This window comes from Mesocricetus auratus, unplaced genomic scaffold (genome assembly GCF_017639785.1).
Source record: "Mesocricetus auratus isolate SY011 unplaced genomic scaffold, BCM_Maur_2.0 Super-Scaffold_100038, whole genome shotgun sequence".
Lineage (NCBI taxonomy): Eukaryota > Metazoa > Chordata > Mammalia > Rodentia > Cricetidae > Mesocricetus > Mesocricetus auratus.
The window spans coordinates 6,988,155-7,263,304 of NW_024429216.1; the positions used below are offsets into that span (position 1 = coordinate 6,988,155).

The window sequence follows — 275,150 nt, forward strand, 5'->3', positions numbered from 1 at the left end:
GGTGTGTACCACCACCTCCTAGCTTCTGACTGCTGGGATTAAAGGTGTGTCCCTGGTTTCTGTGACTTGTGGCTGACTTTCCTTTTCTGAATCCTCAATCAAGCTTTAATAAATCATAAATAACATATCACTACAATTCCCCCTTTTGTCTAATACAAAAGAAGGCTATAACTACCATAAGAAAAACTATACACAATAAGTTTATACAATATATACAGGCAACAAGTTCATCAACAATGTCTAGTCCATTTGCATTTGACAGTTCAGAGAAAATACGTCATTATCTATCCTGCCTTGGTGAGTCCAAAGTCTTGTACCTAATTTACTTTCTATTCTAATTCGCATCATCAAATTATCTTTAATGTCTCTCAACCTTTTACACTTTACATGTCTTTAGTGAGTTTCTTTTCTGAGTCTGGTAAATCATGAAAACTCTAACCCTAACTATCTAGTCTTCAACTCCCTCAGAGACGCTAGAAGGAAATAATACTAACTGAGTAAATAGGAAATGGGGTCAAGCAACTTCGAAAAAATGTGAGATATGACAAAAACAGCTGGCTGCCTGGGCAGTCACCCAAATCTGTTTCATGCATGTAAGAATGATCAAATGATCACATCCAAAGTAAATCATGCAAAGAAAGTTGTTTAACGGTTGCAATGTATTTTAACACTTGGAGATAGGACAGCAAACCCACAGAGAATACACAAACAAACGTGTGTGACAGAATCAATAAGTGGTCTTCAGGGACATTTCGGCTTTCTTTACTAAATACCTTAGGGAATGGGGCTCCAAGGGGGAGGTCCAAGAATGTCAGATACACAGAATTCCAAAGCTTGTGTGTGTGTGTGTGTGTGTGTGCGTGCGCGTGCGCTCCCGAATGTCCACGTGCCTGTGTTTCACGCCATCAGAGAATATGGAGGGCCCACAGCAGATGTATCCTAACCTCAGAAGTCAGCTGTGGCCCTGGTGGCAGAGCTGGTGCCTTCCAGCCCAGTCCTGGAGCAGCTCTGACACCTCATTGTAAGGATTCTGGCATCGTACTGACCTGCCCCTGTCACCTGGCAGAATGCACTCAGGCAGCCCTCTGGTCAGCCCAGGGTTCCATGAGTGCAGTTTGCAGCAGGTGCAAAGGACCCCTTTAGAAGACAGACTCCGCCCACTTCTGCTCTCTTTCCAGCTCCTCCCCATCCCTCTCTGCTCTTTTCCAGCTCTCTTCCTGCTGTTCCCCTGGGGCAGACAGGACTTTCCCTGTCTCCTCTCTTCAGTCCTCTGTCTCTTTATCTCTTTTGTCTTTCCTTCCCCCTCCCTCCCCTTTCTAACTTCTCACTCAAGCTCTGTCTGTCTGGTGTGTTTGTCGTCCTCTGCACCCCCGCCTCGGTCACCCTAGCCTGCCATGGAATCCGCCAAGGTGCCCCACGCAAGGACCCCCTAAAACTTTATCCTAGCACTCATTGTAGGGAAAGTCATCGTCTTCTGGGAACTGTGCTCTCTTCTTTGGCGACAGTAGCCGTGCAGGGAGGGGAGGGCGTGGCCAGACACAGGGACCTGAGAGCACCCTAATAAGCGGAATCAGGAGGTTGAAGGTGATAGTGTCTTGGTGGCAGACCGGTCATGCAGTCATGGATGGAGATGAAGGTCAGGACGGCGGCTTTCCCCAGAAATCCCTTGCAGGTGCTCAACAGCCTATAGCCTTGGCCCGGCAGCTCCTGACTGGTGTGTCCGTACCCTCCCCGCTTTCAGCCCACTCTCTCAGCTGCTCTCCCAGCTTTCTGATTTTTATGCCATCTCTTCCACAGTCTTGGGGGACTTCCTCAGGCGGGACCCGAAGCAACCGAGGGTACCAAAGCCTGGGCCTCCGTTCCAAACATCCCAGTCCAAACCCAGCAGGTCTCCAGCAGGACGGAGTTGTCAGGCAGGGTGGAGGGCAGGGCACTCAGGGCACCTGGCCTGGTGCACAGTGACACCAGTGGCCCGGAAGAGCTCCAGACTACCGGCAGGGAGGGCCGGAATTGTGGGGACACACGCTAGTCAAAACAGAGGACTGCCTGCCACCCACCCCACCATTCCCAGGGTCCCTGTGGGAACCGAGGGAGCAGGAGCGTGGTTGCCGTCACAGTCCAGCGTGGCTTCCTCCTCCAGGACAAACAAGCGCCAGGTGACACAGACTCCTCTTTGATTTTGGAGGGTTCTGCAGCCCCTGGCCTGGAACAGAGCGGTTGCTTCGGGTCCCCTGGCCAAGCACAGCACCCCACGTGCAACCAAGGTCATCCGGAGACAGGCACATGGACCGAGTAGGTGCTGGGGCGACCCAGACAGGGGGAGTCTCCTGTCTGGGAGTTTTAAGCCTCCAGGACACCCACCCCCGGACAAAGACCCAGGTTTGGGTCAGAAGGGCATCAGGGTTTGAGTGCTACTAAAAAACGACCTCACAGTGCTTAGATGATGTCAGTGCCCCGGGGTCCAGCTACTGATAGTGGAGAAAGCCACAGCAACCAGTGTCACCCTGATGGGTCCATCACCACAGCCTCCTCCCTCCCCCCACTGCAGGGTTTGGCCCCATCTCTGCTCCTGCAGAAGTCCAGGGCATCAGACAGACCACAGCCGCCAGGGCCCCTGAAAGCAAGCCCCCTCCCGCTGGGGACGCTGAAGGCTCACGGCTCCAGTAATGGTAATCATCACATCTGGGACAGAGTCTGCATGTCTTCAGGTGGCCCAGGGTCCCTCATCATCTGCTGTGCACCTGTCAGGTGCTGTGGTCTGGCCCGCTTTCCACGGTTGGTCCCTGGTCCCTGGATGGTGCGTGCTAGCTTTGCCAGGCCTCAGGGAGAAACGGTTTGCAATCGGGCTTCCCCAGCGTGGGTAGCCTTTCGCCAGCATCACTCCTGGCTGGTGAAGGTGATATGGGATGCCAGGGATTCCTGGAGCCGAGGGAGCCATGGACCAGAGCCAGGAATGGGTGGGCCCAGCAGTTGACTCTGCGCGTGTATCCGCTGGCGAGGCCCCTGTCCTGCATGCCGGGGAGAGACGGATTGTGCCGGTAGTTCTGTAACTGGTCATGCCATGTTCAGTTGATATCCCTAGGAAGCCTCCTCTTTTCTGAAGGGGAATGGAGGAGGAGTGGATTTGGGGGAAAGGGGAGGTGGGGGGAAGAGACTGGAAGGGAAGGAGGAAGGGGCAACTGTAGTTGGGATGGAAGAGAGAAGAACAAATAAAAAAAGAAAAAACTAAACTTGATTTATTGTTTTGGTTTATGTCCATATGTATGTGTTTGCAGCCTGTGTCAGCCATGTTGCATGTGTTTGGAGGACAGGGGACAACTGTATGGAGTCAGTTCTCAGTTTTGTGTGAGTTCTGGCCATTGAATTCAGGTCACCAGGCTTGAGCTGTCTTCCGATTGCCACTCGTGCTTGGTGGTACCCAGACTCTCTCTCTCTCTCTCTCTCTCTCTCTCTCTCTCTCTCTCTCTCTCTCTCTCTCTCTCTCTCACACACACACACACACACACACACACACACACACACACACACACACACACACCACACCACAAGCAAACAAATGTAGCAAAAATTAATTCAAAATATATAACGGAACTAAACACAAAAGGCAAAACTAAAACATTGTGAGACGATGGTACAAGACTAGGAGGTGGTGGCGCATGCCTTTAATCCCAGCACTCTGCAGAGGCAGGGGGATCTCTGTGAGTTCGAGGCCAGCCTGGTCTACAGAGAGAGCTCCAGGACATCAAAAGATACATAGTGAGACCCTGTCTCAACACAACCAAGGAAATCAAACCACCCTGGGAGCGGGGACTAGTGAGGTGACTCAGTGTTTGTTTGTTTTTCAAGACAGGGTTTCTCTGTGTAGCCCTGGCTGTCCTGGAACTTGCTCTGTAGACCAGGCTGGCCTCATAGACCTCTGCCTGCCTCTGCATCCCAAGTGCTGGGATTAAAGGTGTGCACCACCGGTTCGGGGCGTGGCTTAGTTGTTAGTGACTGCCTGGCAAGCAGGAAACCATAGGATCAGTTCCCAGCACTCTATAAACTAGGTGTGGTGGCACTGGGAAGGTAGAGGTAGGACTGTCAGGAGTTCAAGGTTATCCTTGGCTGCATAGCAAAGTCAGCCTGGAGTACATGAAATGCCATCTCAAAAAAAAATCAATAAATGTAAAAATGGTTCACTCTGAGAAAGACATTGCTTTGTTTTGAAACAGGCTATCCCACCCTGAACATGCCGGATCTCGTCTGAAACAGGGTCTCTCTACAAATCCCTGGCTATCCTGGAATATGCTATGTAGACCAGGCTAGCCAAACCGTCATGGGAGCAGGGATTAGCTATTTGACTCAGTTTTGTTTGTTTTTATTTTTGTTTGTTTCTTTGTTTCATTTTTCTAACACAGGGTTTCACGTTGGCTGTCCTGGAACTCGCTCTGTAGACCAGGCTGGCCTCGAACTCACAGAGATCCGCCTGCTCTGCCTCCCGAGTGCTGGGATTAAAGACTCAGTTTTGTTGTTGTTTTTGCCACCATGCCCAGTAAGAAAGGTGGCTAAGAGAGTGAAAGCCATGAATCCCTGCCTGCCTCTCCACTGAGAAGCAAAGTTTCAGGAAAACACTGGGGTCAGAGCCCGTACTCACCGAGAGTTACTAACAAATCTGTTAGAGTGACCGGAGGGACAGGGATGTGTATGAGACACATTCTTCTGACCTCTCCCATTTCCCACATGCTCAGGGCCACCAGAGGCTGGCTTTTGGCTTTCACTGGGTGCCACCGAGTCATAGGTTCAGGGACAGACCCAATGATCTGTCCACTCCTCTTTCAAGCTGAGCAATGACAGGACCCTGTTCCCAGCCTCACAGAATTACCAGTGTCCTTCCTGGCTCCATGCTGACCCCAGGGCCTTGACTTCATTTTCTGCTACTTGCCAACCCTTTCAGAAATGCTATCCGTTCAAACTCATCTCCAATTATCCTAGATTGATCAGGCCATCTGTTTCCTGCTGGGTCCTAACCCATACACTATAATTAAAGCCGTAGGAGAATGCAAAGACGTAAAAGGCCACCAAACCGTAGACGGTAAGGATCCAGTTTGGAAGACATTGCCCACGGCCAGGGGAAAAGGGAAAGAAATAGTTACAAACTGTCAGAAATAGATTCACCTCCCTGAGGTGGTATCCAAGACTGGCTGCAGCTGTCCAGGCTGTAGGCGTTTCTGTGGATGGCATACTTATAAGCCAATGTTGGTAATCAGAGCACACGCCCACAAGTAAATATACTGGGGCTCCCTGTGTGCTGGAAAAGCTCCCGCAGGTGCGATGAGTTGAGATATGAGGGAGATGATGAGACGGGAAAGTGCCCCACCACTGTTTCAGGTTTTTCTGTGCTTATCAAGCTTTCTCCGATGAACACAGGCTGCTAATTTTATCAGGAAAAGCAGTAGTAGTTTTAATGAAGTAAAACAGAGACGTTGAAATAGAGACAGAAACATCTAGCAGGGTGTTTACTTGCAAGAGAGAAGGAGGGTGGAGGGATACACAGGGAGAGATGGACAGGGACAGGGGAGGAGACAAAGGAAGTCTGCATATACAGGATGCAATCCAGTTAGAAATAAAGGCTTGGGGGCTGTAGCAGCATTAGGAAAAAAATTATCTTTTCCAGAGCTGGAGATGGAATTCAGGGCCTTTCACCTGCCTCATCCTCAGCCCCTCAAGATGGTTAAAGCAAGTGCCCTACCACTGAGCCACGCCCCCAGCCCCTCACTGGGGAATTCTAGGCAGGGACTCTACCACTGAACCACACCTCCAGCCCCTCACTGGGGAATTCTAGGCAGGGGCTCTACCACTGAGCTACGCCCCCAGCCCCTCACTGGGGGATTCTAGGCAGGGGCTCTACCACTGAGCCACGACCCCAGCCCCTCACTGGGGGATTCTAGGCAGGGGCTCTACCACTGAGCCACACCCAAGCCCCTGGCACATAGAGAAACCTGTGTATATAGGAGAAATCTGTTTATGTTTTAGGGGCTCAGTTTTCACCTATAGAATTGGTTATGGTGGGACCTCACTTTTGGAAGTTTTCAGACGATGAACACACACGATCTGCATGCATCCAATAGGTAGAGAATGGTGGGCAGTGACTTCTGTAGAGGGCCTGACTGCAGTTCTGGCAGAGGAGAGGACACAGGCCGAGGCAAAGACAGACAGACTCGAGGGGAAGCGGGGCTTGTTATCTGAGGGCTGGGCAGCTGCCATCCTGGCATAGGATTGCTGGCTAGAAAGTTCTCCCAAGCTGACTGAGATCACAGAGGCCAAGCCAGAGATGATAATCTGTAAATGCTATTCCAGCTAGGGAAGCCTAGTTGTGACCTGTTTCTCATCTAGGCCCATAAACGCCACCACAGACCATGCAGACACCAGCAACCGACGTGGACAGCACTCTAGACACCAGCCAGGGGACCCTGGAGGACAGGCCCTGCTGCAACAGCAGGCACTGAATGCATCACGCAGGCGAGGAGGGGAGACGCTGCGTGGAAGGAGGCTGCTGGGGTCCAGGGAGTCTCCGCCCCTCTGCATGTCCATCACTAGACCATCAATGGATCCTGAGTCTTAGCCAACCGAGAGTGTCTCTAAGGGAAGGGGCTGACCTGCTGGGGCCCTGGCCTTAGTCTCTGATGCCATAGCCTCTTGTGAGAGCAGAAATGGGAAATACAGTGGTAGGGGTGGGTTGGGTGTCCTGTGGATGGTGAATAGCGGAGGATCCCCTCAGGGTGACACTAGGTGTTAACACCTCTTCCACTCTCAGTAGTGGGACCCCAGGGCTCTGGTGGCCACTGTGACCAGCCCCAATATGTATTAGAATATTAAATAGTTCAATAAAAGAATTCAGTCAGAGCCGCGCGCGGTGGTGGCGCACGCCTTTAATCCCAGCACTCGGGAGGCAGAGGTAGGCGGATCTCTGTCAGTTCGGGGAGACCAAGCCTGGTCTACAGAGAGAGTTCCAGCACAGGCTCCAAAACAATACAGAGAAACCCTGTCTCAAACAAACAAAACAACAAACAAAAACTTCATGAGAAATGGCTTTGCTAGTCCTTCCAGGCCTGGCTCCGTTTTGTCACCTTGGACAAGGTTCTTGTCACACACACCTTCATTAAGGTCCTGGTCACACCTGTCCCAGAGCAGCTCTTCCTAGCCATGGAGGCAGAGGCAGAAGGATCAGAAACTCAAGGTCATCCTCAGCTACAACCCCAGGCCAGCCTGGGATACATAGAGAAAACTTGTTCCTCCCCTTCCCCAAAATAAGGATGAGGAGAGGGCAGATGAAGAAAAAAGAAAACAAAAACAAAAACCCTCTGGACTCCACCAGAAAACATCATATCTGATGAACACTTTCAGCAACATCGTAGGACACGAGCACATCCTACAGGCACCAGTAGCGGTTATGGAGCTGAGACCCAACATCAGTTGATGGAACATTACCTAGCATGCATGGAGCCCTGGGTTAAACTTCCAGAATGGCGTAAACTGGGCGTGGCGCAGCACACCTTGTAATCCCAGCCTTCTGACAGAGGCAGGAGGATCGGGCGTTTGAGGTTATCTACACATCGATTTGAAGTCTAGCCTGGCTGCACAAGACCTTGTCTCAAACAAAACAAGACAATCAGTAAGGTTGGTTTTTTTTAATGCCAATAATGAATTTGCCGAGAACAATTAGGACAAATTTTCCATTCACATCGGTTCAATGAAATAAATAGTGGGGGCAGATAAGAGGAGGGGAGTGATTGGAATGCATCCTATCCATGTGTGAAATTGTCAATGAACAAAATCTACTAACAAAAAATAAGTAAGCAATGGTACATGTAGAAACAATCGTAATCAGGGAAGCCTCTCTACACTGAAAGCTCCAAGACTCTTAAACAAGAAACTGAGGATGATGCCAGATGATAAAAAGAATCTCTTCCAGGTTCATGAACTCACAGAATCAATACTGGGAAAATGACCATATTACCATAAGTAATCCACGTATACACTGCAAGTCCCATCAGAATTTCAATGATAATGCTGGATGTGGTGGCACACACTTTTCATCCCAGCACTCGGGAGGCAGAGGCAGGCGGATCTCTGTGAGTTTGAGGTCAGCCTGGTTTACAGAGTGAGTTCCAGGACAGTCAGGGCTCCACAGAAAAACCCTGTGTTGAAAAACAAAACAAAAAACAAAAACAAAGACAAAACAATGACCTTCTTCACAGACCTAGAAAAAACAATCCTAAGATTCAAATGGAAACAAAAGACCACAAAGAGTCTAAGCACTCCTGATCAGAAAGAACACTTCAAATTATATAAAAAGCTGTAGGGATAGTGACAGCATGACACTATCACCAAACCCAGACATGTGGACCAGTGACATAGAACAGAAGACACTGAAAAGAACCTTGTGGTGGTCTGGATACAAATGACCTCCAAAGACTCACCAGGGTGTGGCACTATTAGGATCTTGTTGGAGGAGGTGTGTCACTGGGAGTGGGCTTAGGGGTTTCAAATGCCCAAGCCAGGCACAGTCTCTCTCCTCTCTCTCTCTCTCTCTCTCTCTCTCTCTCTCTCTCTCTCTCTCTCTCTGTCTCTGTCTCTCTCTCCCTCTCTCTTTCTCTCTCTCTCTCTCTCTCTCTCTCTCTCTCTCTCTCTCTCTCTCTCTCTCTCTCTCTCTCTGCTGCCTGCTGATCCAGATGTAGAACTCTCAACTTCTTCTCCAGCCTTGTACGTGGAATTTTCTGTCCCTCCAGCCAGCTCCCAAATAACCACACGCAGACATCTTATTAATGATAAAAAGTTCATCAGATAACTAAGGCTTGTTACTAACAAGCTCTTGTTTTGTTTTGTGAGACAGAGTTTCTCTGTGTAGCTTCGGAGCTTGTCCTGTAACTAGCCAGCTCTTGTAGACCAGGCTGGTCTTGAACTCACAGAGATCTGCCTGCCTCTGCCTCCCGAGTGCTGGGATTAAAGGCGTGCACCACCAATGCCCGGCCCAACTCACAGTTTTTTAAATCTATGTACTACCACACGGCTCATGGCTTGACACCTCATCTTTCTACACTTCCTGCTTCCTCCATGTGTGGCTGTCAACTCTGCCCTTCTTCACCCCAGAGCTCTCCCCCTGTCCACAAGTCCCACCTAACTTCTTCCTACCTAGCTATTGGCCTTTTAACTCTTTATTAAACCAATGAGAGCAACACATCTTCAAAGTATACAAAAAAATTGTTCCACAACACAGCACCGTGTCTTCCCTCATGTTACCTCACTCCCCACCGTGATGAGAATGGATTAAGCCTCTGAAACTGTAAGCCAGTCCTAACTGCTTTCCTTTTCAAGACTTGCTGTGGCCATGGTGTCTTTTCACAGCAATAGGACATTGTGTTGTAATTTAAAGAACAGTTCGAGAGAGAAAGAGGCCATGCAACAGAGCCCATGTGGAGGTTTTTTTGTTTTGTGTTGTTTTAATTAAGGGAAAGGGAATGGGAAAATGAGGGAGGGGAGGGGGGACACCAGCCTCTAGGGACAGGAGCAGTAGAAAAGAGAGGCAGAGAAGCAGAGTAAGAGAGAGAGAGAGAGAGAGAGAACAGAGAGAGAGAGAAAGAGAGAAGGATAGGCGGTGGGCAGGCTCTTTTAAAAGGGAACATAGGGAATGTGCACAGGAGGTGCTCTTAGTGGCTGCAGCTGAGGGTGTGTCCTGTCAGAACCCCAAGGGCAGGGCAGTACAGATGCCTGAATACTAACACATGGACTAAGACAAACCAAATAGCTAAGGGCACACACCTAACAAAGTCATAGAAAGCATGCATTGGGAGTTGGAGAGATGGTTCAGTGGGAAAGAGCACTGGCTGCTCTTCCGGAATATCCGGGTTCAATTCCCAGCATCCACATGGTGGCTCATGACCATCTGTTAATTCTTTTTTTTTTTTTTTTTTTTTTTTTTTTGGTTTTTCCAGACAGGGTTTCTCTGTGGCTTTGGAGGCTGTCCTGGAACTTGCTTGGTAGTCCAGGCTGGTCTCGAACTCACAGAGATCTGCCTGCCTCTGCCTCCCGAGTGCTGGGATTAAAGGCGTGCGCCACCAACGCCCGGCGACCATCTGTTAATTCTAATCCCAAGGATCCTGATGTCCCACCATGCACGAACATGGTGCCCATACATGCATGCATGTATGCAAAACATTCATATACAGGGAGTTGAGGAAACAGTGCATAGGAAAAAGAAAATGTTCCATAAACGACGCTGGCAAAACTGGAAACACTCCCGAGAGAAGGAAGCTGGGTGCTTGTCTTTCACCCTGCACAAAAATATATTCAAAGCGGATTAAAGACCTTAACTTTAAACCTGATATCCGGCTGGGCAGGAGAGGCACATGACTTTAATTCCAGCACTGGGGAGGCAGAGACAGGGAGATCTCTGTTAGTTCAAGACCAGTCTGGTCTACAGAGTGACTTCCTGGAAATTCTCGCCTTTAATCCCAATACTCAGGAGGCAGAGGCAGGCAGATCTCTCAGTTCAGGGCCAGCCTGGTCTACACAGAGACTTCCAAGTCAGCCAGGTCTACCTAGTGAGGTCGTCTCAAACAACCAAACAATAAGCAAAAAAACACCTGCCAGTCACTAAATGAGCTGACCAAAGAAGAAACACAGACAAATAAAAGTTTTAAGGGTTTTATGTCCTTAGTTAACAGAGAAATACAAATTGTAGCTACTCTGAGATCCCATCTCACCTGGGTCAGAAGGGGTACATCAAGGAAACAAATGACGAATGTGGGGGAAGGGGAGCCCTGTATCTCCTGACTGTGGGTGTGATCCAGTGTCACCACAGTAGGAACCAGTATAGACGTTTCTTAAAAAACAAAACAGAAAGAGAACAACCACAGGACACATCTCTGCCACACCTGGACAAAACCCGGGAGGCTCTAAGCCCCACCCCAGAGATATTTGCACACATGGTCTTAGCTGCTCTAGTCACAATAACAAAGAAAAGAGACTATCCCAGCCGTCCGCCAGCAAACAACTAATGAAAAATATGGGAACCATGTACAACAGGATTTCACTCAGCCACATAGAAAAAAATGAAACTCCCAGATGTTCAGGGAAATGGATGGACAGGGTATTGTCATGGTGACCCAGACTCAGAAAGAGACACCCCACAATCCATTCCCACGAGAGCCTAGCACACATTCTGAGACTAGGAAGCAGAACTAGAGGGGGAAAATGAAATTTTGTGGGAGTAAGGGGGAGGGAGGAGGGGGAGAGAGGACATCTCATGACCCTGGAAAACTAGAGGGAGAAGGATACCGGGCTAGGGTAGGGATCCAAACCCTGGATGAAAATGCAATTCCAGAGTCTAACACGTTGATGCACTAGGATAAGCGGTGAGATTGGCCACCTGCACACTTCCAACCCACAGGAAGTGGGGTCTTGGGTATTCTGACTCAGAGACTACTGGGCCTGCAAGCAGACCCGCATCCCCTCTCCTGGACAGCTCTTGGGGATCCTTCCTGCTCTCTGGTAACACTGAACAGAAGCAGGTCGTTCAATACCTGTAACTTCTCTGCACCTCAGGCAGGGATCTGCCACAGGACTCAGCCAGGACCAGAGCCTGTGCCCTGAAGCTGCCCTGCTCCCAGCTTCCTGTGGGAAGAAGGCTCATGACTCACCTTGCCCCAGGTAATCTTGGTCCTCGTCATTTTCTCTTTCGCTGCTGTAGAGTCTCACCTGCTCTAGCCCCGCCCTGCTCTGGGCTTCCCCAGTCTGGGCTCCCTTGGTGGCTGGTGTCAATCTCCAGCCTTGTTTTCACTTTTCCTACATCAGCTGGGGCTGCCCACGAGGCCAGGTTAAAAGCATGGAGTTGGGACCGCAGTGCACACTCTGCAGCTGCAGCATCCCAGCCGGGACACAGCCACAGACTGAGAGCCACACGGGAAGACCCAGGCCAGAGACAGGGAGCAAGACCCAGGAAGCCAGGGACAGCCTCCAGGGCACGACCGAATGCCCAGCTCCTCACAGACCCCAGAGAGCAGCATGAAGCCAGGTGAGTCCCCAGACTGGTGCGTGGGGTCGTGTCTGCACAGGCCCCATCCTCCAGCCCTCACTCTGTGCTTCTGTCCTCCTGAAACAGCTGGGGGCCGCCTGCTCCTCCTGCTGCTGCTGCTGCTGCTGCTGGCCGCGGTGCTGACGGGAGCCCGCGCTCATCCTGTGCCCAGGGCCACCAGGCTCCCACCAGATGCAAAGGATTGTCACATAGCCCGGTTCAAGTCTCTGCCCCCGCAAGAGCTGCAGGCCTTCAAGAAGGCCAAGGATGCCATAGTGAGTCTCCCTCTGCCCTCCTGTGTGGGCTAGCCTCCACCTCTCCCTTTCTGGGTGTAACCCCTTATGTTAGCCTGTATGAAAGTGCTCTCCACTCTTGCCCAGTGGGCTGACTTAAACTCTTGCTATAGTGGGCTAACCTCAGTCTTTCCTGCAGTGGGCTGACTGCCACCCCTGCTGCAGTGGACTAACTTCCACCATCCTCTCAGTGAGCTAACCTCAGACTCTCCCACACTAGGATGACCTCCACCCTCCCCAACCTGGTCTATCTCTTGCTCTTAGTGCAGGGGCTACCTAGTATCTGCTACCATGGGGGAGCCTCTGTCTTTCTAGCAGTGACCTTCCCTTTTCCACCCCAGCCCCTCTGCAGTGGTCTAGCCTTCACCCTCCTGTATGGGCTAACCTGTGTCTTTGCCCTCCAGGAAGAGTGGCTGCTCAAGAAGGACGTCAGGTGCAGCTCCCGCCTCTTCCCCCGGGCCTGGGACCTGAAGCAGCTGCAGGTGAGCAGGGTCTACACACAGCCTGCTCTGGGGGGGCCGGGGGCGCCCACCGCAGAGCTGCTGGGGCCTGCACCCTCCCTTTCTCGTCCTCACAAGCCGTCCGTGACAGGTGCTCAACCTGACCACACTGGCTGCGGCCCCTCATGTCACCTGCCCCGACCTCTCCCTGTCCCCTTGCCCTGTCCTCTGTCCTGTCCCCTTGCCCTGTCCTCTGTCCTGTCCCCTTGCCCTGTCCCCTGTCCCCTGTCCTGTCCCCTTGCCCTGTCCTCTGTCCTGTCCCCTTGCCCTGTCCCCTGTCCCCTGTCCTGTCCCCTTGCCCTGTCTCCCTCGACTCCCCCACCCCAGGTCCCTCACATGTTGTCTCTGTCTCCTTGCTCAGGTCCAGGAGCGCCCCGAGGCCTTGCAGGCTGAGCTGACCCTCACAGTGAAGGTCCTGGGGAACGTGACTGACCCGGGCCTGGGCCCCATCCTGGACCAGCCTCTTCTCACCCTGAGCCACATCCATTCACAGCTGCAGGCCTGTGTGAGTCCTGGGTCCCTGCTCCTCCACACTGTACCCCAGACACTGGGGACCCCGCATGTGGCAGCGGCAGGCTCACAGTCCCCTCCTCTGTCCACAGACTCAGCCTCAGCCTGCAGCAGAGCCCAGGCCCCCCAGCCGCCGCCTCTCCCGCTGGCTGCACAGGCTCCAGGAGGCCCAGGAGAAGGTGAGTCTGGGGAGGGCACTGGGGTCCGCAGAGCCTGGGAGTCCTGAGCCCCGGCAGCCCCTGAGCCAGCTCTGTCCTCCCAGGAGACCCCCGGCTGCCTAGAAGTCTCTGTCACTTCCAACCTCTTCCGCCTGCTCATCCGGGACCTGAAGTGTGTGGCCAGTGGAGACCAGTGTGACTGACCTTGGACTCTCCCGCCAGCTGCAGGAGTTCTGCAGTGTGTGGACTCACCAAGCCCCTGCCTTAATTTATAGCCACTCAGGGCTTTTAAAAATATTTATTTGTGTGTGGAGTCTTCAGACTCAGACCCCACAGAATGTCTATTTTTCTACTTTTGTAAACTTTCTACAAATACAGAGTGAGAAAAGACCTTTGTGGTGTGTTGTGTGTGTTTTGGTGTCGAGTCTTTCTTTCGCTGTCATGGCAAAGGACCACAGCTTCAGCTCTACAGAGCTGGGCTATCCTGGGCTACTGCTTTCTGCCTCTGGGTGAGGAGTCAATGTGTCTGTCGGGCTCTTCCTGGGTTGTTCTGAGAAAGTCTCCTCTCTGTGGTTCCTGGTGTTGGCAGCAGGCTTCTCTGTGCTCTCCTTTGGTTTGCCTTGGGAGACAGGGCTTCTGGTAGCCCAGGCTAGCCTCAGTTTGCTATGTTCCTGTCTCTCCCATTCCCCCTCTGGAATGCTGGGATTGCACGAGGTCACCACCGTGTCAGGCCCTAACAATAGCCACTCTTCATCTTCTCTTCTGGAACCTTCTCCGAGACAACGTGTGCTGCTCAGAGGGGTGACTCAGCATTCCATTCCCAAAGACAATGGTTCACGATGACACACAGCCTCCTGTAGCTCAGGCTGCCCTCAAACTTACTGTGTGGCTGGGTGACAGGGGTGTGCCACCAAGTCCAGATTTATGCAGTGCTGGGATTGTACCCACAGCTTCATGCACATATGCACACGTATGCAGGTACACATGCCTGTGTGTGTGTGCTCACACTGGCGCATATGCACATGTATGCAGGTACACATGTGTGTGTGTGTGTGTGTGTGTCCATGTGGAGGATGTAAGTGGCCATCAGGTGTCTCCCTCCACCACTCTCCACTTTGATTCTTGAGGTGGGGTCTCTCACTGAAGCAGAGCTCACTGTTTCAGACAGACAGCTTGCCCTGGGGAACCCCTGTCTCCACCTTTGAGTGCTAGGGTCACAGGAGGGTCACATGAGAGTCACAGGAGGGTCACAGGAGGGTCACAGGAGGGCATCACCTCCACACAGCATCTACAGGTGTTCTGGGGATCCAAAGCTCAGTCCTCACACTGTAGTGACAGATACTGTATCCACTGAGCGTCTCCCTGATGCTTGCAATTTTGATTCTAAGATGTCTCTTTCTGGTGAAGGCCTTTCCAGGCTGACCAGATGGCTCTGTGGCTTAAGGCAATTGCCACCAAGCCTGATCACCTGACTTAAGTTTAATTCCAAACCGGACATGGTGAGAGGAGAGAACTGGCTCCTCAAAGTGATCTTCTGACCTTCACACACAACATACACACAGACACACACACACAGACACACACACAGACACACACACACAGACACACACACAGACACACACACACACACACAGAGACACACACAGACACATACAAACTACTGCTACTGTCACCTCACGTAAAAAAGAAATGGGTGTGATGGCACGTACCTTTAATCCCAGGCCTTGGGAGGCAGAGGCAGATGGAAGTCTTTCAGTTTGAAGCCAGTCTACACAGCTAGTTCTGAAGGGTGGAAGTGAGGTGTCCAACCTGAGGACTTCAGTTCCAGGGATTCGGATGGTAGAAGGAGAGAACCAACTCCCTTGATCCCCCGGGGCAGCTGTGCAAAGCCGTTCTCACACACAGATGGTGCCACAGCCTCTCACAAACTCCCCCTTCTCAGTGCCATTGCGGGCACACAGGACAAAGGAACCCTGTCTTCATCGGGTGCAGAGATCAAAACATTTTCCCTGTGATGCGCTAATTCCCAGCTTCCTCCTCTGCATGTTGAGAAACGTCACTGAGGCAGCTCTAATAACTGCAGTAACTGGGAAGCAGAAAGAGACAGGAGGCAGCAAGGTATGTGAGTAGCTGCAAGGGTTCCTGGGGACGGGAACAGTGGCTGCCCTGCGGACCACATTGTGACAGGTGTGAGGGAACATGGCCTTCAGTTGTCCCCCTGCCCCGGCGATGTGAATGCGTTACTCTGAGTAGCATAAGCACACAGGGCTGTGACCCAGGGTGTGGGTGCTGGTCTAGGTGCACTCCAGTTCTAAGGGTGACAGGAGAGTATCATATAGTATTTGTCCTCTGTGACTTACTTGCCACCTATAATATCTGTAAAGTTCATCCACAGTGTAGAAACATCAGACTATCCTTCCTTTTCAAGGTCCTGTAACATCTCATTGTACATGGAGCCCTTAGGACTCCATGCTAATGCAGTGATCCCTTAATAGAAGTTTTATTTTTCGAGACAGGGTTTCTCTGTATTGCTTTGGAGGCTGTCCTGGAACCAGCTCTTGTAGATCAAGCTGGCCTCGAACTCACAGAGATTCACCTACCCCTACCTCCCGAATGCTGGGATTAAGGGCGTGCACCACCAACGCCCGGCTGAAATATTTTTTTTGAGTGGTTGAGCCATTAAGCCCATAGCAATGTGTTGCCGTAACCGATGTATGCTAGAGATGCTACATATCAGTGGGAGGTCACTGACCCATCGCCAGTCAGTAGGGACGCTGATGGACCTAAGGGACGATGGACAGATGGTGGGGAAGGTTGAGGGACAGCAACAAAGAGAAGCAGCCCAGGGGCAGCTGCTGCCAGAGCCACTGGGGTCTCGGAAGTGACATGGGCTGGTCCTTCCAGTTCTGAGGACACAGGGTCTGAAGTGTACCCCTGCCAGCCCCCAGCTCAGCGAGGAGCAGACTGCTCTCTCCTCTCTCTGGTCCTCTGTTTTGTTTCACTTGGACCCAGCTGGGTGGAAACAGCTTGATTCCCAGACACGGAGCGGAATGGAAGAGAAAAAGAGAGGCGCTTGGGAGGCAGAGGCAGGAAAATCATAAGTGTAAGGTCAGCCTCAGGCATGAAGTTAGTGCCAGGCTAGCTGTTAACTGTCATCTTGCTTCAGTCTCCACCCCAAACGACACCCAAGCATTTACACACATGTGCTACCATGCCCAGGTAGTTGATTCTTGCATAAAGCAATCTAAGGTGTCGGGTGGCTTAGAGAGGTGTCAGGAAAGTTGAAAAAGTAGCTTCTATATTGACCATCCAGGCACAATGACTCCAGGAGCCCAGCTATAGACATGAGCCTCCAGGGAATCCCTTTCTTCCTAAATCGGGACGCTGGCTGCTTAATTAGGAACTAGTTTTCACCAGCATGAACTGAAAGCCCCATCATCCAGGAAGTGCCACAGGGATAGACTGACAGTCACCAAAGAACTTCCAGGAGGAGAAAGGAAAAATGGCTCATTTGCCAGCTGATGAGTGGCTTCCTCCAGGCCCACCTTTCATACCTTGTACAATGTGTGCACCTGATTGGAGGAATCTAAATGTAAGGCAGAACCTAGCTGGATGGCAGTCTGAGAATATGCTAGTTTTTTTTTTTTTTTTTTTTTTTTGGTTTTTACGAGACAGGGTTTCTCTGTATTGTTTTGGAGGCTATCGGTCCAGCCCAGCCTCAAACTCACAGAGATCCGCCTGCCTCTGCCTCCAGAGTGCTGGGATTAAAGGCATGCGCCACCACCGCCCGGCGCTAGTTCTTCAGCCTCTGTAGGCAGGAAGTGTAGCTAACGAAGCTCAGGAACACACAGAATGAAGGGATTATGCTGGGGGTGGGGGGTGTGTACAGTGGTCACACCAGCATTCAGAATGGTGAGTTCAAGTCCAGCCTGGGCTACATAATGAGTTATAGGCCAGCCTGGTATACATAGCGAGAACCATTCAGCCCTAAAATACAGAAGGAAGTTAATAAATGTAAATAATTTAGAAGATTCCTTGGCAAGGCACCGGTACTGAAGAAACGTCATTCAGCAGTGAACAGTTCCACTCCCTGTCCGTGGTCCTGAAACATCATCGCTCTCCGGAGCCTAAGGAGGCTATGGGAAGGAGGCTGGACCAGTTCTCCCCAGGAATTCTGAACCAAGAGAGGCAATGGTGGTAGAAAAAAAAGAGCCTAGGGTTATGGGGAATCTATAGAGAAAGGTCTCAGAGAAATGAAGAGGGCTAGGTGTCTGTTGAACCACATGTTTAGCATTCCGTGGCTCAGGAAGAGCACAGGTTCCAGGCCAGCCTGGGTTATAGAGCAAGACCTTGTCTGGAAAACATGAAGGGGTCTGGAGAGATAAATCAATCTGTAAAGTGCTTGCCTTGCAAACTTGAGAACCCAAGTTTGACCCCCAGAACCTGTGTGAAAAGCTAGGCACAGCGCCATTGAGGAGGCAGAGACAGGAGATGATTACTCTCGCAACATCCAGTCTAGCCTAATGGGTGAGCCTCGGGTTCAGCGAGGGCCCCATCTCAAAATTATAATAATAATAAAGAGAATAAGGGACCAAGATGCCACAGAGAGTACAGCATTTGCTGTGCAAGTCTGACAGCCTGAGCTCGGTCCCTGGAACCCACATAGAGGTGGAAGGAGAGAACCAACTCCACGACTCAATCCCCACATGCACACCACGCCCAGACACCACATATGCATCTGATAATAGCAATGAAAACAACTTGTTAAAAAATAATGTGCCTGGGCTGTGGTGGCACACACTTTTAATCCCAGCACCAAGGAGGCAGAGGCAGGCGGATCTCTGAGTTAGGAACAAAAAGTTCTAGGACAGCCAAGGTTATTCAGAGAAACCCTGTCTTGAATAATAATAATAATAATAATAATAATGAGAATGGCATCCTGAGGAATAACATCCAAGGTCGTTCTCTGGCCTTGCCACATAGACACACACACACACACACACATACACACAAGCACACACACAACAGCACCAGAGACACAAACACACAAGCACCTCCTCCCACACACACACATACACACACCACACACTTGCAAACACATCAGAGACAAAAATACACACTCGAGCTAGAGAGATGGATCAGCAGTTAAGAGCACTGACTGCTCTTCCAGAGGTCCTGAGTTCAATTCCCAGAAAGCACATGGTGGCTCACAACCATCTATAGTGATATCTGGTGCCCTCTCCTGGTGTGCAGACACACATGCAGGCAGAACATTGTATACATAATAAATAAATCTTTAAAAAATACACACACATATATACACACACAAACACACAACACAAACACCACACACTCACATACAAACACTACACACACACACTCAAAAAACTTACTCTGAGAGTACCAACTTTTTTTGTTTGTTTTTTTGTTTTGTTTTTTAAACATTTAATGATGGAAACAAAAATATACCTAAAGCGAAGCTTCTGGAAAAACCATTTGTTCTTCCCTGTCTTATATCGTTCCTCAAACTTGACCTTGGCTTCCCACCTCACCTTGCGTTTCAGGGCTGGGTCTCTAAAGACATCCTTATTGACAACAGTTTTGTCCAAGGGGATGTCCACAGAGTACCTTGTGGGCATGAGGTGATTGTAGTTATAAACTTTCACAAAAGACTTGATCTTTGATCGCTTGGCGATTTTCTTCTTGCCCATGGCAGCAGTCACTTTTCGGGGATAGTGGTCAATTCCAGCTGTAAGGGCGGTCTGAGGTGCCGTCATCAATGTTCTTCACGATGACGGCTTTGCGTCCGGAGTAGCATCCAGTCAGGATCAGCACCACTTTCCCGGGTTTCATGAACTTGCCCATTTCGACAGCAAGCAGCCGGTTCCCAGCAGAAAGGCGAGAGTACTAACTTTGACTTGAGTGTCAGTATTAACATTTCAAATTTACCAGTCTTGACATAAAAGTTTTGGGGTGACAGTATCACCCCACAGAAATGTGAACTCTTGTTTGCCTTAGTATTTGAGATAGAATCATCCAATGTATCCCAGGCTGGCCCCAGACTCATTCTCCTCCTGTCCCTGCCTCCCCAGTGTGGGAATTATAGGCATGAATCACAACACCTGCCTCAAGGACAGAAACTTAGGTGTGTGTGTGTGTGTGTTTCTGTCTGCAAGTGTGCACATACATGCACACATGCATGAATACATGTGCAGGCGAATGCAATTATGTATGCATGTATGGAGGCCAGATGTTGACACCAGGAATCTCTATCGAGTCCACAAGGTTTCTCAGTGTCACCTAAGCTCACCTATCCACCTATCTCCACCCCCTCATCAGTGTCTGACTTTTATGTGGGTGCCGAGATCAGAACTCAGATCCTTGCGCAGGCACAGCAAGCACTCCACCCACTGAGCTGTCTCCCCACCCAAGGACAGAAGCTTTTATAAGGAAGACACAGAAGCTGGCTCCAACTTCCCCTAATCACCCACAAGAAGACAGAAAGACATGGTGTTCCCTCCGGTGGGACACACCAAGGACACAGCACCGCTTCTGAATTATTCTGGGGAAATTCATATTTACCCTGAACTTAAATCAACAAGAAAGAACCAGATGAATCCAAGGAAAACAGTCTCTAGAGCACTACCTTGGACTCTCCACAAATGTCAATGTCACAAAAAATAAGATGAAACAGAGCGGCTATGGACCATTCTAGATGAGAGAGAAGGGAATGTGACATTGAACTCCAGCTGCAACGAGCTGGTTCCGGCCACACACTATAGGAGAGCTGGATGTGTGGTGATGGGAGTGACTAAGAGCAGAGTACAATGACGTACATGTATGAGAACGTCTGTAAAACCCAGTGTGGAGCCCCACACCTCCAATTCCAGAACTCAGAGGAGGAGGCAAGAGGACCAGGGGTTCAATAGCGTCCTCTGCTAAGTAGTCAGCCATAGTTATGTGGCATCCTTCTCAAAAAGATAAACAAAATGACAAAACAATACAGAAAAAACAAAACAAACAAACAAAACAAAATGGAGGGCCGGAGAGAGGGCTCAGTGGTTAGGAGTACTTGCTGCTCTCACAGAGGGCCCAGGTTCAGTTCCCAGCACCGACACAATGGCTCACAACCATCTGTAGATGCAATCCCAGAGCATCCAATGCTCCCTTTCAACCCCCAAGGACACTAGGTAGGGACATGTTGTACAGATATGTCAGCAGACAACATTTCACATATACAAAATAAATTGTAATTAAAGTTTAAACCAAAATTGTGTGTGTGTATTGCAATATAATATATTTGGCACATAGATACATTGTATTATAACTAAATTGACCCAATTCAGATATGCATGACTTCTTACTTTTAAAGAGATTTTAGCCGGGCGTTGGTGGCGCACGCCTTTAATCCCAGCACTCGGGAGGCAGGGGCAGGAGGATCTCTGTGAGTTCCAGGCCAGCCTGGTCTACAGAGCGAGTTCCAGGACAGCCTCCAAAACAATACAGAGAAACCCTGTCTCGAAAAACAAAAAACAAACAAACACAAAAAAGAGATTTTATTTTTCAATTTTGTCTGTGTGTGTGTTTGTACACATGTTTGGGGCACTGCCCATAGAGGCTGGAGGCCTTGGATTCCCTGGGGCTAGAAATAGAAATAATTATAAACACAGGTACAGGAACTAAGCTCATTTCCTCTGTAAGAACAGTGAGCAACTCTTTACCTCCGTTTCCAATATCACACCATCTCTTGAGACAAGGTCTCAGGTAGCCCAGGCTGGCCTCAAACTCATTGCCTAGCCAAGAAGGACGTTGCATTCCTGGTCCCCCTGCCACCCACCACTTCTGAAGTGCTCAAATGACAGGCTTGAGCCGCCAAACCTCTGCTACTTCCTGCTGCAGATAGAGCCAGGGCTTTGTCACGCTGGGCAAGCGTCCTACCCCATGAGCTACATTCCCAGCCCTCATCAAATGTTCTGTTGCCATAAGAACATTTGGAACCTGTTGTCTTGGCCATTTTCTTTTTTAATTTAGAATATTGTGGTCGTATGTGATATTTTGTAGGGAGGGTACATGTGCCACGGCACCAGCAGAGATCAGAGACATTTGATCAGTTCTGACCTTCAAATGAAGGCTCTGAGGACTGGACTCAAGTTGTCGGACATATGAAGCATGCGCTTTTACCTGCAGAGCCTTCTCCTAGGCACATTGATACTCACTGCAGCCCTGTGTTGCAGAATAGAACACCTGAATCCTTAGCCGGGTGTTGGTGGTGCACACCTTTAATCCCAGAACTCAGAAGACAGAGGCAGGCAGATCTCTGTGAGTTCGAGACCAGCCTGGTCTATCTTGCAAGTTCCAGCATAGGCTCCAAAGCCAGAGAGAAACCCTGTCTTTAAAAAAACAAACAAAAAACCCCACCTGAATCCACCTGTTACTCCTCTGACATTTTATATCCCCTGAACAGTACTCTGCAGTCGTCCCCCCCCCACCCCCCATCCCCCACCCCCTACCCCCCCGAGCTAACCACCACCATGCTCTCTGTGATTTGAATACAATGTATTTTTTAAAGAACAAAACTCTTATTAGGCTAAGTGGGGAAATCTGCAGAATGAGTATGTTAGATAATAGAATTAGCAATGGTTTAACTATTCTGAGTATGGGTATTAATGTACCAGAATGTTCTTGATGGAGAAACATCAAGTGTTCAGGTCTGAAACACTTTGGTTCTGTAACTTATTCTTAAGTGGGTTGAAAGAGGTACTCTGACTATGAATCCTACAAAAGGTGACATTGTCTACTGATGGGGCTCCCTGGCAAGAGTGATAATTTGCTAAATAACTAATTGGGAAAGTGTCGACCTCATTTTTCTATTAAGACATCTACCACACTTTGAACAGTGGCAGGAGTGTTTTCTATTGGTCTGCGTCAGCCAGGACCGCCATAATCCAGTGGCTACCGAAAGCTGTTGTACGCCAGGCATTGTTACAGACGCTCGGCAAACAGAACACACACAAACCCTTGTACTCACAGGATTCTAGTGCAAAATGCTGACACTTCTGTTCTCCATAATCTTTGTCCTCACCACCAGAGTGCATATGGGTTGCAAAGAATGCTAGTTGCCAAGGCTGTATCTACCTCTACACACTCTTTAGTAGTAGAGGTTTCCTTTAATTACAGTGTGCATTCTATGATACTTTTCCTGGAGGCACATGACACACAGCTGTTTACCCCAAGTAGAGAACTAATGAGAGATCAAATAAAGGATACCATGGAAGACAAATTTGGTGAACCAGTGTGTTTATTGGGATGTTTCAGGCAAGACGAGGTTGCCGCATAGCCGTGTGCCTGGCTAGAGGGTATTTTCCAGACTCTCTTGCAGCTAGGGCAGCTGTCTTAATTAGGATTTCTATTGTTGTAAGAAGACAACTTGGAAAGGAAGACAAGGCAGGAACTGCTGGCAGGAACTTGAAGGCAGGATCTAAGCAAAGGCCGTGGACGAATGCTGCTTACTGGCTTGCTCCTCATGACTTGCTCAGACTGACTTCTTATGCACCCCAACCATTTGCCCATGGATGGCGTCACTCCCAATGGACTGGGCCCTTCCACATCAGTCACTAATTAAGAAAACGTCCCACAGACTTGCCTACAGCCTGATCTTATGGAGGCATTTTCTTAATTGAGGTTTCTCTTTCCAGATAACTCTAGCTTGTGTAGGACAATAGTCGAGAGAGTCCCCAACCCCAGATTCTCAAGGCATTTGGGTGGATCTTCAGTCAGGAATACCTTGGACCTGCGGAGGCTCTGGGAACGCGCCTAATACATTTGCTAAGCTGGACATGGGTGGAATCATATTTTGGTCTGTTGTCAGCGCTCTTCTTGTAGTGGGTAGACATTTGTTCATGTCTCCTCAGGAAAAGTTCACCCAGCAGTGGGACTCCAGCAGAATTTCCTAAAGGGAGTAAGCATCTGGCAGGTGTCATTTATGCCCTTTACTCCTTCCTCGTAACTCATCATTTAGATATCGATGTGATGGCTGGAATCCCAGTGGTCACAGTGAGCCCAGAGGTGAAGTCACAACTGAGCTCTATAATGCTGACATGGTTGTATCGAAAGGGTAGAATGAGCTTGGGGGCCAGGTAACACTGGAGAGGGCAACTCCTACCTCTAGACTTGGTGGGGTTTTGTTTGTTTTGTTTTGTTTTGTTTTGTTTTGAGACAGAGTTCTTTGGAGGCTGTTCTGGAACTCGCTCTTGTAGACCAGGCTGGCCTCAAACTCACAGAGATCTGCCTACCTCTGCCTCCCAAGTGCTGGGATTAAAGGCGTGCGCCACCAACGTCTGGCTTGTTTTTTCTTTTTCTTTTCCTTTTTTTTTCTCTAGACTTTTATGTGTGAGAAAAACAAATCTGCTCCTTACTGTTGCAGAATATTTATTTACACTGTGTGAAGATGTGACTCTGTGATTGGTTTGACAAAGAGCTGAATGGCCAATAGCTAGGCAGGAGAGAATAGGCGGGACTTCTGAGGAGAGGGAATGCTGGGAAGAAGAAAGGCAGAGATGCCGGCAGGCTCAGAGCAAGTTGGACACGCCATACTGAGGAAAGGTAAAAGCCACACGATAGAATGTAGATTAATAGAAGCAGATTAATTTAAGTCATAAGAGTTATTGGGGCAAGCCTAAACTAAAGGCCAAGATTTCATAATTAATAAGAAGTCTCAGGCTGGAGAGATTGCTCAGCAGTTAAGAGCACTGGCTGCTCTTCCAAAGGACCCAGGTTCAATTCCCAGCACTCACATGGCAGCTTCAGTTCCAGGGGATCTGACACCCTTACACCAATGCACATAAAAATAAAGTACACCCATATATATACCCATACATACAGGGGTACATACCATTCTCACAGGGGAGTTGTGGAATATGAGTTGAAGATGTGCTACATTTGTTTATGATGTAGAACATTTGTTTAATGAAGCAAAGATGTGTTGCATTCTTTTTTGTTTGTTTTCAAGACAGGGTTTCTCTGTAGCTTTGGAGTCTGTCCTGGAACTCGCTCTGTAGACCAGGCTGTCCTTGAATTCACGGAGATTCGCCTGCCTCTGCCTCCTGAGTGTTGGAATTAAAGGTATGTGCCATCAACGCCAGGCTGTGTTGCATTCTTTTATGTTGCATTTATTTAACACTGTGAAACTGTGTCACTTTGCCTGTCTAAAACACATGATTGTTCTAATAAAGAGCTGAATGGCCCATAGCTAGGCAGGCAAAGGGTGGGTGGGGCTGGCAGACAGAGAGAATGAATAGGAGGAGAAATCTGGGAAGAAGACATTGGGGAGTGAGAGAAGAAGGGGCCAGACACACAACAAGAAGGAAAGAAAAGATATACAGGAACAGAGAAAGATAAAAGCCCAGAGGCAAAAGGTAGACAGGATAAGTAAAGTCAGAGAAAAGCTGGCTAGAAATAAGCCAAGCTAAAAAAAAAAAAAAAAGAAATAAGCCAAGCTAAGGCCATTTGTAAGAAGGAGTAAGTCTCCATGTATTTATTTGGGAACTGAGTGGCAGGCCCTTCAAAGACCAAAGAGTAAAAGCAACAGATTACACAGGGGTATAAATCCAAACACACAGGGGTGTGTGTGTGTGTGTGTGTGTATATATATATATATACATATATATATGAAAAATCTTTGTTTCTAATTTAAATTTAAAAAATAAAATATAAACAAAAGAAAAAAAAGAAAAGAAAAATCTTTTCTCTTACTTGGGTGCTTTGCCGATGGAGACCAGAAGAGGGCATCAGATGGACCTGGACCTAAAGTTAAGGATGCCTGTGAGCCTCCATGTGGGGGACCCCTGGAAGAGCAGCCAGTGCTGTCTATCACCAAGCCATCTCTCTAGCCCACTATCATCATCATCTTCTTCCTCTTCCTCCTCCCCTCCTCCTTCTTTTCGTTGTTTTTGTTTTTGAGACAGGGTTTCTCTGTATTGCTTTGGAGGCTGTCCTGGCACTCGCTCTGTAGACCAGGCTGGCCTCAATCTCAGAAATCTGCCTGCCTCTGCCTCCCGAGTGCTGGGATTAAAGGCGTGTGCCACCAACGCCTGGCTTATTATTTTTCTTTTAAGTGCTTACATGAAGAGCATTCAATGGAGCACACCTTTAATCCCAGCATTTGGGAGACAGAGGCAGGCAGATATCTGTGAGACCAACCTGAACTACACAAGGAGCTCCATGCAAGCCAGGGATGCATACTGAGACCCCATTTAGAGGAAGAGGAGGAGAGGAGCAGGAGGAGGAGGAGAGGGAGAAGAAGAAGAAGAAGAAGAAGAAGAAGAAGAAGAAGAAGAAGAAGAAGGAGGAGGAGGAGGAGGAGGAGGAGGAGGAGGAGGAGGAGGAGGAGGAGGAGGAGGAGAAGGAGAAGGAGAAGGAGAAGGAGAAGAAGAAGAAGAAGAAGAAGAAGAAGAAGAAGAAGAAGAAGAAGAAGAAGAAGAAGAAGAAGAAGAAGAAGAAGAAGAAGAAGAAGAAAGTGAGGAATGAGGGTTGGTGACATCTATTTGCAATCCAAGCCCTGTGTGGGCTAAGACAGAAATAGACAGGTCCCTGGGTTCTCTAACCACACAGCCTACCTCTGCTGGGATTAAAGGCATGCGCCGCTCACCTGGCTAACTCTAAGAATCTTCACCCTTAATAAATCACATTGGTTACACCCACGAAGCTTTAGGGCTACTTGCTATGTCAGTAAATACTGCTGTAGATTGCAGAAGGCCCCCAGAGGGGATACCCAGGATGGAGACTGTGTTGGTGTGATTTGTGCTTTGTAACAGAACGCCTGAGTAACTTATAAATAACAAAAATGGATCCTGGGGGTGTGGTTCAGTTGGCAGACTGGTCACATAGCACATGTGAGGCCCTGGGTTTGATCCTCGACAATACATAGGACTCCCTTTGGGGGTTCACACCTGCAATACATAGGACTCCCTTTGGGGGTTCACACCTGCAATACATAGGACTCCCTTTGGGGGTTCACACCTGCAATACATAGGACTCCCTTTGGGAGTGCACACCTGCATTCCCTAGCCCTCGGGAGGTGAGTGCAAGAGGACCAGCATGCTGTTCAAGGCTTTTCTCAGCTATGCACAAGTTCAAGGCTAGCCTGGGATGGAGGGCAGAGAATAGACTTCATTTCACACGGTAATGCTGGAAAGCTGAGACAGCTAAGGTCCAGATGTTGACAACTGGGGACCTGGGAGATGGCTCAGTTGGTAACAGGCTTGATGGACTAGCACAAGAGCCTGTTTTAGGGGGCTGGAGAAATGACTCAGCAGTTAAAAGCACTGGCTGCTCTTCCAGAGGACCCAGGTTCAATTCCCAGCACCCACATGGCAGCTCACAACTGTCTGTAACTCCAGTTCTAAGGGATCTGACACCTTCATACCAGTGCACATAAAATAAAGTTAAAGGATAATAAACAGGAACTTGTGTTCAGTCCCCCAGAACTCCCATGAAATGCCGGGTGCAGTGGCATGTGCCTGTAACCCCGGCACTGGGGCGTGGGAGAGAGGAGGACCCGGAGACTCGTCTGTCAGCGGTTTTGCCAAGTTCTTGAGCTTCGGGCACGGCGAGAGAGAGAGACCCTGACTCAAGAGTGAGGTGCAGAGCAACAGGGTGAGAAGCCTCCGCCCTACCCCCACCCCAGCCGGCCCATGCACTCTATCGCTCACACACACGCTTGCAAATACTTACGCGCACGATTCATTAGCGTCTGGTGAGTTTTGCTTTGTTTTTCCAAGGTGGAAGGCAGAGGGACAAGAATGGACGCTAACAAAGGCCATGCGACGCTGTTCTCTTCCCTCTCTCTCTCCTCTATGTCCTGGGACTTGCTCTGTACACCATGGATATTTACAACACCATTCATAACAGTAGCAAAATGACGGTTACAAAGTAGCAACAAACATAATTATACGGTTGGGGGGTCACCACAGCAGGAGGAACTGTATTAAACGGTCACAGCGTTAGGAAGGCTGAGAATCACTGGTCTACAGAATCAAGTGAACGCCTTCCCTTTCCCCTGTTGGCAATAACGTTTGGCTTTACCACTGGCTCGTAGTTAACGGATCAAAGAGCTATCAGGCTGAAATCTCTGAAACTGTGAGCTAAAAGAGACCCTGCCTCTTAGGTTTGTTTCTGTCAAGCATTTGATCACAGAGACGACGAAAGTGACAAACAGCCATGGAGAATGGGCACCATCCCAGGAACCTGCAAATGTGGGATTCAATTTTAGGGTTAGCTTTTGCCACTTAAGGATTTCCTTCCTTCCTTCCTTTTCTTCCTTTTTTTTTTCTTCCCTGTGCATTATTTACTCAGGATCTAGCACCTATTATAAAATCCTAGAAAATGCAAACTGATCTATAAAGACAGGAAGTAGATTGTTGCTTCCAGAGGAAGAGACACAGGCAGATAAAGATGTCAAGACTCATTGATGATCCATGGTAAATGTGTGCCGTCCTCTGATGTAAATCTCACGTTGGCTGCCGGATCCAGTTATCCCATTAAACACGCAGCTGGCTGTTGCTGTGAGAGGCTTTATAGAGGCCATTAAACTCACAATTCGGTGACTTAAAGAAAGATTAGCCTCTGTCCTCTGGATGGACTTCTTCCAATCAATTGAGAGGCCTGGAAGCAAAGCCAAGGTTTGCTTGAAGTGGTAAAAATTCTATCTGTGGCTTCTAGCATGGTTTCTTTTTGGTTTTCTGAGACAGGGTTTCTCTATATAACAGTCCCGGCTGTCTTGGCACTCACTCTGTAGACCAGGCTGGCTTCCAACTCACAGAGACCCACCTGCCTCTGACCCCTGAGTGCTGAAATTAAAGGTATGCACCACCACCGCCCAACTCTAGAATGGTTTCTTGTATAAACCAAAAGTCTGCGATATCCTCCTTCCTCTCCCTCTCCTGGGGATGGACCCCAGAACCTTACACAGGCTAAACAAGTACTAACCAGTAGGCTTCATATGAGCCCTCTTTTTACTTTTCACTTACTTAATTTATTATTTACTTTGGACTCGAATGCTTGTGCATACGGGCCCAGACACCTGCACACTCAAAAATACATACAAACCAACAACAAGGAAATCGGGAAGGAACAATATCAGTTTCTATTACAATCAAACTCTTTTGTTTTTCTTTTAGGATTTATTTATCATATATACATGCCTGCACATATGTCTAAAGGTCAGAAGAAGGCACCAGATCTCATTACAGGTGGTTGTGAGCCACCATGTGGTTGCTGGGAATTGAACTCAGGACCCCTAGAAGAGCAGCCAGTGCTCTTAACCTCTGAGCCATCTCTCCAGCCCCTCTTTTTTGAGTTTCTCTGTGTGTGTAGCCCTGGCTGTCTGGGATTCCCTATTTAGATCAGGCTGGCCTCTAACTCACAGAGATCCTCCTGCCGCTGCCTCCTGGGTGCTGAGATTAAAGGTTTACATCACTACTACCTGGCAAATCAAAACTTAAATATGAGTAAAAACACGTATGCTAAGCAATCCTTATGTGTTGAGCATGACTTTAGACCTGGAAACTGAGCGCGGACCCAGATGTGGGGCTCTTGTCTGGCAGGGGCGAACAGATGAGAAGGGCAGTGAGGGTGTGTCAGGTGGGGTCTGTGCTAAACAACTCAGGTCCCCTGGAATGGGTTTACTCTCCCAAGAACATGTTGTTAAGAAGCAAGGCTTCCCTGTACACTCGAGGTTCCACACGAGGCTGCTTCTCTTTCCATTTCTTTGCCGTGTTGTAACACCACCACCGGGGCCCTTAGCAGAGGTCCAATAGATAGTATTGTCCAAACCTTGGCCTTTTAGCCTCTAGGACTACAGGCAAAATAAACCTTTTTTTAAAAAAGGTTTTTGAGACAGGGTTTCTCTGTATTGTTTTGGAGGCTGTCCTGGAACTCGATCTGTAGACCAGGCTGGCCTCGAACTCCCAGAGGATCAGGGACGTGACCAAGACAGCTGCCCCTTCTCCAACTCTTTGTGTTCCCCTTCCCCCACCCAAAGGAACCACAGAGAGCAGAGCAGAGCAGTGGAGAGGCCAGAATCCTTCCTGCCTGGCCAGTCATCCCCTTTACTGCCAGTGGCCAGTGTCCCTCTAGCACCCTCTACTGGCCAGGCTGGCTAAATTTCTAGTCTACAAAGGACAATACAGTGGGGTTGGGAGGGATGGGGAGTGGTGCAGGTGTGTGTGTCCTTTGTATACAGGAATGGATTCAACCAACCGCTGTTTTAAACTCCCAAAGGGCACCATGCAGTGCTGGCACACACATTTAATCCCAGCACCCCGGGAGGCAGAGGCAGGCTGATTCCTGAGTTTGAGGCCAGCCTGGTCTACAGAGTGAGTTCTAGGACAGCCAGGACTGTTACACAGAGTAACCCTGTCTGGTGTGGGGGAAGGGGAGGGTGGAGTAAATAAAAGAACAGAGAAATGAAAATACCAAGTAGCAGGGGTGCTGAGCTACGCATAATAGCGCGAGTCTGTGATCCCAGCCCTCAGAGGGAAGAGGAAGGAGGGTTCTGTATTACACGTGAGCCCCATTCTCAAAAAGAGGTGGAGGGAGGCCAGGAACTCAGCAACACGCTTGCTGCATAGGTGTGAGGACCTGAGTTGGACCCGCATCATCCCTCATGAAAAGCCAGGGAGGAGGAGACAGACACTCCCTGGGGCTTGCTGGCCAGTCAGCCAGAGAGAGGCCTTATCTCAAAAAAAGGAAAAGAAAAGAAAGGCAGAAACCAAGGTTGGTCTCTGAGTGTCAAAGCACACACACACACACACACACACACACACACACACACACACACACACCCCAAAAGTAAATAAGAACAAACCCAGGGCCAACAAGATGGCTGGCTCACCAGGCAAAAGCAACTAACACAAGCCTGACAATCTCTCAAGTTCCATCCCTAGAACCCACATCAAGGTGGAAAGAGAGAACCAACTTCACATGCATGATCTCTACATGTACACCAAGGCCCACACACACTCACATGCATAAAATTATGAGTGAACACACACACAGAAATTATTTACTTTTATATGTGCATGGATGGTTGTGGTAGGAGATAAGGATGTACAGTACCCTTGGAGGCCAAAAGAGGGCATCAAACTGGTTACAGGTGGTTGTGATGGATGTGTCTATACTTACTTTTTTTAAGTTACTTTTGCGTAACTGTGACAAAATACTAACGGAGGGCTGGGGGTTTGGCCTATAGAATGCATGGCCTGTGGGCATAAAGGCCGGTTTCATCCCCAGTGCACTATAACCCAGGTATATTGGCCCACGCCTGTGACCCCAGTGCTCTGTAGGTAGGGACAGAGGGATCAGAGTGCAAGGTGATTTGGGGGTATATATTGAGTTGAAAGCCAGACTGTGATACATGACACCTGTCCCAACAAACAAACAGACAAAACTAGCAGAAACAGCTCTAGGGAAGAAAGATTTATTTTGGCTCACAGGTTGATAGGGCTCCCCCCAACCCCCACCCCCGGTGATGGATAAGGCCGAGTGGGCCACCTGTCAGTGGGCGTCTGCAGGGACAGCTGCTCACACAACACCTGGAAGCAGGGAGCTACTGAAACCAAGGTCAGATTATAACCCTCAAAGGCCAGCCCCTACTGTCCTGCTTCTGCCAGTGAGGACCCACATAATAAAGACTCCATAGCCCCCCAAATAGCAGCAGAACAAACACATCAAATAGGAGCTTGAGGGGAAATATCCAATTCAAGCCATAACACAGGCACGGACTTCTTTTTCCTTTTATGTCTTTTTTCTTCCTTGCTTCCTTTCACCCAAGCTGATTTCAAAACATGATCCACCTGCCTCAACCTCTTCAGTGCTGGGATTATGTGTATAACTCTGAGGTTGGAACCAACAACCTTGCCTATGCTGATACTGTCACTGAGCCACGCCCCTAGCCCCACACTGGGGGATTCTAGGCAAGGGCTCTACCACGGAGCCACGCCCCCAGCCCCTCATGGGGAGGAGGAGATTCTAGGCAGGGGCTCTACCACTGAGTCATGTCCCTGCTCCTCAATTTTTTTTTTTTTTTGGTTTTTCGAGACAGGGTTTCTCTGTATTGTTTTGGAGGCTGTCCTGGAACTCACTCTGTAGACCAGGCTGGCCTCGAACTCACAGAGATCCGCCTGCCTCTGCCTCCCGAGTGCTGGGATTAAAGGTGTGCGCCACCAACGCCCGGCTCCCTGCTCAAAACAATATCATGTAAAAATTATTCACATAGCATTAACAACTGTACTGAGGATTACACAGGAATCCAAAGTTATTTCAGCGTGCAAAAGAAAGCCAGGCATGGTGGTACACACCTGTAATCCACTCTGAAAGTGGAGGCAGAAGAATCTAAAGTTCAAGGCCACCCTCATCTACACGGTGAGTTTTAGGCTAGTGTAGGCTGTATGAGCCCCTGTCTCAGAATGGCAGTGTGCGTGTGTGTGTGTGTGTGTGTGTGTGTGTGTGTGTGTGTGTTGTATTGTGTGTCTGAGTGGTGTGGGTGTGTGTGTCTGGGTGGAGTGTGTGGTGTACTGTGTATCCAGGTTGTATGTGGGTGCTGTGTGTGTGTGTGTCTGGGTTGTGTGTGTGTGTGTGTGTCTGGGTTTTGTGTGTGTGTGTGTGTGTGTCTGGGTGGGGTGTGTGGTGTATTGTGTATCCGGGTTGTATGTGGGTGCTGTGTGTGTGTGTCCGAGTTATGTGTGTGTGTGTGTCTGGGTTGTGTGTGTGTGTGTGTGTGTCTGGGTGGGGTGTGTGTTGTACTGTGTGTCCAGGTTTTGTGTGTGTGTGTGTGTGTGTGTGTGTGTGTGTGTGTGTGGTGTACTGTGTGTCTGGGTGGTGTGGGTCTTTGTATCTGTATGTATGTAGGAGCTGGGAGGATGACTTGGTGTTTACAGGGAAATTTCAATACAGACAGCACTGTATAAAGTTATCATGGAGAGTCTATACAATCACAGATATAAAATGTTTAAAGGCACTGAAGATGCAACAAAGCCAGCAGAGTGCTACCCTGCGTGCAGGAAGTCCTGGGATTGAGCAGGGCGAGGTGACCCATGCCTGCAAGTCCTGCAAGTCCGGCACTCCGGAAGTGGAGGCAGGAGGAACCAGAATTTAAGGTTCAAGTTCAGCCTGCACTACCTGGGGTTTTACACAAAGCGGGAAGGGGGCGCTGCCGGTGGCACAGGCTTTTAATCCCAACCCTTACACAAAAGCAGGAGGATCTCTAGAAAGGCCAGGCCAGCTTGTTCTACACAGAGAGTTCCGGGCCTGGCAGGACTACTAGCGAGACCCTGTCTCAAAAAAAAAAAAAAAAAAAAAAAGAACCTAAGTGGTAAAAAAGAAAAGAAAAAGAAAAAAAAAGCTTCTGATACATTTCATGAAACATAGTCACTGTCATCATTATTTATTACGGGTGCCTGGCACAAGTCATCCAAACCCATCATCTTTCTTCTGGCACCCCCCCAAAACTCCTACATGTCCCCTAAGATTCCAAGAAAGGCCTCCTCCGTGCCCCAATTTCTCTAAAAACATCTCCCTCCTTGCTATGTGCCCTCGCCATCGCTAGAAATTCGGGGTGACTCAGGGCAGCTTCCTCTCCTCCCACCATGCTCTGGGTGGGTTCTGAGGATTTTCCAGTCAGGGTTCCAAGCTTGGATCCAGTCTCCTCCTGGGTTTCTCTTTCAGATCCGGTCTTCTGTCCGTCATCCTCCGGCCCCGCCCACCAGGCATCTCCCCTCCCCCTCCCTAACTCACCCCGCCCTGCGATTGCGTCAGCAGAATGCTCTCCCGGCCACTCCCTGGGGAACTCTGTAGTCAGGGACGGGGGACTCCCGGGCGACGGTCCCAGAGGCGTGACTGGTGCTGTGGCTATGCCCCATCTTCAGGTCCAAACTGTCCTGAGGGCTGGAGGCTTGCCTGCAGCACGGACTGGAGGACCCGGCCTCAGAACCACTGACGCAGGAGCTCAGAGGACCTGCGTGTGGAACGAGATCCCAGGTGACCCACAGGGTGAGAATCACTGCGGTGGAGGGAGGAAATGGTTAAGATTCGTGCTCCTCCTGGCGAGAAAGGACGAACCTGTGCCATCTGCAAGAAAAGTGAACGGGACTGGAAAGCCTCGTGTCACGCGAAATAAGCCAGACTCAGAAAGGCAAATATCACGAATTTTCTCTCCTGTGCAGAATCTACATTTAGCAGTATGTAGGAAAGCCATAAAAAACACGAGGGGAGTTATTTGGAACAGGAAAGAGAACAGTGGGGGGCGTGAGGGGGCATAAGAGACATAACTACCTGTAACTCCAGCCGCAAGGGAGCAACGCCCTCTTCTGGTTGCCCTGAGGACCTGCACACATGTGCAGACACATCCACACCCATAAACACATACACGTAATTAAAATTAAAACGAGGGACTGGAGAGAGTGCTCGGCAGTTAAGAACACTTGTCGCTTTTCCAGAGAACCTGGGTTCAGTGCTCAGCACCCACATGACAGCTCACAGCCGCTGGTAACCCTAGTTCCGGAGGTCCAGATCTCTCAAGACACCGAGTGCACGTGTTACACAGACACGCATGCAGGTAAAACACCCACACACATAAAATAAAAATAAAATCCTTTTTACAAATCAAAAAATAACATTTTTAGAAAACAATAGAATAGCCGGGCAGTGGTGGTGCACGCCTTTAATCCCAGCACTCGGGAGGCAGAGGCAGGTGGATCTCTGTAAGTTCAAGACCAGCCTGGTCTACAAGAGTGAGTTCCAGGACAGCCTCCAAAGCCACAGAGAAACTCTGTCTTGAAAAACAAAAAACAAGCCGGGCGTTGGTGGCGCACGCCTTTAATCCCAGCACTCGGGAGGCAGAGGTAGGCGGATCTCTGTGAGTTCGAGGCCAGCCTGGTCTACAGAGTGAGTTCCAGGACAGCCTCCAAAACAATACAGAGAAACCCTGTCTCAAAAAACAAACAAACAAACAAGAAAAACAAAAAACAAACAAACAGTAAAATATAAAGCAAAAATGGCACATGTAATGATGTCATAATGAGACCCATTATTCTGTATTCTAACTAAAAAAAAAAGTTACCTAAGGGGAAAAGTTACCAAAAGGGTGGCCCATGGACCAACGACAAGAGCATCCTCTGGTGAGAGGGTCGGAGTGTCTCATTGGGCACAGTGCCATGAATCTGCAGCCCCAAACACTCAGGAGGGAGGGCAGGAAGATTGCTTGAGCCCAGGAGTTTGATGACAGCTTGGGCAACACAGCAGGAACACAGCAGGAGCTTTTCTCAAAATAATAATAGTAATAGTAATAATTAAAAAAATAGAAAGAAAAAAAAAGCTGGCAAGATTGTTCAGGATCCCACCACCACCAAGCCCGACAACCTGAGTTCAAATCTGAGAACCACATGGTGGAAGGAGAGAACTGACCTCTGCACTACACACACGCACACGCACGCAATGCACGCACATGCACGCACATGCACGCACATGCACACACACATGCTTACTCACGTGCGCACACTCACACTCACACACGCAACACGTGTGCACACACATACACGCACGCACACACGCAGGTGCACACACATTCTCACGCACATGCGTGCACACATGCACGCGCACACATACACACATGCACATGCACACACGCTCACGCAAGTGCACGCACACAATACACACAGGCACATACACACACTCACGCACGCGTGCACACACATACACACACGCACGCGCACACATGCACACAAGGAGAGGGAGAGGGACGCGCAGAGCAGTATTGTCATCTGGCTGTCTGTAGCATCCTATGTCCTCCAGCCCGCAGATGTGAGAGCATCTTCCTTCCTTCGAAGCCTCGGCAGTGTTTATTCCTAGCTGTCATTATTAGTCATCCCCACGGCTCTCCTAGTGGAAGCTCAACGTGGCTTTTCATTTGCAGTTTTACTAATGGTTTCCATACTGGCTTCTATGTGTTTAACCCTCCTCCACTGATTATTTGTTTATCTGCTCTTGTCTTCTGCCCATTTCCCATTGGGTTGCTTGCTGTTGTTTCGATACAGAGTTTTGCTGTGTAGCCCAGGCTAACCTCAAACTCAGAATTCTCCTCTTTCTTCAGCCCTCCTGGTACTGGTGTTACAGGCATGTGCTCAGCTTATAGAACATGCTATTCAGTTTTTGGTTGTTTTTTTGTTTAGTTTTTGTGTGTGTACGTGTTGAATGGCATGCACAAGTGTATGTACACATACTTCCAGAAGCCAGAGGTTGACATAGAGTGGATCCCTATGTATCCCTGCAGGCGAAAGGGGGCATTGGATCTCATTACAGATGGCTGTGAGCCACCATGTGGGTGCTGGGAATTGAACTCAGGAACCCTGGAAGAGCAGTCAGTGCTCTTAACCTCTGAGCCACCTCTCCAGCCCTTGTGCCGGGTCTTCAGGCGGGTGTGGGGGTCCTAACTCATGCTTGTTCCCACACTTGCACAGCAAAGCACTTCGTCCACTAAGCCGTCTCCCCAGCCCCCTGGGTCAGTTTTGAGACATGGGGGCTGGGGTGCAACCAGGTATGGGGGACCATACTTGTATTCCCTCATCACTTGAGAGGCTAAGGCAGAAGAATCATGAGTTCGAGGCTCAAGGATAGTCCAGGCTACATAAGAAGAAACTGTTTCAAAAGACAAAAAACTCTTTGTGCAGACTCAGTACTGATGCAATGCAATTTGTCTTTTTCCAGCCCATAATTGGATCCAGTGGTGGCACAGGCCCATAATCCCAGCACTCAGAAGGTTGAAGTAAGAGGATTACCCATAAATTCAAGGCTAGCCTGAGGTACCTGGTGGGTTCTAGGTCAGCCTGGGCTACAGAATAAAACCAAATCAAACAAACAACAAAAAAGAAAGAAGACAAAGCCCAGAAGCCTTGGTGCACTCCACCTTTAACCCCAGCACTCGAGAGGCAGAGGCAGGCTGTTCTCTGTGAGTTCAAGGCCAGCCTGGTCTACAGAGTGAGTTCCAGGCCAGGCAGGGCTACACAACGAGACCCTGTCTCAATTAAGCAAAGCAAAACAAATCCACAACACTCCTCAGTGGGTAGACTCTGTCGGTGGGGGCTTGTCCACATGGAGAGCTGACTGTGCTGTCCTGGAGAGGACAGAGACAAAACAGCTCCATCATTTGGGGACGTTCTGGTGGACAGCACCAAGTAGAGCATGTAGACACACACGCGTGACCTGTGTTCCCATGACATCAGAGTTCTAGTCCTGAATACGCATCTCTGAGCTCCAGTTCTTCATTGGTCTGTCATTGCTCCCTCTTTCTGGGGTGAGTAGAAGCAGACTCCTCACGACGTCAAGCGCCAGACACGGGCTGGAGTACTGGGAGAGACTTAGGGTCCTTGCCCACCCCAAGAGCGAGCACCCCTAAATTTTACATCTTATGCTATTCACTTCCCTCACCCCAGTCCCAGCCCGTAGATGATGCAGAAATCATCTCCAACTTGACAGGAGCTGTTTGTTTAAATTACCTTTATGTATGTTAGATTATTTATTTATTTATGCCGTTCATTTTTGGTGGACGTGAATTAGAGTACAAATTGCAGGAGTCGGTTCTCTCCATCCACCATGTGGGTTCTGGGTTTTGAACTTGAATTGCCAGGCTTGGCTGCAAGCGCTTGCACCCACTGAGCCAGCTTGACAACTTGAAAGCTGTAATACTTAGTTTCCAAAACGGCTCCTTTCCCCGGGGTAGGGATTGCTCCTGAAGAAAGCACTCATGGCACTTCCACTTCCGGTCTGGTCTGCATCGGCGCAGTAGAGGGACCTAGGGGAGCAGAGAGATCCAGGCCCACGCGGGTGGGAAGTTGTCGGTGTGTAGGGACTGCCCACCCTTTCCACGAGTGAGTCCAAAAGAGCGCCCATGGGATGTGGTGGGAGGGTGCCAGCTGGCGTGCTGCTGCAGAAAGCTCTGAAAAGTCTCCCACACAGAGGACAGGTGTGGGCCTTACGGGATGGCGGAGCTGGAGGCAACCTAAATGCCCATCTCTGGGCGAGTGGCTAAGTACCGGCTCTGTGGGCGCGCAGTCACAGTTACACACAGCTGTGTGTGTCCGCAGCTGTGTGGGGAGATGTCAGGGACGGAGCGTTAAGTTTTAATTCTCTTTCAAAGTTGGTAGATTTATAGCACAATCTCACTTGTGCAAATTGGAAACGCAGAGACACACAAAGTCACAAATTAAACCGGTGCCTCCTGGCAGTTGTATATCAGGTCCGCTGAAGTGGGTGTCTGGGAGGCGGTGGGTGGGGGTGGGGATGGGGATGGGAGAGTCTTTTATGGGCCAATTGCAGTTCTGTGTTGTGATCTGAAAAGTATGATTAACCACCTTGGGCACTGAGGACTAAGAAGAAATGAAGAAATAAAAGCTGTAGACACATCAGAGCAATTGCTTACTGGTTATGTGACTCTGATGACTCTCGGGGTGACCAACAGCAGAGCCCCAGACCCTTCCCCAGCCTGTCCTAGGAAGTGCCCTTGTCCCCAGCAAGTGATGACCTTTCATGTTATCCAACACCTTGCCTGTTGAGGGGTGTGTGTGTGTGTGTGTGTGTGTGTGTGTGTGTGTGAGAGAGAGAGAGAGAGAGAGAGAGAGAGAGAGAGAGAGAGAGAGAGAGAGCTGTTAGTTACCAGGTGTCTTCCTCAGTAGCTCTTCACCTTATTTTATTTTGGGGGTCTCTCACTGACTGAGAGCTTACCAGTTGGCTAGTCTGGCTAGCCAGCAAGGCCCAGGGAGGCTTCTGTCTGCCTCCCCAGCAAAGCAATCACAGATATGTAATGTTGTACTGGCTTTTCATGGGTCCCGGAGATCAAACTCAGGTCCCGATGCTTGTGAGACGAGCAGTTTTACCAACTGAGCCTTCTCCGCAGCCCATCCCTGTCCCTTTGGTCTTGAAGATGGTCTTGCCATGCAGTCTGGTCCGGTCTTGAACACTCAGTCCGAAGCACCTGCCACCGCAGCCAATCCCAGCTCTGCCCGGGCTCTTCTCCCATCTCTCAGCAGCATGCATAGTAGGGTACACACCCCAGCCTGTTACTAATCAGTGGGGGGACCCCAAGGAAGTCATCAGAAAAGTGGGGCAACCGTTATATGGTCGGGGTTCTTCCGAGAGGCAGAGTGCACAGTCATGTACCCCACAACAGCATGCAGCCAGTCATGGACCACCGAGCCCAGTGGGAAAATGTAGACAGGTTTTGTTGCTGTTGATTTATTTATCTTTATTTTATGTGTCTGAGTGTTTGTCTGCATGTGTGTATTTGTGCCATGTTTGTGCCTGGTTGCCCTCAGAGACCAAAGAGGACATCAGAGACCCTGGAACTGAAATTACAGACATTTGTGAGCTGCCACTCACACTACCAGACCAGGAAGGAATGTGGATTCCTGACATCCAAGAGCCATCAACTCCAGATCTTCCTCCTGTCAAAGCCCTAACTCTACAGGAGTTTCCTTTTCCTCACAGGCCTGCCTTCTTCCCCAAACACCCTCAAATACCCAGAAATGAAGCCTTTCCGGCTACCTGGCTACTCCTGAGCGTGACGACACCCAAAAATAATCCTCACAATGATAACAGCAATTACTCATTCATAGGAATCTTAAGGAGACACCCTCCTCAGGCAGGAAGCCTGTTCCACACATGCCCACCCTCCAAAGAAGTCTAAATTGGAGAGCCCTGGCCTTTGGTGTCCTGAAAGAGATGGTATTGCAGATGTCCCACACTGGATTCTGTTTCTCTTTCCTTCCTGGAACAGCATCACACACCTGGCCACACCCACACCCGCTCACCTGCGTGGCTCAGGAATTGGCTCCGCTGACTGAATTTGCCTCTGCGGGGTACATTTTATCTTCATCTCTTCATCTCTTATGGACGTATTATCAAGGACAGTATGTGTAAGCCCGGCTTAAAAAGCAGAGAGCCATGCAGCTCGGGAGACACTTGGGACTTGACCATGGCAACACTATTCGCTACTGGGTCTGGTGATCATGATGCTGGGCTTGGCCACAGCTTGTCCTGTCCCTCCTTCCAAGCCCCCTCCAGGCTTAGAAGAGGCTGTCACATCAGCATTTTCCAGTCCATATCACAACCCGAGCTAGACGTCTTCAAGAATGCCCCAGAAGCTTTGGTGTGTTACTGCTACCATAATGGGCTACCCTACATCTTTCCTACTGGGATGAAGATGGTAGCCTACTCCTGTGGGCTAACTCTAACCTTCTACTATAGGCTAGGCTTGAGCCTTCCAGCTATGACAAGTTTATCCTTTCTTTAAAAAAAAAGATTTATTTATTTACTGTGCATACACTGTTCTGCTTGCATGTATATGTATGCCTGCCAGAAGAGAGCACAAGATCTCGTTATAGATGGCTGTGAGCCATCATGTGGTTGCTGGGGATTGAACTCAGGACCTCTGGAAGAGCAGCCAGGGCTCTTAACCTCTGAGCCAACTCTCCAGCCCGAGTCTATCCTTTTTTTTTTTTTTTTTTTTTTTTTTTTTGGTTTTTCGAGATAGGGTTTCTCTGTGGCTTTGGAGGCTGTCCTGGACCTCGCTTGGTAGTCCAGGCTGGTCTCGAATTTACAGAGATCCGCCTGCCTCTGCCTCCCCAGTGCTGGGATTAAAGGCTTGCGCCACCAACGCCCAGACCGAGTCTATCCTTTCTGATAGGGTTTCAATTCAAATCCTCCAGCTAGGCCGAGTTTTACTCTTGCAGCTGTAAGCTAGGTCTCATCTCTCCCGTGTGGGCTAGCCTGTGTCTTTCTCTTCAGGAAGAATCACTGCCTCAGAAGAAGGTTCAGTGCGGCACCAGGCTCTCTCCCGGTGGGTGGAAACTGGCCCAGCTGCCGGTGAGTTGGAAGCCGGGTGAGGATTACCCCCTTGCGCTGTCACTTCCCTCCTGAAGTGGCTCCTTGCCTGTCCCCAAACCCTGTGTCCTTTAAGTGCCCCCCCATACTTAACTAGCTCCTTCAGCTTGGTCTCTTTTTGAGGGGAGAGTGACATGCAGGGTCTCACTATGTAGCCCAGGCTGGCTTCAGTCCTGAGGGCCTGGAGACCCTCGGCCTCAGCCTCCCGACAATGCTGGGGTCATGGCACCACACCTGCTCGTGTTTCTCTTCCTTTCTCGCCCAGCCTGTCCGCCGCCCACGCCCCTGCCCTGCTCCCTGTGCCTCCCCGTCTACACTAAGCACAGTGCTCTCTCCTCCCTTACCCCGCTTCCCGGCGCACAGCCTCTCCCCTCTGTCCCTCATCTCTTAAAGTGATCCTCTTCCAGCCTGTGCTCCTCCCCGTCCTCCCCTCTTTCCATGAAGCCTCCTCCATCCCCCCTACCTCCCGATCCTGCCCCCCACCTCCCGTTGCTTGGCGCCATCTTGTTTGCCTCCTCACCTGTCTCCTCCCTTCCTTTTTTCCTCACCTGCATCCTCCCCATCCACACCCTCCTCAAGCGCCCCTGGTCTCTGGGTCCCTCTGGGTCCGAGTGTCTTGAACCACCATCCCCCGGCGTTGCATTCCCTACACAACCCAACTTACCTGTGCTTTTGGGATTTGGGGCAGGAATGTGTGTGATATAGGGACTCAATTCAGGTCTCACACAGGCTAGGTAAGAGCTGTACCACTGAGCCACACCCCCAGCCCCTCACTGGGGAATTCTAGGCAGGGGCTCCACCACTGAGCCACACCCCAGCCCCTCACTGGGGGATTCTAGGTAGGGGCTCTACCACAGAGCCACACCCCCAACCCTCACTGGGGGATTCTAGGCAGGGGCTCTACCACTGAGCCACACCCCAGCCCCTCACTGCGGGATTCTAGGCAGAGGCTCTTCCACTGAGCCACAACCCTAGCCCCTCACTGGGGGATTCTAGGCAGGGGCTCTACCACTGAGCCACAACCCTAGCCCCTCACTGTGGGATTCTAGGCAGGGGCTCTACCACTGAGCCACACCCCCAGCCATTACCTCAGCCCTCTTGCCTTTTTCTCTCTCTTACCTGTTATTTCCTGCCTCTTCTCAGGTCCAGGAGCGCCCCGAGGCCTTGCAGGCTGAGCTGAACCTCACACTGAAGGTCCTGGAGAACGTGACTGACCCGGGCCTGGGCCCCATCCTGGACCAGCCTCTTCTCACCCTGAACCACATCCACTCACAGCTGCAGGCCTGTGTGAGTCCTGGGTCCCTGCTCCTCCACACTGTACCCCAGACACTAGGGACCCCGCATGTGGCAGCGGCAGGCTCACAGTCCCCTCCTCTGTCCACAGACTCAGCCTCAGCCTGCAGCAGAGCCCAGGCCCCCCAGCCGCCGCCTCTCCCGCTGGCTGCACAGGCTCCAGGAGGCCCAGGAGAAGGTGAGTCTGGGGAGGGCACTGGGGTCCGCAGAGCCTGGGAGTCCTGAGCCCCGGCAGCCCCTGAGCCAGCTCTGTCCTCCCAGGAGACCCCCGGCTGCCTGGAAGTCTCTGTCACTTCCAACCTCTTCCGCCTGCTCATCCGGGACCTGAAGTGTGTGGCCAGTGGAAACCAGTGTGACTCAGTTTCGTGGCCTGGCACAGCGTATCCAAGACTCTGAGCTCTATCCTAGGTCCCACCCTTGCCTTAACTTATTTCCACTAACCCTTTATTTATGAAGCTGCAGCCCAGGTTGGGTTTATTTTCTTGTTTTCATACAATATGTATGCAAATAAACAGTGAGTAATTGGACTCTTCTGTAGTGGGCAATACTTGAGTATGTCTGTGTATTTATCTTCTGTGATGGTATCCAAGGGACCACCCCTCTGAATCGACAGCCAACCAAGGATGTATCATTGTGTGGCTGTCCACATTCACCGTGTTCACAAACATGCTTGTAAGTCTCTCCCTAGTCTATATGGGTTATGTGTCTCTCTTAAATGTCTCTGGGACAGATGGGGGTCTCTCACTCAGAATGCTGTCTCCTGTAATAAGGATCAGGAAATCCAACGTGGGGCTGCAGAAGTTGTACAAGGGTGAGAACTTTAGCTCCAATCCCAGCATCCTTGTAAAAAAAAAAAAGATACAGTGAGCTTTGGAAGTGGACCCAGGACAAGGATCCCCAGGGCTAGCTGTCTACCCAGTCTAGGAATTGGTAAGCTTCAGATTTACTTATAGACCTTGGCTCAAAAAATAAGGTGGAAGCCAAGTGTTGGTGGCGCATGCCTTTAATCCCAGCACTGGGGAGGCAGAAGCCGGCGGATCTCTGTGAGTTTGAGGCCAGCTTGGTCTACAGAGCTCCACAGACAAACCTTGACTCAAGGGAAAAAAAGGTGGAAAGTAATTGAAACCAAACCTAATATGCACTTCAGACCTCGACGAATGCATGTATATATAAATGTAAGTACATACACATTAAAATGTGCCGAACTCCCTCTGTTGACCAGGCTGGTCTCGAACTCACAGAGATCCATCTGCCTCTGCCTCCCGAGTGCTGGAATTAAAGGTGTGAGCCACCAACGCCCAGCAAGACAGTGCTCTTAACCACTGAGAAATCTCTCTCGCCCCCAAATATAATTAAATGAATAAAAAAGAACATAGGGATTATTCTGAGTATGATAGCGACACATGCCTATAATCTCAGCCCTGAGAACGTGAGAATCAGCCGTTCAAAGTCATCCTAGGCTACATAGCCTGGGCTATTTGATATCCTAGCTCGAAAAAAATAACATAAACCCATAAACCGATAAACAAAAAAGATTCATGGGTGAGGCTGGAGAGAAACCTCTATCCCACCTGGAGGACAAAGAATCTCAGCTGTCATCCTTCAATACTTGTCCATCTGGTTTGGTTTTACTTTTATTTTTTAGTTACTGTCCTGTGGTTTGTCAATCCTGTTATGCTCGATGTACAATGAGTCCCAGAGATCCACCTATTTTTGCCTCCCTGGCACTGGACTGACTTCCCCCCACTCCAGAATAGGTTTGGGAGAATCGAACTCAGGTCCTCATACTTGTGAGCTTAGCATGTTACCACCTGAGTCAGCCATCTCCCCAGCCCCAAGAGTATATTGCTTCTATCATCAAAATATGGAAATGCATAAGTTGGAAGTCAGCCAGTACTACATAGTGAAAAGAGAGAGAGAGAGAGAGAGAGAGAGAGAGAATATGCTTTGGTGCTAGTTGATAAAATCACAATTTCCTGTGGAACTGTGGGGGGGTATGTGTTGTGATGTGTTGTGGGGAGTTTAGGGGCTGGGGCGCAGCTGCACAGATAACTTAGCTGTTAAGAATTCTTGCTGTTCTTGCATAGGACCCAAGTTCAATTCCAGGACCCACAACAGGCAGCTCACAACTGCCTGAAACTGAATTTCCAAGGGATCCAACATCTCTGGCTCTGTGGGCACTACACTCATGTGTACACACCCCCACAGCTTAAAGATAAAAAGCTAGAGTTGGGTGGTGGCGGCGCATGCCTTTAATCCCAGCACTCGGGAGGCAGAGGCAGGAGGATCTATGTGAGTTCGAGGCCAACCTGGTCTATACAGTAAGTTCCAGGAAAGCCAGGGTTGTGTTGAAAGACCCTGTTTCAAAAGCAAAAACAAGAAAAAGAAATAAAAATTGATATAAAGATGGATGGATGGATGATGGGTTGGTGGATGGATGATAGGTAAGTAGGTAGGTAGATGGAGATAGAGAGGTAGATATAGATATATAGATAGAGAGATGATGGATGGATGATAGATTGATAGATGGATAGATAGATAGGTAGGTAGATAGATAGATAGATGATAGATAGATAGATAGACAGATAGATGGTTCAGCGGGTAAAGGCATTTGCCACTAAGCTTGAGGGCCTAAATTCAACCCCAGGAACCCACAAGGTGGAAAGGAAGAGCTAATGATGCAAATTGTCCTTTGTCTTGCACTGCAGCACATGCACACACAATGAATGAATGAATGAATGAATGAATGTAGTTTAAGAAAGAAAACACAAGTACAGTGGCTCATGCCTACAATCCCAGCAGTTTGGAGGTAGAGGCAGAAGGATCATGAATGTAAGGCCATCCTTGGCTACATAGTATCTTGTCTAAAAACTAGGCATGGTTTAATCCCAGCACTTTCGAGGCAGAGGCAGCTGGATTTCTGTGAGTTCAAGTCTAATCTGGTCTACGTAGGAAATTCTAGGTGAGCCAGGGTTACATAGTAAGATATTGGGGAATGGGAGAATGACAAGAAAAAGCTAATATGTTTTAAATGTTTCAAACATTCTGCTGTGGAGCTGGAGAGATAGCTTAATATTCAGGAGGATCCAGGTTCAATTCCCAGTACAAACATGGCAGCTCACTATCATCTGTAACTCCCGTTCCTTTTCTGACTTCCTCTGGCACTAATCACAGACACGGCACACAGATAGGCATTCAGGCAAGACACCCATACACATAAAGTAAAAAACAAATATCAATACACTCCATTATGTCATCTGGCTATATTTGGAGTCTGGGGCTTTGTCATAGACCTGTTTCCATGTGTTTTCTTCTGTCTTCCTCGGGACAATAGTTTTAAATCCTATGCTTAGTGCCGTATGGTCACAAAATGGCAGCAGACACTGCAAGTCTCACATCTTCAAACCAATAAATTAAGCAGGAAGGAAGAGAACAAATGAAAAAGTATTTTCTGTTTTATATTGGGGAAGAAACGAACATCAGTCCAGGCTGGCCTCAAACTTGCTATGTAGCAAACCGTGACAAACCTCTGATCCTCCTGCCTCAGCTTCCTGAGTGCTGGGATTACAGACATACTCCACCAGGACCATTTCTTTCCTTGCAGTCATTTGTTTGCATATTTATTTATCTGTGTTTCGAGACTGGGTTTTTCTGTGTAACAGCCCTGGCTGTGCTAGAATGCTCTTTGTAGACCAGCCTGGGCTCCAACTCCCAGAAATCCTCCTGCCTCTGCCTGCAGAGTGCTGGGATTAAAGGCATGCGCCACCACCGCCCATCTTGTGGCCTTTCTAACTATATCATCAGACGGCCTGGAATGTGAGACCCTGGCGCCTCTGCCCCCCAAGTTCTGGGTGGCAGCATGTGCCACCATGCCTAGGAGTTGGTCTATTTTATTCATTGCTACACTGGACCAGGCATACGGTACATGCTCAGTAAAGCTTATCCATGCGTGAGTTTCAGGGCAACCAGAGTTGCGCATTGTGCCCCTGCTTCTTCCAGGGGTAATGACCTTTCATGGGTGTGACTGTAGTGCCCTGGGTTCACACATTAGGGGGATGTGTGAGCATGAGCACAGGGCCCAGCTGGTGGGAGCATTTCACACCTAGGTATCACTGTGACTGACATGTATATTGGGCCAGCGGGTGAGGGATCCACCTGGTCTGGAATTCTCCAGAGCTGCTGTCCTTGCTGCCTCCCACCCTCTCTGCCCAGACCAGCTTCCTCCCTCTGGCTCTGTTTCTATTTCTGTCTTGCTCTCTCCTCCTCCCTAGGCCTCAGGGGGCCCGCGGCTGGCTTGAAGCCTTCTTTTTTCCCCAGGATTAGGAAGGAGCTTTCATGGCCAAGCCCAGAACCCCACCACCCTTTGCCTCCCCGGGAAAGTCCTCAGTCCTTAGAGGGCCCCTCCTCCACCACCCTCCACTGCTCCCAGCATCCCCGCCCTACACACCATCCATCAAACTCACACACGTAAGCAGAGCCCTACTCCCTTAACAGCTGGCTTTGGAGACCCACCCTCAGCTAGGGTCATTGGAGTCATTCCCCAGCCTCCAGACAAAGTTCCAGAGGCAAGCTGCCCATTCCACTCTTCTTCTTGAGAAGCAAGCCAGAGTAGAGCTTTCTGACAAGAGACTACCCTTCCCTCTGGGGTCTGACCTCTGTCTGTAAAACAGGACCATGGGTATCTGTGTATCCTACACAGTGCGGGCAGCCAGGAGGGGCCAGGGGATGGGTCAGAAGTTAGCCCACTATTTTTTACTATTACTGACATTTGCAGGTTTGAGACGGTGTCTGGCTATGCTGCCCAGGCTGGCCTTAAACCTTGGTCTCAAGCAATCATCCTGCTCTAGCCTCCTGGGTAGCTGGGAATTCAGTTGTGTCATCTTGCCCAAATCCACCTGCCTTTTTATTTTTTACTTATTTTGTTGACAAAAACAAAACCAAAACAACCACAAAAAAAAAAAAAACCAGGATCTCCGCCGGGAGTTGGTGGTGCACGCCTTTAATTCCAGCACTTGAGAAGCAGAGGCAGGGGGGATCTCTGTGAGTTTGAAGCCAGCCTGGTCTACAGAGTGAGTTCCAGGACAGCCTCCAAAGGTACAGAGAAAACCCATCTCAAAAAAACCAAAAACCAAAAGAACAAAAACCCAAAAAAACAAAACAAAAACAAAAAAACAGGATCTCATGTATCTCATGCCAGTCTCAAACTCTGCATGTAGTCTTGAACATTTTACTCTTAAAAAATTATTTATGGGGGCTGGAGAGATGGCTCAGAGGTTAAGAGCACTGACTGCTCTTCCAGGTGTCCTGAGTTCAATTCCCAGCAACCACATGGTGGCTCACAACCATCTACAGTTCAGTCTGGTGTCCTCTTCTGGCAGAACACTGTATATGTAATAAATAAAACCTTTAAAAATGATTTATGTGTACATGCTTGTGTATCACACACATGCCCGCAGAAGCCAGAAGAGGACATGGGATCCCCTAGAACGGGGGCGCTGCCACGTGGGTATTGGGAGTCAAACTGGGTCCTCCACGAGAGCAGCCAGTGCTCTTAACCACTGAGCCACCTCTCAAGCCCAGTCTTGAATTTTAAAAACATCTTTTATTGCATTTATTTATTTTGTTGGGGTGCACATGTGCTATATGGCACATGAGTCCCAGGGATCAAGTTCAGATTGACAGGCTTGGTGGCAACTGTCCTTACTCACTGGGCCAACTTGCCAGCCCAGGCTTGGGGTTCTGATTCTCCGGGTTCTACCACCTGGGGTTACAGGCATTCTCCGACATGCCCAATCTCTACACATACCCATAAAGCTGACATTCTGGAGGCTAGGGGAGAATAGTTGAAAGTTCAAGGCCAGCCTGGGCTACGTATATCAAGATCCTGTCTCAAAAAAAATAAAAATAAAAAGGTGCTGTTTGTGTGTTTGTAGTGTTGTGTGCATATAATCTCTGCACCCAGGAGAAACTGGAGGACAGCCACATGTTTGAAGCCAGTTTGAGATTGGGCAGGGTAGCTCAAACCCACAATCCCAGCATTTGATAGAGGCGGGAAATTCACAGAAAGTTGGGAGGCTAGCCCAGCCTATATCGGGAGTTTTCAGGGAAACCCAGTGCTACATAGCGAGATCCTGTCAAAAATAACTATACACACACATTAATATATGCACACCCTCGTGTATCCACGGATATATAGGTGTGAGATGTCTCAGTGGGTAAAAGTGTTTGTCACAGAAACATGGGAGCCTGAGTTAAGACCCCCAACACCCACATAAATAACATCTGTAACTCCTGTCCTGGAGGCACAAATGCGTATTGGAGAACCTAGAGTTCACTGGCCAGCCAGTCTAGCCAAACTGATGAGCTCCTGTGAGACTGCCTCAAAAAATAAGGTGTGGAATGATGGGGGACGATGGATAGCCAACATGTACTTCTGACCCCCCACACACATATGGATGAATGCACCAGCACATACATGTACACACCACACACACCAAATAAGTAAGTATTATGTGGAATTACCTTTTCATTGTTTTGAGATAGTCTTACGATGTAGTCCTAGCTTGGTCTGGAACTATGTAGACCAGGCTGGCCTCCCAAGTTCCGGGATTAAAGGTGAGGGCCACCATGCCCAACTGAAATTACCACTAAATAAACTAATTCCCATTTGCAGCCCTTCTGGTTATGACAGGACATGTCATCTACCCCACCTGGCTTCAGTGTCCTCACCTGTAGAGTGAGCTCGCAGTACCCGAATCCCAGGGTTACTCTGAGGATTGGATGAGCTAAGGGTTACCCACACCTGTCAGTCATCTGTATGCTACTTCCCACTTCCGAGTCTGCCCGCCAGATTCTCGATCCTCACTGTCATGCTCTCTTCAGTCTGATTCGGAGTCCTCCTCCCCCCAAGACACGCGCGCGCGCGCGCGCACACACACACACACACACACACACACGCACGCACGCACACACACACACTGGTCAGCAGAGACACCTCAGACACAGAAAAAAGTTTAATTCTGCTGCGGCGGAGGGTCCCGGCTCCGATAGAGGGATTTGGTTTTTGGATTTTGTCTGTGTGAGGGATTCTTGGTGGGGACAAGGAAGGCCGAGGGAAGAGTCTGGTCCTTCAGTGGGACCTGCCCGGGAGATGGTGAGGAGAGGAAGTCGGGAGGGACAAAGACACAGGACAAAAAAAAAGGGGGGGGTGGATCAGAGGGAGAAAAGACGACCACGGGACAGAGAAGAGGGAGACAAGTAAGGAAAGACTTAAGACAGACGACAGCGGGCAGGAAAGACGCGGACACAGAGAGGAGAAAGGGGGAGCCCCCCCTCCAAACCAGACTGGGTGGGACCGGGGAGGGGGCTGGGGTTGAGGGGACTGGAGGCTTTGGAGGCCGCCGCGGGGCAGAAAGAGATCTAGTCCAGCCAGATACAAGGAATGGGCCCCTCGGCCCTGCCCCAGGGTCCCGGGTGGGGGAGGGGGCTCGTGTCTCAGTGCTGCAGTGTGGGGGGGCCCCGCCCCTCCCCGCGCGTCGCTGTGTAAGGCACCGGCTCCGGCAAGGTCCGCGAGCGCGCGGGGGGCGGGGCGGAGGGTGGGGTCGGAGAGGCCGGCGGCCCGCCCCCGAGCCCGGACGCCAGTGGGCGCGGCCCGGACTGCGGCTGGCCCCGCCCCTCGCGCATCCCTTCTCTCCAGCCTTCCCTGCATCCGGCCGGGCCGGGCTACTCCGAGCGGCCCCGCGGGCGTCCCGGTGCCCGCGCGCGCCCGCCGCTCACACGGTACTCTCCAGCATCCACTCGGTGCTGGTGAAGGCCAGGCGTGCCCTGGCGGAGCCCAGCCCCAGGTCTCCATCCTCCCCGGCCGCGCCCCCTCCGGCCCCGTCCAGGTGCGGCGTGGACCGGTGGCGCTTTGTCCGCCGGGCGCGGCGCGGGTAACTGTGACTCTGGAACAGCGCTCCGTAGTCCCCGTCAAAGGAATAACGTTGTTGTGGCCTCGGCCGGGCCGAGGCTCCCCCGGGAACCAGGGCTAGCGTCGGGGGCGCTGAAGTTGGAGGCCCTAAGGCCCCCGAACGGCTCCTTCGAGGACCTGTCACCGCCCTGGGTTCCTCCCCGGAAGTTTCCTCGGAGGGCAGCAAGCACAGCGAGGTGGCGGAGCCACCCAGAGAGCGTCCAAGCACCACCTCTAGCTCAGTGGAGGTCGCCTCGGCCTCGGCCGCCTTCGCCTCGATGGCTGCAGGGACAGCCACCTCCCTCAGCGCCTCGTAGCGGTCTGGAGCTGGTGGGGCGGAGGCCTGCTGCGCGCCTGAGCCCGCACCGTTGGTCTGGGAGCACACGTGGCTGACCCGAGGGGGCGACCTGGACGCGCCCTTGAGGCGGCGGCTGTCCCCATCGCCGTACACCTTGTAGCGGATCATGAGCAGGACGATGAAGACGAGGACCGAGGCTACGATGACGCCCCCGATGGCGATGATCATGGTGCCGCCCAAGAAGTGGGCCCTCAGCGGGCGGCAGGGTGCGGGGTCCCCCGCCGTGGTGAACTGCACACAGCCCACCACGCGGGTGGCCGGCAGCGCGGTGGCCCCGTCGTCGTAGACCGCCAGCACACACAAGTCATAGGCGCGGCCCGCCGCCAGATCGTTCACCAGGAAAGTCTGGCTGGTAGAAGGGATCATCCTGCGGAAAGGGGCGGGACCAGGACGGAGTTAGCCCCACGCTTAGCCACACCCCTTCACTTTATGCCACCCATGGGAAACCATGCCACTCGTGCCTACAGCCGCCATTCAAGGCACTCCTCCGTTAATACATTGCCGGCCACTCCGGATCGCGGCTCAAGACCACGCCCCCTCAGCTACACGCCCCGCCTTCAGACCTACTTACCTTGAGGTCAGCTACCGGGACTATATAACTCTACTCAACCTTGGACAATTATCATCTGCACATTATGTACCATTTAAGGAGCTCAACGTTATGGCCACTCCCCCCTAATCTACATGTCCTTCCTGATTTCAGGTGGATACTGAAGTCAACAATTGTTTTATCCCTGAAAGGGCAATGGCTAACTTCTAGCCTGTGGTTTTCATCCGCCTCCTGGGATTTCAGGCTTACAGACATGCACCACCATGTCCCACTGGTTTGTTTGGTTTTGTTTTTGTGGCGTGGCGGGAGGATTAAACTCTACCAGTTGAGCTACGTTCCCAGCCACTGATACGAATTCTTGCCTTTGGGAGAGGAGGTACCTTTGGGTAAAATCCCCGGCTCCTGGCTCGGTTTCCCAAGCACCTCAGCTACATATTCCTACTCATTCGTCTTCTAATTGCACTCTGGCTTACAAGCCATTTCCGCTAGGCTCCTTGAGACAGCTCCTCTAGAGGCAACAAGCTGTAATATGTATGTATGCCGATCATTGCGCCACCAGAATTCCAAACATCAACTCACTGACCCATACCCCCCAAATCTACAACGGCTAAAATGTAGACAAGCACAGGTTTCATTTTTCTCAAAGGGTGCAGCAAAATCCTTCAGTTAAAAACCCGGGAGCCGCAACTCTGGGGTAGGATCTCTTCTCTGCCCTGTGACCACACACACGTTTCTTAAGTTCTCCGTGCATCATTTCCCTCTTACAGGGACAGTAAGAACCCCCACATCCTAGAGATAACATGAGGAATGAATGAGTTGACATATCTAATGCCTCAACTATCTAAAGTTAAGGATCTCACTGTGAGCTAATACCACACCCAGTGTTCCTGGCAGCTCCTGTGGGCTCCCATTTCAACATCTCTTTTTAAATTACATTTAGTGTACAGCAACACCATGCCTAACAGGCCTGACTTCATCTAACTTACATTTACTGCTGTGTGGTGTGTGTGTATGTGTGTGGTGTGTGTGTGTGTGTGGTGTGTGTGTGATGTGTGTGTGTGGTGTGTGTGTGTGTGTGTGTGTGTGTGTGTGTGTGTGTGTGTGTGTAAGGAGGAGGTCATAGGACAGCTTGTGGGAGTCTGTTCTCTCCCTCCATCACGAGTGTCCCCGGGATTGAACTCAGGTCATCACGCGTGGTAGAAAGTGCCCTGACCCACTAAGCCATTTCACTGGCTGCATCCTCTATGTTCCTCTACGATCAACCTTAGGGACAGTCACTCCCAGAATTTGTTCTCTTTTGGTGAGCATATCTTAGAACAGTCTGTTTTGGCTACTTCCACCCTCAGGGAACTCAGGAATGTGGAGTGCTCCCTGACTGGCACTGCCCAGCACCCAACCTCACAAACTCTTCTCTCCTGCCAAGGACCTTAGTGGCTCACCGGGGATGAGCCCCTCCTCTTCCTCTGCTTAAGACCATGCAGAACAAGTCCCACCCCTTCCAAAAAGGCATGCCTCATCCCCACCCATACTTACCTGTCAGAGCTCCACAGGCCTGCCAGCCCTGGTCCTGAGACCACCACCCCCACCAAGGTCCCTGTCACCGGGCACCACCCTCCACCCCAAGACTTCAAGCTTAAGTCTCACAGTCTCAGAAAATGATCTTTACTTTCTCATTAGGCTCCTTGTTTTTCAAAGGTCACTCACCTCCAGCTGCCGTGACCCCTTTCTTAAATTAGCTTTCTCTTTTCCTCTGCTAGAGGCTTGGATTTCCTTGTTTCTTCTCCCCAAATAACCAGTTGCTAGGGGCTCCCCCTTTTCAAGGACAGTCAGTGGCTCCTTAAGAAAGAGTGAGCCCAGGAATCTCTCATTGGCTGCCCGGCCAGAGCGAGCAGCCTAGCCGGCTTCTCGTTGGCTGTCACCTCAGCCCATGGCTGCAGAGAGGAAGTTAACCCCTGCAGTGCTGTCCCTGTTGTACAAGCCTCTGCAATGGAGGATACAGGATAGAACTGGGGTCCTCTGGGGAGAAGAGTCCTGGGAACTTGCCCAGCTGGGGGCCATCAAGATGTGTTTACATGCTGGGTCTGGAACTTTCCCCCACCCTGTCACATGGTGGCTGTGGATCAGAGTGGAGAAGTGAATAGAGATGGGAAAGAAAAATCACACAATCTGACTGACAGACAGAAAAGCATCAACCATCTCCCTCCATTCCTGCCTGGCAAACACTAGGTATTCAATAAGTGTGCATTCAAGCATATGAAAAATAGCTCTGCTCCTCTCTGCGTCTGGGAGCAAATGATGTCTCCCACAGGGCCTGAGGTTCTGTGCCTGAAAAGAAAGAGAATCGAGAGTGTGATAGAGCCCCTGCCTAGAACTCCCCAGTGAGGGGCTGGGGATGTGGCTCAGTGGTAGAGCTCCTGCCTAGAATCCCCTAGGGAGGGGTTTAGGGTGTGGTTCAATGGTAGAGCCCCTGCCTAGAATCCCCCAGTGAGGGGCTGGGGTGTGGCTCAGTGGTAGAGCCCCTGCCTAGAATCCCCCAGTGAGGGGCTGGGGGCATTACAGAGTGATTGCCTAGCATGTGTGAGGCCCTGTGTTCCATCAACAGTACCACAAAGAAATGAATGAATGAATAAAAATAAAATAAAGGCTGGCAAGATGGCTCTGTGAGTAAGGGAGCTTGCCACCAAACCTAACGACCAGAGTTCGGTCCCCAAGATTCACACGAGAGCTGATCTACACAAGATGTCTTCTGATCACTATATGCATGCCATGGCACAAATGACCCCCCCACACACACAAATAAATGTAACTTAAAAAAAGTTAAGTGGCGCACATGCAAAAAAGTAACTTTAAATTATTTAATGAAATAAATGGTAGTGAGGGTAACTGAAATGCGATAGAGTTGGAAACGGCTGCTGCAGCTTTGGACGTAGTTTATGAAGGCTTCTGCTTGCTGCCTTGGTTTGCTGACTGCTTGTGAGAATGGGTCAGTCTAATCCCTCCAGGGAGGGCATCTGACACAGAGTGTGTGACAGCCAGAAGCAAAAGGAAGAATTGTGCACTTGGTATAGTTCCTGATATCTCAGACTGGGAAGGCATAGTGGAAGGCTAACCTAGGCTACCAGGACAAGAGCCTGTCTCAAAACCAGAGAAAAGCAGAGCTCAGAGGAAAGAGAGACCCCTGGCAAGCGGGATGGCGGCCAGGAGACTGGCTTCTTTGTGAGGGGCTGAGCACACTCAGTTGTTGGGGTGACCACAGATGGGGAGATGGTTCCAAATAACCCAAAGGAAGTGAAGCCCAGGGCTAGACACTCATTGTAGGCCACTCCACAATGCACAACGCCCAGGAAGCCAACGGCCATTTATCAAGTGCCCACTGTGCGTCATCTCTGCTGTGTGCCAGGGTCTGTGGCCGAAAGCCATAGACAAACTACCAGGATGGCGAGACCACAGGGCTCAGGCGTTGACTCGCAGTGGTCCCTACCCACTGAACTCCTCAGGTCCCAGGGGTCATACTGGAAGCAGCCTAGCTACCTTATTTTTATTGCTTTGTTTGCTGAGACAAAAATCTCACTGTATAGCTCAGACAGACCTCAAAGACACCACATAAGTGGGACTGACCTTGGACCACAGGCAAGTGCCACATCTGCCCCACAGCTGTCCTTTGTACCCAGGAGACACATATATTGAATACCTACTGTTTCCCAGATAAGGATGGAAGTGAGGTAGGTAACTATTTCTTTATACATTTCAGGACCAGGCAGTGGTGGCGCACGCCTGTAATCCCAGCACTGGGGAGGCAGACGCAGGCGGATCTCTGGGTTCGAGGACACCTGGTCTACATAGCGAGTTCCATTACCGCCAGGGCTACACAGAGAAACCCTGTCTCAAATAATAATAAATAAGCGAATTTCGTGCATTTCCATCCTATCCGTCTCTTCTTTTCTCCTCTATAACCTGAGCCACGCCCAAGTCAGGGCCCTGTGCAGTCTAGTGCCTAATGAGGGGCGGAGGGAGAGGAAAGTAGGAACGGACCCGAGCGGAAGGAAAAGGCTTGAACGAGGCAAGGCAAAGCAGCTGACAGCTACACGCAGGCCTGTTCGCCCTACGACAGTGGCGGAAATAACTTACAGGCACTGATTAGTATTTTTTGTCAACTCGACATACACTAGGGTCATCTGGGAACCTCAACTGAGAAAATGCTCCCATCAGACTGGCCTGACTAATGATTGACATGGGCCGGTGGTCCTAGTTATATGAGAAAGCAGACAAACAAGCCATGCGGAGGAAGCCAGGAAGCAACACTACTCCATGGCCTCTGCTTCAGTCTCTTCCTCCTGGTTCCTGCCTTGAACTCCTGCTCTGACTCCCTTCATTGATGAACTGTGACCTTAGAGTTATAAGAACCCTTTCTTCCCCAAATTGCTTTTGGTCAGAGTGGGGTTTTTTGTTGTTGTTGGTTGGTTGGTTGGTTGTTTGGTTTGGTTTTGGTGGTCATAGTGTTTTTTGTTTTGTTTTGTTGTTCTTGCTTTGGGACAAAGTTTCTCTGTGTAACTCTGGCTGGGTCTGAAACTACTCCATAGATCAGACTGGCCTCAAACTCAGGGATCCGCCTGCCTCTGCCTCCTAAGTGCCGGGATTGAAGGCGTGAGCCGGCACGGCACGGCTCGGTCACAGTGTTTATCACAGTGATAGGAAGCAAACTAGAACATCACATTTCTATTTTTCTCATGCATTTTGCTTTCTGTTTCTATAATCTATCAATTCATAAATAGAAATGTAACTATAAACACATGTGTTTTATGTGCCACAATGTTTAACTGATGGGATTCAGGAACAGAGGCCTCTGGAGAGCAAGTGATGCTAACCATGAACCCTGTGGGATATTTGTTGTTTGAGACTGGGAATGGAACTCAGTGCCTCCCCCAGCTTAGCAAATATCCTATCACTGAGCCCCTCACTGGGGGATTCTAGGCAGGGGCTCTACCACTGAGCCACGCCCCAGCCCCTCACTGGGGGATTCTAGGCAGGTGCTCTACCACTGAGTCACACCCCCAGCCCCTCACTGGGGGATTCTAGGCAGGGGCTCTACCACTGAGCCACACCCCCAGCCCCTCGCTGGGGGATTCTAGGCAGGGGCTCTACCACTGAGCTATGGCCCCAGCCCCTCACTGGGGGATTCTAGGCAGGGTCTCTATCCTACCATAACTGAGCTCCATGTCAAGCCCTCTTTTTTCTACTTTTTAAATTTTGAGACAGAGTGTCTCCAAGCAATCCAGGCCAGCCTTGTCTTTACAATCCTCCTCCATCAGCTTCCCAAAGGTTAGGATCTCAAGCCTGAAGCACCAGGCCCTACTCAGTTTTATAACTCCATTGCCCAGCACTTCACCCGGCTCATGTTGTGTTGCACAAACTTTTAAGCTCAAGAAAAACAACGACAGCAGAGCAGAAAAAAAAGGAGGAATCTACAGGCCCATCCAAAGCCCCATCTAAGCAAGGTCAAGGGGATAGAGAGCAGACGGGACCGAGAGCAGGATGCTAGGGTTGGAGAGGAGTTCCTGGGGCTGCAGTACTGCACTCACCTGTAGACTAGCGAGTCATCCGCAGAGCTGTTGTATTGCACTTGGTACATGCGGATACCAGGCACTGGCCTCTGGGCCGGCCAGCGAATGAGCACGGAGCTGGACGTGAGTTCAGCAGCTACAAGCCGGCGTTCAGTGGCTGAGTCGTTGGCACCAGGTCTGCCTGGCGTGGCGATGTCCGAAGAACCAGGCTCAGTGAGAGGCGGCGGAGCAGCGGGCGGGGGCGCCATCAGAGGCAGAGGTACCACACAGACCTCCACTGGCGCAGTGGCCTCCCCGGCAGCATTGGAGGCTATGCAAGTGAAGGTACCGCTATCCCTCAAGGTGGTAATGGTCACATCCAGCGTTCCGTCCCCACGGACCCGGGTCCGGCTGGAGTTCCCCAGCAGCCGCCCATCAGGAGCCACCCAATGCACCACGGGCTCAGGGTCACCCACCGCCCGGCAGCGCAGACTGACAGCCTGGCCCTCCACTACCAGGGCCTTGCCCCCTGCCTGCCGCGTGATGAGCGGGGGCTCACAAAGAAATTCCTCCTCCGGGATGGACCAGAAGTAGCGGTCAGTGAGATGCTCGGGCGTGGCGCACGTCTCCAAGTCATCCTCCCTGGTCAGACGCCGCAGCCAGAGTAGTTCACAGTTGCAGTGCAGCGGATTGCCACCAAAGCTGACGGTCAGTGGGGTGGGCGGCTTGGGCCCGCCACCCTGGGACCTCAGGAAGAGGCCGTCGGGGGGCAGTTTATGCAGACGGTTAGAGGTCATGTCTAAGCGCACGAGCTTGTGCAGCTGCACGAAGGTGCCCTCTGCAATATGATCAATGAGGTTATGGTCCAGCGTGAGGGTGTTCAGGTTCACCATCTGACCCACCGCCTCCCACGGTAGTGCCTCCAGGTTGTTGTAGGACAGATCCAGGTCCTCCACGGTGGACAGGAAGGCATCAAAAGCTGCCGACTCCACTTTCCGGATCTGATTGTTGCCCAGGATCAAGTGGCGGAGGTTACCCAAGCCGCGTAGCTGGTCCCCACGCACCTCTGCCAGGCGGTTGCTATCAAGGTGCAGCGCCCGGAGGGCACGGAGGTCAGCAAAGGCACCGGCTGCCACCTGGCCAATAGTGTTGCGAGACAGGGTGAGGTGGACTAGGCTGGTCATGTTGGCGAAGTCTCGACGACGCACAGCGGCAATGAAGTTGTCGGTGAGCCGCAGCTCGACCACGCGCCTGTCGATGGCGGGCGGCACGAAGAGCAGGCCGGTCTTGGCACACAGCATGGTCAATGTAGGTGCCACGTTCTGGCAGATGCAGCGACCAGGGCAGGGTTGGCTGCGAGATGCCCCTGCCCAGAGCAGCAGCAGAAAAGGGAGAGCAGCAGGTGGTGGCGAGAGTAGCCCAGAAGAGAAGGGGCCCGGAGCCATGATGCAGGGGGGAGGCAGGAGAAGCAGGGGGTGAGACCTGGAAGGGAGGAAGACAGTCAACCAGGCGACCTGGCTTGGTCCCTACCCCTGCAACCCACAGATGTGCTGCTGAAAGTCAAAACGGATCCTTTAACTCCCGGTCAATGAGCTCTGGACAACAGACTTCAGAACACCTGGCACCCATGGTCATCTTCTCTCTCTCTCTTTCTCTTACTTTTCTTTTTTGAGACAGGGTCTCACTAAGTAGCCTGGGCTGAATTGAACTCACTCTGTAAGCCAGGTTGGCCTCACATTCATACAGATCAGCCTGTCTCTGCCCCGGGAGAGCTAGGATTAAAGGCCTGGGACACCACCTGGTCTTACTTTTTTTGAGACAAAGTATCACTGTATCCTTGGTTGGCTTTGAATTCATGATCCTCCTGTGTCTGCCTTTTAAGTGCTAGGATTACAGATCTGGGCCAAAACACCCGGATCTGATTACAAAATTTCCCTAGTAATTGGCAAGCCACCACTGCATTTACTCTGAAGTCTTCTACCCTCCCACCTGTCATGCTTCTAGGAGCTCCCCAATTGCCATGGCCTCCCAGCCCACTAGATGTTCTGGAATCACTGTTGGCTGAAATTTAGGACCAAGGATGTCAAACACACACTTTCAGTTCAAATACCATCTGTGGCACTTACTAGCTGTATGACCTTGGGCACGTGTCTGAACCTCTCTGAATCTCGGTTTCTTCATCTGTAAAATGGAGAGAAGAAACATGCTTTTGGTGAAGATTATGTACACTCATGAGCACAGCTGTTAGAACAGCATCTGCCACGTACAATGTTCTGGGTTTAACACATACTAAAAGTTATTAGCTGGAATACTACTGGGTACCTAATACATTCCAAGTACAGAACTGCGTGTTACGGTAAGAGTGAGTGCTTTCATTTTAAATATTATTAATATTGTGTTTGAGTGGCAGGGTCAGAGGACAACTTTGTGGGACTGGTCCTTTCATTCTTCCTTCATGTGACTTCCGGGAATCGAACTTAGGTTGCTCGGTTTGTGGAGCAAGCTCCTCCACCTAATGAGCCATCTTGCTGGCCTACAGGTGCTTTAAAATCAAACACATTGGAGGACAAATTCCAGTTCTCTCTTTCACTAACTCTAGACCATAGTAACAATTCCCACACCTGAGTCAGAATTTCTTTATTTTTCTCCCTTTTTAAATTTTTTGTTGTAGGATCTCCGAGGTGGCGATGCACGCCTTTAATCCCAGCACTCAGGAGCCTGAAGCAGGTGGATCTCTGTAAATTCAAGGCCATTCTGGTCTACAGACTGAGTTCCTGGACAGTCAGGGCTGTTACACAGAGAAACCCTGTGTCGAAAACCAAAAAGAGAAAAAATGTTGTTGTTGTTACTTTTCACTTGTTTATTTGCGGTATAGTGGTGTCACTATGTAGTCCAGGATGGTTTTGAACTCACAAATATCCCCAATACTAAGTTTTGTTGTTGTTACTGAGACAAGGTCTCACTATGTAAACCAGGCTGGCCTCGAATTCAGAGATCCACCAGCCTCTGCCTCCCAAGTCCTGGAATGAAGGGCGTGTCCACCGCATCTATCTTGTCTTTATGACCAGACAGTATATCGTGCATGCTGTTCTAGAACTTGCTATGCATTTGAGGCTGGCCTTGACGCCTTGATCCCCCTGCTTCAGCCTTCCAAGTACTGGAATCACAGGGGCATACTACCCCGCCTGGACAGGCCAAAATGCCTTGATTTTGTATGTTAGGACAACAGCATCTTCACTGAGTTTATGCACGGGAAACACTGGGTAGGGGGCCTAGCACACAGTAAGCACTCGCTCGATGAGTACTGAGATCGTCCACCTAAACTGGTGGACAAAACAAAATGGAAAAGATGGGAAGAGACGAGAAAAAAAAAGCATCAGAGTTAACCTCAGTCTGGGGAGTCCTCCTGCGAGTATGGCTTCTTTCTAGATTTCGCCGAGCTCCTGAGCAGGGGTGGCCAGTACCAACAGTAGGTACACAGGAGGCCCGCATACACCTACAGGCGCATGCGTGCATACACACTATGCCTCTGCTCCAGGCAAAACCTTCCGGCGGGGATTCCCCCTCCAGCAGCTGCAACCCACGACATGTCAGCTCCCATCACAACACAGGGTGGGCGGTGGGGGGGGGGGGGGCAAAAAGGAAAGGATGGGAAGGGGGGGCGTCCTTGAAACTATTTTCATCCCAGCCTGCCCTATGCCCTAGGCCCTGCTGACCAGCCCCTAAGGTGGTGAGTGGTGGTGGCCATATGTGACATTGATCTTTGTGCCCAGGGGAAGAAGACTGGGACCAAGAAAGCTGGAGGAAGTCTGAGAGAGCCTGAAGGAAGCAAGTGGGGAGGAATGGATAGAGGCACAGGGCAAAAAGAGGAAGTAGCTTCCCAAGGCAGTGAAGTAAGCTTCAGGTATGGCTCAGCAGAACATGTGCCTGGAATCCCCCAATGAGGGCCTGGGGGCGTGGCTTGGTGGTAGATCACCAGCCAAAAATCCAGCAATAAGTTTGGGGGCGTGGCTCAGTGGGAGAGCACTGGCCTAGAATCCCCCAGTAAGGGGCTGGGGGCGTGGCTCAGTGTTGGCATGTTTGCCCAACATGCTTGAGGTCCTGGGTTCCCTCCCCAGCACTGCAAAAAGGGGACAGCCGGGTATGGTGACAGTCACCTGTAATCCCAGCACTCAAGAGGTTCAAAGATGTAGGCTAGCCTGGGTTACATGTGGAGACCTTGCCTCAAGAAACCAAGGGGACGAAAAGAAGGGTAACAGTGGAACAAAGAACACAAATCTGAGTGAAGACGAAAACACGGCAAAGAGGCTGAGCCAGAGAGATGAGCAGAAGGAGAGGGAGGGGAGAGATAGCAGAGGGAGGGAGGAACGGGTGGAAGGAGACAGAAACAGGCTGAAGAGAGAGACCGAGGCATGGCCAGGGCAGCCCAACCTCTGCACACCCCTTCTCATTCCACCTTCCTTTCCCTCTAGGCTGCTGCTCTGCGCTGGCTGGAACCCAGGTCTGGAAGGCAGGCCTCCACCATCAGGAGCTCTGTAGGGCACCTGATTGCTCTGGGTCTCTAGGGCCCGGAGCCCTGTTCTATGAAACAAGCAGGGATTTCTCCTGGCTCAGCTGCAGCAGACTCATAGTTAGGACAGCTGTAATGAAAACAGCCACTGGTTGCCCAAAGACATGTAGCACCTCTCAGGCTAGAATCCCATCCCTCTGTCAGGGTTCACACCCCAAGTCCCGGTTGTATGTCACTGCGAAGAAACAATTGTGCCTCCCTGTTCCCATCTGTGACAATGAAGATACCTAGATACCTCACAGGGCTTTGGAGGGGGCTCAGTAAGAACATTTTGTAGCCGGGCATTGGTGGTGCACGCCTTTAATCCTAGCACTCAGGAGGCAGAGGCAGGAGGATCTCTGTGAGTTCCAGGCCAGGCTGGTCTACAGAGCGAGTTCCAGGACAGCTAGAGCTACACAGAGAAACCCTGTCTGGAAACACCTAAAAACAAAACAAACCAAAACGGATATTTTGTAACATGCTTAGCTTAGCCTCCTACTGTACAAATGCTCCGTAAGTGTTAGAGGGTCCTAATATTGTGTATGTGTGTGTATGAGTGACGTGCTGGGGATGGAAGCCAGGGCCTTGTGCTAGGCCACACCCCCTAGTCCCTCACTAATGGATTCTAGGCAAGTGTTCTGCAAGTGAGCTATCCCCTCTCCTCTTCTCTCCTCCTCCCCCTCCTTTTTCTTTTTCTGAAACTGGGTCTCACTGTGTAGCCCAGGCTGGCCTAAAACTCACAATTCTCCTGCTTCAGCCTACTGAGTACTGGGATGACAGTCTGTTTCCCCATACTGACAGGGGTTAGTCCATGCCTAGAAACACCTATGGACCCTTACTGATAAAATGGGACAGACCCCCTTCTCGTGACCACCTTATCTATCTTGAGAGATGTCACATGCTGACATATGGGGCCCTTCTGAGTCTCCCGACCATCATGAGATGAACCCTTTCCCAACTACAATGCTCACAGGCTCGTCTCTACTCTTTCGTGGGAGTGGGCACTCCCCGGACACTGTGGTATTCTGCACCTGGGTCCACTTAAGCAGAGCTCTGGGCCTAGGCTGGTTGGCAATGGGTGCTATCACCCCACATTCCTTGCCCAGTCCAAGGCACTATACTTACCTCTCTTCAAGGAGTCAGGGCCTGGGCCTGTACCTGCCAAACAACAAAACCACAGTTAGCATCTTCCAGCTTTCTAGTTATCCAAGCCTACCTTGGAGACCATCTGAGCCAAGGGGAACCCTATAGTGATCACTTTCTCAGGCCCTGTTACAAGATCTTCAGACTCTCAGAGGGACCCTAAGTCATGCCCAAACTTTAGGAGACTGGGCCTCAGGATTGTTCACCCTCCAAACCCCAGGAGGCCAGGATGTGAGCTTTGGCCTCTGCTGTCTCGGGAGCTCTGGACCCTTACCCCCTCCCCACCTGCGTCAGTTTCCTGGAGAACAGAATCTATCACCCCTCTTAGCAGCCCTAGAGTTCTAAATCCCCAGGCTTCTCTTTTTGAGACCCAGGAGTCTCTGGACCAGATATCTTATTCTTTAGCACTCAAATGGGCTCCCCAACTTCAAAGATATGAGTGGCACCCAGAGCCCAGAAGCATCAGGGGGTTCCTATCATGCCATCACATCTCAATCCACATTACCACTGGTGAGCCCAAGCCAATACATGTAAGTCCCATGCCAAGCTCTACAGGGGCACACCACCCCAGTCTGGGAGCTCCCTACCCTCTAGGGCTCTGAGGCCAGGATACAGTCACATTTGTATCCCAGGACCACAGACTACGCCTTGGCATGCTAAAAACAGGTCACACTCGCTAGACCCACAAGTACAGTCAATCTTGTGCACAAGGCACAGGTGCATGTATCTTGCAGATACATGTCTAAACATATGTCTAAACATACAGAACCTGGTCCCCAGAGACTAAAGTAGAAAAATGACTCCCAAGAGAGACACACACCCTCAAGGTTGACATGCCTGCACACACACACACACACACACACACACACACACAGAGAGAGAGAGAGAGAGAGAGAGGCTCTCCCTTGCACATTCACAGATGTACAGCTACAAAGAGACCCATATGCCCCTAATGCCCCTTAACAGACAACCAGGCATCTGCGTCTATATAGCCCTTGCACACTTGTCGACACACTCGTCACGCATACAAGACTCACCTGCACAATGAACGATACACAGGTGCACACTCTTACACACCTACACGCATCCATGGAACTTCACATATCCCCACCGTGCAGTCATAAAGCTGACAGAACACCAACAGGCACATGCAGCTACAGCAGGCACACACTTCACGCATGTACACAGAACCCCTAGCACGCGCGTGCGCGCGCACACACACACACAAACCTGAGGGCCGCGAACAAGCCACAGGCACTTTGTGGGCACTCTGAGAGGCTCACGCTTCCCAGATCCACTCATGCCACAGTCCCACGAGGAAGCAGCACACTTGTGAATGCACACGAAATACCAAGGCACAGAGCACAGCAGACCAACCAGCTCCACACTCACTGCCACGGACACCAATCCTCACGGCCCTGGGCTCCTGCCCCACCTACTCCCAGGCCAGATACAGTCTAACACCCCTTCCGGTCCCTTTGACACCCTGCCCCAAAAAGAAACAGGTACAAGCCAGGGCCAAAGGTCATAGTTCAGCAGGTGGGACTTCATAGGAATGGGAAGGGATTGAGACCCAAAGCCGGGTTTCCAAAAGATTCTGCCACCAGTAACCCCTAGAGTTTCCCCAGCCTTGCCATCAAGATATAAGCAACTGAGGCCCTATCTGCAGACACCCGGCAGGTGGAGGATTAGGGTGGGGTGGGGTAGGAAGGGCCAGGTCTTCACCCCCACCCTCCACTCTCAAGTCCTCATCCCCCCACCCCAGGTCCCATCTGTCCATCCCTCGGCCTCTCATCCCTCCATCTGTCCACCTCCCGGCCTCCCATCCCCCTCCCCAACCAGCCACGGAGAAGAGGAGGAAGACATGGCCGTCTCCCCCCAAGGATCACTGAGGACCCCCCCAGTTGACACGGACTGAGGGAGCAGCCAAGCCCCCCCCCTCCCACATCCATACAGAGGCCTGGCCCCACTATGCGCTGAGCCTCAGCCCCCACCCCAGCAGGGTACCTGACACAGACACACACACACACACACACACACACACACACACGCCCTCGGAGACATCCAACCCGCATACCACACACACACACACAAACACGGACACAAACACGGACACCCGTGAGAACACACCCGGCTCCACAGTCCCTCGGATGGACATCCAACCCGCTGGACACAGACCCCCAACGCAGCCAGCCGCACGCGCTCTCGGGCCCACTGGGAGCCCCGCACACCTGGGCGCGCAGCCCCCGCACACACCTGCACACAGCCCCTCGGACGGGCGCGCCACAGCCCCCCAGATCCGGCGCCCCGGAGTGTGTGGGACACACGCGCGCACACACGCACACATGCACACATGCACACGCACGGCCGACCGCGGCCCCGCACACGCCCGGATGGCCACACCGGCGGGGCGCCGGGCACACACAGGGCCGCGGGCGGGCGCACGCCGGGCCCCGCCGCAGCGCCGCGGACACACGGGCACGCTCGTCCCCGCGCCCCCGCCCGCCGCTTCCAAAGAGCCCCGGGGACCGCCGCGGGCCACGCTCACCCAGCCCGGGGGAGGGGGCCCGGGGCCCGGCCCCGCCGCCGCCGCCGCCGCCTCGCGCCGCGCCATGGTGGGGGGAGGGCCGGGGGAAGGGGCGCGGTGCCGCGGGGCCGCCTCCCGCCCGCCTCCCGCCTCCCGCCCGCCCTCCCGCGCGCCGCCGCGCTCCGCCCTCCGCGTCGCCGCCGCAAGGGGGGAGGGGGCGCCGGCCCTAGGTGGGGCGGCCACACGCACGCCCAGGTCGCCGCAGACCCCCTCTCCACTGCGGAGCGTCGGGGTCCAGCCTGGGTCCCGGCTCCACCCCTGTCCCTCCAGACCACGCCCCAGCGGCTACTTGGACCCCCCCATACACACACACACACACACACACACACACACACACACACACACACACACACACCAGCTCTCTCCATCACATCTTCAGAGTGCAGGTCTTACCTCCTTTGAAACCCCAAACCATGTTGGTGAGCCACCTGGGAGAGAGACTGTTCTATTCTGTTTCGTGACCTCACATGGGGTGGGGGGAGGGCACACCCCGTCAGGAAACCTAGACCATATACCTCTAATTCCAGAGGGACCAGATCATCATATCCCAGCATCCCAGGGGATCCAGACCCCATCCCACGCCCATGCCCAACACTCAAATGGCCCCCAAGCCACACCCTGGAATTCATGGAGGACTCAGACTGTATATCAAAGTTCAGAAAGAACCCTCCATAGCTTGATCCATTGGGGAACCCTGGGAAACCAAACCATGTTTCATAGCCATCCAGGGCAAAAAACTGGATCCAGCCCCAACAATGTCCTTCCTCCATCAAGGACCTTCATTTCCCTCCCCACCAGGAGGAATTGTAGATCATGGCTAATGTCTAAGGGACCCCAAACATCTCTTCTGCCCATAGAAGACCCTTACATGCTTTTCATGTCCCCATCCATACCTGAGGTCATCGTCCAGCGCCCTTGGGGACCTTGGAACTCTCTCTCTGTTCCTTTCAGGGCACCCCTTGGTCAACTTCCCCCATTGGTCGTAGGTTCTTTGCCAACCCCACCCCAGCAATCAACCCTGCTGCCTTCAGTCCCTGCGCCTCTGTGACTCCCATGGATCCCAGAATACCTTACTTCTTCCTTGTCTGTACCCTTAGGGTCCAGCTTCCACCTCAGAGCTCACCTCTCCATCCCTTTCTCAGAGCCCACTGGGTACCTCAGGCCATGTTGCGTCACCAAAGCCTTCCTTCAACATCTTATTGCAGTCCATGTGTCTCAAATCTTTCCATTAGGCACCCCCTAAATCCTTTCCCAAGCCCCATAAATCCTTGCTAGGCACACCCCAAAAACCAAGTCACCACTGCGGATCTCCTCTTTGGTGAAAGATAGACCAACTCAAAACCAAGAGGAGCCCCAGGGAATGCTCCTAATCTCCCTTCTCCAGAATCCACCTGTCCACACCCTCCATGCCCACCCCATCTTCCAGCTAGAGCAAGGGGTTGAGGGACATCACTCAGTCTGAGAAGCCCTTGCTGTGCAGCTCAGGGGCGGTGGCTAGTTCCTGTAACCCAAGCTCTGTGGAGGCTTAGACAGGCAGATCCCTGGGACTTTTTGGCCACCCAGCATAGTCTAACCTGTCAGCCCTCGGTTTCAGTGAGCAAATCTGTCTCATAAACAAGGAAACCTGTGCTAGAGAGACGGCTCAGCGATTAAGAGCACTGGCTTCTTTTCCAAAGGACCCAGGTTCAGTTCCCAGCACCTACATAGCCGCTCACAACTCTAACTCCAGTTCCAGGAGATCCAGCGCCCTCTTCTGACCTCCACAGGCACCAGATATGCAAGTGGTGCACAGACATTACACCCATGCACACAAGGTGTGTGTGTGTGTGTGTGTGTGTGTGTGTGTGTGTGTACGTGGTGTTTGGTCTCTCGAGACAGGGTTTCTCTGTAGCTTTGGGGGGTTGTCCTGGAACTCACTCAGTAGACCAGCTTGGCCTCGAACTCACAGAGGAGATCCTCCTGTCTGCCTCCCGAGTGCTGGGATTAAAGGCATGCGCCACCACTGCCCAGCTCATAAGATATATTTTTGTCTGTGCTGGGATTAAAAAAATTGTGCACCGCTGGGTGGTGGTGGTGCACGCCTTTAATCCCAGCACTCGGGAGGCAGAGGCAGGCGGATCTCTGTGAGTTCGAGGCCGGGCTGGACTGACAGCCTCAAAAACAATACAGAGAAACCCTGTCTCATAAAAAACCAAAAAAAAAAAAATTGTGCACCACCACTGCCAGGCATATGATTTTTTAAAATTAAAAAAAGGTTACTCACTCCTGAGAACGAACACCTGCAGTTGACCTCTGACCTACACACACACATGCATGTACCACACATAAAGGAGCAAGAGAAAAACGGCAGCAAGTGTGAAAATGGGTGTAGCAGTGCTTCAGGTAGCAATGGTTCTGGGTCCTTCGGGTAAGGAAGAGCTCCCATGACTATCCCCATTTTACAGATGAGAATCATTGAGGCAGAGAGAGGCAGAGAGAGGTTTAGTCCCTTGTCCAGGGTCACAGAGGTAAGCAGTGGCAGCACAGCATAAAAACGGAGGGGAAAGAGAGGTGAAGTCAGGCCTGGGCTGGAGGTGAGGGGAAGAGAAGGAGACACATTACGGACAAGAGCCTACAAAGCTGTACAACCCTGAAAGTACACAGCGTGGTTGTCTAACAGGAGCCCTAACCCCTGCAGCAGATCTTCCGATACACACTGATGACCACGCCCACAATTCTTCACCTAGACTCTGCCTGCAAATCCGGTCCTACTAGCTGCCTCTTAGGCCCCGCCCCAAAGCACAAATCCCAGCTCTATATGATGGGCTGGTCCTGAATTTATTGTGTAAGCCAAGATAGCCTTGAACTCAGAGAGATCCGCCCGCCTCTGCCTCTCAGTGCTTGGACTAGAGGCATGTGCCTCTAGAGTGGACTCCAAAGTAAATAATATTCATCCTAGGCTCCGCCCATAAATACAAGCCCCACCTCTTCTGCCTAAGCCACACCCTCCATCTATGCCTTCCTACCCAAAGAATCCTAACTTTCAGCCTAAACATGGCGTCTTCATTCTGTGCTAAAATCCCTCCTGAGCTTTGTCAAATATAAGCCCTGCCCATGTCTAAGACTAGAAAGAGGTTGTCCTGGGAAAACCTAGAGTGCAGATTCAAGAGAGCTTGGGCTGACAAGATAGATAAGCACCCATTGGCACCTCTAGCCAAGACTGAAGATCCGAGTTCGATCCCTGGGACCCACAGGTGGAAAGAAAGAACCACCTCCTGAAAGTTATCCACTAGCTGCCCCGCATGTGAGCAGACACACACACACACACACACACACACACACACACACACCACATACAGCTTAATAAAATGCATCAAGAAACTGCCCCCATTATACTGACTCATCATTGGATAATCTGATCTGGACCCTCTAATTGGTCCTTGCTTTCCAAATTTGCTCTTGGTTGGGCGAGTCCCATACATGGTCCTTTCTGATTGGATTATTTACCGCTACAACCTAAAAGCAAGTTCACTGCTGAAGGCTAGGGAAGGGAGGAGGGAGACGGGAAGGAAGGCGATGACTGTTGACACTCTTGCCTACAACAGCACACTGTGACCTTTGCACATGGGGTAGATGTGGCTCCGGCTTCTGTGCCTTAGTTTGTCTATCTTTAAATTGAGGCTAATGCACACCTTTAATCCCAGCACTCGGGAGGCAGAGGCAGGCGGATCTCTGTGAGTTCGAGGCCAGCCTGGTCTACAGAGCGAGCCTCCAAAACAATACAGACAAATTCTGTCTCGAAAGAAAAATCGAAAAAAAAAAAATGAGGCTAACCATGGCCACCTCTTCTTGGTTCCTTGCAGGAATTAAACCAATGCCTGGATGGTGCCTACCAATCTTATGCATTTGAGGCTGTGCCTGTGTGACCTTGGGCAAGTCTCACTGCCTCTCTCATCTCAGCGAGCCAGGGTTTCCTTGACCTCTTTATTAGACACCCGCTTTGATCCCAGCACTCGGGAGGCAGAGGCAGGTGGATCTCTGTGAGTTCAAGGCCAGCCTGGTCTACAGAGCGAGTTCCAGGACAGTCAGGGCTACATAGAGAAACCCTGTCTCGTAAATAAATAAACAAACAAACAAATAATGTGGGTGGAGTGGGGCTCTAGCGGGGAAGAGACAAAAGCCCCCAGAACATGGAGGGCTAAAGGCATTTCTCCCCGTCCCGGTTAGAGCTATTCTGTCCAGGACTTCTCTGTAAAGGGCTGGGCTTGCCTGGAGACAAGGGGACAGCGACGTAAGGGGCAGGACGGGGTGAAGAGTTTGAGGGCTGGGATGCAGAGGCAGGGTATGAATTTCCTTTTAGGCCCGCCCCTAGGCGCACCAGGGTTGGGGGAGGGACAGCCCAGACCCAAGGTCACTGTGTCATTGTTACCATGGCAACGGCCACCTCTCGACAGGGAACCTGGAAAGAGGTGGAGGGAGGGAGTTCCAGGGGCCCCGGGTGTGACGATTGAGCAAACATGGGAGTCCGTGGGAGAAAGAAGCCAGGGAGTGTGGTCCACCTCTCCCGTGACCGCCACTCAGAGCCCTGCATCCCCTGGGCGCTCAATAAATGTCCTCCAAAGACAGACAGAGTCTGAGAGAACTCAGCGCCTGGGGGGCTGGGAGAAAAGGCGAGTGGGGAGTCTCCCCTTCCCTGACTCTTCAAGCCTCTGGGGTTCACCGAGAGTCCTGACCCCTCCTCCTCCTCCCAGGGCCCTGGACCTGCAGGCTTGTCCAGCATGCACCTCCTGGTGCCAGAAGCAGATACGTTTTGATCTTGAGATTTTTTTTTCTTTCTTGTCTTTAAATTCTTCCTACCTGAGGGCCTGGCCGAGAAAGGCAGCATTTAGTGCCCGAAGATGCCTTCTGAGCCCCAGAGCAGAAGGGAAGGGAAGGGGTGCCGCACTCTCTGCCCCGCTTAGGAGTGACCCCTTCACAGATTCGAACATCCCCCAAAAGGCCTTAAGGGGACCCAGGCCACCCGCTTCCCATTCATCCCAGGCAACCCCAAGGCCCCCCTCAGTCTCTGAGAAACAGGTGTCTTTTCCTCCCGGGTCAGCTTGGTTCCACTAGAAACGTCCGCCCCCTGCAGGCCACCGGCTGGAACTGCAGGGATTGTCGGCCAGCACCGACTAAGCGGTGCAGATAACGCGTCAGAACTGAGTTAAGGATTGCTCAATTCCTGACTTTTCCATCTTTATTTAGCTCTTGGATGGTCATTAGCCTAGGAGCCTGAGTCTTCAGATGTAAGGATTTCAAATCTCTGGCTCAAAGGTCAACGAAAGAAGGCTAACTTTTCTTGAAGCCAGGCCTCAGTGAGGTCGTCTGTGGTGCGGATTTCAAACACCTGGGTAGAGACAGAGGTCTCAGCCTTACGATCCAGTGAGGCTTCGCGACCCCTCGGCTCAGGAGTCCAGATCCCAGCCCTCCTCCTCCAAACCGGAAGTCCAGGATCAGTCCTGCTCCTTCAGACCCAGGAGTCCAGGCCTCCAAGTGCTGCGATTCTCAGAGGCTGGAGTCCAGGCCCAGCCCTCCTCTCTCAGACTCAGGGGTCTGGAACCGAGCGCCTGCCCCCCGGCCCCAGGTTTTCAGGCCCTGGCTCGCCCTCAGACCCCAGGGTTGCCCGGCCCCTCTGAACCTTCGTAAGCTCCGCCGTCTGCACCAGCCTGTTCTTACTCCCCGCGTACATCATCTGTTGCTCAGGCTTGCAGCCTGTGTGGAAAAAGGAGAACGGTGTGGTTGGGTGCAGACACCGGTAGTCATGTAGGTGCAGCTTAAGGAGGCTTGCAGGACTCTGAAGGCTGTACTCAGGGTTTCTAGATTTGTTTAGGAGCTTCAGGTTATAGTGAGGGTGTCTGGGGGGAGATTCGGGACCCTGTGGGGATTTCCTCTTGATAGAAACCTAAGTGCCAACCTCCATTTCAGAGCTCCCACATACAATGCACCCCCCCACAGTCACATGAATACACACACAGTCACATGAACACACACACACAGTCACATGAATACACTTTTTTTTCTTAGACAGGGTCTCACTGTGTAGGCCAGACTGGCCTTGATTTCACAAAGATCTGTTTGCCCCTGCCTCCTGAGTGCTGGGCCTAAGGGCTTGAGTCGCCATGCCTGTCCTGTTTGTTGTTTAGATAAGGTCTCATTCTATAGCCTAGGCTGGCCTGGAAGTCACAGCCCTTCAAGCCTCAGCAGCCTCCCAAGTGCTGAGACCCCAGGCAGAACACAACCATGCCTGGCCATAAGGCACTTCTTCGGGGGAAGGGGTTGTTTTAACTTTGTTTGAAACAGGATCACTATGTAGCCCTGGCTGTCCTGGAATTTGCTATGCAGATCAGGCTGGTCTCAAATTCACAGGGGTCTGCCTCCCGTGTGCTGGTATTAAAGGCGTGCACCAACATACCCAGCTGCTGTTATACCCTTGTATCCGTTTTTTTCTTTTGTTTTGGTGGTGCTGGGGATGGAACTCAGGGCTTGTAGCAAGCCAGGCCACCAACTCCCAAGTCACACTGACGGGTGCAGGTACCCACTGGCAGACACAGACACAGACACACACTGCTTCTCAGAAGGCAAGGCCCTCTCCTCAGGCCACTCAGAGCTGCGTCTCACCCACTGGGCTGGAGAAGATGAAGCACAAAGGATAAGACACCCTGCCGTCGGCATGCACGTACTTGTAGCTGTAGACCACGAACCTGAGGTAGAGAGCGGAACTCACAGTTAGGGCCCGAGAAGCAGCCCGGTTGCTGTTCTTTGAGTTCACGGCCTTGAATCCGGAACTGGTCGCGGCCGCGCCCCCCTGTCATCCCAGCACTTGGGATGGATACAGGAGGGACCCAAGCTCAGCTACCCAGCGAGGCTGAGGCCAGCCTGGACTACATCAGCGCCTGTCTCCAATACTTTTAAAACAATGTAGTCTAAGCTGGAGCTTCCTCAGCCATGGGGATGGTCACTTGGAGGTGGCCCGCCCGGAACATGCTTATGATGGGTTCTCACTTCCTATCCCAGCAGGGGCACCTGAGTGCACACCGGTCATGAGCTGGCTGGTGCCTGACACAGGAAGTAAAACTGGATGTGAACCAAGGGGCTCAGCGCCGTGCTCCAGTGGGTCAGATTTCACACAAAAGACAAACTCCAAGATAAAACTCAAAAGGCCGCCAGCACTGAGCCTCCCAGGGGCAAGGCTCCATTCGGGGCCCCTGGGCATTTGCAGTTATCAAAGGTCCCTGAGCCTGGGAATGAGGTCCAAAAAAAGAATTGAGTCAAGATGAAAGATGAGGACAGTTTGAGTCAGGCACAGTGGCGCAGGTCTGTGACACCAGCACTCGGAAGGCTGAAACAGTGTGGGAGTGGCGCAGGTCTGTGAGACCAGCCCTCGGAAGGCTGAAACAGTGTGGGAATCAGAGACGGCAGGGAGGTTGAGGCAAGATCGGGAAGTCAGACTGTGCTTGGCTATATATTGAGTTCAAGGCCAACCGGGGATGCATGAGACCATGTTTCAAAGGAACAGCAACAGGGGCTGGAGAGACGGCTCTGTGGTTGAGTATGGTTTCTTTTTGTTCTTGCACAGAACATGAGTTCTCATGACCCATGACAGACGCCTCACATACATACATGCACATACATACATAATAAATTCAAATTTTTTTCTTTTGGTTTTTTGAGATGGCGTTTCTCTGTGTAACAGTCCTGGCTATCCTGGAACTCGCTCTGTAGGCCAGGATGGCTTCAAACTCACTGAGATCTGCCTGCCTCTGCCTTCTGAGTGCTGGGATTAAGGTGTGCACCACCACTATCCAGCAAAATAAATGCTGGAGATATGTCTTAGCACTTAACATTTTTTTGCTCTTACAGAGGACTGGATTCAGTTCCCAGCACCCACATGGTGGCTCACAACGCTAGTTTCGGGAGATCTATGTCTTCTGATGTCTACGGGCACCAGGCACGCATGTGGTACACAGACATAACTGCAGGCAAAACAATCATGTACATGCAACAAAATAGATAAACATGCCAGTGTAAAATTCCACATCAATACAAATCTCTGGACTATGCTTCTTGGCTTCAAGAGATCCTGAGCCCATAGACAGAAGTGGAACCCCATGTCCCCCAGTTTGTAAGCCTTTTATTACCCCCTACCCACAGTCCTCCACACCACCCCTCCCCCACGATACCTGGGCTGTCTCTCTGGCAACTCCAACCTGAGTTCCTCTGGGGAAATGTTCTGAGAGAGAGAGGGAGGGAGGGAACAAATGACTATCATTCAGTTCATTAAACGAGCGCTTGAAATCTGCAGAATCATTGTTCTAAGAAGCGAAGCATGTGTGTGGATTCATTGAGTTTTCTCAGAACCCTATGGGGAGGTCTTATTATGCCCACTTGACAGCTACAGAAACTGAGCCCAGCCATGTCAAGGGACTTGCCCCACATTGCACAAGACAGTAAATGCCAGAGTTCTGATTTGAGTCAGTGTTCCCATGGTAACCACTCTACTTCCTTTCATGGGGCCTAAGGAAGCCCAACTAGTCCTGGGCAATACCCTTCCCTGCCAAGCATCCTGGACCTTAGCAAGAAGGAAGGCTGATGCGGACAGTGAGACCCCAAAATGGGAGGCTTATCCTGTTATACAGGGTTGCTGGTGGCTTTGGGCTACCTTATCTAGAATGAAAGCCCTAGTTGCTGGCTAGTTTTATGTCAACTTGACACGAGCTACCATCATCTGAGGGGAGAAAACCACAATTGAGACATTGCCTCAGTTAGATTGGCTGTAGACTAGTGTAGCACACTTCCTTTAGATACAGAAAGACTCGGCCCACTGTGGGTGGGGCCACTCCTGGGCTGGTGGTCCTGGGTTCTATAAGAGCCGTCTGAGCAGGCCACGAGGAACAAAACTAAGCAGCTCGCCTCCATGACCTCTGCGTCAGCTCCTGCCTCCAGTTCCAGCCAGGTCTGAGTTCCGGCCCCGACTTCCCTTAGTGGACCCTGATTCAAGACGTGTAAGCCACACAATTGGCTTCTCCCCAACCTGTCTCTGGTCACGGTGTTCCATCACAACACCAGTAACCCTAACTCAAACACCTGGCTTTTTTTTTTTTTTCAAAGCAAGAATAAGGCTTGAACTCACTGTGTAGATCAGGCTGGCTTCAAAACCACAGAGAGACAGAAGCGATCCGCCCGTCTCTGCCTCTCGAGTTCTGGGATTAAAGGCCAGTGCCACGGTGCCCAACCTTCACGTGGCTTTTTGATGCAGGGTCTCTTACCGCCCAGGCTAACACTGTAGCCAAGGATGACCTTGACTCCTGGTCCTCCTAGCTCCACCACCAGAGTGCCAGCATTACACGCCTGTAATGTCACTGTACCTTGTTTGTGAGGTACCCAGGGAAAAGCAGTCTACCAACACTGTCCCCAGACCTCCCCCCTCCATCCTGGGGCCCCCACCCCAGTCCCTCACCTGGAACTCCTCCTCCAGCACCACCATCTGACGGCCCTTGTCCACTTTCACTGGAGAGGGAGAGCACACGGGGTACAGGTCCCTCCCGCGCCAGCCCTCCCTCCCTCCCCGCTCCCCCCCCCCCCCCCCAGGGCAGAGGCCACTGACTTATGATGGCTGCGTTGTCGGTCTCTTTACGGAAACGGAATTTCCTCAGCTTTTCCTTTAGTTCCGGGTCCACTTCACACACCACCAGGGAATCCGACTGCCAACGGGACAGGGAGGGGCTGAGCGGGCTTGGCCTCTAGCCTGGCTCCTCTCCTGACTCAGTTTCCCCACCAGCCAGTGAAGAAGCTGAAGCTAGCCCATGTGAGAGGACTTGGGCAAACAGGGAGGGGCTGAGCTGGTTTGGCCTCTAGCCTGGCTCCTCTCCTGCCTCAGTTTCCCCACCAACCGGTGAAGAAGCCGAGGCTGGCCCGTGTGGGAAGACTCAGTGGGTACCAGTCACTAGGACTCAACAGCTCAGCTTCTGGGGTATACACAGGGCAGGGTCCACCTTCCTGGTGGGTCTTCGTGGTTTATTCCAGAAGACCCAAGGATCTGTTTGTGTGGAGCCAAAATAAAACCAGCACCTCTTGCCCTAGCTAGACCCTTGGCCACAGCTGGGTCCCTTCCTTCCTGCCTGTGACCCTCACACTGCAGCCGACCTTCACCCAGGCCCCCTCCCTGCCCCTGCCCACCCCAGACCACAGCCCCTTGCCCTCTCTCGACACCCAGGCCCTCTGACCATGGCTTTGCTGTCTTCGGGGCTCCTCTCAGTTCCGCTGTCTTCTAGGGGTGGGGACCCGGGCTGAGAGGGGCAGGCTGTGGCAGGGGGAAGCTTTCTTCTAACACCACATCCTGTTTATGCCTGGTCTGGGACAACTGTCACAAAGGGCTCCTCCCCTTCCTTCCTTCCCTGCATCTGCCAGAACCTGGGAGGCTGTGATCTCTAAGATGGAGGTTCGAATACCGCCTCACTGGGCTGCCCTAGCTAAGTAAAGTCACAGTCTCTCATCTGGAGTCACTGGGAAGATATCATAGTTTCAGTTATCCCAGGTTGGTAGAGGTGCCTAATGGTTAGTAAGCCCATCCTTGTGGAATACACCTTTAATTCCTGCACTCAGCAGGCAGGAAGCAGGCAGATCTTTGTGAGATCAAGGCCAGCCTGGTCAACATAGTGAGATCCAGGACAACCAGGGTTACTGTTGGAACACAGTCCAGGAATGGAGCTGTGTGAGGAGAATTCTGAGGGCTTGTGAGAAAGTTCTAAGAAAATAAGACATGAGTCTTGCGACCAGGTTCCTCAAAACACAGTTTTGTTTTTTGTTTTTTGAAACAGGGTTTCTCTGTGTAGTCCTGGCTGTCCTGGAACTCATTCTGTAGACCAGGCTGGCCTTGAACACAGAGATCCTCCTGCCTCTGCCTCTGAAGTGTTGGGATTAAAGGCGGTCAACACCATGACCGGCTAAATCTGCCTTTTTTTTTTTTTTTTTTTTTTTTGAGACAGGGTTTCTCTGTATTGTTTGGAAGCTGTCCTGGAACTCGCTTGGTAGACCAGGCTTGGTCTCGAACTCACAGAGATCCACGTGCCTCTGCCTCCCAAGTGCTGGGATTAAAGGCGTGCGCCCCCACCGACCGGCTAAATCTGCCTCTTCTATGAACTTCGCTCTCTCAAGGTGTCATAGCCTCTAGAGCAGTGACAGGCTACACAGAGAGACCCTGTCTCAGAAATAAATAATGGTGGCATATAATATTCCAACACTAAGGATTGCTACAACTTTGAAGCCAGCCTGGTTGACAATAGTGAACTCCAGGATAGCCAGAGTTACACAGAGATACTGCACACCAAAAGACCAAGAGGGCTCAGGGGGTAAGGGCGCCTGCTACTAAGCCTGAGGAACTGCACTCAGTCCCTGGGATTCACATGGGGAAGGAGAGAACCGGTTCCCAAAATTATCCTCTGAGCTCCCCAAGTGGGATATGGCGTTTTCATGTGTATAGAAACTTAAACAAAGAAAATATAATCTAATAAAATTTAAAAAACAAGGAAAGAGTAGATACTAGCAGGGAATAGTGATGCATGCTTGTAATTCCAGCACTTGGGAGGCAGAAGCAGGAGGATGGAGAATTGCAGCGCATACTGAGCTACATAGTTCAGCTGTTTGTCAAAAACAAAACAGTCAGTCCTCTAATTACAGCATTTGGACGATAAATACAGGAGATCAAGAGTTAAGGCCAGCCGGGCAGTGCTCGACTTTAATCCCGGTACTCAGGAGGCAGAGGCAGGAGGATCTCTGTGAGTTCGAGACCAGCTTGGTCTGCAAGAGCTAGTTCCAGGACAGCCTCTGAAGCCACAGAGAAACCCTGTCTCAAAAAACAAAAGAACAAACAAACAAAAAGTTAAGGCCATCCTGGGTTACATATCTAGTTTAAGGTCAATATGGACTACAGTGAACCCAGCCTGGACTTACATGAGATCCTGTCTCAAAAAGAGGGAGGGAGGGAGAGAATAAGAGAGGGAGAGAGAGAGAAAGAGAGAGAGAGAGACAGAGAGAGAGAGAGAGAGAAAGAGAGAGAGAGAGAATAAAAAATTTAAAAACAGGGGGCTCCAGAGATGGCTCACTGGCTAAGACCAGTTAAAAACACTGGCAGCTGGGCGTTGGTGGCACACACCTTTAATCCCAGCACTCGGGAGGCAGAGGCAGGCGGATCTCTGTGAGTTCAAGGCCAGCCTGGTCTACAGAGCATATTCTAGGACAGACAGGGCTCCACAGATAAATTCTGTCTCAACAAAACAAAACAAACCAAACCAAACCAACAAAAGAGCACTGACTGCTCATGGAGAGGACCAGGGTTTGATTCCCAGGACTACACAGTAGTTCGTGATCATTCCGTAACTCCAGCTCAGGGGACTCAACACCGTTTTTGGACCTCTGTGGGCACCAGGTATACATGTGGTACACATATAAACTTGCAGGCAAGACACTCATACACACAAAATAAATCTTAAGAAAAAAAACTCCAGAAAATCTGATAAAACAAATAAAGGAGTATGAGGGATTGAGCATAGCTCAGTGAAAACACGTTAGCACACACATGGCCTGGCTTTTTGTTCTCATGCTCACACACACACATATACCACACACCATACACATACACCACACACACTATATACATATACACACCCACACACCATACACATACCATACACACACACACCATACACACCATACACAGTGTATTCATATTGTTCCCTTTCCCTTCTTGAAATAAATTTTAAAAAATCAATTAATAAACCCAAATGTCCTATAAAGAAGCAGTAAAAACAAAGTAACTTATGAGAAAACCATATGCATCTTAGTGGAGAAATACAGGCACGCAGAAAAAGAAATATTCCTCAGCCCTTGCCCCACTTGGATCTCTTTGCTAGCTCTCCTTCCTAAGAACGACAGACCCCTTCACTGGTCCCCACCCCATCACAAGCTCTCCTTCCTAAGAACGACAGACCCCTTCACTGGTCCCCACCCCATCACGAGCTCTCCTTCCTAAGAACGACAGACCCCTTCACTGGTCCCCACCCCATCACGAGCTCTCCTTCCTAAGAACGACAGACCCCTTCACTGGTCCCCACCCCGCCTGCCAGACCACCTGTACAGCTATTCTCCAACCCTTCCTACAATCTATCCCTGTCCCCTGATGGCTCTTCCCCAAACCTTCATGAAATGTTAGTTCTTCCGTTTTAAAAACGAATATCCTTGTCTCCAGCCATGTGTGGTGGAATGTGTAATCCCAGCACTCGGGAGGCTGAAGCCGGAAGTATCGGCCAGCTAGGGGTATATAACAAGATACTCTCCAAAGACCAAAAATAAAGGTGGAGAGATGGATCAACAGCTAGGAGCGTTGGCTGCTCTCCCACGGAACCCACGTTCCTTTCCCAGAGCACACATGATGTCTAAGAATTGTCTATAACTCCAGCTCCAGGGGACCCAATGCCCTCTTCTGGCCTCCATGGGCACCAGGCATGTATGTGGCACTCAGAAGCATCCAGGCAAAACACCCATGCATATACAATAAAAACGCATCTATGGTAAAAGTAACGTGGCTGGTGCTGTAGCTCAGTTGATAGAATGAATGCTGTCTAGTATACGTGCCCTGGGCTCAGTCCCCAGCACCATATAAACTGTATGAAGAAGCACGTTTAGCACTCAAGAGGAGCAGGCAGGAGAATCTACAGTGCAAGGTCATTCTTAGCTACCTGGAGAGTTAAGAGGCCAATCTGGGCTACGACCTGTCTCAAAAATAAACAGCTGAGTTTGGTGGTGCGTGCCTTTAATCCAGGTACCTGGGAGCCAAAAGCAGATGGATCTCTATGAATTTGAGGCTGGCCTGGTTTATATAGCCGAGTTCCAGGACAGCCAGGGCTACACAGTGAGACCCTGTCTCAAAACAAACAGGGCCATGGAGTTTGCTCAGCAGATTAAGGTGTTTGGTGCCAACCCTGACCACCTAAGTTTGAACCCACATGGTAAGACAAAGCTGATTCCTATTGTTCTCTGACCGCCACTTGTATGCCATGGCAACCCAACCCCATCTGCTGCTTATTTCCTTCCAAACTTCCCCAAAACAATTGTCTATACTGGTTGTTTTCCAATTTTTTTTCCTTAAACTCCATGCCACAATGCTTGTTTATTATCGAGATAGGGTTTCTCTATAGATCAGGCTGGCCTCATACTCAAGAGATCTGCCTGTCTGTCTCTCAAGTGCTGGGATTTAAGGTATGTGTTACCACAACCCAGCTGCCAGCTTTTATTTTTTTATTTTTATTTTTTTACGAGACAGGGTTTCTCTGTATTGCTTTGTAGGCTATCGGTCCAGCCTGGCCTCGAACTCACAGAGACCCACCTGCCTCTGCCTCCCGAGTGCTGGGATTAAAGGCGTGTGCCACCACCGCCTGGCAGCTGCCAGCTTTTAAAAAGTGACTTAATATATGGGTTTCTCTATGTAGCCCTGACTGTCCTGGAACTCCCTGTAGACCAGGCTGGCCTCAAACTTAGAGATCCACCTGCCTCTGCCTCCCGAGTGCCGGGACTAAAAGCATGCACCACCACACCTCGCTCTTAAAGTATTTTAAGAAGTTTTATGTGTGTGAGTGTTTTGTTTGCGTAAGTCTGTGCACCCCTTGCGTGTCTGGGACCTGCAAAAGTCAGAAGATGACAACAGGTCCCCTGGAACTGAAATTACAATTGCTAGTCTCCATGCGGGTGCTGGGAATTGAGGCTCTGGTAAAGCAGTCAGTGCTCTTAAACTCCCAAGCCATCTCTCTAGCCCCAGAAAAATCACTTAAAACAAAGCAAAGTTCCAGGTCTTAAGGGGAGGGGGCTTAGCCCACACTTTCAAGGAGAATAGCAACTAGTCTGGTGTAAGAAAGGTCTGGGTCAGTCAGGACTAGAATAGATCCTAATTCAAAAAATCCAAACCACAAATAGATGGGGCTTGTGATGGCTTGAAATGGCCTTTCCTTGCCCTCTTCAGGTTTCTGTCTCTGCCTCTCTTTGAGACAGGGTCTCATTACATAGACCAGGCTGGCTTCGAATTTACAGAGAAGCCCCTGCCTCTCTGCCTTTGCTGGGATTAAAGACTTCCGCCCAGTTCCCTCCAGTCTTTCGCCACTTCACAGTCTCCGTTTAGTGTTCATTTCTTTTCTCAAACCAGGTGTCCTCATTTCCCAGAGTTCCGTCTGATCCTTGTCTCCATTCACCCCTCATACCCTCCCTGGGATCGGTCACCCCACTCCCACAGCTTCAATTACCATCTCTAACGATTCTTAAATCCTGGTCTCCAGCCTCAGTTTGCAAACCCCGAGGTGGGGCAATGTTCTTGGCTTCGCTGTTGGGCGTCCCACACTAGGTTCCTTCTCTGAGACCTAATCTCCCAGAGGGCTTTGTCCTGGACTTTTCTCTTCCGCCCTGTGGCCAGCCAGTGGCAAAAGGCTAGTTCAGAGGGCCACCTAGGCGTCCCTCCCATCTCCTCCCCTCCCCAGGATCCCTCCCAGACGCAACCCCGCCCCAACTCCCCAGGTAGCTCCCTGGAGTCCTCCGCGTCCCGTTCTTTCCTATCTATCTCTCCTTCTTGAGTCAGTCAGAGGCGTCGCTTCCAGACTCCCAACTCCCCAAGACCTCCCAGGTCTTGAATCCCTTCCTCGTCCCCCGAGTCACTTCAGCACAAGTGCGAACTCCCTCCAGCGGCCAAACATCTGCTGGCAGCTCATTTCCTACTAGTCCTTGTCGTAAACTAGACTCTCCACCCTGACTGTATCTCCCGTGAGTTCTCGGAACGAGCCTCGGTGCTGTCATCCTTTCCAATCAGTTCTCCCCGACGCAGGACAGTTTGTGGATGAACCGAGATTGCGATGGAAGCGACGGGAGCGATCAGCATTTATTGACGGCCTCTTTTGTGCGCGGGGGTGGGGGGGGGCCGGGTCTTATCTCTTCCCACCCTTCAAGGGTCGACTTCGCTCATCTGTGTCGCTTTAGGCGCGGCCGATGGGCGCCAGGCGCCGGAATACAGCACTGTCACCCCCAAATGGCCAAGGTACTACAGGGTACAGACCTTGGGCCGGGCGTGACCGAGGGGCGAGGAGGAGGGGGCCCTTGAACGCCAGAATGAGGAATTGTGACTCGGTTCGCGGCCACTGAGTTACACAGGCGCGAGACTGCCCCCTGCGGGCCCGGAGGTCCAATCGCGGGCTCCGCCGGCCTGTTGCCCGGGGCAACGCGGCGCGCGCCCCTCCCCTTCCCGACCCTCTGCCCTCCGCCCGGGGCCTGGCTGTCTGCCCGTCCCAGTTCGACCAATCGTAGTGAGGAGGGGGCGGGCCCCTGGGGCCTCGTTCCAGCCCCGTCTCTCCCTTCCCGGCCAGGACCCCGCCTTTCTCGCCGCACCCCTCCCACCCTCCGGGCTGCCCTCGCCGACGGTTGGCTGGCTTGGCCGTCCGTCAATCGGGTGTGAGCTAATGCGGGCGCGCAGTGGCCCCCCGGGGCGGGGCCAGGGGCGGTGACGCACGGCGCGGTGACGCAGCGCGACGGCGGCGGCGGCGGCGGCGGCGGCGGTGGTGGTCGGTGCGGGAGGAGGGAGGGGAGCTCTCGGGCCGGAGAGGGGGCGACGGCGGCGGCGGCGGCGGCGGCAGCAGCGGCGCGGGTGGCGGCGGCTGCCTGAGGAGGCGCGGGTGGCGGCGGCGGCGGCCGAGGCGGTGAGTCTCGGGCAGGGCCGGGCCGGCGGGCGCGGGGCGGCGGCGGCGGTCGAGGCGCGCGGCGCTCCCCTCAGGGCGACCCAGGCCGCGCGGCCGGCCCCGCCCCCTCAGGGACCCCGCGCCGCTGGCTGCGGCGGGCGGCGGGCTGGGGCCTCGGGAGGCTGGGGGACCCCGGAGGACCCCGCGCTCAGCCCCGCTCTCCCCGCCCGGGCCCCTTCCTCACGCCCCGGGGATAGGCGCGGGGCCGGGCGCGGGGCCCGCTGTCTCGACCCGGCGCGCGTCTGCCTGGTCCTCCCTCACGGCTCCAGCGGCCTCCCCGGAGACCACCCTCAGCTTTCAACCGCCTCCTCCGGGGACCTTCCCCGCGGGTCCCCGCCCTTTCGTCCCTGCTTCTCCCCCCCACCTTCCTCCTGGATCGCAACACATTCCTTGGTGGCTACTCCCTGCCTGTCTCCACAGCATATTTGTCCCCGGCGTGTCTCTCGGGAGCCTCCCTGAAGCCCCCAAACCGGCCCCAGACACCCCCTTGGCATTTAGGACTCCCCCTCTGCATCACACATTTCATCCATCTCCCTCAGACTTCCTCTTCACGTATCCCAAGAATTTACCCTCCCACCCTTCCCCATTCTAGACGTTTTAGCGATTTCCACTCTTACGCCCCAAATCCTTCAGGGTGCCCCTGGTGAACCCGCCTTCCTCGAAAAGCTTGCATATCCCAGAACAGTCTTCTTCAGATGCTACTGAAATGCTCATAGATCCCAGAACTCACCTGAAGGACCCCCTCCTCACATTGCTTCTGTCCATATGAGCCCCACCCCCCCTTCTCCTACCACTTGGACCCTTGTGTAGGTTTCCAAAATCTGGCCCAGGGACTTCGTGTTCCACAAATCTTCCCCACCTTGGAATGCTCTAACTAGATCACCTCTCTGTACCCCCTAACCGTTTTCTCCTGAGCCCCCATGCCTACTCATCTTGAAAGCCTCCAGAGAGCTCCTCTCATATTCCGAAAACCTCTTCCAAATCCCCTCTTATGTGTCCCAAATCCTTTCCCAGTAACACACACCACATGTTTTAAAAATTGTGTAAGGGCTCCAAAAAGTTCCCTTACAGCCTCTGTATTCTCTAGAATTCTTCTTGGATAACTGGAAAATCGGAGACTGCCCCCTTGTAGCCTTAGATAACTCTCTGAAGCTCCTCCTTACAACACTGAAACACCCTTCTGAGATACAGCTTTCAGGGTCCCCTAGCATCAGAAACCCTAGGGAAGTCAGGGTCTCTGAGAAGTTTTTAAAGGGCCATTTCAGGCTCCCTGGGGTTTCTCAGACTGTCCTACTGAAAGACTTTTCTAGCTATTTCTTCCTCAGAGCCCCCGCCCTCCATAACCATCTTTAGAAAGCCTTCCACACCTACCTAATCTTTGAGTAACTGAACACTCAGGATACTTTGAGAAAAGCCTGCTCTGATGCTACCAGGTCTTTGCTAGGAGCCCCCTCACCCCCTGTATGCTCTTTTTGACTTCACTTGAGGTTTCTCATCAAGCCCTACCCAGTGTGCAGTGTTGTGTGTTTAAAGATCCCCCTGTCAGGGCCTCTCTCAGGAGACACTCCTTCCCTCAAGACACTCCTTAGAGCATTTTCTCCCAGGCCCTGTTCAGTAATCTCTAGCACTTTCTGGGAACGCTCCCTCAAATTTCCCCTCTGACATTCCCAGTCTTATTTCAGGACTCTGTCAGGTTTATCCCAGCTAGGATAAACCTGTCCTCACTCTCTCTTTTCCTCCCATTCTCATCCCTCTGGGTTCTCATCTGCTTCCACCACTGTTTCTTCAGACACCATAGCATCCTTCAGACTCCCCTTTCCCAAACTTCCTCTATTTCTTGAATTCCCAATGCTTTGAGTTTTCTCACATTGACAGACTGACCAACCTACCTGCCTTCTCTTCTTCCTTCCTTTTTAGACATGGCCCTCATAGGTCTCTTCTTTCAGACTTGGAAAGATCTTTAACACACACTTAGAGTTCTTTTTTTGTTTTGTTTTGATACCAGGTTTTTCTGTGTAGCTCTGGCTGTCCTGGGACTCGCTCTGTAGACCAGGTTGGCTTCAATCTCACAGAGATCCACCTGCCTCTGCCTCCCGAGTGCTGGGATTAAAGGTGTGTGCCACCCACGCCTGGCCACTTAGAAACTTTTTGAGAAGTCTCATCCTCATTTTTGAAGCCCCTTTACTGAAGAATTCCCTTCCCTTCTGTCAGTTGCTCTCAAAGTATGATTAGACCTGTGACAGCATTGGTTGCAAAATGCCAATTCTTGGGTCTTACTCAGATACTGAATCAGAAAACTTCAGAGCAGAGCACAGCAATCTGAGTTTTTAATAATCCTGTTGATTCTGATGTATGCTCAAATTTCAGAAGCACTGCTTCTAGAGGCTTTCTTTCTATAAAAAGTCCTCCTGAAAGAGCCCTAAAGATGCGCCTCTAAACCCTGCTGTGCATCACCATTTTCCGGGAACTCTGCTGTGTGAAGTACCATCCTCCAGAAAGACTTCGTACCCACTTCGAAGGATCTTGGCTCCTCCACAGTGTTATCCCACCCTCTGAATAATTACTTAAGATTCTGCCTTTGAAAGGTTCCCTTTCAGCTCTTTCTCAGACCTTCTCCTTCTCCCTGCCCCTCTGACCCACCCTAGAGCCTCTGCTGTTTTTGCTTTAAATTGCTACTTCCTTGAACACACGTGTCCCCCTCATCTCATCTCTTTCTCCACGTGGCAACTTCAGGTCTTCTGTCTGTGTCTGAACTGCCAGGGTCTCTCCATGCGCTTCACAGGGCACCAGGCACTTTCCTGCTGTAGTTTTGTATGCACTGCCCACTCCCTCAGCGGACAGGAAGCTAGACGGACAGGCTGTATCTGAATGTGCCAGGTGAACATTACTGGAGAATGGGTAGCTCCAAGTTTCTCCGAGCCCATTCTCCACTTGTGTCTGTACCCCTTCCCTGCTCTCTTCCCTTTCCTTACTCTGGTCAGTCCCGTTGCCTCTCCTCCTGCCCACTATTTCTGTTCAAGGAACTTCTCTTGGCACTGATTCTGAGCTCTCCTATGTTCTGTTCTGGTGACCTACCTCACCCCATCTTGATTAGCTGCTCAGTCTCTCTTAGTTTCGGGTCTCTATAGTACTCTCAACTTTTCCCAAGAGAATCCATTCCTCTGTAGGACCAAGAAGAGGAAATAGAGAGTCTAAGATAAACACTGTCTTTAGGGAGCTCACTATTTAGTAGAGGACTTGGGCAGGTGCACCATAAAGAACATGGGTACAAAATGTGTTCTGTGGAGAGACTATTCGGAAAGACTTCATGGAAAGGATAAGGTAGTGTTCCATGGGAATTAGGATCACAGTTAGGAGCTCCTTGGCAGGGGACATAGTTTAAACACTGTATGCTTTTGTTTTTACGGTGCTGGGAATTGAACTCAGGACCTGGGGCACGAAAGATAAGTGTTTAATGACTGAGCTACATCTGAAGCCTCAAGAAAGCATCATCTCTCACCCATAGTTTCTTCTGTATGTGCTCAGAGTTAAAGGAAGCAGCACTCTTTGATTTGCATAGTATTTTATGGTTGCACTAGAGTGACCCGTGGATGTAACAAGGATTGCTGTTTACTAAATACTTACTGTTTGCTAGGCACTGTGTTACGTGCTTTTTCTGTGTAGTTTCATATCTTGGGATCCTGAGGAAGATAAACTACGATTATCTTCCTTCATATGATGAAGTGAGGGACAGGTGGGACTAATAGAAGGTCTGTGGGCCCTGCCCGTACCAAAATGATAGTGCCTTGGGTCAGAGAGTTGGATTTTCTGTTTAGATAGGGGTTGGGTGTGACCCTTATGTTTCCACAACTGAAAAAATTGAAAGCCATAATGATATCTTCATGGACTAAGTTAATGGATGTAAAGTACTTAAAACAATGCCTTGTACACACTGAGTGCTGTGAGCAGAAAGTAATGTTAGCCAAGGCCCTAAAAGGTAGTAGAATCTTAACACAAAGTAGTTTAAAAGGGAGATTTTGAGCTCCAGCAGAGTTGGGAGGGGAGTGGGGTGAGGGTTAATTGGCTCTTGTTACTGAAAAATCCAGACTGCTTATAGCTGTATCATGAGGTTCAGATAATAATCCCAACCGTCACATTTCTCCACTGAGTTAGGAGCATCTTCTTTAACAGGTTTCTGCTTGTGGTGACAGATACTGCCCTCAGCAACCCCAGCTTTAAACTCTACCTCTTTAGCACCCACAGTGTAAAAAAAAAAAAAACTCTTAAAAGAGTTTCAGTTTAAGACAGTTTCTCTCCCTAGTAGGTATGAGACAGTTGATGGTAGAAGATACTTGAATGTGTTTGGGGTTCTGTACTCTACAACTGTGTCTCACTGTACTAAATAGGGTTCCATCCCATGAGGTTTTTTGTTTTTTGAAGATTTATTTATTATGTATATAGTGTTCTGCCTGCATGAATGCCTGCAAGCCAGAAGAGGGCATCATAGATGGTTGTAAGCTATCATGTGGGTGCTGGGAATTGAACTCAGGACCTCTGGAAGAATAGCCAGTGTTCTTAACCTCTGAGCCATCTCTCCAGCCCCCATCCCATGAGCTTTATGAGGACTGATGGTTCCTCCTTTTCTCTGTTCCCACCCTCAGTAATTCCCTGCTCTGTGATTATTTGGGTTCAAAGAAATCTAATGGCCAGTATGATCCTACAGACTTTATTTCAGGATCTCACTAGGAGAGGCAGGAAGCAGATGAGTGGCTTGATTTGCTGGCTTTAGAACAGAGAATGTAATAGTCCCTGGATTCAGTTCCTTCAACTTGGCTTTGGATTTCTAGGGCCCAGAACTTTGGAGAGGTTTTGTTTGTTTTAGTGCAAATTTGTCAAATAGATTGTGGTTGAAGGCAGCTCATAAAACAACATAGTATATGAACTATGCAAGAGTTTTTTGATTTTGGGTTTTTGAGACAGGGTTTCTCTGTGTAGCCCTGGCTGTCCTGGAACTCACTCTGTAGATCAGGCTGGCTTCAAACTCATGGAGATCCTCCTGCTCCAAGTGCTGGGACTAAAGGTGTGTACCACCACCATCCAGAAAACTACAAATATGCAAGTTGTTAAATGCCCCTGACAGCGAGTGATTGATAAGTAATCCATGGAGGGAGATATTTTGGATATTGAAGATACAGCTGAAGATGAAACAGTCAAAGGCCTGAAACTCACAAAGTTCAAATTCTGATGGGGAGAGAAAATACTGGACTAAAAGAAATGTGAACCCCAGTGAGGTGGCTCATTAGGTAAAGGCACTGACACCACAAGTTGTCTTCTGACTTCCACATGGGTGCCATGGCACATGTGTGTTCTCACACACACACACACACACACACACACACACACACACACACACAATAACATTTTAAAAAGAAGTACCAGTGTGATATGTACTATGAAGAAAATGAACTAGTGTAAAGGTGGTCACTGTAGACAGAGTAGTCAGAAATGGCCTGATTGAAGAGGTGACAGTTGAGCCTGATAATCAGGAAAGATGAGTGACGCCGGTTGTGGGAAGACCAGGAAGTGAGACATTCTAACCCTAGCATTCCTGTATGCAGAGGAAGGACTGCTGCGTGGTGGAGAGACGCACCGCAGCTGTTTGTTGAGAGCCTGCTCTTTGTCAGATGCTATGGTGTAGCCTGGGATCATCCTTCCCTGTGCCTCTTAGAGTCTAGGCAGTGTGGGAATTGAAGGAGCCCTTGAAGAAATGCCACCTGTGAAGATACCAGACTCCTTCCGTGGAAAGTGAGGAAAGTGGGACGGGCCTGACCTGAGGTCTGAAGAAGAGGATTGGAAACATTGATCTTCTGTGCTCGTGAACACTTCTGGTCACCAAATGATGATGCACTCGTGTGGGAGTCAGAGGACAGCTTGTGGGAGTTGGGTCTCTCCTTCCACCATGTGGGTTTCAAGGACCAAACTCAGGTTGTCAGGCTTGGCAGCAAGCATCTTTACCTGCTTAGCCATTTTGCTGGCACAGATAAGGATGTATGTAGTTGCCACTAAGAAAAAAGGGGGCTGGAGAGGTGGCTCAGCAGTTAAAGATCTCTGGCTGTTCTTCCAGAGGACCTGGGTTCAGTTCACAACCACCTATAATTCTTGTTCTGGCCTTTTCATCTTTTGCACACATACAAGCAAAAACAAAACACCCACACCCACAAAATGAAAATGCTGGCGGAGGCATACACCATTAATCCCAGCAGAGGCGGGCAGATCTCTGTGAGTTCAAGGCCAACTTAGTCTACCAAGCAAGTTCCAGGACAGCCAGGGCGGGGGAGGGAGAGAGGAGATTTTTGTATGTATGTATGAATGTATGTGTGTATATGTGTACACATGTGTGTGTGTGTGTGCGCGCACGTGCGTGCGGAGAGGAGAGAACTAGGCAGTTTTTCTGTTGCTACCATGCCTGCTGTGCCTTTGTATGCTTAATGAACTTGTTTTTTCGTTTTGAATTTTGGCTAAAGGTGGGTATAATGGTTCATGCCCAAAATCCCAGCATTCCAGGGCTTGGGAGGCAGAGGCAGGAAGTTCATCATCATGGGTTCAGGGGCAGTATTGGCCTATATGAGTCTCAGGCCATCCAGGGCCAAATAGCAAGCCCAGATCCATTCCACCTGCCCCACCCCCTGAAAAAAATATGATTGTGAGGCACATGCCTGTCATCTCAGCTCAGAAGACAGGAAGACGGCCAGTAAAGAACTGAGATGGCAGAAGAGACATCTGAGATGTCCACAGAGGTGACGATGTACAGGAGGACGCGGGGGTAGGGACGCTCTGTGGTGAAGAGTCAGGAGATTCCGGGATAGGAAAAGGAATAGCAGCTTCCTTTCTACTCAGGGTTTCCTAACCCTGTATGCACTTAGCCTCCAGAGGCCCTGCTTGACTTCTCTTCTCTTTGTTTCCCCAGGACAATTCATGAACAGAAAAGGCTCTTTTTTCCTGAGACAGTGGTATACTTTTGTGTGTGTACATATTTTCCAAGTTTCTGAAAACAACAGTTCTTATAAAAAATACTTTGGATTCTTTGGTCTTTTGACACACTTGGTTTGGTAACTAGCCTATTTGCTATAAAATGTGTGTTCCTCAAAGGCCTAAATCGAGAACTATAGAAGAGCTAGGAATGGATGAGGAAACTGATGGACCCCAGAGGTCTGGGGTTAAAATATCCCATAAGCCCAACTTCTGGGTGCCAATGGAGATTTTTTTAAAGATGTATTTATTTATTATGAATACAACATCCTGCCTCCATGTACGTCTACACATCAGAAGAGGGCACCAGATCTCATTATGGATGGTTGTGAGCCATCATGTGGGTGCTGGGAATTGAACTCAGGACCTCTTGGAAGAGCAGTCAGTGCTCTTAACCTCTGAGCCATCTCTCCAGCCCGCCAATGGAGATTTACGGAAAGCTTCAGCATATGAATAGTGCCTTCTCCTCTAAGTAATTTTTCCCATCTGTAAATGGAGGCTGACTATTCATGTCTCATAAATGTATGTGCCATTGCTGGGCGGTGGTGGCACATGCCTTTAGTCCCAGCACTCGGGAGGCAGAGGCAGGGAGATCTCTGTGAATTCAAGATCACCCTGGTCTACAAGAGCTAGTTCCAGGACAGCCTCCAAAGCCACAGTGAAACCCTGTCTCAAAAAAAATAATGTATGTGCCATTTATGTGCTATGTATGTTTGTGTTGATAAGGATTATATTGCAGAGTGTTCACATGCTAGGCAAGCACAGTACCCCCCCCCCTTCCCCCAATCCTTACACACACACACACACACACTTTTCTTTTCTGAGATGGTTTCTCTGTGGCTTTGAAGGCTGTCCTGGAACTCGCTCTTACAGACCAGGCTGGCCTTGAACTCACAGAGATCCACCTGCCTCTGCCTCCTGAGTGCTGGGATTAAAGGCATGCGCTGCCAATGCCCTGCTCATATGTTCTTAAATTAAATCCTAAGCACCTGAGAGGCTGAAAGAGGGGGATCTCAAATTCAAGGCCAACCTGGGCTCTATAGAGAGAACCTGTCTCAAACAAACAACAAAAACAGGCGTCTGGGGATGCAGGTGAAGTCACCTGTGGAAGAACTGTTAGCGTAGAACCTGTGAGGGACGGTGTAATGCAGGAGAGGAAGTCATTGGGCTAGCTGCCTTCTGTACATCGTTTCATCTCAGTCTTCTCGCAGCTTCCTGGAGGAGGAAGCTGAGTTACTTGCCAGAAGTCATAGTAGCAAGTATCAGTGGGAAAGCTAGGATTTGAGCCAGCTCACCTGACTACTCAGTTCTAAATGAAGAGAGCTGACTGGGCACTTGTCCTGTCTGTGGACCCCTTCTCACTTTTGGAGTCCAGGGAAGAATCCTGGGGGAAGTTTTCCCTAAAACCTCTCAGCTGTTTGTTTGGGTCCATTTTTCATTTCTGGGGTTTGTAGATACTTCTCAAGAAAGTTACACATTCTAAATCTGGCCAAATGCCAGCAGTGTTGAGGACGTCTGGAGGCTTGCTATATACTAAGCCTTCTTTCCTGGCTTTCCTCAAAAGTGGGGAGAGTCAGGTTTGGCCGTGTGAAGACAGCGAGACCAGAGGAGTAGTGAATGCAGTTTTGTATTTAAGTACCCAAGACTATTTTAAGTAATAAAAAATCCAGTTTAAACAGGCCTAAGGAATATATTTATTGGCCTCTGGAACTAAAACGTCCAGTCCAGTAAGGAGGCTTCCGGCTCTGTGGACTTAGGTCTTCACCCTACAACTCTTGAGGATGTTCCATGTATGTCGGCTTCATTCAGAAGCAGGTTAGCCCCACGGTAGCAGAAGTAATAATTGATAACCTAGAGCTATTTTCCTCAGTAGTTACATTGAAAGTTCCAAGAGAGCTTATCCACTTCTGCAGCCAAGAAAGAATTTGTTCAAGGTTAACGCATTGTTAGAACCAGAAGATGGTATGGCCGTTTGATAGATGAACCCATCATAGTAAGATGGATAGTACTGGGGAGGGAAAAGGAGAGGGACCTGGAACTGACTTGTGAAGCAACCTTGTTTCTTATCTAAATTTAAAAAAAAGAATAAAAAAAATCATTATTGATTAAAAAAAAAGAAAAATATGAATAGCATACCAAATTATAAAGTTGATTTCCACTTTTATAACAAAAAAAAAAGATGGATAGTACTACCATGAGGTGCCATGGGAAAGTTGATGCTGATGCCTTCCTTATCCAGGTGCTGGCTCACTGCAAACAGGCACCTGGGTGGGATGGGGGGGGCAAGGCCCTCTGTCCTTAGTGAAAAGGGGGCATCCATTTAGTGTCTCTCTCTCTCTTGAGACAGGGTTTCTCTGTAGCTTTGGAGCCTATCCTGGAGCTTACTTTGTAGACCAGGCTGGCCTCAAACTCACAGAGATCCACCTGTCTCTGCCTCCTGAATGCTGGGACTAAAGGCATGTGCCACCACTGCCCAGCTCTATTTAGTTTCTTCAGTTATCATCTATATGCAACACTCAGCATCTTTCTGTTCTCAAGATAGATCACTTTTTTCCCCCTTTTTTGAGGTGTGTGTGTGTGTATGCATGGGCACAACATAGCAAGAATTAAGAGATCTGAGAACAACTTTGGATATTGGTTCTTGCCCTCTGCCTTGTTTGGACAGGGTTGCCTCTTGTTCACCATTGGATGTATTGGGCATTTGAGCTTCTGGGACCCTCCACACTCCACTTCTTACCCTGCTGTGGGGATTAGTATCATACAGGGTTACCGCTTCTGACTTTACCTGGATTCCAGCAGTCTGAGCTCAGATCCTCAAGCTTATATGACAAGTGCCTTACCCCCTGAGCTATCTCCCTAGCCCAAGATCAGTACTTTTAGGTTGTGCTTGTTTGTTTGTTATTGGATTTTTTTTTTTAGATAGAATCTTGCTGTGTAGCCCAAGTTGGCTATGAACTCATGGCAGTCCTTTTTTCATTGTTTTCCTTTTTTTTAAGGGTTTTTAAGGGTAAGAGTGTTTGCCTGCTTGTATGTATGTGCACTACAAGTATTTGTGGAGACTGAAAGAGGCCAGTGAAGTCCCTGGAACTGGAGTTACAAAAGGTTGTGAGCTGCTGTGTGGATTCTGGGCATCAAACTCTTTGATCTTTGGGTTTAGCTAAGGGATGATTTTTTTTCACAGTTTTTTGTTTTGATTTTTCAAGACAGGGTTTCTCTGTGGCTTTGGAGGCTGTCCTGGAACTAGCTCTTGTAGACCAGGCTGGGCTGGAACTCACAGAGATCCGCCTCTGCCTCCCGAGTGCTGGGATTAAAGGCGTGCGCCACCACCGACCGGCTTCACAGGTTGTTCTTATGAGTGGATATGTGGAAGCCTTAGTGCCCATTGTAGACCATCAGAGCCCGGCTCCATCACAGTGTCCTCCCCACCAGATGTCCCTTGAGCATCTAGGTGGCTTGAAGATACAAACTACAGAGCTTTGGGGCTGGGGGAGGGGCGTTAGTCAGCTTCTAGTCTATTTCCAGCTTGTTTCAAGGACCACGGTCACAGTGTTTTGCGGTTTTGTTGTGCTGTGTAGTAGGTCACAGTTGCTGTTTTAACATGAATTAGTTTCCAACGTTTAAAAATAGGGAATTTTAAAGTCAGATTTCCTGCTGTTGTATTAGAAACAAAAAACTGAAGACCTAATAATATGAATCTATTCCCACATGGCAACAGTTGATTAGAGTGGAATAGTGTATTCCGCTTTTAAACAGCCTGTGTACTTTGTAGCTCATTGTAATCCCCAGTGGCCAGCTCTGTTCAAAGCCTATCCTTGTGAGCATCACATTTGAGACCTCATTCTGTCCCAAAGCTTTGCTGGCAGAAGCTAGATTGATGTTTAGTCAGCAGCTATTGGGGATATATAGCCTTGTTGCTTCGGAAAATAACAATCCAGTAAAAAAAAAAGGTGATAGAAATGTGCACAGTTTTTGTCTGAGAATTTGGTCATCTTTTTGCTGTAAATGCTCTTGCATATTAAACCTCCTAGATGTTCCGCCAAAACAGTAGCATGGTCTAGTATGGAATGAGCTGTCACCCAGTGGAAGAATCTCCACTCTTCCAACAGCCAGGCAATTATTACCTTCTCACATGGTGGCCCGCTCCATCCTTGGTCAGATACATTATATAGAAAGTTGTTCTTTTTTCTTTTCTTTTTTTTTCTCGAGACAGGGTTTCTCTGTGGCTTTGGAGGCTGTCCTGGAACTAGCTCTTGTAGACCAGGCTGGTCTCAAACTCACAGAGATCCGCCCGCCTCTGCCTCTCGAGTCCTGGGGTTAAAGGCATGAGCCACCTCCACCCGGCTTAGAAAGTTGTTTTTATGTTAAAGCAGCTGGTACCTCCTTGGGACCTGAAGCCACGCAGTGTTGGAGCAGGGAGGGCAAATACGCTTCCAGGCACCAAACTTCCATTCACCCACCCTGCATCCAGGGCAGCATAGTGCTCTCTTGCTGTAAGTAGAAAGAAATCTCAGAGTGAGTGAGAGAGAGAGAGAGAGAGAGAGAGAGAGAGAGAGTGTGTGTGTGTGTGTATGTTGGAAGGTATTCTCTGTATAGTCCTGGCTGGTCTTGAACTTAGAAATCTGCCTTCTGAACACTAAAATTAAAGACTGAAAATTCTTTCTTTTAATGTCAAAAAACAGTGTGCACTTGTATCTAGTGAAATGGTATAAAATTTACCGTATTAGTAATTCCCCTGTCTCCCCAAAGTAACCCTTCTCAACCACCTAGAGTTCATCCTTCTACATGTGAAACACTAGTGGTGCATTATATTTAGCTTTCTTTACAGGTTCTCACTTTGTATCTCGGATTGACTTGGAACTCATAGCAATTCCCCTGCCTTAACTTCCTGGAGGCTAGGATTGCAGACAGCTACCTCTCATGTATCTCATGCTGTCTCTTCACTAGGTACACTCTTACCTCCCCTTGCATAGCATCTGACTCAGTTTATTAGTTATACCTACTGATAGATATTCCCATTGAACTAGGTATGGTGGTACATGCCTGTGATCTTGGCACTCAAGAGAGGCTAAGACAAAAAAGATTGTGGTTTCATACCAGCCTGGTCCACATAAACAAGACCTTACAGATGGCTCAGTGGTTAAGAGTGTATACTGTACTTTCAGAGGACCTGAGGTGAGTTCCCAGCACCCACATCAGGTGGCTTACAACCTCCAGCTTCAGGGAAACTGAAGCCTTTGGCCACTTCAGTACCTACATATGCACAAGTGCTTGCATGCAAGCAACTACACACACACACACACACACACACACACACAGTTTAAAGAAATCAGGCAGTAGATAACAAGGCAGACCTTTCTTTATATTTGCTTTTAAAAATTGTGTCTTGGCCCCAACTCACCCCAGTGTTTTGGGTTTTGTCTTGTTTTATTCTGAGACAGAGCCTCATATACATATAGCCCTTGATATACTAGAACTCAAAATATAGACAGGCTGGCTTCAAATTCAAGAGATCCATCTGTTTCTGCTTCCTTGGTGCTGAAATTGAAGGCATGTGTTACAGCTGTCTGGGTTTGTTTTTAAAGTACACCTGGCCAGGCATTGGTGGCTCACACCTTTAATCCCAGCACTCAGGAGGCAGAGGCAGGGGGATCTCTGTGAGTTCGAGGCCACCCTGGTCTACAGAGTGAGTCCAGGACAGGCTCCAAAGCAATACAGAGAAACCCTGTCTCGAAAACCCCCCCTAAAAATATATAATAAAAAAAAAGTACGCCCTGGCATTTGCCACCAAGCCTCAGTTTCCTGGGACCCACATGATCAGAAGGGAGAACCAACTCCCACAAATTGTCCTCTGACCTTCACATGTGCTCTGTGGCATGTGCATGCATATAAAGGCATTTACACACAAAGTAAATAAAATGTAGGTTTTTTTTTTTAATGAATAAAGTACTGTTTTAGACTCAGGCTGACTGAATAGCTTGCATTGTGATGAGAAATAAAATCAACAAACTGTATTTCATAGTGTCATTTTTTGTTTGGTTTGGTTTTTTGAGTGTTTCTCTATATTGTTTTGGAGGCTGTCCTGGAACTCTCTGTTGACCAGGCTGGCCTCAAACTCACAGAGATCCGCCTGCCTCTGCCTCTGAGTGCTGGGATTAAAGGCATGTGCCACCAATAAATACCCAGCTCATAGTGTCGTATTTTAAAGAAACCACTAATACAATTGAGTGGCCATGTAAGAGAAACTGTCTCTGAGGAAGTGATAATTGTGCTGAGACCCAAGCAACTTAAGAACTAGCCTGTGAGGGAAGAGACTAGTGAGCAAGAAGGAACTTGATGTGTCATGAGACTGGAGAGACAATACAAGTCAGGCAGGGTACTTTTGGCCAAGGTAAATTTGGATTTATTTAGATTAGCTACTTTACTTTAAAATGACTGGTGGGAGACCTGTGTGACTTGGAGCAAAGTTCACTTTCATTCTTTCCCTGCTGTTTCCATCTTAAAGAACTGACAGCTGTACAGTTTGTTCTCTTTGGAGATCCAACAAGGTTCTTCAAGGCATCCCGGTCATATGCAGGTATCCCCAGCAGGTCAGGATAATGGGAACCATGCCCTAAAGCCTGGGCCCTGCAGGTTCTATACACCATAGGTCTGTGTATAGAGTTCTTGGTTCTTGGGCAGCCCTGGGGGAATGGATCTGAGGGCACTGGTTGCAAGAGACAGATGGGGAAATGTTGGGTGGATACTTTAAGCTCCAGACATTTGAGAAAGGCCTCAGAGGAGTGTCTGGAAACAAGCCAGCTGAAAAACTAGACCTGCTGTTTGCCCATTTCAAACAACTTCTGTGTACTCCTTGCTTAAGAGGAATTTGGACATTTTCTTGTTTGAGTGTCTTTACTTTGTTGTTGTTATTGTAGACAGTTTCTCTGTCTACTCCTGGAACTCGTTCTGAGACCAGACTGGCCAGCTAACAGATACCTGCCTGCCTCTGCCTCCCTGGGATTAAAGGCATGTGCCAGCACTGCCCAACACATGTCTTTGCTTTTTATTCTGCCCGGTCTCTTCAAGTTGGCACTCTGTTGGCTCTTGGGTAACAATCTGGTGTTCTGAAAATCAAGGGGACTTCCACTTCGGAGTTTTGGGCTGAAGCTGACTGAAGAGGAAGGCTGGGGGTAGGGGTGCTTTACCTCATAGTAGAAAGGTAGAGTCTTAGAGCTCAGCCAAGCCTATTACAGAGTGAAGAGCTGTGTTGAGGGCATGGAATTCCTTCATGGTGGTAATCTTTGGACAGGTCTGTCCGTGTTCATGCGCTAGGGGCTCACATTTACCAGCTAGTTTGTGACTAGTTATCTGCTGTCAGCATGTACTATCTGCATACCTGGGATCTCGTGGGGTTACCATCCCACCTCCCACCCTTGAGCCAGAATTGTGGGCTTTAGTTTGAAGGAATTAGGGTCTTTTCTGTTGGTGAACAGTCACCGTCCAGCCCTAAGAGGAGGCAGCCTGAGACTAACAAGGTCAGATGTGCTCCAGGTCACATGTCTGCTTTGTCATGTCACCTTGAGCCAAGCCTTCATTCAGATCTTTTCCCAAGTGCACATCGTCTCTTCCTTCCTGTTTCTGAACACCCCTCTGACTTAATCTTTGATTTGGGTCAACCTTTTTTGGCTCTGTGCTGTCCAGTTGTAAGGCAGTTTTTTCCCTTAGTGTCTGAGGGTCTGGTCTTAGGGTGTTCCTGGGTCTGCAGTTGGAGAGGAGCTGGTTCAGTGTTTGCTGCTGGCTTCATCTTTCTCCCAGAAACTCAGAACAAACTCCATGAAACATGAACAGGGCCCTCAGCCCATATTTACCATGACAGTTTCAGCCCCTGCACTCCCTCTGATCCCTTTGCTTTCTTTTCCAGGAGCCTGGAGAGGTGTGGCTGGACCAAGACCTCCCCTGATGTAAGCAGGCTCCCTCCTCCCCCCACCACCCGTTGCCACCACGCCAGGGGACATCCTCAAGCCCTGGCCCTTAGGGGAGAGAGAACAGGAGTCCAGAGCCGAGACCATGTGACGGCGCTGGCCCTTGCCACCGCCGTCCCCCAACCCTGGCCCCAGGCCTGGCACCATGATGTTCCGAGACCAAGTAGGCATCCTCGCTAGCTGGTTCAAGGGCTGGAATGAGTGTGAGCAAACAGTGGCTCTGCTGTCGCTTCTGAAGCGGGTCACCCGTACCCAAGCCCGCTTTCTGCAGCTCTGCCTGGAGCACTCGCTGGCGGACTGCAATGATATCCACCTGCTGGAGTCAGAGGCCAACAGTGCTGGTGAGTCTCTGCCCCTAGACATGGGAGACCAGTGGGGAGAGCAAGAACAGGTGCCAGGTGCCACAGAGACCAACCAACAGCAGTACTGAGAAATGGATGCTCTGTGCTTGTCTGGTCTCCTGGGGCTGCGTTGTTGTCAGCTGTCCTCAGGTGTGAAATGGGGATTCCCAGGAGGGCAATACAAACTGGAAACTGCCCATGTAGAGGAAGGATGGTGTTCGGTAGCTTGTATGAGCTGCCAGAAGGAACAGGCAAGTCATGAAGTGACCCGGTAGAAGGTGAGTGATGGTTTGTTTTCCTAGCTCTAGCACACCAGAGCTAGGGAGGATCTCAGAACTCATAGAAGAGGCTTTCCGTGTTAGCCTTCACCTCCAAAAGTAGATTGATTGCAGGCTGTGACAGCTTAAAGCGAGTTTTGGATATAGATGTAGTCCTGCATGTCAGTTCCCTAAGTACCAGTAGATGTACTCTGTCCACTGAAGCTGGCACCTGGACGGCTAGGCCAGAACAGTCAGTCAGTCCAGAGAATCATCTCAAGGGCTACTGTTAAAACATAAGGGCCTTCTGGGTCTTGACGTATACATAGCTCGACATAGCAGGGTGCAGAGCTGCGGATCTCAGTGACACAGGTGGGCATGGAGGTCAGAGAAGGAGTAGAGTTGTGGATAACCAAAAAGTAGCTGCGAAGGGAACCAAGGAACCACTTGGAGAGTCATTCTTTTCTTTGTGGGGGGTTCGAGACAGGGTTTCTCTCCTGGCTCTCGCTCTGTAGACCGGCTGGGATTAAAGGCATGTGCCACCAGTGCCTGGCTCTGCAGAGTTTTCTTGTTCTTTCTACCTCAACTTCATAACAGCAGTTCCCATGGAGCCCTTGCAAACCAAGTGCCCCTTAACCTGTGTCAAGCCCTTCGGTAACTCTTGAGTCACATTGCCCAGACTGAAATCATAGTGGTTAGTTGCCATAATTGTGCCTCAATTTCCTCATCTTTAAAGATGATAATTCCACCTATGTTTAGGGTACTTATGAGGAGTCAGTGAGTTCATGCAGGTGGAGTTCTTCCCACAGTGCCTGGTAAGCAGTAAATACTCAGTAACTATCAATTGTTTCTATTGTCAGTCACACTTAATACTCTTCAGAACTACCCTATGAAATTAGTACTGTTATCACCCTATTTAACAGTGAGGACTCCAGCATGGGTTGCTAAGATTGGGATTTGGAGACCCACAGAGCTGCCTGGCCTCTGTTAACTCCCCAGGCCCAGTCACATAGAAACATGCTTATTTCTTACTGAGTTGGATGCATGAGCTGCAGAAGCATCATGAACAACAAAAGATGGTTACATAGATTAGGAGTCACGTGGCCTGATGCTCAGGCAGGCAGACAAAGAGCAGTCAGAGCCCAGCTTAGCTGCACAAGGCTCAGAACTCAGCCGTCTCCCATCCTTGCCAGCCTCCCCTCCGGGAAAAAGGGCTCCCTGCTCTGGCGCCAAGGATGGAGGTGTGTGTAGTGGCTCTGCTCACCCTGGAGAGGTGGGGTGGTGTTCCCAGCTTCATCACACCCCACTCCCCTACCCTGAGCGCCAGCCTTACCAGGTCAGCTGTGTGCTTTGTGGCTGTTGACTTACTAGAGCACTTTCAGTATTTTTGTTGTTTTCAGAACTTCCAAGTACAACCAGTTGATACGGAAGGTTAAAAGTGGGGTCTCTTTTCCCTGGCCTCATGTTTTATGAGATGATCTGTGCAATATGAATACGCGTTCTTCTAGCTTTGCCATGTTATAGGTTTGTGGGGGGTGTTGTTTGTTTTGAAACAAGGTCCCATTTTGCAGCCCTTCCTGGCCTAGAACTCTATATAGACCAGACTGGCCTCAAACTCAGAGATTTACCTGCCTCCTCTTCTGTTCAGGGGTGCTGGGTACTGGGAACACTTGACCCTTTTTTTATTAACTAATTAATTAATTTTTTGGTTTTTTGAGTCGGGGTTTCTCTGTGGTTTTGGAGGCTGTCCTGGAACTTACTCTGTAGACCAGGCTGGCCTCAAACTCACAGAGATCCGCCTGCCTCTGCCTCCCGCATGCTGGGATTAAAGGTATGTGCCATCACTGCCTGACTTTTTTTTTTTAAATAGTTATTGTTTTGGTTTTTGAGATAAGGTTTCTCTATATAACAGCCCTGACTGTCCTGTAACTCTCTGTGTAGAACAGGCTGGCCTCAAACTCTAATATCTGCCTGCCTCTGCTTCTCGAGTGCTGAGATTAAAGACATGTACCACCACTACCACCACCACATCTGTGGGAGCCTTGAATGCTTCTTCCTAGTGAATGTGAGGGCCTATAAAGAGATGGAGCCAGGCGTTGGTGGCGCACGCCTTTAATCAAGGTCTGCCCTGTTGGCTACGAGTAGATGTGCCAGAGTGGACTTAGCCATTCTGAGCATTCTACTTTCTTTGTGGAGGAGGATCCATCATATGCTAGAGTAATAGCTCTCAGTATCTAATGCATAGTAGGATGTAGTTGAGTGCAGAGAGATTGCTCAGCAAATGTGAAGCTGTGGTTCTATCCTCAGCACTAACAAAAACAAATCAAAACAATTGGTGCCCTCCTCATGGTTTCTGCTCCTTTTCTGCCTTCCCCAGAAAGATTCACACTTACCCAACCAGCTAGATCTTGAGTTCAGCTGGCCCACCTAGTCCTCAATTAAGAGGCACCTGTTCCAGTGAAACTTCCAGTGGAAGTTTCTCTGACTCTAAGATTGCCTCAGATCAGGGGGCATGAGCAGTAAGGCAGAGACCCTGCTGCTTCCTCCCGTTCTCCAGTGCCACCTCTGGGTTTGGGTCTCTGCTGTCCCTCTTCATAGATAATTCGGGGATAGAGAAAGGTTGACCTTAGTATGTTACAGTCCCCTAGGGACTTTCCAGAAATAATGGACCTGGTATTCTCTTAGCTGTAACACTCCAGGGTTGGCTCTAATAGTCACCCAGTAGAGAAGCAACAGGCTGGTTGCTGGCGCTGCTCCTGATTCTGGGTGTGTCCAGGAAGGTGGTGAGTGAGCAGTCATGTGAATGACTACCAGAAGTAGGGAAATGGGTTTACTGCCGTGGCAGGGAACTCCAGCCCAAGCCTGCCTCACCACTTAAGCATCTGGGAGGGCATGGGGATGTCCCTAAGGCCAGCTAGCCACATGGGTTTAAGGAAGCAGAATCCAAGGTGACAGGCAAGACCAGAAAAGAAAAGGACTCCAGGCCCCTGAGCAGGAAAGAAGAATGTCTTAGTTTGCCTTCTGTTGCTGCGATAAAACATTGACCAGAAGCAACTTGGGGAGGGAAGGGTTTATTCACCTTGTAGCTTGCAGCCCATCCTGAAGGGCTGTCAAGGAAGGAGCTAAAGCAGATGCCACTGAGGAACACTGGCTTCTTCCCTATGCTTTGCTGAAGCAGATACCACTGAGGAACACTGGCTTCTTCCCTATGCTTTGCTGAAGCAGATGCCACTGAGGAACACTGGCTTTTTCCCTATGCTTTGCTGAAGCAGATACCACTGAGGAACACTGGCTTCTTCCCTATGCTTTGCTTGACCTGCCTCCTTACACCACTCAGGGTGACCTGCCCATAGTGGTCTGGGCCCACCCACAGAAAAATGAATCAAGAAAATGTCTCACAGCCTTGCCTATAGGCCAATCTTCCGGAAGCATTTTTCAGTTGAGATTCCTCTTTCCAGAAAACTTCTAGTTTGTATCAGATTGTCAAAAAACAAGCAAACAAAAAACCCAACAGCTAACCAGGACAGAGAGGCCTGGGGTTCCCACTTATCCTCATCCCTATTCTCCCAGTTCTCCTCTGCCATTTGGAGCTCTAACAGCAATCATGGCCCTCTTATCCTCTGAGTGTACCTTCCACATAAGGGTGTTCCCGTGGATTCCCATGGTAGGAGGAGACTGAGCCTAGGCAACTAAGATCTCATGTCTCTCATCCTGAGGCTTCCTAGGCTACATTTCTTGCACTTCTTCCCATGTCCAGTCCTCTGAAGTCAGTCCCCATATCTAGCAGATTTAAGTTTCTCCCTCTCTGGCTCCCTGAATTTGGGTGGGGAAACTGAGGTCAGAAGGGTCCATGACAAGTGAATCATCAGAGCTCATCCTCTGATGCCCCCACCCTTTCCTTTCAGGCTCCACTAACATAGTTCATCAGACAAAAATGTGAACCCCTGGTCCTCCCTGATGTCTGTGAGCTGGGATGAGACAGAAGGGTATGTCTGGAGCCAAACCCCAGCCCCTCTGACTAGTGCCAGAGGCTGAAATGACTGTTGCAATAGCTAAGCACATAAAAATGGGTTTGCTCTTCTGATAGTCTCAAAGATATATTTGTCTGCTATGATTTGCCAGGACCCAGGGTCATGGCCTACTTAGCTTGGGTTGCCTGGTTGGTCCTGCCCTGTGGCTGCTGTGCTAAGGAGTACACTCCTGCAGTCTCCTTTACCTTCTCCATGTCCTCAGAGTCCAAATTTGCAGCCCGGAGAGGAGCGGCTGCTGGCATCCCAGCATTGCTTGGTCTCTCAACCCCTGTTCACCCAGCTCCAGAATTTCATCACTACAAATTATGCCTCTAACTCTAAAACCAGACATGTGTCTGTTTTGGGTAAATAATTTTGTAAAATTCCCCTCCCCTGTGGGGAATCTTAAGGGGGAGTCCCAAGGGTTCTCTGCTAAGTGAACCAGTGGCTCAGCACCCCTGAGACAGCCTGGGGGAAGATTCTACCTAGGAACAGTGAAGGTGAGGGTCTATGTGCAGATCACTTGTTCATTGACTCTATAACCCTGTGACCCCAGTATTACATAGACAAATGACCATGGTGCAGAGAATGTAAAGGACTTGACTGGCCATGGTTACAATGTACTAAGTCATGGAAACAGAAACAGATTTTTTGTTTGGTTTGGATTTTTTTGTTTTTGTTTGTTTTTTGAGAGAGGGTTATGTAGCCTTGGCTGTCCTGGAACTTGCTTTGTAGACCAGGCTAGCCTCAAACTTAAGAAATCTGATTGCCTCTGCCTCACAAGTGCTGAGATTAAAGGTGTTCAACATCACTGCCTGGCTTAGATTTTTTACCCAGGTGGGTTTTTCCTTTTGAACTTTCAGAGTAGGCTCTGCTAGGACTTAAGGCAGGATGAATGAATTTGTGAGATCCCAGAGAGGGCACGTACACACAGATACCACTACCTACCAACAGACCATCTGGGTTCAATTGTGCAGCTATTCATTGGACCTCTACTATACCTTAAGTCTGGGCCACAGTTTTCTGATCTGGGCAGGAAACTAGAAGTTCATCCCCACCCATCATCTGCAGCCCCAGCTGGGCTCACCCCAAGGGGCCTGAGGCTGTGCACATTCCTTGGACTCATTCCAGTGCTCATTGATGCTTCCCAGTCCTGGGAGGCCCGCCCTACCCACCACCACCACTCAGACACATGAACACACACTTCCCTAGGGTCAGCCCTCAGTGGTCCAAAGCTCCTCTCTTCTTCCTGGGCAGGAGAACAAGGTCCTTCTTTGAGCCCAACCCTTGAGGCTATTCTGTCACGTCCCCTGGCAGTACCAGAGGAGACGCTGCATCTCGTAGCCCTGGGGTCCTGGCAGTACTGTGGGGGTGGGGGAAAGTTTAGACAAGGCTTCTCTCTGTCCTAATGTGTCTGGCTACACTGTAAGGCCTAAACAACAGCAGTTGAAAAGTCAGGGTAGGATGAGGGGCTGGCATGGAGAGAAACCCCATCACCGAGCCACATCCTGCACATTTGTTATAGGCAGACTGTTGATTCTTCACACACACCATTCTCTGAATCTGCGCAGCCCAGATCTCAGCAACCCTCTGCTCCTTTACAGAGGAGGAAGCGTGTTGCTCTGACATCTGGAATGCAAAGCCTTTGACTTTGTCCTTAATGTCACTGTATTTCTTCATGCCTTATTTCTTATCAAGAACTAAAAGTTCAGGAACTATAGGTTCAAAAAAGAGGGATATCCAAGAGTTATGTGACCCAGTGCCAGATGGAGGTGAGAGGGTAGGGAAGACACAGCTTCCTGACTTGAGGAAGGACTTGCTCCACTGCAGAGGGACCTTTAATATTACAGTTGTGGAGGAAGAGCTTTGTGAGCATAGGGAGCTGGTCTGTTGAAGACAGGCGAGGGAGGCAGTTTCCTGGCCCTGAGTGGCAAGAGTGAAGACTGAAGGCGTTGGCATTGGAAGATAGAAAGTTACTGTGAAGACTGGAGGAATGACTCAGTGTTACCACTGGCTGCTCTTCAGGAGGCCCAGCTCTATTCCCAGCACCCACCTCTCATACCTGGGGGTCTACATCCTCTTCTGGCTTCCACAGGCATTGCATGCATATGGTGCAGAAACATGCAGACAAAACTGCACGTGACATAAAATGAAAAAAAGTAAGTTTCTTCCGGTTGTCGGGGCAGGACATGCAGCATGGCTCTCAGCCTTGTTCCCTGCCAGCTTCCCAAACCTTGCTGTGTATATAAATGGTAAAATGGTTAAGGCAAGGATGGATGGCAGTCATGCTCTTAGCATGACCTCGCTACGTGTCGGCCATCACTGACCTTAGGAGTGCTTGCTCTGATGCTACTTCTGCTACTCTTGGGCTGGTGCTGTGGTCATAAAGTGAGTTGATGGTTTTGAGTGGATGAACTAATTCCCCAGCTCTTAACAGGAGCTCTCTCTCCAAGAAAGCGTGGAGCAGGGATGTGCTTGCCAGGTCCCAGGAGTTAGGAGCTTCGTGATTTGTTCCAAGAGCTACAAGTTTCAGTAGAACTAGAAACCGGTGAATCCCAGGCTACAGAAGTAGGACTGAAGAAAGGTACAGAGGAGCGCTCTGCTGGCTTCTGTGTGTCCATCCTGCACTGTGGCGAGAGGCTTGAGTCTGGGGCCTCATGCGTGCTTTCTGCCTCCCTCCCCCACTCTAAGGCTGGCCTTGAACTCTTGAACTTACCCTATAGCTCTGGAGGGCCTTGAATTTGAACAGGGATTATAGACCTACACCATCAGGCCTGGCTGTATCTAGGTTTCTGAGGCCAAATCCCATTCTGTTTCCTAGGCTAGATGATTGGCTGATACCTATAGAATTTTTATATACTGTTGAAACAGAAGAAACCATAGTAAACTATACTAACCACAGTACTAGTAACATAGTAAAACCAGAGTTTCCTGGGATCTAATCTTAAACTGTGGTGTATGTCACTTAGTTCCATGCAGCCAAGCTGAGGAGGAAAGATTCTGAGTTCTCTTTACAGATGCAGTAGAGCTGAGGCTGAGCACAGTGGGGCCCTCAGGAAGCTGAGGCCAGGGAATTCAGATAGAGTTCAGGGCCAGTCCGAGCTCCCTGGTGAGACCCTGTCTCAGAGAAGAGAGATGTGGAATTTGGAACTAACTTTTAGCATACGCTAACATTGGAACAATACAGAGAAAATTAACATGAGTTCTGTGCAGTGACTATGCTCAAACTTATGAAGTATTTCATACTGTTTTTGTATGTCATATTAAAATACCCAAGTTGGACTGGCAGATGACTGAATTGATAAAGGCACTTGCAGGTGAGCCTGACACCTTAGTTGGGTTCCTGCATGGTATGTGGTGAGAATCGAGTCCTGTAAGATGTCTTCTGACCTTCATGAGTGTACTATGGTGCATGGACGGACACACACTCCCTCCCTCCCTAACCAATCTGGGCCTTGTAATTCAGGCTTATAATAGCAGCTAATTGGAATACTGAGGCAAGAGGACCACTACTTCGTTGCCGCTTTGGGTTACAGAATGAGTTCAAGGCTAGCCTGGGTCATTTAGTGAAGTCCTATTTTAAAATGCAAAGTAAAAAAGAAAGATGAGGGTGTAGCTCAGTGGTTGGCTGCTTTCTAGCACTCTTACAGCCTCAGGCTGAGTCCAAAGGTTTAGGGGAGGAGAGGAAGACAGAACTAAGACATAGGATTTGGCTAGGAAAAGGTTGCAGCTGAACCCTTGAGTCTCCTATGGGAGCTTGGATGAGCACAGTTGAGAGAGCTCCGAGGGAGATGGGATGGGCCGCCCCGCCCAGTCTGTGTCTGGTGAGACGTGGACAGTGACCTGGAAACGAAGGTGGTGTTAGGATGTGGGTCTTGGAGTTGAATCCGGGTGCAGGTTACCATCGTAAACTTCTGAACGGAAACTGATGTGATGTGAGTGTGATTTAGGAAGATAAGCCCACCTGGATGGATAGAACAGTTTGGAGGTTCTCACTTGGTGGCAGAGAGACCAGCTGAAAAAACTGCAGCAACTGTGTATTGTGCCTTTGATTCAAGGCCACATCCCATTCTTTTTAATGTTTACTTGGGTATTATTTGCCCGTTTGGGGGATAGTGGCATGTACACCATGGCAGGATGGAGGTCAGAAGACACTGGTGGGGAGCTGGTTCCTTTACGGCGTGGTTTCCAGGAATCAAATTCATCAGGCTCAGACTTGGGAACAGGGGCCTTTCTTTACCCACTGAGCCATCTCACCAGCCCCCACTCTACTCAGACCAGCGTGGTGAATCCGGTTCTCTAATCTTCTCTCAAGCTTTACAGGTAGTAGCATTTTGGGAGGAGGTTCAAGGACAGCCTGGGCTACATAGCAAGAGCCTGCCTCCAAAAGCAAACAACAAAATCATTGTTCAGTGAGATTCAAGGTGACTTGCCTAAAATCTAACCAGTGAAGAATCTAGACCATCTTCTACCAGAGAACAGGCTTTTGCAGGGGCGGGTGACTGGAAGAGGTCTCTTGAGACAGTTTCTCGGTGTAGACCAAGCTGGCTTCAGACTCAGAAATCCACCTGCCTCTGCAGCCCAAGTGCTGGGATTAAAGCTAGGCACCACTACTATCTGGCTGAGAACAAGCTTTTAACTTGCATTCCAGCACCTTCTCAGTTTCGGCAAAAGGCTGTTTAATAGGGGAAGGGAAGTGTGGCAGAGGCAGTAGGCAAGTCGCTCGCTACAGCAAAGGAACGAGTCCTCATGTAGTGGGAGGGGCATCTACATGACTGACTGGGTTGGAGGGAACTGCAGGGTTTTGAGGACGGGAGTGATAGAATGAGGAAAAAGTGGCTTTAGGAGCAGGGAGCATGTACCTGGGCTCAGTTCTGTGAGGGACACAGTCAGGGGTAATAAATGGGAGGAGGAGAGGAGACTGGAGCTGAGGGAGAGACCGTGAGCTTCTAGGTTTTTGGTAGTGTCTGCTCATGTTCCTAATGGTCATTCTTATTCCCGCTGTAGCCATCGTCAGCCAGTGGCAACAGGAGTCCAAAGAGAAGGTGGTGTCCCTCTTGCTGTCCCACCTGCCCCTGCTCCAGCCAGGCAACACAGAGGCCAAGTCCGAGTACATGAGGCTGCTGCAGAAGGTGCTGGCCTACTCCATCGAGAGCAATGCCTTCATTGAGGAGAGCCGCCAACTCCTTTCCTATGCCCTCATCCATCCAGCCACCACACTGGAGGACCGCAATGCGCTCGCCCTCTGGCTGAGCCACCTGGAAGAGCGGCTGGCTAGTGGTTTCCGCACCCGGCCAGAGCCCTCCTACCATTCACGCCAGGGCTCAGATGAGTGGGGGGGCCCTTCAGAGCTGACCCCTGGAGAGGCAGGACCAGGCTGGCAGGACAAGCCACCCCGGGAAAATGGACATGTACCCTTCCACCCATCCAGCTCAGTGCCGCCAGCCATCAACAGTATTGGGAGCAATGCAAACACAGGTGAGGACTCCTCCCTAGGTGGCCGTACCTACTTGGAAAAAGTCATAATGGGCTCTCTTCTCTTGCTCTGTGACCTTTGCAAGCCCCATCACCCTTCGGGACCTCAGCTTTATGAAGGAAGCAGTGCATAGTGGTGAGCTGACCTTCTCAAAGCTGACTCTCACCTACAGATGTCTTAGGAACTCACATTTGATTTGGTTTTAAATAAATTTAGTATACAAAGTTTTTAATCAGTTAAAAGTCTAGAAATCTGGGGCATCAAGACTATATTCCTCATGACAGTTTAAAAGAGAGCTGAGTTGTTATGCTTGTACATGAGCTCCTCTGATCTTCTCAATATTTCTTTTTTGTTTGTGTTTGTTTTGTTGGTTTGTTTGTTTAATGGGTGGGTGAGTGTTTTGCTAGCTTGTCTGTGTACCATGTGCATACAGTGTTCAAAGAGCCCAGAAGAAGGTTCCCTGGAACAAGAGTTGTAGATGACTATGAGCTACCATGTGGGTTCTGGGACCTGAACTTGGTCCTCTGCAAGAGCAACAAGTGCTCTTAACCACTGAACCATCTCTCTAGCTCTCAGCATTTCTGATATCTGACTGGCTTCTGAAGATCCCAGGCAGAGATACTATACCATCACCTGAGGTCTCTTTAGCTCTCTCAGGATTTCGGTCTCTGGTCTTACTTCCACTTGAGAAGTGTGTCTGTAATTTGACACTGCAGAGCTTGAGCGCACGCCTTTAATCTCAGCACTCAGGAGGCAGAGGCAGGCAGATTTTTGAGGCCAGCCTGGTCTACAATAGTGAGTTCCAGGACAGTCTCCAAAACAATACAGAGAAACCCTGTCTCTAAAAAACAAAACAAAAAAAAAAGATTCTTAGTGATCATATTGGTGCATGCTAGACAAACTTATACCTGCTGAGGACTTTATATGGACAAAGATAAAATCCTGTTCAAGAGCACTGATTTCAGGAAGAGTAGAGTTAGAATTTGAAGAGTAGAGTTAGAATTTTAAGGCCACTCTTTGGGCTTTGAAGAATAAAATGAAACTTTTGGACATCAGTCAGTTGTAGGAAGCAGGAAACCATTAAAATAGTTTTGAGTGGGAAGCAGAGATTGGCCTGAGAGGGCAGGCAGGGTGAGTTTGGTGTACTGCCAAGGACAGACCAGGATTTCTTGGAGAGTGCGAGGCCATGGATCTGCAGTCGGCATTCCTGTTTTTATAATCCTCAGGCAGTGGCCAGCCTCCACCCCAACGCAGGCCAAGCAGGACTCCTCAGGAACTGCGTGGTCACTCCAGCCGGGGTCATTTCCTGCCCTCTCAGCCTCACCAGCCCGCTTGTTGACTGAGAAGGAAGGAGGTAGCCAGGGCCACCAAGACAGGCACAAAGGCCTGTATTGAAGGTTTTCCAGCTCTGGGGCCCAGAGTGCCATCTTCTTCCAAGAGGCCCCGAAATGGGGCAGAAGCCAGAGTCCACCGTGTCCAGAAACTTGGAAGGGGCCCTGAGTAGAGGACTCCAGCAGGATCCTGGGCAGTAGCAGAGTCTGACACTATCTGTGTGCAGTGAGGCAGTCAATGTCTTCTCCCTTGGGTAACTTTCTGGCTTTCTGGCTAAGAGCATCAAATATTGTCACAGATTCTAGCAGAAGGTGCTGTAGGGTCTGTCCAGGGTGTCTTCTTTCTGGGTGGGTATCACTGGGGCACTTACAGAAATCCCATCCTGTACTCTTCTCTCCCTAGTCCCCTGTGGGAACTGAGGCAAAAGAGTTCAGCTTCCCAGGCCTTGTCCTCACCTAACCAGGCTTTTTGACTTTGTCTGTTTCTCTCTAGGCTGCCACAGGAACTTCTGGATTCCCTGTGCTGAGCTCACAGGCCCTCTTAGTATTCATTTGTTCTTTATGAAATTCATTTGGAAGGCTCCTGTGTGTTGTCCCCTGCCCCTGCCCCTGCGGTGCAGAAATGAATGGGCCAGGTTGCTCTCCTTCATAAGTCCACAGACAGTACAAGAAACTGGCTCGCCCAGGGCACAAGTGCTTGGCTTGCAGTGGCCAAATGGAGGAGCTTGAATGAGACAGGCAAAAGAGAGGATGGTGAACAGTGCTAGGACGGGGAAAAGACAGTGACAAGGTCTGGGTGTTCAGAGGACACTGCGCTGTCCAGAGAATCGGCGTGGAGCCCTTGGCTCACCTCAGGAATGGAGTGGACACTGACAGTTAGGGGAAGAGGGTACTAACTTCATTCTGAGTTACCTGGCCTCTAAGCTGGTCAGTTTGCATTCAGTCCAGGGGGAAAAATGGAGACACAGGGCCCAGTCACAGAGATGTTAGAGAAGCAGTTCATTAGCGAGGTGTGAAGCTACCCACCTCTAATCCCATACATGAGAGACTAAGGCAGGAGGATCCTGAGTTGAGGTCACTATAGAGTGGATTCTGTCAGCATGAAGAAGGCCACCAGGATGTAAACAGGGGGAATTTGCACATTTGAAAGTGTAGTGTGTACTTGAGTGTGGTGGTACATGCCTGTAGCTCCAGCCTGTAGGAAGATCACTGAGTATAAGGCCAGCCTGGCTACAAAGTTGAGAACCAATCTCTGAAAAGCCCCCACCCCTGTAACATCAGCATGGCTGCTGAAAAGCAAGGGGGCGAGAATGAAGGGAGCGATCCAGTTAGGCATGGCAAGTCCAGCCATAGCTCCTGGTGTCTGGTGAGAGTGGGAAGCAGGAGTGAGACGTTGGGTGTTGTTTAGGGCAGGAGGTTGAACAGCGTCTGTAGGCAGATGCCCTTGGGCCCTGTGACTCCTTCCCTTCCCCTGGAAGATTAAGGATCGAGCGGGCCATGGTCTTTTTTATGCTTAGTCACCTAACCTGACCTCTTTGCTCTTGCTTTTCCTTTTCTGGCCAGGTCTCCCCTGCCAAATCCACCCTAGCCCACTGAAGCGCTCCATGTCACTCATCCCTACAAGTCCCCAGGCCCCTGGTGAGTGGCCGAGTACAGAGGAGCTTGGGGCCCGGGCTGCTTTCACCACGCCCGACCACGCACCCCTCTCGCCACAGAGCAGTGTGGCCTCCTCTGGCAGTGAGCAGACGGAGGAGCAGGGCTCCAGCCGGAACACTTTCCAGGAGGATGGCAGCGGGATGAAAGGTGCATCCGGAGGACGGTGCCAGAACCTTCCTTCTTCAGGACTTGGGCTGGGCTGGAAGGACAGAGAATTGCCTGTAGCTGCCACCTCAGGGAGGGGACAGGTCTGAAAGCCGTAGATAGTCCCTCCCCTCAGCCAGCCATAGCTCAAGATAAATAACAGATGAGATTAAATTATGAAGGCCATCCTGGCAGCTCAGTGGGACAGAAGTCCTACTGGGGAAGACTGTCTAAAAGGGTCTCCCTAGGCATGTAGAGGCAGCTTTTGGACCCAGCCCCCCAACCTCCCGAAGTTTCTAAGGGTTCTCGTGGCTTATGCCTGACCTCTTCCTCACCCCCACCCCCTTCACCAGTATTGTCCTCCTGATCTACGCTCCCTCTTACACAGACGTGCCCTCGTGGCTCAAGAGCCTCCGCTTGCACAAGTATGCTGCTTTGTTCTCACAGATGAGCTACGAAGAGATGATGACTCTAACGGAGCAGCACCTAGAGTCGCAGGTAAATCTGAGGGACCACTGGGTTGGTGTTGTGCCAGCACCATTGGGTGCTTGCCGTTCCTGCTGTCAGGCGTCCTCTGTCCCTGGTCTCTGTTGGGACACCCTGTGTACCTCACCTTTATCCAGCTTCCTGTCTCCTTCTGTCCTCATCACAGAATGTCACCAAAGGTGCCCGGCACAAAATAGCACTGAGCATCCAGAAGCTTCGTGAGAGACAGAGCGTCCTCAAGTCCCTAGAGAAGGTGAGGACCTGGTATCCTCATCTCCAAGGCCCCGTGTACAGGCAGGTGGAAGGCTTTGGATCAGCCTTGTTGGCAGCTGCCTGGGCCTCCTCATTCCTGCAGTCTGACCTCTGGTGGCCCCAGCGATGAGCAGCTGGGTTCCAGAGACCTTCAGCAAGTTGTCTGCAAAGGGCTCACTTGGTGCTACCTGAGAGACTCCCTCCTGCTCTTCCCCCCCCTCCCCTCCCTGTCCTGATTTGTGATTCCAGAATGTCTCCATCTTTTAACATTAGACCTGATGAGTTTTTATTTTGGGGGGTGAGTTGCAGATATACAAGAGATCGTTACATTTGACTTTTTCCTTCATCTTCCTCTCCTTTCCCTGCTACCTCCTTTTGGGTTTTCCTCCTCCTTGCTGTCTTAGTCTGATCCTGGCTAATGGGCCAGAACTCCCCTTTTCTGACCTCTGTGCTGGAACCTATGAGCCTTATTTTTATGCCACCATCTGTACCTGACCTGGCTGCATCCTCCCTTGCAGGATGTGCTGGAAGGTGGCAATCTGCGGAACGCTCTGCAGGAGCTGCAGCAGATCATCATCACCCCTATCAAGGCCTACAGTGTCCCTCAGGCCACCCCTACTGCCAAGGATGGGGGTCGGGGGGAGCCGCTACTGCCGGGTGCTGAGCCTCCCCTCACCCACCCTGGAACAGACAAGGGCACTGAGGCCAAGGACCCTCCAGCTGCAGAGAACTACCCTCCTCCACCAGCTCCAGCTCCAGCTCCCTCTGATAGCAGTGAGCCAGCCCCAGCTCCCGTCGCCGACGGAGACATCCCCAGCCAGTTTACACGGGTGATGGGCAAAGGTGAGAGCAGCCAGCGCCTAGCCCAGAATCCTCAAGCAGAATGCTAAGTGAACCCAGTCACCATGAATCAAGTTCAAGTTAGAAAAGGGGAGCTATGCTTCTTATTAAAGACCCTAGGGGGGAATGAACCTGCAGAGCAGCTGAAACTGGGTGGGACTAGACCTCCTCCTGCACGCCTCTCTGGGCTGATGGAACTAGCCCTTGCCTTCAAAGCCCAGGAGTTGGGACTCATTCAGGCCAAGTTTCGTGTCCTGTACCCACCAGCTGGTACTGGGAAGGCTACAGTGTGACAAAGGTTATGTTGGGACTAAGTTTTGCTCTTTCCCATGTTCCTCAGTATGCACCCAGTTGCTGGTGTCCCGACCAGACGAGGAGAACATCACCAGTTACCTCCAGCTTATCGAAAAGTGCCTGACTCACGAGGTAAGACCTTCACTAGGGCTCCCAAGACGGCAAGAGACTGTTCTACTCCTTTTAGAGCCCACAGTGCATCAGGGCCCAGGTTCCAGCCCATCCTCTCCAGTGTTGCCTTGAAGGCTTCTCTGCTTTAGGATATACCCTGTGGCAAGTGGCCACCTCACACCTGTTCTCAGTGTTAGTACTCATCCAAGTTTTCACAAGTCACCTCAAGAAACACTCCTGCAGCCGGGCGTTGGTGGCGCACGCCTTTAATCCCAGCACTCGGGAGGCAGAGGCAGGCAGATCTCTGAGTTCGAGACCAGGCTGGACTACCAAGCGAGTTCCAGGACAGCCTCCAAAGCCACAGAGAAACCCTGTCTCGAAAAAACCAAAAAAAAAAAAAAAGAAACACTCCTGCTGGCCTAGGGTTCCTTGTCCCTTGTTCTGCATGCTCACAGGGAGAGATGACTGCACTACGTACCTGCCTCCCCTGTAAGCTAGCCTGTAAGCATGATCGTCTGTCCAGCAGCCTCCTTCTTCCCCATTCTAGGCTTTCACAGAGACACAGAAGAAGCGGCTGCTGTCCTGGAAGCAGCAAGTGCTGAAACTCCTCCGAACATTTCCGCGCAAAGCTGCACTGGACATGCAGAACTACCGGCAGCAGAAGGGGTAGGTGGGCCCCTCCCCAGGCCCATGGAGTTGGCATGTGGGTGCCTAAAAGGGATATTATGTTTTGGAATGGGCCCCTTGCTATACTTTCTCCAATCACCCAGTACAGAGTTTCTAGAAAATCAAGATGGTGTACAATGTAAAGCAGAGAAAAGGCCAGGTGTGGTAGAGCAAGCCTTTAATCCCAGGACTTGGGAGGCAGAGGCAGTTGTATCTCTTGAGTTCAGGGGTGCTAGGACTGCATAGAACCAAAGAGAGAGAGGAAGGGAGAGGAAGGATGGGTGTGGTGGTGTAGGACTTTAATCCCAGCACTCGGAAGGTAGAGGCAAGTAGATTTCTATGACTGGTCATGGAAAGAGACTGATTTGTGGAAAGGTGCTGACATTTGATTACCCTTCAGAAAAAATTCTTAAGAGGTGTGGCCCTGAAGAGGGAGAGCAAGTCTTCAGTTCAGAGAGGCTTCATTAGGGGAGATGCGTCATCATGGCCATAGGTCCCACAATGGGGCTTTGAAGGGAGGAAGAGGGAGCTTTCCTTTTGAATCTGGAGACCGGTTTTCTCCAGTTTTGAAACTGTAACCGGTTTTCAAGGGGATGGCAGCTTTATGCCTCATGATGTAGCTCACATGTTACGAGCATCGAAGTAAGCATGGGCAGAACCGTGAGCTTGCTTTGCAGCTGCTGAGGGAAGGCCTGCACAGTCACACAGCGCACACGTCTTTTTCGGCGTGTGTGTGTGTGTGTGTGTGTGTGTGTGTGTGTGTGTGTGTGTGTGTGTGTGTGTGTGTGTGAGTACATGCTGTGGTGCATATATGAGGATTTAGGATTCTGTTCTCTTACACTGTCTGGGTTCCAGGGGTCAAAGTCAGGTCCTTCAGTCTTTTTTTTTTTTTTTTTTTTTTTTTTTTTTGGTTTTATGAGTCAGGATTTCTCTGTTTTGGAGGCTGTCGGTCCAGCCTGGCCTCGAACTCACAGAGATCTGCCTGCCTCTACCTCCCGAGTGCTGGGATTAAAGGCATGCGCCACCAACGCCCGGCTGGTCCTTCAGTTTTGGTGGCAAGCACCTTTACCTGCTGAGCCATGTTGTGTACTTTGTCATGAGCTCTCTGTCCCAGAGAGAAAGAGCTACAGGGAGTGTGCCCTGACTTGTGGGAGAGCCAGCAGTACAGGTGTGCAAGGGCTGCAGCGCTGTGTACAGAAAACTTGTCTGCCGTGCTGAGCAGCACCACAGAAAAGAAAGAGCAGGAGGGTGCTGAGGTGGCCAAAACCCAGCGCACCTGTGGGGTAGACCGTGCTCCGCACCTTTGTCTCCTTACCTATACACAGAAGGCTCTGAGGTTCCCTATTACACCAGACAGCACAGTTCTCCCTTGAGAAGTGGCCTTTGGAGAACTGCTTTGAGGGTATACAGCAAGGAAACCTCTCTGTGTTCCCCAAATCCTTCTTGGATCAAGAGGATATAGGAATGTAGGGTACAAGGATGTAGCCAAGGAGTCCTTGCTCAGAGCAGATTGGTGTTTTGTCTTACTCACTTTAGTTGAGGGAAGGATAAAAGATGTGAACCCTTCTGCCTAAGGTGTAACCCTGCCCTCTGTTTTTTGACAGCTGGGCATTTGGCTCCAACTCGCTCCCCATAGCTGGCTCTGTGGGGATGGGTGTGGCCCGACGGACCCAGCGGCAGTTCCCAATGCCTCCTCGGGCCCTCCCACCTGGCAGGATGGGCCTCCTGAGCCCTTCAGGCATTGGGGTTGTCTCTCCTCGACATGCCCTTACCAGCCCCAGTCTTGGGGGTCAGGGCCGACAGGTGAGCCGGCTGGTGGGGTTGGGGTGGCAGTACCTGGGATGTGTGTCTTGGGCCTGGGTCTCTCCCGCTCACCCTGACTTTCTCCCCATGTTGTGTGCAGAACCTGTGGTTTGCCAACCCTGGAGGCAGTAACAGCATGCCCAGCCAGAGCCGCAGCTCCGTGCAGCGCACTCACTCGCTTCCAGTCCACTCGTCCCCCCAGGCTATTCTCATGTTCCCTCCAGGTGAGGTGCCCTGCCACTCCCCAGTGACCTCCTCCCTGGCTCTCATCCACTCTTCCATCTGGATTTGTACTCGGTCTCTAGGCTGTGCACCATCTCCCATCTCCCCGTGTCTTTAGGGGGTGTTTCCTTCTGTGTCCATTAAGTCTGTTGGGCTCTCTCCCTTTCATTACTACCTTATTTCCCCTCTGCTTGCATGCCTTCTCTTCCCTGTGCCATGCTCTCAGTGCTGGTATTGATCTGTCACTGTCTTTATAGGTTCAGTTAATACTCAGAAGGGGTTGAGTCTGAAAGGTCAGTGAAGGCTTTATGGAGGAGGTTGTATCCTATTTGTCCACCTGTGTTCCGTCAGAGGCTAGTGACTGCTGGAACCAATGACTCTACCTCTTAATGAGGTTCTGTGGTGAAAGTGGACTTTTTCTCTTCTGCTCACACCAGCCTGGATGTCAGAGGTCAGGAGGGTTGAGTGGCAGGTGGCAGATCACAGGTATGCTAGCTCTGTGTCCCTTCTTGACTGGACAAGGGAGGGTGGCTCCTGGCTGATCTACTCCTGCATGCTTGGCCTAGGCATGGCATGTGACGAGGAGAAGCTGGCTTCAGTGGGCTGCTCTGGACAGGTCTTAGATTTGCAGGTAATCTAGGTTCTTGCACTCAGAAACTTTGTAGCTAGTAGAGTTTCTGAATTAATGAAATACTGTAGGCCTCCATCTGTGGTGCCAGAGTCTGTGTTCATCCAGGGCAGGGCTTGGCACACTAGGAGCATATATTGTGTGAATGATGTTGAATGAATGGGTGTGCCACTTGTGCAAAAGGTAGGAATTGTTCCAACCGGTGTGTCAGCTTGTCAGGCAGCCTTCCTGCCCTCCTTGATGGAGCCCTCCCTGATACTCATGGGAAGGGTACTCAAGTTTGTTCTCACCTTACCAGCTACCACTCAACTACAAAGAATGTGCAAGTTTAAAGCTCGTTTTTTTTTAGAGAGATGGGGTCTCCCAAGGACTAACCTCAGGGTTTAGATGGTTGGGGGTGAAAGGTGAGACTTGAGGTACGAGTCAGACCCTAGGAGTACAGCGCAAACCTCAGGTGTCCTGAGATAAGACAGAGTGCTTAGCAATGTGGACTTGAGCTCTCCTGCAGGTGCTAATAGGAGCTTAGGCTCCATGACTGCTGTCTTCTTCAGGGTACCTGTTGAGCCTGCCTGGCTTACATCCTGTCTGGAGGAACCAGTCCAAGTGGGCACAGGCAGGGCTTTAGCTTAGCTTTTACACCAAGCTTAGAGTGTGGGCCATCAATCAGCAAAAAGCTGCCCAGTGTCTGGGGCATGTGCCCAGACTGCCCAAGGCAACTTGGGATCCATGTCTATAATAGTCAAAGCCCGTGTGTGGCCTCCAGGACGCTCCCTCAGCTTCATATCACTTCCTCTGTGTGAAAAGTCTGACCTTTCCTGCATTGCCAAACCCCTACCTTGGCTGTCTCTGCCTTCTTTGTGATACTCCTAGGCCTGGGTTTGTCCAGGCCCATGCCAGCATTCTCTGTGTCCCATTCCTTCCCTCCTTCCATGCTGGTTGGTCCCTCACCACCATCATTCTCTTCTCTCCCACACAGACTGCCCGGTACCTGGGCCTGACCTGGAGATCAATCCCACCCTGGAGTCTCTGTGTCTGAGCATGACAGAACACGCCTTGGGTGGTGAGCATTTCCTCTTCCCCTGACCTAGCTCCCACCTACCCAGCATCTCCAGCTCTGAACCCAGCAACTTGGACATCCTGAGGGTCCCAAGGGGAGGCCAGACTCCAGGGAGGGCCTGCCTGGGATGACAGGCTGTATGAGTGCCTTTCCTCAGGCCTCCCACCAGCTCCTGATCTTCCTCCCTTCCTCCCTTTCTTACCACAGATGGGACAGACAAAACCTCCACCATCTGACGGGACCCACAGCCCAGCGCACCCATAGGCTCCCTGGGCGGCGGGCGGGGGCCATCCCCCAACAGGCTTCTTCTCGGCAGCGAGAGGGTGGGCTGGCGCAGCTATACATTCGATATTTTTCTACTCATCCTCTTAACTTTTGTTTAACATTGGCACACGCCTGGCTCACTCCCAGGCCCGTTGAGGGATCTTGGCTGAGGCCGGGGGTCAGAGAGGGCAGCCAGGGGCAAAGGGCAAGGACTGGCCAGATTGCCTACCCCTTCCCTCCCAAATCCCCCACCGTCCCCATCCCACCCCTGCCTCCTCTAGACTGCTGACACTTGTCCTTCCCCGAGAGAGCAGACTCCTTAGAGACAAACTGACCACCACCTTGTACAGCCTGCCCTTCAGACACATGAGTGGGGAGCAGTGTGGACAGCCTGCTCAGCAGTGTCACTGGAGAAGAGCCCCTCGGCCTGCTCCCACCCTTCATCATTCCTACCATTCCCCAGGACAGTCACCCCCTCCTCCCCCTTCTTGCCCTGTTTATCAGAGGTTCTCTACAATTAATTTCTTAGGCCTATTTAAGATACATATTTATATAGTTCTTAACGGTTTTTCTCTGATCATTCCCTCTCATTTTTAGAATCCCCAGGCCTCTCTCTGAGCCAGGACAGTGGCGGGGGGAGCCTGAACTTTATGAGAGGAGAGGGCAGAGCCCCCTCCTCCAGACTCCCTCGCCCTTCCCCACCCCAGCCCTGGCTCCCAGATACAGAGGTTGAAGGTGGGTAGCCCCGGGCCCGGAGTGAGGTCAGGAAGTCTGTTGCCTTAATGTCCCCTCCCCCCACCAATATAACCCTTCTCTGCTCCCCAGGTCTGTTGGCAAAAGACTTGTGGGTAGGAACCAGGGAAGGGGATTGTTGGGTTTTTGTTTTTCTTGTCTACCCCTTCTGTCAACCTTCCCCATCCCCCATTATGTCATGACCTCATGTAAGTGAACACTATATCATAACCCAGAGGTGCGGCCCAGCCTGAGTCACACAAACCCTCTGCCCCGTTACTGATGAGGGCTGGTGCTGGGGCCCAGGTAGAGAGAGGGAATTTGGGGGTTCAGGCTGTGGGGAAGCCAGGGTTCCCTATTCCAAACTCCTGTTCCCCTCTCAACCTACACCCTCATTGGGACATTCTCAAGCTTTTCACACGAAAAGGAAAAATGTTATTTTTAGATACATTTTATGAATAACTTTTGTTATGAATATGGCTGGTAACCATTGTGTATGTTATTAAAGATACAAAATGTTGGGAAAAAACAAAAAACCAAAAAAAAGAAAAAAAGAAAAAAAAGAAAACCACAGCCTTCCCTGCACTATCAGCCCATCCCCCAGACCTTGCCCCTGCCTCCTGGTCTGTGGCCCTCCCCAGCTCTGAGCCCAGGGAGGGAGAAGCAGCCAGGGGTGGAGTGGCAATGGGGACCTGCCTGTGGTCCTCACCACCTCTCCCAGTGCCGGGCTGGGCGGGTGTCAGGTGTATTTATGTACCTCTTGCACACTCATCAACCTATGCAAGTCCCCACCCCGGCCCTCCAGGTTTCTGTGCCTTTGCTCATCCCCTCTAACCCCAGGCTTCTCTGGCCCCTCCCACTAACTGGGAAGTGGGGTGACAGGCCACCTGTTTAAAACAAGCAGGTTTCCCTCTCACGGGACCCTCACCTCACGAGCTGGTCTAGTCTTGTCTTGTTCACTCCCCATCAGGGTGACTGACCCTGCTTGGCACTGGAAGGTGGTGAGGGATACCCTCCCCCAGAGGGAGGTGACAGCTTGTCCCCCCACCTGACAGCAGAGTGCAGGACGCAGGCGGCCCCACTCTGACAGGCAGGACCCTGACCCTCCTACTCCTCACCCTCCATGGTTTCACCCTACCCTACCCACTTCTGTCCCCAGCCCCACTGGCAGAATCAGCTTTGAGTAACTGTACATTTTCTCGCTGTTGGAGAAGACTTATTTGTTGGAGTTTCAATTGTTAATGGTCTGGGCTTATTTTGGAAAAAAAAAAAACAACAAAACCAGAAAGATTGTGATCTTTGTTGCAACGCGTTTCTTGGGAAGCCCATGGGGCCTTGGTTTTGTGCTTCAAGTGGAGGCCATGGAGCACCTGGGGTAGGGATGGGCTGAGAGGAGCAGAAGCTACGGGAGGAGAGTCAAGAGAAGGTGGCTTTATTAACAGCAAAGGTTTGAGGGTGGGGATCAACAAAAGGCTCACAAAACAGACAGCTAGAAAAGTGCTTCCCTGCCCTAACCGTGTCTGTGCTGGCCCCAGAAGGCCTGGAGGCTCAGTCACTGTCACTCTCGGCCTCACTGGAATCGGAAGCTGCGGCCTCACTGCCATCCTCCTGAGCCGAGTGCTCGCTGCCACTGGGGAAAGGGCTGGCGCTCCGGCTCCGGCTCTGGCTGCGGCTCCGCTGGCCACCCCCGTCACTGCCACTGTCAGAGTCATTGTCACTGCCCCTATGGGCCTGCCCTCTGTCCTCATCATCAGAGTCGGCATCATCTTCCGAATCAGCGTCGCTACCGAAAATCTCTTCCTTGTCGCGGGCAGCGCGAGCTTCGTCCTCACTGCTCTCGTCCTCACCGCTGCCACTCTTGTCACTTGCCTCGTCCCTGTCACCCTCCTCGCGGTCACTCTCGCTGCCAGAGCGTTCGTCCTCACTGCCTTCCTTTTCACTACTGCTGCCCTTCTCCTGCTCCTCATCTGCGAGGGAGCAAAGACGGGTGAGCTCCCCATTCCTGCCTTCCCAGAGCTCCCAGGATGGGACAGTCCTTTACCTGAGCCCCCAGCTTCTTTCTCTTCAGCCTCCATCTCCTCCTCCTCCTCCTCCTCCGGTTCGTGGTTTTCCAACTGGGCCTTTCGTGCCTCCTAGAACCGGTGAATTGGGAAGAAGATGGAGGGTGTGTTCTGTCAGACCTCTGACCCTGTCCTCACCCACCACTAGCCTCCTGGGGGTGTCCTAGGCCAGTAGAGCTTGTTACCTGGGCTTCTAGTTCCTTCTCATTCATGTCACGGTGTTTGACCACAAGCAGGGCATTGGTACCTGACTGAACCCCAGCCTTGGCCCGACGCTTACTGAGACGGACCCTGCAGTGGACAATTGGAGAAGGGGAAGATTCAGTTCAAAGCTGTCTCACTTGACATCTGGTTCCCTATCAATATTTGGCCTAGAACATACAAGAGTACGAGTATACATACAGTGTACATGAGAATTAGGGAGAGTTAATGGCTGCAGGTATTGTATGTACCATGTATGCAGTGCCCTCAGAAGCCAGAAGAGGGCATCAGAGTCTCCTGGCAACTAGTGTTAACAGGCGGTTGTTAGCTGCTATGTAAGAACTGCTAAGCAATTTCCCAAGGCCCCTTACCCAACTCTTAAAAACAAGGAAGTGGAAAATTTAAATAGGAAGGACGTAGCAACAGTAGACGGAAGCTGAACTGTAACAGTCACTTAGTGCTGTCACCCTGCCTGTTCTCACACCTTCAGCCCAACTACATGATCAGAACCTGTCATCTCTGTGCTCAACAGAGACTCAAACCACAGGCAACATGACAAGTTAGTGCTCCGCCCTCAGAGAAGAGTTTTGAAAGCTGTGTCAAGCATTTCACTTGAAACCTGCTGAAGCTGGGGGAGGTGACTCAGTTGGTGAGGTGCCGTGGTGGAGGGAGCATTCACCCTGACTTCCATATGCATGCACACAAAATAAAAGAGCAACAGGAAGACACCTGGTAGCAATCCTCTGGCCTCCACTCAACACAAATCACATACACAAAAGTTAGTGAAACTGTTGAGATGAGGGATGTATCTTAAAAGCAGGGCACTTGCCTAGCATGTGTGAGAAAAATGATCATATTTATATCCTGTGTTATGTAAACATTTTCTTTCTGGTTTTTGGTATTAGAACCAGAGTCAGGTCAAGCCCACATTCATAAGCTGACTTCTGCTGCTTATGAATGCAGCAAATGTGTGGCCTCAAAAACACAGGGTCAGAAAAATACTAGTGGTGCACACCTTTAGTCCCAACACTAAGGAGGCAGAGGCAGGTGGATCTCTGAGTTTGAGGCCCGCCTGGTCTACAGAGTGACTTCCAGGACAGTCGAGGCTACACAGAGAACCCCTGTCTTGAAAAACTAAAAAATTAAATACAAGGCCAAATTAGTAAAACCGTGCTGAGTACCTGGTCTCCAGCTCATTGTAGTAAACCCCATCGCCCTCTCGGAAGATGAAGAAATAGTTCTCCTCATAGCCCTTACTGGCTTTGTTTTTCACATTCCAATTGTATTCACGAGCAATCTTGTAGTCATACCTGAGGTGGAGGTACACGGTTAGCCCATTTGCTCCTGAAGAGTAAAGGGGACGTACTTCTCAACTCCCAAAACTTAACCTTACACATCATCTGGTGCGTAGTCCATCTCTTCCTCCTGGTCCCGTTTCCGTTTCTTTAGTGTTTCTTCCACAGGCAGGAAATAAGCCACGAACTGGTTCCCTTCCTCATCCATCATGCCCCTGGTTGTGGGGAGAAGAGAGTAAAGGTTAAAAGCAAAGAAGTAACAAAAGGGGGGGGGGAGCCTGGGAGGCAGAGGCAGGCCTGATCTGAGCGAGTTCCAGGACAGCCAGAACTGATACAGAGAAACCCAGTCTCGAAAGAGAGAGAGAGAACAAAACAACTGGGTGTGGTGATGCATGCCTGGAAAGTCAGCCTTCCAGAGGCTGAGGCAAGAGGAATGCCAGGAGCTGGGGGTCAGCCTGGGCAACAGGGTCATACCCTAGCTCAAGTACACCCAAATGAGGGAGAGACAAGAACCAGACCCACTGACCTGATCATGGCCTGAGACATCATCTCTAATGCAGCTGCCCCACTCGTGTCCTTAGGGGCTGGGTCTGAGTCAAAAATGACCTGAGCACACGGGTTAATCCACATCTAGGAATGGAAGACACTGAAGTTAGTCTGGATTACATAGGCACGGGAGTTTGCCCCTGCCTCCCACCCAAGCCTGACCTTGAAATCCGGGAAGACAGGCATGACCTCCACTGGTGTCACGCGGGGCTTGCTGTAATGCTGGGAGATCTGGCAGAACAAAAAGGGTGAGAAAGAAGAAGACCCCAGCCACACTTTGGCTTTTCTCCCATTCCCACAATTACCGATTTCTGGGCGTCTTCAAAAGTCTTCTCAATAGCTGTGATCTGGCTGTCTCTGTCTTTGTATATCTCCTCCTCTGTGAACTGCTGTTTCACAGAGACCCCAATCCTAGGAGCCAAGAGAAAGTCATTAGGGGCCTCTGGGCTTGTCGGAAGTTTGGCCCCCTTCCCTCCACCTGTGTGTGACTTACTTGACCTCTGGCTTCTCGTTGGAGATGCCGTATCTGTTGAACTCCGTGGAGATATACTCTGTCTTCCGCATCCATGGCACCACCTTCGCGTGCTGCTGGGATCTGCAGTAGGAGACCAGGCACCTCAAGGTCCCGTGCTTGGCAGAGCCCACCCAGTTACCCAGCACCACCTCACCTCTTAGAGCTGGTGGGAGCCTGAATTTCCTCTTCCAAAAGCTTCTCATCAGCTGGATCCAGGAGAACTAAGGATTGAGGGCGGGACTGTGAGGGATGCCCAGGCCTGGTCTTTGCTGGCCTCCAGCAGACCCTCCCTGTCTCCCCACACACCATTGGGATCGATGCGGTAGGTGTCGGGGTTGATAAGATCAATGGTGACCCCCAGGTCTGGCTCAGTCAAAAGGTCATGTTTGTGCTGTTTCTCCAAGGAAGTTGCTTTGTACTGAACAAACCTGGGTAGGAAGACATGCCTGTTATAATTTCCTGATCCTCCCTCACTCCCCACATCCTCCCTTCCTAGAAGCTAAGTCTCCATGGAGAAGAACTGAGTAAGCAATGTTCAAGCACTGGCTTCTCAGAAGGGTACCACAAGCTGCCTTCTCTGTTAGTATTTCTCGAGCTCGTGTGTGCGGGCACAGGAATGGAGATGCAGTGAAATGAGCGGTCCTTACCTTCAGGGAACTACTTTTCAGCAGTTGCTCCATCCTTGAGCTCAGTCTTACCTGTTCTGGTCAAAGGGGTAGGTGATGAACTTAGGGTCAAATGGGATGTCAGGAAGGCTATTGCAGTACTTGACTCGGCAGACTACTCCAGACCTAGGGAGTGGTGGCTCAGAATCAGGCCGCACAGGCCTCAGAAAGGACTTGGCAGTGAGGAGGGAGTGTTTATCCTGTATCAGACCCAAGTTTGCTTCCTAGAACACACATCAGACTACTGACAGCCACCTGTAACTGCAGATCTGGGGGTCCGACACCTGTGGCCTGTGTCGACAGAGATATCACAAACACACACATACACCTAATGAGGAAATAACAGGAACAGCTGGAGTCGGTGGCACAGTCCTTTACCTCCTGCACTTGGGAGGTAGATCACTGGGAGCTTAGCTAGTGATGCTTGACATAGTGAATTCCAGGCCAGCAGAACTATCTCACAAAAATGCTAGGCAGTGGTGGCACTTGCCTTTAACTCCAGCACTCGGGAGGCAGAGGCAGGTGGATCTGAGTTTGGGACCAGCCTGGTCTACAGTGTGAATTCCAGGACAGCCAGGACAGTCACAAAACTCTGCCTTGTAAAATAATAGGAATAATATTTATTTATTTATTTTTGGTTTTTCGAGACAGGGTTTCTCTGTATTGTCTTGGAGGCTGTCCTGGAACTCGCTCGGTAGACCAGGCTGGCCTCGAACTCACAGAGATCCACCTGCCTCTGCCTCCCGAGTGCTGGGATTAAAAGCGTGCGCCACCAACACCCGGTGAGACTGTTGTTTTAAAAATTATTACTCCTAGCCGGGTGTTGGTGGCGCACGCCTTTAATCCCAGCACTTGGGAGGCAGAGGCAGGTGGATCTCTGTGAGTTCGAGGCCAGCCTGGTCTACAGAGTGAGTTCCAGGACAGCCTCCAAAGTCACAGAGAAACCCTGCCTCGAAAAAACAAAAAAAACAACCCCAGCAGTCTCAGGCTGGCAAGATGCATCGGTAAGCAAAGGCATCTGTTGTCACGCCTAGAACCTGAGTTTAACCTCTCAGACCTATACCTGTAGTGTGGAAGGAAAGAAGTTACTAAAAGTCTTGACTGCCACACAGTTAAGGGCTGCGCACACTATTTTTTTTTTTTTTTAACTAGGCCTCTGCTGCTGGGCATTGCCACAGGCCTGAGATCCCAGCAGCCAGGAGGCTGAGGCACCAAGATAACGAGTTCGAGGTCATTCTGGGTCACTTGATGAGACGCTCAAAAGCACGCACACACACACACGCAGGCCCCTACCGCCCTGCCAATGCTGCCAGCGTCTGTGTCCCACCCCTCTCGGAAAACGTAGCGGGGCTCACCTCTCAGGCAGGGTCCGGTGGGAATTGGGCCTGGGAGGGGTTGAGAAAGAGACCGGTGTCAGGAGTTTGACAGGTGTGCGGAAAGAGGCTTCCCCGCATTTCTGAAGGAGTGGCGCTTTAGTGAATGCAGCCAGACCCCCGGCCCCCCGAGCACGAGCCCCGCACGCTCCCCGAAGGGGACTGAGCGCCAGGTCCCTTCCTGAGGATCCCCGACGTGGCTGGGGCCCGGGGAGTGACCCGGAGGCCTGGAGGGGCCACCCCTCCGTCGGGGTTAAGCGCTGCACCAACCAGCGACACCGCGGGCCGACCCGAGCGAAGCGGCGACGCTGCGAGCGGCACCCACGCCTCGGCCAGGGCTGGCGGCGCACAACACAGCCTACCTGTGGCCATCTTCCCGCTGGGCCTGGGTCTGGATGGTGGGCGCCATCGCGACCAGGCGACGGCGGCGCGGATCGCGTCCTCGCTGGCCGCGGGCCGACGCCGAGGGGCGTGCCGACTTCGAGAGACGCCGGAGCTGAGGACAGGCCCCGGTGGGCGCCGGGGCTCCCGGGGAGAGGCTGGGCGGGGTGGCGGGAAGAGCTCGGACGAGACTCCAGCAAAAGCGCGGGCAGCGCGGACGCAGGCTCGCAGCGGCCGCTCCAACAGCCACCGAGGCGCCGACGACCCGGACAGGTAGCCTCGGGCCGCAAGGCCTTCGGGGAAAGAGAGTGCGCTCAGCCTCTCACGGCGATTGGCAGGCTGAGGAGGATAGGCGTGGCCACGGGAGAACAGCTCTTCCGATTGGTGGACAATTTTCCCAGTCACCGCCTTCGGCTTTAAGACGGCGGAGGCGAACCCACATCCCCTCCTCTCATTGGCTAAGCTGCCTGGGGGCGGGGCTACCCAGCAACCAAGGCCCCGCGCACCGAAGAGGCAGAAGAGAGACAGGAGCGGACGCGCTCGTGACGCACATCCGGCGTCCCACCTGAGGAAAATGGCTGCGCCCCAGCCGCAGGCTTCGGCGGTTTCCTCGGCCGCGGCGGGCGTGTCGGGTCCGGGGTCTGCCGGTGGCCCGGGTCCCCAGCCGCAGCCGCAGCCGGCGCAGCTGGTGGGAGCGGCGCAGAGTGGCCTCCTGCAGCAGCAGCAGCAGGACTTCGACCCTGTGCAGCGCTACAAGATGCTCATCCCGCAGCTGAAGGAGAGCCTCCAGGTGACGGGCGGACGGCTCGCGGCGGGGAGCGAGCGGGTTTGCCGGGCTGGCTTCGAGGACGTGCGCCGAGGTGCTGGGGGAGAGACGGCAGGCAGGGAGAGAGGCGAAACGTGGGGTGTGCGTGTGTCCGTGCGTGCGTGTCTGACCAAAGCGAGGCTCTGTTCGGCGGTGATGGCCTTTGATGCCAGCCCTCGGGAGGCAGAGGCAGGCGGATCTCTGTGAGTTCGAGGCCAGCCTGGTCTACAGAGCGAGTGCCAGGACAGGCTCCAAAGCCACAGAGAAACCCTGTCTGGAAACACCAAGGGAGGTGTGGAGTGGGAGTAGTGAGTGAGTTTATGGGGAGAAACGGCTCTGGTCGGTAACCCCGTGCAGAAGACCGGCCTTCGCGTCGTTTCTGGCTGTGCTGTCTGGGGCAAGGGTATGCCTAGGAAATTACTGGGCAGAATTCCAAATGAGATCAAGCCTCTAAGAAAATACCGGTGGAGCCGGGCGGTGGTGACGCACGCCTTTAATCCCAGCACCCGGGAGGCAGAGGCAGGTGGATCTCTGTGAGTTCGAGGCCAGCCTGGTCTACAGAGCGAGTTCCAGGACAGCCTCCAAAACAATACAGAGAAACCCCGTCTTGGAAAACGAAAGAAAAGAAAAGAAAATACCGGTAGAGATTTCTGTGGGTTTGGAGGGGCTAGCTGAAAAGCAGGCCTGTGGATCTCAAGAGTGTAGAACCTCCTTGTAGGACTTGATCTCCTGCGTCTTACTGTTCTCTCGTTATTCTTTTAAAACTAGACTTTGATGAAGGTTGCAGCCCAGAACCTGATTCAGAACACTAACATTGACAACGGACAGTGAGTAAAGCCCCTCTCTCCCTCACCTTAGAAACCTCTCTCCCCCTGCCCTGCCCCCTCCTTTCAAACCCTGCCTGGAACCCCTGGGCCTGGGCTTCATTAGTCATATACTGATGCTGGTGTCCCCAGGATTAGAAATCACTCCCCAAACAGCCTTTTTTTTCTCCTTGGCTGTAGAAAGAGCAGTGATGGACCCATACAGCGATTTGACAAGTGTCTGGAGGAGTTTTATGCTCTCTGTGATCAGCTGGAACTCTGCTTGGTAAGGAATTCTTTAGATACTCTGTGACCAAACTCTGCTCGATTCCCCCACAAGAAAATCTTTTGGTTGGTTGGTTGATTTTTGAAGACAGGGTTTCTCTGTGTATCAGCCCTGGCTATCTAACCTGGGACTGGATCTGTAGACCAGGCTGGCCTCAAACTCACAGAGATCAGCCTGCCTCTGCCTCCCAGGTGCTGGGACTAAAGGCGTGCGCCACCACCCAGCTAAGAGCATTGTTTTTAAGCTGTTTTGAGATGGTACCACTCAGTAGTACAGGCTCTCCTAACACTAGTCCGTAGATCAGGCAGGCCTTGAACTTGCAGTGACTCTTCTCAGGAGGCTGCTGTCAAACACGGAATCCCGCCTGGCAGTCCAGCGGGAAGGGCAGCAAGGACCTGACCTGACAGGGGGACTGGGGACCTATGATGTGAGCATGAGCTTCAGGCTATAACTTTGGCTGATTGGTTTAGGGCAAAACCCTGGAGACTTGAATGGGCAGGCAGTGAAGCAGGCCAGGCTCAGGGGGAAATGGGGAGCAGCACTGAGGCAGAAGTGGGGGTGGAAAGTGTTTGCTGTGCAAGCAGTAAGGACCTAAGTGCGATTCCTACCAGCCACACAGAAAACTGGCCATGGCCGTACATGCCTGTAATCCAATGCTGGGGAGGTGGGGACAATCTTAATCTTGGAGGCTCAGTGGCTAGCCAGCCCAGCCTAATTAGCGAGCTCCAGGGCCCAGTAGAAGATCCCATGGGGGGGGGTTGATCCTGAGGAACAACGTAGGAGGTTGACCTTTGACCATGCAGTCTCAACCACACACAAATTCCCCTAAGGGACCAAGCCTTCTAGTATAGACCTATTTCCACAGCTGCTTACAGGGGCTGAAGCAGGAGGGTCAAAATTCAAGACCTGTCTGGGTGAGTAGGTGAGATCTTGCTCCTCCAGATAAACCCGGGTTCTATTCCAAGCACCCACATGGCAGCTCACATGGTCTGTAACTCCAGTTCCCGGGGATCCGACATCTTCATTACCCGTGCACATAAAATAAAGTTTTGTTTGTTTGTTTGTTGTTGTTCTAAGTAAAACAGAAGAGTTGGGCATGGTGACTCATGTCTGTAATCTTAAGAATTGAGAGACTGGCTAGGCGTTGTTGGCCCATGCCTTTAATCCTAGCACTCAGGAGGCAGAGCTCTGTGAGTTCAAGACCAGCCTGGTCTACAAAGTGAGTTCCAAGACAGGCTCCAAAGCTTACACAGAGAAACCCTCTTGAAAAGAAAAAAAAAAAACAAACAATGGAGAGGCTGATACAGGAGGACTACCATGAGTTCCAGGCTAGCCTGGTCTACAGCAAAGCCTGATTCAAAAAAAGAAAAGTAAGACTGGTGATATAGCTGTGTGTTAGCATTTGCCTAACACAAGTAAAGCTGTAGATTGATTCCCTAGTACCACACTGACCAGTCATTCTTAGGAATGTCAGTAGACTTGACAAGTGTGTGGGTTGGGCCTCAGTAGACTCTGGGTGTAACCCAAGCGCACTGGAAAGTGATGGAGGGTTTTAAGTAAGGAATAGCTGTGATCCATTTTCTTTTTAGGAAATGAAGGGCATGTTAAAAACTTGCTGAACCAGGCGGTGGTGGCGCACGCCTTTAATCCTAGCACCCGGGAGGCAGAGGCAGGCGGATCTCTGAGTTCAAGACCAGCCTGGTCTACAGAGAGAGTGCCAGGACAGCCAGGGCTACACAGAGAAGCTTTATCTTCAAACACACACACACACACACAAAAATAAAAACAAACAAACAAACAAAACAGCTGAGACTGGAGTGGAGCCCGAGGAGGCGGTCACGGTGGAGCCCGAGGGAGGAGCGGGGCAGATAGAAGCTTGGAGGCTTTGCCAGGCCGGCAGACTAATCACTGTTGAAGGGCTTTCCAGGGGGAGGGCCAGGGCTGTGGTTGGAATTAAGAAGGGTGTTAGATGATATCTGGAGCTCTTTACCCCTTAAAGAGGGTACAAGAACTAAAGCCAGGTTCATAGTACAGCTTGGTGGTAGGAGTTCATTAGCCACATGGCGGGTGGGTACCATGAGCCAGGTACACCCCTGCAAAATCCAACCCTCCCACCCAGCCAGCAGCTGTGTGTTTGTGTGTGTGTGTGTGTGTGTGTGTGTGTGTGTGTGTGTGTGTGTGTGTGTGTGTGTGTGTGTGTGAGAGAGGGGAGGGTTGTCCCTATGCCTGGTTCTTACCAGGGTTTCTGCTGGCCTCAGCAAGCACTGTCTAGTTTGGGAAGGACACTGCATCTGGCACATATAACAGTTAGAGGGAGTTTTGTTGTGAGATGTTACATTAGCTAGATTAGGAGGGCTGCTGTCAAGGGAGTCAGCTCTATCAAGGACGCGCGAGGAGGAGCAGTTTGGGGAGAGGCTGGAAGCAGAGGTGTAGCAGAGGACCTGAGCAGGGGCGGGTGGCAGCCTTGGAAGGGAACCAGGATAGAGTACCACCCCTAGGAGACGGGAGAGGACAGCCACCAGGCAGGGGCCATCAGGGAGTCAGTACTTAAAACAGTGGCACCTTTACCTGTTCACATGCCTGTTACCCATTCTCAGCAGATGAGAGGTGGCCATTCAGCCTACTAAGGAACTGAGCACGGTGTTGCACTGATGATTTTTTGAAAGTCTTACATTTTATTGTGGGCAAGGCATGCTTGTTTTCTTCCCTTCTGCTATGTGAGTCCTGGGGAAGTAGAGCAGAGTCCTTCTGACTTGGCAGCAAGTGGCTTTCCTACAGAGCCATCTGTCTCACCAGCCGGGTTGTGAATACTCTAATCCTAGCTCTCAGGAGGATAAAGTAGGGTAGCAAGTCTGTGACTTAGTGACTGAGGCGCAGTGAGAAGGAGACACATGTCCTGGATGGTCCAGCAAGAGGCTGGCAGGACCGGACACTGACCGCTGAGCCCCGAGCCCACCATCGGCCTGGCCCAGGTTGAGTGGTCGGTGTGGTTGCAGCTCCCCACAAATGATGCTGTTGCTGTTCTCTTACCTTCCCACAGCGCCTGGCCCACGAATGCCTTTCACAGAGCTGTGACAGCGCCAAGCACTCTCCGACGCTGGTACCCACGGCCACCAAGCCAGATGCGGTACAGCCAGACAGCTTGCCCTATCCTCAGTACCTGGCTGTCATCAAAGCCCAGATCACCTGTGCCAAGGACATTCACACTGCCCTGCTGGACTGTGCCAACAAGGTCACGGGCAAGACCACTGCAGCCTCCACTGGCCCTGGGGGCAGCCTCTGAGGTCTTGGTAGGGGCTGGGACAGAGAGAATGAAGTGTGGCCTAAGGCAAAACAGGTGGCCCCTGTTTCTGATTTGTCATGCCAGAGCAATGTTGCTATAACCAGCAGGGGGCAGCAGAGATCTGCAGGCAGCACAGCTCTGCACTCCCCTCTGCTCCCTGTGCTAGGATGGACCTCCCAGCTGGGCCTCTGACGACCTCTGTTCCAAGGACTCTTCCTCCTCCCTTACCTCCGTGTCCCACCTGGCCTTGGGTTTGGCCCTGATGGTCCTTTAGACCTTCCTCAGTCCTTCCCAGTATATGCATTCTTTTTTTTAACCCACCTTCCCCCACTCCTGCCTCTCTACCATAAGGGGAACTAAAATGATGGTTACCTGGGGCTCCAGGAAAAGGAGAAGTGCAGAAATGTAAAGTCTGACCTCAGCACACACAACCTGGGAGCAGCTTGGGTCCCAACTGGTCCCTGCGTCAGCAGAGCTCTAGCGGACAGCATTGTGCAATGTGTGGCGAGGCCTGCTCAGAGGGACTCCTAGGTCTGTATTTTTAGCCCCAAAGCAGAAGTGAAAAGGCCCCAGCAGGAATGAATCATGGGTTCTGGGGAAGAACCCAGCTCCTCCGGGAAACAGGTCCTGGAGAGGGGGCTTCAGGGAAGGAGGGAGAACCCCACAGGCACCCCACTTCCCAAGGACTTTGGGGAGCTACCAACCCAGGCCCAGCAGTCTGTGAAAGGCTGGAGTGACAGAATGCTTGGGGAACTGCCCCCACCGAATACCTTCTGTGCCCCGAGTCCCATGTCACCAACCAGTCACCTCATGAACTGGACCCTGTGCCTGCAAAAACCCAGAGACCCCACCCTGGGAACTCTGTAAAGCCATCAAGTGAGCAGACCCTGCCGAGGCATTCCTCTTCTGCCTGCCTTCAGTGCCAGGAAACCTGAGCTCTACCCGTTTGTCATCCCCCTCCCTCCAATTCCCCTGGCCACTGGGATAAAAGTCACTGATCTTGAGCCTGATTTCTTTTTATTTGGGGTTGTAGAGACGGTCTCACTCCATAGCCTAGACCAGCCTCACAATATAGTCCAGGCTGGCATCCAACTCAGCTGCCCACTGCCTCGACCTGCAAGCGTTGTGACTAGATCCTCTGTGTGTGTGGACATGGAAGGGGCACCCATGTGTGGAGACGGCCTTTGGGGGGGGCAGTTCTCTCCTCTCTTAGCTCAAGGCAGGGAGGGTCCCTCGTCATCCTGTTTCTCCTGTACCACACTCCAGGCTAGCTGGCCTAGGCACTCCCAGGTGATTGTCTTGTCTTCCCCTCCCTCTTCCTCATACAGTTACAGATTCGATCCTGACCACCATGTTCTCATTGTGTAGCCCAAGCTCGCCTTGAACTTGGGAGCCTGCTTCAGGCCCACAACTCCCAGGATGACAGGGCTGTGCCCCTTGCTTTAACTACACTTCCAAAATGCCTCAGACACCTGGCTACATAGTAAACCCTCATCTCAGCCAAAAGAGATAAGCCAGCCTCAGCAACACCTAGACGTCCATATGACTGATAACTGAAACCACTTCCCAGAGTCACACGTCAGACTCATCAGACAGCCAGCACACGTCCTCGACCATTCTTTGTTTCTAGAAATGGCTCAGGGATGTAGTGATCTTGCATACGACTGAAAACACTAACCCTGTCCGAGACAGCACATCAGTTCCCGACCAGGGCTCACACCATGTATTGGCTAGGATGTGACAGGCTGTGCTACAAGAAGACAGGTACAGGTGGCCCTCCAGACAACATGAGCAAGAGTTTCTACACTCCTAGAGATGGCCCTACAGACATGATATGGCTGCTGTAGGGCCCTGTGCAACGTGAGCACGGGTTTCTACACTCCTAGAGATTAACAAGATGCAACACAGTACATAAGACTGTGATTCCAGCGTGCAGGTGAACCAGTACAAGACAGGGCTGCATAGTGAGATCCTGTCGCCAGAGAGAAAAGAGGTGAGTGTCTGAACCATTGAGGTAGCTCAGTGGGTAACCACACTTGCTAGCAAGCAAGGCGACCTAAGTCCAACCCCTGGGACTTGTGTGTTGGAAGGAGGGAACTGACACAAGTTTCTTCTGACCTTCACATACTTGTTTAAAAAAGAAGGGGTTAGTGGCCTCATTCGTACCAGCATTTGAGAGCCTGAGGCGGGAGGATGGGTTGAGACCAGCCTGGGCAGAATCACAAGCCCATCTGTTAAACCTTCCTAGGCAGGTAAGAGCAGACTTAAAGACAGGAAATTGGGATCTAGGAATACCTCCTGCAAAAGAGTGGGGAACTGCAGAGCCCTGGGCAACCTCGGGCAATGGTGGCGCTCTTGAGAGTGAAGAGGTTTGGGCTAGGTTCAGAGAGCACGGGGCTGGACCTGGGTGGCACACACTCGCCTTTAATCCCAGCACTCGGGAGGCAGAGGCAGGCGGATCTCTGAGTTAGAGGCCAGCCTGGTCTACAGAGCGAGTTCAGGACAACCTCCAAAGCCACAGAGAAACCCTGTCTCGAAACAACAAAAAAACAAAAACCAGATAGCACAGGGGAGGAAGCCTGGACGGGTCATGAGGGCCTTTTCCCAGCCCTATGGGCACAGGGAAGTTGTACAGGTCTGTGCAAAAGCCCACACCAGGGAGGGGTGTGTATAAGATGAAAAACCACAGAGCCAGCCACAGTGGTTCATGCTTGTAATCTCAGCACTGGAGAGGCAGAAGTAGGAGGCTTGCTGCAGGTTTGAGGCCAGAATGCTCCTCATGTCTACAGGCTGACCATGGGCACATGCTCCACCCCCAGCAGGGATCAGCACACTGGCCATCCGCCCACACACATGGACCCTGCTCCATGAGCAAGGACTAAAGCAACCATCTACCCACGTGACTACCGAACCCTGCAACCACCACTTAACCCGCTATCTCCGCACCCCATCAAGACTTTGCCCATCACAGGCTGACTCAGCTCTGTGGCAGCGCTGCCTCATTCGCTGGGGACAGATAAGATTGGCTCAGACACTCAGCATCTAGGTGCGGGTGTGCGCGCATCTGTTCTGCCCACGGAGGCAGGCACAGGAGCGCAACTCAACGCACCCCATCATGTGCTGCTGCTACGTCAGGCGCCAAAGTTCGCTGGTTTCACTGCCTCGTGACTGGTCCACAGGAACTATGTCCAGACTCAGGTCTACTACATCGTCAGGGACAGGCAACCTCCAAGACGGCCACAAACAAGGACGCAGACCCACAAATACTGTTCATACATAGCATAACAGTGCCGAGCCACAGAAAGCCCACACTCTACCTCAAGGTTCTACGTGCATAATCCCATCATCACCCAGGCACCTGCGAGGAACGACACCCGTTAAGCCACCCCAGATGCCACAGCAGTTCAGTTACACACAGATGGGTGGGGGTGGGGTGAAAGTGACGGTTCCCGTGAAGCCCCTCAAAGACAGCTGCAGCAGTTACAGTTGACAATCCTCCAGGGGGCCACTTGCAGCACACATGGCCCGGACAGGCGGCTTCACATTGACTTACAGGGTCCTGCTCAATGGGTACCCTTAAGCACGGGTGGGTCACAGGCTTACCACCACCCCCGCCCCGGTCCCAAGTCCCCAACTGCACACCTTGGTATTTAAAGACTCCCCACCACACACATGCAGCAAGCCTCCCTTCCACTGGAGGTTGGCATGCTGGCTGTTGCCCCTGCAACACCCCGCCTGGACCACACTGGCAGGCAATCGCGACAGGCACACACGTGCCGCGAGCGAGTACACTGGCCCTAGCCCGCCCACCCGCTCACCGGCTCTCACACCCCCGTGTTTCCCGTCCCCGCTTGTTTTTCTGGAAACTCTGCTCTGCGTTCTCTGCCCCCCCCCGCCCGGGCCGGAAGTGCTTGCTATATTTTTAGCCTCTCTGGTTTCCGCCCCTTTCGCTCCCCCAGCCCCCACCCAAGGCGCACAGGACGTGGCCGAGTGCGCCCGAGGACCTTGGCCACCCCCTTCCCCGCCGTCATTCCAGAGGGGATTCCCGGGCTCTGCCGGGGCCGCGGATTTTCCCAGCTGGCTACGTAGGGAGCAGGGAGGAGTCCGGCCATGAACTTCCTGCTGGGATAGGGGCACCCAAGCGGGGGCTGGACGGGACCCTCCGACTCCTAGGCCCAGAGAATAGGGGTTGAGGCCTGGATCTCTGAGTGGGAGGGCGAAGTGGGACCTGGACCCCCGACCAGGGGTTGGGGGCCAGGGCTCCTGTGTGTGTGTGTGTGTGTGTGTGTGTGTGTGTGTGTGTGTGTGTGTGTGTGTGTAGGGGGTGCCAGGAAGTAACTGAGCCCCTGATCGGGCTTAAAGTCCTGATTTTCAGAGATCGTCATACTAACACGCTGCCACCCCCCCTGACCCCGCCCCAGCACCCTTTGGAGAGGATCGGAGATCCAGGAGGCCAGGCTTCAGTCCCAATGACTCAGCAGATAGAGGAGGGGTCCAGGCTGAGTCAGGGATGGCAAAAGCTCCCAGTCTCCAGGGAATCGAAACTGGAATTACTTCTCCATGATCCAGACCCAGCCGGCCTCCGAAAATCCCCAGCATGCCCCACCCCAAACCCCGTTTTTATTTTATTTTTTATTTTTTGCGTTTGGTCCTAAAATCGGCTGGCTCAGGGATTTGTAAACTGGGCGGGAGACGGGGTTTTTTTTGGCCCCTCCTTCCCTTCTTTTCCCGTTGTCCTCGAGACTGTTTACAACAGACTGGAGCCCTAGTTACAAGAGAGGAACCCAAGCGTCCGGGCTGAGCGTCCTCGTCACGGCTTCCAGGAAGCCCCCCCCCCTGAGCGAGTGAGTCACGGGCGAGCGGGAGGCCGCAACCGTGCCACAGCAGCCTGCGGCCCGCCCAGCTCACGGGATCAGCCCTGGAAGGCCCCTTGGCTCCAGAAAGCGCTGCACCAGGGATTCCCCCACCCCACCCCCACCCCCGGGCTCCGAGCAGGCAAACCAGTGAGAAGAAGCCTGGCAGAATCTCCCCACCTCAACACAAGTGCGTAACGCACCGAGCAAGAACTTCCCAGCATTGTAATTACACCCCTAGCAATGATAACCCCCATACACAAACACAGGTTTTCACCTTGAAGTAACACTTCTTGTTTGTTTGTTTACTTGGGTGTGGCCGCGGGGCAAGCCTGTAATCCTAACACTACTTGGGTGGTGGGGACTGGAGGATCGCGAGTTCCAGGTCAGCCACGAGGTCGTGCTAAAAAACAAAAACCTTACAGAAGTGGTGGAGAACGGTCCTCGAGAGAATTGTAACTTTAGTTAAGGCGGCTTCCATTACAAGAGACCCATTCAACGTTGAAGGTGCCCCCTCCCTGTTTTTCCAATAGAGGCAAGCTTCCTCCCTAATAAAAGGCTCAAGCTATTCCAACCTTGAGTTTTCGGAAGCGAAACCTCTTAATAATTTAAAGCGCAGCTGGGGAGAGGGGACCTGTCCAGCCTTGGGGAAGGGGGGAGCTCCGAGGATTCTTCCCCGGGCCTCTCTTACAGGTTCTGCCCCTGGCGGTTTTGGTTTTTATTTCACCTTTGCTTGTTACCTTTCTGTAACCCGTTTCCTCATCTACACTTGTTTCCCAACACCTTCTCCCTACTGTCTCCCCTCCATATATGTCATCTCTTTCTCTTCTGCAGCAGGGATCGGAGCTAAGGAGTGCCAAGTGCCCACTCTAGCGCTGAGCCTTCTTTTCACCCCTCCCCCACCTTAGTGGTTTCTCTCTTTTTAGAAGTAGGACCTGGAACCGGATCAGTAGCCGAGGCTGGCACGGAACGCCCGTTTCGTTTCCCCCACCTCTGAAGTGCCATGATTACAGCCATATGCTTCTGGATTTCTTTTTTTTTTTTTTTTTTTTGCGAGAGGAGGGGGATTGTTTTTAAACTGGGTTTCTCTGTGTAGCCCTGGCTGTCCTGGAACTCACTCTGTAGACCAGGCTGGCCTCGAACTCACAGAGATCCGCCTGCCTCTGCCTCCCGAGTGCTGGGATTAAAGGCGTGCGCCACCAACGCCTTTTTACTTTTTAAGACCAAGGTCTCACAATGTTACCCAGGCGGACCTAGAACTCACTGTGTAGTCCAGCCAGGCCTTGAATTTTACCAGCCTCCCTGAGTGGCCGGAACTGCCATCTTACAAAGCTGGCCTGGCTTGTGTACGTCTCTCATTGCGTCTCTTTGTTTTTCTCTCGGCTTCTGGCCATCTCTGTCTCTCCCAGTTGGTCTCTCCCCGCCCCCGCCCGTCTCACACGCACACGCCCTCTCAGTCTCTGCCCTTGGCAATTGTCCCCGGAGCCCTGCCCCCACTGCTGCCCCAGTCCCCTTCCCGACCGTCTGAAAACTACCCAGACGCCCCACTCTACCCTCACCGCCAGCCAGTCTCGCAAACCCCCAGCGACCTCCCGAGAGCGGCCGGGGCTGCCCGCCGGCCAAGTTCAGGCACATTCAGCCCAGCGGCGAGCAGAGGGGCGGAAGGGGGCCTCGCACCCGGCGGGCAGGGCTACGGCGCGGGGGCGCGTCCGGGAAGCGCCCTTGGCCACGCCCCCGCCACGCCCCCAGGCCAAGGCTCTATAAAAGGGCGACGGCTCTGGTTGGCCGGCCACAGCCAGACTTCTGCGACCCCGGCGTCGGTGTCCTCTCCGCGGCCGTTCGAGCCACCATGGATCTCTCTGCCCTCTATGAGGTGAGGACCGGCTAGACGGCACGCCCGAGTCCCTGGAGCCCCAATCGTTAGGCCGTGGACGCCCGGGCCCCGCAGACCAGCCCTGGCCGGCTAGGGTGGGAAGGGGAGCCCAGGAGCCGGCGGCCCCTGGGGACAGAAAGCGGGCGCGCCACTGTCACTCGCGCGGGGCGGAAGTAGCCCCGCACCTGCCTGGTCCCCTTCGCTGCCCGCCGCGCGCCTCGGCGCCCCAGCTAGTGTAGGGCTTGGGGGGAGTCGACTCGGTCAGAGTTCTAGAGAGATCTGGTCTGAGTCGGCTCTGACCGGTTCCCCCAAGTTGTGAAACTGGAGCGCCCATGGGCGGTCATATCCGGGGAGGTCTGGAGGCCCGAAGTTGGGGAGCAGGGGTGTGCTCTGATTTGGGGGTGCCGTCTCGCTCGGGCGGGGATGCCGGGCTTCCTGAGTCCTTCTGGATTAGCTTCAGGCGTGTCGAGACACTGGTCTCCGCGATCGGGTTCTCCCCGGAGTTTGTGGGATCCGGGTGGGGCTCAGGCCCAGAACCCACAAACCGGAATGGCAAGCTTGTGAAGTTATTTACAACTGGGGCGGGGCGTCGTCAGTCGTCACCTTACCTTTTCTGGTGGCCTAACCGAACCCTGTTCCTCTCAGAGCCTCCTGGCTGACCTGTCATCCGACCACGGAGGAACTGAGCCCTCGGTGCTGTGGAGCATAAACTCGGCCGACCCCATCGCGTCTGGGGTCACTTCTCGCCTGACCGGCCGCTCCACCAGCCTGGTGGAGGGCCGAAGCTGCGGCTGGGTGCCCCCACCGCCTGGTTTTGCACCCTTGGCTCCCCGCCCGGGCCCTGAACTGTCACCCTCACCTACTTCGCCTACGGCAACTTCCACCTCCTCCCGGTACAAGACGGAGCTCTGTCGGACCTACTCGGAGAGCGGGCGTTGTCGATACGGGGCTAAGTGCCAGTTTGCCCACGGCCTGGCCGAATTGCGCCAGGCCAATCGTCACCCCAAGTACAAGACGGAACTCTGCCACAAGTTCTACCTCCAGGGCCGCTGTCCCTACGGCTCTCGATGCCACTTCATCCACAACCCCAACGAAGACCTGGCTGCCCCGGGCCAGCCCCATGTGCTTCGACAAAGCCTCAGCTTCTCGGGCTTGCCCTCTGGCCGCAGGACCTCACCTCCACCGCCGGCCTTTCCCGGCCCTGCCCTGTCCTTCTCGCCCTCCAGCTCCCCGCCCCCACCTGGGGACCTGCCGCTCTCCCCCTCTGCCTTCTCTGCCGCCCCCGGGACCCCTGTGACCCGAAGAGACCCTGTTCCGGCCTGTTGCCCCTCCTGCCGGAGGTCAACCCCTAACACCATCTGGGGGCCCTTGGGCGGCCTGGCTCGAAGCCCATCTGCACACTCCCTGGGATCTGATCCAGATGACTATGCCAGCAGCGGCAGCAGCCTGGGTGGGTCAGACTCGCCCGTCTTTGAAGCTGGGGTGTTTGGGCCTCCCCAGCCCCCTGCAACCCCAAGGCGTCTCCCCATTTTCAATCGCATCTCTGTTTCTGAGTGACAAACGCCTAACTAGTGCGGATCAGCTAGGTCTCAAGGGGGTTGCTTATTGCTGTGGGGACCTAGGGGACTCCTAAATTAGTAAGTGCCTCTCGACATTCCAGAATGCATTAACTCCCCCCTGGTGCTGTGCTAGGGCAGGTCCCTAGTTTGCAAGTTAAGTGTTTAGGTGTATTGGTTCATAGGGTACCTAAAATGTAGCATTTTTGAGGGGGACAGTTGACAGTTGGTCTTCCAGGCCCAACTCTTGGGTTGTTTCTGAGATTGGGGCTCATTATGGAGCTCAGGCTGTCGTTGAACTTGAGATAATCCTTCCTTTGTTTACCAAGTTTTGGTGTTATATAGGCATGCACCAGCCCCTCCCCAACTCTGGTCTCCTGGAATCTTAAGTGCTGTGAAGAGAGCTGGCTCCCACAACCCCATCCCAGTTTTTACTAAACCCGGAGGATCAGTGTCTGGTGGTTGAAGCTTCCCCTGAGGGAGAATCCTGGTGCTCAAATTTCCCTCCCAAAGCAAATAGCCAAAGCCATTGCCAAATCCCTTCTCCAACCAGTGGGCCCTTTATTTATGACGACTTTATTTATTGTAATAAGATTTTATAGTATTTATATATATTGGGTCGTCTACTTCGTTTTTCTTTTTGTAATATTAAAATGGATACTGTATTAAGTATACTATAATATATTAAGTAATATATTGCTACCTTACAGGTCTATTTTTGTGGTTTTATGGAATTTTTAAATAAAATCTTGAGTGGTAACTGAGATGGAATTTGTTTGTTTTCACGGGGCCACATCTGTGGGACAGTGGGCAAACTGACCTCCAGACTTGCCAGGGAGCTGTGATTCCTGGTGGCGCTTACCTGGCAGGAAGTGACGTTACCCTCCGGTTTGTTCACCTGAGGGGGCGTGGTGAGATGAGGTCACCCAGTAGAAGCCAGGAGAGCTGGTTCTGACGCTGGGGGCGCTCCAGTCCTGTCCCTCCGGCTCTTGACCCAGCTCGGGCAGGGACGGGATGTTTCCGTCCCCACGGGGCCAAGGGTGGAGGGCGGGGCGGGACGGGGAGGACGGAATGTGCCGGAACGCGAGCCGGGGCGGCCAGGGGCAGGGGATCATCCCGGAGCCGGCTCCTAGGGGACCCTTGCACCCGGCGTACAGAGCGGGGGTGGACTTCAAACTCTTGACACAAGGCTTGTTTTGGGAAACGGTCGAGTAACTCAAGCTGAGCCTCAGCCTCTGAAACGCTGGGATAACGAGCGCCAGCCCGGCTTTGCTAGCGCGTAGCGTGTGTGCGCGCCAAGCAGCGCCGAGGTCGGAAGACAGCCCGCGGGGACCCGGCCTCTTCCCCGACGTGGATCCCGGGGACAGAACTAGATCTCCCGCCTGGGCGGCAAGCACCTCTTCTTGCTGAGCCCTCTCTCCCTACTCTACGGGATTTTATTTGGGGTGGGGGAGGACGAGAAGGAAGGGGAACCAGGATCTCCCCTCTGAACCCCGAGCGACCCGTAACGCTTGGTAATCCTCCTGCCTCGATCTCGTGAATGCTTAGGATTACAGACACGCGCCCTTTGAGTCTGGGGTACGGGCTTTAAAGAAGTGTGGGGAAGTCTAGGCTCTGTTAGGAATCTCAGGTTCCGGCAGCTAACAACTTGGGGGTCCCAACCCTGGAAGAGTCTCCGCCTTCCAGCATGAGCAGACCCCAGCCCCCTGGGCCCGACCGCGATCGGGCATTTCCGGAGCAGCGTCGTAAGCTTCGGCTCGTAGGGCGCATGGGTAGGGCGGCCGCGTCCTCCGACCATACAAGGCAAGAGACCGCGGCGGCGGCCAGCCCGGGCTGGGCGGGCCGCGCCCGGAAGCTGCCCGCGTCAGGGCCTGCGCTCCCCCCCACCCCTCCACTTTTCTTTCTTGTCCCCAACCCCTCCTCCTACTGCTATGGCTCCGCCCTCTTTCCCCGGCGTCTCTTCGCCCCTAGGACTCTGCCGGGTTTGTTTTTGAGTCGAGCTGACGTCGTAGCTCTCCTGGCGAGGCCCTCTGATTCCTAGTTGCTCCTCTCTCCGTCCCTTTGTCCTTCCTCCCCTAAAGGTACCCTTAACCTCTCTCTCCTCCTTTCCCCAAGTCCTGCCTGTCTTTCACTCCGTTCTGCTGACCTTTGGTCTCATCCAGGAAACTGCCTCCCTTATGGGAAAGTCTCAGGCCCTGGCATGTGGAACAGGGTTGGGTGCGGGAAACAAACTCCAAGACCCAGAGGCTTCGGGAAGGTAGCGGGAGGAGTGCCAGCAGTGCCGGGCATTTGAGAGAGACAGACGGATGGGCGCTGGAAGGAAGGACCACAGCTACCATCCCTAGCGCTGGTCTCCCCACTCCCCGACCCCCAAAAGGCCTTTTGGTCTTTCCAAGCACACGCAAAGTGCCTGCGCCGTGTCTGGAAAGCCCTGCTCTAAGGCTATGACTAGATCCTGAAGAGATGGTTCAGAAAAAAGAGAGAGCTTCCGTCTCTGGTAAAGGACCCAATGGTGGCTCGGAACTCCGGTTCCAGGGGACCCAGAGCCTTCTGGTTTCCTAGGTCACTAAGGCATGCTTGTAGTGCACATAATTATGTGCAGGGAAAACATTCACATGCATAGAATAAAAACAACTTGTTTGGAGACAGGGTTTCTCAGTGTAGCCTTGAACTCACAGAGATCCCTGTTTCTGCCTCCTGAGTGCTGGGATTAAAGGCATGGGCTCCCACCGCCCAGCAAAAGTGAAATTTTGGGGGTGGGGTTTCGAGGCAGGGTTTCTCTGTATTGTTTTGGAACCTGTCCAGGAACTCGCTCCGTAGACCAGGCTGGTCTCGAACTCATAGATATCCACCTGCCTCTGCCTCCCCGAGTGCTGGGATTAAAGACATGCGCTACCAACGCTCGGCAAAAGCAAACATTTTTAAAAAGAATGACACAAGCCCATTTGTTAGACAGATCTGTCTTGGACACACCCCCGAGTCTGCAACTCACTCCAGGTCCCAGAGCCCTCACGGAAAGCCACCTTGCTCCTACTCAGACCTAAAAGTACCTAACTGCTCTCTGATCAACCCCCCACCCCCGCCCCCACCCCCGCCCCTACTCCCACTCCCACCCCCAGTTGCTTTCCCCTAGGAGACCAGGGAAGCTTACTAGAACCGCAGAGTCAGATCACAAAGAGTCAAAGTCCTAAATCCTCATCTCAGCCCAACAGCCTGGGTTCCCGCTCCCCACTCAGCGCGATGTGCGCGTGCAAACACACACACACACAGCTAGCTGCCTGCTCTTCTCACCTGCTCCACTAACACACTCCTCCAGCCCTAGGGTGTTACCTGAAACATCTCCCTGGTGTTCCCATGGCGCACGCACTCCAACAGATGTCTGTTTAAAGGAGATCTTCCCTGGGGCTGGAGAGATGGACCAGCAGTTAAGAACACCTCCAGCAGAGGACCTGGTTGGACTGCCTGCACCACAGGGCTCACAACCCTCTGTAACTCAAGTTCAGGGGACCTAATACTCCCTCCAGTCTCCTGGAGCACCAAGCATGCACATGGTGCACAGCCACAACACCCACACACAAAACTAAAGCTAGGAGCCAGGGCGTTGGTGGCGCGCGCCTTTACTCTCAGCGTTCGGGAGGCAGAGGCAGGCAGAGCTCTGAGTTCGAGTTCCTGGAGAACCAGAACTACACAAAGAAACCCTGTCTTAAACAAAAATCAAAATAAGATCATTGACTATGGCAGTCTAAGTCCCTTCCATATTTATCACTACCTAATCTAAAAATACACTTACACTCCCAGATGGAGATGGAGGCAGGAGTTTGAGCAACATGGTGAAGGTTAAAATATGTAGGTAATTCATAGGTTTGTAGCAATCTCTTTAGTGGAAAGTTAAGTCCTCAGGGACAGGAAGAACGGTGCCTAGTGATTGTTCAGTATGTGTTAAACAAACATTAAACAAATAAAAAATCGATTGAGAAACCTGAAAAAGAAATATACAGAAAGAGGCAGAGCCTGTTCTAACCATCCGTCGCTAGGCTCTGAGATTTAGAGTCCAGTCGATGCCCGAGCCACCTAATGAGGGGCGATATTGCCCCCTGGCGCTCAGAATGAAAACTGCACCTTCGGGCTGTTCCAATCGACCCCTGCAAAAAAATCACAAGGAAATAATGTTCATTATTCAAAAATGCTGTATGTTCCGAGCCTTTAACCCCAGCACTCGGGAGGCAGAGGCGGGCGGATCTCTGAGAGATGAGAGGGAGTTCCAGGGCAGCCAGTGTTGCATGGTGAGACCCTGTCTCAAACATACGGTTTGGTTGATTTATAAAACGTGAGGACTTCTAAAACCGACGAGAACGGGAAGTATACACCCGGCTTAAATATAATAGGGAGGAAAAGAGTGCTCCAGGTGAGGATCGAACTCACAACCTCGGCATTGCTCCGCCTGCACTGTCATATAAGTACCGCGCGCTAACCGATTGCGCCACTGGAGCTCCGGCCGCACCCTCGCGCCACCGAGTCCTTCAGTCGGTCGCGGTAGCGCGGCTCGCCGGACAGCCCCGCCCCGCAGGACGGCCCCGCCCCGCATTGCATATGCAAATGTGAGGCCCTGCGATCGGCCAATGAGAGCGAGCGCGCGCCGCGGTTCCGGCTTCTCACGCCTGGCGGGCCCCTGCTGCAAAAGGCAAAAGTCCTCCGGGCCTGGAATGTGGGCGGCGGCCCGCCGTTGGGCCCGCCCGCCCCCGAGCATGCAGAGCAGGGGGCGGGGGGCTTAACCCTTTGCGGGAGGGCGTGCCGGAAGGCGGCCCCTCCCCCCGCAGCGGGCGGGAACAGGATGTGAGCCCGAGCGGCGGCCAGGGGGAAGGGAAGCCTCGGGCGGCCGCCCCCCGCCCCACATCTGGGACCTGGTTCTCCCCGCCCCAGATGCGGCGCCGTCGCCGCCCCCGGAGCCCCGGGGCACCCATCCCGGAGCCCGAGGCGTTCGGCGTGTCGGACCCGGGCGTCCGGGATCCCTGTCCCGCGTCTTTAAGAGACCGGCAAGTCTGGGTTCGCGCGCCGGGACGGCTGAAGCCCAGCGCCCCCTCTTGGAGGAGCAGCGGGCCCGGGACGTCACCTCCGAGGCCGGAGGCCCGTGCCTGCACCCGGCTTCGAAGACCGCAGGATCGCGGGCCGCGCACTCCCGCCCCCCGCCCCCGGGGCTCCTGACTCTCGAGTTCGGGAGCCACTTGGGGAACGGACCTCGCTCCTCGACCTAGGGCTGCAGCATCCATCACTCCCAAGAGACCGAGGAGTTTGCGAGTCCTTGCGCTCCCTCCCGGAGGTGACTTCATCCCTGCCCCTAGGGTTCTGGAAACTCTGGAATCCCGGTCCCCCCTGCCACACACGTCCCTACCTAGGAGACTCAGGGATTGGGGCCCCCGGCGCCCCCGGCCGAGACTCGAGTGGAGGGTTGCAGCAGCATCTTCCACTCGGAACACCGAGACCTCGGACTCTGGATCTCAACTCGCTCCGGATTCTGGAGTCTCAGAGCCCCAAGTTCACGACCCTGAGTCCGGGCTCTGAGCCTCCCTGGGGACCGCGCGTTACGGTCCACACTCGCCGGACTCCCGACCCCGGGGCCCGCAGCTCCCCGGGAGGTGAGGGGAGGCGAGGGGCCCGGGGTTGGGGGAGGGGGCGGCGCCGAGGCGGAACAATGAGGGGGCGTGCCGGCGGGGGGTGGCGGAGGCGCCGGCGGGAGCCGGGGGCTGGGACCGCACAGCGAACGCTCGCACGGTGGGGACCGCGGTCGGGGTGCCGGGGGACCCGCCGGAGCTGGGTGGAGGGCCCGGGGCCAGCGCCCAGCGCGCAGTCCTGGGCGGGGTAGGGAGCCGTCTGCAGGACCCTGGCATCCGGTCCCCCAGCCTCCGCCCTCCCCTGGGACCCCGCGGCCTCTCCCGCCCACGGTTTTTCCCAGCCCTGCCCCTCGCCCTCAGCTTCAGCCTGAGCCTGAGAGTTCCCAGGATCCCTGAGCCCGGGGGAGGGGGGCGCGCGGACAGATGGGACTTGCAGACTCGGGCACTTTTGCCGTCTTCGCTCTTTGTCTCGACCTTTCCATCTTCAGCTCGTCTTCTCGGCCCCTTGTTTCTGTCACTTTGTGTCTCCTCTAATAGTCACCCCGTGGGGCCCCTCCTTGGATTTTTGTATCAACTTTCAGCGCTTTGTGAGTTGAAGAGGCAGCGAGGGCAGCGAAGTCCGGTTCCCAAGAAGCGGGTCTCTTTGTAGGTGCGAGTTGTGCCACTCAGCCATGCCCGAGGGAGCCCGGGGACTCAGCCTGTCCAAACCCAGCCTTAGGCTCGGGTGTGGCCACCGAACTTGCGACTGCGCAGCTGTGAGCAATACTCCGACAGGTGAGCAGTCCAGACAGGTGGAGCCTGTGGGCATTTGTCGCTTCCATCTCAGGACACTGAGCATCCCTCCGTGGCCGACCCAGTGCTGAGCGGTGCTGCCAACACCGTGGCCAAGACAGCCTAGCGCAGCCCTGTCGCCACGGAGAAGACCGATAAGCCGAGAGTTCGGGAGGAAGGAGTTGGAGACAAAGAAGTGTTCTGCATGCAGGGAACAGTGTGTACAAAGGCCCCGCAGCCGCACCTTTAAGTAATTGGACAAAGTTGAGCGTGGAGGGGTGGGGGCCGCATAGAGATGTGCTGGAGAAAGGGAACTGGGTGAAGGGACCCGCCGCGGCTGCATTGGACGAGGGGGCCCTGTGCATCTGAGGAATTTGCACTTGAACATCAAAAGGGGCTCTGCTTGTGGGAGTCCGATGGACGGACTCGTGATGATAGCCTCGGCTGATGGAGGAAATGGAGGCTCTAGGCTGAGGGGAAGGTCTGGTAGGTAGGGACTGCACAGATTAGGCTAGTGGACCCGCGGGAACTGACAGCTGAGCGGGTAGTGTGGGGGCCGTAGGAAGACCACGCGTCCGGGAAGCCCTGACCACTTGCTCCCTGCCTTAGCAGCCCCCGCAGCCCCCAACATGGCTTCCCCGAGGGGATCCGGCAGCTCCACCTCCCTGAGCACTGTGGGCTCTGAGGGGGACCCATCACCAGCCTGCCCAGCCTCTAGGCCAGAGCCGCTGCCAGAGCCCCCCATACGCCTCCACCTGTCGCCCGTGGGAACCCAGGGGTCAGTGAAACCCTCAAGGTTGGAGCGAGTGGCCAAGGAGATCGTGGAGACAGAGCGGGCGTACGTCCGGGACCTTCGAAGCATTGTGGAGGTGAGGCGGGGGCGGGCAGGCACCTGAAGACGTTGGGGACCCAGGCCAGCTCCTTGGCCTCTGTAACCCCTCCTGTCCCCACAGGACTACCTGGGTCCTCTGATGGATGGCAGGGCCCTGGGGCTGAGCATGGAGCAGGTGGGCACGCTGTTTGCCAACATCGAGGACATCTATGAGTTTAGCAGGTCAGGGACGGGTGGGGACCACAAGGGCACTGGCTGCTGTGGCAGGGGAGGGGCTGTGTCCTAACACTAACCCGAGTGTCCCATAGTGGCCCTGTGTGGGCTGGCATGTGAGGTGTGGTCTGGTGTCAGTGGGCAGTGAGCATGATGGGGACGGCGGGGAAGAGGTATAGAACCACTCAGATGCCATTTGTAAAGTTGGGGCGTCAGGCTTGGGCTCTAAGAGTCATGTGGGATCTGGGTGCCTAGAACTTTCACAGATTTAGCAGTGTGATTCCAGGGCCTAGGACGCCTTCAGCCCTCACCTAACCCAGCTGTTTGCTCCCCACATCACTAAGAGTGATATCTCAGAATCACAAGAGAAGCTTTTATGGTTTGTCCATTCCTTGCGACACACGGGGTCTCATGTAACGAGGCTGGCTTGGAACTCTGCTGTGTAGCTGAGGGTAACCTTAACTCATTTCCCTGCCTCTACCTCCCAAGTGCGGGAATTATAGGCATGCACCACCACACCCAGCTAGCCTTGACTTCTTTTTTAAGTAGGGTCTCCTGGTGTGGTTCAAACTGGTCTCAAAATTGAGATCTTCCTGCTGTCTGTCCTGGAACTCACTCTGTAGACCAGGCTGGCCTCGAACTCACAGAGATCCTCCTGCCTCTGCCTCCCGAGTGCTGGGATTAAAGGTGTGCGCCGCCTCTTCCCAGTCCAGAGCCCTTTAGAAAAAAACAAATGAACAAAAAACTCTAGAGATTGAACCCTGGACCTTGGACGTCCTGGGCAAGCTTTGCATCACTGAGCCAGTTCCCAGCTTTTCTCATTTTTGGGTTTTGAGGCAAGTGTCTCACTAAGTAACCCACATCGACCTCGAACTCTTGACCCTCCTTTCTTACTTCCCAAGTAACTGACATGACAGTCTTATGCCACCATTGCCCAGCTTACGACTGGAATTTTTTTATATATAAACAACCGAATTGTAAGATCATCTGTTTGGGAATTCCCGACCCCCTTTCCCAGGGCTGTTGTGTCACTCCTAGGTCACGACATGCCAGCTGTGGCAGGGTTGTTGGGCTGAAGACTATGAAGCCATCCCGAGACAGAATGAGTGGGATGGGCTTTCTCCTGTGGCCGTCTTAGGCTCTGTCCCATGTCTGTTGGTCTTGCCGCGGGACAGGGAGGCAGACTGTCCCTCACTCTTCCCCTCCCCACAGTGAGCTCCTGGAGGACTTGGAGAACAGCAACAGCGCAGGGAGCATAGCAGAGTGTTTTGTGCAAAGGGTGAGTATGGGCCGGCGTTGAAGACAGCGCAGGGCGAGGGGACAGTTGGGCCGGGCTGAGCTTAGCTTCCCGGGGTGGGGGCGGGGCGTGGGAAGTGGTGCTGACTCCCTTGTCCCCGCAGAGCGAGGATTTTGACATCTACACATTGTACTGCATGAACTACCCGAGGTGAGGCAGAGGGGATCCCTGCTTGGCCCCGGGCCATGCCCATGAGCCCAGTGTGTCAGCCACCGCCCCCCACCCAGAGCCCAGGTTCAGCCCCCGCCAGTCCTTAACTGCCCTCCCCTGACCGCCCCTGGACCCCGGCCGCTAGCCAAACGCTCCCAGTCCCGCCGGCTCTCTGGGGCACCGGCCACCACTGATCTGTGCCTGTGTCTCCAGCTCGCTGGCCCTGCTCCGAGAGCTGTCACTGTCCCCGCCGGCCACTCTGTGGCTGCAGGAACGCCAGGCCCAGCTCCGCCATTCCCTGCCTCTGCAGAGCTTCTTGCTGAAGCCCGTTCAGCGTATCCTGAAGTACCATCTCTTGCTGCAGGTCAGCTGTGTCTCCTGGGGCCTGGCTTTGTGGAGGGGCGTGGTCGGATGCAACAGTCACCCCTAGCTCCCTGGGCTGTGTGTGGTCTGCCCCCCCTTCCACGTTGCCCCTCCTCCTGTCACCGTCATCTTCTCTTTTCCTCACCCCGTGCGCCCCGCTGGATGACTGGCAGGAGCTGGGCAAACACTGGGCGGAGGGCCCAGACACCGGCGGGCGGGAGATGGTGGAGGAAGCCATCGTGTCCATGACCGCGGTGGCCTGGTACATCAACGACATGAAGCGCAAGCAAGAGCACGCAGCACGCCTGCAGGTGGCCCCAGGGTGGGCTGGGGACAGAGCTGGGGGGCAGTGCGCAGGGGAATCCCCGTCACTAACACCTCTGTTTTGGCCCTTGTGTGTGTGTGTGCCACCAACCCCCCCCACTCCCCCACCCCTCCCACACACACACACCCCCCACCCCCCCACCCCACCCCCCGCCTGTCTGTGTGCCTGGTGTGGTCCCCGCAGGAGGTACAGCGGCGGCTCGGCGGCTGGACTGGACCCGAGCTCAGTGCCTTTGGAGAGCTGGTGCTGGAAGGCACCTTCCGTGGGGGCGGTGGGGGAGGCCCACGGCTGCGAGGGGGTGAGCGCCTGCTCTTCCTGTTCTCACGGATGCTGCTTGTGGCCAAACGCCGCGGGCCCGAATATACCTACAAGGGTCACATCTTTGTGAGTATGGGGTGGGGCCTGGGCCAGGCAGTTACCTTCAATGTACTGTCACCCGAATACCCAAAAGGTGGTTTAGGGGACAGCCTGGCTTCCAAGGACCATATTCAGCTGGGCCCAGTGACGTTAGATCTGTGATTCCAGGGGGGGGGCACTGAGACAGGAAGATCAACAGTTCAAGTCTAGCCTGGGCTACAAAGAATGCTCAAGACCAGTCTGGACAAACTGATGAAATTCTGTGTCAGAAAGTGAAGGCTAGAAGCTAGGTGTGGTAGCTCACGCCTGAAAACCAAGCAAGCACTCGGAGACTGAAGCGAGGTCGCTGCAAGTTCGAGGCTAGCCTGACCTCTTAAGTGGGCTCAAAGTCAGTGTAGGCTGCATAGTGAGATCCTGATTCAAAAACAGATCCCAGCAGAGGCACAGTGATCTGTGTCTGTTCTAGGCTAGCTAGGACTGTGAACGAGACCCTGTTGCAAAACAAAACTTAACCGAAAAAGCAGCAGTGAACACCTCAGGTAGCTACATGGCTCAGGGAGTGAAGATACCACAGAGCTGTTCTCTGAACTCCAGTGATACTTGGTGGTGTGTACACAACCCCCTATTAACACGCACGAGAGGCAGGCGGATCTCTGTGAGTTCGAGGCCAGCCTGGTCTACTGAGCGAGTTCCAGGACAGTCTCCAAAACAATACAGAGAAACCCTGCCTCGAAAAACCACGCATGCGTGCATGTCAGTGAAAACATCCAGATTTCATCCCAGCATTCACATCGGGCTGCTCAAAACCTCCTAAACTCCAGCTATAAAGGATCCAGGACCTCTGGCTTCCACGGGCACACAAATGCACAGACTCACAGCACACCCCTCAGCCATGTAACTTGTTTTTGAGACATTGTCTCATGTCTCACTAAGTAGCTGTGGGTGACCTCAAACTCACTGTTTAAACCAGGCTGGCCTTGAACTCAGAAACCTGCCTGCCTCTGCCTCCCAGGTGCTGCGATGAAAGGAGAAAGGAGTTTTAGTTGGAAAGAAAGCAAAAGCAGGAGTCCGACCTCCAGAACGAAGGACAGATTGAGCCATATAGCAATGGCCCACATGCTGGTCTTTTTTTTTTTTTTAAATTTTAATGTGTGTGCGCACGCGCATGTGAGCGAGAGAGCAAGAGGAAAGCTCTCAGATTCAGTCCTGCCACCTTGTGGAGCTGTGGAATCCGGGAGTTGAACTCGGGTCTTCAGGATGGGCACACAGTGCTTTTTGTCCCCACTAAGCCCTTCCTCCAGTGTTCTTTATAGTCTAGCTGCCTGGAACTTGCTGCATATGCTGTGCTGACTTCAAATTTGTTTTAATTCTCCTGCTTCAGGCTCCCAAGTGCTATGATTATAGGTGTGTGCCATCATATCCAGCCAGCGTTTTCCATAGGGAAATTAAAAAACGGGGAGCGCCGAGCGTTGGTGGCGCACGCCTTTAATCCCAGCACTCGGGAGGCAGAGGCAGGCGGATCTCTGTGAGTTCGAGGCCAGCCTGGTCTACAGAGTGAGTTCCAGGACAGTCTCCAAAACAATACAAAGAAACCCTGTCTCGAAAAAAAAAAAAAAAAACAAAAAAAAACGGGGAGCTAGCTGGGTGGTGGTGGTGCACACATTTAATCCCAGCACTCAAGAGGCAGAGGCAGGTGGATCTCTGAGTTCGAGGCCAGCCTGGTCTACAGAGCAAGTTGCAGCACAGCTAGGGCTCCACAAAGAAACCCTGTCTGTAAAACATAATAGTAATTAGGATTTTTGAGACCAGCCTGAGCTACGTAAATGAGACTGGACTTTTTAAAAATGGAGGGTGTCTTCATGGAAGAAGACGAAGCACATCTTCAGGGAGATAGATGTGAGGGAGTGAGCGGATCCCGTGAGGAGCTGATTTTGATTTCTAGGAGATGGGAGAGCCCCAGTATTTTCAGGAGGGTCTCAGCACCCCAGCCTCTGTGTTCCTCCCCGCAGTGCTGTAATCTGAGTGTCACTGAGACCCCTCGAGACCCGTTAGGATTTAAGGTGTCAGACCTGACCATCCCCAAGCACAGACACCTGCTCCAGGTATGCAGGGGCTGGGCTGGGCTGACTCCCACCCCTGCTGTAGCTCAGAACCCAGATCCCTGACCTCCACCTACCTCACCCCCAGGCCAAGAACCAAGAAGAGAAACGGCTGTGGATTCACTGTCTCCAGCGCCTCTTCATTGAGAACCATCCGGCTTCCATCCCTGCCAAGGTATGGACCTGCATGGCAAGTGGCTTAGAGCCCAGGCTCCAAGGCAGACACCAATAACATGGGTGTGGCACTCTTGCCACTTAAATGGCTGATCCTGCAGAATTAGGCTTTCTGGCTTCGGGATGCGGCACACTCTTGCTTTGTGATCTTAGGCAGCAAGGTCCCTAGCCTTGGATTCTCCTCATCTGGAGGAATAGTGCCTAACTCGAGGGCAGTGGTGAGGATTACCTGCCTTTGGCCTGGTTTTAGAAGCAATCATTCATTATTGGGAATGGCCGGTGCTCAGGCTCTGCTCTCTGGACCCCGTCCCCCCAACACCCATCTCCCTTTCTTTCAGGCAAAGCAAGTTCTTTTGGAAAACAGCCTGCACTGTGAGTCCAGGGGCCTGGGCTGAGTGAAGTCCCATGCTGAAAAAGGAGATGCTTCCAAGAAAGTAGACCATTAGTCCCTCAACTCTCCCTCACAGGTGCTCCCAAAAGCAAACTTATCCCAGAGCCCCCAACGTCCCCACTGGACTCTCCCCGCCCTCGGGACGCTAGAAGTTTCACTCCTGGCAGAAGAAACCCAGGTAACACAGAATGTGAGTTTGAGCCCCCAGGCCCTCCCCTAGGCGGAAGGGCTGGGCTCACACTGGACTCTGACCGTTTCTCCCACAGCTCCGTCTCCAAGACTCTCCGGCAGCCGCCGTGGCCGCAGGCAGTCCGGTGAGTAGTCACACCACTTCAAGGGGACACAGGGAGCCAATGGCCTGGCCTCCTGATAATCCTGTGTCCTTCCCCAGAGCCAGCAAAGGAACCTTATGTCATTTTTCCCCAGAACGGTTAGTGGCTGGTCCATGTCCGTCAGTCTGTCCTTGTCTCTCTCCAGGGATGCCTGAGGGTGGTTGGAGGGGGAGGAGGGGTCAGCTGGTCAATTGCAGGGAATAATTTACTCCTGTGTCTCATTCTTTTCTGTTCTTCTCCATCCCCAGAGAAGCCTCAAGTCAAGGTAAGAACTGAGAAACGCCCTGGGCCAGACACTGGGAACCTGAATGCCTAGCTCCGGTGGAGAGGAGAATTTCAATTCCACACTCCTAGGTCCGGAAAAGCCTGGGTTAAAGGCCTGGGGATGTAGCTAAATTGATTCTGGGTTTACCCAGCATGCTCTAAGTTTGAGCCCTTAGCTGCACATAAAACTAGATAGCACAAGCCTGAAATCCCAGCACAAGAGAGAGAAAGCTAGGAGGGTCATGAGTTCAAGGTCATCCTTGACTACAGGCGAGTTCTAGTCTAGCCTGAACCATATGATATGAAACTCTCAAAATATATTTATTTATAAATAAAGAGGGGGGCATTAAGCGGGGTACCCTGGAGGTGATTGCAATTTAGGCTACAAACAAGAGGGTCAAAAGTTTGAAGCAGCCAGGCACTGGTGGCGCACGCCTTTAGTCCCAGCACTCGGGAGGCAGAGGCAGGCGGATCTCTGTGAGTTCGAGGCCAGCCTGGTCTACAGAGCGAGTTCCAGGACAGCTAGGGCTACACAGATAAACCCTGTCTCGAAAAAATCTAAAGGGGAGGGGGTGGCTAGCAGGTGAAGTGTGATGTTCCACATGTTTTTAATCCCAGCTTGGAGGCAGAGATAGGCAGGTGTCTGTGAGTTCAAGGCCAGCCTGGTCTACATACTGAATTTTAGGCCAGCTCAGGCTACATAGTGAGACCCTATCTCTCAAAAAATGGGTGGGGGTGGTTTTGGGGGATAACACTGAGTTCCATCCCCTACACCCATTTTAAAAAGGGGGTGGTGGTGAAGCCAGGCTGCCTGTGGTAGGAAAGCAGGAGGGTTAGAAATTCAAGGCCAGTCTGGGCTACATAAGGCCCTCTCCAAAAGAAAGAATAAGAAGGTGGGGGCAGGGGTCTTTGACTTCCCCCATCTGCAAGAGGAGGGCTGGGAGTTTGGGGCACAGCATTCCAGGCTCTCCCTTTCCACCCCTCTCAAGCATGCTGGCGGTGAAGGGGAACTCCATCCCCCTCCTGAGTTGCAGCCTGTGCTGTCTGCTTCTGGCCCCCCTGAAGACCTGGAAGATGCTGGGCCTCCCACATTGGACCCATCAGGGACCTCCATCACTGAGGAAATCCTAGAACTGCTTAACCAGAGAGGCCTGAGGGATCCAGGGGTGAGCTGCAACTACTGTCATAGCTTTGGGCGGGCAGAGCACACAGCCCAGGTCCTCCCGCCACCCCATCCCCCTGATGCCTCGGGCGGGCAGAGCACACAGCCCAGGTCCTCCCGCCACCCCATCCCCCTGATGCCTCGGGCGGGCAGAGCACACAGCCCAGGTCCTCCCGCCACCCCATCCCCCTGATGCCTTGGCTTTCTCTGTGTTCCCACTATAGCCAGCCACCCATGACACTCCCAAGTTCCCCAGAGACTCCCGGGTACCAGTTGAAAGCGAGCCCCTCTCGTTCCAAGCCCTGCCCAGCCGAGAGTCCTCAGAGGAGGAGGAGGAGGATGAAGAGCTGGAGACAGATGAGCGGGAGCCATCCCCACTCCACGTCTTAGAGGGGCTGGAAGGTTCCAGCTCGGCTGAAATGCCCTGCATGCCCGGCCTTGCCAAGATTCCCAGTGGCATGCCCAGCCTTCCAGAAATCCCCGAGGTTCCCTGCCTTCCCAGTCTCTCTGACATCCCTGGTGTGTTTGAGATGCCCTGCCTTTCACCCATGTCCAGTGTGCCTGACATTCCCAGCTTGGCCAGCACCCCCTCCTTCCCCTGTGGCCCCTGGCTCCCTGGACCCCTTCAGGAGCCTGCCCAGCCTCTAGCCACCAGGAGGGAATTGTTGACTGGGAGCAATCCCAGAGGACTGGGCGAGCCACCCTCAGAAAGCCGGGTGGGACAGGAGGAAGACACGGAAGGCGTGGCATTCCCAGCTGTGCAGACCCAGAATGGCGCCCAAGTCCCAGGATTCCCGCAGGAACTGGAATACCGCTCTTGTTCAGAAATCCGGAGCGCCTGGCAAGCGTTGGAGCAGGGGCAGCTGGCCCGGCCTGGCTTCCCTGAACCGCTGCTGATCCTGGAGGACTCTGACCTTACTGGAGGCAGCCCCAGCGGGAAGGCAGGAATGCCACATTCCGAACGGTCAGCATCCCGGGTGCGAGAGCTGGCTCGACTCTACAGCGAGCGGATTCAGCAGATGCAGCGAGCTGAGACTCGGGCATCCACCAATGCCCCCCGACGCCGACCTCGTGTCCTGGCCCAACCCCAGCCATCCCCCTGCCCACCCCAGGAGGAGGCTGAGCCTGGTAACTTACACGTTTTTGTTTGTTTGTTTTTTGTTTTTCGAGATAGCCTCTCACTGGGTGATTCTAAGTAGGGGCTCTACCACTGAGCCACGCCCCCAGCCTCTCACTGGGGGATTCCAGGCAGGTGTCTACTGCTAATCTGCACCCTTAGCCCTTGATTCTCTTTCTCTTCATACAGGGCCCCTGCCTGCTTTTGGACATGTGCTTGTATGTGAGCTGGCCTTCCCACTGAACTGTGCCCAGGAGTCTGTCCCTCTGGGTCCTGCTGCTCTGGTTCATGCTGCCACACCTCTGTCTAAGCAAGGAGATCCCCTGAATGCCCAGAGTCTAAGTGTTCCAGATTTGCCCAAGCAAGACCACCTGAGCAGCTTCATTCCGCCCACCCCTCTACCTGAGCAAAGTGACTTCGAGACTATGCAGGTTCCATGCACATCCCCTTCGCCCGAGCCAGAAGAACCTCCAGACGTGCAGGTCCCAACTGCCTCCACTTTGCCTGATCAGAGTCAAGTTCCGGCTGCCACTTCTTCAACTGGGCATGGAAACTACATGGAGATCCAGGTGCCACCCACCACCTCCTGTCTTCCTGGGCAAGCGTGTCATGCAGACTTCCAAATGCAAACCACTGGGGCATTGCCCAAACAGGGAGCTTGTGCTAGTGTCATGATTTTAGCCACCCCCCTTTTGTCCAAGCAAGAAAGTCACGAGGACAGCCAAAGCCCGGATAGTTCCCCAGGAAGTGAGCAAGTTGATGACAGCATTGATCAGGGTCCAGCTGCTGCTGGTGGCCGAGCTGTCAGCCCCTTACCAGTGTGCACAAGCGACCCTGACTGTGAGATCCCAGCCGCCTCCCCACTGCCATTGTCACCTGACCCCCCAGACATGAAGGGTCCTGGTACCTTTCCTCTGCCTGCAGAGGGAGGTCACCCAGACTGCTGCATCCCATGCAGCCCATCTTTGTCCCAAGACGTTCAGATGCCAGCTGCCTTACCCATGTCCCAGCCACAAGTCCTTACAGACATCAGGGCCGAAGCTCCCCCATCGCTCCCCAAGCAGGAGGGAGCCCCAGAGTCTCTGGGTCCAGATCCCAGCCTCACAGATGACACACCAGCTCCCAGACTTCTACCCTCCCTGGACCAGCAGAACCCCACGGATGGCCACGTTTCAGCTGCCACGCCTTTTACTGAACAAGGATGCTCTGGGGACCTGCCAGACCTAATAACCACCCCGACTCAGACCACCATGGAGTTATCAAAACCAAGAGGCCATTTGGTCTCTCCTGTTGCCACATCAGAGTCCTCAGACTGCACCCCACTCCAGAGCCCCTCCCTCTCCACACGCCAGCTGCTGGGTCCCAGTGCCGCTGCCCTCTCAAGGTATCTGGCAGCTTCATACATCAGCCAGAGCCTGGCTCGCCGTCAGGGACCTGGCGGAGACGGGCTGGTACCCTCCCAGGGTCACTGGTCCTCCTCTGCGCCCACATCACGGGCGCCCTCACCACCACCTCAGCCCCAGCCCCCAGCCCCTCCAGCCAGGAGGCTCAGCTATGCCACCACAGTTAGTATCCAGGTAGGAGGTGGTGGGCGCCTACGGCCAGCCAAAGCCCAGGTCCGGCTAAACCACCCTGCTCTCTTGGCAGCCCCCCACCCCGGAGCCTGTGGGCCTTCCCAAGGCACAGGGGGCTCCTGATGCCCTGTCCCAAATGTAAGTAAGCCTGGACATTAGGCTTCCTAAGCTTCCAGAACTTTCACCAGGTGCCACCCACCCTTGCGATATCTGGAGTCAGGACACAGGTCTGGAAATGGCTGCAGCTTTCCATGCCTTGGGATCTGTGTTCACAGATGGCCCTTATGAGGTCGTGGTTATTTTGTTAATTAACTTTATGAAATGCTGTGTGTTTTGCTGTTCTTGAGGTGGTGGGAGGTACTAAGAGCTGACGTGGCCCAAGTGTGAAAACAGAACATTTGGGGGATCTCAGGGTGGGCATGTTGTTCAGTTGTTACAGCGTTTGCCCAGACTGTGCAAAGTTCAATTCCCAGCACTACATAAAACTGGGTGCGAGCTGGGCAGTGGTGCACGCCTTTAATCCCAGCACTTGGGAAGCATAGACAGGCAGATCTCTTGAGTTTGAGGCCAGCCTGGTCTACAGAGCCAGTTCCAGGACAGCCTCCAAAGCTACACAGAGAAACCCTGTCTCGAAACACAAAACAAAAAACTGGGTGTGATACTGTATACCTGTAGTCTGTGGAGAGGGAGGGTCATTTATTTGTGGCCATCCTTGATTACATAGCCTGAGCTACATTAGACTTTGTCTCAAAAAACAAACAAGCCTAGGGAACCTCAGGGTCTTTGGAGGGCATTAGATCTGACTTGTAGTTCTGAGGATTTCAGAACTGTTTGATTGCCATCCAAGATGGCCCTCCTGCTCAGGCTGGGCATCATGATGGTGCACGCCCCTGGTCCCAGCTGCCTGGGAGGCTGAAATGGGTCCTATGAGTCCAGGAGTTTTGGGGCAACCTGGGCTACCAGGGCAAATGCCCCCCTCTGGGTAGACCCCTTGAAATCCTTTTTTTTTTTTCCTGGTTTTTCAAGACAGGGTTTCTCTGTATTGTTTTGGAGGCTGTCCTAGAACTTGCTCTGTAGACCAGGCTGGCCTCGAACTCACAGAGACCTGCCTGCCTCTGCCTCCTGAGTGCTGGGATTAAAGGCGTGCGCCACCACCGCCTGGCAGCTATCTGCTGCCTTGCCCTCTCTGCTTACCCCGGCTGCTTCCGTTCTCTGCCCTGTGATATATCCATTTTCCCATCAACTTTTACCATCCTCCTTCCCTCCATCCATCCAATTCTATTCCATTCTTCCATCTGAATGGATCCAATGTCCACCGCCCCGTCTCCACCCACCGTTTGCCTCCCCATCCTCCATCTGTGTATCTGCTCTTCCGTACACACCGTCACCACCACCTCTATCCACCAACCCATCCTGCACCACCTCTCCTTGATGGGCTTCTTCCAGTACCGTAAACCCCCTGCTGACACCAGGACATGTCAAGTTGGCGTTGTAGGAGCTCTGTCCCTCATTTGGTTTCCTTGGAAACATCCAAGCTCCCCTTTCCCATGAATAGCCTGATTATTATGTCCAACACCCCCCCTAACCACACACAAACACACACCACATCCCTCGTTTGGGACCTCTGCAATTCCTCAACATGTTCTTGCCTCCCACAGAATAACTCCAAGTTGTAGGACAAAAAGGTTTTTATGCTTGTATCCTGCCCCCTCCCAGCAGTGGCTTGCGGGGTAGCATAATTGAAACGGTTTGTTTGGTGATAAAAATGCCAGCTCCTTCCTTCCTTCCCTGTCTGTAATCCTCCCTGGAATTCTGAGGCATCCCTGTGTCGTGGGGCTGTAAATTCAAGTCCTCTTTATTTGGTGTGTGACATTCCTCAGAGCTCTGGCTTTCCTGTCTTCTTGGAATGGTTTTAGCGTCCAGTGAGCATATCCTGTCACTTCTCAAGTGCATCTTAACCCATGACTCACCGGGGAGTCATTCTGATCACACACGGAGCCTCCTAACCTGCAGAGCTCAGGTATCTGGTTGTTAGCCCTTGGCAAGCAGCCAGAGACTGCTTTACTACAGAAGAGAAGAGCTCCTTGCTGGCTTCAAGGTTGTCACTGTGTCAGCTCATTCTGTTTTGACCCTTGGCATCTCTGAGAGGCTGGTGAGGGTTTTGTTTGGATTTGTTTTTGCCATCTGAGAACCAGACTCTTAGGGGCCTGGGATTCCCAGAGTTTGGCCACCAGAGTTTCCCCAACACCCTGAGGATGCTTTTTGTTTGCAGTGCTGGGCATTGAACTCTGCACATACATGAGTGCAAGCATCTTTGGAGCCTAGAGCAGGGCGTCAGAGTCCTCTGCAACTATGAGCTAAGCAGCATGGGTGCTAGACATTGAACTTGGGCCCTCTCCAAGAGCAGTATACACTTTGAGCCACAGGCGTCTTTCCTTGTCTTTAATCCTTACAGAGATGAGGAAAGAGCCTGGGCTACTGAGTGAGACTATCTCAATCCAAAACTAGGGAGAAGAAACAGGCACAGAAGAAACTTGCCTAGTCTCCCCGCTAGGAAAGGGCTGAGCAGGGACCAATCCTCACAGCCCGACTTACCCATCGAGTGCCAAGAGCCACCAGCGTTACAAGAGGTGATTGTGAGTCAACCAGCCCAAGACCAGACTCAGTAAAAGGAGCTGTGTGCTCCCTGAATGCCACCGTGCCCACAGGGCTGCATTGTGTACCGGGGGCTCCTTAGGAGTTGAGTCCTGTGTCTGCCCCCCCACACACACACACACATTCACAGTGACTGAGGCTGGCCCGCCCCGCCTCTGCAGAACTGCACATTCCCAGCCACCCCCAGCTGTAGGAAAGTTCCCAGCCTGGCCCAGGCTCCCAGCGGCGCCGGAATTCCCGGTATTCAAGGAGGTAGGGAGGGAGAAAGGGCCGTCTGCTCCAGAGCCAGGCGCTAGGAGAAACAATTCCCCTCTCCAGATGTGTTCCAGCTGTGCCTCTGGGAAGGAGCCATGCACCCAAGTAAAGGGGTCTCTGGTCCCTCTGGGAAAGCCATAGGTCCCAGGCTAACCTCAGCTGCTCCTTCTCTCTCTCTCTCTCTTTTTTTTTTTTTTTTGGTTTTTCAAGACAGGGTTTCTCTGTGGCTTTGGAGGCTGTCCTGGAACTCGCTCTGTAGACCAGGCTGGCCTCGAACTCACAGAGATCCGCCTGCCTCTGCCTCCCGAGTGCTGGGATTAAAGGCGTGCGCCACCACCGCCCGGCTGCTCGTTCTCTTGATGAAGTCCATTACTACCCCAACTCCTATCCATGCCTTGCAGCCCCAGATTACCAGGAGGACCTCAGGAGGGTTGCCAGCCTGCTTACAGCAACAGTCAGGCTCAAAAAGGGGATAAGGGACAGGGGTTATGTGGCCAGTACCTGCATTCCCAGCTGCTCCAGAGGCTGAGGCGGGAGAATCCCTGATGTTAGCCTTGGCAACAAAACAAAGGCTCTTTTTTTTTTTTTTTTTTTTTTTTTTGGTTATTTTGAGAGGGGGTTTCTCTGTATTGTTTTGGAGACTGTCCTGGAACTCGGTCTGCTGTCCTGGAAATAGTCCTTGTAGACCAGGCTGGCCTCGAACTAAGAGATATGCCTACCTCTGCCTCCCAAGTGCTGGGATTAAAGACGTGCACCACCAACGCCCGGCTTCAAAGGCTCTTCTTAAAGAAAACCAGCTGGGCAGTGGTGGTACATGCCTTTAATCCCAGCACTCTGGAGGCAGAGGTAGGAGGATCTCTGTGAGTTCGAGACCAACCTGGTCTACAAGAACTATTTCCAGGACAGCCTCCAAAACAATAGAGAAACCCTGTCTTGGAAACAAACAAACAAACAAAGGAATAAATGAAATCACTGTGTAGACTTCCAGCTGGACAGTGTGGTGAACACCTTTCATCCAGTGCTCATGTGCAGAGGCCAGCCTGGTCTATGTAGTAAGTTCCAGGATAGCAAGGTTTTGTAAGGAGATCCAGTCTCAAAAAAAAGTGGAGCCTGCTGTCTTTCTCCTTTAGCTTTTGGCCGCTATGTGAAAATGGGGGGGGGGGGCATTTTCTCAGGGACACTCTCCTCACCATCACAGGGTCACCTGAGCATGTCAGGTAATGCCGAGCCTGGCATGCCATCTCCCTGGTATTCAGTGAGCCTTGCTCTACTTCTCTGCCTGACATCTGCACAGCCCATGGGAATGTCCTGTCTGCTGGGTCAGCACTCCAGAGGCAGGCAGATCTTTGAGAATCTGAGGCTCAACATGGCAAGTTCTAGGTCAGCCAAGACTCCATGAAATCCTGTCTCAACAAATAAAAAACTAAATATATGTGAGCAGCTCTCCTCAGTGGCTGTGTGGTCTCCAGGGTGTGTGAATTTTCCTGTCCATTGACAGGGAAGGCCAGTCTCTAAGGTCAGCACTCAGCAGTCCAGCTTGCTTCTATAAGCCAACAACTCTTTCAGTTAACAGCATTTTGTCGAGTGAGCTTTGGTGACCAAGGCCCTTCATCACATCTCTGAGGTGTGTGTGAACAAGACCCAACAATCCACCAGCAGGTTCAGACTTACACCCCCAAGAAACCCTCCAGGCCCTCTGGGCTATTTCGGCTACTCTGTGGACGTGGGCTTCTCCCACAATCGGACTCCTCTGTCCTGGGTCTGCAGGGCAGACTGGATGTAGGGTGACTATCAGATGCGGTGAAGGACCTGGGCCCCTTGAGTGAGCCATTTCCTGGCACACTCCATGTCTTTCTCTACACAGGAAGAGCACACAACAGGACTGATATCCAGAGGCTCCTAGACAATAGCTCCATTTTTAATGTGCATTAAGTGTTTTGCCTGTATGAACATAAAGATATCACATCCCTTGGAAATGGAGTTAATAGTTGAGAACTGCCACATGGATGCTGGGAATTATAACTGGGGACCTCTGGAAAACTAACCAGTGCTCAGTCTTAACTGCTGAGACATCTCTCCAGCCCCTATAATTTTTGTGTCCCCACCTCCCCCAACAGTTTCTGTTTAACAGCCCTGGCTGTCCTGGAACTTGCTCTGTAGACCAGGCTGGCCTCGAACTCACAAGAGATTTGTTCGCTTCTGTCTCCAGATTGTTGGGACTAAAGGTGAGCACTACCACAGCCTGTTGCATTTTTTGAAAGTGTCTTGTAAATTAGGCTAAACTTGAACTCACCACCACAGCCAAGGATGACCTCTGCCAAGTGCTAGGTATACAACCCCACAGCAGACCCAGCCAATAGGATGGTCCATAGCTAAGAGATGAGCACTTGAGCCATCAGTTCATTCAGCTCCGTGACCTCTCCACACTCAACAATGGAGATCTGCCTTGGCCTCAAGCCCCCAGCGCCTAAACCAAGACTGCTACATAAGCAGATTCAGAAGAGCAGAGCACTGAGTTTGCCTGGCCTACTGCCTAGAGATGGGAGGCTCCTAAAACTTTCAAGACCCTTCCAGGATACCAACGACAGCCATACTTCCTTAGCATGGCATGGCCCTGACTTCTCCCATCACCCAGGCAGTCTGGAGTTGCTTTGTATCAGACAGGCCTTACCCATTTCCTCCACTCTTCCTGGCATTTAAACAGTAGGCTGGGTGTGGTGTTCACAGCTCCAGTCCCAGCACTCAGGAGGCTAAGGCAGGGACTCCAGAGCCCTGGAGTTCATGAGCAAAGGCTGTGGAGTATAAGAGCTCAGTGAAGTGCAAAAGCCTGGTACAAAGCCCTGGTTTGCGACCACCAGGCAGGTAATGTGCTGGGTGTGGCGGCAGCTGGGAGGGTCCAGGGCAGCAAGGGCTACACAGAGAAACCCCGTCTGGAAAGCTAATAAAATGTAATGACAGTTGTACACACCCAAGTCTCAGCTACCAAGATGGGAGACATGGCAGGATAGACTGAGTCCAGCATAAGACAACTACTCCTCAAGACCAGAAGGAGATAGGGAGAAAGCTTGATTGGCATAGCTAGTGCTTGCTTTGGGAGCATTAGGACCAGAGTTCAACCCCCCAAAAAAGCAGAGTTGAGGGGATTGGGTGGCCTGGTGGGGTAGTTGAGTGAGGACCAGATTCAATTCCTTCACCCACTTGCCAGCTAACAACCATATGTAACAGGGTTCAGAACACAAGCCAGCTATGCCTGCATACACCTTCAATCTGGCACCTGGCAGATCTCTTGAGTTTGAGGCCAGGCTGGTCTACAGAGAAAGTTCCAGCCCCCCAAAAAAAAAAAAAAAAATGCCTGGAATGGTAACACACATGAGTAAGTATTAACAGGCAGATCCCACCGGGAGGTGGTGGCGCATGCTTTTAGTTCCAGCACTCTAATCTCTGTGAGTTCAAGACCAGCCTGGTCTACAAGAGCTAGTTCCAAGACAGCCTCCAAAGCCAGAGAAACCCAGTCTTGAAAAACCAAAACAGGCAGATCCCTGCAGTTCATGACTGTATTATCAGTAAGAGACCTTGCCAGGCAGTGGTGTGCACGCCTAATTCTAGCACTTGGGAGGCAGATGGAGTTTGAGGTTAGCCTGTCCTACAATGTTCCAAGACAGCCACAGAGAGCTGTTAGAGGAACCCTGTGAGTATGTGTGGGCGCTAGTCTTTACTAATCCATTTATATGGACTAGATTAGACAGCTCACAAACTACAGCTCTTGGGGATCTGGTCTCCCTCAAGCACACACATACATACACTCAAAAATCTTGGGGCTAAGCCGGGCATTGGTGGTGCACACCTTTAATCCCAGCACTCGGGAGGCAGAGGCAGGCGGATCACTGAGTTCGAGACCAGCCTGGTCTACCGAGTGAGTTCCAGGACAGCCTCCAGAGCCACAGAGAAACCCTGTCTCGGAAAACAAAACAAAACTTGGGGCTAGGGCTGGAGAGATGGCTCAGAGGTTAAGAGCAACTGACTGCTCTTCCAGAGGTCCTGAGTTCAATTCCCAGTAACCACATGGTGGCTCACAACCATCTGTTAATGAGATCTGGTGCCCCCTTCTGGTATGTGCAGATATACACTGAGGATGTTGTATTCATAATAAATCTTTAAAAAATCTTGGGGCTAGCCAGGCATTGGTGGTGCACACCTTTAATCTTAGCACAAGGGAGGCAGAGGAATCTCTGAGTTTGAGGCCAGCCTGGTGTCTACCCAGTGAGTTCCAGGACAGGCTCCAAACAATTCAGAGAAACCCTGTCTCAAAAAACCACAAATAAATAATTCTTGGGCCTAGAGAAAAGTCTCCAAGGTTAAGAGCTAGCTGCTCTAGAGGACTTGGACTCAGCATCTCAATGGTAGTTCACTCTAGTCTGTAAAGCCAATTCCAGAGGATGCAACACCTTACAAGAAGTAGACATGTGGTGCACATTTATAAATAACAACTGACTGCTCTTCCAGAGGTCCTGAGTTCAATTCCCAGCAACCACATAGTGGCTCACAACCATCTGTAATGAGATCTGGTGCCCTCTTCTGGTGTACGAGCATACATGCAGGCAAAACACTGTATACATGATAAATAAATCTTTAAAAAAAAAATCACAACAGAAACAGGAATATTAGAGCCCTAGGATGTTTATTACAAAGGCAGCCCTGATCATTAAGATGGGCTCATCGGTAGGATTTCTGGTATCGAGCACGGGCTCCAGGTCCTCCAAACTTTTTGGACTCACAGCGACGAGGATCAGCTACAAGCAGGGTCCGGTCGTACTGGATGAGGATATCTTTGATCTCCTTCTTAGAGGCCTCATCCACATCTGGAGACAAAGGGACAAGAGATTCAAACAACCACAGGTCCTCCGACTTGTGGCCATACTTCCCTCCCACTAGGAAGAACCGTTCCACTCACACTTCTGGTAGTAAGCCACCAGGGCTTTGGAGATGGACTGCCGGATAGCTGCAAGACAATGAAAGTTCGTGAAGACCCGAGCCCTGCTCCAGCTGTCACAGACACAGGCCCAGGTCTTGAGACTCACCGTAAATCTGGGCCACATGACCACCACCCTTCACGCGGACGCGGATATCCACTCCAGCAAATCGCTCCTTGCCCAGCAGCAGGACAGGCTCCAGTAACTAGAGGAATAGGAAGCCAACAAGGTTAAGTCCTAGCCCAGACAGCTTTAATGGCCCTCCTCAGGTGTGCCTCTCCTCTTGTGTGGTTCCTGCCGTCAGAGTCAAAGGAAGACTCAAAACAGCCAAGAGAAAACATCCTTGCTTTAGTGGCAAAAACAAAAAACAAAACAAAACAAAAAAAAAAACCAGGGTAACCTACTCTGGAATCCCTTCAGATTCCCATGCCCATGGGGATTGGAAGAGCACTTAGACACCCTGAAGCTGGAATTATGAATGACAGGCAGTTAAGAAAGCAGGGAAGGCCGGGCGTTGGTGGCGCACGCCTTTAATCCCAGCACTCGGGAGGCAGAGGCAGGCGGATCTCTGAGTTCGAGGCCAGCCTGGTCTACAAAGTGAGTTCCAGGACAGTCTCCAAAGCTACAGAGAAACCCTGTCTCGAAAAACCACACACACACACAAAAAAAAAGAAAGCAGGGAAGAGCCAGGCGTTGTTGGCTGCACGCCTTTAATCCCAGCACTCAGGAGGCAGAGGCAGGTGGATCTCTGTGAGTTCAAGGCCAGCCTCCAAAACAGAGAAACCCTGTCTCGAAAAACCAAAACAAACAACACAAAAAAGAAAGCAAGAAGCAAAGCCAGGTTCTCTATTCTCAGAGTACTGTTATGGAAGCCATCACCAAGACAATTTGCTGATAATACAAAGTTCCAGCAGTCTGCTCTTCCCCTGTCCCAAGCCTTCTTCATTTTGGATCCTGTTTTGTTCAGCATTTATGAGTAGTCTGTCTGAGAGCTCCATGAGGGCCAGGCCCAGAGCCATCTGCATTACTTCTGTTTCCCCAACGCACAACAGGGTAGGCACACAAATAATCCCTCAATCAACTGACAGCCAGTAACAAGGCCCCCACACCCATGATCTCAATGAGACTGGGATTTCCCAGTCTGTGAAGCAAGTTCTTTCCCTTCGGGAGGAATGTTATTTGTTAAAAAGTATCTTCATGGCAGGAGTCTAGTGGCATTATCATGAACACTGTCAACACTGCGAACGGTCTTTGATGCAATATTCCTTCTTACATGTATCAAAACTCATACAACAATGAGTTCTGGGTTGCAAAAGAGGATTTATTTTTGCACCTGTCTTTAAAGTCTTTGTCCACCAGTAAACAAAAACCCATACAAGTGCTACCGTTCTTAGATTTCAGAGAACCCCCTCTGCTTTTTCTTTCATAGGGTTTCCACAGCGCAGCCCACGCTGCCCCAAACCGCGCTTCCTTACGATGGACTCGTAACTCGTGGCTCCGTGCTGGGATCACACACGAGCCTGTAAACTTACACTTCTACGATAGAAATCCACCATCACGCAGCAGACAGCGTTGCTACCGCCCTGCTCCTCGCAGCTGGGTGAGTTTCCAGACGCTGCAGCTAACTTCTATCCTCCTTGCTCTTCAGGACCTTACGTTTTACTGCCCCAACTAGGAAATCTCCCTTCCCCAGGCCGATCGCTAAGTAAGCCACCCTCCTTCCCGCACCTCCGCTTCTCCAACTCCCGGGGCCTTCCCTGCCGTCTCCCCGCCGCCCGCGCCCGACCCCCTCACCTTGTACTGCAGCGTGCGCGGCTCGATCATCTCCAGGGGGCGTCCGTTCACCTTGATGAGCCCGTTCCCCCGTTTGCAGTGCGCCACGGCTGTGGCCGTCTTCTGTAGGAGGCGAGGCGGGGCGGCGTGAGTTCGGGGCCCCGGCTCTCAGGCGGACCCCGGGTCTCCGATGTCCCCCAGCCCCGGCCTGCCCCGGCTCCTTCCATCCCGCGCCCCCTGGCACACCTTGCGTCCGAAGACCTGCACGGACTGAAGCGGACCCTTGGACGGCATGGCTGCGACCCAGCACACGAGCTCCTCACCGCGCGACGCCGCCACCGGAAAAGGAAAGCGCGGGGCCGCCCAGGCCGATTTTTCAGGGTCTGCGCAGGCGCTGTGAGCGCTGCTTCACGACAGATGCGAGCTTTACGGCTGACGCGCGGTCTGCGGAGGGACCGCCCTCGGGCCGGGGAGGAGGCGGTCTCAGGGGTGGGCGGGACGGTGGGGTGGGCGGGACGGTGGGGTGGGCGGGGACTCGGGCAGCGCCTTCGGGGAAGCCGAGGAGTGGACTGTCTGCTCGCTGATGCTCCCCGGGCTCCCCCAGTCGCCCTTCCTCCCACCCAACGCTTCCCCAGGATCCCGTCGGGCCTTCCTGAATCCGCTGCGCTAAAGGAAGCTGGCGTCCCAGCCTAGCCCCCCTCCGCCGCGAATCTACCTGTCCCTAGAATTGTCCTCCCGCCGAGTCTCCCCTTCCTAGTAAGCCGGACCCCCTTTCTCAGAGGCACACCCTTAAAAGTCCCTTTCAAAGCTCTCCCAAAGCCCCTCTCCTCCCGCAGCCCGTCCCACACCCGCCTTCGCCCCAATTACTCCCTCCTCTTCCCCACAACCGCTCCTGGGAAATTAATGCCTCCCAGGACGGCCCTCACCGAGAGAAGCCAGCCCTCAGGACCCATCTTCAGACCAGCTCTCCTAAAAGACCTTCATCCCGAGTTCCCCAAGTCGTCTTGGTTTTTTTGTTTGTTTGTTTGTTTTTGGTTTTTCGAGACAGGGTTTCTCTGTGGCTTTGGAGGCTGTCCTGGAACTCACTCTGTAGACCAGGCTGGCCTCGAACTCATAGAGATCCACCTGCCTCTGCCTCCCAAGTGCTGGGATTAAAGGCGTGCGCCACCAACGCCCGGCAGTCTTGAAAGATTTAATACTTTCAAGACTGCAGATTCCCAGGGAAGGCCTCCGATCTCCCTGGAAATGTAGTTACGGGTACTGGGAGCCAAACTCAGAGGTCCTCTGTGAAAAGCAGTAGGTGCTTTTGCCTACCGAGCCAACTTTCGGGCCTCCAAATTATCGTCATGTTTCCCTAAACCCTCTGCTCTAAGTCTAGCCCACAGGATTCTCCAGCCTACCAATCCTAGGTGAGGAAAGCCAGGTTTTAATTTTTCCAGAGTGCCCGACCCCAGAATTCTCCTAAATCAAGGGATTCTCTCACGGCTACAGTTTTCTCCCAGTTGCCCCCCCCCCTGTTTCTCTAGCATCACAGAGTAGTATAGCGACTCCCCTTGTCAGGGACTTGGAAACAGCTGGAGGGCACGATTGTCAACACAGTAGACTAGATGTGGTCATGCAGAGCTTCCTATTGTCACAAGGAAAGGCGGAGCAGGAAGGGTCAGGAGGATCCATCCTCTCCCTCAGTCCTCCAATCCATAATGAGTGTATGGCCAGACTAGGCTACATGTGACCCTGCCTCAAACAGAAACAAGTTGGACAGTTGGGCGGTGGTGGCTTTAATCCCAGGGAGGCAGAGGCAAGTGAATCTCTGAGCTCAAAGCCAGCCTGGTCTACAGAGCTAGTTCCAGAACAGCTAGGGCTGTTACACAGAGAAACCATGTCTTGAAAAACAAAAGCCGTGTACCAAAGAAAAACAAGTTGGAATCAGACCCGAGTCTGATTCTAGGGACCCATGTGGTAAAAAGAGAAAATTCCTGCAAGACGTCCTCTGAGCTCCATACATGCACTGTGGTACATGTACATACACACACACACACACACACACACACACACACACACACACCTCACAGTTAAATGTAATAAAAGTAAACACAGCAGCAGGTCTCTATGAATTAGATATCAACGTGTATTACAGAGAGTTCTAAGTCTATGTAATGAGACATGTCTAAACAAGCAAAACATGGGACTATCCACTCCCTTGGTAGTGGTAACTCCTTCCTGAAGCTGGAAAATCAGGGAGAAACCTCCGGTCTCTGCCTGTGTGCACTTACGCACGCCTGAACATGTTCCCAGGAAAACAGTACAGCTGGTGTTCTGGCTGTCATATTCTGACCCACTACCCCAACTTTGGAAGGTAAATATATTTTAGGCACATAAATGCTAATTGTGATTACATGCACCTTTAAATAGTGCTTACCGTGCACCAGGTGCTGCTCTAATCTAAATGTCTTACTACGTTGGGTAATGCACTCTCCATTAATTCCATGAGGTGGGCAGGGCCACTGTGTATAGGGATGGCATCTGTAAGGGACAGTTTGTCCTGGACATTGTAGATTCATATTTGTCAACTTCCAGAAGATGGCAGTAATCCTAATCCATTGGTCCTTCTGACGGCCCAGCCCTTACCCCTACTCAGTTTTGCAGTTTCTTTCCGGAGTCCAGGTTGGCTCGCTGGAATTCACACTGTAACTAAGGAGAAGACGGCTTTGAAACCCTGATCTTCCTGCTTCTACCTCCGCAGTTCTGGGACTACAAATGTGCGATGCATCCAATTTTAGAATTGTCCTAGGCTCAGAGGTGGTGGTGCACACCTTTACCCCAGCACTCGAGAGGCAGAGGCAGGCAGATCTCAGTGAGTTCAAGCCCAGCCTGGTCCAAGACAACCAGAAACCCTGTCTCAGAAAAAAAAAAAATCAAAACAAAAAAAGTGTCTTAAGAAAAGGGTGTCTTTTTTCTGTGTTTTAAGCTTTATTTTATTTATTTATTTTGGTTTTTCAATGTGCTCTTAACCATTGAGCCATTTCTCTAGCCCTGGACCTTGTACTTTTTATTCTCCTGTCTCAGAGCCCTTGATGCAGGGTTTGAAGGTGTATACCACCCAGTCACATTCTTCTTGGTTTTTCCAGACAGGGTTTCTCTGTGTAGCCCTGGCTGTCCTGGAACTAGCTCTTGTAGGCCAGGCTGGTCTCGAACTCATAGAGATCTGCCTCTGCCTGCCTATGCCTCTATCTCCTGTGTGCTGGGATTAAAGGCTTGTGCCACCACCACCCAGTTTCTTCTATTTTTAAAAAATGAGAGCCGGGGTTGGTGGCGCACGCCTTTAATCCCAGCACTCGGGAGGCAGAGGCAAGTGGATCTCTGTGAGTTCGAGGCCAAGCCTGGTCTACTGAGCGAGTTTCAGGACAGGCTCCAAAACAACACAGAGAAACCCTGTCTCGATAAACCAAAAAAAAAAAAAAAAAAAAAAAAAGAACAACCAATGAATGAATGCTCTTGACCTAGAAGCCAACTCCCCAGCCCTGGCCTACTTTCCTAGGCTGTAATTCAAACACTTCTCTATTTCCGCCTCCCTCCCTCCCTCTCCACCTCCTTTTTGTCTTCCAGATACTCCCAAAGCCTAAGATATCACTGACACTCTGGGCTTTCTCACTCTCTCTAAAACCGCTTCCCTCCCGCATGCCAAGGCTTGCCAGCCTCCGCTGCCTAACACGCTAGCTGTCTGGGACCGTAGCTCATTAAGGCATGGGTCACTTCCTCCTGTACATCTGGCTGCTGAGGCAGCAGCTGTTGAGGCTTGCAGCCTGTCTGTGCTGCAGTGACGGCTCAGCCTTTAAGAGGACTTGGTGCTCTTCCAGAGGACTCTGGTTTGAGTCCCAGCACCTTCACCATGGTGTTTCAGTGTCACAACCATCTGTAACTCCAGTCCACCCTATTCTGGCCTCCAAGGGCACCAGGAACACACATGGCACACAGACATACACGCAGGAAAACATGCACTCACAGAAAAATGAACAAAAATGGAAAAATCAAATGAACTCGTCCTTGAGCTCCAAAAGAAACAAAAACAACAACAACAACAAAAAAAACGTTATGCTTGTATCCCAGGCAGACGCCGTGAGATTCATTCTTGTCCAAAGCTAGCCTGGTCTATATAATGAGCTTGAGGCCAGCCAGACCCACTGGGTGAGACCTTGTCTTCGTAAAAAAATACAAGCCAGCCGTTTTTAAAAAGGGAAAGAAAACCAAAGCTAAACCTTGTTAAGTGAAAGGCAGCATGTAAAGTGCATATTCTGATACAGGCAGACACTACCACATTTCCCTCCGGCGTTCCATGTGCCCCCTCCCAGGCTGTCCCCAACTCAGCCTCAGACGCCCACTAATCTGCTTGCCCTAAGAACAGCTCGGCTCTGCTTGCTCATAGTTTTGTATGAATGGGATCATACGCTCTGCTAGATTCAGCTGTCTGGCTTCACTCTGTCCATAAATGGTTTTGGAAATGAACTTGTGTTTTTCAGTAGTCTGGTGTCATTTTGTTTCCTCCGGGTCCCGTTTTGTAATCCGGGTCACTTGGAACTTCAGATTCTCCTACCTCAGTCTGACAAGTACTAGGATTACAAGGTGGGTATCACCACTAGCATGTGACTTCTTTTTGGTTTTCGACAGAGATCCGCGTACTATTTGTTTAGTGTGTGTGTGTGTGTGTGTGTGTGTGTGTGTGAGAGAGAGAGAGAGAGAGAGAGAGAGAGAGAGAGAGAGAGAACACACGCACTCGTCATAGCATGTTGTCAGAAGACAACTTTTGGGTATTCTTCCTTCTAAATGGTTCCAGGGATCAAGTCCCCTCAGGCATCGAGACTCTTCATCTGATGAACCATCTAGATGACCCAAACACGTATAATTTTTCATTTTTCCATTAAGGCTGCACAATACCTGTGAACATATACATGAATGCAGTGCGCGCAGAGACCAGAAGAGGACACCAGATCGCATCATTACGGATTGTGGCTGCTGGGAACCGAACTCAGGACCTCTGGAAGAGCGGTCAGCGAGCGCCCTTACCCTCTGAGCATTAACAGAGCCGGCTGCAGTAAACGGGCGGGTTTGGGCATGGCCAGGAACCTGGATTTGACCGGAGTCTGGGGGGTGGGGAACCGCCTCCCGGTGCCGAGGGTGGCGACGTGGAGCAGAGTGAGTCACTGTGTCCACTTCCGACGCCTGCCAGGAAGGCTTAGAGGGCTTACGAGGAACCAGCCCCGCCCCGCCCCGCCCCCGCCCCGCCCCGCCCCCGCCTTTCTCTTTTTGACCTTCCTAAGATGGCGGCTGCCCACTCCGCCGAGGCGCCTTTAGCCACATCCAAGATGGCGACCCCATGCCTTCCTCTGGGCAGGCCGGGGGGGGCGGGGGGGGCGCCGGAATCTCGCGTTAGGCGAGGCTGCCGCGCCAGTTCTCGCGCGAGAGCGAGCCCGTCAGCTCAGCCGGGGCGTTGTGTGATCGGCAGCTGGCGCGGAAGCTTCGGGGCTGAAGTGGTCGGTAAGAGGGTTTGCGGAGGTGGCGAGGCCTGGGGCTGGGGGCCGCCGGGGTGCGGGAGGCGTCCGGCCCGGAGCCCGGGACTCGGCCTGGGTGAGAGCGGGCATGGGCAGGGCTCGCGGTCGCCGGAGCCGGGCTGCGGGCAGCGCGCGGAGGGATGGAACCTGCAGGGAAGCCGGGGCTCGGGGTGGCGCCCCGGGGCCTGGGGTGCTCCGAGGCCGCCGTTTGCCTCCGCAGCTGCGGAATATGTCAGACAGCGAGGACAGCAACTTCTCCGAGGAGGAGGACAGCGAGCGCAGCAGCGAGGCGGAGGAGGCCGAGGTCAGTCAGTGCCTGGGCTTCGAGGGGAGACGTTGCGCCGGGGACGGGGACGGGGACGCGGAACGGCTCGGGGTTCCCGTGTCGTCGCGGGAGGCGGGCGAGCGGGCGAGTCCGAGCGCGCCGAGGGACCGGATCTGGGAGGTGGGGGCGCGCCAGGGTCACTCACTTCAGTGGCTTTTGAAAACCATGTATCCGATCTGTTTCGTCTTGTTTAAAGTGTGAACAGACCGCTGACAGCAAACATGTATTCCCTAATGTGAAGAAATGTAGCCCATAAATAGAAGATACACAGGCTCAGTATCCCTAATCTGAAAAATCGAAAACCTGAAATGTTCTAAAATCTGAAGCTCTAGCCGGGCGGTGGTGGCGCGCGCCTTTGATCCCAGCACCCGGGAGGCAGAGACAGGCTGATCCCTGAGTTTGAGGTCAGCCTAGTCTACAGAGCTAGTTCCTGGACAGGCTCCAAAGCTACAGAGAAACCCTGTCCCGAAAAACCAAAAAAAAAAAAAAAAAAAAAACCAAACAAACAAAAAAACCGAACCTTTTTGAGCGCCTATATTAATGCCACAAATGGAAATTTCCACACCCGACGTAATGTGACAGGGTAAAGTCAAAACACTGGTGCATTAAAAATACTGTATTATGCCGGGCGGTGGTGGCCCACGCCTTTAATCCCAGCACTCGGGAGGCAGAGGCAGGTGGATCTCTGTGAGTTTGAGATCAGCCTGGTCTACAAGAGCTAGTTCCAGGACAGCCTCCAAAGCCACAGAGAAACCCTGTCTCGAAAAACCAAAAATAAAAAAATAAAAATAAAAATACTGTATTAAATTTCTGTGCAAGATACATATGAAACGTGTGAATTTATGTCACAGTGGTGCTGGGGGGTACAACTCAGGGCTTTGTACCCAGTAAGTATGAGCTGTATCACTGAGCAGCACTTACGTTTAGCGTTGAGCAGAGAGAGAGAGAGAGAGAGAGAGAGAGAGAGAGAGAGAGAGAGAGTGTGTGTGTGTGTTCGTTCTTGGCCTAGGCCCTAAATTAATTTCTTTTTTTGAGGTTTTTGTTTGTTTTTGAGACAGGGTTTCTCTGTAGCTTTGCAGGCTTTCCTGGAACTCACTCTGTAGACCAGGCTGGCCTCGCTCGATCCACCTGCCTCTGCCTCCCGAGTGCTGGGTGGGATTAAAGGAGTGAGCCACCACCACTGGCATAAATTGAGTTGTCAGTACTTTCAAAGACTTCAGGAGGAACTAGGGACCCTGGTGTCATTATCAGACACTAGCCTGAAGCCGCAAGTCCTTGTCCCCTTCTTTAGTGGGAAACAGAAGGTGGTCTATACAGCACTCTGCTCAGAAGTGGCCATCTCCTCCTCCTGTTCCAGGATGGGGCATGGACCTCTGGCTTCAAGCATGCTAGGCAAATGCCCTACTACTAAGCAGCAGTTCCATCCTGCCTGCTCTGGGTTTGCTCCAGTCCTGGGACATATCAGTTGGCATGTATCATTGTGCTTATCGTGGCAGTTTAGAAAAGGGAAGGTGTCATGGATCTGTGTTCTGGAGGGCATCAGGCTTAAGGACTATGGACTTACTTACATGGTCTCCTTGTCTTCTGTGGGCATTTAGTTGCCAGTCTCTGCCTCTGGGGGTGGTCCTCTGCTCCCAGGCAGGCATCAGGGTGCCGTGGTGATGTGGGGCCGGTGGGGGTGGCAGGACTAGCCTTTGTTCAAGCTCTCAGTGACTCACGGCTTCAGGTCACACAGGGTGGTAATGAGACCAGGGTCCCTGGTTCTGTCCTTGTAGAGGTTTTTCATTGGGCACCTAGTCACACCCATGTGTCACCTGTTGGCTGGCTGTTGACACCACACAGGAGGTGTGAGGCCTGCCCCACTGCTGGAGACAGGGCCAGATGTGGTCCTGCATTGTGAGGCTTGGTAGGCTGTCTGGCAAACAGAGACAGAGTTTTATAGACACACAGCACAGGCTAAGTCACTGCAGGGGTTAAGAGTCCAGGAGAGCTACAGCAGTGCAGTGCTCCCCACAGGCTCCCCAGTTCTTTGGTGTGAGTCTCTCACTGTGATGAGACCTCCTAAGAATTGGCCATTCCAGCTCATGCAGACTGTTTCCAAAAACAAAACAGCACACATCAAAGACTGGTCCAGTCCCTTGCCTCAGGGAAGAAGGCTCCTCTGGGACCCAGCCAGGGACACAGTGCCAAGGTAGCCTGAAACAGGCCTGTAAAGCTTGGCTTTTTAAAATGTGAGCTGTAAGCCAGGCGGTGCTGGCTTAGACCTTTTAATCAGTGAGTTCAAGACCAACTTGATCTACAAAGTAGGTTCCAGGACAGTCAGGACTGTTACACAGAGAAACCCTGTCTCAAAGAAACCTAAATGCATACAGACAATTTTATTAACTCTTGGAGGATTTGGTGCAGTGTATTTTGATCTATTTACCCTCTGGCCCTAGATCCTTCTAGGCCCACCTTCCACCTTGTCACCCCTCCAACTTCCCGTTTTTCTTTTTCAACTTAATAACCTACCCAGGCCAGTTTGTGCTGGCTACGTTTATTCCTGGGGTTTGATCTTCCTCTACCAAGGCCACACCCTAGAAGAGCTCTTCATGGAGGACTGGGTTGGTGATGTCACACTGAGTCGGCAGAGAGTGGCCCAGGGGCTGGGCTCTCGGACAGAGCATGTGTTAGCATTGGCACCGCCCTGGGTTCTAGCCAGGCAGTCCCAAATCTGAACAGAAACCTCCACAATACTCACTTCGTACCAAGTTGTGTAGAACCAAAGCCTAGAGGAATTGTTTGGGAGGAAGGTTCTGGAAAGAGGGCCGGGCAGTGTGTGCTTCCTTCTAGTCCTGCAGATTATCAGACTTAGGGTTTATTGTGAATGTGTGTGTTTTTTAAGTCTTTGGTCACATTTATTAGTAGGCAAGATAATAACAATTAATAAAAACATAAAATTTATAATTGAGCATGTAATTAAAATAGAATGGAGTAATGCTAATTTTTTTTAAGATTTTTTTTTTCTCTGAAACTCTAGATCACCCTGGCCTCAAACTCAGAGATCTGCTTGCCTCTGCCTCTCAATGCTTGGGATTAAAAGCATGTGCCACTACACCCAGATTGAGTTATTTTTTTAATAAGCCGTTTCTTTTTGTTTATAAGATTTATTTATTTCTCATGTATACAGTATTCTACCTGCATGTGCACTTTCATGCTAGAAAGGGTGCCAGATCTTGTTATAGACAGTTGTGACCCACCATGTGGTTGCTGGGAATTGAACTTAGGACCTCTGGAAGATCAGCCAGTGCTCTTAACCTCTGAGCCATCTCTCCAGCCCCCAGATTGAGTTTTTTAAATTTATTGATTGTAGTCATGGCTTTCCTGGAACTCACTCTGTAGACCAGGCAGGACTCAAATATACAGAGATCTACCTGCCTCTCTGCCTCCCAAGTGCTGAGATTAAAGGTGTATCCTACCACACCCAGCTTAAAGATTTTTAAGTGTGTGTCTTGTGTGAACATATGCTGCTAATGTGTTGGGCAGTGTGCCCTTAACAACAAAAAGGGCTCTGATCCCCTGGCATTTGACTTATAGGTGAGCTGCCCAATATACGAGTGTTGGGAATTGAACTTTGGAACTTTGGAAGAGCAGCATATTCCCTTAACTGCTGAGCCATGGCTTCAGCCCAGAGCAATGTTAAACGTATATATTGATTCAGATATGATGTGTATCAGTTACTTTTGTATTTAAAATGTTTCTTTATTTTTTATTTTTTTCTATTATTTACTTTTTTTGTTTTTCGAGACAGGGTTTCTTTGTGTTGCTTTGGAACCTGTCCTGGAACTTGCTCTGTAGACCAGGCTAGCTTTGAACTCCCAGAGATCCTCCTGCCTCTGCCTCCCAAGTGCAGGGATTAAAGGAGTTTCTTTATTCTAAGACAGTTTCACACCTGTATACAATGTATCTTTTAAACATCCTTTCTTGAGACAGGGTTGCATTTTGTAACCCTAACTGGCCTAGAACTCAGCTCTGCCTCTGCATCCCCAGTGTTGGGCTTTTTTAAGGCATGCTCTGCCACACCTGGCCATAATAACGGATCTTGACTCTATCCATTCCCAACTCCCCTCTTCCTCCCCCTCTCACACCCCCCCCCGCGCCAATATGTCCCCCAACTTTGTGTTTGTTCTTTTATTTATTGTAGTTTTTTTTTAATGTGCATTGTTGCCTTCCCTGCTTTATGTCTGTGTGAGGGGTCAGATCTTGGAGTTGCAGGCATTTGGGAGCTGGCGTGTGGGAGCTGGGTACTGACCCTGGATCCTTTGGAAGAGCAGCACAGCCAGTGCTCTTGACCACTGAGCCAACTCTCCAGCCCCGTTCTTTCTTGTTTAAATTCACTGACTCCAATTAGTGCCGCCTTCATGAGCATAGACAACCTTCTAGCAGTGCCAAGAAAATTGACTCTTGGGGACTGGAAAGATGACTCAGTTTAAGAGCACTGGCTGCTCTTCCAGAGGTCCTGAGTTCAATTCCCAGCAACCACATGGTGGCTCACAACCATCTGTAATGAGATATGGCGCCCTCTTCTGACTGGCAGGTAAATGTGCAAGTAGAACATTGTATATACAATAAAGAAATAATTTTTAAAAAAGGAAGAAAATTGACTCTTGCACTCCCAGCCACAGTTAGATTGACAGCAGCTCCTCAGCAAATGCCATGACTCCACCATTTATGCTGGAATCTTTTTTGCGGGGTGGGGGGGTAGGGGAGATGAGGCAGGGCTTCTCTGTGTAGCCCTGGCTATCCTGGAACCAGGTTGGCCTAGAGCTCACATAGGTTCACCTGTCTGCTTCCCGAGTGCTGGGCTTCAAGGTGTATGCCGCCAATGCCTGGCTATGCTGGAATTATTGACTAGCCTGATCTTATACAGGTTTCCACAGTGCTGTGAGTTCACAAGTGTAGTGGCCACATCGTAGGCAAAAAACAGCATTTCCCGTCACTCCTCTTGTCTTCTGGCTCTTACATTCTTCCTCCCTCCCCTTTCTTGGTGTTGCCTGAGCCTTTGAGCCTCGTGGGGTTGATGTAGGTGACTGAACACTCAGCAGTCAAGGGTGCCCCAACATGGCCTAGCTTCAGGCTCAGGGTTAGTTGCTGTTTTCCCAACACTTAAAATGGTTCAGGGCCAGGTGACCAGAGGTGCTTTCAGGCAAAATGAGGATAAGACCTAGGCTGCACTGATGCTTTAGGGGTAGACCTAGGCTGCACTGATGCTTTAGGGGTAGATCTAGGCTGCATTGATGCTTTAGGGGTAGACCTAGGCTGCACTGATGCTTTAGGGGTAGACCTAGGCTGCACTGATGCTTTAGGGGTAGACCTAGGCTGCACTGATGCTTTAGGGGTAGACCTAGGCTGCACTGATGCTTTAGGGGTAGACCTAGGCGCACTGATGCTGCTGTAGGGCATGATTCACTTCCTCTGCAGCTCGCCACTCTGTCTTAATTGGAACACAGAGCGTCCTTGGGAGTTGCAGGGGAGGGCTCAGCCTGTAGACTGCAGCAGTATCTTAGAGTCTCTCTGTATAGCCCTGGCTGACCTGGAATTTACTATGTAAACCAGGCTGGTCTTGAACTCACAGAGTCCACTTGCCTCTGCCTCCTAAGAACAGGGATTAAATACATGCACCACCATGCCCAGCATTGAGATATGTATGTGTATGTATATGTGCACACATAAAGTTTTTTTTCCCCAAAGATTTATGTATTATGTAAATGTTCTGTCTGCATGTATCCCTGCAGATTAGAAGCAGGCACCAGATCTCATTACAGATGGTTGTGAGCCACCATGTGGTTGCTGGCATTGAACTCAGGACCCCTGCAAGGGCAGCCAGTGCTCTTAACCACTGAGCCATCTCTCTAGCCCCACATATGAATATATGTATATGTATGTATGTATGTATGCATGCATATACACATATGTATTTAATTTACTTGTTGTCTCTGAAGCTATTTAGGAATAATTAAGTGAATTTAAAGAAAAAGCTGGACTGGAGAGGTGGCTCAGTAGCTAAGAGGGCTTGTTCATCCAGAGGATCCAGGTTTGGATCTCAGCACTGAGGCCAGTGGGCTCACAGCTGCCTGTAACTCTGGCTTCAGTGGATCTTACACCTGAGGACACCTGCAGATATCTGACACTCACTCACAGAAAATAGCATGCAGATTTAAAATGAAAACATGTATAGAAACACTGGGTAAAGCGGTTGTAGCCATGTGGGAATGGAGGAAGCCTTGAGGTGGTGAGTTACGGTTGATGCGTGGGCCGGGCGGTGGTGGTGCACGCCTTTAATCCCAGCACTCAGGCGGATCTCTGTGAGTTACAGTTGATGCTTGGGCAGCAGAGTGTGTGTGGAGCTGTTCGTGGCTAATACAGGAATAGCGTTGTGGAATATTTGTATACCGAGTGAAGACATATTTGCTGACTGGTATAATAAAGCTGAGCGGCCAATAGCTAGGCAGGAGGTGCAGGCGGGATTCCCAGGGAGAGAGAGGAAGAGGAGATGAATCTAGGCCTGAGAGAAACATGGAGCAAGTCGGACATACAGAATGGGAAAGAAAGGTTAATATAAATGGGCTAATTTTTTTTTTTTTTTTTTTTTTTTTTTTTGGTTTTTTGAGACAGGGTTTCTCTGTGACTTTGGAGGCTGTCCTGGAACTCACTGTGTAGACCAGGCTGGCCTTGAACTCACAGAGATCCGCCAGCCTCTGCCTCCCGAGTGCTGGGATTAAAGGCGTGCGCCACCACCGCCCGGCTAAATGGGCTAATTTAACTTATAAGAGCTAGTGGGGTAAGTTTAAGCTAAGACCAAGCTTTCATAATTAGTAATAAGTATCTGGGGTTATTTGAGCTGATGGACCAAGGAGAAATCCATCTGTAGAACAGGGATTAGGAACCGGGATGAGCTTGATGTTGGTGGCACACCTTTATCACAGCACTCAGAGAGGCAGGGGCAGGTGCAACTCTGTGACAGCCCAGTCTCCAGAGTTAAGTTCCAGGACAGCCAGAGCTACACAGAAACAACTGAACAAACCAGGGGGTGTTGAGGACACCGGCAAGGGTTGAGTGCTGGAGGGCATGCTGGTGGTCTAGGCTTGAGACGGGTTGCGTGGGAAGGGACTAGAGCAGGGACATTCAATGCATAGCTTTGGGCACAGCACTGTGGTCACAGTGGGACGCAGGACAGAGACTGCTGGTTTGGTATACCCAGAAGGTATCTAGGGAGATGGCCCAGAGGCCGCTGCATATGGCAAGAGTGGAGAAGTAGAGGCGTATGGGGCATCAGCTGCAGATGTGGGCGCTGTGGTAAAGGAAGGGAAATGGCCCAGTGAGAGAGGTGGGAGAAAGGAGCAGCACTAAGTCCATCTACAGCTGCTTTTTAGAGGTGAGTGGAAGCCCAGTGGGGTGGTTTACACCTATACTCCTCTACTTGGGAAACAGATAGGAGGACTGCCACAAGTTCAAGACTAGCCCAGACTACCCAGTGAGCTCCAAGGCAGTCTGCCTTGCCAGGAGAAACAGTATTTTGACCTTTAGGTTAGTGGCAGAGGAAGTGTGAGGGAAACACCAGAGACCTTCGATTGTGAGCATTAAGTACCTGAAACAGAACCAGTGGGACTCTTCAGGGAGCACGGAGAGGATAGCTGAGGACCAGGTCACAAAGAAGTGCCGCTTAATGACCCTAGAGCCAGGGTTCCAATGAAGGGGTTAGCTCCCAGGGGCGGGTTGGGTGTCTGGGATATGGCTATACTGTCACTTGACTTAAGACAGTAACCTGAAGCTGGGCGTTGGTGGCGCACGCCTTTAATCCCAGCACTCGGGAGGCAGAGGCAGGCGGATCTCTGTAAATTTGAGGCCAGCCTGGTCTACAAGAGCGAGTTCCAGGACAGGCTTCAAGACAATACAGAGAAACCCTGTCTCGAAAAACAAAAAAAAAAAAAAAAAGACAGTAACCTAAGGCCTGGTCAGGTAGGGACTGTGAGGGCAGTGTGTGTGTATGAGAGAGAGACTTCTGGGTTTCTGGATTTGTGGAACTCTGGTGCCCCAACTCTACAGGTAGAGGATGATCGGCGGAGTGCAGCAGGCAGTGAGAAGGAGGAGGAGCCTGAGGAGGAGGAGGAGGAGGAGGAAGAGGAGGAATACGATGAGGAGGAAGAGGAGGAAGACGATGACCGGCCCCCAAAGAAACCACGCCATGGGGGCTTCATTTTGGATGAGGCTGGTATGTCATAGGCCTGGAAGCATTGAGCACGTTTGGAGAGGACACGAGACATGAGACTGTCTGTGACTCCGGGGTTGTGTATGTATGTGCTCATGCATGTGAGGTAGCCGGATTGACTATTGCAAAGGGTCGCCCTCTGCAGAGCCACACCCCACACTGGTGGATCCTAGCCAGGCAAGTGTTACCCCACTCAGCCATAGTCTCAGCCCTCTTTTACTTTGTATTCTGAGGCAGGCTTTACTGAATTACTCAAGCTGGCCTTGAACTGAGTGTAGCCTCAGTTGATCTTGAACTTGCAGTTTTCTGCTTAACGTCTCATGTAGTTGGTGTGACTGGCTGTACTATGGGCCCTGACTCAGAGTTCTGGGGTTACAGGGGTGTGCCACCATGCCAGCTCTGGTCATAATTGTTTAGAAGGGGTATGTGTGGTTGGGTGGAGTGGAGGAGATGGCCTTTAGAGACAGGTGGGTCCATGTGACACTTCCTCCGCTGTACCAGTTTGTGGTGTGACCTTGTGCAGAGAGCCTCTGTCCAGGCCTGTCCTGAGGTCACCTTTCATCCCTGCTGACTACCTGGCTTTCCCATTTCAGATGTAGATGATGAATATGAGGATGAGGACCAGTGGGAAGATGGTGCTGAAGATATCCTGGAGAAAGGTGTGTGGGGGCCCTGCCTGGTGTGTTGTGCCTGGGAGGCGGCTTCTAAGCCCCTCCCACACCCCATGCCCTGCAACCACCCCGCCCCCACTCTCTTCACCGTGCTTCTTTCTGTCCTTGCCAGAGAGGGCTCACCCAGTCCTTTTCCTTTTAGGCCCATGAGTGGGGGGCGGGGACTGTTGGATGGGTGGTGGTACAGGGCGAGTATTCTGGGTATCCCTTTTGTGGGGTGTAGGGTGGGTGGGCTCTGTCCCCAAATACCCCCCACTTGCTGGGCCAGTGCCCCCTTCCCTGTTATTTTCCGTTCTGTGCGCCTCATACATTTCGGCTTCTCCTCACCCACCTGATGCCTGGCCTGTCCTTTTGGTTTTTGACCTTCCTGTGTCCCTCCCTCTACCCTCCCCATTGGTTGATTTTGCTGCTATAATTTGGCTCATACTTTGTCTGCCCTGCACACCACCACCACCACCACCACCACCACCACCTTCTCTTCTTCCTTCAAGTAGAAGAGATTGAAGGTAAGAACTGGGCAAGTGTGGTCTGGCTCTCCTCCCATACCCTGTGTGGCCCTGGGGCTGTGACTCACACGGGTGCAGGGTTAGACAGTCTTGGGTGTAAGCACTGCTGAGTCCATAGGCCTAGATGTGGTACGGGCAGGAGTATGAAGCAGGGAACTCAGGGTGTGCTTAGATAATGAACTGATGAATGCCCCCCCCAGCAACTGACCCATCCCTGAGCACATACCATGAGAAAGGGGCAGGAGTTGAGTAGGACAGAGGATGGGGGAGGTGGGGAATACTCAGCCAGGTATCTCCCTGCCCCAGGGCCAGACCTGGCCCCTGAACTCCCCAAGCCCATTTCCAGCATGACTCTTCCTGCACCTCTGTTTCCAGCCTCCAATATTGATAACGTTGTCCTGGATGAAGACCGCTCTGGGGCTCGCCGCCTGCAAAATCTCTGGAGGTGAGCACGTGAGGAGGCCTGGGTGGGACCCAGCTTCCTTGGACAGATGTGGGGCAGCTTAGCCTGCCCTCCCGTCCTCCACTTCTCTTAATGTCTGCCTTCCCCCTCGCACCCAAGGGACCAGAGAGAAGAAGAACTGGGAGAATATTACATGAAGAAATACGCTAAGTCGTCTGTGGGAGAGACGTAAGTGTCTGCCGGGCGCAGGCGGTCCTGGGTGCTCAGCAGCTGATTTGGTGAGCGCCCCCCTTTGCCAACACTGTCTTCCCTGTAGGGTGTACGGAGGCTCTGATGAGCTCTCGGATGACATCACCCAGCAGCAGCTGCTCCCGGGAGTCAAGTAAGAGAGTGGGAGAAGGGTAGACGGCCAAAGGTGGGGCCCCCATATGGGGTCCAGACACGCGGGAGGGTGGGGCAAGTAAGACCCGTGTGCAGTCGGTGAGAGCTGGGCCCTGGGCTGAAGGGGAGATGGTGTGGGTTGTGGATTACTGAGGACGCAGCCTTGCTAACCTTGTCCTGCTTACCCTACGCTCTGCAGGGACCCCAACCTGTGGACTGTCAAGTGTAAGGTGGGTGTGGCTCAAGCTGCCGCAGGGGAGGGTCTTCTTGGACAGCTCGTCTCCGCCCTTGTCTGTGCTCACCCCACTTTTTCCCTCTTTCTCCTGTCTTCTCCTCCCGTCTCCCTTAGTGTCTCTTCCTTGCGGTCGTCTCTCTCCTACTTCACCTTCCTGCCCTCCACCTGCCCCTGCCCCCTTTTTCCCGCCAGTTTTCTTGTGTCCTGCTCTCTTCCTCTTCAGGTCTCCAAATTCACCTTTCTTTGCAGATTGGGGAGGAACGAGCCACAGCAATTTCCTTGATGCGCAAGTTCATCGCTTACCAGTTCACAGACACGGTGAGTCGGGTAGTGGGCAGATTGTGGCTGAGGAGCTGGACTAAGCCAGGGGAAGGGCACATATAGGCATGAGCAGATGAGCTAGAACAAGAGAGTGAGACCTGTGGGTGGCTTCTGTGCTCGCCTGGAGGAGCAGAGCACAGGCGTCCTGACTGCTGTAGCTTTGTTTCCTCTCTCCCTCTGCCATCTTTGTCTCCAGCCCCTGCAAATTAAGTCCGTGGTTGCCCCAGAGCATGTGAAGGGTTACATCTATGTGGAGGCCTACAAGCAGACCCACGTGAAGCAGGCCATTGAGGGGGTGGGCAACCTGCGGCTCGGCTACTGGAACCAGCAGATGGTGCCCATCAAGGAGATGACTGACGTACTCAAGGTGGTGAAGGAGGTAGCCAACCTGAAGCCAAAGTCCTGGGTGCGCCTCAAGCGGGGCATCTACAAAGACGACATCGCTCAGGTAGGGGGACGGAGCAGCTGAGTGGCCAGGCTCCTGTAGACCACCCTCCCCTTCCCCCCCAAGAGCCAAGAACACAGCTTCCTTCCCTCAGGGTAGGGAAGCAAGGTGAGGCTAACCCTGAGCACACAGGAGGTGGATGGCTGTTCCTAGGACATTCAAAGGCAGGTTGAGTAAAGTTGGCTGTGCTTCTAGTGCGTTTGATTCCTAGGGCCACATGGTGGCTCACAACCCTGGGGATCTGATGCTGTTGACAGAGAGACATGTAGATTCCCACCCCTACCCCACACAAGATAAATAAAATCCAAACGTCTAGTGAGGAGTGAGTACAGAGCTGAGTTTGGAGGTAACAGGCCTCATAGTCCACTGTAGGTCCTTTTGTTTTGTTTTGTTTTGTTTTGTTGAGACAGGGCCTTACTATGTAACTGTGGCTGGCCCGGAACTTACTACATAGACCAGGCTGTCCTCAGACTCACAGAGATATGCCTGCCTCTGTCTCTGGAGTGCTGAGATTAAAGGCTTGTAAGTCTTTTGTGTCACTGGAGAGAGATGGGATGGTTCTATGGAATGTAGTTCGATTTTTAAATTTTCTTACGCAATGGCAAGTGAATCTAGGGCCTTACACATTCTTGGCAAATGTTCTTAAACTGAGCCACACCCTACTGGTAGATTCTAGGCAAATGCTCTACTGCTTCTCCCAGCTGGGAAGGTTCGGATCTTAAAATTCACAGCTGAGGGCATTTGTGAGTTTGTAAGCATGAAGGACTTGAGAATGACTGTAGTAGCCGCACATTGGGCGCCATCTGTTGTAAGCCGTCTCTGTGGGGCTACAGGTGGAACCAGTGCCTGAGAAGGGGAGTGTGGATTGAGAAGCAGCAGGTAAAGGTGCTAAAGAAAAGAGAGACACAGAATAGAGTCAGGAGGACAGTCCAGTGAATAGTGAGCATAATCATTTATTCTTCAGCATTCTTATATACCCCAACCAAAACGGGGGAAATGGCAAAAGACTTCTCAAGTTACAAGGAAGAAACAGACCTTCTTCCTTAATTCCCCAAACATTTGCTAACTATACCTTAGACTAAACCTTCCATTATCTGACCCTGAGGGTTAAAAGTAACTACATCTCAGACCAAGTCTCTTGCTATTTAGATAAGACATCCAAGCCTAAGACCAAATATCCTACAGTAGCCATGCCTTAGACCTTTTTTAGGTCTTATGACTTTACCCTTGGAAGAATAAGGATAGTTTTGAACTCTCTGACCTTATGCCAAGATGAAGTGAAGCCACTTTTATGGGCCCCTACAAATGACTGTCAGGGCTTCTAAACTGAGTTGACTGCTTTGCTGGTATGAGGCTGTGGGTTTGATCCCCTGCACTTGGGTGGATGGGTGGAATGGAAAGGAAGGGCTGGGAATGTCGCTCAGTTGGTGGAGGGCAGTGTTCATCCCTGCATAAAACCAGGTGTGGTGGCTCATGTCTGTAATCCAGGATTCAGGTGGTAGAGGAGAAGAGTCAAAGCCACGGTCACCCATAGTTTCAGCAAGCTTAAAGCCATCCTAGGCTGTGTGAGACCCTGTCTTTAGAAGATAATTCACTCTAGGCTGTGGCCCAAGCAGAGCAGAGTGGTGGGAGACTATGGGAAAGGGGCAGTTTGGAGAAAACAGCCATTAGACTGTGGTCTTGTGTCTGTGGGACCTTTCAGACATCCAAATGGGGAAGGCAGGTGGGTGGGGTATGTTCATTTCCAGTGCTAAGAAGTGTTGGGCAGGACACAGAGGCTTCTGGGAGTTGAGAGCAATCAGATCTCTTCCATGTCTTCTGGCTGCTCTAGTACCTTCCCTTCAGATTGCTGGGGTCACTGCAGTCCTTCTGAGCCCTGTTGACCTGCTGCTTCCAATAGGTGGACTACGTCGAGCCCAGCCAGAACACCATCTCCCTCAAGATGATCCCACGCATCGACTATGACCGCATCAAAGCCCGAATGAGCTTGGTACTGCAAGCTGTGGTGCCTGCTGGGGGAACACTGTGTCCTTGCTGGTGGCCAGCCCTCCTCCCTCACCTCTCCCACATGTGGGCTTTCCTCTCCACAGAAAGACTGGTTTGCCAAAAAGAAGAAGTTCAAGCGGCCTCCACAGAGGCTCTTTGATGCAGAGAAGATCAGGTGAGCGTGCCTGGGGACCAGGCTTGCTGTTGGTTGTGTGGTACTGTGTGCTGGCCTCTTCAGGGACATTCCGCCTCAGGTGCATTGTGTCCACACTCCTCTGGGCAGTCTAGCCTCAGACAAGCTTTCTTTCCTGTCTTGGGACCTCAGTCTTCTCTACCCACATTGCCTTTCCTTTTCCTCTTGGTCCTGAGGACTGAATGGCGGGCCCCAGACATGCCATGTAAGCACTCCACCACGGAAAACCACGGCTCAGTCTGCTGCATGTTGCTAATGATGGACTGCTCCAGTCTCCCAGAGTTAATAGTCTGTCATTGACTCTGTGTGTGTGTGTGTGTGTGTGTGTGTGTGTGTGTGTGTGTGTGTGTGTGTGTGTGTGTGAGAGTGTCTGTGAGAGAGTATGTGTGTGTGTTTAGGACTGGCTGGGGTTCCTGGCAACAGGCAAAAGAGATGGGGGACACAGCTTTCTCTAGTCCTGCTCTGGAACTCAGTGTGTGTGAGGCAGTCGGGCAGATTTTTGGTTTGGTTCTGGGGTGGAACTTACGGCATTGGGCACATTGTCTGTCCTCTGCCCCACCACTCTGCCATGCTTCAGCAGAGGGGCCCCTCGTGCCCCTCAGAGCACACTGCTCCCTTTGCCCAGAGTTACCATGTGGCAAAGATGGCTACGGTGGCCACCATTTCTATACTGGGGGCCTAAGCTAAGTTCTTAAACCCTGTTTGCAGGTTTGCAGGGTGAGGGACCTGACAGTCCTGGCTTGGGGTTCCAGCACAGGATTGGCTCCCATCTATAATCATCAGCCTTGCTCTCAGCCATCCTGAGTCCACCCTCCCTGTGCTAGAGAATGAGGCCCTGCTTCTGATGCCACAGCTGTGAACATGCAGGGGCCCTCGCCCCTTCCCTTCAGGAGCAGTGCTTTTTCATCTGTTTCTCAGAAGCTGCTGTGTGCTCGACACTCCCTGTCCTGTGAGGCTAGGGACAGCAGCAGGCTCTGAAGGGCTGCCATGTTCGGAGGTTACCAGGGCAGGGAGTCCCTCCATTTAGCTGGCCTTTGGGGTATGAAGAGTCATTTAAGACACACACACACACACACACACACACACACACACACACACACACACACACACACACACACACCCCTACCTCTTACTATTTCTGTCCTCCCTTGAATCTCAGGTCCTTGGGAGGTGATGTTGCCTCTGATGGTGACTTCCTCATCTTTGAGGGGAACCGCTACAGCCGGAAGGGCTTCTTGTTCAAGAGCTTTGCCATGTCTGCTGTGGTAAGCCCAGTGAGCAGTGCTCCTAGGGTGGTGCAGCCTCTGGAGCTGTGGTTGCCAGTGGTTTGTCCCGGGCAGTGTTCTCACTGATGGTAACACTGACCCTATCTGCCTCTTCCTTTACCTGGATCTCAGATTACAGAGGGTGTGAAACCTACCCTGTCAGAACTGGAAAGGTTTGAAGATCAGCCTGAGGGCATCGACCTGGAGGTGGTGACTGAAGGCACAGGTATCTGATCCTGGCCTCACACCTGGCTGAGGAGGAGGGTGACCCTGGAGGTGGCTGCCCAGTCAGCCCTGCACTGTTCCCTCAGGGAAGGAGCGGGAACACAATTTCCAGCCTGGGGACAATGTGGAGGTGTGCGAGGGGGAGCTCATCAACCTGCAAGGCAAGGTCCTCAGCGTGGACGGCAACAAGATCACCATCATGCCCAAGCACGAGGACCTCAAGGTGACGGCACAGGGCTGCCGCGTCTGCTCGCGGCCGGCTGTGTGGGCTCAGGCAGTGGTTTCTGTCCCTCGACTGTTGGTTTTGTGTCTGCTTGTGCTGACGGTCTGCTGAGGGGATTCAGACCTGTTTTCTGTGACGGGATTCTGTCTGGTTGTTTCTCAGGCCTGATCCCACCTGCCTGTGGGGGGTTTTGTGAGTACATGCTGTGGTCTGGGCTGTCCTGCTCATGAGGAAGGACAGCCTGATAGTGACGTGCACCCTGTCTGTGTGAGACTTGAAAGTAGAGGGAGATGGCATCCAAGGGAGCCCCTTCTTCTTTGGGCCTTTGTGGGGCAACGATCCCAGGGCTCTGCACATACTAGATAAATATCCTTAGCCTCACCCCAACCCCTCACTGATGGCTTCTACCACTGATTCCTATTCTTTATGTATGGTGGTCTGTCCATCGTGTGTGTGTGTGTGTGTGTGTGTGTGTGTGTGTGTGTGTGTGTGTGTGTGTGTGTGTGTGTGTGTGTGTGTTCGTTCGTTCAGACCTGTGTCGTTTCCTCCCCCCCTTTGTTTGTTTTTTTAAGATTCATTTATTTTATTATGTATACAGTATTCTGTCTGCATGTATGCTTCCAGGCCAGAAGAGGGCACCAGATCTCATTACAGATGGTTCTAAGCCACCATGTGGTTGCTGGAACTTGAACTCAGGACCTCTAAAGAGCAGTCAGTGCTCTTAACCTCTGAGCCATCCCCCCAGCCCCTTTTTTTAACTTTCTGAGTCAGGGACTTGCTAAATTATCCAACCAGTCTTGAACTTATGTCCTTCCTGCCTCATCCTCGATAGTAGCTGACTGGCTTGTAGTCACTAGGTCCCCTTTATATTATAGGCTGTTTCCTTGCGTGTTGTTGAAGGCCTGACTTTGTGTCTGTCATGCCATTGTCTGTCTGTCTTGGTTGTTTCTGAGGAGCAGTATGTCTCGGTCTCATTGGGTTAGGGTGTGACTATGGAGTGAACTTGGCCAGCGCCTGCTGTCAGTCACAGACATGCCTGCGTGTGTGCCGAGTTATTGGTGTCCGCCCGTACGCAGTATTTGGGCTAGGGAATGGCATTAAAAGACTGGTCCAAGAAAGTTCCGTGTATTTGAGGATAGGCTGCCTCTGGGTTCAGGCATGTGTGTGTGGTTCACCAGCTGGCCCTCTCTGTGGTGGAGCGTAGTCCAGCTCAGAGTCCCACCTCGGGCAGCTGTCTCTGGAGGAGCCATGCGAGTGTCTCAGATGGCCTCCAGTGGGTAGTGGGTGGTGGCCAGGCTGCAGTTAGGCCTGAGGTGAGGGGCTGGTGATTTGTGGTTTCTCTCACGTACTCATTGTCTCCGTGGCCAAATCTTCAGGACATGCTTGAGTTCCCAGCCCAGGAACTTCGGAAGTACTTCAAGATGGGGGACCATGTAAAGGTGATTGCTGGCCGATTCGAGGGAGACACAGGTCTCATTGTGCGGGTGGAGGAAAACTTCGTCATTCTCTTCTCGGATCTCACCATGCATGAGGTAAGTGCCTGGAAGAGCATGGCAGAGGCCTCGGGACTGAGGAGACCCGGTAGGGAAATTCCCGGAGCCTGCCTCACCCTTCCACCGTTTCCACAGCTGAAGGTGCTTCCCCGGGACCTGCAGCTCTGCTCAGAGACAGCGTCAGGTGTGGATGTCGGGGGCCAGCATGAGTGGGGTGAGCTGGTGCAGCTGGATCCCCGCACTGTGGGTGTCATCGTGCGGCTAGAGCGAGAGACCTTCCAGGTGTGTCTTTATGCTCCTGTCCCGAGTCCCACATCCCAGGAGGTGGTAGAGCGTGGTGACCGAGGTCACAAATTGTGCTGGGTTATAGGCCTGGTAAGACCCTGACGTCTGTCTGTAATGCTGGCAGGTGGCCTGTCATTTCTCCTGTCCGCTGAGAAGTTGAATATATGCCCCAGTGTCTGGTGCCTGTTTTGCAAAGATGTCATGTGCAGCTGCCACACCTCTGCCCTCCCCCACTCTCCACCCCATGTGTGCGTTAGCAAACTAGTCCCTAGGACCCTGAGTCTGTGTCAGTTCTGTTCTCTACACTATGTGACCCTGACCTTGTTTGTCCCCTCCGGGCCACGGTAGGGTAGGAATTGTGATTGTATTCCTCTCAGAGGGAAGTGTGTGAAAGGTTAGCAGGGTGGGTAATCAGTGGACTCCTCCTCTCATGCCCCTGGTGCTCAGCCGGGAAGGGAGTCTCCTCCCAGAGAGCCTTTGGTTTTCACACGCAGCCGAGGATGAGTGTCTCAATTATAGACATTATGTGGTGTTGGGCATCAAACAGAGCTTCATGCATGCTAAGACAGCACTCTGAACTGAGCTGCATCCCAACCCTCCAAAGGATTTTTTGGAATGATCTAGAATATTTGCAGCTGACCTAGTACCTGGTGGTTGGTACTCTCTGACTTCGCTCCGCAGTCATGCAGCCAGGATGCTGCATAGGGCTCAGGGTCTCAGGATTGTCTCCCCCAAGGAGGAGACATCTCACCTCAGACCACCTCATCCCCGTTCACCCTCTGCTCCTCCCCCCCCCCCCAAGGTTCTGAACATGCATGGGAAGGTGGTGACTGTCAGGCACCAGGCGGTGACTCAGAAAAAGGACAACCGCTTTGCTGTGGCCCTAGACTCAGATCAGAACAACATCCATGTGAAGGACATTGTCAAGGTCATCGATGGCCCCCACTCAGTAAGTGTCAGCACTGCTCTCTGACCGAGTCTAAAAAAGGTTCCGGTGGGGTTTGCCTTGCCCAGCATGCTAACCACCGCACCTTCTGCCCAGGGCCGAGAAGGTGAGATCCGCCATCTGTATCGAAGCTTTGCCTTCCTGCATTGCAAGAAGCTGGTAGAGAATGGTGGGATGTTTGTCTGCAAGGCACGGCACCTGGTGTTGGCTGGGGGCTCCAAGGTGAGACCATCAGGGCCTCAGAGCCACGGCCAGGCTGGTTGGGACTAGGAGTAGGCATTACTGACAAGCCTAGGGAAGGGAGAAAGGTTTCTTTGGGATTTTGAAGTGCTTTCCTGTCATTTGCCGCTCACTTTGGTGGGTTGCATACTGGATCCTAGACACCCTGGGTCACTCAAAGGAGACACAGTCTCCACCCTCCTGGAGCCAAGCAAGACTGCAGAGCTCAGGTGAAAGTGAGGTGTGTGGCGGGCTCTCACTGTCACGGTTTCCTTTCCTGAATGATGGTACAATGTACAGACAATGGAAGGGACCTGCTGATTGGTACAGAGGAGAGGCCTTGCATGTTAACAGCAGAGAGCAGGGTGACGGAATGCAGAGCCCCCGTGTAACTCAGGGACTGCCATTGCCCAGGCTCTGAGACAGGACTGGTAGGAAAGATGTGCAGAACCAGATAAGGGCAAGGGAGTCTGAAGGAAGACGAGAGGGCTTGCGCCTGCAGTGCCGCATTTGGGAGAGAGCAGGAGGCAGCTTAGCTTAAGGCCACTCTTGGCTACATAGGGAATGCACGGCCAGCATGAGCTACATAAGGCCTTGTCTCAAAAATAGAAGTAAAAAATAAGGAAATCAGGACTAACAGGTGACCCCAGTGCCTGCAGACAAGATGATTTTTACCTGTGGTTTGTGTTTTTGTATCACTAGGGACTTAAATTTCTGACTCATTTTGGTTAAGGTGCATATTGGCGAGGGGGAGACCCAGGCCTCTTGATGGAGAGGCCTACAGAGGTAGGGGGGTGGCATCTCCTCCCTAGGAGATGGGGGTTTGTCCCTGGAAGGCGGAGGCGTGGTCGCGGGGCTGCTGCCCGCAGGGTCCAGCCCAGTCATTGTGGGGCGGGGCTGCAGGCAGGCTTCCACCTGTCTCCTACCTGGCTGCTCACTGTTGTCCCTCTCTCAGCCCCGGGATGTGACCAACTTAACTGTTGGTGGCTTCACTCCTATGAGCCCCCGGATCAGCAGTCCCATGCACCCCAGTGGTGAAGGTGAGATGGGGTCAGAGTTCAGAGCTAGAATAGGGGGAGCCTTGAGTGTTCAACTTGGTGGCCAGAGTAGAGTCAGGGAGGACCCCAAGGTTAGGAGTGGGTGGAGGAGGCCCCTGACCCCCTTGGGGCAGCGGAAGCTTGCAGAGAGAAGTTTTAAGGGTGTCCTGGCTGTGGGTACAGTGTAAGAGGGAAAGGTGTTAGTTTCTGGGGCCCCACAACATCCTTCTCCCCTACAGGCCAGCATGGTGGCTTTGGTAGCCCAGGTGGTGGCATGAGCAGGGGTCGTGGGCGAAGAGATAACGAGCTCATAGGCCAGACTGTGCGTATCTCCCAGGGACCCTACAAAGGTGAGCCATGGTGCGCGGGGAGCAGGGGCTGTGCTGGAGAGTCCCACCCACCTGACTGCCTAATTCCTCACAGGCTACATCGGTGTGGTGAAGGATGCCACGGAATCCACGGCCCGAGTGGAACTGCACTCTACCTGCCAGACCATTTCTGTAGACCGCCAGCGGCTCACCACGGTGTATGTCTGGGCTTAGGAAAGACCAGTGTGGGGCCGATGGCTGGGCCTAGGGAGGGCTAACATGGGCATGCTGGTAGGCATCCCACTCACCCCCGTTCTGTGTCCACAGGGATTCCCAGCGTCCAGGTGGCATGACCTCCACCTATGGACGGACACCCATGTACGGCTCTCAGACACCCATGTATGGCTCTGGCTCCCGAACCCCCATGTATGGTTCCCAGACACCTTTGCAGGATGGTGAGTATGTGCACACCGCTAGGGTGAAGCAGAAGCTCGGCAGGTAGGAGAGAATAGAGAGAGAGCACGCTGCTTTACTTTATCCAGGTAGCCGCACTCCACACTATGGCTCGCAGACGCCCCTGCATGATGGTAGCCGCACTCCTGCTCAGAGTGGGGCCTGGGACCCCAACAACCCGAATACGCCTTCCAGGTGAGGGTCACTTTTAAGATGGGCCGTGTCGGCCAGGTTATGACTGGTTGCTTGGATATTGTGGTGACTGCTTCAAGCTAGGAATACAAACGTCCTGTCCACATCAGCAGCCTCTACATGCAGTTACAACTGTGCTTGGGGACATTGCCGGGTGTGTGATCTTGAGCAGGCAGCCTTGTCCCTCCGCGCCATCGACTAGGCTGTGGCATTGCCATAGCGTCAGGAAAGCCCTTGTCTGGGGCCTCTGTCAGACTGAAGTCGCCTCAGTAGCGGATCCAGTGTGTAGTACGGTTCTTCAAGCATCGTCATGTTTGTTACCGCCGTCATTCTCAACAGACTTCTGTCCCACCAGGGCTGAGGAGGAATACGAGTATGCCTTTGACGACGAGCCCACCCCATCCCCACAGGCATATGGGGGAACCCCGAATCCCCAAACACCCGGCTACCCAGACCCATCATCCCCCCAGGTCAATCCACAGTACAACCCGCAGACACCAGGGACACCGGCCATGTGAGTCCACCAGGGCTGAGCCCGAAAAGCCCTGCACATAGCTGCCCACCGCCCTACCTCCTCCTGACCCTTTCTGTCAGTACTGACACGCCTTTCTTCCGCCTACAGGTACAACACGGACCAGTTCTCCCCCTATGCTGCCCCTTCTCCACAGGGGTCCTACCAGCCCAGCCCCAGCCCCCAAAGTTACCACCAAGTGGCACCAAGCCCAGCAGGCTATCAAAACACTCATTCCCCGGCCAGCTACCACCCTACACCTTCACCCATGGCCTACCAGGTATGCCCATCACAGAAGGCTGTGGACGTCGGTGGCGGGGCCCAGTGACTGTTCCAATGCTCATTCTTCTCTCGGTTCAGGCCAGTCCCAGCCCCAGCCCTGTTGGCTACAGTCCGATGACCCCTGGAGCTCCTTCTCCTGGAGGCTACAACCCACACACACCAGGCTCAGGCATTGAGCAGAGCTCCAGCGACTGGGTAACCACTGATATCCAGGTGAAGGTTCGAGACACCTATCTGGACACACAGGTAGTGGGGCAGACAGGCGTCATCCGCAGTGTCACGGTAAGTGGGGCCCTAGGGGGTGGGCAAGGCCCCCCAACTTGGTAGTTACTTATATTTGTTTGTGCTGTGCTATGGAATGAACCCTAGGCCGCATACATGCTAGGCTAGTGAGCTATAGCCCCAACTTGCTTATAGTTTTAGTTTTAACTTTCAGACTGTAATGTCTGGTGTGCTGTGAAGTATAGACAGATATGGAAGGCTGAGGTAGCTGTGACTTCAGGGGATGGGCAATTCTGCCTCATGTGCTCTCGGCTCAGGCCTAGGTACCTGGCACACTTTGTGTCTCAGCTTTGGAAAGATGAGTGGCCCCTGGACAAGGCACATGCCACCCCTGTCAACCATTCGGTCTTGTCTGGCTAGTCCTTCAACCTTCAGAAGGCAGCTGTTGTCTCAGCCTGTGTCTTAGGGACCTGGGAGGTCTTCATGTTACCTACTTGTTGCCTAAAAGTGGAATGTCAACCCCAGCTTGGGTAACAAAGTCTGTATGGGGGCTGAGGGTGCTCAGTGCATTTGTTTAACTTTTGAGGGGAAAGCACCTGTATTTTCCTCTGGAGCCCAACATTCTGTAGGAAGGGTTTGCACATCGTTGACCCTCCGTAGATGTTCTGACAGGATTGATCAGACACCAGGGACCAATGCACCTTGTATTGGGGTAGAGAGATACGTCCCCAGAGTGGGCACAATTGGCATGAGAAGCCTAAAAGACTTGGGGAACAGGGTCAACTTAGGAGGCGCCATAGCCAACCTTGGGGAATCAGGGAGGACTTTCTGGAGGAGACATTGAAGCTGAGAACTGAAGGGGGAATATGTGTAAATCAAGAGCTGGGAGTGGAGGCGCAGCCTTTAATTCTGCACTCGGGAGGGAGAGGCACATAGACCTCTGAGTGTGAGGCCAGCCCTGTCTCAGAAAAAAAAAAAACAAAAAAAAAAAAACCAAACATAACCATAACAAAAAGCAAGCCAAGCAAAAATGTGCATAGGCTGAAGTGTACTCATTGTGGCCACACTAGAAATGCCTAGGTGGGCTGGTGGTGGTGCATACCTCTAGTCCTGGGTGAATCTGTGGGTTCAAGGCCAGGGCTACACACAGAACCGTCTTGAAAAACAACAAAAGAAATACCCAGGGTGAGGGAAGGTGAGGCATGAGGCTGGAAGAGTGGCTGGGCTAGATCACAGAGCAGCCTGGGCAGTGTCCAGAGGGCACTGAGGAGCCATGGAGGACTCACCAGGAGAGTGGGAGGACCAGATCTGTCACGTGCACTTGTTTCCCGTATTGCAGTAGCGTGGATGGACGGGATGGTGACACTGGTGTCAAGAGGGACAGGGTGCTCTGGCAGGGCAATGGGGAAGGCAGGTGACTGACAGAGCAGGAGGGTGGCGACCATGACCCTGAGCTTGGTTAGAGCCAGGGCTGGCCCTGTGACCAGGGTTCCAGAGATGAGACTGGTTTTAACACGAAGAGTCAAATTTGTGAGAAGTTATCTCTGTGTGTGTAGACCTGGCTGTTCTGGAACTCAGAGATCTGCCTACCTCTGTTTTCTAAGTGCAGGGATTAAAGGCATGGGCCACCAGTTTAAGTTTTCTCTTTTTTGATTTACTTTTGTGTTTTTGTTTGTCTTGTTTTGTCTTTTGAGACAAGGTCTCACTATGTAGCCATTGGTGGCACACACCTTTAATCCTAGCACTCAGGCAGGCAGATCTCCCGAGTTCCAGACCAGCCTGACTACACAGAGGACCCCTCTCTTGGGGGTGGGCGGAACAGATAAAAATAAACAAAAAAAGATGTAGACCAGGCTGGCCTGGAATCCAGAGAGAGCCTCTTGCCTCTGTCCCATCTCCAAGTGCTGGGATTAAGGTATGTGCTACAACACCTGGCTCTCTTTTGACCTGATTTAGCTGCGTTTTAGTGGGTCCCTCAGTTGCCCTAACTGTTCACTCTGATGGTCCGTGGTGCCTGGAAGACAGGCTCCAGATTGCATTGACAGCAGGACAGGCTGAGCAGGCTATTCTCCCTCTGCAGGGAGGCATGTGCTCCGTGTACCTGAAAGACAGTGAGAAGGTGGTCAGCATTTCCAGTGAGCACTTGGAGCCCATCACCCCCACCAAGAACAACAAGGTAGGGTGGGCCCTTGGGAGCACAAAGCAGGGCATGGCAGCTGCTGGTGGGCCTGACACTCCCTGTTGCCTCCAGGTGAAAGTGATTCTGGGTGAGGACCGAGAGGCCACCGGGGTCCTACTGAGCATTGATGGTGAGGATGGCATCATCCGAATGGACCTGGAAGACCAGCAGATTAAGATCCTGAACCTCCGCTTCCTAGGGAAGCTCCTGGAGGCCTGAAGTGTGCAGTGCAGGCGTGGGACCAGCAGTCCACCCTCCGGCCTTGCTTGGCCCGGCCTGGAACCCTGAATCTGGAGCAAGCCAGGGGGTTCCTTTTCCTCCTTCCCTGATCTCTAGACATCAGTAGAGTCTGAGAAAGGCTCCCGCCCTCTTTCTGCTGCCTCAGCTTGCCTTTGTGTTCAGGTCTTTCAATAAAGAGAAGCTGTTTGAAGAGAGAGAGAGTGTGTGTGTGTGTGTGTGTGTGTTGGTGGGAAGGGTTGTCTTGTTTAAGTGTAGTTATTAAGTCGGTGTGACGATAACTGGATTCTCAGTTTCCCCATCTAGAAAATGAAAATAATGCCTCTGGGACTCCACAGGGCTCTTCAGAGGATGTACAAGACAGGAGAAAGGATTACAGCTGGGCCTTGTAGTTCAGGCCTGTCATTCAAGCTGCTCAGAAGACTGGGAGAGGAGGGTCAACGGCATAGCCTGTGCAGGCAGGACAGCAGGTCCCCTTAGTGTAGCTGTTCTCAACCTGTGGTCCTGACCCTTTGGGGACCACAGGGGCCACATATCAGACATCCTGCATAGTGGATATTTATATTATGATTCATAACAAAATTACAATTATGAAGTATCAATGAAGATAATTTTATGGTTGGGGTCACGAGAACATGTGTTAAGGGTCACAGCATTGGGAAGGTGGAGTACCACTGCCTTAGTGGCTAGTGAACATCTTTGATCCCAGCACTCAGGAGGCAGATCTCTGACTTCGAGGCCATTCTGGTCTACGTAGTTCCAGGACAGCCAGAGCTACATAGTGAGACCCTGGGGTGGGGGTGAAGAACTTGGGACTTAGAGGTAATTCAGCTGGGACACAGTGTGTAAAAACTAACCTAATTAAGATTGAGTTTGAGGCTAACCTGGTCTACAGAGCGAGTTCCAGGACAGACTCCAAAGCCACAGAGAAACACTGGAAAAACAAAAACAAGAAAAAAAGTTTGGACTGCTCAGAAGTTACGACGCATGGTGCAGCCCTGGGAAACGTGAGGGAGAGAGTCAAGATGTGGAGAGAGTCTGGCTGCGGAGCCTGTGGTGGCTGAGCTCTCTGGTGATGGGCTGCCTCATGCTAACTGCTCTCCACCATGCATGGTGGGTGGCCTGAGTTCACACCATGAAAGGACAGAACTGACCGCAGGGTGCCCTCTGACCTCCACGTGCACGCAGGGTTCTCTCCTAGGTAAATAAACCTTAGGTAGGACACCTGGTCAGGACACAGGGCCTGCCAGGCCCGCATGGCATCCCCAGGAAGTACCTCAGTCAAACTGGGTGGAGTCCAGAGGGAATTTACTCAATGGACAGCCCCCGAGTACCAGAAGCAATCGAAGGACAGCCAGAAGATGAAGAGCTGAAACAATTAACTTATACTGGATATGTAATTTAAACTTTCTAGAGTTTTATGATTTCCTGAAGACAGCGGCCATATGAGCCATACATTACATCTTGGGGCCGAGTGAAGATCAACTCAGTGTTCCCCGGGGCTTGTCATTTCTCCTGTGCTGTGGTCATGTTCCCAGCCTCCTCAGGGGATTCCAAGTCACCACTGAACTGTCTCCAGCCCTACAGCCTTACCTCAAATGCGGGGAGCAGTGAACCCGGGATTGCTTCAGGACTCGGGAAGGAATGAGCGTCCTAACAGCATTAGGCTTTGTACCTTGCTCTTTTCCATATTTGATAGGCCCAAGTCTTCACAAATGGAAGCATATTATAAAATATTTCCGGCATTAAAGACATGCTACTGGTCAGGGTATATGGTAAGCATATGCCTCTGAACTGTAGCACTTGGGAGGAGAGGGCAGGAGGATCAGTTCAAGGTCTTCCTCAGCTGTATAGGTCAGCCTGTCTCAAAAAACAACAGCTGGTGAGATTGGTCTGCGGGTGAAGGCACTTCCTATAATGGAAGGAGAAACTCCTGCCCCCACTAGCCAGGTGGTGCACACCTTTAATCCCAGCACTCGGGGCGTTAGAGGCCGGTGGATCTCAGAGTTCTAGCCAGCCTGCTCTACATAGACCCTGTTTCAAAATAAAACTAACTTTAAAAATTCAGATATATCATGAAGACCTATGTCCCCTCCACCCAGTTACAGTATGTAAAGCCAACAAGAGCTCACCATGTCAAGGCAGTGTCCTAACCACTGGCTTAGGGAGACGTTTCCTCCAAGTCACCCATAAGGGAGACAGCTTTGGTTCAGATGAGCCCCATAGTGGAAGGAGAGAGCCGATTCGTGAAAGCGTCTTACGTCAATCTCTACACCCCGTGCACAGTCAAACACGTGTAATTTAACAGAACCCCAATCCATTCCCACCCCAGAAATAGCCGTTTCTCTGAATTCCTTTACCCGACTTTGTATTTTTACTTTGTATTTTTTTAAGTTCAAATGTAAAAATCTGGCTTTTCCCCATTAAAAACTACTTGGGGAACATTCATGGTGTCTTCCTGTACCTCAAATTCACTGATTCCTTACTCTCAGTCAGCACGCACTGTTCCTTTGGGTGAGCGAAGCCAAGTGAGTGGTAGGAGCTCCAGTCCTTTCTAGAAACACATGGTAGAAGGGGTAAGAGGTGATCTGAAGACGCGAGAGAAGACCGGTTCAGTCTCCTGATGCACGTGGAGAAAAAGTGAGGGCTGCCGGTTCAGCTCGCTCTTTGAGCCTCTGTCCGCCTCTGACGATAAAGAATGCCTATGTCCGAGCGACAGGATGGCGGAGGTCTTTAGGGCACCAGGGGGCGTGGTGCCAGGTGACTGGATTCCAATTTCAGTGTGCCTGGGGGCCAGCCTCCCAGGGGCTCCGCCCACACCTTTTTGTCCCTCTCGCCTTGCCGTCCACCCGCCGTAGCTCAGCGGATCCCATTGGTCGCAGTCCCCGCGCGGGGCGGGAGAGAGCGAGCTAGTGGGCGGGGCCGCGCGGCGTCAGCGCAAGATGGCGGCCTCGGCGGCGCTGTTCTCGCGCTTGCGGAGCGGGCTCCGGGTCGGCGCGCGGGGACTGTGCACGCGGCTGGCGCCGCCGCCTCCCCGCGCCCCGGAACAGGTGAGCCGCCCCGGGACCGGCGCCCCGCTTCGGGGCTCCCGCCCAAGTCCTGGGCGTGTGGTGGCCGCCCGGCGAACCTGGAGCCCCGCGTTTTGGGGATGCTCCGGGGCCGCCTGTGCGGACCACGGTTGCTCCCCGGGGCTGGAGCGCGCTGGTCCCGGGTGCATCCTCCGGAGCCCGCGTCTCAGCCGCGCGGGTGCCGCGAGGGGTCACCTGGTCGTGGTGTCCGTGAGCACTCAGGTGACCCTCGGCGGGGAGGGGCCCCAGGGACGCCGGGGTCCCAGGAAGGCTGCAGGGAGCCAGCGCCTTCCGTTGCGACCCAGCCGTTCTGACCCCCGGGTCCACGCTTTCCGTTCCCTAAGTCCCAGACGAGACATCGCCTCGCCCCTGATTCCTCTATTTCATACTCCTCCGTTTGGGGCCCTGGGTGTCCGGATGTCTAACTTCTTCTCCTGTCCCTTGTGTGCCCTCCGTCTCCTTAGTTTGCTCTCCCTGCCATCCCTGCCCTACTCTTCCTGGCTCCAGACCTGCAGTCCTGTTGCCTCCAGGTCTTGGGCAATCCGGCCTGTCAGCCCTCGAACCCCTGCGATCCTCTGGACACTTTAGTTTTGACCCTCTGAGGGGGACCAACCTTTTAACCTAATCCCTCCAGGGACACAATCTTCTGGGGCTCTGTGTGTGTCCACTTCCTGGCCCTTGATCTTGAGTTCTGCTTGGACCAAACTAGAGGTCAGAGAGAGTCTCCTGCTGTTTTTCTCTTAGCTGACCTGGCCTCCCTCCCCTCCCCTCAGGTTGCTGAGATCGCCAGCCGTGGAGGCTCCAAGGCCCAGGGGCCACAGCATCAGCCAGGCTCGGAAGGTCCCAGCTATGCCAAAAAAGTTGCACTCTGGCTTGCTGGTTTGCTTGGGGCCGGTGGGACTGTCAGCATCGTCTATGTCTTTGGTGAGACACATAACCCTGGCTTGTTGGCCCCCAGAACTGTCCTCCCTCAATAGGGCCTTCAACAAGGACACTCTCCTTGGCACTCAAGTCCCCTTCCACCACCTGTACTTAAAGTTCTGCCCTCTAGTTGGTCCCTGTACCTGAATTCAGGAACTAAGGGGACAGTGGGAAGAAAAGGGCTGGCCCAGTGTCTGAAGCTATGTCTCATGTCTCCCTTCATCGGCAAAAGTCTAACCGAGACAGGATTTCTCTGTGTAACAGCCCTGGCTGTCCTGGGAACTCAGTTTGTAGACCAGGCCACAGAGGTCTACCTGCTCTGCCCCCTGAGTGCTAGGACTAAAGGCATTCATAGCCATGCCTGGCTAGCCCACCTGCTCTTAAATATATTGGAATCCCGCCCCTCTCCCCCATTCTCTCTTCCTCCCCTAACCCAGGAGCTGTGCCTCTAGCCAGGTCCCCTCTGATGGGGGAGTCCCAACCCCTCATTTCCTAGCCCTCCCAGACCCAGCAGACTAGACTCCAGTTTCTCTCATCCATCTCTGTCTCCCTTGCAGGAAACAACTCTGTGGATGAAAATGGTACCAAGGTGAGGGCGTTAGACCCAGGGGAGCTAGGGCGCGTTGCTTTGGTTGGTTCAGGCCCCTTTCTAGTCTGAAGTGAGCCTCTCCCTCCCCCCTGGGACCTTTGCCTCCCGAGCTGCGGCTCCTTGGGTGGATGAACTGGGGTCCCTCTGCCAATCCAAACCTTTCCTTTTCTCTCTCAGATCCCTGATGAATTCGACAATGGTGAGTGATTACACAGATTTGGGGTTCCCTGGTGTCCCCGTCTCTGCCACTTCGTTTTGTTTGTTTAGAGTGCTGTTCCTCTATCCTGTTCCCCGACCCCTCCTCCTTTCACGGAGGTGCTACGATTCGATGGCTGGGTGAGGGACATAACAAAAGCCCCTCAGCCCTGGAGCAGATGGTCAGGGACAGATGGGGGCAGGGAGCCCCAGCAGCCCCTCCCAGATACAAGGCTTCCTGGGCCTTAGATCTGGGCATCTGCAGCCCCTGAGCGTTTATGACAGCCTCTTTTTTGTTGGTTTAAAAGTCCTTAAGTCCCTACCGCGCCCCATGCCTCATTTCTATAACAATGTCTCTCAGTGTCTGTACCCCACCCCTTCTCCAAACACACCCCAGGTTCACCAGAGTTTGGTGAGGAGCTTCTGAGGAGCTAGATGGTAGAGTGGCTGGGAATTTTAGCTGGCCCTTCCTAAGAGAAAGTTGGTGGGTCCAGAAAGCGCCCTGTGTGTGTGGTAGGTGTGCAAACAGCGAGTACAAGCATTTACTGTTGCACTGGTTTACCCCAGGCAGGTAAGGGAGTCTGCTTAACTGGACAAATTGCAAATACCGGGTTTGTTTGTTTGTTTGGTTGGTTTTTCTTGTTTATTTTTATTTATTTTTTTGTTTTCTTACTTGTTTTTGAGACAGGGTTTCTCTATATATTCCTGGCTGTCCTGGAACTCACTGTGTAGGCCAGGTTAGCCTCAAACTCACAGAGATCCACTTGTCTCTGGCTCCCAAGTGCTGGGATTAAAGGTGTGCACCACTATCGCCTGCTTCTCACTGGTTTAAGCAAATTACTTAAATTGGGCAGGTAGACCCGGGAGGTCAAAGTGTGTTTACTGGGTTAAAGTGGCTTCAACACTGAGGGAGCCCGATAGATAGATAGATAGATAGATAGATAGATAGATAGATAGATAGATAGAGCTAGATTAGAAATGTCACATTAAGGCATTCCCATTGAAGTCATATGTTCCTTTAGCCAAGAGTGTTCGCTCTGGCCTCTTTTGATGATGATGGTTTTTATTAGGGTGCTGGGGTTGGAGGATTGGTGCTAAAAAGGGTTCTCCCACTCAGCATCCCCAGCCTGGCTTTATTTATTTATTTATTTATTTGTTTGTTTAGGCTTTTTAAGACAGGGTTTCTCTGTAACATCCCTAGCTGTCCTGAGACTAGTTCTGTAGACCAGGCTGGTCTTGAACTCACAGAGACCTGCCTGCCTCTGACTCCCAAGTGCTGGAATTAAAGGAGTGCACTAACACCCCGGCCTAGTTTTGTTTTCAAATTATGTGTATGCATGTATGTAGGAGGGGTGTGCACATGAATGGAGGTGTCCTCAAAGACTAAATAAGAGCCTTAAAATTTTTTTCTTTTTTTAAATTTTAGGACAGAGTCTTACTTCCTATTCTGATTTCAAGTTTGCCATGTAGTCCTGGCTGCCCCTGAACTTGTAAATTCTCCTGCCTTAACCTTCTGAGTAGCTGGGATGGCAGGCCTGTGTGCTGCAACCCAGCCCTGTCCCCACTTCCAACCGGGAGTTCTTGGTTGTCTGGTGTGTTGTGGGTTGCTTTAACAGTGTTCTGAGCATCTGCTCTAAGGTGCTAGATTATGATCATTCAGAATATCTCATGGCTGGGCATGGTGGCGCACGCCTTTAACTCCAGCACTCCGGTGGCAGAGGCAGGTGGATCTCTGTGAGTTCCAGGCCAGGCTGGACTGACAGTCTCCAAAACAATACAGAGAAACCCTGTCTCGAAAAACCAAAAAAAAAAAAAAAAAAAGTTGAGTTCCAAGACAGCCTGGGTTACAAAGAGAACCCTGTCTCAAAAAACAAAAAACCAAAAATCTCCACGAAGCTAGGCACACCTTTAATCCTAGCACTTGGGAGACAGAAACAGAAGGATCTCTTTAAGTTCAGGGCTACATGTTGAGACCATGTGCACACACAAATAAATGTTAAAAAATTTTTCAACATCCTTCAAAACAAGAGCAACAAAAATGTCTGGGGGTGGGGCTTTGTCAAAGGTTTTTTTTTTTTTTTTTTTTTTTTTTTTGGTTTTTCGAAACAGGGTTTCTCTGTATTGTTTTGGAGCCTGTCCTGGAACTCACTCTGTAGACCAGGCTGGCCTCAAACTCACAGAGATCCGCCTGCCTCTTTGTCAAAGGCTTTTAAGCGGACTGAGGTATAGACATTCTGTTTTATACCTGTTGTGGTATGGAGGTATAAGTAATCACAGTCATTGAGTCGAAGGTGATACAAGTATTGCAGGACAATACGTGTCTTTATCTCACCTGGTGGTGTCTGCTGTCTTCTCCATTAGACACACTAGGGTGTGTGCAGACTCGTTTGGGTCTAGTTAGACTGTAAGTCTGGGCTTAAAGCTGGGCTTGCTAGTGCATGCCAGTAATTCAGTACTGGGGAAGTAAAGGCAGTGGGATCAGGGATTCAAGACAAGCCTCAGCCACATGAAGGCTTATCTAAAACAAACAAACAAAAAACAGTAAAACAGGTATTCTTCCCTTAGCCTTCCCACTCTTGGGAGTTTTCTACTCTTCCTTAAGAAACCTATGTTTGTCCTGCAAGTAAAGAAATAAAATAAACTGATCTGTCTGGGAGGTGGAGTAGTGGCTTACTTTGGAATCCCTTTGTGCCTGGTGTTCTAGATCCAATTTTGGTTCAGCAGTTGCGCCGGACATACAAATATTTCAAAGATTACAGACAGGTGAGTGGCAGGGAGGGGGCTGGGCTCAGCCCGCATCCCCTGTGCCCAGCTCTGTTTCTGAGTGTGAGTGGCCCGCCCTGTCCTGCAGATGATCATCGAGCCCACCAGCCCCTGCCTTCTCCCAGACCCTCTGCGGGAGCCCTACTACCAGCCACCCTATACATTGGTCCTGGAGCTCACCGGGGTCCTCCTGCATCCGGAGTGGTCGGTGTGTCCTGCGGAAGGCAGTGGGTTGAGGTCCACTTGGGAGGCTGGGTGGGGGTGGGGGCCGGCCTCCCTCTGCTGTGTCCTCCCCTGCTGCCTTTGTGTCCTTTGATACCTACTTTAGCTTGTCAAGCACAAGTGTCTTGGCTTGGAGTAGATATGCCCCATGAGAGGCCCAGCCACATGCTCCCTACCCCCCAGGAGCAAGCAGAAGCCTGCTCGGGGACCCTCGGGCTAGGTCCTGACCCTTTGGACTGTCTGGTCTCAACACTCCCCTGTCCTCACTGGCTCTGCAGCTGGCCACTGGCTGGAGGTTTAAGAAGCGTCCAGGCATCGAGACGTTGTTCCAACAGCTGGCCCCTCTGTATGAAATCGTCATCTTCACATCAGAGACTGGCATGGTGAGCCCTGAGCCAGCAGTGACAGGTGGGTGAGCCGTGGCGCGGGGACCCAGCCTCACCGGCCTCTGTCCTTGCAGACTGCATTTCCACTCATCGACAGTGTGGACCCCCATGGCTTCATCTCCTACCGTCTGTTCCGGGACGCCACCAGATACATGGAAGGCCACCATGTGAAGGTGCCACGTGGGGGTCACAGTGCGCCTCTGGGATAGAGCTGGGGGTGTTCATACTGCCGGAAGGAAGGGGGCCCTGATTCTGATGTCGGGGTTTGCCTCCAGCGTGGGCGAGGGGTAGGGGCACAGGCTTTGTTTCTGGAGCTGTAAGTGGCGGCTCAGGACTGTCATAGAAACTGTTCCTAGACATCTAGGATGTTGTCCAGCCATGCATCTGGACATGTTGTCCAGGCCCCGCTAACTGTGTGTTGTTAGGTTCTCCTGTGTCTTGGTGACTCAAGGTTATGGCATTGCACAGTAGAACTCGGGCTTTGACAGGCGCCTTGTAATTCTTGGGTGGTGGTTGCCTTAGTTGTAGCCTGTCATGAACTTGGGGTAGGCATTGAACCCACCAGAGCCCATGTTCTCTCCAGAGACCCCTGGCTTAGGTGTCCATGTGACCACCTCCCGTTTCCTAGAAGCCTGAGGTCACCCTCCATAACCTGTATTCGGGAGACTCTGCAAGCCACGGCAGCCCCAAGAGTATGGTGCTGTGTCTGTCTGTGCCCTCTGTGATCAGCAGGAGGGGCACTGATGATTCCTGCTCCGTAACACCCACTTCCAGGACATCTCGTGTCTGAATCGGGACCCAGCCCGAGTAGTGGTCGTGGACTGCAAGAAGGAAGCTTTTCGGCTCCAGCCTTACAACGGTGTCGCCCTTCGGCCCTGGGACGGAAACTCCGATGACCGGGTCTTGCTGGACCTGTCTGCCTTCCTCAAGAGTGAGACTGACCCCTAGTGCCTGATGCAGAACCCTTGACCCTGAAGTCAGTGGCAGACGCCTGATTCTGACTTGTCATTGGTGTCTAACTGAACACGCAGGGTGGAGGAGACCTATGGGTATTGTGGAGTCTTCTGGGCCTTTCCGGAATGCCCAGGCATTCTGCTTAAGGGCCGTTTGGGCATGTTAGGAGCAGCCGCATCAGAGCATGGGACAGCATTGACAGTGTCCCAGGGCATGCTGACCTTGCCCCTGGGTGGCGCCAGGGCCTGATTAATAGCACCCTTCCCCATTGTGCCCGCAGCCATCGCACTGAACCAAGTGGAGGACGTCCGGACGGTTCTGGAGCACTACGCCCTGGAGGACGACCCACTGGAGGCTTTCAAACAGCGGCAGAGCCGGCTTGAGCAGGTCAGGCTCCACTCCCACAGTCACTTTGAAGGCTCCCGAAGAAGCGGGCGCTCTGCCGCTGGCGCTGTGTCTGCTGGTGTCTGTGACGGAGCACTGTCTCCGTCGCCAGTGGCTTCTAACGGGGGCTCTCACACAGCCTGCCTGGTGGCGGTGTTCTAAGGGTCTTACAGCCTGTGCTAAGCGGGAGACGGGACACAGTCAGCATGTGAGATACGTCCTTCATGGCCGAGGGTGGCTCCGGGTCTTTTGTGGTAGACTGGGTTGAGAGCTTGTCTCTAGTGATGCGTGCACACTTGGCGCCAGAGTCTGGGAAAGAGTCTTACTGGTGTTGCTGTGAGACAACCTCACATAGAGTTCAGGCTCTCCGTCCTTCTGCCTTGGTCTTCTGAATGCTGGGTTTGCAGGTCTTGCTTGACCACACCTGACGATACTGGCTGGTCACATTTGACTTTTTTTTTTTTAAAGATTTATTTATTTATTACATATACACCAGATTGAATTGTAGGTGGTTGTGAGCCACCATGTGGTTGCTGGGAATTGAACTCAAGACCTCTGGAAGAGCAGCCAGTGCTCTTAACCTCTGAGCCATCTCTCCAGCCCGCATTTGACTTTTTAAATCCTTCTTTCACTGGGCTGGGGTAGAGTAGTGCGTCTTGTGTGCTGGTCAAGCTCCCCTGGGTCTGAATCCTCCGTGTGGACTAGTGTCTATACTGGGCTGAGTCTAAAGGAAGGCAGGCTTTCATGTTGATGCTGACTCTCGTCTTTTTCTGTCCCTCAATCCCAGGAGGAGCAGCAGCGCCTGGCCGAGCTCTCCAAGTCCAACAAGCAGAGCCTCTTCTTCGGCTCACTCACCAGCCGCCTGTGGCCTCGCTCCAAGCAGCCCTGACTGCTAGGCTTCCTCAGACGTGGTGTCTGGGCCCTAGGCCCCAGTCCTCAGAGAGCAAGGCTTGGACGGCCACGTGTCCAATAAAGCGCATCCCAGATGCCACAATGCCTGTGTCCAGAGAGTCCAGATGGGGCGTTGGGGTGAGGCCGGGACTCAGGTCGTCATCCACAGGGACTGACCACCACCACCAGGCACAGAGAGTGCCTTGTTGGATCGGGGCTCTTGGCAGCCTGAGGAGCTGAGAGTCTGGGTTTCTGCTGGGCCATGTCTTCCCACTCTGTATAAGCTGCAAAGAAAAGCCTGTCTCTGGCTCTGGATTCCTTGTGTGCTATGGAAATAAAGAGAAGTGTGGCCTCTGGAGAGCCAGAAACGGCCCCATCTCAAGGGCTTAACTGCTGTGTGTGGCTCCTTGGGAAGGTACTCCGGGAGCTGTTCATACAACTCAGAAGGCGGGATTCCTTTTCTTTCTTTTTCTTTTTTTGGAGATACGGTCAGGTCTTTGTGTAGACCTAGCTGGTGTTGATGTCAGATCTGCCTGCTTCCAAGTGCTGGGATTAACGGGGTGCATAACTATGCTCCCCTGTTTTTTCTTCTTTTGAAAACTGGTTCTTATTACACCGCTCAGGCTAGCCTGGAATTCCTGAGTAGCTGGGACTGGAGGTGTGTACCACTGTGCCCTGCTAGAAATCAGGATTTCAATAGAACAAAACCCATTGGATAGATTTCTTTAGTTTCATTTCTTTATTATCTCAGTGGTCATATAACCAATCGTGCGTGTGTGCGTGCGTGCGTGCGTGCGTGCGTGTGTGTGCTATACGGGTCTTGGAGATGAACCTCCAGTCATTACTAAGTGGCAAGTTCTTTTCCCCTGCTGAGCCATTGTTCTGGGTTTTTTGTTGTTGTTTTCTTTTGTGGGATTTTGGTTTGTTGGTTTGAGACCGATCATACGTAGTTTTGGAGTGACTCTGTGGTAAAGGATGACCTTGAACTTCTGATCTCCCCTCTACCTCCTGAGTGCCAAGATTACAGATGTGCACCACCATTCCTAGTTGGTGTGGTCCTGGGGACCAGTCCACTCCATGCTAAGCAAGCATTCTACCCGCTGAGCCACCCCAGCCTCTTCGTTTAACAGCTGTGTGTGTCCACTAGCTTCTGCTTTGAACAGCACAGCTGTCCGGTGTTTAAGCATGTGAGTTCCAGTTCTGGGTTCAAATCCAAGGTCTTTGATTCCTTGGCTGGCTGTGGTTCTAGACAAGTTATTAGCCTCTCTAGAGATCAGTTTCTGCATCTCTAAACTAATAGTTCTTTTTAAGATTTATTTTTGTGGGGCTAGAGAGATGGCTCAGTGGTTAAGAGCACTGACTTTTCTTCCAGAGGTCCTGAGTTCAATTCCCAGCAACCACATGGTGGCTCACAACCACCTTGAATAAGATCTAGTGCTCTCTTCTGGCATGCAGACAGAAGACTGCATATACAACAAATAAATAAAATATTTTTTTAAAAAAGGATTTATATTTGAGGGCTGAAGAAATGGCTCAGCAGTTAAGAGCTCTGGCTGCTCTTCCAGAGGTCCTGAGTTCAATTCCCAGCACCCATATGGTGGCTCACAACCATCTATAATGGATCTGGTGCCCTCTTCTGGCATGCAGGTGTACACACAGGCAGAGCATTCAGACCAAAAAAAATTTACTTTTGATCTGAACCATGGTGGCACACACCTTTAATTCCAGCTCTTGGGAGGCAGAGGCAGGTGGATCTCTTGAGTTTGAGCACCACCTGGCCTTCAAAGTGAATTCCAGGACAGCCAGAGCTACAAGGGAAACCCTGTCTCGGGAAAGGAAGATTTGTTTTTTATTGTGTTTGTGTGTGAGCGCACACATGAGCATAGGTGGAGACCAGAAGTGTTCATCCAGTCCCGTGGAGCTGGGGTCCACTGTGAGCCGTCCAGCATGGTGCTGGAGCTGAATTTGGGTCATCTGGAAGAACAGACTGTGGATTGATCTGTTTGACCCCAACGATGGTTATTTTTTTTATATTCTGTATACAGATGGGTACTTAGTCAATGCACCATGTACTTACAGCCCTCATAGAGGCCGGAAAGGGCACTGGATCTCCTGAGGCTGTGAGCTGCCTTGTGAGTGCTGGTCATCTGGTGAGGCAGCAGTGTTTTTTTTTTTCCCCCGGGTTTTTTCGAGACAGGGTTTCTCTGTATTGTTTTGGAGGCTGTCCTGGAACTCGATCTGGAGACCAGGCTGGCCTCGAACTCACAGAGATCTGCCTGCCTCTCGAATGCTGGGATTAAAGGCGTGCGCAGCCAGTGTTCTTAACTGCAAAGCCATCTCCCCGGCCCCCAATAATAGTTCTTAGCAAATCCATAGGCTCTGGTGCAGGTGCCACAACCTTAGGCAAGGTTTCTTCCTGTCTAAAGTGTGCATTTTGTCTCTTCCCCAAGCTCTGCTCCAGCCAGCATCTAGTGTTGGCCCAGGTTAAACTATAGTGGTATTTTTATGAATTTGAAGTCGTGGACCAGCTTAGCCTCTGCACTCTAGACTGTTTAAATTTCCCTGGTGGTAGCATCGAGGGAAGGGTAGTTTCCATAGGGCTGTAATTTCAGCACTTCAGATAGACGTGGGAGAACAGATGAGTCTGAAGCGAGACAGAGCCTGTAGCAAGATTCAAAGAGAATTATAAGTAACGCCAGAATTCCCAGCCTGGGGAACTAGGCAGTACAGAGGAGTGCCCCACCTTGTCCTGAAGACTTCCTCCCTTTAATTTTCCTAAGACGGGGTTTCACCGGGCTGGAGAGATGACTCAGCCGTTACAAGGCTAGACTCACAAGCAAAAACATAAGACAGTTTCGCTGTGTGACTTGCTGGCCTGGAACTTGTTATGTAAACCAAGCTGGATAGCACCTCACAGGGAACAGCCTGCCTCTGCTTCAGTGCTGTGATTAAAGTTGGGCACCACATCTGGCTAAGATTCCTGGTTTTAAGGAATGCTTGCTTTTGCCCCTGGCGACCCCGGGTTGGAGGCTCTGTCTAAAGGAGCGGTGAGAGAGGAAGCTTGGTCCTGGGTGGAGTGGGTTATGGATGGAGGGGACTCGCCCAGGGGGCTTACCTGCTGGAGTACAGGGACACTGTTCCACGGAGCCCTCTGGGGAGGCCATTGTGTGTGTTTGAGGCAGTCTTGCTATGCAGCTCAAACGGTTTGACCTTGAGTGATCTTCCTGCCTCAGCCCGAGCACTGGGTTACAGCCATGTGTCACACACCCTTTTAGAATGGATTTGCAATGTGCCTTGAGTCTGTTTCCTGCAGCGTAAGGAAGACTTGTGTTTCCTCCATTGCCTGGAGATCAGGGCTCTGGTGCTCTGGGTACTGCCTGCTTCAGCATCCAGTGGGCCCATCGGGTCTCTCCCTTCACCATGGTGATAGCTGGACCCTGTGTCCTGTCCTCTCACACTGGTGGAGAGAATTGGGCATAGGAGCAGAAGTCCTCAGACAAAGCTCATAATGATGGGGCCTGGGAATTTAACCCCAAGTGCCCTGAGCTCAAGGACTACTTTGTTGTGGGGGCCATTTGTGTATAAACAGGCCCCTTCCCCACCCCCTGCCATGGGATCTGAAGTCCCCCTTGGGCAGGGGCTGAGCATCTTTCTCCTGGGAAGTCAGTTCCGGTTTCATGGCGCCTGTTGGCTTCAGTACTTGCTGGCACCAGCTGGTGATACACCGAATAAGGATGATGGCAGGCAATTCTCAGGGGCCTAAAGATAAAGATGAAAAGGAGTGCTAGGTGTAGGGACTGGGGATGGCTCAGAGGTTAAGAGCCCTGGCTGCTCTTCCAGAGGACCTGAGTTCAATTCCCAGCAACCACATGGTGGCTCACAAAACCATCTACAAGGGGGGAGCAGGGTAAACACACAAGCCTGTAATTCTAGCTACTCAGGAAACTAAGGCAGGAGGATGGGATGTTTTAAGCCAGCCTAGGTAACTTAGTGAGACCGTGTCTCAAAATATGGAAGAGCTGGGAGTATACCTCATGCCTTACGGGCATGAGGAATGGTCAATCTTTAGCACAGAAGGAAAGTGTGAAAGAGAGGAAACCAGTGAGAAGCAGTGGTTTGGGGCTTGGGGATGCTTTTTATGTATTTTACATTTTTATCTGCATGGGGGTAAGGTAGGTATGCACACTCCACGCCACCTGTGTGGTCAGAGGACAGCATTTGGGGTCAGTTCTTCCATCATGTAGGTCAGAGGGAGAAAACACAAGTCACTGCTCGGAGCACCTTGGCTAAGCCGCCAAACCAACCAGAAGATGTTGTTCTACATTAGATGGAATAACCTGGAAGGCCTCTTGGGGAAGTATGTGAGAGCACAGCCTGGAATGAGACAGAGGAAGCTACAGGGATGGCGGAGTGTGTGGGCACGGTCACCCCAGGGCCTTTTTTTTTTTTAAAGATTTATTTATTTATTACATATACACCTGATTGAATTGTAGATGGTTGTCAGCCACCATGTGGTTGCTGGGAATTGAACTCAAGACCTCTGGAAGAGCAGTCAGTGCTCTTAACCTCTGAGCCATCTCTCCAGCCCCCACCCCAGGGCCTTTGTCCTGCTGCACACTGTGTGTCCTTCCCGGGGTCCTCCCCGTGCTTCAGACCGTAGCGCAGCGTCACCTCAGCACTGCGTCCGTTTCAGAAGTCCCCTAACGTCTGCTGCTTGCATGGAAACACTGTCTTGCCTTGTGATCGTGTTTTCGGTGTTGGGGACTGGCTGAGCAAAGCCTGGTGTGGTGGGTCTTTGTGGTATGTGTTTATTGTCCAGGCTGGTCTCTTTCTCCTGATCGTCCTGCCGCTCCTCAGTGTTGGGATATAGAGGCCTGCCCCACCTGTCCACCCAGGGCTCTTTCTACTGAGTAATTCCTGAGCACGACTACAGTTGCCTCCCCTCCACAACACAAGCCTGGTTATCGGCGCAACCTGGGTCTTCCCTGCGATTATTAGCCCTGAGTATTCACTTACTGTTTACTGTGTGTTTTATGATGGATTTCCTCCATTTAAGCAACTTTGCTACCACCAAAACGCTATGACCAAAGACTGAGCATTTACACCCAAGTGGCTTTATTTGCCTGGATCCAGGAACTCTAAGGAGCTCCTGCCTCTCCCCGCACCCCCCCGGGGGGCTACATTCATCGGGGGTGGAGAGGGGGGCCCCTGGTGCCTGAAGACTCATTTCCTGCCCGTTTGCCCCTCACACCTTCCTGAGCCCAAACGGGAGGCCCAGCTGCGGCCCGCGGGGGAAGGGCGCGGCCGCCCGGCAGATGGCGACATTTACATACAGCTGGGAGGCCCCTCGGAGGCCAGGCTCCTGGCCTGGCGTCTGGTGAGTCTGGTGACGCTGGATTTGGGGAAGAGGGGCTTTGTTTTGAGGAGGGGACTCTCGCATGCATGCACACATGGGGCGTCCCACAAAGAACCCAGGATCTCCATCGTATTTTGTGGGCCTCCCAGACACAGCTTACAACCGCACACACGGACAGCTGGGGCCACAGACAGCACTCACAAGTCCACAGGGTCCTCCACGGGGGGACGGGACCTCGCGTAACCACGTTCACGACAGAGAGGAACGCACACAGCCACATAGTGAAGTCGCCTGTACTCCCGTTCTCCCACTCGGGAACACACGGAATCCTAGAATTCCCTGCAACCTCGCATCCCTGCTAACTGTCCACACCCGTTTGAGGCACACATCACCCCCCAACACACACAAGCCGGCTCGTGTTCCAGCAGACCTTCCCTGCCACACAGGACACGCAGAGGTTCGACTCCTGTCACTTTCAGGCTCACGCCCGCGACCCCGCTCAGGATGAACCCCCTCAAACCGCCCACACGGAGTTCCCGTGTCCCTTCCCCTGCGACCCTCTCCCCCTCTGTCCCCAGGAGCCAGGAGGCTGGCTGAGGGGGCGGGGCGTCCCCTTGGATATAAGGCTGTGAGATCCGGCAGCTGCCACTGGAGGCTGACCCCCACTCTGTCCCCAAAAGCGATGGTCTCCCTGCAGGTGACTCTGCTTTCCCAGGCGCTGATCCTGACTCTTCTCCTTCCCCAGGTCAGACTCAGCGGGGTACAGAAAAGCAGGGACAGACCTGGGATCCTAGGGAGGTTTCGTGGGGCAGATGTCTGGGTCCCCGAGGTCCCCTAACCCTGTGGCGCTCTTCGTCCCAGGCACTACCGGCCGGCGTCTTCGAGCTGCAAATTCTCTCTTTCGGGCCAGGCCCAGGCCCCGGGGCCCCACGGTCCCCCTGCAACGCCAGAGGCCCTTGCCGCCTCTTCTTCAGGGTCTGCCTGAAGCCGGGAGTCTCCCAGGAGACCGCCGAGTCCCTGTGCGCCCTGGGTGCAGCGCTGAGCACGCATGGCCCGGTCTACACAGAGCAGCCCGGAGCGCCTGCTGCTGCCCTGCCGCTGCCCGACGGCCTCGTCCGAGTGCCCTTCCGCGATGCCTGGCCGGTGAGCTCAACCGTGACACCCAGCTCGCCCCCTCCTTCAGTCCGCCAGCTCACACACAGCCTTAACTAGCCCTGGAAGCCACTTTCCCTGGTCTCTCAGCACCCCTCCTTGTGGCTGTCCAAAGCCTGGGATTCTCATCTCTCTGTGGTTCTGTTTGGTTGGTTATATGTGTTTGTATTTAGTTGGGGGAGAGGGGACACACATGTGCCACGGTGACATGTAGATGTAAGGGGACAATTCGTGGGAGTCACATCAGGTTCTGTGGGACCCGGGAATTGAACTCAGGCTTTCAGGCTTTCTGGTGTTGTCTGGGATTATCTCCCCATCCTGAGTTTTGGTTTTAGAGATGGACCTGGCCGTCTTTGAGCTCACTATGTTCCTGAGTCTGGTCTTGAACTTCTGATCCTCTCACCGCACCTCGAACCTCCTAAATTCTGGATTGATAGGCATGCAGTCAGCAAGCTGGGTTTGGGAGGTCTTTGTCTTTCATCTAGATCTCCTTGCAAACGGGGATCCCCCAAGTGCTTTCTTGGGGTCCCCTAATTGCTCCTTCTATTTTCAACTTCAGTCCTTCTAGTTGGGACCTACCTCATCAGGTCACCCTCAGAATCCGTGTCTATCCCTGCAGAGCTCAGAAAGGAGCAGGCCCGTATTTGGAATTTAGACAAGTCTGGGGACTTAACCTTTTCCATACTTAATTTCCTCACCTGTGAGGTGGGAACATTCTGGTACTTGCCTTTTTTTGGTCAAGGTCTTGCAAGGCACCCCAGCCTGACCTCAAATTTAAAACCCTCCTGCCTCAGCCTCCTGGGTGCTGGGAACACAGACAGGCTCGTGCAAACACACCTCACACAACGATGTCTTTTGAGGGTCGCAATAGGTATCTCGAACGAGGCCAAAATGTGACTGGCTCCCGGGCCGCTCCTTCCGGGAATGTTCCCTTGCTCAGCCCCAGAACTGGCTTCCAGACTCCACCCTGCGTGTCCTGGTCTTCACTGAGAGGCTTCTCTGACTGCTAGTCTCCATTCTTTTCTTCTTTCCCTTACCCATCCAACCAGGGCACCTTCTCGCTCATCATCGAAACTTGGACAGAGCATCCGGGAGAGCCGGCTGGAGGTGAGTGTCTTCAGTCTCGGAACTTTGGTAGGCGGTGTAGGGTTCAGGACAGACAGACACACAGCTGCCTCTGAGAGACTGCTGGGCATATGATGTCACCATCGCTCCTGGGAGGTGGCGCTGGACTCTAAAGCTGTGGGCAGTTTGGGTAGAGAAGGCTCGGAGGGGTGGCTCCATGGCTGGCTTGCTGCCCCTGGGGAGGACTGGTCAGTTCCCTGCACCGTGACTCTAGTTCCGGGAGGCTCTATGCTTTCTTCCGGTGCTTTTCATTTTCACGCCGCCTGCGTGCCTCCAGACAAAACATTCACACGCATTAAATAAAACAGTGTGTTTTAAAAGTCCCAATGGAAGCAGTGGAGGGACCAAGTTCTGTGCAGGTTTAGCATCTCTGATCCAAAAGGGAGACAGCCAAAGTGCTCCAAAACCCATTTATTTTGTTTTTATCTTCTGTAACAGAGCAGAGCTCCTCATATGCTAGGGATAGAGTCTACGGTTGAGCCTTGCTCCCAGCCCTCACTGGTAGAGTCCAGGCACACTATTGCTGAGCAATCTCCTTGGCCCTGATTTCATATTTGAAATGTCTCCTGCAGTCCATTCTGGCCTGGAAATTGCCATAAAACTGAGGTGGTCTTGAATTTCCGACCCTTCCCATCTACCTCCCAAGTACTAGGGCTACCGAGATTGCCCCCTCTATGCTGGGCTTAAAAATTTTAAGTTTTTTTTTTTTTGAAACAGGGTCTGGAATAATGTAGACAGGCCTTGAACTTGGGGTGTAGCCCAGGCTGTCCTGGAATTCACAATCCTCCTGCCTCGGCCTCCTGAGTGCCCATGTTATGAACGTGAGCCTCCACTTTGGGCTTGTTCTCAGCCTTTTAGATAAGGTTCCTCTATTGATACCAGGCGTTGGACCATCTGTCTGCCCTACCGTTTGCTCCTTTTGAAGCTTCTGCCGGGATCACAGGCATGAGCAGAGCTGCCACACACAGAAGACCTTGCAGGACGCTATGGCCTCACTACCAGAGACCTAGTCCGTAGATACTGATGTTACAAGATGTTTAAATGTGTCCTGTTTTAATATTCAAGCATTCTGGGGCAAACACGGGCGTAATTTGGTTTCTGAGCAACCTGTTATCGCGGCACTAGATGAAGTGTGGCATGCAGGTCCCCGGGTGTACTGGGGAGGGGACAGGCAGGCTCACGGAGGAGGGCTTCTATCCTCTGGAGGACAAGGAGCTCCCAGGGCTAGGAAAGCAGGGGTGGGGATGCCCTGAGTCCCAGCGACCTCCATTCTCCCCGCAGGGCCCGCCTGGAACCTGCTAGCCCGTGTGGCCGGTCGCAGACGCCTGGCGGCTGGGGGCCCGTGGGCCCGCGACGTACAGCGCGCAGGCGCCTGGGAGCTACACTTCTCCTACCGCGCGCGCTGCGAGCCGCCCGCGGTCGGGGCCGCCTGTGTGCGCCTGTGCCGCCCGCGCAGCGCCCCCTCGCGGTGCAGACCGGGACTGCTCCCCTGCGCGCCGTTCCCAGAAGAGTGTGCAGCCCCGCGTGAGTCCCCTCTGCGTGGTGGCCCGCTTTCCCCTGCCCTGCTTGCTTAAGTGCGGATCCCAGTCCCCTCCCACACCCCGTCGATCGCCTGCAGGGAACTGAGGGCCCTGGATCTCAGCCGGCGCTAGCATTCACATCTTGTTCTCTCTGCCTTTTCCTCTGCCTCCCGCAGCCATGTGTCGAGAGGGCTGCAGCCCTGAGCACGGCTACTGCGAAGAGCCTGATGAATGCCGTTGCCTAGAGGGCTGGACTGGGCCCCTCTGCACTGTCCCTGTCTCCACCAGCGGCTGCCTGAACCCCAGGGTCCCAGGTCCTGCCAGTCCTGGATGCGTTTTACCTGGGCCTGGGCCCTGTGACGGGAACCCATGTGCCAATGGGGGCAGTTGCAGTGTCAGTATCTCTTCCGACCTCTCTTTTTGTTTTGTTTTGTTTGGTTTGGTTTGGTTTTTCGAGACAGGGTTTCTCTGTGGCTTTGGAGGCTGTCCTGGAACTCGCTCGGTAGACCAGGCTGGCCTCGAACTCACAGAGATCCGCCTGCCTCTGCCTCCCGAGTGCTGGGATTAAAGGCGTGCGCCACCACCGCCCGGCTCCCACCTCATCTTGAGTGTGTGTGTGTGTGTGTGTGTGTGGACTGTAGAGCCAGTGTTTCTGCCTCTGCTACTTCTCCGCTCCTGGGATTACAGAAGGGCACCACCAAGCCCGCTTTTCACATGAGTACTAACCTCAGGGCTCATGTTTTCACAGAAATCATTTACCTCCTGAGTCACCTCTCTAGTGCCCCTCTCCCGAGACAGGGTCTCACTGTGTGTCACTGACTGTCCTAGAGCTCACTTTGTAGTCCTGGCTGGTCTTGAACTCACAGAGATCTGTCTAGGCCTCACGAGCCCTGGGATCAAAGGAGTTTGCTACCACCTGGGCAAACCCAGCCCACACCGATTTCTTTGAGGTAGGTTCTAGCTATGTAACGCTGACGAGAACTTTGAATAACTCAGGCCGGCCCAGAACTACTTTTCCTGCCTCAACCACCTTGAGTGCTAGGATTATATGTCGCCATAGAACTTTTTAAAGAGCATCCCCTCTCTGGGCTCTGTAACATTGCAGCCCCAGCCTGGTAGCAGCCCGGAACCCTTCCTGGAGGTGTCCTGGCTGCATCTCAGACCTTAAAGTAGGGTTAGGATATCGGCGTTGGAGGCGCACTCCTTTAATCCCAGCTCTCGGGAGGCTGAGGCAGGTGGATCTCCGTGAGTTCGAGGCCAGACTGGTCTCCACAGTGAGCTCCGGGACACTGTGAGTTGAAGGCTTGGGATCAGGGCGCCATCGGAGGGTGGAGGCATCGGACAAGGCTTCCTGAGGACTGGTCCAAGGCTGGGCCACCAGGAGCCAACTGGAGAAGGCAGGCTTGGAGAGAGGCATGGAGCGGGGCAAGGGAACAGAGCTGGGAAGGGAAGGGAGATGCTGGGAGAGTGGAATCCAGGGAGAGAGAGACAGAGAGACACAGAGACACAGAGAGACACAGAGAGACAGAGTCAGAGAGAGAGAGACACAGAGAGAGAGAGTCAGAGAGAGACAGAGACAGAGAGAGAGAGACAGAGAGAGACAGAATCAGAGAGAGAGACACAGAGACAGAGAGAGAGAGAGAGAGAGAGAGAGAGAGACAGACAGACAGAGAGAGAGAGAGAGAGAGAGAGAGAGAGAGAGAGAGAGAGAGAGAGAGAGCCTTCATCGCTGGGATACCATCGCTGAGTGGTAAGAGCCCCTGCCTAGAATCCTCCAATAAGGAGCTGGGGGCGTGGCTCAGAGGCCGCTCTTGGCCCCCAGTCTGCCAGTGATGGTTTGGGGTCTTGGCTCAGGAGTCAAGCCCTTTCTTAGCACTGACACACAAAGGAGTTCGGGGGGAGTTAGGGCTGTAACTCGGTGGTCGATCGCTTGCCTTGCACGCGGTGCCGAGTTTGGTCCTCAAGGAAAGAAGCCTTCCTGGGGGTAGTGAGGCTCACCCTTGCAATCCCAGCACTCGGAACACTGAGGATCCTGAGTTCCAGGCTATCCTGAGCTCCCAGGGCACAGCCTGTCTTTGAAAACTGTCTTCATGAGGGAGGTGGGCATAGGGTTGATGTGTGTGGGGATGGGTGGGCAGGACAGGTGGGTGCCATGTAGGCGGGCGTGGTGGGAACGGCTTTCTGAGCTTCCAGTCTGGGCGTCCAGAAACAACGGTGTGGAGCAGATTGAAGGGTGTGTGGACCGCACTCCTGGGGAAGCCGGGTACCCTGGTCAAAGAAAAGGAAGGGGATTTGGCTCCAAGGAGCCCCCCCGCCCAAAGCCAGCTTTGCCTCTCTGTTCAGGAAATCTCTGGTTCCTTTGAGTGTACCTGTCCGCGCGGGTTCTATGGACTTCGATGTGAGGTGAGCGGGGTGACATGCGCAGATGGACCCTGCTTCAATGGCGGCTTGTGTGTCGGTGGCGAAGAACCTGACTCTGCCTATGTCTGTCATTGCCCGCCTGGGTTCCAAGGCTCCAACTGTGAGAAGAGGGTGGACCGGTGTAGCCTGCAGCCGTGTCAGAATGGTGAGGTGGGGAAGCCGGGGCGGCCAGGGGCGGGGGAGGGGCGGGCGTGGTGGGGGGAGGTGGCCCTGGGTGGGAATCCTGCCTCTGTGTCCTGTGTGGCCACGTGCTGCGGACGTGACCCTCCTCCCTAGTCCATCTGTGAAACAGGTGACTAGCCATCCCGTAGGTGTTTGTCGAGAACTGTCTGCCTGTCAGGCCTTGATTTAGGCACTGAGGGTGTAGCAAAGAGGGAACCCCAAATCCCTGCCGATTGTGGATCATGAGGGAGGCCAGTGTGGTCAGAGCAGACGGGGGGAGTGGAGGGAGATGAGGTCAGGCATGTGACGCGGCAGACACTGGGGACTTGCTGGGAAGGTACTCTTGCTTTTTCCCAGAGACGGAGCCACAGGGAGATTCTAAGAAGGGGGAACCCTGATTTGACACATTATTAAATGATCAGGTGGGGCCACGCTGGGCATAGAGGCTCATGCCTATAAATCCAGCACTCTAGAAGGCAGAGGCAGGAGGTTCAGGGGTTCAAGGTCTTTATGGGCTATATAATGAGTTTCAGGCCAACCTGGGCTGCATGGCCATCTCAGAAACCCTCAGACTGAACAAAGGGTTAAATGAGACCATGGATGTAAAGAGTCTGGTAGATACTTGGTTTGTAGTTGAGCATGGATGGCTGCATAGTTAATTCTAGCACTCCAGAGGCTGAGACCAGGGGATCGATCACAAGTTCGAAACTAGTCCGAGCTCATACTGAGCTCCCGTTTCAAACATGAAACAAACAAAACCATTGTTTCCTGGAATGGGTGACCGGAGGGACAGTCCTAGACTCTGCAAGTTCCAGTCTTCTCCCAGGGACTCCTCTCTGGCTCACTCAGAACTCAGAGGCATCGGGGCTGTGATGAGGGACAGAGGCTCTGGGCTGGAAACAGGAAAAGTGAGAGCACTTCCCGGAGAAAAGGGCGTTTGGACAGAGAGAGAGACCTGGAGGGGAGGAAAGGGAGGAGGAAGAGAGGCCCAGGTAGACGTCGCCTCGGGCATCCTCGCTTGCAGCCCCAGATTCGGGAGGAGAGTGCAGGCGAGGAAGGCGGAGGAGCCGCAGGCGGGAGGCGGGGTGCAGCGGGCGCTGACACCGCTCCCCCCGCCCCCGCAGGCGGCCTCTGCCTGGACCTGGGTCACGCCCTGCGCTGCCGCTGTCGCGCGGGCTTCGCGGGGCCGCGCTGCGAGCGCCACCTGGACGACTGCGCCGGCCGCGCCTGCGCCAACGGCGGCACGTGCGTGGAGGGCGGCGGCGCGCGGCGCTGCTCGTGCGCGCTGGGCTTCGGCGGGCGCGACTGTCGGGAGCGCGCCGACCCCTGCGCCTCTCGCCCCTGCGCGCACGGAGGCCGTTGCTACGCCCACTTCTCCGGCCTCGTCTGCGCCTGCGCGCCCGGCTACATGGGCGTGCGATGCGAGTTCGCCGTGCGCCCCGACGGCGCGGACGCGGCGCCCGCGGCCCCCCGGGGCCCGAGGCGGGAGGACCCACAGCGCTTCCTTCTGCCTCCCGCTTTGGGGCTGCTGGTGGCCGCGGGCTTGGCCGGCGCCGCACTCTTGCTCGTCCACGTGCGCCGCCGAGGTTTGGCCCGGGATGCGGGCACTCGCCTGCTGTCTGGAGCCCGGGAGCCGTCGGTCCACACGCTCCCGGATGCACTCAACAACCTGAAGATACAAGACGGTGCCGGGGATGGCCCCAGGTGAGGGCGGCGCACCTTGTCACTCTGGCCGATTGATTGGCCTAACTCCTTGATGCGTCTTACTTGATTGGACCCTCTTAGCCCGGCGTCCCAGCGGGCTTCTGATGGGGTGTCATCGCAGGGTTCCCCTCTTTGATGGGTGCGGAAAAACAAACCAAACAAACGGAGAATTCATGGGGTCTGAATCGTCCCTGCTCTCTCTCCTCCCACAGCTCGGCTGACTGGAATCACCCCGAAGACGGAGACTCTCGATCCATTTATGTCATACCGGCCCCTTCCAATTATGCTCGAGAGGTAATGGAGTCCCAGGTTCTCTTGCTCTGGGCCTAGGGCACCCGGCTCGGAGGCAGCCCCCTGCCTCATGCCTCCTCTAATGCTTCTTTCTCTCTTCGTTTTTTTTCAGGCATAACCCTGCCCCCTTCTCTGTGAGGGCTTGGGGATGGAGCCCAAATGTTTTCGTTTGCTTTGTGGTACCCGGTCTCTGCAACCCACACTGACTGGAGGCTGGGGAGTGTGCTGTTGGAAGTTGTACATAATGTTTATTTATAACCTAACTTTTCTCATTCTAAGAGACATCTATAAAGGTTCTTATTTTGGTCAATTACTTCGGGCTGAGAACTTTGTTTCTGTTGTTGGAACTAAGGAAAAGAGATACCATCTCATAGGGAGAATAATAGACTGTTTTTGTTGTTTTGTTTCTTGTTTTCGTTTTCTCTAGACAGGGTTTCTCTGTGTAGCCACTGGCTGGCCTGGAACTCACTCTGTAGACCAGGCTGGCCTCGAACTCAAGAGATTCACCTGCCTCTTCCTCCCAAGATATGGGACACCATGCTGGGCATTTTTAAAAAATTGAGACAGGGCCGGGCGTTGGTGGCGCACGCCTTTAACCCCAGCACTCGGGAGGCAGAGCCAGGCGGATCTCTGTGAGTTCGAGGCCAGCCTGCTCTACAGAGTGAGTTCCAGGACAGCCTCCAAAACAATACAGAGAAACCCTGTCTCAAAAAACAAAGAAAAAAAAATTGAGACAGGATGCTATGGCTTGGAACTTACTATGTAAACCAGCTGTTAGCAGCATGTGGGTTCAGACCCTCGTAGGGGTCAAATGACCCTTTGATAGATCACACATCAGATATCCTGCATATCAGATATTTACGTTATGACTCATAACAGCTTCAAAATTACAATTACCAAATAGAAACGAAATAATTTTATGTGTGTGGGGGTCACCACAACATGAGGAACTGTATTAAAGGGTCATAGTATTAGAAGGATTGAGAATCACTAATTGTAAACCAAACTAGCATCAGATTTGCCACAATTTTCTGGCTTCTGCTGTGTCATACTTGGAATTACAGGCACACACTGCCCTCTGGGCCAGGCTCGATCCTTTGGTAGGAAGGTTCGTCAAAAGTTAGGTTATAGTAGCACAGGGGAAAGAGATTAAAATCAACCAAGGAAGTGTGGTGTGGTGTCACCGGCTTTAATTCCAACGCTTGAGTGGCAGAGGCAGGCAGATCTCTGTGTTTTCAAGGGCAGCCTGGCCATAGCAATTTCTAGGCCAGCCAAGGCTGCATAGTGAGACCCAGTTTCCTGTCTCAGGAAAAAGAAGAAGGCAGAGGCAGGAGGATCATAAGTTCAAGGCCAGCCTAGGCTACACAGCAAGGCTATTTCTCAAAGACATCAGAAAGCAAACCAAAACAAAAATAAATTTAAAACTCAGCCAGCTAGAGGAAGGGCACGGGCCAGGGTCCAGCTAAGTTTCTAGCACAAACATCTGGGTGTCGTCACTGGTGGAGGCGCAGACCGCCATGACTTCTCCCAGCACCATGGTGTGACAGTGGAGACAGAATTCGCCATACCAGGAAGCACTCCTGCATCCGGAAGCCCATAGTTTCCACGGGATCTTGGTCAGGCAGGCAGAGTTAATCACCCTTCTAAGACTGAGAGCTATCATCCATAACCCTTCTAAGACTGAGAGCTATCATCCATATTATCACCATGGACCATCTGTTACATGGCCCCCTCACCATCACTCATCAGGAATTATACTTCCTGGTATAGAGATATTGCCCGAAAGCCAAGGGCAGAGACTGACATCTCAGGGAAATCAACAGGGTCGTATGCATCCTGAGTTTTTTATATGTACCTGAGAGTGACCCGGAACTGTCACCAACACCGGGAGGTCACCTTGAACTTTTGATCCACCTGCCTCTGTCTCCTGAGCGCCGGACTGCAGTCCTGTGTCGCCTCCACATGAACTAGGGCTTGACCTCAGAGTGCTGTGCATGGTGCATGTTGTGAAAACTGCCAACCGACCAAACCCCTATTAAATCATCCTGAGTCCCATGGCCTCAGTGAAGTCTGTCTGCCTTCCATGGTCACGGTCCCTGGCTCCAATCCTTGTCACCTCTGGTTTTTGCCTACACGTCAGCTCCCAAACCTGCCCCCTTACTTAGTGCAAGCTGTTTAAGATGTGCTACATTCCTTTATGCTGTGGAACATTTGTTTAATCATGCAAAGATGTGCTGCATTCTTTGTTGTTTTGCTTTGTTTTTTTTCAAGGCAGGGTTTCTCTGTGGCTTTGGAGGCTGTCCTGGAACTCGCTCTGTAGACCAGGCTGGCCTCGAACTCACAGAGATCCGCCTGCCTCTGCCTCCCCAGTGCTGGGATTAAAGGTGTGCTCTACCAATGCCCGGTTGTGCTGCATTCTTTTATGTTGCATTTGTTTAACTCTGTGAAGCTGTGTTACTTTGCTTGCCTAAAACACCTGATTGGTCTAATAAAGAACAGAATGACCAGTAGCTAGGCAGGAGAGAGAGATAGGCGGAGCTGGCAGGCAGAGAAAATAACTAGGAGGAGAAATCTACAGAAGAGGGAGGCAGGAGACAAGAAGAAGGAGGGGAGAACGCCAGGGGCCAGCTAGTCAGCCACACAGACAGCCACGGGTAAGAAAGAAGGAAAGAAAGATATATATAAAAAAGGTAGCCGGGCCGGGCGTTGGTGGCGCACGCCTTTAATCCCAGCACTCGGGAGGCAGGTGGATCTCTGTGAGTTCGAGGCCAGCCTGGTCTACCAGGCAAGTGCCAGGACAGGCTCCAAAAACAATACAGAGAAACCTTTCTTCGAAAAAACAAAACAAAACAAAAGGTAAAAAAAGCCCAAAAGCAAAACAGTTAAAGAGAAACAGGATAATTCATTTGGGAGCTAGGTGGTGGGTCCCCAAGGAGTAGTGTAAAACAAAACCAGCCACAGCAAGATTCCCTTTTCTATCTCACCACCTCAGGTCCCACAAGCATTTATTGATCCAGGTCTTGTTCTAGATACTGGGGCTACAGCATGAAGACAGCTTTCAGGGACCCTTCTCAAAGTGGTGAAACCACGGGCCCCGGGCCCCCACAATCTGGTCTGAATCGTAGCAGCTCCTGGCTGTATGTAAATTGCCTCGTTTGTGTGGGCTATTTTTTCCGGATCTTGTAGCTGTACCCTATTCTCAGAGGTCCCCTCTGAACCTGCAGGCCCTGGGTGCCAATGGGTCCTTGTGTCTTCTCTTCCTGCTCTGAGGGCGGTAGGCTGCTACTCTTTAATACTGGATGTGGCCTCCTACCATTGGCTGGAAGCAGGGCAGGAGGAATCCCGAGCGCAAAGGGCGGTGGGAAGCTCTGGGAAGCGTCTGGAACCCAGTGTGTAACGGTGCCTGCTTGGGGTCGCTTCCGTTTTAGAACCCTGGGGTACGAATGCTGTCCTTGTTCAAGGAGCTGGACAAGGTTGGACGCTCAGCCTGGGGTACCCGGGTCTCACCTGGTCACCATGAGTAACCAGGCACGGACCCCCACTCCCTCCCCAGCCCGGGCAAACACCCCATCTCGGATGCCAACTCCCATCCGAACCACGACCCCAATCAGAGTCTCCATCCCAGCTCACAACCTGACTCCGGTCCAAACTTCCACCCGGTTCCTGGTCTCGACCCCGGCCCAGGATCAGACTCCGGTCCGAATCTTCACCCCGGTCCGGCCTCCCGCCCAGTTCCTAACCCCTCCTCCAATCCGGTTCCCAGCTCCAACCCTAACCCCAACCCCAACTCCAACTCCCCCAACCCTAACTCTATCCCCAGCCCCAACTCCAGCCTCAACCCCAACCCTAGTCCCAGCCCCAGCCCCAACCCTAGCCCCAGCCCTAACCCCAGCCCCAGCCCCAACCCTAGCCCCAGCCCCAACCCCAGCCCCAACCCCAGCCCCAGCCCCAGCCCCAACCCCAGCCCCAGCCCCAGCCCCAGCCCCAGCCCCAGTCCTAACTCCTGCTCCAGCCTGGTCCCCAGCACTGGTGCGAACCCCAGCACTGGTGCGAACCCCAGCACCGGTGCAAACCCCAGTACTGGTGCGAACCCCAGTACCGGTGCAAACCCCAGTACCGGTGCGAACCTCAGTACCGGTGCAAACCCCAGTATCGGTGCGAACCTCAGTACCGGTGCAAACCCCAGTATCGGTGCGAACCCCAGTACCGGTGCGAACCCCAGTAGCGGTGCGAACCCCAGTACCGGTGCGAACCCCAGTACCGGTGCGAACCCCAGTACCGGTGCGAACCTCAGTACCGGTGCGAACCCCAGTACCGGTGCGAACCCCAGTACCGGTGCGAACCCCAGTACCAGTGCGAACCCCAGCACGGGTGTGGGCCCCAGCACTGGTGCGAACCCCAGCACGGATGTGGACTCCAGCACCGGCGTGGACTCCAGCACCGGCATGGACTCCAGCACCGGTCCAGGCCCCGAGACCAGCACTGAACTCGGACTCACCCGTGGCTCAGCCCTCTTCTTCCAGGCCCGCTAGCTCTTCCTCGAAGGAGGAACCCTTGACCTACAGTCTAGCAGAGGCCATCCAGGGTCCCCTTCCGGTGCTCACTGACACAGCCTCCAAGACGTTGAGCTCCGTCCGGGACTTCCCCCCTCAGTTAGACTCCTTGGCTTCCAAAGCCATGGCCTCCAGTACATTGGGCCCCACTCCGGACCCCATCCCCGGACTACAGTTCTTGGCCACTCAGCTAAAGGTGGCCCCTGCTCTGAATCGGCTCCCCACACTTTCCCCATCACCCAGCTTCATCTCCACCAAGGCCTCAACCAGCGAGAACTTAACAACGGCCAGCAAAATTTTGATTCGTGTGACATACTGGTGAGGGGCTCCTTCTACCCGTGAAAGGCGAGCATGGCGGGTGCTGGGGCTCTGGGCATTCCTGTGCTGGCCCTGGTGTAAGCAGTGAGGCAGGCGGGTGGGGCGCTGCCTCCCACTCTCTGCCCCTCTGAGGTTAGCAAACGTTGCTCGGTTCCCCAGCCCGGCTTTCAGCTTCTTCCATTCACCCCCACGCAACTCCTGCGATCTCTGCCTTCATCTTCGCTCACTCCCGCTTTCTTGTTTATTGACTCTGCTTCATTAGTTCACTCCTGTTCCTTCAAACATTCGTGTGAGTCACTGAGCTGCGTTCGTTCGCTTTTAACCGTTCATCGATGGGCATTTCCCACCTGGCAGTCAGACTCATTTGATCTGCATGAGTCCTGCCTCTCAACTTCACGCATACATTTATTCTGATTCATTCATTCATTCATTCATTCCTATGATTGGTAGTAGCACTGACCTTCATTCATCCACTCTCATCCATTCAACATTTGTATGATTGCTGGCTCTAAACTGCATTCTCATCCATCCGTCCTCATCCATCATCCATCCATCCTCATCCCATCCATCCTCATCCATCCATCCTCATCCATCCATCCATCCTCATCCATCCTCATCCATCCACCCTCATCCATCATCCATCCATCCTCATCTCATTCATCCATCCTCATCCCATCCATCCATCCTCATCTATCCATCCTCATCCATCCATCCTCATCCATCCATCCATCCATCCTCATCCATCATCCATCCATCCTCATCCCATTCATCCATCCTCATCCCATCCATCCATCCATCCATCCTCATCTATCCATCCATCCTCATCCATCCATCCTCATCCATCCATCCTCATCCATCCATCCTCATCCATCCATCCTCATCCATTCATCCATCCATCCTCATCCATCCATTCATCCATCCTCATCCCATCCATCCATCCATCATCATCTATCCATCCATCCTCATCCATCCATCCTCATCCCATCCATCCTCATCCATCCATCCATCCATCCTCATCCATCATCCATCCATCCTCATCCATCCATCCATCCATCCTCATCCATCATCCATCCATCCTCATCCATCCATCCTCATTCATCCATCCATCCTCATCCATCCATCCATCACCCATCCACCCATCCACCCATCCATTCATCCTCATCCATCCATCCATCCATCCATCCATCCATCCATCCATCCATCCTCATTCACTGGATTCATCTGTTGATCCCTGTGACTGGGAGCCCACTCCCCTTCCTCCCTGCACTGCACTCTGAGGGTCCTGACTGCTCCTGGTCCTGGAGATGGCCTGCTGAACCGCCTCACTTGCTTTGGCCCCGGAGCAGGCCAGGCCGCAGTGGGACAGTTGGGAAATGAGCTGGAGGACCTGGATGCAGCTACCAGGGGCTGCCTCAGGCTCAGGGCTGTCTTCCCCATGCCTCTCCTGCTTTGGAGAATTCTCCTCTGGCTCTGCCAAACCATTTCTTTCTTTCTTTCTTTTTTTGGGGGGCGTGTTTAAGACAGGGTTTCTCTGTGGCTTTGGAGGTTGTTCTGGAACTCACTCTTGTAGAGCAGGCTGGCCTTGAACTCACAGAGATCCGCCGGCCTCTGCCTCCCGCCTGGCCTCTGCCAAGCCATTTCTATCAGGTCATTCTGACTCTTTCTGCCCCATGGTATCTTTTTCTCCTCTCCCCAAGCTTGGTCCCCCCTGTTCTCTCCCAGTTTCTGCTTCCTTCTCTTCCTCCTCCCCATCTTCTTCTGAGACAGGGTCTTTCTATGTAGCTCTCCCTGGCTGTCACCTCTGTCTCCCAAGTGCTCCGATTAGAGCACACACTACCACATCTGGCTCAACAGCCACAGGGTTTCTCAGTATTGTTTTGGAGGCTGTCCTGGAACTCACTCTGTAGACCAGGCTGGCCTCGAACTCACAGAGATCCGCCTGGCTCTGCCTCCCAAGTGCTGGGGTTAAAGGCGTGCGCCACCAATGCCCCGGCTTGTTTTGTTTTTTAAACACGTCAGGTGACACCAGGCACAGAGCAATGAACAAGATGGAGACCCCCACCCTTGTGACCCTGCCTGCTAGTGTGTAGGGCAGGGCCACAGCTAGGATGCTCAGGACAGCATCTGGGAGGGTCAAGACTGGGGAGGTGGCCTGAAGGAATGGAGAGGAGCTATGCATGTCCTGGGGGGAGGGGCTTTGTGCAGCTGGCCGCCAGTGCACAGGCCCCGAGGCAGCACCTCAGTGCGCAGTTATAGAAAGACCCACGAGATGGGTTCCGTAGCTGGACAGGGTGGTGACAAGGGCTGAAGGATGGGGACAGTTTTGAATCTACTCATGGGCTATGAGGAGGATGGTGGCTTTTTCCCCCTGAGATGGTACCATGGGTGGGTGGGGTGCGCCAAGCAGGGCAGGGATGGGGTCTGACTCAGGCTCACTGCCACTATGACGTCTCCCCTTATCTCTCTCCACGCCCCCCCTCCCCCCCGACCTCTGCTTCCAGTGGCCTCTGAAGCTATGGCCTTCGGGTGAGTCGTTTCTTCTTCAGAATGTAAGGGAGCATGTGACCTGAAGACTGGAAGGGGGTCCCCGTTTCTCCTCCTGTGACCCCATGACCCCATCTTTTCCCCTCTCAGTACATTCTTCTGAAAAAGTCCCTGGAACATCAATTTCCAAACCTTCTGGAGTTTGTAAGTGTTCTGGTACCTGGGGGAGAAGGAGCGATCAGGGTCCCCCGACCCCTGAGGGTTTGGAGGAGCTCTCCCAGCCTCCTCCACTCAAGCATTCCTTTGCCAGGAGGAGGAAAGAGCTGCCCAGGTAACGGGGGAGTTTGAAGTGTTTGTGGATGGGAAGCTGGTCCATTCCAAGAAGGTGATTCTGGGCAAGGGGGTGAAAAGGGTCAGAGGTAGGGTTGGGGGTGCTGGGAGGATAGAATCATGCCTGGGCTCTCTCCTCCATACCCAGAAGGGTGACGGGTTTGTGGATGAGTCCAGTATGAAGAAACTTGTGGGCATTATCGATGAGGAGATCAAGAAAAGGTAGCAGCGGAAATGGGGCTGGAGATGAATGAGGAGCAACAGAGGCCAGGAGGAGGCGCGAAGGTAGGCTGTGGCGGGGGAGGGGGGGCGGCGGCGGCTGTGGCGGCGGGGGGGAGGGGTGGGGGAGGGGTGGGGGCGGCAGCGGCGGCGGCTGTGGCGGGGGAGGGGGCGGCGGCGGCGGCGGGCGGGCATCCAGGCCTCCAGCTCAGCCCACGCTCGCCCTTAAAATCACAACACAGCGCGGCTTGCATTTTTTATTTCACATTGCGGGATGCACATGAAAGTCAAGGCAGATATGTGGGGGTCAGAGGACAACTTGTGCGAGTCACTTCTCTTCCTACCCAGTGTGGCTTCTGGGGGTTGAACTCAGGTCACGAAACTGGGCAACAAGCACCTTTGAGAGAGGCTTACTGTATTGCCCAGGCAGTCCTAGCAGTCGTTGTGTAGCTGAGGCTGCCCTTGAACTCCCAGCCACCTCCTTGCCTCAGCCTCCTAAGTGTTGGGGTCTCAGGTCTGAGCGCCCGCCAGCCCTCCAGTTCTTCATACACACCCCACTTTGGGGGACAGGGTCTCACGTAGCTCAGGATGGCCTCCGTACCATACCATGAAGCATTTGATGCGCTTGGCTCCACCTCCAAGTTGCTGGGTTCCAGGGGTGCCCACCATTCCCATTCACTAGGCTGGGGGTGAAGGCAGAGCCTTGCGTGCGCCAAGCAAGCGTGCTGCCAGCTGAGTCACAGCTCACCCCTTTGCTCACCCCTCCTGTCTCCCTGCGGTGCCAGGGATTGACCTGGGTCTCACACCCGTGCGCCGAGGGCTATGCATGGAGTAGTATTTTCCCCCTTTCTTATTTTGAGATCCGTTCCTCCTTAAATTACCCAGGCTAGCCTTGGGTTTGCAGTCCTCGTGCCTTGGCTTTCCCTGGATGACAGGCCAGCAACACTAAGCTTGGCTTGTCAATGGGATCATGGAGAGGACCCCCAGAGTGATGGGTAAGACGTGGCTGTCCCTAGGGCCCCGTGGCTATCAGAAGAGCCTAAGGATGTTGTCTTAGCTTCTGGCTGTAGAGCTGTACATATCACTTTTTACATTTATAATGGGTATGACAGTTGAAATAATATTCTGAAGCATAAACAAATGTAACACATCTTTGCCCAGTTAAAACAATTTTATTCCACGACACATCACACCGTCTAAAATCCAGTCAAGGATCTCAAAGCTATCTTTTTACAGCTGGGCATGGTGGCCTGTGCTTGTAATCCCAGCAGTGGGTAAACTGAGGCAGGAGGAGGCTCGCTGGGAGTTTGAGGCCAACACGGGCTCTACAGGGAGTTCCATAGAGCATTTCTCAAGAATGGGTGGCGGGGGAGCTAAGAGTTGGCTTAGTGACTAAGAGCGCTGCTTGTGAAAGCAAGGGAACCTGAGTTCAAATCCCCAGCACTCATGTATAAAGCTGGGCATGGCCATGTGTTCTGTAACTCTGGTGTCTAAGGTGGAGACAATGTGGATCCCAGGATCTCATTGCCAAGCCTGTCTAGTTGAGAGCTTGGGATCCTGGGTCAACAATAGGATGGGTGGGGGAGATGGCTCAGGGGTTAAGCACTGGGCTGCTCTGGCAGAGGACCTGGTGCTATTCCCAGAACCCACACGGTGGCTCACAGCCCTCTGTAACTCCTGCTCCAGGGGATCCACACCTTCTTCTGGCTTCTGCAGGTGCCAGGCATGCACACGGCACACAGAAATATGTGCCGGTAAACACTCCTACATATAAAACAAAAATAAGTAAATCTTAACAAAAAACTCGGTGGAGCGAGATAGATATTTGACACCTGCCTCTGGCCTTGGCATGTATGTGCACAGACATACACACACAAGCACATACACACAGCACACATATACCCACACATGGGAACCACAAAAGGGTTGGGGATGTAGCTCACTGGTAGACTGCTTGCCTAGTGTTCAGGAGGCCATGGGTTTGATCCCCGCACTGTGCTGGGGAAGCAGAGGCAGGAGGTCTCATATATATATATATATATATACACACATATATATGAATATACATATATATGAATATATATATGGTCAAAGATGCCCTCCATGTATATACGGACTGCCTTAGAACACTAAGCTCTACAGAAACACCAGTATGTCTGTGGGGAATGGTTACTGTTTTGTTTCTCTCCCCATCTCAGGAACCTCAGCGGATGATGAGGAGGACTGAAATGATGCCAAACCAGGTCCTTTTCTGATGGTGGCTGGGGCTTGGGTGGGTTGGGAAAGTAAAGAGAATATAATCTGTTTCCCTGTGTTGGCCTCTGAGAACGTCTGCTGTCACCTGCTACCGTGTTCTCAGCATCTCCCCCATCTGGACAGACCGAGCGGGAGGAAGGATGGGGAAGGTCATACTCCACCCTTACAGACTCACACGCTGAAGGCTTGGTCCCCTGCTGGGCTGCTTTTGAGAGGTGGTGGAGAGGAGGTAAGGTCTACGGGCAGGAAGTGAGATTATTGGGTGTGTGTTCCAGAAGGGGATGTTGGGAGCCTAGACCTTGCCTTTCTGGCTTTGTTTTCCTGGCACCATGAGCCATGAGGTACCATGCCACCCCAGGCCCAAGGCAAAGGGTCACGCTGACTACGACCGAGGTCTTTCAAACTGTGAGCCAGAATTAGCCTTTCCTCCTTGTAGGTTGATTGTTTCAAGTATTTCATGACAGTGACAGGAATCAGGACACAGCTTCCTTGGAATGTAAGGCTAGACCAGCTTGTTAATTTTCACAGCTTCATTCCCAACAGCTTAATTTAAGATGTGTTTGGAGAAGTTTTGATTGTACTGGAACAGTTGAAATAGGTCAGGTGGTGGTGGCACACACTTTTAATCCCAGCACTTGGGAGGCAGAGGCAGGTGGATCTCTGGGTTCAAGTCCAGCCTGGTTTACAGAGTGAGTTCCAGGACAGCTGGGGCTACACAGAAAAACCTTATCTGGAAAAGTCAAAGAGAAAAGGAAGAGACATATCTCTAGGGTGCTTCTAGAACCTCAAGTGTCCCAGATGAGAAGATCAATGTCAGCATCCCAGTCAGTCTGTGTTCATCATGCACAGTGGTTGGTTTTGTTTTTGTTTTGATCTCACAATGTGGTGCCAGGAAAGCCTCAAACTCAGCCATCCTGTCCCAGCTTTCTGAGTGCTGGGGTTACAGGTAATGACTACACTTGGCCACATGTGGCAAAACCATTGTGAGTCATTCTGGAAACCATAAGGGAAGAAAGGTGGAGTATTAACACTTGCCTGCAGGGTGGGGGTGGGGGTGTCAATGCAGTCAGCACTAGAAACATCTTGTATTGAAGAGGGGTGGGTAAGATTTATCGTGTGGGACGGGGTCATGGGGAGGTCAGAGGACACCTTTGGAGGGACTTGTCCGCTCAGCTTGTGGTTTCAGGGTTCATCAGGCTTCCTGGCCAGCTGTCTACCCACTGAGCCATCTTGCCAGCCCCGTGCTAAATTGCCCAGGCTGGTCTGAACTCTAGAATCTAGACCTTTTACTGTTAGAGGATCTCACTACATAGCCCTGGCTGTCGCAAATGCAGGGATTAAAGGCGTGTGCCACCACAGCTGGACTGGCTTGTCTCCGCCTCCCAAGCAATTGGATTACAGATGTGTGCCACCATACCCACTGAGCACTAACTCTTTGGTGACTTAAAGGCTATGGACAAACCAAATGGCCTCCACACATGGAAAGCAGTGCCTCTGCCCTGCAGAGAAATGCAAACACCGAGTTTTTCCCGAGGAGGAGTCTGAAGGATTGGGCTGGGTGTAGAGAAAGAGGCACATGAGCAAAAGGAAGTAAACAGAGGCTCAAAGATTGGGGATACCTATGAGAAATGCCACCTTTACTGATTCCATGCATTAATACGTTTTCCCTATGGAAAGAGCAAGCACACACGCACAGGACATTACAGAAACAATGACACGCACCCTGAGTCCCAGAACCTGGGGGTGGGGTGGGGTGGGGTGGATCAGGGTTCTTCATCAGCCCCAGTTCCATGTAACCCCTTCTCAACGAAACACACAGAAGCCAGGCATGAGGCAGGGGCATGAGATTCTGTGAGTTCAAGGCCAACCTGGTCTACCACACAGCAAGTTCTAGGCCAACCAGAACTACATACAGAGACCCTGTTTCCAACAAACCAAAACTAAAGACTGGAGAGATGGCTCGGTGGAGTGGGTTCAGTTCCCAGCACCCACCTGTGGCTCACAGCTGCCTGTAACTCTAGTTCTGGGGATCCCACACCCTCCTCTGGCCCCCCCAGTCTCGTGTTGCACCCACATGCTACACAGGTACTCACACAAGCTCTCACACACAAATCTTTAAAAGAAAACATTTTCAAGCAATCCAGATGCCCAAAAGACTAGTTCATTAAATATGTTAAGATACAGCCGTAAACAGTAGTCATTAAAAAAGAAAACAATAGAGAATTACTTCCCATATAACTGAAAATATAAAAAACCCGAGATGCTGATACAGGTACATACCATCGAGATTTCTTTTTTTACATTGCATGTGTGTGTACATGAGTGGTGGTCAGCAGAAAGAGGAGTGGACCTTCACACCATGTGGGTCCCAGGATCAAACTCAGTAATAGGCTCAGAGGCAACACTGTAACCAATGTCACCAGCCCCACCTTGACTCAAAGGGACTGGAAATGTAGGGCAGGGGTAGCAAGTGTAAGGATCCGGGTCCCATCCTCAGCACCGGGATTAGGAGAGAGAATTTGGTTGGTTTCAACTTGCATATGCATTAGAAAATGGTTTTGAAAACCCTTCAGAGAACAATCTCCCCACCCCAACCCAAATCACTATGGATGCTTGCTTAGACAGTTTTCAGTGTGGCAGAGAGAAAAGTTTAACTTCCCAAAGCATCTTTTGCTACTTCTGCGGCTTGTGACGGCACACCTGTCATTTAAATAGGAAATCTGGTTCTGGAGAAATGGCTCAGAGGTTACCAGCATTGGCTGCTCTTCCAAAGGTCCTGAGTTCAGTTCCCACCAACCACATGGTGGCTCACAACCATCTATAATGAGATCTGGTGCCCTCTTCTGGAATGCAGGCAGACACATAGACAGAACACTGTGTACATAATAAATAAAAGCTTAAAAAAATGAAATCTATTCCCCCGTGGATACAAGTGCACATTGTCTTGAGAAATACTCATCTCACAAACACATACTTGATTTCCCCCCATCTGAATATTTACAACTTGTCTACAGAGCATCAAACACAAGAATTAACGGCACATTGAGCTTGTCAGCTGATAACGAGATGACCCCTCAGTTCTGAAGTGTCCAAGTTGTCTCTTCTGATGCTAGTCAAACCCAGGAGCAACTGTGAACCAATCTCCCCGGTTTCTCTCCGTATCTCAGTTGATTTCTAAGTTTTTTCTTTTAACATTGGTAATTCTTAGACTTCATCTTTGCAAAACCATCCTTCATAGTAATGCAACCTTGAGTTCCCACAAATGCGGGGGGGTAGGGGGATCGCTAACGGTCACGAGGAGGAAGTCAGAAGAGTCTTCTTTGCCACCAGCTTCAAGCCCCAAGTGTCCACCTCCGGGTCCTGCTGCACTCCACCCTGCCCCCGCCTAAGATCTGCTTGGACTTCCCAACCTCATGACATTTGCCCAGACTTCTGCCTCTGCCCTTGACCCTAAGAGTCACCTGACTTCCTGGCCATCAATCTTTTTATTTTTATTTTTTTATATAAAAGACAGAGTCTCCTGTAGCCCAGGCTGGCCTCCCACTCTGCGTAGCCGAGGGGACCTTGAACTCCGGATCCTCCAGCCTCCTCCCTCCCGAGGGCTGGCATTAGAGGCTAAGGCCACCAATTCAGTCAGCGGTGGGGCCGCGGGCGTCGGAGGCGGTGAGCGCCAGCGTGAAGGCGCGGGCGTGCGAGTCCATCTGCGGGGGGTTGGCGTCGAAGGCCGCCTCCCTGGCCCTGCAGCCCTCCACGAAGAGCCGGCGGCGCTCCTCGATGTCGCGGAGCAGCCGGGCGGGGATCAGGGGGTTGGTGTGCAGGTAGTGTTGGAACATCCGCTGCTCGTGCAGCTCTAGAAGGCGGAGCGGCGCGTGGACGTGCGGCATGGCCACCAGGCCCGCCACGCCGGGGAGTCGCCTGGGAAGCGGGCCCGGGGCCGGCGCCACGAACCGGGCGGCTGCGGCCAGCGGGCCCTCCTGGGCCTCGGGGACCCGACTGCCTCCGCCCACGTCCCCATGCAGGACGTCGCCGATGCCAGCCACGGGGCTCAGGTCGGGGACTCGGCTCTCTCCGGGCAGCTCGGACATCGCCGATCGTTGAGTCCGTTAGGTCACCGGAGAGCGCGGAGCCGAGGAGCGCTAGGAACCGGCTCCAGCGGCGGTGAGGCCGTGCGCATGCGCGGGCCTCGGCGCGCTGGAGAACGGAGTGCGTGCGCAAGCACCGTGCGCGGACATCGATCGCCCCCTAGCGGTGCCGTGTGCGATTACCACCGTGGCCGCCTGCAGCTCGGGACACTATGTAGCCTTGGCTGGCCTGGAACTCATATATATGCTGAGAGAAGTGCTGGCCTCTGCCTCCAGAAAACTGGAATTAAAGGCGTGTGGCACCACGCCCGGCTAATTTTCATTAAAAAAAAAACGTGTATGGGCGTTTTGTCACGCATCTGTATAGTCCTCTCTTTCCACCCTTATGTGGGGTTGGGGTGTCGAACTCAGGTTGCTCGTCTAACTTGACAAGCTGTTTACCTCTGGCTCCTGTGCCACATTTGAAGTTTGGGTGTGTGCGCATGTGCAAGCCATAGCGAGTGCATGGAGATCAGAATACGACTGTTAGGAGTCAGTTTGGTCCTACCATGTGGAATTGAACCTAGGCTGTCAGGTTTGGTAGCAAGCACGTCTACCCAGGGATCCATCGGGCTGACATATTTTCTCGATTCTCAGGAAAGACCTCCATTTCCTGTTCCCCTCACGGTTCACATAGCCATCTTCACCATTCAGAGGCGCCTCGTTTACCTGAGTGTAATACACTGTTGTCTTGGAACTCTCCCTTGGTTACAACTGCCAATCAATCATCTAAAGACCATACAGGAGAGCTGTCTCTGGTGGGGCCCACTGCAATGCAAGTATTTGGGAGTCATCCTTGGCTACATGGCAAGTTCTAGGCCAGCTAGGGCTATGTGAAAATCTGCCGGAAGTGTGTGAGAGCCCCTTGCATCCAATCAACTTCAAATCACCAGTTTCTGTCTGAAACACAGCTGTACCACGGTCATTTAATAGTCTCTGCACCTGCCTTCTTGTGCCTGTGGTGAATCCAGCCAGAGACTAGCATCACCAACCTGTCAACATTGTAGCAGCTGAGCTTACAACTGCAGCTACTCAGGTGCCTGAGGCCAAGTTCAAGGCCAGCTTGGGCTACAGGGTTGAGTTCGGGTTGAGTTCAAGGCTAGTCTGGGCAACTTAGTAACGCCCTGTCTCAAAGTGAATACAAGTAGGTGGCGACCAAGGGTTGCCTCAGGAGGTAAAGGTGATGGTTGGTGTCTTGCTCCAGAGCCACATGGAGAAGGAAAAGCAACTCTTGCAAGTTGTCCCCTGACCCTATGCATCCTGTGACATGTGCACACACACTGACTGGCGTACAGCTCAGTGGTGATGGACTCGGTTAACACTGCAGTCAGCACGGCTACTCAGTGATACCCATCTCTGTGTCACACGCACAGCTTGTTAGTAAATTTGAAAACTGTAAAGATCATGTACTGTTAGCTTTTCTCAACATGATTTCACAATTGATCATGGTGTATCTGACATAACCTAAGATCACGGTCATCGGTTGTTTTGCTTTCCGAGACAGGGTTTCTCTGTGTAGCCCTGGCTGTCCTGGAACTCACTCTGTAGACCAGGCTGGTCTCGAACTCACAAAATCACAGAGATCTGCCTGCTTCTGCCTCTTGAATGCTGGGTGGAAAGGTGTGCACCAGCATATCCCAGCAGATTCTGGGTTATTTTTTGTTTGTTTTCTGAGACAGGGTTTCTCTGTGGCTTTAGAGGCTGTCCTGGAACTAGCTCTTGTAGATCAGGCTGGTCTTGAATTCACAGAGATCCGCCTGCCTCTGCCTCCTGAGTGCTGGGATTAAAGGTACCACCACCCAGCCAGATTCTGGGTTTTCTGACAGAGTCTTGCCATATAACAAAAGTTGGCCTCCAATTTAGCATCTTCCTGCCTCTGTCCCCACTGTGCTGGGATTACAGGTGTGTACCAAGTCCAGCATGTTCATAGCCTGAGAAGCCTTTGACAAAGCCCAACCACCTTTCTTTTTAAAAACAGATGTCCTTTTTCATTTAGATGTGTGCTTCTGTGTTTCCATGTGAATGTGTGTATACACATGCATTGGGGTGACCTTAGAGGCCAGAAGAGGACAGGATCCCTTGGAGCTGGAGTTACAGGTGGTTGTGAGCTGCCCAATATGGGTGCTGGCACCCAGACCCTGGTCCTCAAGACTGAGCAGTAAGTACTCCTTCCAGCTGAGCCATCTCTCCAGCCCCATCCCGACGGCCATTCTTTCAGGTTCTTTTAGGGTTATGTTCATAAGTGTTTGCATGCCTGTACTATGTGCACTACCTGTGTGCCAGACGCCTGTGCAGCACAGAATAGGGTGTCAGATCCCCTGAAACTGGAGAAACAGGTGATTATGATTGTGAGCCCAAGGTGCTAGGAATTGAACCTGGGTCCTCTGCAATGGCAACAATGCTTTTAATCCTTGAGCCATCACTCCAACACCCTCCAACATCCATTTACACACACACACACACACACACACACACACACACACACACACACACGAGACGGAGGGAGGGAGGGGGGAGGGAGGATGACTATGGAAAGAGCTTTCACAAGTCATGGTCACTCACCACATTCTACAGAGTGCAGTGGCCCAGGAGCCAATAAAGAGATGTCTGAGCACCGACAGATGTGATAAAACACCGGCCAAGACAGCCTTGGGGAAGAGCCGGGCAGTGTGGTGCACGCTGATGGGGACGTCCTTCTGTACATATGTTTCTCTTATTGGTTGATGAACAAAAACACTGCTTGGCCAGTAGAGGCAGGAAGATAGGTGGGATCAGGAGACAAGGAGAATGCTGGGAAAGGGAAGGCAGAGAGAGACTGCGAGAGGACTCCATGCAGCCGCCAAAGGAGTAACAGGTCCGGATCCTTCTCCGGTAAGATAAGCCCACGTGGAAATACTTAGATTAATAGAAATGGGTTAATTATTAAGACAGCTAGCCAGTATGAAGCCCTAGCCATCAGCCAACAGTTTATAATGTCTCTGTGTGCTCACTTGGGGCTGAAAAGCGGCCATGGAACCAGGCTAGCAAGAAACTCCAGCACTTGTGATCCCAGCACTCGAGAGGCAGACGCAGGCAGATCTCTCGAGGCTAGCCTGGTTTACAGAGAAATACTGTCTTGAAAATCAACAAAATAAAACAAAACAAAAAACAAACCAAAAACCCCAACCAAAACAAATCTGAGGAATAAAGGGTTTATTTCAGTTCATCACTCTAGGGTCATGGTCAACCTTGGAAGCAATCAGGGCAGAAACTCAAGGCAGGAGCCTGGAGGCAGGGGCTGATGTAGAGGCCATGGAGGGTGCTGCTCACCGCTTGTCCAGCTACTTTTTCCAGAGATGACTGCCTATAGCGGGCTTGGTCTTGCTACATCAATTAGCAATGAAGAAAATGCCTCATAGACTTACCCGTGGGCCAATAAGCTCAAGGTAATTCCTCAGTTGAGGCCCTTCTCTCCAGGTAAATCAAATTAATAATCAAGATTGCCCTCACGCTGTGCAACCCCGAGGGCCTGAAATGCAGATCTCAGCATCCCTGTAAAAAGCTGCCAATGGTCACTATAACCCTGCCCTCATGGGAGGTAGAGACGGAAGGAGGCTGCCAGCCTAGCCCGAGTTTCCGTGACTGTCTCATGGGAGGTAGAGACGGAAGGAGGCTGCCAGCCTAGCCCGAGTTTCCGTGACTGTCTCATGGGAGGTAGAGACGGAAGGAGGCTGCCAGCCTAGCCCGAGTTTCCGTGACTGTCTCATGGGAGGTAGAGACGGAAGGAGGCTGCCAGCCTAGCCCGAGTTTCCGTGACTGTCTCAGGGCAGGTGGCAGAGGACACCTGCTCTGGCCTCTGCATACATGCTCACAGACACACATACCCACGTGTGTACACCACACAGAAGACACACAGACTCAAAGGTCGTAGAGAATCATGTGAACAGGGCAAACTAACATAATCGAGCACACTGGCAGGCTATCTGAGAACTGAGCAGAGACTAATCATTTTGAAGAGATGAAGGAGCCGTCGGAATATACGATAGGGGTAAACCCAGTGGCTGGGAGCACAGCTGCTCTTCCACAGGACCCAAGTTCGATTCCCAGCACCCACGTGGCGGCTCACAGCTGTAACTGCAGCCCCAGGGGCTCAGAGTCCTCTTTTCGGTCTCCTAGAGCACCAAGCCTTCAAGACCAAAGGTAAGACATCTAGGAAGAACGTGTAGACCATGAGAGACCGATTTTAGGGAAACTCATTTAACAGTGTTAGTATTCTCCAAATAAACATTTACACTCAAGGCTACAAAGAGGCTTTTAAAGTGTGTGTGTGTGTTCATCATGTGTGCGCAGACGCCACGTGCATGTGGGATTCAGAGGCCAGCCTCTAGTGTCCTTTGTGACAGTGCCACCCTGTTTCTGATACAGGGCTCTCACTGGCCCCAGGGTTGCTGGCTGGTCAGCGAACCTCAGGAATTCTCTGCATCACCAGTGTCAAATCATATACTTTTCCACGTGGGCTTTCTGGACAAATCTGGGTCATCATTCATGGGAAACAAGCATTTTTACAGGTTGTTCTGACTCCCAGCCCTAATTTTTTTGAGCCCGGATATTTATCCTAAGCTGGCCTCAAACTTGTGATCCTCCTGCCTCATCCTCCACGTCCTGGGATTACTGGCATGAGCCACCACCAGTGGGTCTAGCTGGGTGTGGTGGCACACACCTTTAGTCCCAGCACTCGGGAGCCAGAGGCAGGTGATCTCGGAGTTGGAGGCCAGCCTGGTCTATAGAGTGAGTTCTGGGACAGGCAGGGCTACACAAAGAAACTGTCTTGAAAAACAAAGAAACAAATGAAAAATATGAAAAAGCTTATTTGGACAGGGAGAGTTCTATATCTTTTTATTTATTTTTGTTTTTTTCAAGACACAGTTACTCTGTGTAGCTCTGGCTGCCCTGGAATTTACTCTTTAGGCCAGGCTGGCCTCAAACTCAAGAGACCCCCTTCCTCTGCTGGGGTTAAAGGACTGTGCCACCACCACCTGGCAAGAAGCATTCCTTTCCTCCCTAGGCGAGATTGCTCATACCTGTAATCCAGCATTTGGGAGACAGAGACAGGGAGGAATTAAGTTGCAGGCCAGCATGAGCTAGAAGTGAGATCTGTCTTAAATCAAATATGACAAAACACACCTCAAAACAGATTCAGTGGCTGGAGAGATGGCTCAGAGGTTGAGAGCGCATGTTGCTCTTGCAGAAGACCTGGGTTTGCTTTCTAACACCCACATAGCGACTTAGAGCTGTGGGTAATTCTACTTCCAAAGGATCCAGTGCCCTCTTCTGGCCTTCGGAGGCATTGCACACACATGGTGCACAGACATAAATGCAGGCAACATTCACACATACTAAGATAAAGTCTTTAAAATATAAGACTCAGTATCTTAAAGATAGCAGTTATCCCTGGGTTATATGTAAAATGATTCTAATAAAAAGGGTTGTTTTTTTTTGGTCTGAACTAATACTAATACATAATAGTAATAATGTTGGGTGTGGTAGTTCACGCCTTTAATTCCAGCAATTGGGAGGCAGAGACAGTTGGATCTCTGAGTTCGAGGCCAGCCTGGTCTACAGATCGAGTTCCAGGCCAGTCAGGGCTACACAGAGAACCCATTTCAACACTGCCCCCTCAAGTAAACATCAACAAAAATAACTAGAAACTATGAGTGGGTTCAGCATCAGGAAACCTAAAGCTCTCTGGTAGCTTGTTTGCTATGTGAAGGGTGGGTCCTTACCTCATACCATTACTCCCCTGGATAAATCCCCAATGCTTCAAGATAAAAAAATGAAATCCCAAGCACACACCAAGGAAACTTTGGGATTTAAAATCTTGCACGGTTTAGGGAAAACAGGATAAATAATCCAGGCAGGTGTGTTGGCTCTGTGGGTACCACACAAGTCTGGTTACCTGAGTTTGGTTCCCTGAACCCACATGGAGGATAAAAATAAAAAATTTAAGAAAAGCCAGTTGAACAACTGGAAGAATATATTTGTAACTCATATCACAAACTGTTGCCATACCTAATGGCACTAACAGCCATTAAAGAAAGTGTTGAGGGGAGAAATGGATAAAGAATGTGGACTGTCAGCTGGGTGGTGGTGGTGGTGCACACTTTTAATTCCAGCATTCATTTAGGAGGTAGAGGCAGGGAGATCTCAGAGTTCAAGGCCATCCAGGGTTATATAGAGAAACCCTGCCTCAAACAACAACAAAACAAAAAAGAATGTGGACGGTCACGTGAGGAAGTTAGATTTTTGTGGTTCTGGGGGCCAGACTCAGAGACTTACTTGTGCATTCTCTAGGGAAGGGCTCCACCCCTGAGCCATACCCCAGCCCCTCACTGGGGAATTCTACGCAGGTGCTATACCACTGAACCACACCCCCAGCTCCTCACTGGGGGATTCTAGGCAAGGACCCTACCACTGAGCCACACCCCCAGCCCCTTACTGGGGAATTCTAGGCAGGTACTCTACCAATAAGCCACACTCCAGCCCCTCACTGAGGGATTCTAGGCAGGAGCTCTACCACTGAGCCACACCTCAGTCCCTCATTGGGACATTCTCTACCACTGAGGCATATCCTCAGCCTCACTGGGGGTGGTGTGCTAGCACTGGGCTATTCTAGGTGAGTGTGCTATCATTGACAAATATTGCAAGCCCCCTTTTCATTCTTAAATGAACAGACTACTTACATTAAAAACCTTAAAACTGGTATCTTTTTTCTGCTATCAGGCTAGTAAGCACTATACATGTGACGGTTGAGCACATTGACTAGGCAGCCAGGAAATAGCCATTTACTGGTGGGACTGTGAAGAGGTCAATTTGCTATATCTGTAAAGTCTGTAAAGTCCCAAAGGCAAACTTCTGGCCCAGGAGTGTCACTTCTAGAACTCAGACTCCAGATATTACCAAGAACAAAAGCCTAAGAAGCTAGTGAGATGCACCATCAGTTTTATGGAAACGTAGAGAAAAGAAAATGATCTGTAACACCGTCAAGCATAAGACGGATTCCAACTTGAGATGATAAACTTGAAAACCGCGTTGCCGTCAGAACCAAAGCACAGCCAGGTGACAAGCAGTAACAGCCTACCAGAGGGGCTTTTATGATGCCAGGAGAAAAGCAGACAGCCCAGCCGGCCATCAGTGTGTTTCTGGTTCATTATAGCATAGCCACAGGATGCAAAGAAACAGTTTGAAGGAGTAAACATACTGGTCGGGAAGGTTCTTCAAGATATTTTCTTAACCAAGTCACAATATGTAAACCAAAACATGTCGACTTTGTAACTAAATAAAAACATATACTGTATATACATAATGAAATTAGGGAGGAGGCTGACTTCAGAGGCTGCATTAGGTACGGGAAGGAGGGGAGGACAAAAGACTTCAGTCTTCATATTCTTGGGGCTTATGAAAGGATGACTTAGGAAAAAAAAGCTTCGGAAATGGAAAACAAAATTCCAGAAATTTGATACCGTTTAAAACACATTTATCACATACTATATACAATATTTATGTTGCTTGCCATTCCCAACGTCCCAGAAACACAAAACCAGTCTTACACTCTCGTAGACTCTGACATGAAGAGAAGGCGAGATCTGCAGAGGTCAAGTTTTGACAGACACTTGGTCCTAAAACCAGTTTAAACTCTCCACGCTGCTCTTCCTTCATCGTGAGCGTAGTCTGCTACTGGCGATTTTCTTTCGAGTCTCAGCATTTTACAAGAAAACCATCCTTTACCTCATTAACGAAGCCACGTGGATGGGCGTTTTCCGTAACACGAGAACTCTCAACCAATCAATAAAGTCAAGGAACGTTGCGGGAGTCTAACGACGCTTTGGACAACCCCCTCCCCCGATTTTCTGGCGCTTTTCTCTCCCCCCCCCTCCAACGGTGCACTGCCTCATTCTCAAGCTCCCTTTAACTTCCGAAAACCAAGTTGCGGGATGGGGTTGGACGCGGCTGCCGAGGTCCTCCTGGTGCGGTGCCCGCCACCCTCGCCCGGGCCCCCTCACTCTCTGCTGATGAACTTATCGCAACCCAGTTCTTCTATGAGAGGATTGATCACCTCCGACGCAGTCAGGGCTATGGTAAACGTCAGAATGTCGAAGTCCACCCTCTGCGGGTTGCGCAGGTACTCGATGTCGAAGGCTGCCTCCCGGGCTCTGCAGGCCTCCACGAAGCGCCGCCGGCGCTCCTCCAGCTCCTGGATGCGGCCCGGGGCGATCGGGTAGTTCTCCAGGTAGTGGCGCAGGAACTGCTGGTAATTGATGCCCAGGACGCTGAGGGGGTGGCGGAGGCGCAGGTAGGGCAGCGCCGCCAGGCCGCCCGCCCTGGACCGGGGCCGGCCCTCGGGCGCCTCCTCCTCCAGGGGCTCGCCCAGCAGCCGGGCCACCTCCGCCATCCGGGCTTCCCTGGACGCGGCCGCCGCCAGCGGGCCCTCTCGCGCCGCCGCGCCCCCCCGGGCCGCCGCCGGGCCCCCCCGGGCCTCCGCCGCGCGGCCTTCTCGGGCCGCCGCCACCCGGCCTCCCCTGGCCGCCGCCCCCGGGGTCGCGGGGCCTTCCCGGGCCGCCGCCGCCATCGGGCCTCCCCGGATCTCCTCGGGTCGCGCCGGGCCCGGGAGCGCACGGCGCCCGCCGCCTACCTCGGCCCGCGGGAGCCCGCGGTCGCCGCTCGCTGCGCCCGTCTGCGGGACGCTGCTGACTGCGGGCGGCTGCGACATCGTCGGACCGCGCGCGGGGTCGGCGCTGCCGCTCGCGGAGACCCGGGAAGAACGGGACGGCGGGGCGCGGGGCGGGCGCGCGGGGCCGCGGACACGGGCGCAGTGCGCACGGGGAGACGTCGCGTGCCCCGCCGCCCGCGCAGGCGTAGCTCCAACGGCGAAGCCGAGGAGCAGTGCGCATGCGTCTCCTCCGGCCCCCCTTTTGGGGGGTGGCAAGCCTTGAGATTGTCACCTGGCGGTCAGAAAAGCCGTTGCACCCTTTCGGTTGCAGGGTGGGGCTGTTCTACCATCAGCCTGTTTGTAATTTCAATTTTAGTTTTTAAATTGCTTTTAGAGATTCGTTTACTCGTATTTATTTATTTTGTGTGTGTGAGTGTTTTGCCTAGCACGTTTGCAAGTGCACTGTATGCATACAACGCCGGAAGAAGCCAGCAAAGAGCGCTGGATCCTCTGGAACTGGAGTTCTGGGAACTGAACCTTCACCAGTGTGTAGCCAATGCGTCTCTAGCCCTTGGTTGCATTTTTGAAACAGCTGGTCACGAAGCTCGGACAGCTAAGGATGACCTTGAAGGAGAAAACTGACATCCAAACGTTGTTCTCTGCACTCTTGCCGTGTGCAAACACAAATAAAATAAATGTTAAGAACCGAGCCGGGCAGTGGTGGCCCATGCTTTAATCTCAGCAGAAACAGGTGGATTTCTGTGAGTTCGAGGCCAGTCTGGTCTACAAAGCGAGTTCCAGGACATCCAGGGCTACGCAAAGAAAACCCTGTCTCCAAAACATAAAATAAAATAAAGAAACTCTGTCTCAAAACAAAACAACAAAAAGAAAACCAGAAAAAGGAAATAAGCAAACTGAACATTGGGAAAGAGTCGATGTCTCCTGAGAGTCTGTTGCACACACGTTACTCTAGGACTCTGGTAAAGCTGTGGAAATGGCTTGGCATGTTCTGGTAGCCAAGGCGGGAGCCTTTCTCTTCACTGACATCACCATTTTCTTAGTTAATCATCTGTTTTCCTCTGTGGGCTTTTAGAAATAATCATTTGGGAAACCAAAGTCAGATCCCAAGTAAAGACAACACTTTGGGCAGCTGCAGGGTTCTTCCGACCCCAGACTGACTGGTACTAGCCATGTGGTACTTTAATGTGTATCCAGCCTAGAAGGCGCAACTCAAGGAATAACCCGGATGAAGAAGAAGGCGGGGGTAGGGGAACGTGCTCTGGGGGATGATATACTGCTTCTGTTTCTCCCACACCATAGGAAGGCTGTCATGACAGAAGAGGGCATTATCGTTAGGGGGCTTTGGTAGTTCTGTGTATACTCACCCCCACATCAGGGGCACCCTCTGGGACACACAGGTCTGTCTACTCATCCCGGACAGGGAGCCTACAACAGACGGGCATGGATACCACCTGTCTTTGTCAGGGCTTCTCTCGCTGTGAGGAGACACCACGGCCACACTACTCTCATGAAGGGAACATTGAATTGAGGTGGCGGCTGACAGCTCCAGAGGTTCAGTCCATCAACGTCATTGTGGGGGGCGTGGTGACAGGGAGTATGGAGGCGTGCAGGCAGACATGGTGCTGGAGAGCTGTGGAAGTCTGAATGTAATTGGCCCCCATAATTTTGCAGGTGGATCTGTGAGTTAGAGGCCAGCCTGGTCTATAGAGTGAGTTCCAGGACGGGTAGGGCTGTTACACAGAGAAACCTTGTCTCGACCCCCCCACTCCAAATAGCTTCTCCCACCCTGCATTGGGGAAGTCCCTAACCACTAAATCCACCAGCCAATCCTATAAGAACCTGTCAACTTTTTGTTTAAGCCCACCAATCAGCCTCCAGAGTAACCTCCCCTCCCTGGAACCCCCCTGTCTTGCTTAAAAGAAGCCTGAAAGTTTCTCCTGGGCTCACAATTTTGCCACTCTTTCATGCTGGAATATTTGCTCTCGAGAATTAAATGCTTTTTGTTGATTGCATACATGTCTTTTACGGGACGTCTCGTGAACCCTAACAGCTATGACAGTTCAACAGAATGGGTTAAGGTCTGAAGATATAAACGTTTACGTAAGTCATGAGGGTTTGAGAGAGTCATTTATGGGTTGGAGAAATTAATTTGAGGTATATAAAAAGTTGTTTCCACGGGGCAGTGGTGGCACAGGCCTTTAATCCCAGCTCTTGGGAGGCAGAGGCAGGTGGATCTCTGTTGAGTTCAAGGCCAGCCTGGTCTACAGAGCGAGTTCCAGGACAGCCAGGGCTACACAGAGAAATGAGAAACCCTGTCTCAAAAAAAAAAAAACAAAAAACAAAAACAAGAAAAAAAGTTTGACTGGAGAGATGGCTCAGTGGTTAAGAGCACTAGCTGCTCTTCCAGAGGTCCTGAGTTCAATTCCCAGCAACCACATGATGGCTCACAGCCACCTATAGTAGGATCTGATGCCCTCTTCTGCATAAAGGCATATATACAGATGGAGCACCCATATACATAAAACAATCAAACCTTCAAAAAAGTTGTTTCAGATCTCTTTCCTTCTCTCTGTGCTACTGTTGGGGTCCCAGCCATCTTCACCCGTAGTCAGAACACATAACCGGTTTTCCAGACCACTCAAGACTCCTCCCTTCTCCCCTATTCCCTTCCTAGGAAAGGGTGTCCTTTCCAGAATTGACAGGAGCTGTGCACACACCCCCAGCAGCTTCCCCGACACTCCTTCGTTCCTCTTCTTCCTTTCCTCAAACGTCCCAAAGCCTCTCTTGCTCTCTGTGTCTCTCTTCAATGCCCTCCCTGCCACAGTTCCTCTGCTGGTGACGCTTCAGACACCGAGTCCCAACCCCCACTCGTAATCACTTGCCCCTACCACCTGAGCTTCCCTTTGGGAGCCAAAGATGGCTTCTCTCTACCCATGCCCAAACCCTGCTATAGACCATCCCTCTCACCGTTTGGCAAAAGCCTCTCCAGTTACCCATGTTTCTGAAATATTTCAGTTTCAGAACCTACCTGGACATCCAGGGAAACACTATTCTGCTGTAACAAAAGCCTCTCAGATTGTATTCTCTCCAACACAGGCAGACCCTGCGTTCAGATGCCGGTTGTTCTAATCTGAATTGTCCTGGCTCCTCTCAAGAGTACTTGAGACCTGAGAGAAGACTCCAGATAACCAACAGCATAAGTTTTCCTGCTCACTGCCTATTCCTAAGAGTGGGATTTTCCCATAGTTCCCTGGTTGGGAACTACTAATAGTTTCAAATGTACATACAAGGCCCCCATTTTCCCTCTAAACTCCTTAGTTTCACCTCTGTCCCTAGTCTATCTGTCCAAATGGATTCCAAATCAACTCCATTGCCCACCCTATCTGTCTCCTCAAAATCTATACCCTGGTCCAGCTCACAGACTACACTTTCCTGGCCTCAGATGGTCTTGCAGAGCCTGTCCTTCCAGACCTTGACCAACAACCCAGTTTCCTTGGGTCCCATAACAACTATGACCCAACATCAGCAGGAAGCAGACAGAGAAGATCACAGCCATTTACCCAATGCCCCACCTTCCCAGTAATAAAACAAAATGATGGGAATGGGAGTGAGGGGGCACTCGCCTACTTGAGCACATGGCTTGGGCAGGCCTTGCCCTTCTCCCCATTCCCTCTGCCTTGCTAAAAACCGTTAACTTACAGCCGGGCATTGGTGGCGCACGCCTTTAATCCCAGCACTCGGGAGGCAGAGGCAGGCGGATCTCTGTGAATTCGAGACCAGCCTGATCTACAGAGCTAGTTCCAGGACTACCAATGTCCGGCTATCGAAGCATTGAAGTCCAGCAATCAAAAGTCCCCTTTGGCTGCCTTAATTAACATGCCCAATTAAAGTTACACACCTTGCCACTAGTGCTGGGATTAAAGGCGTGCGCCACCACCCTGGGCAGCATCCTAGCCCATTCTAAAGCAAACCTTTGCTCTTAAAAATCACACCTGTGGCCGGGCATTGGTGGCGCACGCCTTTAATCCCAGCACTTGGAAGGCACAGGCAGGAGGATCTCTGTGAGTTTGAGACCAGCCTGGACTACCAAGCGAGTTCCAGGACAGCCTCCAAAGCCACAGAGAAACCCTGTCTCGAAAAAAACCAAAAAAAAAAATCACACCTGTGGGCTGGAGAGATGGCTCAGAGGTTAAGAGCACTGACTGCTCTTCCAGGGGTCCTGAGTTCAATTCCCAGCAACCATATGGTGGCTCACAACCATCTGCAATTCAGTCTGGTGTCCTCTTCTGTCATGTAGGCAGAACACTGTATATGTAATAAATAAATAAATCTTTTAAAAAAATCACACTTGCAAGGTCATTTGCTGATGTTTTCTGCCTGAGTCAAAAAGCAGCCACTTTAACACCCCCCCCGCTTAATAAAGGATCTCTGTGAAAACAGGTGTTTGGGTTTGGTTTGTACCCAACCCAGAGTCAGAGAAGGAGCCCTAATGTGCAGGGATCTCCTTCATGTAGGGGCTGGGGTATGGCTCAGTGGTAGAGATCTTGCTTAGCACGTATGACACATGCATCCTATTCTCACCACTGGAAAAACAAAACCAGGGAGACCTCTGTAAGGTAGAGGATCTCTCTAGAGTAGGGGAGATCACTACAGAGTGGAGAGAGCTCTGTAAGGTAGAGGATCTTTCTCTGTGGAGTGGGGAGATCACTCTAAGATGGAAACCTCTTTAAGTTGTAGATGACCTTTATAAATGGAGACCTTTTTATATATTATCTATCTTTCAATCATCTATTAATCATCTATCAATCAATCAATTAATCTATCTACCTATCTATCATCTGTCAATCTTTCATCTGTCTATCTATCTATCTATCTATCTATCTATCTATCTATCTATCTATCTATCTATCATCTATCTATCCTACCTACCATCTATATGCGTGTGTATGCTTGTATGAGTTTATGGGTACCTACCGTATGTCTGCAGGTGCCCTCAGAGACCAGAAGATGGCATCGGATTTGGTTGTGAGGCTCCTGATGTGTATGTTGGGAACCAAACCTGGGTTCTCTGCCCAGAGCATGTCTCCAGTATCTCTCGCTCCCCCCCCGCCTTTTTTTCTTTTGAGACAGGGGTTCTCTTTGTAGCCCTGTCTGTCCTAGAACTGGCTCTGTAGACCAGACTGGCCTTGAATTCACAGGGATCTGCCTGCCTTTGCCTTCCGATTGCTGGGATTAAAGGCGAATGTCCACACTGATTAGCTGGTTTCCAGCATGTTAACTGCAGAGCCATCACTCCAGCCCTTGCCTATTTCTTGGAAGCAGAAGCCCAGCTACAATGCCACTCAGCACCATGGACAGCGCCCGCTTTGGGAGAGCAGGACTGAAAGCTCAGCGCGTTGTTACAGAGCAGAATTACTGCAGGTTGTCCTCTGACCTTCCTGTGTGTGCACGCTTGCACACACTCGTGAACACTGGATGCTGGAGTCAGTAGCTCGGACTGCTTTGTTGTTTCTGAGACAGGGTTTCTCTGTGTAGCACTGACTTTCTTGGACCTGGCGCTGTAGACCAGGCTGGCCTCAAACTCAGAGGTATGCTGCCTCTGCCTCTCGAGTGCTGGGATTAAAAGTGTGCGTTACTACATCCGGCTTCTCAGACCATTTTATCTGAGATAGAACTTTTGGAGATCACCAGCAGAAAACAGTTGAAAGAAAGATGCATACAAGGAATAGATCTGAGTGTGACCGGGGCACGCCTGTCATCCCAGCATCCAGGTCAGGCTTGGCAGCAAGGGACTTTACCCACTGACTCATCGCACTGCCCCCTTTTATAAATAATTCCAATATATGTTTCCTATGCATGTGTCCCTGTTGGTATGTGGTTGTGTATGTGGGTGTCCATGAACTCTAGAAGTTATTACACCTCCTGGAGCAAGAGTTACAGTGCTCTTACTCACTGAGTCATCTCTCCAATTCCTTGTCAACTGACTTTGATACGGTACCAAGACCTTCAGTGGCTGATGAACAAATGGTTCTTCAACTGGATATCCACAGGAGCTATATAAGTCAGTCTTCCGGGTGTCTTGGTCAAATCAGCAATGCCAGCTTGCAGACCATCATGGCTAGAACCCCTCAGAGTGGACCGGTTGACAATGCTGGGGCTCCCTCAGAGAAGAAGGGCTCAGGGAGAGTCACCGGACACTCACCTGAGACTGACCTGATCCTCCCAGACAGCTGTCTGCCATGCTACCCTAATTGTGTGTCCTCTAGATCTCAGCAGGTCTGGAGTATGCTGAGTGAAGTCGGTGGGAGTGAACTCCATCTTCTGGGGATGGGGCGGAGCCATCATCCAGCTAGGTGAGACTTTGTCATGCTGCAGCTTTGGGATCCCAGGCTCTTGTAAGCAACCCTTCACCCATGCTCTGTAAACAAGCCCAATAAATTCATGGGCTCCCTGAGCTGAATTTTGTTGGAATCGTGGCTCGTCTCATCACCAGGACCTTGTAGGTGATAGACCATAATAAGAAGCAACAGGACCTTACAGCCTGAAGACGTCAGGCCACACCCATTGCCACTCTCTCCCTGGTGGTGCCTGGATCTAATCCCAGCTCTTGGGAGGCAGAGGCAGGCAGATCTCTGCGTTTGAGAAAGCGGTCTTCATAGTGGGTTCCAAGTCACAGAGAAACACTGTCTTGAACCCCCCACCTCCAAAAGTAACCTTCCAGTGGCTAACAGTTCTTAATTTGTGGTACCTAGTTACACTATGCTTTTTTTTTCAAGACAGGGTTTCTCTGTGTAGTTTTAGAGGCTGTCCTGGTACTCACTCTGTAGACCAGGCTGGCCTTGAACTCACAGAGATCTGCCTGCCTCTGCCTCCTAAGTGCCATATTAAAGGCATGCACCACTTCCACCCAGCTAAAAATATTAATTTTTTAAGACTAGAGAGATGCCTCAACAGTTTAGAGTATATATGTTATTCAGGCAGCTACTCCTACCTGTAACTCCAGGAGATCCAATACTTGGGCATGTGTGCGCACACACTAAAATATACTAAATTGCACATGATGTAATTTAGAATACTTTATTATTTGTGTATAAGTGTAATTTAGAATACTTCTTTATTATTTGTGTATCTGCACTTGCGATTGGATGTACATATGCTGCCCACACACAAGCAGGTGCCCACAAGAGGCATTGGGTTCCCTGGAGCCTGTGATGCAGATGTTGGGAACCAAGCTCCGATCACCACAAGGGCTCTTAGCGGCTGACCCATCTCTCCAGCCCTTTATTCTCACTTGGAATGAGGTTGGACTCCCTGAAGGTCATGCTGAGTCATTTTAAAATACACTGTTATTTTCCTTCTAATGATCTCCCAGTTCAAGGACCAACCATGGACTTGAAGCTGTTTCTCCTCATAACCTGGAAGGGTAGCTGTGGGTCAGCTCCTTCCCCTGAGCTAACGGGGTTGATTCTATTTATCCCATTGTTTGCAATGTTATGGTCACTCAGCGAGTTACCATTAATAAGTTTTAACAAATAATAGGCTTTTATTTAGATATTGGAACCACGACTGGCTGGCATCTGGTACCAGGACTACACCTGAGAACTCTCCCAAGACAAAAGCCTCTAGCTATGTCAGTTAGGAGTTTATAACAACAAAACCCACCAAGTTACAGCTTTGGAGTTGGGTTAGCTTATGTCCTGTTTTGTGTAAGCAGGACTTGGACTTTGGCATGGATGTTTGCAGATGCCCTTCAGTTATCTTTTTTTTTTTTTTTTTTTTTTTTTGGTTTTTTTCGAGACAGGGTTTCTCTGTGGCTTTGGAGGCTGTCCTGGAACTCGCTTGGTAGTCCAGGCTGGTCTCGAACTCACAGAGATCCTCCTGCCTGTGCCTTCCGAGTGCTGGGATTAAAGGCGTGCGCCACCAACGCCCGGCCCTTCAGTTATCTTGAGCAAGCGAGTAAGCAGTTTTTACAAAATCAGAACTATCCATTATTTCCTAAGATCTTTTATCTTGTAAGAACAACTGAGGCAGTAAAAGATTTTACAAGACTGGACAGTTTTTAAGAATATTCCAACATGCCGGGCGGTGGTGGTGTACACTTTTAATCCCAGCACTCGGGAGGCAGAGGCAGGCGGATCTCTGTGAGTTCGAGGCTGGGCTGGACCGACAGCCTCCAAAACAACACAGAGAAACCTTGTCTCATAAAAACCAAAAAAAGAAAAAAAGAAAAAAAAGAATACCCTAACAATTCCAGGAAAGGGAGAGTGGGCTGACAGGGCGCAGCTTGAACAAGCTAGGGCTTTACATACCAGAGGCATTTTTGTTTCATTATATATATCGAAGGGACTGTAGCCAGTGCAAGTATATCAAACACAGCCCTGGTAGGCTCTACTCTTCTCCCAATTCCCTCTGTGTTGCTAAAAATCATTGTTGTGCCCAAGTTGTTGTGCCCAGAGACCACCAGGAAGACAGACCCACCAAACTGCAAAAGCAAGGTTTTAATTGTTTAACCACCCACGACAGGGACCCTGCCTAGCAAGCTGACACAGCAGCCTCCAGAGGGACTGAAGTTCCCTGTCTACTGCTAGGTTTTAAAGACAAAAGTCACAGGATTACATCAGTAGGTACAGGTTGGTTTCTGATTGGCTGACATTTGGGAACAATCAGGAGCATTTCTCAAAGTCATATTTTGGCATGAAATACCCATGTACCAATTATTTTTATTGGCCAGTGTTGAGAGGGAACATTCTGTGTTTTCTATGACATTGTCTTGTTACTTGCAGGTGGCCTGTTGTACATAGATACCAATAGTTTTCAGAACTATATCCTGGAGACTACAGGGGAGGTGTTGGTCCCCCTGGAGTTTCTTTTGTGGTCACAGTTCCCAGGAACCCAGTATCTAGGAGTCTGTGTGTGTGTGTGTGTGTGTGGGTGTCTGGAGTTTCTTTGTGTTCAGTTTTGGCCCTAGACTCTGGGAGGCCAGAGGATCTGGAGTTTCCTTGTGTCAGAGGTCTATGTATCTTTTCTGTAGCCTGTCATGGCTACTAAGCAGGGGGTGCTGAGCGAGGGTCTGGTCCCTTTATTTTTAAATTATTAGAAGTGAAGCCACTGAGTTGAGTTTATCCCTTTCACCATTAGGTTACATTCCTAAAGCTGCCACCAAGGTTTGTTCCCTTATTTGGCCACTTCCTCCTTCTGAGGCTGAATACCAAGGTCCAGATTGAAATCCAGTAATCAAAAGCCCCTTGGCTGCCCTAGTTAACATGCCCAATTAAAATTAAACACCTCATCCTAACCGGGGGTTCCCCCTTTACCTTTGTAAACCGCCGTTTCTCTGTTTGCCACGTCTGTCTGCTCTGTATCCGGAGACAATTCTTTGTCCTCCACTGGGGAACAAATACCCCTTTCCCGTTTCCTTCCCCTCTCTCTGTCTTCCTATTCCCCGCCCTCTGTCCCTCTGGGGCAAAGACATCTCCTCTGTGCTGAGAACTTGCTCTTGGGGTATCCCGAGCCTTACGGATCCCTGAAGGATAGAGATTAAAACCTTAAATGCAAAGTTAACTGTGACTTTTCATAGCCTGGATTTGGAACACTGGGTGTGGTTTCTCTAAACTCTCCCGGTGGGGCAGGGCGGGGCAGGGCGGGGCCGGGCGGTGGTGGCTCAAACCTTTTTTTTTTTTTTTTTTTTTTTTTTGGCTCAAGCCTTTAATCCAGCAGATCTTTCTGAATTCCAGGCCAGCTAGAGAGAGTTCCGGGACAGCTGGGGCCACACGGAGAAGCCCTGTCTAGAAAATAACAACAATAACAATCAAACAAACAACAACAACAACAAAAGAAACAAAAACACACATCACTGAGCACACTGGAAACAAGGGAAAACGACAAACTGGGCTCAAAGAAAATGTTAAAATGTTCCTCACACCAGGCATTGTGGTACCCACCTTTAATCCCTGTAATCCTAGCGCTCTAGAGGCAGAGGCAGGAGGATCTCTGTTAATTTGAGGTCAGCCTGGGTTACGAGTAAAGTTCCAGGTCACATAGGTCTACATAGTGAGTCCCTGTCCCTGCCTGGTGAAGTTTTTTTTTTTTTTTCCTCTCGAGGCAGGGTTTCTCTGTGACTTTGGAGGCTGGCCTGGAACTCGCTCTGTTGACCAGGCTGGTCTCGAACTCACAGAGATCTGCCTGCCTCTGCCTCCCGAGTGCTGGGATTAAAGGCGTGCGCCACCAACGCCCGACACCCGGTGAAGTTTTGTAAAAATTAAAAATTTAAAACATTTATTGTTATTATTATTTTTTAACATTTTCTGCATTTAACCAATCCTTTTTAGTAAAGGATTTCTCAATGCAACTGCTGGATCAAGCAGAGATCTATTTGCCTCTGCCTCCCGGATGCTGGGATTAGAGGCGTGTGTCATCCCTGCTCAGCTCCTAATCACAGTATAAAAACCCGGGCTATCTCAGTCTGTAGCGCAGTCGGTCCTTATCTCTAGTGTTTACATCTTTGGTCCACACGCTCCGAAACAACCCATATCTAAAGGAGATCTGCAGATTAACACTCCCAGAGAGGATTTGAGATGATTCTGTTTAAATTTTCAAGCCCTTCAACGCCATGGACACAGTCTTGGGATGAATACCCTGCTCCAGAGGCTTCGATGTCAGGTGAGCTAAGGGCCGGAGCCCGGGAGGGAAACGAGGCCGGCCGTGGCTGCTTCAAATGGAAGGTGTTCGATTTGGGGTCCACAACTAGGTCCCATCATGGATTTCTGTTTCTCCACGTCTTTCGTAACCCCTGCTACCGTGTTGCCTCCTGTTGTTTCCTTTGCCTTCTGCGGGTAGAACCCATGGTATTGCGTGTGCTAACTCCCGAACCCTGCACGCCCCTCCTGCCTTCTGTTCAAACATTTAATGAATCACAAGTATTGTGTGTGTGTGTGTGGGGTGATTTCGAGCATCCCTGGAGGCCAGAAGAGGGTGAGGGATCCCTTGTGAGCCGGAGGTCGTGGGTGCTGGGAACCAAACTGGACTCCTTTGCAAGAGGGGAGTGTGATCTATTCCGGTGTCCTTAGAGTTACAGGCGGTCGTGGACCCTGCTGGGAACGGAACTGAGTTCTCTGAAAGTGCAGCAAGTGCTCTTAACGACAGAACCATTGCTACAATCCCATCGAATATTTTAAAAATACGTTTACTTAAAAAATATATTTTTCTATCTCCTGCTCTACAACTGAAAACGATTGTATTATCCATTAGTGTGTATTAACAAAATAACGATTCTCATATTTTTATACACATTGGATCGTATTAGTCCCCTACTGTGGTCTCCAAGTCACCTTTCACCTTTTTCTCTGCCTCTGGTGCTCTCTCTCTCTCTCTCTCTCTCTCTCTCTCTCTCTCTCTCTCTCTCTCTCTCTCTCTCTCTCTCTCTCTCTCTCTCCTCCTCCCCCCGTTTTTGTTTTTGTTTTGTTTTTTGAGACAGGGTTTCTCTATGTGGTCCTGGCTCTTCTGGAACTCACTCTATAGACCAACGCTCCTGACCCTCCTGTCTCTGCCCACTCCCCAAGGGCTGCCATCATGCCCCACTTACTTATCTTTATTTTTAGTCTAGGGGTTTTTTGTTTGTTTTTTTGAGGCAGGGTTTCTCTGTGGCTTTGGAGGCTGTCCTGGAACTCACTCTTTAGACCAGGATGGTCTTGAACTCACAGAGATACCCCCCTCGCTCCCCCCAAGTGCTGGGATTAAAGGAGCACACCACCATCACCCAGTTTAGTTATTATTTTTATTTTCTCTATTTTCTTATTTTTAGTTTCTCTCTTCTGAGAGAATTGGTGTTTTTGCGAGTCCAGCTTATTTAGCTTAACGGAATGGCCTCCTGTTCAACTCAGTTGCCTGCACATGTGCCCAAATAAAACTTCCCAGTTTTATCCAATGTAATCATTTCCTTCATCCACGGACTCACTGGTGGACACCTAAGCTGATTGCATCTCCTGCCTCTGTGAATACGACCACAGTCAGCAGGATATTCAGAGAACCCTCCAGCATTCTGATGTCCATCCCTTTGGCCTGTGGTGAGGAATGGTACAGATGAACTACCCAGTAATCACCCTCATGTTCTGAGGAGTTCCATACTGCTTCCTAGTGGCCACACTGATTTACACTTCCACTGATAGTGTAGAGAGACCCTTCCCCCCTCATCGGCATCGGCATTTGTGCTCGCCTCTTCTCTCTCTCTCTCTCTCTCTCTCTCTCTCTCTCTCTCTCTCTCTCTCTCTCTCTCTCATTAGCTGGTCCTGGTGGCACACACCTTTAATCCCAGTGCTTGGGAAGCAGAGGCAGGCAGACCCCTGAGTTCCAGGTCAGCCAGGACTACAGTGGGTCTGTCTCAAATCAAAACAAAACAGAGGCAGAGTCTCAGTATGGAACTTTGCTGTCCTAGAACTCACTCTGTACACCAGGTTGGCCTCAAATTCACAGAGACCCGCCTGCCTCTGGCTCCTGAGTGCTGGAATTAAAGGTGCCCCACCACTGCCTGGCCAGGATGGGTTTTCTAACCTCAAATGATTCAGATTTAGGGTGGGTCTCTAAGAATCTAGTTAAAAAATCCCTCACAGGTGTGCCCAGCTGCTTGGGTTTTAGTTAACTCCAGATGTAGCCAGGTTGACAGCCAAGAGGAGCTGTCAGGAGGTTGTATAGAGTGCTTGCTTGCACCTGTGTCTGCGTTGTGAATACATCACAACTTCTTCAACCGGAGCTATAGATAGTCATGAGCCACCATTTCAGTGCTGGGAACCAAACTGGGGTCCTCTGCACAAGCAGCAAGTAGCTCAGATGCTAGAGTGCTTGCCTCTCTCCAGGCCCAGGTTTTATTATTTTTAAATGATATTAATATGCATGTCTGTGCCTAAGTGTGTGCGTGAGTGCAGGTGCCTATGAAGGCTGGAAAAAGGCAGAGAGTGTGAGTCACCAGTCAGGGCTGGGAACTGAACTCTGGTCCTCTGTAAGAGCAAGTAGGTATTGCTAACTGTTGTGCCCAAGTTGCAAAGTCCCCAGAGACCACCAGGAAGACCCACCAAACTGCAAATGCATGGTTTAATGGTTGTTCATCCAACCATGACAGGGACCCCGTCTGGCTAGCTGACACAGCAGCCTCCAGAGGGAGTGAAGTTCCCTGTCTACTGTTAGGTTTGAATGACAAAAGTCACAGGATTACATCAGTAGGTACAGGTTGGTTTATGATTGGTTGACATTTGGGAACAATCAGGAGAATTTCTCAAAGTCATATTTTGGCATGAAATACCTGTGTACCAATTATTTTTATTGGCTGGTGTTGAGAGGGACCATTCTGTGGTTTCTATGGCATTGTCTTGTTACTTGCAGGTGGCCTGTTGCACGTAGACACCAATAGTTTTCAGAACTATATCCTGGAGACTACAGGGGAGGTTTTGGTTCCCCCTAGAGTTTCTTTTGTGGCCAAACAGTTCCCAGGAATCAAGCATCTAGGAGGCTGAGGTGGGGTCTGGACTCTCTTTGTGTTCAGTTTTGGCCCTAGACTCTGGGAGGCCAGAGGATCTGGAGTTTCCTTGTGTCAGAGGCCTACGTGTCTTTTCTGTAGCCTGTCATGGCTGCTAAAGCAGGGGGCTGAGTGAGGGTCTGGTCCCTTTATTTCTAAATTGTTAGAAGTGCACCCTTGAGTTGAATTTACCCCTTTCACTAACCACGGAGCGGTTTCTCCAGCCTGTCATTGTTTGTTCTTATTTGTATTTTCCTGATGGCTAGAGATGCTGACTACGTACGTTTCCTTTTGATTATTGGTCATAAACTTCGAGATGACTGCCTCAGCCTCCCAAGTGCTGTGGTTATTGGCATGTATTACTGTGCTGTGCCCACCCTGGGATATTTAAAAATAAAAGGGTCAAGATAGCTTGTGAGTAAATGTGTTGCCACCAAGCCTGTGACCTGAATTCCGTTTTTGGAATTTTTTTTGTTGTTTTTGTTTTCTTGGTTTTTACAAGACAGGGTTTCTCTGTATTGTTTTGGAGGCTGTGGTCCAGCCCGGCCTCGAACTCACAGAGATCCGCCTGCCTCTGCCTCCCAAGTGCTGGGATTAAAGGCGTGCACCACCACCGCCAGCCTTGTAATTTAAGAATTTTTAAAATGTTCCTAGTGGTGGTGATACTTACTTTTAATCCCAACACTTGGGAGGCAGGGGGAGGGGCAGGGGGAGGGGCAGAGGCAGGTGGATCTCTGTAAGTTTGAGGCCAGCCTGGTCTACAGAGCGAGTTCTAGGACAGCCAGAGCTATATACGTCTTGAAAAACAAGCAACCAAACCAAACATTTTAAAACAAAAGTGTTCCCACCTCTCTGTTCAGCAGGACAGCCGCTGCATGACCACCAGTATTGCACCATATTCAGCCTGGAACAGATCAAGGTACTCCAAGAAGCCTTCAACAACAACATGTGCCCATCGAAGGAGGGGATCCAGGAACTTGCTTCAAGGCTCCAGCTGAAGGACGTGGTCGTGAAGGTTTGTATATGGGCCAACCCAGAAGGGCTTTGCCATTGTCATTTAAAGCTTTGAGGTTGCTTATTTTACATGCCTGCCCGCTTGTTTGCATGTGTGTCCCTGCTGCCTGAGGAGGCCAGAGAGGCTGTCATATCCCACGGAGCCAGAGTCACAGCTGGTGGTGTGGGGAGTAGAACCGGAGTCCTCTGCAAGAGCAGCAAGTGCTCCTAACCACTGAACCATCCTCCGGTTGCATCCCCTCCCTCCTTTCCAGTGTTCTGTTTGCTTTTGTTTTCCTGAGACAGGGTTTCTCCATGTAGCCCTAGCTGTCCTGGAACTCTGTATTGTTTTGGAGGCTGTCCTAGAACTCGCTCTGTAGACCAGGCTGGCCTTGAACTCACAGAGACCCATCTGCCCCTGCCTCTCCAGCGCTGGGATTAAAGGCGTGTGCAGCCACCGCCTGACCCTTTTGGTTTGGTGAAAGAACATGTCTTATATCTAACGCCAGTCTCGATCTCTGGATCGTTTACTTTCTTAAGTGCTGGGATTGCAGGCACGTGCCATCCCATGCCTGATTTTAAAGCAGGAATTGATATTGCTTTATTCTGGAGACAGGGTTTCACTGAACTTGCTCTGTGGGTCAGGCTGGCCCAGAATTTACAGTTACTTCTGCTTCTGCCTCCTGAGTACCAGGATTAAAGATGAGGGCCCCTTGCCTCACCTTCAATATGTTTTGTACCATCAGTGTTAGGGGTTTCTCTGTAGCTTTGGAGCCTGTCCTGGAACTCGCTCTGTAGACTAGGGTTGGTCTTGAACTCACAGAGATCCGCCTGTCTCTGCCTTCCGAGTGCTGGGATTAAAGGCGTGCACAACCGCTGCCTGGCCTCCTTCAACGTTTTTAACAGTTCCTGTTCATTGACAGTGGTATTGCCCAGGCATGGATGCTAGACACTGGGTGGCTTTATTTCATGGCCACACATTTTATTGTAGTACACTAAGACTCTCCTAGAAGATTATAAATACAAGATCCATAGTTTGAACCCAAGCCTTTCTGGCCCCAGGTCACAGGGCTAAATAAGACTCTTTCTTAAAGGGGTGGGTTTCTTTATTCTCTTGTGTTGTGTTGATAAACCCCCCCCCACACAAATTTAGCCCAGGCTGGCCTCAAACTTACATAGCTAAGGGTGACCTTGAACTTCTAACCTTCCTGCCTCCACCTTGAAAGTGCTGGGCTCACAAGTGTGTGCCACCACTTATGGCCCAGAAGATTGTCCTTGACAGTCTGAACTGTCTTAGTGTCTTGTGATCTAGGGTTACCACTAAGAGTCCCACACCACCTACCTTCCAGGCTAGAAAGAACACATTTAGACAAGGCTGAGGATATTAGTAACTAGCTTTCTCATGCCCACACCCCATTCCTGAGGATTGTGCATTTCTCCTTTGGACTAGTCCCGTTATTAACATGCTGTCAGGTTAACAGTAATGGGTTCAGTTGGTAGAGTGATTGCCTTGAGTGCACAAAGACTTGAGTTCTATTCCTGGCACAGAATCTATTCATGCTGTCTCAAAAAAAAACCTAAATAAGAGATGAATTTCTGAGTCTGAACACATGGTTTAGTGGTTAAGAGCACTGGCTTCTCCTGCAACAGATGTGGGTTTAATTCCCAGCACCTATATAGTGGCACACATCTACCTGTAACTCCAGGTTGAGGGGATCTAATGATCTCTTCTGGTCTCCATGAACATTGCAGTCATGTGGACAGAAACATAATTAAAAATAAGAATATAAAACCAGGCATGGTGGTGCACACCTTTAATCCCAGCACCCAGGAGGTGGAAGCAGGTGGATCTCTGTGAATTCTAGGACATCCTGGTCTACAGAGGAGTTCCAGGACAGCACAGAAAAACCTTGGGTCAAAAAACCCAATATATTTGTAGTCTTCCTGCCTGCTGCCTGGGTCCCGCAGCTGTCTCAGCCCCCAAATAGCACATGAAACACCTTATTAATTATGAAGCTGTTAAATGTCTGCTTGATTTCTTATTGGCTACCTCTGACTTAATTATTAACCCATAACTGCTAATCTGAGTGTTTCCACATGGTCTTCTCTCACTGGAGAAAGGGTCCAGACCTCTTCTCTCGTGTCCTACACTGTGAATGACTGTGCCTCTGTTTCCCAGAATCCTCCTCGACTCCTAGTCCCACCTATCTTGCTTCCCTATAGGCCAACAGTGCTTTATTTAATAAACCAATAAGACAAACATATACACAGAAGGACTTCCCCCATCATCTCCTCTTTTCTGTCTAAATAAAAAGAAAGGTTTTAACTGTAACATAGTCAAATTATATTTAACAGAACAGTTATCAAGTAAGAACTATAGTTACAATATTTAGTTCATTAACATTTGGTAAGATTTAAAGAAAGTATTTTATCTATCCTATCTTTTTGAGTCTAACGTCTTTATATATATGTGTGTGTGTATATATATATACATATATAAAAATAACTTATCTTCTATCATAACTAAGGAAAGCTATACTCTGATATATAATGTATATGTTAAAGTATCTTTTAAAAAAGTGGATGGGGGATGGAATAAGGGATTAATGGGGCATGAGAGGATGGGAAAGAGAGGGAACTGGGATTGATATGTGAAATAAGATTGTTTCCAATTTTAATAAAATTTATATAAAAAGATGAATTGGTTTTTAAAAAAGATCCAAAACCATCCTTTCTTATTCTCAGATGTGGTTTAGAAATCAACGAGACAAACTTCAGATACAGCAGCAAAACCATCAGTGGAGTTCATCTCTGGCAGCATCCAATCAGGTCAAGGTAGTGAGAAGAGCATCATCCAAGCAGGCTACTAGAGAGATGGGTGCATCATCCAGCCAGGCCAAGACAGAGATGGGTGCATCACCCAACCAGGTCAAGAGAGTGAAAAAATCATCATCCAACCAGGCACAGAGAGAGATGGGTGCATCATCCAGCCAGGCCAAGAGAGAGATGGGTGCATCATCCAGCCAGGCCAAGAGAGTGAAAAAATCATCATCCAACCAGGCACCAAGAGAGATGGATGCGCCACCCAACCAGGTCAAGAGAGTGAAAAAATCATCATCCAACAAGACCAAGGGGGTGAGAAGAGTGTCATCCAAGCAGTCCATGATAGAGATGGGTGCACCATCCGACCAGGCCAAGAGAGAGATGACTGTATCACCCAATCAGGCACAGAGAGAGATGACTGTATCACCCAATCAGGCACAGAGAGAGATGGGTGCATCATCCAATCAGGCACAGAGAGAGATGGGTGCATCATCCAATCAGGCACCGAGAGAGATGGGTGCATCATCCAGCCAGGCACCGAGAGAGATGGGTGCATCATCCAATCAGGCACCGAGAGAGATGACTGTATCACCCAATCAGGCACAGAGAGAGATGACTGTATCACCCAATCAGGCACCGAGAGAGATGGGCTGCATCATCCAATCAGGCACAGAGAGAGATGGGCGCATCATCCAGCCAGGCACCGAGAGAGATGGGCGCATCATCCAGCCAGGCACCGAGAGAGATGGGCGCATCATCCAATCAGGCACCGAGAGAGATGGGCGCATCATCCAATCAGGCACCGAGAGAGATGGGCGCATCATCCAATCAGGCACCGAGAGAGATGGGCGCATCATCCAATCAGGCACCGAGAGAGATGGGCGTATCATCCAATCAGGCACCGAGAGAGATGGGTGCATCATCCAGCCAGTCCAAGAGAGTGAGAAAAGCATCGTCCAACCAGGCCAAGAAAGTGAGAAGAGCGTCATCCAAGCAGGTGAAATCCCTGAAAGATGATGGGATTTTGGCACCCAAGGCTGACTATGCTCAGCTACTGAGTACCGGTATCTCAGACAACAGTGACCAGGAATCGTGGAAGAATTTTGGAACAATGCAACCTGAAGAGTCTGGTGCCTCTGCAGGGAAGTATGTGGAGCACTCCGAGCTTTTGGACATCTACCAAAGCAGCCTGGGGCTGGCCCAACCTCCCTGGGCATCTATGCCCTTTGACATAGACACATTTGTGAGAATTTATGACTTGCCTGGGGATAATAACCCCCAAGAATTTGATAAGTATCTCTACCCGGGGTGCCTTGACTGACCTACAAACCCATCTATAGCTTCGAGGAAAGACCTGAAAATTCAAAGCTCCCAGTTTTCCATGGGGAGATTACCAAAAGTCTGCTCTCACGCTCTTCTGGCTGAGTTCCCAAACTGCCTCTTCAGGGACTTAACTGGGCAGGGGTAGTAGTGATCCCACAGGCCTGAGCAGGTGCTGCACAGTTCCTAGAATTTTTTTCTTGGCTAACTCAAGCGTAGAAAACAGATGTACTGATTAAACCTGCTCTGGTGGCTACATTAAAATGACCCCCATTAAGGAAACGGCGATGGGGTGGGAGGCTGGGGGGGATGGTGGGGGGTGCAGGAGGAGGGGAGGGAGGGGGAACTGGGATTGACATGTAAAACAATTATTTAAAATTAAAATAATAAAAAAGAAAAAAAAAGATCCCCATTGGCTCATGTTTGAGTACTTGGTGCTTGGTCCCCAGTTAGCGGAAGTTGGAGCTGCAGCCTTGGAGGGTGGGCTTTGAAGTTTCAAAAGCCCCACGGCTCTAGTTTCTCTCTGCCTGCTGCCTGGGGGTCAGGATGCAGGCCTCTCAGCAGGTGCTCGGGTACCTTGCCTGTCTGCTCCCGCTATGATGACTATGGACTAACTCTATGAAGCTGTAAGCTAGCCCCAAGCAAATGCTTCCTTTTATCAGAGTTGCTTGGTCGTGGTGTCCCCGCTCCAATAAAACAGTAACTAAGATACTTTTGCATTCTGTTTATTTTTTTCCTGTGCTGAGGCTTAAGTTCAAGGACTCTACCATGCTAGACATGGATATACTACTATGGAGATATACATACCCCCAGCTCTGGTGGGGGATGTCCTTCTGTATGCCATGAATGTTTCTCTTATTGGTTGAGGAATAAAGCTGTTTCGGCCAATGAACAGGCAGGAAGCATAGGCAGGGTGGCCACACTAGAAGGCTGGGAAAAGGAACACAGAGAGTCGCCAGAGAGATGCCATGTAGCTGCTGAGGAAGAAAGGGACCCGGCATCACTGGTGAGCCAAGACCAAGTGGAGATACATATATTAATAGAAGCAGGTTAATAATTAAGAGAGAGCTATCCAAATAAGTCTGAGCCATCAGCCAAACAGTTTATAATTAATATGAACCTCTGTGTGTTTATTTGGGGCTAAATGGCTATGGCAGCAGGTGGGACAGAAACTTCATCTACATAGCTCCTCATGGGGGTTCTAGGCAGTGACTCTACCACTGAGCCACACCCCAGCCCCTCACTGGGGGATTCTAGGCAAGGGCTCTACCACTGAGCCACACCCCAGCCCCTCACTGGGGGATTCTAGGCAGGGGCTGTATCACTGAGCCACACCCCCAGCCTCTCACTGGGGAATTCTAGGCAAGGGCTCTACCACTGAGCCACACCCCAGCCCCTCACTGGGGGATTCTAGGCAAGGGCTCTACCACTGAGCCACACCCCCAGCCTCTCACTGGGGAATTCTAGGCAAGGGCTCTACCACTGAGCCACACCCCAGCCCCTCACTGGGGGATTCTAGGCAGGGCTCCACCACTGAGCCACACCCCCAGCCTCTCACTGGGGAATTCTAGGCAAGGGCTCTACCACTGAGCCACACCCCAGCCCCTCACTGGGGGATTCTAGGCAAGGGCTCTACCACTGAGCCACACCCCAGCCCCTCACTGGGGAATTCTAGGCAGTGACTCTACCACTGAGCCACACCCCAGTCCCTCACTGGGGGATTCTAGGCAGGGCTCCACCACTGAGTCATGACTCCAATACCCATTCATTATTCCTGGAAGGAGTTTGTTTCTGAGGGTCCTGACATTTATAGCTTCTATCTGAGAGACTGAATCCTAAACCTAGATCTGAAAGGGAATAGTGTAAGCATTACAGCTTGGATGGAAAGGTATCCTGGCAGTTGGGAGCTAAGCAACACCACAAAATCACACTGCACGACAAACCTCACACAAGAGATTTATTGGGAGGGAAAGGCCCAGGAGGATGGCTGCCTCTGCTTGGCCAGGAAGCAGCAGAGACCTGAACAGGAGGCAGGACTTATGGAGAGTTTCTTGGGGAGAGAGGTGGAACCTTTCACGGTGAAGCTTCCCAGGATGGAGATTGGTGGGATTTCAAGTCCAGAGGTTGGGCTTTTTACTCTTTAGAGTGGGGCAGGGTCCAGCCATTAAAGTTGCTAGAATGTTCTGTGGGTGGAACCTGGCTGGTGGTGATCCTGGGGGAGGTGCCTGGACTCTCATGTGACTCAAGGGCCTTACACTCCCCACTTTTTGCTTTTTATTGATAAACAATCAAGTCACAGAAGTTATCATTAGACCACTTCCTGATAAATTGAGGTGTCAAAGTCCTTTGGACAAACTTGATCTTCGCCATCAGGGTATAATCGGAAGTCACTGGCTTCTAGCTCTGGTAATCCTGTAATAGCGACAGATCAAAAGTCTGGTTAGACATCTTTTGAATCTGGCCGGGTGGTGGAGGTGCTCACCCCTTAATCCCAGCACTAGGGAGGCAGAGGCAGAGGCAGGAGGATCTCTGTGAGTTCAAGGCCAGCCTGGTCTACAGAGCGAGTTCCAGGACAGCTAAGGCTGTTACACAGAGAAAGCCTGTCTGGAAAAACAAAACAAAACAAAACAAACAAAAACAGAAATCTTTTGAATCTGTTGTTGAAGAAATCTAGACAAGAAGCCAGGGTGCAGCTAGCAGGATTAAGAGAAGGGGGAGAAAGGGAGTTAAGAAGGGTGCCAGTAAGCCATTGCTCAGAGACATCAACTGTTTCTTAAGTTTTTTGGAGATTCGTCTGTATGGTTAGCTACTGGCAAGCTCCATTCTCTGACTCCCAGACAGGCTGTATTTGTACAAGCAAGATATCACCACATATTCCCTTTTTTGTCTAAAATTAAAAAAGGTTGTAACTAATATAAGAAAAACTTTGTATAATAAGTACAATAATTATATACAATATATACATGGCAATGTCTAGTCCATAAGATTATGACAAATTCCAAGAAAATACTCCATTATGTATTCTTTTTTGATGAGTCCAAAGTCTTCTACCTAATTTACTTTCTATTCTAATTTGCATTATCAAGTTATCTTTTTTATTGTATTTTAATTTAAAATAGCTTGTTTTCCATGTCAATCCCAGTTCCCTCTCCCTCCCCTCCTCCTGCACCCCCCCACCATCCCCCCATCCTCCCACCCTATTGCCAATTCCTTCCACATAGGGGATATCTAGAGTCTGTCATTTCATTCAGGGTAAGGTCCAGGCACTTCCCTAAGAGTCCAGGCAGAGAGAGAGAGAGCAATCCTCTTTGTGTTATGGACACACGATGTCTGTTAGTATTCGAGGGATAAACACTGATCCACTGCTCAGGACCCCATAGGTAGCCCAGGCCTCCTCACTGACTCTCACATTCAGGGGGTCTGGATCGGCCCCATGCTGGCCTCCCCGCTGTCGGTCTGGGGTCCAAGAGCTCTCCCCTGTTAAGATCAGCTGTCTCTGCTGGTTTTGCCAGCCCATTCTTTGCCAATTTGCTCATCGCTCCTCTCTCTCTGTCACTGGGTTCCTTGGGTTCTGTTCAGTATTTAACTGTGGGTGTTTGCCTCTGCTTCCATCAGTCACTGGATGAAGGCTCCAGGATGGTTATAGACATCAAGTTCATTATCAGGAATGGTCATTCGAGGTGGTCTCTCCACTATTGCTTAGCTTGCCAATTGGTGTCATCCGTTTAGATCACTAGAGGTCACAATGGTGCCTGATCTGTCTTCTAACCTATGATTCCCTCTTCCCCCTATTCTACCACCCCAGCCAACCTTCCTGTTCCTCCACAACCTACTCTCTCTTCCTCTTCTCCCCCTCTCTATTTCCCAGGTCCCCCTCTTCCCCACCCCTCGCCGTGTTCCCCATCTGTTCAGAGGATCTTGCCTCATTTCTCTTCTCTTGGGTACCATGCATATCTTTTAGGTTCTTTCCTGTTTCCCAGACTCTCTGTCAGTGGAAGTGCAGACTGGCACTCTCCTGATCCATGTCTAAAATCCATATATGAGTGAGTACATACCATGTTTGTCTTTTTGCGACTGGGTTACCTCACTCAGGATGGTTCCTACCAGTACTATCCATTTACCTGCGAATTTCAAGATTCCATTTTTTTCTCCATTGTGTAAATGTACCACATTTTCTCTATCCACTCTTCAGTTGAGGGGCATCTAGGTTGCTTCCAGGTTCTGGCTATTACAAATAATGCTGCTGTGAACATAGTGGAGCAGATGCCCTTGTTGTATGAATTTGCCTCCTTTGGATATATGCCTAAGAGTGGAATGGCTGGGTCTTGTGGTAGATTGATTCCCATTTTCCTGAGGAATCTCCATACTGCTTTCCAAAGTGGCTGTATGAGTTGGCACTCCCACCAGCAGTAGAGGAGTGTTCCCCTCTCTCCACATCCTCTCCAGTATAAATTGTCTTCAGTGTTTTTGATTTTAGCCATTCTGACAGGAGTAAGATGGTATCTCAAAGTTGTTTTGATTTGCATTTCCCTGATGACTAAGGATGTTGAGCACTTTCTTAAGTGTCTCTTGGCCATTTTAACCTCCTCTATTGAGAATTCTCTGTTTAGTTCTGTACCCCACCTTTTAATTGGATCCTTTGGTGTTTTGGAGACTTGCTTCTTGAGTTCTTTGTAAATTTTAGAGATTAGCCCTCTGTCAGATGTGGGGTTAATGAATATCTTTTCCCATTCTGTGGGCTGCCTTTCTGTCTTGTTGACTGTGTCCTTTGCCTTACAGAACCTTTTTAGTTTCATGAAGGTCCCATTTGTTAATTGTCGATCTCAGCGTCTGTGCCACTGGTGTTATGTTCAGGAAGTGGTCTCCTGTACCAACTCATTGAAGAGTATCTCCCACTTTCTCTTCTAAAAGTTTCAGTGTGGCTGGATTTATGTTGAGATCTTTGATCCATTTGGACTTAAGTTTTGTGCAGGGCGATAGACATGAATCTATCTGCAGTCTTCTGCATACCAGTACCCAGTTATTCCAGCACCATTTGTTGAAGATGATTTCTTTTTTCCATTGTATAGTTTTAGCTTCTTTGTCAAAAATCAAGTGTTCATAGGTGTGTGGGTTCAAATCAGGGTTTTCAATTCGGTTCCATTGGTCTACCTGCCTATTTTTGTGCCAATACCAAGCTGTTTTCAGGACTATAGCTCTATAATAGAGCTTGAAGTCAGGTATGGTGATGCCTCCTGAAGTTCCTTTATTGTATAGGGTTGTTTTGGCTATCCTGGGCCTTTTGTTTTTCCATATCAAGTTGATTAATGGTCTTTCCAGGTCTGTGAAGAATTGTGCCAGAATTCTGGTAGGGATTGCATTGAATCTGTATACTGCTTTTGGCAAGATTGACATTTTTATTATGTTGATCCTACCAATCCAAGAGCATGGGAGATCTTTCCATTTTCTGGTATCCTCTTTGATTTCTTTCTTTAAAGACTCCAAGTTCTTGATATACAGGTCTTTCACTTCCTTGGTTAACATTATCCCCAGATATTTGATGCTGTTTATGGCTATTGTAAAGGGTGAGGTTTCTCTGATTTCTTTCTCAGTCACTTCATCATCTGTATATAATAGGGCCACTGATTTTTTTGAGTTTACCTTGTATCCTGCTACTTTGCTGAAGGTGTTTATCAGCTCTAGGAGTTCCCTTGCGGAGTTTTTCGGGTCACTTATGTAAACTATCATATCATCTGCAAATAGTGAAAGCTTGACTTCTTCTTTTCCTATTTGCATCCCCTTTATCTCCTTTTGTTGTCTTATTGCTGTAGCTAGAACTTCAAGTACAATATTGAAGAGATATAGAGAGAGTAGACAGTCTTGTCTTGTTCCTGATTTTAGAGGAATTGCTTTGAGTTTCTCTCCATTTAGTTTGATGTTAGCTGTTGGTTTACTGTATATTGCTTTTATTATATTCAGGTATGTTCCTGTTATCCCTGATCTCTCTAGGACCTTTATCATGAAGGGGTGCTGGATTTTGTCAAAGGCTTTTTTAGTATCTAGTGAGATGATCATGTGGTTTTTCTTTCGCAGTTTGTTTATATGGTAGATTATATTGATAGATTTTCTAATGTTGGACCATCCCTTCATTCCTGGGATGAAGCCTACTTGATCACGGTGGATGATTTTTCTGATGTGTTCTTGAATCCGGTTTGCGAGTATTTTATTGAGTATTTTTGCATCGATGTTCATGAGGGAAATTGATCTATAGTTTTCTTTCTTAGTTGTGTCTTTGTGTGGCTTGGGTATCAAGGTAATTGTAGCCTCGTAAAAAGAGTTTGGCAGTGAGCCTCCTGCTTCTATTGTGTGGAATACTTTGAGGAGTATTGGAATTAGCTCTTCTTTGTATTTCTGGTAGAATTCTGCACTGAGGCCATCTGGGCCTGGGCTTTTTTTTGTTTGGGAGACTTTTGATGACTGCTTCTATTTCATTAAGGGTTATAGGTCTGTTTAGATTGTTTATCTGCTCTTGATTTAGTTTTGGCAAGTGATATCTATCCAGGAAATTGCCCATTTCCTTTAAATTCTCAAATTTTGTGGAGTATAGATTTTCAAAGTATGCCCTGATGATTCTCTGGATTTCCTCAGAGTCCGTTGTTATGTCCCATTTTTCATTTCTGATTTTGTTAATTAGCATGCTTTCTCTGTCTTTTGGTTAGTTTTGACAGAGGTTTGTCTATTTTGTTGATTTTCTCAAAGAACCAACTCTTTGTTTCATTGATTCTTCTCAATGTTCTCCTGGTTTCTACTTGATTATCTTTTAATGTCTTTTAAACCTATTGCACTTAATATATCTATAGTGAGTTTCTTTACTGATTCTAGTAAACAGGGAAAACTATAACTATGCTATTTAGTCTTCAACTCCTCAGACACCCAAGAAGGAAATAATATTCATTGAGTAAACAGGAGGTGCAAGCAATTGACTTGCAAAAAATGTGAGAAGTGACAGAAACAAAACAGCTGACTGTCTTTTTTTTTCAGTGTAAAAATACAGACTATACTTCTTTCCGCTAGGGAGGACAGGCTGTCCTCAGACAAGTGAGGTGTGAGGTGTCAGGAGTTGCTTTTGGAGAGTAATCAATAAATTCCTTCTCAAGGGTTGGATATTGAAACCTGGGTCTGTCACCCTGGGAACTCGTCAGTCTTCAAGCTTCCTGCTCCTTTACCCTTTTCAGGTTCAGTCTGGAGGATAGCCAGGGTTTTTCATAATTCTGTTTGGGACAATCAGAGAAAGATCAGGCAACCTGTCTTGATATTGGATGCTGGTAATACTCCCAGTGTTCTGGGATGTAGCCTTCTGGGATTTCTGCAAGTTTAGCTTCACTAATAAATATGTTCACTAGCGTTACACCATATTCTTCAAGCCTTCAGACCTACAGAATATGACATTTAAAATGGTTGTTAGGGTTTTTAGTGACAATGAGTCACAACTGCTCATGGTAACACCAATTACGTCAGAGAGGAAGATGGGCATCAAGGAAACTTGTTATGGAGTTTGCCTTCAATGTGACAGAAATAGCCATTTGGGCAAGAAACTGCTCTTGCCTGGACTGTTTGACTGTTGCTTTATAAAATGGACATGAAGGACCCACAGGAAAGTGACTGCTGAACTTGAAAAAACAAGATGGGATAGTTCTGCAAGGCTCCTGCTTCATGGAAGAGTCTGCCAGACATTCTGCAGGACACAGAGAAAAATGACTGACAAACTGCTAATACAGGTGGGACAGTTTCAAATTTTCTGCTTCCCTGAGAAGTCTGACAGACATGCTAGGCCTATGGACTGAAGACAGATGCCCCAGTGTTAAAGAAGAACTTTGGGTGACTGTTCAGGCAGCGAGATGTCTCTGTCAATTCTAGAGTTTATATATTATCTTTCTGGGGTCTTTGATGCAGTTGAAGACAGATGGTTATGGTTATCATTTTCATTAGTTATGATAAAAGATAAATTACATATAAGACTTTACACTCACAAAGATAGGATATTTTCTATAAATTCTGATAAATGTTAATGGACTAAATATTGTTAACTATAGTTCTTGCTAGATAGCTGTTTTATCATATATTTTACTAAGTTAAAGTTAAAACCTTCCTTTTTATTTAGACATAAGAGAGAAGATGATGGGGAATGTCCTCCTGTATATATGTTTCTCTTATTGGTTGACGAATAAAACACTGATTGTCCAGTATCCAGGCAGGAAGTTTAAGTGGGGCTACCAGACGAGGATAATTCTGGGAGACAATGGAGAGAGAAGTCACCAGGGAGATGCCATGTAGCTATTGGGAAGATAGGACTTCTGGCATTCTCTGGTAAGATAAGGCCATGTAGAAATACACAGAATAATAGCGATGAGTTAATAATCAAGAGAGAGCTAGCCAGTAAGAAACCTAAGCCATCAACCAAATGGTTTATAATTAACGTAAGTCTCTGTGTGTTTTTTTGGGGGGCTAAACGGCTGTGGGACCAGGCGGAACAGAAATTCCATCTACAAATCTGGAGTTGTCAGATCTTGTGTTTTACTCCCCCTGACTGGTTGACATAGAAGCAACATTACCCCCTGAGGAACAAAGATCACCTCTTTCTGCTGTAAGTAAACCTAACCCTCACTGACTTTGTAGCATTTATGGTGGACCCATAAGCCTGTTTGACCCTGGAGGGTAAGGATGGTCTGAGCCACCCATTGGAGATCCTGGATGAACTGAGAGAAAAACCAATGATAGACAGCTAGGGAGGTATTCAGTCCCACCTCTCCAGTGGCAACAGCAGCGCTTATACCCAGGACTGCTAGGAAGGGAATGACCTCAACCGTTCCTTGGTCGTGCCTCCCTGCTGTAAGCCCTGTGATGGGTTCTTCCCCAGGCACCACCCCCTGGTTTTGGGAAAAGGCACTAGTCCCAGACCACCCAGTCCCAGACCACCCAGCAGGCAGGCGGTGATAAACTTGAGTGCCGCAGAGAGTTGAGGCCTTGAGAATGTCTGGACACGGGGCCTGGGTGGTAGTATTGAGGGTATGGTATTATTGCAGTCTGCAGAATCCAGGGTGCCCGCCCACAAGGTGTGTTCCTGAGGAGGTCAAGCAGTCTGTGATACCAAAGAGATGTGGGAGAGATAAGGGGTGATGTGACATTTGGTTTAGAGCAATTGATGACAATGGGTGAGGTCCCAAAATGATGGTCGTGGGTTTGATCCCGGGACACACAAGCAGCATTCCTCAAAGTGGTCAGGCAGAGAGCTATTCAATAGCTGATAGACAGGGTTGAAGTCTGAAATAAGGGGTGGTGTGACAGGGAGGAGGGGTCAATGTCATCTACAGGGGGTGACGCTAGGGATGTAAGGGCCACTGGGGAGCTTCTACCATGCCGGTACCTAGAGTTTGAGAGAGTGGTGTGTACCCTCTGCATTTGGTTGGATGGGCAGCTGCGAAAAGTGGTTAAGTTCACCAACGTCCCCGTCTCCCATCTGGGGTGCCACGGGTCATTAACTAGAATATACAAGAATGGCCATTTTGCAGTCCTGAGTATGCAGCATGTCTCCTACAGGACCAATAAGGGCAGCCTCCATAAGTCTCTGGCCAACTTGGACTGTGATCTCTAGTTTGATGGCAGAGAAAGGCAGCACAGAGGACAGGTGACTGAGGAGTCGATTTAGGTGTTACAGGGACCAGCATCTGCTTTTGGCAACCTGCTGGTGAGCAGGCTCCAGACCCCACCACGTGAGTGGGCTGGCGGAAACACTAAGAATAGCTTTCCTGAACCTTTGAAATCTTAAAACAACAATAGCGTAGAGGAGGGAAGAAATTTGTGACATCTTTCATTACCTTAAAACTTTCTTGTACCTTCAGAATTTTCCTAAGCTTTCATGCCCTCAGACTTTCTTAGACACCGATAGCCTCTCCTGGGCTCCTTGAGTAACCTCAGCCCTGCCACACAGCGTCCTCCCAGTTTTCCTCCTTGACCCTTTTCATGGTGACACTTATATTGCAAAGTTCAGTTACGGTATGAGGCACACTCTTGTATGAGTACATGGAGGTGTGGCTTTAATACCTTATTAAACAAGCATTGGTTTTTCCTTAATTTAATTTGTTATTATTATTTGTTTTTTTAAATCATGGTTTCTCTGTAGCTTTGGAGCCTGTCCTGGAACTCGCTCTGTAGCCCAGGCTGGCCTCGAACTCACAGAGATCCGCCTGCCTCTGCCTTCCGAGTGCTGGGATTAAAGGCGTGCGCAACCTATGCCCAGCGAAGACATGTTATTAAGTAGATGATATCAGGAGTTAACGGAAACAGTCTAGGAACAGGGAAGGAAGCAGAATCATAGAAACCCACGGCTCCCTCATTTGTAATAGCTGTGCCAGGACCCTAAGAAGCTAAGGGAGAAGGGCATAAGGACAAGGGACAAACAGCGCCAACTATTAAGGGTAAGCCGTGTTGCCTGTAGGATAAATGGAAAACCCCTATATATTTTCAGAGGAGGGAGAGTGGTAATTAATGTAGAATGGATTGATCCAGCTTTGGCTGGTGAGTTGATCATGAGGACCCAGACCCTATCAGATGTAACTATTAACCACTAGAGACAGTCTCTCACCTTGTGTGACGCTGTAGCCTCATATGTTGCCAACTGGGCACACTGTCCTACCTGTAGGCGTGCCCAGTTAGAAGACTTCCTGTGTAGCTTGCAAGACTGCTTATGCTTCTAACAGTAGAGCTGTAGATCAAAAAGGTGACGGCTACCAGTAGGATAGCTGGGGGACCGAAGAAGCAAGGAACAAACTGGTAATTATTGTGACAATTTTTAGAAACCTTTGGAAGCAAAACTGATTGTAAAACTGTTCATGAAAACCATTGAAACTATATGAAGACAGCCTAAGCTGGGCGGTGGTGGCGCACACCTTTAATCCCAGCACTAGCGAGGTAGAGGCAGGCGGATCTCTGTGAGTTCGAGGCCAGCCTGGTCTACAAGAGTGAGTTCCAGGACAGCCTCCAAAGCCACAGAGAAACCCTGTCTCGAAAAACAAAAACAAAACAAAACAAAAAGACAGCCCAGGCTATCTGGGGCCACTTGTTTTAACCACAGGTTGTCACAATTTCTTCATAGGGCCAACTTCACACATCCATCCCAGGTCATAGAACCCATCTGGAGTAAGGCTTACAACACTAAGTGCACTAAATTGGAGAGAAATATTATATAGAACTATGCCCAATGCACAGTGTTGTGGTGGTTCTTTCCCCGCCAGCCTGGTCCCACCGCTGCTTCAGCCCCAAATGAGCACACAGAGACCCATATTGTAAAACTGTTGGCTGGTGACTAGGGCTCCTTATTGGCTAGCTCTGTCTTAATTGTATTTCCACGTGGTCTGGACTTACTGGAGAAGGCCTGGACCTGTTACTCCTTTGGCGGGCTGCATAGTGTCTGTTCTGGCGGGTCTTCTCTGCCCTAGTCCCACCTACCTTGCTGCCTCATTGGCCAGACAGGACTTTACTCATCAACCAATAAGAGAAACATATATACAGAAAGACTTCCCCCATCACACAGAAGTCAGAATAATTAGAATTATTAAAAGGCCCAGGGGCCTGGAGAGATGGCTCAGTGCTTAAGAGCACACACTGCTTTTCTGGAACCCGATGAGTTCAGTTCCCAGTACCCATGTTGATCAGCTCCTTAATTGCCTGTAACTCCAGCTCCAGGGGATTGTATGCTCTCTGGCCTTCTATTCCCCCCCCCCACACACACACATACACAGAGTTAGGAGTTAAGAATAAATAAGTCTTTAAATAAAACCAGGCATGGTAGTCCATACCTGCAATACCAGCAGTTGGCAAGCACAGACAGGAGTTCAAGGTCATCATTAGCTATGCATTGAGTTTGAGTCTATCCTTAGTTCCAGGACACTAGGTCTCAAAAATCTAAAACAGAGCCAGGCAAGGTGACGCACGCCTTTAATCCCAGCACTAGGGCGGCAGAGGCAGGTGGATCTGCAAGTTCAAGGCCAGCCTGGTCTACAGAGTTCCAGGACAGCCAAGGTTACTCAGAGAAACCCTGCCCCTCCCTAAAAAAAAAGCCAAAACAAAAAATTAGTTTTGTGCTACTGAGATGTCTCCAAGGCCAAGAGCGCTTACAGCTCTGGAAGAGTCCCATGTGCATCTTAGCATCTACAGGTGGCACACAGTTGCTTGTAAATTCCATTCCTGGGGATCTGACGGCCCCAGCGGGCACCGGAACACACAGGCTCACACACAGAGAAAACAACTGCTCAGAGCCTTTGTCTGAGGAGAACCGTTGTGGGCCTCCGTTTTCCCAAGCAAAAGACCTCTTGGGGCTCCTGTGGCTGTGTCCATTAGAGTAAGAGCAACACCTTAGCAACAGGTGACCTGTGCCCACAGGGAGCCAGGGAAGCATTCCAATTTCTCACCCCTATCATTTTCTCTTTGGGATATGAGTTGCCATCACCAAGGTCTGGACCAGAGGGACCCCCATGTGTCCTGTTTTCAAGGATGAAAAGCTCACTTCCCCAGTGCCTTCCTATTGCTTGTGGCTTAGCCCCTGGGACAGAGGGCAGTCTGGAACTAGATCTCAACTTCAATTATCTGGGCTCCTACCTGTGTCTTTGACAGTTGTTTATTTAGATACGGTCTCCTGCTGTAGGCCTGGCTGTCCTGGAACTCTGCGTGTAGAGCAGGATGGTTCGGAGTGCACAGAGGTCCCTCTGCCTCTCAAGTGCTGGGATTAGACACGTGTGCTTTGCAATCAGATTTAGTTTTGTGTCAGGGTAGCATCTATTGAGGTCTGCCTTCAAATTTTCACCCCCAAGATACCGGGATGGCAAGCGTACACCACCATACCCAGTTTCGTGACTTTGCTTGGGTTACATTGCCACTGCCAACACTGACCAAACATGAGTCCAGTTTTCCAGAATTGTCTGTCCAGGGGTGTGTTGGTGCAGTGGGTGGGTTGTTGGATTTTGGCAGCTCCTAATTCCCACAACTCCTGACTTCTCTGCACGAAGCAACACCTCCTGGAGTTCTGTGAGCGCCAGTGTCCAGTGTTTTATTTGTGTGTTGGTTTTTACCTTGAACACCATATTTTCCTGAATAAGAGTGGCTTTTCTGGGTTCACTAGGGTCGGGAGCAACCTCAATTATCTTCAAGATTTGTGATTTTTTTCACTTCTTTAATTCTTTTTTTAAAATCTAGATTAAAAACAATCTTATTTTACATACCAATCCCAGTTCCCTCTCCCTCCCATCCTACCCATCCTACCCTCCCATCCACTCCTCGGAGAGGGTGAGACCTCCCCTGGGGAATCATCAAAGTCTGCCACTTGAGGCAGGACCATGGCCCTCCCCATGTATCTAGACTGTGCAAGGTATCCCTCCATATGGAACAGGCTCCAAAAATGCAGTTCATGCACTAGGGATAAATACTGGTTCCACTGCCAGCAGCCCCATAGACTTTCCAAGTCTCCCAACCGACACCCATGCTCAGGGGGCCTAGTTCGGTCTTATGCAGGTTCCCCAGCTGTCAGTCTGGAGTCTGTGAGCTCCCACTTGCTTGGGTCAGCTGTGAATTTCCCCAGCATGGTCTTGACCCCTTTGCTCATCACTCCTCCCTCCCCACAACTGGACTCCAGGAGTTGGCTCAGTGATTAGCTATGGGTGTCTGTCTGCCTCTGCTTCCATCAGCTACTGGATGAAAGCTCTAGGATGGCATTTAAGGTAGTCATCAATCTCATTATAAGGGAAGGGCATTTAAGGTGGCTTCTCCAGTATTGCTTAGATACCTAGCTGGGTTCATCTTGTGGATTCCTGGGAATTTTCCTAGTGCCAGGTTTCTCATTAACCCCATAATGGCTCCCTCTTTTTTTTTTTTTTTTTTTGGTTTTTCAAGACAGGGTTTCTCTGTGGCTTTGGAGGCTGTCCTGGAACTCGCTCAGTAGTCCAGGCTGGTCTCGAACTCACAGAGATCCGCCTGCCTCTGCCTCCCGAGTGCTGGGATTAAAGGCGTGCGCCACCAATGCCCGGCAATGGCCCCCTCTTCAAGATATCTCTTTCCTTGCTCTCCTTCTCTGCCTTTCCCCCAACTGATCCCTCATATTCCCTCCACCCACTGCTCCCAATTTGTTCAGGAGATCTTGTCCCTTTTCCCTTCTCAGGGGTCATTAGGGTCTTCCTTGTTTCCTAGCTTCTCTGGGGTTGTGGATTGTAGGCTGGTAATCCTCTGCTCTATGTCAAATATCCACATATGAGTGAGTACATACTATGTTTGTCTTTCTGTGTCTGGATTAGCTCACTCAGAATGGTTTCTTCCAATTCCACCCATTTGCCTTCAAGTTATAAGATGTCATTGTTTTTTTTTTACTGCTGAGTAGTATTCCATTGTGTTTTTTACTGCTGAGTAGTACTCCATTGTGTAAATGTACCACACTTTCTTTATTCATTCTTCGCTTGAGGGGCATCTAGGTTGCTGCTATGAACATAGTTGAGAAGATGCCATTGTGGTATGAGTGTGCATCCTTTGGGTATATGGCCAAGAATGGAATTGCTGGGTCTTGAGGTAGATTGATTCCCAATTTTCTGAGGAACCACCATACTGACTTCCAAAGTGGCTGTACAAGTCTTCATTCCCACCAGCAATGGAGGAGTGTTCCCCTTACTTCACATCCTCTCCAGCATAAGCTTTCATCAGTGTTTTTTGTTTGTTTTCGAGACAGGGTTTCTCTGTATTGTTTTGGAGGCTGTCCTGGAACTCACTCTGTAGACCAGGCTGGCCTCGAACTCACTGAGATCCGCCTGCCTCTGCCTCCTGAGTGCTGGGATTAAAGGCGTGCGCCACCACCGCCTGGCTGTATCCCATTTTAAAATTGAATTATTTGTTGTTTTGGTGTCTAGTTTCTTGAGTTCTTTGTGTATTTTGAAGATCAGCCCTCTGTCAGATATGGGCTTGGTGAACATCTTTTCCCATTCTGTGGGCTGCCATTTTGTCTTGTTGACTGTGTCCTTTGCCTTGCAGAAGCTTCTCAGTTTCAGGAGGTCCCATGTATTAATTGTCAATCTCAGTGTCTGTGCTACTGGTGCTATGTTTAGGAAGTGCTCTCCTGTGCCAATGCAAGGAGTACTTCCCACTCTCTCTTCTAAGAGGTTCAGTGTGGCTGGATTTATGTTGAGGTCTTTGATCCATTTGGGCTTAAGTTTTGTGCATGGCTATAAATATGGATCTATCTGCAATCTTCTACACACCAGCATCCATTTATGCCAGCATCATTTGTTGAAGATGCTTTCTTTTTTCCGTTGTATAATTTTAGCTTCTTGTAAAAAATCAAGTGTTCTTAGGTATGTGGGTTAATATCTATTCCATTGGTTTACCTGTCTGTTTTTGTGCCAACACCGAGGTGTTTTCATTACTATATCTCTATAGTAGAGCTTGAAATCAGGGATGGTGATGCCCCCAGATGATCCTTTGTACAGGATTGTTTTAGCTATCCTGGATTTTTTGTTTTTCCATCTGAAGTTGAGTATTGTTCTTTCAAGGTCTGTGAAGAATCATGCTGGGATTTTGATGGGGATTACATTGAATCTGTAGATTGCTTTTGGTAAGATTGCCATTTTTACTATGTTGATCCTACATATCCAAGAGCATGGGAGATCTTTCCATTTTCTGATATTGTAAACTATCATATCATCTGCAAATAGTGAAAGTTTGACTTCTTCTTTTCCAATTTGTATCCCCTTGGTCTCCTTTTGTTGTCTCATTGCTCTAGCTAGAACTTCTAGTATTGAATAGACACAAGGAGAGTGGGCAGTCCTGTCTTGTTCCTGATTTTAGAGGACTTTGAGTTTCTCTCCATTCAGTTTGATGTTGGCTGTTGGCTTGTTGTGTATTGCCTTTATCATACTGGATGACTTTTCTGATGTGGTCTTGGATTCAGTTTGCTGATTTTTTTTTAAACCTCAATTCTTTTTTTTTCTTTTACGATTTTATTTATTTATTATTAAGTAAACGGTGTTCTGCCTACATGCCAGAAGAGGGCACTACATCTTGTTATAGATAGTTGTGAGCCACCATGTGGTTGCTGGGAATTGAACTCAGGACCTCTGGAAGAGCAGCGAGTGCCCTTAACCTCTGAGCCATCTCTCCAGCCCCCC

General features: G+C 51.4%; 17 protein-coding genes, 3 long non-coding RNA genes, 2 other non-coding genes and 2 pseudogenes across 34 annotated transcripts; 13 read left to right on the forward strand and 11 right to left on the reverse strand.

The window, feature by feature from the left end:
* Positions 1-11,642: 11,642 nt before the first annotated feature.
* Positions 11,643-13,903, forward strand: LOC121135530 (interferon lambda-2-like). The gene is made up of 7 exons (XM_040734493.1): positions 11,643-11,688; positions 11,833-12,052; positions 12,140-12,327; positions 12,750-12,827; positions 13,207-13,350; positions 13,448-13,534; positions 13,618-13,903. The coding sequence occupies exons 2-7, from the start codon at positions 12,010-12,012 to the stop codon at positions 13,714-13,716; spliced, it is 639 nt and encodes a 212-aa protein (XP_040590427.1). The 5' UTR covers positions 11,643-11,688; positions 11,833-12,009; the 3' UTR covers positions 13,717-13,903.
* A 3,829-nt stretch (positions 13,904-17,732) lies between these two features.
* LOC106022535 lies at positions 17,733-19,405 on the reverse strand (annotated as a pseudogene).
* Positions 19,406-33,343: 13,938 nt separating this feature from the next.
* On the forward strand, positions 33,344-36,323 carry LOC121135533. The gene is made up of 3 exons (XR_005872638.1): positions 33,344-33,559; positions 34,006-34,124; positions 36,272-36,323. It is a non-coding gene; the product is annotated as an uncharacterized LOC121135533 (long non-coding RNA).
* A 1,933-nt stretch (positions 36,324-38,256) lies between these two features.
* LOC121135532 (interferon lambda-2-like) lies at positions 38,257-42,261 on the forward strand. Its single transcript, XM_040734494.1, has 5 exons — positions 38,257-39,707; positions 40,346-40,423; positions 41,585-41,728; positions 41,826-41,912; positions 41,996-42,261. Exons 1-5 carry the CDS (start codon positions 39,471-39,473, stop codon positions 42,128-42,130), a joined length of 681 nt encoding a protein of 226 aa, XP_040590428.1. The 5' UTR covers positions 38,257-39,470; the 3' UTR covers positions 42,131-42,261.
* Positions 42,262-48,732: 6,471 nt separating this feature from the next.
* Positions 48,733-64,852, reverse strand: Lrfn1 (leucine rich repeat and fibronectin type III domain containing 1). Of its 5 annotated transcripts, none has more exons than XM_040734309.1 (5): positions 64,803-64,852; positions 61,805-61,837; positions 58,257-58,311; positions 56,170-57,612; positions 48,733-50,407 (listed from the first exon to the last, which is right to left on the reverse strand). In XM_040734309.1, exons 4-5 carry the CDS (start codon positions 57,573-57,575, stop codon positions 49,507-49,509), a joined length of 2,307 nt encoding a protein of 768 aa, XP_040590243.1. In that variant the 5' UTR covers positions 57,576-57,612; positions 58,257-58,311; positions 61,805-61,837; positions 64,803-64,852; the 3' UTR covers positions 48,733-49,506. The 5 variants fall into 5 exon arrangements, with proteins under 5 accessions (XP_040590243.1, XP_040590239.1, XP_040590240.1 ...); XM_040734305.1 differs by lacking the exon at positions 64,803-64,852 and adding an exon at positions 64,371-64,429; XM_040734306.1 differs by lacking the exon at positions 64,803-64,852 and adding an exon at positions 64,079-64,209.
* A 4,758-nt stretch (positions 64,853-69,610) lies between these two features.
* On the reverse strand, positions 69,611-79,872 carry Gmfg (glia maturation factor gamma). Of its 2 annotated transcripts, none has more exons than XM_040734311.1 (7): positions 79,715-79,872; positions 74,032-74,128; positions 73,885-73,934; positions 72,608-72,657; positions 71,046-71,128; positions 70,066-70,139; positions 69,611-69,774 (listed from the first exon to the last, which is right to left on the reverse strand). In XM_040734311.1, the coding sequence occupies exons 1-7, from the start codon at positions 79,715-79,717 to the stop codon at positions 69,703-69,705; spliced, it is 429 nt and encodes a 142-aa protein (XP_040590245.1). In that variant the 5' UTR covers positions 79,718-79,872; the 3' UTR covers positions 69,611-69,702. The 2 variants fall into 2 exon arrangements, with proteins under 2 accessions (XP_040590245.1, XP_040590244.1); XM_040734310.1 differs by lacking the exon at positions 79,715-79,872 and adding an exon at positions 74,651-74,793.
* A 1,221-nt stretch (positions 79,873-81,093) lies between these two features.
* On the forward strand, positions 81,094-118,013 carry Samd4b (sterile alpha motif domain containing 4B). Of its 2 annotated transcripts, XM_040734312.1 has the most exons (13): positions 81,094-81,151; positions 96,099-96,500; positions 105,775-106,245; positions 109,138-109,377; positions 109,763-109,872; positions 110,027-110,113; positions 110,631-110,955; positions 111,293-111,378; positions 111,905-112,023; positions 113,628-113,826; positions 113,927-114,050; positions 115,653-115,736; positions 115,941-118,013. In XM_040734312.1, exons 2-13 carry the CDS (start codon positions 96,305-96,307, stop codon positions 115,967-115,969), a joined length of 2,070 nt encoding a protein of 689 aa, XP_040590246.1. In that variant the 5' UTR covers positions 81,094-81,151; positions 96,099-96,304; the 3' UTR covers positions 115,970-118,013. The 2 variants fall into 2 exon arrangements, with proteins under 2 accessions (XP_040590246.1, XP_040590247.1); XM_040734313.1 differs by lacking the exons at positions 81,094-81,151; positions 96,099-96,500 and adding an exon at positions 94,062-94,066 and having other exon boundaries at positions 105,873-106,245.
* On the forward strand, positions 103,917-104,017 carry LOC121135610 (annotated as a pseudogene).
* A 132-nt stretch (positions 118,014-118,145) lies between the features above and the next one.
* Positions 118,146-124,060, reverse strand: Paf1 (PAF1 homolog, Paf1/RNA polymerase II complex component). Its single transcript, XM_005086215.4, has 14 exons — positions 123,746-124,060; positions 123,366-123,395; positions 122,044-122,136; positions 121,652-121,773; positions 121,500-121,566; positions 121,325-121,426; positions 121,137-121,242; positions 120,994-121,062; positions 120,812-120,915; positions 120,384-120,500; positions 120,172-120,300; positions 118,975-119,080; positions 118,771-118,861; positions 118,146-118,696 (listed from the first exon to the last, which is right to left on the reverse strand). Exons 1-14 carry the CDS (start codon positions 123,790-123,792, stop codon positions 118,278-118,280), a joined length of 1,602 nt encoding a protein of 533 aa, XP_005086272.1. The 5' UTR covers positions 123,793-124,060; the 3' UTR covers positions 118,146-118,277.
* Positions 124,061-124,290: 230 nt separating this feature from the next.
* Med29 (mediator complex subunit 29) lies at positions 124,291-129,945 on the forward strand. The gene is made up of 4 exons (XM_005086218.4): positions 124,291-124,554; positions 125,338-125,396; positions 125,574-125,658; positions 128,699-129,945. Exons 1-4 carry the CDS (start codon positions 124,339-124,341, stop codon positions 128,939-128,941), a joined length of 603 nt encoding a protein of 200 aa, XP_005086275.1. The 5' UTR covers positions 124,291-124,338; the 3' UTR covers positions 128,942-129,945.
* Positions 129,946-135,585: 5,640 nt separating this feature from the next.
* Positions 135,586-137,987, forward strand: Zfp36 (ZFP36 ring finger protein). The gene is made up of 2 exons (XM_005086219.4): positions 135,586-135,667; positions 136,313-137,987. Exons 1-2 carry the CDS (start codon positions 135,644-135,646, stop codon positions 137,222-137,224), a joined length of 936 nt encoding a protein of 311 aa, XP_005086276.1. The 5' UTR covers positions 135,586-135,643; the 3' UTR covers positions 137,225-137,987.
* Positions 137,988-141,620: 3,633 nt separating this feature from the next.
* On the reverse strand, positions 141,621-141,713 carry Trnai-uau. Its single transcript is given in 2 exon segments — positions 141,621-141,656; positions 141,676-141,713. It is a non-coding gene; the product is annotated as a tRNA-Ile (tRNA).
* A 447-nt stretch (positions 141,714-142,160) lies between these two features.
* Plekhg2 (pleckstrin homology and RhoGEF domain containing G2) lies at positions 142,161-154,578 on the forward strand. Of its 3 annotated transcripts, none has more exons than XM_040734349.1 (19): positions 142,161-142,856; positions 143,482-143,606; positions 144,213-144,472; positions 144,557-144,657; positions 145,861-145,927; positions 146,049-146,095; positions 146,309-146,459; positions 146,632-146,769; positions 146,967-147,167; positions 149,150-149,242; positions 149,328-149,414; positions 149,752-149,785; positions 149,881-149,982; positions 150,071-150,118; positions 150,196-150,234; positions 150,385-150,401; positions 151,390-151,566; positions 151,787-152,690; positions 152,869-154,578. In XM_040734349.1, the coding sequence occupies exons 2-19, from the start codon at positions 143,504-143,506 to the stop codon at positions 154,374-154,376; spliced, it is 4,077 nt and encodes a 1,358-aa protein (XP_040590283.1). In that variant the 5' UTR covers positions 142,161-142,856; positions 143,482-143,503; the 3' UTR covers positions 154,377-154,578. The 3 variants fall into 3 exon arrangements, with proteins under 3 accessions (XP_040590283.1, XP_040590284.1, XP_040590285.1); XM_040734350.1 differs by having other exon boundaries at positions 144,216-144,472; XM_040734351.1 differs by lacking the exon at positions 150,196-150,234.
* A 7,246-nt stretch (positions 154,579-161,824) lies between these two features.
* On the reverse strand, positions 161,825-164,314 carry Rps16 (ribosomal protein S16). Its single transcript, XM_005086220.4, has 5 exons — positions 164,153-164,314; positions 163,928-164,029; positions 162,242-162,338; positions 162,115-162,162; positions 161,825-162,022 (listed from the first exon to the last, which is right to left on the reverse strand). Exons 1-5 carry the CDS (start codon positions 164,198-164,200, stop codon positions 161,877-161,879), a joined length of 441 nt encoding a protein of 146 aa, XP_005086277.1. The 5' UTR covers positions 164,201-164,314; the 3' UTR covers positions 161,825-161,876.
* LOC121135612 lies at positions 163,392-163,516 on the reverse strand. The gene has a single exon (XR_005872715.1). It is a non-coding gene; the product is annotated as a small nucleolar RNA SNORA40 (small nucleolar RNA).
* A 1,702-nt stretch (positions 164,315-166,016) lies between the features above and the next one.
* On the reverse strand, positions 166,017-169,156 carry LOC121135512. The gene is made up of 2 exons (XR_005872616.1): positions 168,839-169,156; positions 166,017-166,597 (listed from the first exon to the last, which is right to left on the reverse strand). It is a non-coding gene; the product is annotated as an uncharacterized LOC121135512 (long non-coding RNA).
* Positions 169,157-169,330: 174 nt separating this feature from the next.
* On the forward strand, positions 169,331-193,440 carry Supt5h (SPT5 homolog, DSIF elongation factor subunit). 4 transcript variants are annotated; one of them, XM_040734609.1, is made up of 30 exons: positions 169,331-169,438; positions 169,673-169,756; positions 177,863-178,028; positions 178,619-178,684; positions 179,188-179,202; positions 179,578-179,647; positions 179,765-179,833; positions 179,922-179,987; positions 180,186-180,216; positions 180,471-180,539; positions 180,739-180,990; positions 182,888-182,977; positions 183,078-183,148; positions 184,326-184,431; positions 184,564-184,657; positions 184,743-184,879; positions 186,256-186,411; positions 186,508-186,654; positions 187,460-187,606; positions 187,700-187,825; positions 188,778-188,862; positions 189,099-189,209; positions 189,283-189,385; positions 189,495-189,622; positions 189,710-189,815; positions 190,168-190,326; positions 190,435-190,603; positions 190,684-190,887; positions 192,908-193,003; positions 193,079-193,440. In XM_040734609.1, exons 2-30 carry the CDS (start codon positions 169,682-169,684, stop codon positions 193,223-193,225), a joined length of 3,261 nt encoding a protein of 1,086 aa, XP_040590543.1. In that variant the 5' UTR covers positions 169,331-169,438; positions 169,673-169,681; the 3' UTR covers positions 193,226-193,440. The 4 variants fall into 4 exon arrangements, with proteins under 4 accessions (XP_040590543.1, XP_040590544.1, XP_040590546.1 ...); XM_040734610.1 differs by having other exon boundaries at positions 179,191-179,202; XM_040734612.1 differs by lacking the exon at positions 190,168-190,326.
* On the reverse strand, positions 189,677-190,727 carry LOC121135567. The gene is made up of 2 exons (XR_005872665.1): positions 190,601-190,727; positions 189,677-190,169 (listed from the first exon to the last, which is right to left on the reverse strand). It is a non-coding gene; the product is annotated as an uncharacterized LOC121135567 (long non-coding RNA).
* Positions 193,441-196,145: 2,705 nt separating the features above from the next.
* Timm50 (translocase of inner mitochondrial membrane 50) lies at positions 196,146-204,011 on the forward strand. 2 transcript variants are annotated; one of them, XM_005086223.4, is made up of 11 exons: positions 196,146-196,293; positions 197,085-197,235; positions 197,790-197,821; positions 197,999-198,020; positions 200,721-200,779; positions 200,868-200,987; positions 201,280-201,384; positions 201,462-201,560; positions 202,162-202,318; positions 202,622-202,728; positions 203,513-204,011. In XM_005086223.4, exons 1-11 carry the CDS (start codon positions 196,186-196,188, stop codon positions 203,612-203,614), a joined length of 1,062 nt encoding a protein of 353 aa, XP_005086280.1. In that variant the 5' UTR covers positions 196,146-196,185; the 3' UTR covers positions 203,615-204,011. The 2 variants fall into 2 exon arrangements, with proteins under 2 accessions (XP_005086280.1, XP_040590547.1); XM_040734613.1 differs by lacking the exon at positions 196,146-196,293 and adding an exon at positions 196,513-196,533.
* Positions 204,012-209,615: 5,604 nt separating this feature from the next.
* Positions 209,616-217,660, forward strand: Dll3 (delta like canonical Notch ligand 3). Its single transcript, XM_021223148.2, has 9 exons — positions 209,616-209,717; positions 209,834-210,115; positions 211,174-211,231; positions 212,531-212,773; positions 212,946-213,163; positions 215,113-215,335; positions 216,477-217,056; positions 217,269-217,350; positions 217,460-217,660. The coding sequence occupies exons 1-9, from the start codon at positions 209,655-209,657 to the stop codon at positions 217,463-217,465; spliced, it is 1,755 nt and encodes a 584-aa protein (XP_021078807.2). The 5' UTR covers positions 209,616-209,654; the 3' UTR covers positions 217,466-217,660.
* A 3,203-nt stretch (positions 217,661-220,863) lies between these two features.
* Selenov (selenoprotein V) lies at positions 220,864-227,553 on the forward strand. Its single transcript, XM_040734249.1, has 7 exons — positions 220,864-221,102; positions 221,268-222,218; positions 224,720-224,744; positions 224,853-224,906; positions 225,013-225,087; positions 225,181-225,317; positions 227,450-227,553. Exons 1-6 carry the CDS (start codon positions 220,864-220,866, stop codon positions 225,256-225,258), a joined length of 1,422 nt encoding a protein of 473 aa, XP_040590183.1. The 3' UTR covers positions 225,259-225,317; positions 227,450-227,553.
* A 2,093-nt stretch (positions 227,554-229,646) lies between these two features.
* Positions 229,647-231,706, reverse strand: Eid2b (EP300 interacting inhibitor of differentiation 2B). The gene has a single exon (XM_013125333.3). The coding sequence runs from the start codon at positions 231,590-231,592 to the stop codon at positions 231,137-231,139; it is 456 nt and encodes a 151-aa protein (XP_012980787.1). The 5' UTR covers positions 231,593-231,706; the 3' UTR covers positions 229,647-231,136.
* A 6,883-nt stretch (positions 231,707-238,589) lies between these two features.
* Eid2 (EP300 interacting inhibitor of differentiation 2) lies at positions 238,590-240,509 on the reverse strand. Its single transcript, XM_005086256.4, has one exon. The coding sequence runs from the start codon at positions 240,372-240,374 to the stop codon at positions 239,664-239,666; it is 711 nt and encodes a 236-aa protein (XP_005086313.3). The 5' UTR covers positions 240,375-240,509; the 3' UTR covers positions 238,590-239,663.
* An 11,798-nt stretch (positions 240,510-252,307) lies between these two features.
* Leutx (leucine twenty homeobox) lies at positions 252,308-259,258 on the forward strand. Its single transcript, XM_040734444.1, is given in 4 exon segments — positions 252,308-252,397; positions 254,700-254,854; positions 257,578-258,654; positions 258,656-259,258. Coding segments are annotated over 4 exon segments (1,575 nt in total). The 5' UTR covers positions 252,308-252,375; the 3' UTR covers positions 258,977-259,258.
* The last annotated feature ends 15,892 nt before the right edge of the window (positions 259,259-275,150 follow it).

Bases quoted from the DNA above. Each gene is read 5' to 3' on its own strand.
- LOC121135530 (XM_040734493.1), top strand. From the start codon at position 12,010: ATGCCCAGCTCCTCACAGACCCCAGAGAGCAGCATGAAGCCAG. The intron at 13,351-13,447 runs GTGAGTCCTGGG...CTCTGTCCACAG, and splicing joins ATTCACAGCTGCAGGCCTGT to ACTCAGCCTCAGCCTGCAGC. The intron at 13,535-13,617 runs GTGAGTCTGGGG...CTGTCCTCCCAG, and splicing joins TCCAGGAGGCCCAGGAGAAG to GAGACCCCCGGCTGCCTAGA.
- LOC121135532 (XM_040734494.1), top strand. From the start codon at position 39,471: ATGTGTAAGCCCGGCTTAAAAAGCAGAGAGCCATGCAGCTCGGGAGAC. The intron at 41,729-41,825 runs GTGAGTCCTGGG...CTCTGTCCACAG, and splicing joins ACTCACAGCTGCAGGCCTGT to ACTCAGCCTCAGCCTGCAGC. The intron at 41,913-41,995 runs GTGAGTCTGGGG...CTGTCCTCCCAG, and splicing joins TCCAGGAGGCCCAGGAGAAG to GAGACCCCCGGCTGCCTGGA.
- Lrfn1 (XM_040734309.1), bottom strand. From the start codon at position 57,575: ATGGCTCCGGGCCCCTTCTCTTCTGGGCTACTCTCGCCACCACCTGCT. The intron at 50,408-56,169 runs GTGAGTGCAGTA...CCCTTTCCGCAG, and splicing joins GATGACTCGCTAGTCTACAG to GATGATCCCTTCTACCAGCC.
- Gmfg (XM_040734311.1), bottom strand. The intron at 73,935-74,031 runs GTCAGTGGCCTC...CTCCCTCTCCAG, and splicing joins CGACAACGCAGCCATCATAA to TGAAAGTGGACAAGGGCCGT. The intron at 70,140-71,045 runs GTGAGACGCAGC...TTTTCCACACAG, and splicing joins CATCTTCTCCAGCCCAGTGG to GCTGCAAGCCTGAGCAACAG.
- Samd4b (XM_040734312.1), top strand. From the start codon at position 96,305: ATGATGTTCCGAGACCAAGTAGGCATCCTCGCTAGCTGGTTCAAGGGC. The intron at 109,873-110,026 runs GTAAATCTGAGG...TCCTCATCACAG, and splicing joins AGCAGCACCTAGAGTCGCAG to AATGTCACCAAAGGTGCCCG. The intron at 112,024-113,627 runs GTAGGTGGGCCC...GTTTTTTGACAG, and splicing joins AACTACCGGCAGCAGAAGGG to CTGGGCATTTGGCTCCAACT.
- Paf1 (XM_005086215.4), bottom strand. From the start codon at position 123,792: ATGGCGCCCACCATCCAGACCCAGGCCCAGCGGGAAGATGGCCACAG. The intron at 120,501-120,811 runs GTCAGTGGGTCT...CCCCACAACCAG, and splicing joins ATGTCTCAGGCCATGATCAG to GGGCATGATGGATGAGGAAG. The intron at 119,081-120,171 runs GTACTCAGCACG...TGTCCACTGCAG, and splicing joins TACAATGAGCTGGAGACCAG to GGTCCGTCTCAGTAAGCGTC.
- Med29 (XM_005086218.4), top strand. From the start codon at position 124,339: ATGGCTGCGCCCCAGCCGCAGGCTTCGGCGGTTTCCTCGGCCGCGGCG. The intron at 124,555-125,337 runs GTGACGGGCGGA...TTTTAAAACTAG, and splicing joins AGCTGAAGGAGAGCCTCCAG to ACTTTGATGAAGGTTGCAGC. The intron at 125,659-128,698 runs GTAAGGAATTCT...ACCTTCCCACAG, and splicing joins ATCAGCTGGAACTCTGCTTG to CGCCTGGCCCACGAATGCCT.
- Zfp36 (XM_005086219.4), top strand. From the start codon at position 135,644: ATGGATCTCTCTGCCCTCTATGAG. The intron at 135,668-136,312 runs GTGAGGACCGGC...TGTTCCTCTCAG, and splicing joins ATCTCTCTGCCCTCTATGAG to AGCCTCCTGGCTGACCTGTC.
- Plekhg2 (XM_040734349.1), top strand. From the start codon at position 143,504: ATGCCCGAGGGAGCCCGGGGACTCAGCCTGTCCAAACCCAGCCTTAGG. The intron at 149,243-149,327 runs GTATGCAGGGGC...CCTCACCCCCAG, and splicing joins AGCACAGACACCTGCTCCAG to GCCAAGAACCAAGAAGAGAA. The intron at 152,691-152,868 runs GTAACTTACACG...CTCTTCATACAG, and splicing joins CCAGGAGGAGGCTGAGCCTG to GGCCCCTGCCTGCTTTTGGA.
- Rps16 (XM_005086220.4), bottom strand. From the start codon at position 164,200: ATGCCGTCCAAGGGTCCGCTTCAGTCCGTGCAGGTCTTCGGACGCAAG. The intron at 164,030-164,152 runs GTGTGCCAGGGG...CGCCTCCTACAG, and splicing joins TGCAGGTCTTCGGACGCAAG to AAGACGGCCACAGCCGTGGC. The intron at 162,163-162,241 runs GTGAGTCTCAAG...ATTGTCTTGCAG, and splicing joins TCATGTGGCCCAGATTTACG to CTATCCGGCAGTCCATCTCC.
- Supt5h (XM_040734609.1), top strand. From the start codon at position 169,682: ATGTCAGACAGCGAGGACAGCAACTTCTCCGAGGAGGAGGACAGCGAG. The intron at 186,412-186,507 runs GTAAGTGCCTGG...CCGTTTCCACAG, and splicing joins CGGATCTCACCATGCATGAG to CTGAAGGTGCTTCCCCGGGA. The intron at 189,210-189,282 runs GTGAGCCATGGT...AATTCCTCACAG, and splicing joins CTCCCAGGGACCCTACAAAG to GCTACATCGGTGTGGTGAAG.
- Timm50 (XM_005086223.4), top strand. From the start codon at position 196,186: ATGGCGGCCTCGGCGGCGCTGTTCTCGCGCTTGCGGAGCGGGCTCCGG. The intron at 197,822-197,998 runs GTGAGGGCGTTA...TTTCTCTCTCAG, and splicing joins TGGATGAAAATGGTACCAAG to ATCCCTGATGAATTCGACAA. The intron at 200,988-201,279 runs GTGTGTCCTGCG...CTGGCTCTGCAG, and splicing joins TCCTGCATCCGGAGTGGTCG to CTGGCCACTGGCTGGAGGTT.
- Dll3 (XM_021223148.2), top strand. From the start codon at position 209,655: ATGGTCTCCCTGCAGGTGACTCTGCTTTCCCAGGCGCTGATCCTGACT. The intron at 210,116-211,173 runs GTGAGCTCAACC...CCATCCAACCAG, and splicing joins CCTTCCGCGATGCCTGGCCG to GGCACCTTCTCGCTCATCAT. The intron at 213,164-215,112 runs GTCAGTATCTCT...CTCTCTGTTCAG, and splicing joins CCAATGGGGGCAGTTGCAGT to GAAATCTCTGGTTCCTTTGA.
- Eid2b (XM_013125333.3), bottom strand. From the start codon at position 231,592: ATGTCCGAGCTGCCCGGAGAGAGCCGAGTCCCCGACCTGAGCCCCGTG.
- Eid2 (XM_005086256.4), bottom strand. From the start codon at position 240,374: ATGTCGCAGCCGCCCGCAGTCAGCAGCGTCCCGCAGACGGGCGCAGCG.